This window comes from Nycticebus coucang, chromosome 22, assembly GCF_027406575.1.
Source record: "Nycticebus coucang isolate mNycCou1 chromosome 22, mNycCou1.pri, whole genome shotgun sequence".
Classification (NCBI taxonomy): domain Eukaryota; kingdom Metazoa; phylum Chordata; class Mammalia; order Primates; family Lorisidae; genus Nycticebus; species Nycticebus coucang.
Genome location: NC_069801.1, coordinates 50655569 through 50887740, shown reverse-complemented (window position 1 = coordinate 50887740; position 232172 = coordinate 50655569). Strand labels below are relative to the sequence as shown.

General features: G+C 42.6%; 5 protein-coding genes, 3 non-coding genes and 3 pseudogenes across 23 annotated transcripts; 6 read left to right on the top strand and 5 right to left on the bottom strand.

The window, feature by feature from the left end:
• Positions 1–1933: 1933 nt before the first annotated feature.
• Positions 1934–27333, bottom strand: LRRC42 (leucine rich repeat containing 42). 2 transcript variants are annotated; one of them, XM_053576291.1, is made up of 8 exons: positions 27169–27329; positions 20805–21291; positions 13857–13988; positions 12211–12329; positions 9740–9828; positions 9451–9564; positions 5113–5197; positions 1934–2432 (listed from the first exon to the last, which is right to left on the bottom strand). In XM_053576291.1, the coding sequence occupies exons 2-8, from the start codon at positions 21275–21277 to the stop codon at positions 2158–2160; spliced, it is 1287 nt and encodes a 428-aa protein (XP_053432266.1). In that variant the 5' UTR covers positions 21278–21291; positions 27169–27329; the 3' UTR covers positions 1934–2157. The 2 variants fall into 2 exon arrangements, with proteins under 2 accessions (XP_053432266.1, XP_053432267.1); XM_053576292.1 differs by lacking the exon at positions 13857–13988 and having other exon boundaries at positions 27169–27333.
• Positions 27334–27457: 124 nt separating this feature from the next.
• Positions 27458–75415, top strand: IFT25 (intraflagellar transport 25). Of its 9 annotated transcripts, XR_008376823.1 has the most exons (8): positions 27701–27821; positions 36457–36534; positions 43230–43342; positions 55226–55332; positions 58704–58772; positions 64139–64182; positions 71902–72243; positions 72995–75415. XR_008376823.1 is itself a non-coding variant. In XM_053575236.1 (7 exons), exons 3-7 carry the CDS (start codon positions 43245–43247, stop codon positions 66740–66742), a joined length of 432 nt encoding a protein of 143 aa, XP_053431211.1. In that variant the 5' UTR covers positions 27458–27487; positions 36457–36534; positions 43230–43244; the 3' UTR covers positions 66743–66826. The 9 variants fall into 9 exon arrangements, 8 of the variants coding, with proteins under 8 accessions (XP_053431211.1, XP_053431213.1, XP_053431206.1 ...); XM_053575236.1 differs by lacking the exons at positions 27701–27821; positions 71902–72243; positions 72995–75415 and adding exons at positions 27458–27487; positions 66629–66826; XM_053575231.1 differs by lacking the exons at positions 71902–72243; positions 72995–75415 and adding an exon at positions 66629–66826.
• On the top strand, positions 49714–51425 carry LOC128574556 (dnaJ homolog subfamily A member 1-like; annotated as a pseudogene). The gene is made up of 2 exons (XR_008376822.1): positions 49714–50218; positions 50315–51425. The product of XR_008376822.1 is annotated as a dnaJ homolog subfamily A member 1-like (transcript).
• Positions 75416–85746: 10331 nt separating the features above from the next.
• On the bottom strand, positions 85747–102020 carry DIO1 (iodothyronine deiodinase 1). The gene is made up of 4 exons (XM_053575230.1): positions 101652–102020; positions 96044–96187; positions 89303–89502; positions 85747–86831 (listed from the first exon to the last, which is right to left on the bottom strand). The coding sequence occupies exons 1-4, from the start codon at positions 101986–101988 to the stop codon at positions 86763–86765; spliced, it is 750 nt and encodes a 249-aa protein (XP_053431205.1). The 5' UTR covers positions 101989–102020; the 3' UTR covers positions 85747–86762.
• LOC128575455 (protein MEMO1-like) lies at positions 89510–91978 on the bottom strand (annotated as a pseudogene).
• An 8006-nt stretch (positions 102021–110026) lies between the features above and the next one.
• Positions 110027–124047, bottom strand: LOC128574735 (BUD13 homolog; annotated as a pseudogene).
• On the top strand, positions 123970–167427 carry YIPF1 (Yip1 domain family member 1). Of its 4 annotated transcripts, XR_008376820.1 has the most exons (12): positions 124006–124176; positions 124405–124473; positions 124831–124910; positions 129660–129820; positions 131838–131918; positions 132144–132231; positions 149863–149979; positions 153710–153876; positions 154264–154446; positions 158232–158329; positions 164501–164550; positions 166880–167427. XR_008376820.1 is itself a non-coding variant. In XM_053575229.1 (10 exons), exons 2-10 carry the CDS (start codon positions 124880–124882, stop codon positions 166905–166907), a joined length of 906 nt encoding a protein of 301 aa, XP_053431204.1. In that variant the 5' UTR covers positions 123970–124176; positions 124831–124879; the 3' UTR covers positions 166908–167427. The 4 variants fall into 4 exon arrangements, 2 of the variants coding, with proteins under 2 accessions (XP_053431204.1, XP_053431203.1); XR_008376819.1 differs by lacking the exon at positions 124405–124473 and having other exon boundaries at positions 124008–124176; XM_053575229.1 differs by lacking the exons at positions 124405–124473; positions 158232–158329 and having other exon boundaries at positions 123970–124176.
• On the top strand, positions 131210–131313 carry LOC128575660 (U6 spliceosomal RNA). Its single transcript, XR_008377081.1, has one exon. It is a non-coding gene; the product is annotated as a U6 spliceosomal RNA (small nuclear RNA).
• Positions 149459–149532, bottom strand: LOC128575729 (small nucleolar RNA SNORD107). The gene has a single exon (XR_008377136.1). It is a non-coding gene; the product is annotated as a small nucleolar RNA SNORD107 (small nucleolar RNA).
• On the top strand, positions 156711–156845 carry LOC128575695 (small nucleolar RNA SNORA16B/SNORA16A family). Its single transcript, XR_008377108.1, has one exon. It is a non-coding gene; the product is annotated as a small nucleolar RNA SNORA16B/SNORA16A family (small nucleolar RNA).
• Positions 167428–176084: 8657 nt separating the features above from the next.
• On the top strand, positions 176085–231229 carry NDC1 (NDC1 transmembrane nucleoporin). Of its 3 annotated transcripts, none has more exons than XM_053575224.1 (18): positions 176085–176412; positions 178068–178188; positions 181536–181637; positions 183583–183757; positions 187047–187185; positions 190974–191082; positions 193490–193541; positions 195587–195722; positions 196790–196882; positions 199433–199514; positions 201370–201525; positions 204849–205091; positions 205185–205300; positions 208356–208406; positions 210520–210583; positions 213119–213219; positions 226537–226697; positions 230914–231229. In XM_053575224.1, the coding sequence occupies exons 1-18, from the start codon at positions 176356–176358 to the stop codon at positions 230975–230977; spliced, it is 2022 nt and encodes a 673-aa protein (XP_053431199.1). In that variant the 5' UTR covers positions 176085–176355; the 3' UTR covers positions 230978–231229. The 3 variants fall into 3 exon arrangements, with proteins under 3 accessions (XP_053431199.1, XP_053431201.1, XP_053431200.1); XM_053575226.1 differs by lacking the exon at positions 176085–176412 and adding an exon at positions 176586–176604; XM_053575225.1 differs by lacking the exon at positions 176085–176412 and adding an exon at positions 176822–176827.
• Positions 231230–232172: the final 943 nt, after the last annotated feature.

Here is a 232172-nt window from a genome sequence, read left to right as displayed (position 1 = left end):
TCAAGGAGTAGGGCACCAGTCCCACATGCCAGAGGTGGCAGGTTCAAACCTAGCCCCGGCCAAAAAAAAACAAAAAAAAACTCTTGGGCTTAAGCAATTCTCTTGCCTCAGCCTCCCAAGCTGCTGGGCTTACAGGCGCCCGCCGCAATGCCCATCTATTTTTTTGTTGTAGTGTCGTTGTTTAGCAGGCCAGGGCTGGGTTTGAACAGCTCCTGTGTATGTGGCTGGTGTCCTAACTGCTGAGCTATGGGCACCAAGTCAAGTTTTATTATTTTTTTTTTCACAGTTTTTGGCTGGGGCTGGGTTTGAACCTGTCACCTCCGGTATATGGGGCCAGCCCCCTACTCTTTTGAGCCGCAGGCAACGCCCAAGTTTTATTATTCTTAAATACATTTAGTAAGGCTACAGCTGCCATAGACAGTGATTCCTTGGATGAATCTAAGCAAAGTAAATTGAGAACCTTAAAGGATTCACCATGCTATAGGCCATTAACACTTCATGAGGAGCTAAAGATAGTAACATAGTTGATTCCAACCCTTATGGATGACGTCGAGGGTTCAAAACTTCAGTGGAGGAAGTAACTGAAGATTGGTGGAAAGAGCAAGAGAACTAGAATTAGAAGCAGAGCTTGAAGGTGTGACTGAATTGCTGAAATCTGAGGACAAAATTTAAACAGATGAGAACTTACTTCTTATGGATAAGCAAAGAAAGCGGTTCCTTTTCTTTTTCTTGAGTCTGAGTCTCACTTTGTCACCCTGAGTTGAGTGCTGTGGCATCATATAGCAACCTCAAACTCTTGGGCTCAAGTGATCCTCTTGCCTCAAGCTCCCCTCCCAAGAAGCTGGGACAATGCCCACCACAATACCCAGCTATTTTTTAAAGATGGGGTCTCGCTGTTGCTCAGACTGGTCTCAAATCCGTGAGCTCAAGCAATCCACCCGCCTTGGCCTTCCAGAGTGCTAGGATTACAGGTGTGAGCCAACACACCTGACCAAGAAAGTGGTTTCTTGTGATGGAACCTATTCCTGAATCTCTATGAATAATCTGTCTACTCCTGGTAAAGATGCTGTGAATGTTGTTGAAATGACAACAAAGAATCTAGAGTATTACATAAACTTAACTGATAAAGGAGGGGCAAGATTTGGAAGGACTCCCTCTAATTTTGAAAGAAGTTCTACTGCATCACATGCTACAGAGAAATTGTTCTTGAAAGGAAGGGCCAATTGATGCAGCAAACTTCATTACTACCTTATATTAAGAAATTGCCGGGCAGCGCCTGTGGCTCAGTCGGTAAGGCGCCGGCCGCATATACCGAGGGTGGTGGGTTCAAACCCGGCCTCGGCTGAACTGCAACCAAAAAATAGCCGGGCGTTGTGGTGGGCGCCTATAGTCCCAGCTACTCGGGAGGCTGGGCAAGAGAATCGCTTAAGCCCAGGAGCTGGAGGTTGCTGTGAGCTGTGTGATGCCATGGCACTCTATCGAGGGCCATAAAGTGAGACTCTGTCTCTACAAAAAAAAAAAAAAAGAAATTGCCACAGCCCCCAAACCTTCAGCAACCACAGCCCCGATTCAGTCAGTAGCCGTTGATACTAAGGCAAGAATCTGCACCAAGAAAAGGGTCATGACTCGCCAAAGGCTCAGATAATCATATTTTTTAACAATACAGTCCTTGTAAATCAGAGTATATTCACTGAGACATACTGCTATTGCGTACCTAAGAGACTATCATACAGTGTAAAGATAACTTTTATATGCACTGGGAAACAAAAAATTTGTGTGACTTGCTTTATTATGACATTTACTTTATTGTGTCTTGAACAGAACCCAACAGATCACTGAGGTATGCCAAGCTGCCCTTTTGGTTCACCTGGCCTTCTATTCCAAACCAATGTGCCATCTCCTGTGGTCCCGGTCTATAATCTACAAGCAGAACTTAAAGACAGCAAAAATGTTTATTTGAAAAAATTACTATGTATTGAAAATATACATTAGAAATTATTACATACTTCCATACCATTCCCCTCCCCCACCACAAAAGTAGAAATATCTGCTTACTATGCTAACGCCATAGGTAAATTCAAACAAAAGTAAATCAACATCGGTCCCCATTCCTCCTACATTAGAGCTGGGGGAGAAAGGTCAACTTGTAACTGCCAATCAATAGGAATTTAACAAGTTCCAGTCTTCCACAGCAAGACAGACATATTTCTGCTTTGAGGACTGTGAAGAGTTATTCTGTTCCTTCTCTGACTCCTCAAAAGCTCTCTTTTTGCTCTTCTTAGACTCCTGGCTTGAGACAGCTTCACATTTCAACAATGGCCCATGGCAGTCCGGGGCTTTCTCTCTATAGAACTGTAGTTTCTCCGAAGAGTTCACGTGGGTGTCTGCCAGGGGACCCTTCACTGGAGCTTCTGCTGGAGCCCGCTTCCCATCTGTAAGAGTGACAGGAGGGACAGGCCATGAGTTCACGATGCTGGCACGCTAATGCCCACATCAGTGTAGAAGGGGAAAGGACAAAGGCCCAAACAGGGTGATGTCTGTGTTGGTTTTACGTCGTCCTGAGTGTCTGTGAGGCAGCGATGGCATGCCGGCTAGCACAGGTCCAGGGTATACATGGAAGTTTGATAGATTAGAATTCAAGTCTCAGATCTGCCTCTTCCTGGATAAATGACGTTGGACAAATGACTTACCTGAGATTCAGTTTTCCCTTTTTTTTTTTTTTTTTTTTGAGACAATGAGTCTTATTTTGTCACCCTTGGTAGAATGCTGTGATGTCACAGCTCACAGCAACCTCAAACTCTTGGGCTTAAGTGATTCTCTTGCCTCAGTCTCCCAAGTACAGGCGCCCACCACAACACCTGGCTGTTTTTTGTTGCAATTGTCATTGTTATTTTAGCTGGCCCAGGCTGGGTTCGAACTCGCTGGCCTCGGTGAATGTGGCTGGCACCATAACCACTGTGCTACAGGCGCCAAGCCCGGTTTTCTTATCTTTATAGGGCACAAAACCATTTCATAAAGGTGATGTGAAGGTAAATGAAATCATGTATATAAAGTGCTAAGTACAATGCTCAGCGCACTGAAAGCTCAGAAAGTATGGGGTCTGGGTGCAGCAGCACATGCCTATAATCCCAGAACTGTGGGAGGCCAAGGGGAAAGGATCCCTTGAGGCCCACCCTGTCACTATAAAACATTTTTTCCTTAATTTTTTAAAAACTGTTAGCTATTATTTAAAAAAAAAAAAATTTTTTTTTGAGACAGAGCCTCAAGCTGTCGTCCTGGGTAGAGTGCTGTCGCATCACAGCTCACAGCAAACTCCAGCTCCTGGGCTCAAGCAATTCTCCTGCCTCAGCCTCCCAAGTAGCTGGGACTACAGGTGCCCACCACAACACCCGGCTATTTTTTGGTTGCAGCCATCATTGTTGTCTGTCGGGCCTAGGCTGCATTCGAATCCACCAGCTCAGGTATATGTGGCTGGTGCCTTAGCCGCTTGAGCCACAGATGCCGAGCCAAATGTTAGCTATTATTATTAAAAATTTGGACTTGACTCTCCTCTAAGAGCAAAATTTGTGGTGTAACACTAGCAAACAATACAACCTTACTCTAATTTTTTAGGTACGCCCTGCATTTTTTTTTTTTTGAAGACGGAGCCTCAAGCTATCTCCCTGTGTGGAGTGCTGTAGTGTCACAGCTCACAGCAACCTCCAACTCTTGGACTTAAGCAATTCTCTTACCTCAGCCTCCCAAGTAGCTGTGATTACAGGCACTCGCCACCATGCCAGGCTATTTTTTGGTTGTAGTTGTCATTGTTGGATTAGGCCCAGGCTGGATTTGAACCAGTCAGCTCTGGTGTATGTGGCTGATGCCTTAGCTGCTTGAGCTACAGGTGCTGAGCCGCGCCCTGCATTCTTATTTTGCTACCTTTGTGTTTCCTTCACTTTGACTTCATCAATTAATTCCTCTTTTTTTTAAAACTGGTAAAATATACATAACCTGAAGTATATGATTTTAAGTGTACAATTCAGTGATATTAAGTACATATTCACACTATGGTACAACCATCACCATCACTCTCTATCTCCAGAACACTCTTTTTTTTTTTTTTTTTTTCTAGAGACAGAGTGCCATGACGTCACAGGACTCACAGCAACATCCAGCTCTTGGGCTTCCGTGATTCTCCTGCCTCAGCCTCCCAAGCAGCTGGGACTACAGGCGCCTGCCACAACGCCTGGCTATTTTTGTTTTTGTTGTTGCTGCAGTTTGGCCGGGGCTGGGCTTGAACCCGCCACCCTCAGTATATGGGGCCGGCGCCCTACTCACTGAGTCACAGGCACCGCCCTCTAGAACACTCTTTATCTTGCAAAACTGAAATTGTGTACCCACAATAACTCTCCCCTTCCCCCAAACCCCTGACAACCATCATTCTACTCTTACATAAGAACAATCATATGGTATTTTTCCTTTTGTGACTAGCTTATTTCACTTAGCATAATGTCTTTAAGGGTCATCCATGTGGCACATGTCAAAATTTCCTTACTGTTTAAGATTGAAATATAGTAGAACCTCTGAAAGTTGACCGGCTAAGGGACTGTAACAAACTCATCAACATACAGAGGTAGTCAACACAAGGAACTAGGCCTACTACTGTACTGACATGTACATGTGGTGCCATGTCCAGTCTATGGAAATTAGGTCAATTTAAGGAGGTGGTCAATGTAGGGAGATGGTCAACTACGGAGATTCTACTATTTATTACATGGATAGTCCACATCTGGTTTACCCATTCATCTACTGGTGGACACTAGGGTTGCCTCCACTTTTTGGCTACACTTTGTCCTTTTTTTTCTGTACTCTATCTGCTTTTGTGCCACTATGTATCTTTTTTAGAATAAGATGGGATATAAACAAATGATTTTATAAAGCTTTCTTCCTGGTGCTGGTGCTGAAAGCTCAGTGTGAAGTTACACTGTAAGCTACACTGAGGGAATGTAAGTCTTAGTGATCATAAAAGAGTCAGTACGATCATAATTTTCCCACTGAGAGAAGACAGGCTAACTGCTGTGAGGGTGTGAACAACCCAAGAGTAAAAACTCCAAAGAAAATGGAATTTCTCACAGAAGTGCCGAGCTGCTGTTCGAGGCTCTGAGGTTTCCCGAGGCTTCGTAGCTTCCGCAGTCACACGCTCCCACTGCAGAACGATCTGAAATGTTTGGGGGAAGATTTGAATCTGAACAAAATCTCAAGCTTTTCATCTCAAAAGTCTTTCTCATCCCCTCTTGCTCTCTTTCCTTAAACACAACCCTCGTGGTAAATTTTACTTCAGTTGTCTGGGGACAGAAGAAGCCAGCTGGGTCTGCACTGTCTGTTCTAATGTAGGAGCTGAGTCAGAACACAAACGTGTGGGACATACGTATCTGTATGACTCAGAAAAATCGATCACGCTGACTCCCCATTTTCATCTTTATTCCACACTAAAAGTAAACTGAATATCCTTTAAACACTAAAACTTAAAACTTTTAGTCATAATACTTTTTACACATTCCTAGACTCACTCTCATGTCTTAAAACATGCCAACTATAACTCAAACTCTCGTATGTGTGTAAAATTGCCCTTGTTTCCATATTTTCTTATTACTTTGTAATCAGTTTCTACTATTTATTTACTCAGAGACAGAATCTCACTTTGTTACCCTTGGTAGAGTACTGTGGCGTCATAGCTTACAGGTACCTCAAACTCTTGAGGTCAAGTGATCCTCTTGCCTCAGCCTCTCAAGTAGCTAGGACTATAAGCACCTGCCACAACGCCAAGCTATTTTTAGAGACAAGGTCTTGCTCTGGCTCAAGCTGGTCTTGAACCTGTGAGCTCAGGCAATCCACCCACCTCAGTCTCCGGAAGTGCTAGGATTATAGGTGTGAGCCATCAGGCCCGGCCCCCGTTTCCACTTTTTAAGCTGTTACAAATGTATATTATATACCATGAATATCAAGGACTTTAAATTTAACATTTCTCATTGTAGTATGCAATGAAATGATCATAATGAAAGTCAAGAGGCCGAGTGTGGTGGCTCACACCTGTAATGTCAGCACTTTGTGAGGCTGAGGCAGGAGGATCGCTTGAGCTCAGGAGTTAGAGCTTGCAGTGAGCTATGATGACACCACTGCCCTCCAGCAACAGCAACAGAGCAAAACCCTGTCTCAAAAAAAAAAAAAAAAAAGAATATAGTTCCAGAGTTAGCACTACCACCTACTAGCCAGAGGTCTATTTCTGAGTCCTACTTCTTTCATCTGTAAAATAAGGATTAATAATAGTACATACTCTATTATAAGGTAAGGATTACATGAAATAACACAATAAAACTGTCTAGCACAGTGCCTGACACACAGATAGCACTTAATTAATATTAGTAGTTGCCATCCCTTCTATGTTAATTGCCTGGTTATGGAAAATAGGGATGATTTAATAGAACATTAAGACAGATTAACTGAACCTGTTGACTTAAAGAGCAAAGGGAAAACTATTATCCCACCAGAGAAATAATGTCAGTAAGAAGAGCTGTTTGAGATTGGACAGGGAGAAAAGGAGTGTGGTTCTGGACAAGCTGAATTTGCAGTGCCAGGTGGAGATTTATGAATAATACTTGGGAATGGATCTCGTGTCTGAGAGAGGTAACGTAGAGGACTCATCCTCACAGTCACAGTTAAAGTCCTGAGAACATTTAAGATCACTGGGGAGTGAGTGGAGGTGAGTCACAGCCAGGGGAGAGTGAGGAAGGAGACAGGCTGAGAGAAAACTCCCCAGGCACGCATGTTTATACCTAACACTGCAGAAAAGCCAAGGAAGGTGAAGAAGGAGATCACCTGCCATCTTCAAGCAAGACTTTCAGTAGAGCAGTGGAGGCCACACCTGGACTGTAAGGGACTAAGAACTGAGCGGGCACGGAGGAGGGGAGAGGTAAGAATAGCAAACAATGCACAGTCACACTGGGGGACAGAGAACGCGTCAGAGTCAGGGTAATGTACATCTACACACAGAGAGAAAACAGCCAGCAGAGGGGGGCACTGACGATGGGAAAGGGGGCAACAGAGTACTATCATCAATAATCACTAGTAAGTACCACAGAGGAACAGGAGAGCTTAGGAAGAGAAGTGAAAAGAAAAAGAAAAAGAAAGGACTTGTTGCTGGAATAAAGTAGCATACTTGTTCCCCTTAGGAGGGAAGTGGAAAATGGTTAAAGAAATGGAGGAATTTTGAGACAGAGACAAGGAGTAAGTGGATACTTGTTAGATGGCCTCACTCTTTTGCACCACATGATGAAAATGAGAGCAGAAGGGGAGTGGGTCAGCCTAAAACCATTTCAATAATGGATCTAGGAGAAATAGGTAACGCAATGCTGCCAAGCCCTACAGGCCAGCTGAAGCTGGATGGCAGGAAGCGGTGCCTGCCCAACCAATTTACTCGGACCAGGCTGCTAAGGGTTTTACTTGATCCTTACTAGGCCCTGCAAGAGAGGTTCTGCTCTGGGAGGTCGAGGCAGGTGCACTGTCTGAACTCATGAGTTGGAGACCAGCCCAAGCAAGGGCAAGACCCCGTCTCTACTTTAAAAAAAAAAAAAAAGAAAGAAAGAAAAAAGAAAAACTGAGGCAAGAGGATTGCTTGAGCCCGAAAGTTTGAGGTTGCTGTGAGCTATGATGCCACAGCACTCTACAAAGGCAACCAAGTGAGACTCTGTCTCAAAAAAAAAGAAAAGAAAAGAGAGAGAATTTCTGGTTTCTGCATTTTACAGATGAAGAAACAAGAATCTCAAAGTTGCTATGTCGTATAGCTACGTATTAGTTACGGAGCCAGGATCCAAACTCAGGTCTCTCCAACTCTACAGCCTATGCTTTCTACCACGTCACACCTGCTACCAGACTGCATTAAGTCTTTGCATAACCATCCTATAGCTACCCCAAAGTCCACTGGATGCAAGTGGGACTCACCTAGTGTTATAAACCTCATCTGGCAACGCACTGGTAATTATTTCATCATGCATGTTCTGGACCAAGCTCTGTGCTTCTGAAACACAGGCTCACTAGTCTCCCCTTTTGCTTACCTATAAGTGAGGTGATGCTACAACTGGGCAGCTGGATGGGTCCACCATCATGCATTATGACTTGGAGCCAAGGAGAGATCCAGGACAAAACAGTTTGGTGCTTCCTCTTGGCCTCCACCAAGAAACATTGTTTAAAAGTGTCTGAAGGAGAAAGGCAGCAGCCACAGACCCTGCAACGTGTTCCTTTCTGACTTCCTACACAAGTCTATACCTTACTGAGCAGAGAAAGACCATTAAGAAGACAAGAGATGGCCAGGCACCGTGGCTCACACCTGTAATCCTGGCAATCTGGAAGGCTGAGGCAGGTAGACTGCTTAAACTCAGGAGTTCAAGACCAGCCTGAGTAAGAGTGAGGCCGTGTCTCTACTAACAATAGAAAAACCAACCAGGTATTGTGGCAGGCACCTGTAGTCCTAGCTACTTGGGAGGCTGAGGCAAGGGGACTGCTTTAGCCCAAGAGTTTGAAGTTACTGTGAGCTATGATGCCATGGTACTTTACCCAAGATGACAGAGTAAGACTTAGTCTCAAAAAAGAAAAAAAAATAAATAAAGACAAGAAGAGCGCATCAAAGCAAATTGTCTCACTGGTAAAACTCAGGTGAAAGACAAAAGAGACATTTCCTCACTAGGCCCTGGGAAGTAAGAAATTTGCCCAAAAGTAATGGAAGAGTCAGATTTAAATCATTACTTGACACTGTGCATGTCTGTTTAGTTTATACTACTAAGAGAATCTGTCCTTCGGAAGTTAAGTCAGACTACTTTTTAGGATGACAAGCCAACATTCACTTATTTTCTGAGTCAGGGGTAAGATGGCATTTTCTCCAGTAAAGATGACACACAATCTAATTACCAGAGAATGAGATATTAGGTCTGGCATCCAACAACAATTTCTTTTTTTTTTTTTTTTTTTTGAGACAGAGTGTCAAGCTGTCACCATGGGTAGAGTGCCACAGCATCATAGCTCACAGCAACCTCGAACTCTTGGGCTCAAGCAATTCTCTTGCCTCAGCCTCCCAAGTAGCTGGGACTACAGGCACCCACCACAACACCTGACTATTTTTTGGTTATAGTTATCATTGTTGTTTGGTAGGCCCAGGCTGGACTCGAACCCACCAGCTCTGGTACATGTGGCTGGCGTCCTAGCCGCTGAGCTACAGGCGCCAAGCCCAACACCAATTCCTTAAGTACGTGCCATCAGTTATAACTCATCAAATGTTTCTGATTTGACATGAAAACGTCAATTTTCAGCTAAGGAATACCAAGAGGATTAATGTTTGTTCAATGTGTTGGATAAGACACCAGGAATTAAAATGAAGAGCTGTACTACATGTTAACTGTAGAGGAGAAGAACGTGGAGTACCTGGTCAGCCCAGCCCTCTGTCTTGCAGTTACTATGATCAAATTCCTTCAAAGGCACTTTGGAGTGAACAAGGCCTATGTGAGTCTGGAGCTTGTGCTTGACGGCTTTGACGTCCTAGTGAGGGAGAGATAGACCAGAAAGGTGAACACATTTGGCCACTTCTTACTTGCTTTCAGTAGCAAATAAAAACCATCATAAGTACCAGCCCCTTTTAAAGCTCTAAATAGCAGAAGCAAAGTAACAAATTGCTGAACTCTGGAAAAATGGGAGAACGAACTAAAAGTCTTACCTTGAGCCCAGTTCCAGAGATATCTAAACAGTTCAGTTTTCTAAAAGAAAAGAGATATCCAATTCCTGCATCTGTGATCTCGGGATTACCTAGATGTCAAAAACAAGGCAGCTTTCTATTGCAGTCAGTGTTGCTAAAATGACAACTATAAATAAGCTCATAAATAAACCCAAGCAATGACAGGATTTAATTTGTAACCATATGAGAACATATATAAACCTGCACTAAAATGGTTCATTATACCTTATTTATGAACATTTCACCTGCAAAGTAAAAGCATTTATTCATTTTTAAAATATTGTCAAGGGCAGCGCCTGTGGCTCAGTCTGTAAGGCGCCGGCCCCATATACCGAGGGTGGCAGGTTCAAACCCGGCCCCGGCCAAACTGCAACCAAAAAATAGCTGGGCGTTGTGGCGGGCGCCTGTAGTCCCAACTGCTCGGGAGGCTGAGGCAAGAGAATCGCTTAAGCCCAGGAGTTGGAGGTTGCTGTGAGCTGTGTGAGGCCACGGCACTCTACCGAGGGCCATAAAGTGAGACTCTGTCTCTACAAAAAAAAATAAAACGTTAAAAAAAAAATAATAATAAAATAAAATATTGTCAAGGGGAGGCCGAGCATGGTGGCTCATGCCTGAGCTCATAGGTTTGAGATCAGCCTGAGCCAGAGCAAGACCCCGTCTCTAAAAATAGCCAGGCATTGTGGCAGGTTCCCGTAGTCCCAGCTACTAGGGAGGCTGAGGCAAGAGAATCGTGTAAGCCCAGTAGTTTAAGGTTGCTGTGAGCTGTGATTGCTACCGCACTCTTCCAAGGGCGACACAGTGAGACTCTGCCTCAAAAAAGGAGATTTTCAATGCAGAGACTATCACTACTCTTACTAACTTGAATTGTTTTCCGAGTCCTTTCTTATACACGTATTACCTTCTCACATCAGGGAGTCCTGCATTTAGCCCTGAGTCCTCCAGGCTATATGCACAGTGCCTGGCACATTACTGATTCTCAAAAAAAAAATCTATGAAATTAATATATGTCCCTATACGGTAGGTAGGGCATTCATTATTACCCTAATTTTACAGAGGCCAAAAGGTTCAGAGAGGTTAAATAACTTGCCCAAGAGTAAATAGTTAATAATAAAAATTAGAGCAAGGAAGGTCTTCTGACTTCAACTCCCTGCTCCTTCTGTACTTTCAGAACTGCACCACCCTGCCGTATATTTAATGGATGCTCAGTTAATCATAAGTATCTCTGTCAACTTCCTATCACTGGAGTTAGCATCTGCCTGATGTTTTTCATCAGGCAAATACTGATAAAAAGGACCTAGATAAGAGATACCCCAGGTCAAAAACTCAAAGAAAATAAGGAGGAACCAAACATCTTTTATGTATGTTATGAATACGATGAAAGGCTGCCGCTGTCTACACATAGCAAGTGGCATGGATGAATCACTAGAGCTTTTCCTACCCTAAAGAGGTGGCAGTGTGCCAGAAAAGGCCATTTGGCCAGAGGTCAAGTCCTGCTCTGCCAATTACTATCTGTGGCACTTAGGAAAAGTCAGCTTTCATTTATCACCTCAATGAAGAGAAGCTAGATTATCTCTAGGGCCATTCTTCCAAAGTTAACAATCTTGTCTTTTTTTTTTTTGGAGACAGAGTCTCATTTTGTCATCTCGTAGTGTGCCATGGCATCATAACTCACAGCAACTTCAAACTCTTGGGATCAAGCGATCCTCCTGCCTCAGCCTCCCAAGTAACTGGGACTACAGGCACCTGCCACAACACCTGGCTATTTCTAGAGATGGAGATCTCACTCTTGCTTAGGCTGGTCCCAAACTGCTGAGCTCAAGCAATCCATCCACCTTATCCTCCCAGAGTGCTGGGATTACAGGCCTGAGTTTTTTGGGGTTTTTTGAGACAGGGTCTCATTCTGTTGCCCAAGTTGGAGCACAGTAGCACCATCAAAACTCACTACAGCCTCCAACTCCTGGACTCAAGCAATCTTTTTGCCTCAGCCTCCCTAGTAGCTAGTATGACAAGCATGTACCCACCATACCCAGCTCACTTTTTTTTTTTGTAGAGACAGGGTCTCACTGTATTGCCCTTGGTAGAGTGCTGTGGCATCACAGCTCACAGCAACCTCCAGCTCCTGGGCTTAGGTGATTCTCTTGCCTCAGCCTCCCCAGCAGCTGGGACCACAGGCGCCCGCCACAACGCCCAGGTATTTTTTTTGTTGCAGTTTGGCCGGGGCCAGGTTCAAACCTACCACCCTCGGTATATGGAGTCGGTGCCCTACTCACTGAGCCACAGGTGCCGCCCCTCACTTTTTAATTTTTTGTAGAGACAGGGTCTTACTGTATTGCTCAGACTGGTCTTAAATTTCTTACCTCAAGAAATCCTCCCATCTCGGCCTCCCAAAGTGCTAAGATTACAGGCTTGAGTCACCACACCCAGCCAATCTTATAATTTCCAATAAAACTTACATGATAGGTCTAATAATGTTAGATTTTCAAGGCCTCTTTTCATCACTCGAACCGGTGCTGTCATTTTCCGTACCCCAGCATCAGACAAACAATTATCCTTCAAGTGGAGTTGAGTTACACTAGGGAAACGAAGTCCATAAATAAATTACTAAGAGTTTAAGAAAATGTAGGGATGATATATTTTGAAAATATAAAATATTCTCTATGTCCTGCTATTTCACACCCAATGCATTTAACAGTTAAAAATCTTTTGGTGCTTCAGTTACCAAGTGAGGGTTAATTTAGGTATCAAAGTGTCATGCAGTTGAACCTCAGATGGTAGAGGGCACTTCAGGTATATGGCTGAATGAGGGAAACAGGCTTCCATTAAGGGCACAAATACACCTTCTTTAAAACAATAGCTGCATTTCTGACTCATTGTATGAAAATCAAAAACATTCCAAATGTGTCAGGAAAGTCTGCAAAAAACTCCTTTTATAAAATAAACAATCCTCTGAACCAGCTTTATAAATCTAGATTTTTCAAATTGGGTTCATAAGGTACTCCCAGAACCCATCCATCCAAAAACCTGAAATTGCTGTATTATTATAATATGCTCTACTCTTTCACACAAAATATCTTGAGTCTTGGTGCTAACTAACCTCACACAAAAATGCCTTTGTATGGGGCTGTATGTAGGTGTCACTTATCAGAGGCAGGCCCAGACAGACAGTCAGACCCAGGTGTACAATGCTGTTATCCTCCTGGGTGTTTATGAACCACAAAGGAATCCACTTGGCTTCCTCTCAGCTGGCCAGACTTGGTAACATGAGCTACGTGTACATGGTATGAACTGGGAAATTTATTTAAACCATGGTTCTTAAAAAGATTTGGCTGGTCTTAACAGTTCCATTTTCTTTATAATTATAGCTCACTGCTAATTAAAATAGTAAACAATAATGACTGTGGGAAATGGTGTAACTTCTCATCTCTTACTAGAATATAAGACTAGACAAATACAGGACAAAATAATCTTTCAACTTAGATAGTTTTGAGTGCTACATGTTGAAAGAAAAGTTACTTAGAAAAAAAGAGTCAGCTCAGCACCTGTGGCTCAAGCGGCTAAGGTGCCAGCCACATACACCTGAGCTGGCAGGTTCAAATCCAGCCCCGCCCACCAAACAATGACGGTTGCAACCAAAAAAATAGCCGGGCGTTGTGGTGAGCGCCTGTAGACCCAGCTACTTGGGAGGTGGAGGCAGGAGAATCACTTGAGCCCCACGAGTTGGAGGTTGCTGTGAGCTGTGATGCCACGGCACTCTACCCGGGGCGACAGCTTGAGGCTGTCTCAAAAAAAGTCAACTGACCGACTTTCCTATGGGTTGTCCTGTCTGTATTGCTTACACCAAGTAAATAGAGAATGAAGATATTTTAGAAAAAAAAAAAAAAAAAACAGCAAATAAACATTGGAATAGGAAGGAATCACCACTCCTCAAGATGATCATTTTTTTTTTTTTGCAGTTTTTGGCCAGGGTTGGTTTGAACCCTCCACCTCCGGCATATGGGGCCGGCGTCCTACCCCTCTGAGCCACAGGTGCCACCCAAGATGATCATCTTTTAAAAAAAGACCAAAGTGATTTATCTAAAAAACGGCGGCAGGTCAGCACCTAGACAGGGCTTCGTTGGTGAGGTGTTCTAGAAGCTCGTGCTCGTCCCCAAGTTTGCAGCAGGAGAGGTCCAGGCAGGTCAGCTCCCGGAAAGACTTAATCTCTTCAAGTTTCTCCGAAATCACCAGACACCTGCAGAGCATGGAGAGCCATCAACTACTTTTTTCTTTCTTTGAAAACAGTGTATTAGTCATGGTTTAGTGCCATAGTCCAGCAGTCTCCAACCTTCTTGGCACCAGGAACTAGTTTCATGGAGAGGTAATTTTCCCACAGTTGGGAGGATGGGGATGGAGTGGGAAGGGGTTCTGAGAGGAGGTGGGGTTCAGGCAGCAACTCCGCAATGGGAGCAGCTATGAACAGATGACACTTCACTTGCTGCTGCTGCTGCTGCTGACCTCTTGCTGTGCAGCCCAGTTCCTCACGGGCAATGGGACCAGTCTGCAGTCCAGGGACCGGGGACTGCAGCCGTAGTCAGCACCTTGTCAGGGCACAGTACTATGTAATAAGGAGATTTCATTGATTATTCTCTGGACACAGGTTGTTTAAATTACTAAATGCCTTGAACATCTCTTTACGTGATGGTGGAATAAAATTTTTGAATAAACAAAAGTATATGAGCAAAGGCAATTCACAAGAGACATCTGCTCTGTTATTAGAGAGACCTTGGTGTTGAGACTTTGAGAATTACTAAAATTCAGGATACTCAAAATTTTTAAATATTCACCCTCTCAAAGTTGCTTTTCATCTAATGCTCAATATCTAGTGATTTGAAAACTGAAATAAGGCCAAGAACTCTGAGCTCTAGTCTATGCATCTCCAAGAATATAACAAGAGATACTTGGCAGATCACATTTTATCTTTTCCACTCAGACACAAGTTTGAATACATGCCCACTCCACTCTGTCTATTCTGCTAACTTTATTCCAAAAGCAAGGACAGCAGGGCTGCTATAAGGACCGGCCCTAATGTAGATGGTTATTCAGACAAACCCTGAGCATGAGTAGCTTAATTACACTGGTGCACCTTGCCAAAGTGTCATCAGAAAGCACAGGGGAGGCCTCTGGAGAGGAAAAGGAGATGAAAACGACATTCCACAAACTGGGATGGGGCTCCACCCTGCTTCATAGTTGTTCATCTATTTCAGATGAGGTCAGTGAGAAAAAATGAAAGGGATTAGGTGTCACAGGAAACAGAGAGGAGAGGAACCTAAGAGGACAGGGAAATGACTTGTGGTTTTCTTTATTTTATTTTTTGAGACAGAGTCTCACTTGGTCACCTTTGGTAGAGTGTCACAGCATCTTAGCTCACAGCAACCTCAAACTCTTGCGTTCAAGTGATTCTCTTGCCTCAGCCTCCCAAGTAGCTGGGACTACAGGTGCCTGCCACAGTGCCCAGCTATTTTTTTAGAGACGGGGCTTCTCTTTCTCCGGCTGGCCTCAAACCAGTGAGCTCAGGCAATCCATCCACCTCAGCCTCCCAAGTGCTGAGATTATAGGCATGAGCCACCGTACCCAGCAGATTTGTCGTTTTCTCATCCACTTTCCTCTTGGATGTCTAGAAGTTTCCATATAAGATGGTGTGCTAGGATCAGTGGGGTTATATTTAAAAGAGCTTGAGTCTCTCTTCTAACAGCAGGATCATAATTGCCAAAAAGATGGAATAATCAGCGGGCAAGAGGGGAGTTAGATCTTCTTTGTTCTTACTTCCAGCCAAAATAAGATGTACTCAAACTAATCACTGGCCTGACTGCTAGGTACAGATGGCCTGTGGCACTGACATCCCTTTTAAACTGTGGAATCTAAGCTGCCTGGAGACTGAGCTCAGCTGGGTACACAAATGAGCCTTATTTGCTCAGATGTATTTTAATTGCACTGTAAATAAGGCTGCTGTTTTCCATCTTCCAATCAGAGTTGAAGTGTGTTAATAGGGATTTAGGGGATTACTGGCAATCAGAGAAAGGAAAACACACATCCTTTGATCAATTAACCAAAAGATGTTCAGTAATTCTGAAACAAGAGTTCTCTGCGAAGGACATAACACTGTGTAGAGTGATTAAGAAACATTACAAAGACAAGGCTAAGGAACCCACATGCTAGGCCACAGACATTACTATAAGCTAATCTAGGACATAATCAAAGCTTCAGGTTCTTGCTTACTACAAATCTTCCAATTTGCCCATTAAAAGGTTCAGAACATTACAGCGGAGAAGCAACAGAAAAAACACAGACATGTTAGGATTAAGTTTAATTCTAACAGCCCAAATTACTTGTGTGATTCTAAGAAAGTTACTTATTTAACCTTTCCGAGCCTCAATTTCTCCAGCTACAAAATGGAATTATTATTTACTTCTCATGAGGATATTAAGAAAATCAAAAATTTTGAAAGTACATGGCATCTTATAGGCCCTCATCAAATACTAGCTATTATTACTTCAGTAACACAGGGTGATATTTTAAGGAAAACATACTTGCCTGTGACCACCAGGGGGATTAGAGATCACTGGGGTTTCAACATAAGGGAGGAGAGTTGGTAAGGCTGGAATCTAGCTGCAAAGACACTGGCTTCTGGTGGCAGCTTTGTGACCCAACCCCCAAATTAACAAGTACCATACCTACCCAATTTATCTTATTTTCATTTATTTTTTTCAAGCTCATTCCCTTTGACTCGAACCCTTTGCACTAGTGAAACTTCTATTGTTGCATCTTCAGCTCTGAATCTCCTGCCCTCTATTTTACTTTAAGGGTTCAAAGGGAAAAGAGAGGCTTTTGATCACGACTGAAAGTCCTACTCACATCTGAACGACACAGTGAAGTCTGGAATTGTTGCCTTAAAATACAGGCAAAAAGATTATGTTAAAACTGTTTCTTGGGCGGCACCTGTGGCTCAAGGGAGTAGAGCCCCGGCCCCATATGCCAGAGGTAGCGGGTTCAAACCCAGCCCTGGCCAAAAACTGCAAAAAAAACCCTGTTTCTTGTATTTTCTGATTATAAATGTAATACATACTCATTGTAGAAAAATTAAGAAAATATAGAAAAGTATAAAAACATAAAACCAATTTTAATCCCACCATTTAGACTACATTTTGGTGGGTTTCTTTTTCCTTTCTATATATCAAATATATATAATCTATTTAGAACATTACCTTAATAATTGCATTTCTTTATGTGAATATACCATAATTTGCCTAACCAATTCCCTACCGTTGAACATTTAGTTTTCAAATTCTTTTTCTTTTTTTTTTTTTTGAGACAGAGTCTCAAAACTGTCGCCCTGGGTACAGTGCCATGGTGTCATAGCTCACAGCAACCACCAACTCAGGCTCAAGCGATCCTCTTGCCTCAGTTTTTCTATTTTTAGTAGAGACAGGGTGGGGGGGTGGGTCTTGCTTTTACTCAGGCTCGTCTCCAACTCTTGAGCTCAAGCAATACACCCACCTTGGCCTCCCAGAGTGTTAGGATTATAGGTGTGAGCCACCGTACCTAGCCTAGTTTTCAAATTTTCACTAGTAATATGAACAGTACTATAATGAACGCCCTATGTAAAATTATTTCTTCCCATCTCTGATTAGAGATTACAATAGACTTAATAAGTGGAATTTAAAAATTTTTTTAAAAAGTAAGTGGAATTAACGGGTCAAACAAATGGTATGAATTTTTTTCTTTTCCTCATCCTCTATGTGATGGGACAGAAGTTTTTAAGGCTCTTGATACATACTGCCAAACTGCTTTCCAGAATTGCTACGCTAATTTATGTGCTCAACAAATGTGAATGAAAGTGCTATTCTCATCACAATCTGAACAATCTGTCACCAGAACAGTATGCAGACACCACAAATGGAAAATAGTGTGGAAAACACTTAAACTACAAGCATAGATGGGTAAAGAATAGAATACAAGTTGTACAAAGTGTATATTCTCAAATGTATACGTATTTGAGAATGACTATCAACATGGGATTACGAATTTTTTTAATATTACAGTTTTATATATTTTCCCAATAGTACTGCATTTATAAAATAATTTTAAAACAAGGCATATATCATAATTCTACTTTTTACTGTTCTAATTTTTCTATAATAAACAGAAATAACTTGGAGTAAAAAAAGGAGTAAATGTATTTTTTTTTTTTTTGTAGAGACAGAATCTCACTTTACTGCCCTTGGTAGAGTGCCGTGACGTCACACGGCTCACAGCAACCTCCAGCTCTCTTACATGATTCTCTTGCCTCAGCCTCCCGAGCAGCTGGGACTACAGGCACCTGCCACAACACCCGGCTATATTTTTGTTGCAGTTTGGCCGGGGCTGGGCTTGAACCCGCCACCCTCGGCATATGGGGCCGGCGCCCTACTCACTGAGCCACAGGCGCCGCCCATGGAGTAAATGTATTTTAAATGTATGAGCTACTATGAAATATTGCTAGACTTTTTCATTTAGGCAAGGGAATTTTTTTCCCCTACACTTGCAGCAGCCACAAGCCAGGCCAAGACTTAGACCACAGCAAAGAGAGTTTTCTCTATGGCAAACAAGGTGCTTGGTCAGTTTGTTACGTCCAAGGTGGTTCTGTTCTTTTCTGTTTATTGTACATTTTTTTAAAGTATAAGATTTGGCCTGAGGTAAAACCATTAATTCTATGAACTGAAAAATAATTCTTTATTTTTATATGTATTTTTTGAGACAGGGTCTTGCTCTCTTACCCAGGCAAGAGTACAGTGTCTTCATACACAGCAACCTCATACTCCTGGGCTCAAGCAATCCTCCTGCCTCAGCCTTCCAAGTAGCTAGGACTATAATGCACATCCCACCACAACTGATTTTTCTACTTTTTGTAGATAAATAGCATCTCACTATTATTTCTTCTTTATTTTTTAAGTACATGAGTTTAGCTTGCGTTTTCTGATATGACTCTCTTTTTTTGTACACTTTTAATGGTGTATAAAAGCTTTACACCATGCTTTTTACCGTTTCACAAAAATGTTCGTATAGTATACTATAAAGCTATGTTAAAAACTTACAAGTATTAATGAGAAATTATTTTCAAATTATGTGAAGAAAGCAAAGTACGTAACAGTGTATGCAGTATGCTGCCATTTGTGTAACAAAGAAGAGCGCTATATAACTATGGATATATGGGGCGGCGCCTGTGGCTCAGTGAGTAGGGCGCCGGCCTCATATATCGAGGGTGGTGGGTTCAAACACAGCCCTGGCCAAACTGCAACAAACAAATAGCCGGGTGTTGTGGCGGGCACCTGTAGTCCTAGCTACTTGGGAGGCGGAGGCAAGAGAATTTACCTAAAAGAGCTGGATGTTGCTATGAGCTGTGACACCACAGCACTCTACCGAAGGCGATAAAGTGAGACTCTGTCTCTTAAAAAAAAACAAACCCCAAAACCCCCATGTATATGGATGTACAGAATATCTCTGGAATGATATAAAAGAAACCATTAATGAAGCTGGCTTCAGGGGAGAGGAAATAGGTGACTGGAAGGAATACTATGTTTCACCTTATATCCTTTTATGTTTGTGTCTGAATTGTTTGCCACATACATTTTTATAACTTTTTTGTAAGTTTTTTAAAAATTTGATGTTTTGAAAGGGTTTTTACACAATGATGGAACAAAAATTAAAAATAAATAAATAAAAAGTACACAAGCAAAGGTAAGTCACAAGAGAAAACACCTGCTTTGTTAGAAGACAGACCTTGGTGTTAGGACCTTATCTGAAAATTTCCGAACTTTAGGATATTTGGAAATTTTAATCACTCATTCTTTTATTTATTTTACTTTTTTTTGAGACAGAGTCTCACTATGTCACCCTCGGTTGAGGGCTGTGGTGTCACAGCTCACAGCAACCTCCAACTCTTGGGCTTAATCGATTCTCTGTTCTCAACCTCCCAAGTAGCTGGGACTACAGGCACCTGCCTCAACACCTGGCTATTTTTTTGTTGCAGTTGATTAGTTGGCCCGGGCAGGGCTTGAACCCACCACCCTAGATGTGTGTGGCTGGCGCCATAACCACTGTGCTACAAGCGCTGAGCCCACTCATTCTTTTAAAGCAGGGGTCCTCAAACTACAGCCCGTGGGCCATATAAGGCAGTGTGATTGTATTTGTTCCCGTTTTGTTTTTTTTACTTCAAAATAAGGTATGTACAGTGTGCTTAGGAATTTGTTCATAGTTTTTTTTTTTTAAACTATACTCCAGCCCTCCAATGGTGTGAGGGGCAGTGAACTGGCCCCCTGTTTAAAAAGTTTGAGGACCCCTGGAAAGTTACTTTTTATCTAATGGTCAATAACTAGTGGGCTGAAAACCAAAACAGGATTAAGAACTCTGGGCACTAATCTTCACGTTTCCAAGAGCATAACAAGACATCTTGTCTTTTTTATTTTCTCTTCTTAGAAAGTTGGTAGAAGAGTATTTTCTCCCTAAGAGAGAAGCTGTGGCAATCAACTAATCCTTATAAAATGTTTTCAAAATAAAGCTGGGCAAGGTGGCTCACACCTGTAATCCTAGCATTCTGGGAGGCCAAGGCAGGTGGATCACCTGATCTCAGGAGTTCGAGGCCAGCTGAGCAAGAGCAAGACCCTTCCCCCCAAAAATAGCTGGGCATTGTGTCAGGCGCCTGTAGTCCCAGCTACTTGGGAGGCTGCGGCAAGAGAATCACTGTAGCCCAAGAGCTGGAGGTTGCTGTGAGCTATCACGCCATGGCTCTACCAAGGGTGACAAAATGAAGACTCTGTCTCAAAAAAAAAAATAAAATAAAATGTTTTCAAAATAAAGCTAAGTGTGGTCTGAGATGGAAGGAGGGGGAAGAAAGGCAAAGATTTTTCTCAAAATGGCCTGTTGTGTGGTTTTTGAAGTGCTAGTTGACGGGGTGAGCCCACTAAGCTCCAGAGCTTGACACAATTAACACCCAATAAAATAAAATCCTCAATGTCCTCATCAGAACACTCACCTGTTTCGCAAACACAAGGAGCAAAGCACCAGACTTCCATAGGCTTCGGTGAATTTCTGTAAAGCCCTCAGCCCCGCCCCTGGCTCTGTGAATTTCTGTCTGGCTTCAGCAGCAGAGAACAGCTTTTCAGCAATCTGCTCAGGAAAGCCAATAAGGGAATCAATGTGATCGACATTGTCAGAGATGAAGCCCAGAACAAGGCTGAAGAGGGATTTGGCGGAGTACCGAAGATTCCCCTCCCGGGTATATGTGAAGATGAAATGATCAGTCTTCTCTTTATGTGCAGTATCCTCTTCCCTGTTCATGCAAAGCTCCACAGAAAAGCCTTTGGGAAACAGTCTGAAAGGCTTTGGCTTCTGCAGGCCACTCTTGACGCCTTCCAGAGCCAGATTGACCATGTGAAGCTGCCCATTTTCTCGCACGTAGATGGGCCCTGGGTCCAGGTGGCTTTCCGAGTTGAGGTAGTAAGACATTGCTGTGATTTTGACTGTAAAAGTAAGGCATAAGAAAGTAAATCCAATTAAAACACCATCTGTAAAATGTAACTTCATCTTACTGTGCCTAGAGCTTTTTAATAGACAGGCCTTGTGACTGGTTTGGGGAAAACGAAACTTAGCAGTTGCCTGGGAACTCCCACATTTGAGGTTGTTTCTGTTGTCTCTCCTGAAATACTTTTCCTACCCTCCCTTTTTTCATGTCTATCTGGTGCTCTACTCATTTTTCAAAGCCCAGCTCAAACCTCATCTTTAAAATTCACCCTGAGAAAGTTATCACATATGCAACAAAGATTCATCTACATGTAAATTCATGGCAGCAGTGTATAGTAGCAAAACAATGAGAAAAAAATGAAATGTCCAACACCTGAAGAGTTATTAAATAAATTATGATATATCTGTACCATAAAATGTTATAAAGCCACTAAAATGGGCGGCACCTTTGGCTCAGTGGGTAGGGCCCCAGCCCCATATACCGAGGGTGGCGGGTTCAAACCCAGCCTTGGCCAAACTGCAACAAAAAAATAGCCGGGCGTTGTGGTGGGCACCTGTAGTCCCAGCTACTCAAGAGGCTGAGGCAAGAGAATTGCCTAAGTCCAGGAGCTAGAGATTGCTGTGAGCTGTGACACCACAGCACTCTACTGAGGGCGACAAAAAAAAAAAATAATAATAATAAAGCCACTAAAATTGTAGAATTTTTTTTTTTGAGACAGAGCCTCAAGCTGTCACCCTGGGTAGAGTGCCGTTACATCACAGCTCACAGCAACCTCCAAATCCTGGACTCAAGTGATTCTCCTGCCTCCGCCTCCCAAGTAGCTGGGACTATAGGCGCTTGCCTCAACGCTGGGCTATATTTTGGTTGCAGCTGTCATTGTTGCTTGGCAGGCCTGGGCTGGATTCGAACCTGGCAGCTTAGGTGTATGTGGCTGGTGCCTTAGCTGCTTGAGCCACAGGCACCAAGCCAAAAATTACACAATTTTTAAAAAACATTTATATACAGAAAAAGATTGGAATACAGCAGCACAGAGGCTGAATTTAATTTTTTTTTTCTCCTCTTTTTTTTTTGGCCGGGGCTAGGTTTGAACCCGCCACCTCCGGCATATGGGACGGGCGCCCTACTCCTTGAGCCACGGGCGCCACCCTAATTTTTTTTTCTAATTTAAGAAAAAGACTAGAAATAAATAACTCCCTTGCTAGCTTGGCACCTTCTACACACTTCTTTGTTGTACTTGGCTCACTGTTCTGCTATTGATTTGTTTCTGGGTCTGCCTTCCACTGCTTTCAGCCTCTTGAGAAGAGGGACCATGTTTAATTCATCCGGACTCTGTACTGCAGTACTCTGGCATGTTATAGGCCCCAAACAGATAATCTGTGGAACCAAAGTTGACTCATTTGCTAAATCTTATATAGACCCTACCAGAAGGATTTTCTCAGCCAAAGCTATTCTAGCCCTTGGAAGCATCACATCTCTAAGGTTCTATTTGGGCACTTTCAAGGTAAGGCAAAAAAATAAAACAGCTGGGCATTTCTGCAATCATGTGGGTAACACGCTCTGCCCAAGACTGTTTTTCCGATAACAATGATATCTCAAAATACTTGAGAAATTGTATGTTAAATAAAATAAAGGTATTTGGTTATCATTTCTATGATTCCAAGGGAGAAGGTGAAATTTATATAATCTAGGCCTGACAGTATCCTTTAAAGACTGAGTTTTTCTCAGCTTCTCAGCATCAGTGCAAGGCTACAATGTGGCCCTGAAGCTACTTACAAGTGTCAGCAAACAATTAAGTCAGAAATCAAAAATGCAGAGTCTCTGGAGATCAAATAATGATCCCCTTTGTGGGAATCAGTACGATCTGCATTTCTCTCAAGGATAATTGTGTGTGTGACAGCACATCAGAAAAGAGGGCCCTGCCTAGCCCTAGAGAGCCTCACCTCTTTCTTGCTCGTCTCCTTCTGCCCTGCTCGCTGGCCATGCCACACTACTCAGGTTAATTTGCCACATTCTCGCGTCCGTCTGGCCTTTGTCCATTCTGCTTCTTTTGGCTAGAACAACCTTCTCTGCCTCCCTGATGTAGCTAATTCCTACTCATCATTAACACTCAGCTCAACCATCATCTCTCTCCTGGGAAACCTTCCCTAACCTCTGCACCAGTTACGCCTGTCTGGTTTTCCCAGAGCACCTCATGTCTCCTACGTAGCACTTAGCACGGTGTATTATGTCTGTTTACTTGTCTATGTACCCACAGCTGTGAGCTTTTTGAAGACGAGGTACTTATTTAATTTACCTTTCTTTTCCAGGCACAACATACTGCCTAGTGCTGAGTAAGCCCTCAAAAGGTACTTGCTGAACTGAATGAAAGGAAGGGTGAGACCACAAAGGGACAGACTTAGTGCTCTGAGTTGCAGGGCCTGCTCATACTGTCGCTAGGAGCCAGCGCCTCTTCCAGGCAACAGCTGCAGGCTCCTCCCTCACTTGTCAGACCCTTCTGCAGGTGGTGGAAGCAAAGCAGATGATGGGAGTATACTGCTACTGGTACTACCAGGGGGAGTTGGGAGGCAACTAAACTAAAAACCAGAGGAAAAAAACCTGTCACAGTGCCAGCTCTTATAACCAATACTCTTCCCTTGCCAGCACTCACAGTGCCTGCTAAAGAGAAGCCTCATTTATTCTAAGCTCTTCTTCCAGTAGGGGTAAGCATCTGGCCGCTTCATACTTGAATCCTGATGAGGAGAGAAAGCAGATCTCCTTTTTTTTTTTTTTTTTTTTGCAACAGAGTCTCACTTTGTCCCCCTCAGTAGAGTGCTGTGGTGTTACAGTTCTTGGACTTAGGTGATTCTCTTGCCTCAGCCTCCCGAGTAGCTGGGACTACAAGTGCCCACCACAACGCCTGGCTATTTTTTTGTTGCAGTTTGGCCGGGGCTGAGTTCGAACTCGCCACCCTCGGTATATGGGGCTGGTGCCCTATTCACTGAGCCACAGGTACCGCCCCTCCTTTGGTCTTTATCCCTGTAATTGGACATTTAGAGCCCTACTCTACCTGTAGATCAGAAAGCAGACAACAGGCATAAGCTTAAAAAGCAATGATTTGATTTTAATAGTAAAAAGGCAAATTTTATTATAATGGATCAATATACCATGAATTCTCAGGGCTATGAAATAGGGTCTGCCCACTTGTAGTATGTATTTCATCTTACACCTACCAGGTATTCCACAAACTTTGGACTAAATGGACAAACGGATGATGGAGGGATGACTGACCACGTCAGATGAAAATCAGAAAAGTCTGATTCCATCCACTAGAGGGCACAAGCAGCTTGAACGCAAACTGCTTCTCATAATCCTGGCAGCTTTGGCTTCCAAGGATCATTTAAAAAAAAAAAAAAAAAAGACAAAGTTCTGCCTATATTTTATCTTTAGATTACTCATCAACTACCATTTCTCTTTCTAAAGGTTGAAAGAAGTCCAATTTCCTGAAGAGTAAACCTGTATCATTTGTCCAGAAACCACTGAAGGAACAGTTCAGGGAATCCTGGTCACCTTTGATTTCTACTACGAAATTTATGCATCTTAAATTAATGTTTAGGTGGCTCACACCTGTAATCCTAGCACTCTGGGAGGCTCAGACAAGAGAATCACTTGAGGTCAGAAATTCAAGACCAGAGCAAGCAAGAGCAAGACCCTGTTTCTAGAAAAAATTTAAATATTAAAAAAATTTTAAACATAAAAATAATGTTTAAACCCCTCAAGACTAAAGGAACTAAAAAGGGAAGAGAATTCTACACAAAGTTTTTGTACTTGGCTTCATTTGCCCCTGGCAGTTGTACAGGGTGGCCTATTAAAAACGTACCCTGTCAGGAGACAGGGTCTGTTCTAAACCATAAAAACTGGATCCATATGGAAAATTAAAATGATGAGTATCTGCAAGAATCACAATGTCCAGTGTTGATCTGTAGTAGCTATATCATATATTAATTAGATCAACAGAAGCAGCAGTATTCAGATAGTCTCTTTTCTGTGTCACAGAAAAACATCATGTTAGTGTATACACTAGTATTTGGTCACAAATGAGCCAAAGTTACTACAAAGCATATTATTTCATGAAAGGAATGAAATATAGCCACACCATATTAAAAACTCGGTTCTTCACAGCCTAATTTTTTAGGACTTAAAGCCAGTTTACCAAGCAAAAAGCTTCACTATCCCAGCCAGTCAGGTGGACTTGAGGTAGGGTGTGGAAGGGGGGAACAAGGTAACGGAGTAAAACTGTGAGCTCTTACGGCTACCTAATTTAAAGACAAAAAGAAAAAACAAACCTAACTTTGGTAAGCAAAGAGAACGATTCCCCCTATGAATAAATTATGGTCGTGATACTGGAAGTGATGGCTACCATTTATTAAGCAACTACCAGTTAGTAGGTACTATATAAAATGACCCACATAAGCCTCAACAGTCCTATGAGGTCAGCATTGCCATTGAATAGATAAGGAGAACCAGAGAAGTAAAGTTAACTTACTCTAAAACAGAGCTAGTAAAAGGCAGAACCAGTTTTCAGTCTCAAGGCTGTATATTCATTCCAAAGCCCAAGCTCTTTCCATGGCATGATGCTGTCTCTCAAGAATAAAAATACGACATCAGCCTTGAGGATTAAAAAAATGTTAAAAATTAATCTCATCCACCTGTTTGATCCCTCTGGCACTCACTGGTTCAAGCTAGAGGGCGGGGGGATAGTGGAGAGAGGAGATAAAAGAACAGTGGGCATCTGAAGAAAGAGTTGGTGGGAACAGAGCCAGGAGAGTTACAAGGAGGCCTCCCTTCTTCCCTCTGCCAGGCAAAAATTAGCTACATCCACACCAGGAAAACATCTGTCAACCACGGCCTTCATCCCAAGGCTGCAGGCACCCACGGTATATTTGGAAATGTAGTATTCTTGAGAAAATTTCCCGCATTACAACTTGAACAGACACTAGTTCTATGCTATCAATAACTGGCTAACAATTCACCTTCATTGTTCTGCGTCCCCGCCATTATTCAATTTTCAACTCTCCTCATTACTTCTTTTTTCCAGTCATTTGCACTTACCGTTCCTGCCTCAAGCTCTAAAGGTTCTCATCACTCCCAGCTCCCTACTCCCCCATAAGAACATGCGAAACTCTCCCCTATCTAGACAGGCTTACCAACTCTAGAGCTTCTCATACAAATCCAATCCCCACACCAAAAATCCTAACCTTCCTCTCAGCTCTCAAACCTCACACACTTCCAATTCTTCCGTGCCCCTTCTGAAACGTGGCTCGCCACGTCCCCCAGACCCAATCTTCCTCCCATTCCTTCCCCACACCACTCCACCCCTAACCATCTATTCTTCCCTTCCACTCCCGTGGCTTCCCTCTCCTAGGACCCCAATCTCACCATCCTTTCCCCTGTTTTTCTGTTCTCAACCTTTAAAATCCCCAATTTTCTTTCCTCCCTACCCCCAAGACCCCACCTCTTCCCCTGTTCCAACCCTAGCTCCTTTCTTCCTCACACCTCTGAAATCTCATTCCTTTCCCCCCTCGCCCAGGACAGCAATTCTTCGTCCCTCTCTCAATTCCCACGCATGCCCCTCCCCGAGTCCACCCAAGCTGATCCTGCCCCCTCTCCCATCCCAGCCGCGAACCCCAGTTCTCACACGCCCCCGCAGCCTACCCCAGCACCCACACCCCACCCTTCAACCCATCTCGCGCACCCCAGCATCCTGCTCCTCCCACCTATCCCTCAATCCACCACCCCCGTCCCGTCCCTCCCATGCTTCCCCTCCCCCACTCCCCACTCCCGCCCGCTCAAGCAGCCCCGCGCCCCGAGAGCGGCCCAGCCCGCGGCCGCCACCTACCTGTGCCCCTACCCGGGGCAGCAAGCGGCAGCTCCTTAAAGGCGGTTCTCTCCTTCCGCCGCGCAGCTGACGCGGGAGCTGCTCGGCACCCGGGGCACAAAGCTACGGAGGGTGGGACACGGAGAGGGTGGGAAGAGGGAGGGGGCAGGGGGCGGCCAGGCGCCGTGGGACCGCGGGGCCGGCGGGGGCGGGGGAGGGCCGGGCAGGGGAGGCGCGCGTGCGCGGGGCCGGCATGAGGGGCGGGGCCGGGGCCGAGCCTAGGGGCGTGGCCAGATTTTGGGCGGGCAACCTGAGGGTGAAGGGCTCGCAGTCGGCGGAGGTGGGCACTGCGCGTGCGTTCTCGTGCGGGGCGGGCCCCCGGGGTTGCGTGCTCCCGGGATGGAGCTGAGTTAGGGGGACGGTGGCCGCGCACGCTTTAGTACTTGTCTGGGGAAAGGCGCTTGGGCGGGGTGGCGCAGCTTGGCCTGCGAAGCCGAGGGAAGCGGGAGGGAGCCGGGCTGAGGGCGGTGCGGCACAGGGAAGGGGAGGTGTGCTCGCGCCCGGGAACTCCGCCGAGGCCGCGGCGAGGGGCGGGGCGCGAGGGAGGTCCGCAGCCCGGAAGTCGGTGTGCCCGGAGCTAACGGGAGGCCCCGGCGAGCGGTCGGCAGGGCGGGGTAGGCGTGCGCCGGGAAGGTGGGATCCTGGCGGGGACGGAGGGGGCGTCTGGTGGGGAAGGAAAGAGAGCGAGAGCAGAGGGGCTGGTGAGGAGACGCGCGGCGCCGAGACGGACGGCGGGAGGCGCCCAGGGGCATCCTCGAGAGGGGTCGGGGAGAGGAAGCCTGCGGGGCCCTGCTCGCTCCCCTTGGCCCTGAAGACGGCAGTGCCTCGCCGAGAAGCTTTTTGAGGCCAGAAATAGTGTTTTGACTCACAAAAGGCAAAAAACGATTGCAAGTCGAAATTATTAAATCTTTTAAAATGTAAGATGTCAGCTGCAACAAAACCCACATCGTTATGAATTCTTGTTAATGTCGGGGACATTTAATATATTTTTTACACAATTTGGTGCGTGACCTCCAAAAGTAAGAATGTTTAGAGCCCTTGGGAAGCGCTCAGATGGCCTTGAACTGAGAAGGAGGGTCTGGGGTGGAGATAAGAAGGTGGCGTCAGGGCTGCTTTGTCTTGGAAACTATAGGCCCTGGTCTTGCCAGAAGCTCTGCACCGAGTTCTCGGTGGCTCGTTTTAGAGGAAAGGCTTTGCGGAGTTAGGTTGTAAGAGCTCTAGGATCCAGGGGGCTGGTCAACTGAGGAAGTGACCTGGAGAGGTTTTCCGAAAGACGGGACTGTAGGAAGGGCATGGGAACTAGAGATCAAAGAGTGAGCGGGAGATAAAACCAGTGGCCTGCATTTGGACGACAGCATAAGATGTCGAGAAACTCCAGGGCAGGGATTGTAAAAAATGGAAAGGCTAGTACCCCAGAGTGCACCAGCTTTGGTAAATGGAGACCCTGAGGGAATTCATGTATTTACAGCTAGGCACACCTTGCTCTAAAGGGGTGGAAAGAATAGTAGGGGATATAGTATGTATGAAATGAGTTTTATCAAACAACTTAGATAAGAATGTGAAGTAAGAAAAGAAATGAACATTTGGAGAGTGTACTTTCTTTGCTATTCACATACTCTATATCAATCCTAGGTAGATTTCCCTGAAATGTAGCTCTTTTTTAAAAGAAATTCTCTCTGAATCTCCAACCTCCACATTACTCCAGGATTTCTCTAGCTTTACACCATTCACATTTGGGGCCAGGTAGTTATTTGCAGGGGTGGGGGAGCTGTTCTGTTCATAATGGAATATCTCCTAAAATCTCTAGAAGTTGTCAAGTGTCCCTTGGGGGTCACCATCACCCTAGTCCAGGTGAGAACCATTGGAGTACCCTACCCGACAAAGCCCATTGTCTTTACCTGGCTTTTAAGATTCTTCATTATCTTCTCCTAGCCTGCTTTTCCAGAGTTTGACTCAAAAGAACTATCAGTGTAAGAATAATTTTTTTGGTTTCTTCCATAGATTATTACCTACTCTTGGATACTTTCAGGTGTGAAAGCAATTTAAAGTCATACTTTGATAGAAAGTTCTGGCTTGGCACCAATGGTTCAGTGAGTAGGGCACCGACTGTATACACCCAGGCTGTTAGGTTTGAGCCCAGCCCAGCCAAACAATAACAACAAATGCAACCAAAAAAATAGCTGGGTGTTTCCGTGGACACCTGTAGTCCCAGCTACTGGGGAGGCTAAGGCAGGAGAATTGCTTAAGCCCAAGAGTTTGAGGTTGCTGTGAGCTGTGACGCCACAGTACTCTACTGAGGGCCACATAGTGAGACTCTGTCTCAAAAAAAAAGAACTTGTATCTGTGATGTCTTCCTGCTTAGAATTTACATTGTTGAGTCCAACTCACCTACTAGGAGCTGTGAAAAGAAAATTTTTGTTCCTTTTCTGTTTGTGAGCACTACTGATACTTAAAATTGTCACATTTCTCTCATCAAATTATCTCTTCTTGAAATGATGTAGCCCCTAATCTTTCAGCTTTCTCCATGTAATATGATTTATAGGTCATGTACTGTTTGTCCTTTAATATCAAGCCTGCCAATGTCTTACTTAAAACATACTACTTACAGCTGAACACAACATTCTGCATGTGTATCACACACACTATTTTAGCACAGAGCGTGTTATATTATTAGCTGCCTGTTTGTCCATCTTTCTTGACTCGGAGCTTGAAGGCAAAAACCAAGGGTTTGTCACATGTTGTATTCTTTGTGTTATAAGCACAGTAGCCCCGTTGGTTTTGTTGGGCACAGTGGCTCACCACCTATAATACTAACACTCTGGGAGGCAGTTCGGAACATTTGAGGCCAGGAGTTAGAGAACATCCTGAACAAAAATGAGACCCAGTGTCTATGAAGAATAGAAAAAATTAGCGTGGGTAGTGGCAAGTGCCTGCCATCCAAGTTACTGGGAAGGCTGAGGCAGTTGAATTGTTTGAGCCCAGGAGTTTGAGATTGCAGCCAACTTAGGATGACGCCACTGCACTCTAGCCTGGTGTACAGAGTGACACTCTTGTCTCAAAAAAAAAAAAAGCCAGGTGAAGTGGCTCATGCCTGTAATCCTAACACTCTGGGAGGTCAAGGTGGGTGAATTGCCTGAGCTCACAGTTCAAGACCAGCTTGAGCCAGAGTGAGACCCCCATCTCTAAAAATAACTAGGTGTTGTGGCAGGTGCCTGTAGTCCCAGATACTTGGGAGGCTGAGGCAAGAGAATTGTGTAAGCCCAAGAGTTTGAGGTTGCTATGAGCTGTGATGCCACAGCGCTCAAAAAAAAAAAAAAGTCCTTAGTTGATGTGTAGAAATTTTTATGAAATGTGCTACCTCTTTAACTCATAGTATAATCTGAGTAGCATTCCTTTACCTTTGGGGCAGGTCTAGTACACTGTGTGCCCTATGTGGACTTTGTGATCAATCAAACCTGTAAGTTTTATACATCTAGACTAGAGGTTGGCAAGCTTTTTTGCAAAGGGTGAAATAGTAAATATTTTATGGGCCTTCCAGTCTGTCACACCTAGCCAACTGTCATTCTAACAAAAAATCAGCCATAGATAATACTATGTATACAAATGAAAGAGCATGGCCATGTTCTAATAAAACTTTATTCATGAAGTATGAAAATACAAAAACACGGGGTAGCGCCTGTGGCTCAGTGAGTAAGGCACTGGCCCCATATACTGGAGGTGGTGGGTTTAAACCCAGCCCCGGCAAAAAAAGAAAATACAAAACCACGTTTAGTTTATGGGCTATATAAAAACATGTTGGCAGGCTAAATTTGTCTTCTAGGCAGTAGTTTGTTACTAACCATAACTAGACCAATCCTTGTATGATTAATTTTTTTTAAGTCTGAGTTTTGGCCTTTACTGTTATCCTTAATAAATATCTTATCCATTGCAACCCATTCTTCTAAATTGCTCATTTCTTTTTGAGTGCTAATTCTGTCATTTAGCACATTAGCTGATATCCCAGCTTTGTGTCATCTGCAAAATTAATACTATTTGCATCCTTATAAAAATTGCATACTTCTTGTATCCTTAATTAGTAAAAATGTTGAATGGGATAAGGATAGAAGTCTTCCACAAATTTATTTTGTTCTATTAATCACCATTCTTTGTGGATAACCATTAAAAGAGTTATAAATATCTACCTAAAGTATTGTCTATCACCAACCCATATTTCTCCATCTGGTCACAAGGTATCTTAAGATGCTTTGAAGCTTTTTTGAAATGTTCAGAATATGTCCCTAATCAGTAGGAATATCATCAAAGAACAACAACAACAAAAGAAATGTATAGGCTTGGTATTAACATAATTTGTAAACTATTGTTATTTTAATAATTTTAGAATTTTGTTAAGAATTAACATCCAGGGCAGCGCCTGTGGCTCAGTGAGTAGGGCGCCGGCCCCATATGCCGAGGGTGGCGGGTTCAAACCCAGCCCCAGCCAAACTGCAACAACAACAAAAAAAGAATTAACATCCAAGTTTATCAATCTATATTTATAGGAATTGACCATAATTCTCCTCTTCAAACTAAGGACTGACATTTTTCATCCAACACTAACCTATTCTCTGGTATCAGTAGTATTAAAAGCTGTGGTTAGGAAAAGTTACAAATTGAAAAATTAGATTATATGTCTTTTTTTCTTAACTAATGTTATCACACTTTTTTTTTTTTGTAGAGGCAGAGTCTCACTGTACCGCCCTCGGGTAGAGTGCCGTGCATCACATGGCTCACAGCAACCTCTAACTCTTGGGCTTACATGATTCTCTTGCCTCAGCCTCCCGAGCAGCTGGGACTACAGGTGCCCGCCACAACGCCCGGCTATTTTTTTGTTGCAGTTTGGCCGGGGCTGGGTTTGAACCCACCACCCTCGGCATATGGGGCCAGCGCCCTACTCACTGAGCCACAGGCGCTGCCCGTGTTATCACACTTTTAATGCTATAAATAATAGATTTTTAAATTATCAGTATAATAGGTTACATTATGCTAATATGGTATATAAAAACTAAGAAATGGATATCTGTAAAATATAAATGATCAATAATTAATATAAATTATCAATAATGGCTGGTGCAGTGGCTCATGCCTGTAATCCTAGCACTCTGGGAGACCAAGGCTGGTGGATCACTTGAGCTCATGAGTTAAAAGACCAGCTTAAGCAAGAACAAGACTAAAAAAGAAAAACAGGCAAGAGGATCACTTGAGCCCAAGAGTTTGAGGTTGCTGTGAGCTACGATGCCAGGGCATTCTACCGGGGCAACAAAGTGATACTCTGTCTCAAAAAATAAAAAAATAAATAAATGATCAACAGTGACTCAAGAAGGTGTTGAAAACCTGAATAAAACTATTGAATTTGAAATTGTCAAAAATTTAATACTTACTAACACTTTACCACTTCCAGGATCAAATAATCAGTCTTATACATATTGTTCCACCAACCAGAAAAATAAGGGAAGCTCTCCAACTTCTTTATGTTTGAAGTACAGTTTTGATTCTAAAATCAGAAGTGAACTGAATGACAAAGGAAAATTACAGGCCAATGTCACTCGCAAAAATTCTAAATTTATTATTAGCAAACCAAATTTAAGTGTGGATAAAAATAATAATAAACCTTGGACAAATGCATAGAGTTTATGCTAAGAACTGGGTATTGTAGGGCGCCAGCCCCATATGTCGAGGGTTGCGGGTTCAAACCCAGCCCCGGCCAAACTGCAACAAAAAAATAGCCGGGCATTGTGGCGGGAGCCTGTAGTCCCAGCTACTTGGGAGGCTGAGGCAAGAGAATCACGTAAGCCCAAGAGTTAGAGGTTGCTGTGAGCCGTGTGACGCCCACGGCACTCTGTACCGAGGGCGGTACAGTGAGACTCTGGCTCTACAAAAAAAAAAGAACCGGGTATTGTATAACATTAAAAAACCTCAGTGATTACATTAACACATTAACTGCTATACACAAAAAAAGAAAAGTTTTCCTTGGGGCCTCAGTGTTTTATGAAAATGAATAAAAACTTCAAAAACAAAATGATTCTAAAATATACATAAATAAAAAGGTAATATAAAAACTTGGTTCGGTGCCTGTGGCTAAAGTGGCTAAGGCGCCATCCACATACACCTGAGCTGGCGGGTTCAAATCCAGCCGAGGCCTGCCAAACAACAATGACAGCTGCAACAAAAAAAATAAATAAATAGCCAGGCATTGTGGCAGGCACCTGTAGTCCCAGCTGCTTGGGAGGTGGAAGCAGGAGACCTGCTTGAGCCCAGGAGTTGGAGGTTGCTGTGAGCTGTGATGCCATGGCACTCTATCCAGGGTGACAGCTTGAGGCTCTGTCTCAAAAAAAAAAAAAAGTAATATAAAAATTTGAAAATTAGGGGCAGCACCTGTGGCTCAGTGGGTAGGGTGCTGGCCCCATATACCAAGGGTGGCGGGTTCAAACCTGGCCCTGGCCAGCTAAAAAAAAAACTTGAAAATTAGTAATATAAAAAGTAATTTGAAAAATAATTCATAACTCACATGGCAGTTAATGTGTTAACCTATAGAAAAATCCATATGATAATCTTAACAAATGATAGAAGTGTGTTAAAAATCAACCAACCAACTAGAAAGAGATGGGAATTTCTGTAACCCACAATGAATAATATCTAATAAAACCTACCATGAAAATGACATCTAATGACGAAATTTTAGAAATATTTCTTGTATGGTCCAGTATAAGGTTTTTTTTTTTTTTTTTAATAGAGACAGAGTCTCACTTTATGGCCCTTGGTAGAGTGCCGTGGCCTCACACAGCTCACAGCAACCTCCAACTCCTGGGCTTAAGCGATTCTCTTGCCTCAGCCTCCCAAGTAGCTGGGACTAGAGGCACCCACCACAACGCCCGGCTATTTTTTGGTTGCAGTTTGGCTGGGGCCGGGTTTGAACCCGCCACCCTCGGTATATGGAGCCGGCGCCTTACCGACTGAGCCACAGGCGCCACCCCAGAATAAGGTTTTTTTTTTTTTTTTTTTAGAGACAGAGTCTCACTTTATGGCCCTTGGTAGAGTGCCGTGGCATCACACAGCTCACAGCAACCTCCAGCTCCTGGGCTTTAAGCAATTCTCTTGCCTCAGCCTCCCGAGTAGCTGGGACTACAGGTGCCTGCCATAGCACCCGACTATTTTTTTGTTGCAGTTTGGCCGGGGCTGGGTTTGAACCCGCCACCCTCGGCATATGGGGCCGGTGCCCTACTCACTGAGCCACAGGCGCCGCCCCAGAATGAGGTTTTTTAAAGTGTTATTTTTAAAAATCCTATATACACTAATAATAGAAACTATAAAATGAGAGTAAATCTAACAAAAGAAGTAAAAATGTGTTTGGAGAAAACAAAAACCATTTAAAGCACTTAAGTTCTAAGTAAATAAAGAGATATGGCAGATCCATGGATTTAACATGTCAGATCTCTCCAAATTAATCTATAAATTTAATTGAATTGTAATCAGTATCTCCCAAATTTTTTTTTAATGTAACTTAACAAAATTATTTAGAAACAGGGTCTTCCTCTGTCTCCAGGCGGGAGTGCAGTGGCACAATCTAGCTACAGTAGCCTTGAACTCTCCCAACTCAAACAATTCTTCCACCTCAGCCTCCCTAGTAGCTGGGACTACAGACGCACCCCACAACACCTGGCTAATTTTTTTTTTCTTTTTTTTTTTTGCAGCTTTATGGCCCAGGCTAGGTTTGAACCCGCCACCTCTGGCATATGGGGCCGGCGGCCTATCTGTTGAGCCACAGGCGCTGCCCCCCACCTTTTTTTTTTTTAACACCTGGCTAATTTTTAAAGACTTTTTTTTGTAGATAACGGTTCTCACTATGTTAATCAGCATAGTCTTGAATTCCTGGGTTCAAGTCATCTTTCCACTTTGGCCTTCCAAAGTGCTGGGGTTGCACCCATGAGCAACCACACTGGCCCAAAATTGTTTCTAATGATACAGAGCATAAGAGCAAACAAATTTTGATAATTAAGTAGGGAAATTTACCTTGCCACATATTAAGATGTATACCTTATTCTGTCATTTACTTTGAGCAAATGTCTTTATATTTAGAATGTGTCTCGAGAGCAATATTAAGTTGTTCAAATTCAGTCTAATAATCTTGTGTTTAGCTTATTAACATCTAGTTAAATAATTGATGTAGTTGTGCTTAAATATATGTTCTTACTATTTGTTTTCTATTTGTCCTATTTTTCTTTCTTCTTTTCTTTTCTTTTTTTTTTTTTTTTTGAGACAGAGTCTCACTTTGTGGCCCTCGATAGAGTTCTGTGGCATCACAGCTCATAGCAACCTCAAACACTTGGGCTCAAGTGATTCTCTTGCCTCAGCCTCCCAAGTAGCTGGGACAACAGGTGCTCGCCACAACTCCTGGCCATTTTTTATTGTTGTTGTTGCATTTGTCCATGTTGTTTAGCTGGCCTGGGCTGGTTTCGAACCCGCCAACCTCTGTGTATGTGGCTGGCACTATAACCACTGTGCTACAGGTGCTGAGCCTTGTCCGATTTTTGTTTATTCTTTTGTTTCTCCTTTTCTGCCACCTTTCAGATTAATGCAGTATTTTTATGGCATTCCATTTTGTTCTCTGTTGGCCTTCCTCCTTTACCTTGGTTTTTTAGTGTTTACTTAATCCTAGCATTACAACATGCATTCTTAACATCCTGGTCTACTTTGAATTAATGTGTTTTTAATTTTGTTCAGTGTAAGAATTTTATAAAAGTCCTTGGAAGAAGTACATTTTCATTAACCCTGCACTTGCCTTTTTTTTTGAGACAGAGTCTCACTAGGTCGCCCTCGGTAGGGTGCCATGGTGTCACAGCTCACAGCAACCTCAAACTCTTGGGCTTAAGCTATTCTCTTGCCTCAGCCTCCCAAGTTGCTGGGAGTATAGGTGCTTGCCACAACGCCCAGCTGTTTTGTTTTTTTTTTTTGGTTGCAATTGTCATTGTTTTAGCTGGCCCAGGCCAGGTTTGAACCGCTAGCCTGGGTTGGCACCCTACCCATTAAGCTATGGGCGCCGCCACGTCTTTTTTATCATTATTGTATTTATTACTACATCTGTTAAGTCCCTATCATTCATTAGTAATCTTTTTTTCTTTAGACAGTCAATAGTCTTTCAAAGAAATTTTAAGAATATTCTTCTATGTTAACAATATAGTATTTACCAATGAAACTCTTCATTCCTTCCCACAGATCCAGGATTCAACCTGGAATCATTTCATTTCAGCCTGAAGCAGTTCCTTTAATATTTCTTGTACTGTGGGTCTACTGGTAAGAAATACTCAGCTTTTGTATGTCTGAAAATGTCTTTAATTTGTCTTTATTTTTGAAGAATATTTTTGCTCAACGTAGAATTCTATTTTTTTTTTCTTTTTGAGACAGAGTCTCACTTTGTTGCCTTTAGTAGAGTGCTGTGGTGTCATAGCTCACATCAATCTCAAACTCTTGGGCTCAAGTTATCCTTCTACCTGGGAATATAGGCAACAATAACTACCAGCCACAATGCCTAGCTTTTTTTTCTTTTTTTGTTTTAAGAGACAGGGTCTCACAATTGCTCAGGCCGGTCTCCAACCTGTGAGCTCAGGCAATCCACCTGCCTTGGCCTCCCAGAGTGCTAGGATTACAGGCATGAGCCACTGTGCCTGGACAATTCTATAGTCTTTTATTCAGCACTTTGGAGATACTCCATTGTCTTTTAGCTTACATTGTTTCTGATAAGTCAATTTTAATTCTTATTCTCCTAAATGTAATCTGTTTTTGCTCTGCTTTTAATCTCTTCTTTTTAATTTTCAGCAGTTGACTAAGTGGTACCAAGGTAGTATCGTCTTTGTATTTATTCAGTTTAGGGTTCACTGAGCTTCTTGAATCTGTGAGTTTAAATCTTTAACGGAGGGCAGTGCCTGTGGCTTAAAGGAGTAGGGCGCCAGCCCCATATGCCAGAGGTGGCAGGTTAAAACCCAGCCCCGGACAAAAACTGAAAAAAAAAAAAAAATTCTTGGGCAGCGCCTTTGGCTCAGTGAGTAGGGTACTGGCCCCATATACCAAGGGTGGCGGGTTCAAACCCAGCCTCAGCCAAACTGCAACAAAGAAATAGCTGGGCCTTATGGCAGGTGCCTGTAGTCCCAGCTGCTCTGGAGGCTGAGGCAGGAGAATATCGCGTAAGCCCAAGAGCTGGAGGTTGCTGTGAGTCCTGTGACGTCATGGCACTCTACCGAGGGTGGTAAAGTGAGACTCTGTCTCTACAAAAAAAAAAAAAAAAAAAATTCTTTATTAAAAATAAATAAATAAATAAAAATAAATCTTTAACAGATTTTGAGAAAATGTTAGCCATATCTCTTGATATTTTTATTATGTCTTTTTTTTGAAACAAAGTCTTATTTTGTCACCCTCAGTAGAGTGCCATCGTGTCACAGCTCACAACAATCTCAAACTCTTGGACTCAAGTGATTCTCTTGCCTCAGCCTCCCAAGTTGCTGGGACTACAGGTACCAGCCACAATGCCCGGCTGTTTTTAGAGATGGGGTCTCGCTTTTGCTCAGGCTGGTCTACCCTTGGCCTCCCAGAGTGCCGGGATTACAGGCATGAGCCACTGTGCTTGGCTGATTTTTTTTTTTTTCTTTCAGACAGAGTCTCACTATGTCACCCTTGGTAGAGTGCTGTGGCCTCACAGCTCACAGCAACCTCAAACTCTTGGGCTTAAGCGATTCTCTTGCCTCAGCCTCCCAAGTTGCTGGGACTACAGGCGCCCACCACATTGCCTGTCTACTTTTTTGTTGCTGTTATCATTGTTTAGCTGGCCCTGGCCAGGTTTGAACCTGCCAGCCTGGGTGTATGTGACCGGCATCCTACCCTCTGAGCTACAGGCACCGCCATCAACCGATGTTTTTATAATGCACTACTCACTGTTTTCTCTCCTTTTGGGACTTTAATTACATGTATCTCAGACTAGTTTGATAATGTGTCATGGGTATCTGGTACTCTGTTCTTTTCTTTCCATTTCATTTTGGATTATTTTTGTTGACCTTTCTTTGAGTTCATCCATCCTTTCTTCCACTGGGTCCTGTCTGGTATTAAACCCATCTGATGATTTCTTAATTTTAGGTACTGTATTTTTCAGTTCAAGAATTTCCATTTTGGGTGGGGCCTGTGGCTCAGTTGGTAGGGTGCTGGCCCCATATACCGAGGGTGGCGGGTTCAAACCCGGCCCCGGCTGAACTGCAACCAAAAAATAGCTGGGTGTTGTGGCGGGTGCCTGTAGTCCCAGCTACTCGGGAGGCTGAGGCAAGAGAATCCCTTAAGCCCAGGAGTTGGAGGTTGCTGTGAGCTGTGTGATGCCATGGTACTCTAGCGAGGGCCATACAATGAGCCTCTGTCTCTACAAAAAAAAAAAAGAATTTCCATTTTGTCCTTTGTTAAGAGTTTACATTTCTCTGCTAAAATGCTCTACTTAACAGACAGCGCCCATAGATTAGTGGGTAGGGCGCAGGCCACATACACCAAGGTTGGTGGTTTAAACCCAGCCTGGGCCTGCTAAACAAGAATGACAACTGCAGGGCGGCGCCTGTGGCTCAGTGGGCAGGGCGCTGGCTCCATATACCAAGGGTGGCAGGTTCGAACCCAGCACCACCCAAACTGCAACAACAAAAAAATAGCCAGGCGTTGTGGCGGGCGCCTGTAGTCCCAGCTACTGGGGAGGCTGAGGCAAGAGAATCACCTAAGCCCAGGAGTTGGAGGTTGCTGTGAGCTGTGATGCCATAGCACTCTACCAAGGGCTACATAGTGAGACTCTGTCTCAAAAAAAACCAAAATGCTCTACTCACCCATTTTGTCCATTATTTCTTTAAATTCTCTAACATATTTGTAATAGTTGTCTTTGTATCCACCTGCTAATTCCAGCACCTGAGTCATCTATAAATCTGTTTCTAGTGACTATCTGGTGGTGGTTGTGTTTTTAAAATATTACAAACTTAGGTATAATGGTTTTCCCTGGAGAGAACATATCATTTTACTTTGTTTGATAGCTAGTGTAAGGGGCAAATCACTTCAGTCTAGTTAACTAGGAATTGTGCTGGGTTTGGACCAAGTGGCAGTTTTAAACAGTTTTAGTTTACCTTAGTTTCAGATAATGGAGAATGAGATCAGTTCCCTCCTTCATCAGGGCTAGCGTATCTAAGTACCAGAGACCAAAGAAATCTTTGTTTCTCTGTTCCCACCCAGTTTCCTGGCTTTACATAGGAGCTGGTTTCTTATCACAGTTGAGTTGAGTGGGGGTTGGCTTGTAGCTGACTGTACTTAGTTGTACTTCAACACTGCTACATACAGCATCAATCTCACAAAGATAATAATGAGTGAAAGAAGCCAATGCAAATAATATAAACTAAGAGAGTCCATGTAGATTGAGTTCAGGCAAAACTAATGTCTAGTGTTAGAAATAAGGATGATGATTGCTTTTGGAGAGGAAGAGGAGGAGGTAGTAATTGCAAGGGGGGCAGCAGCAGGTTTCTCAAGCATTCTATTTCTTTACCTGGGTGTATTTATTTTGTGAAAATTTATTGAGCTATATACTTATGATTTGTGTCTTTTTCCATATGTATGTTATAGTTCAGTAACAATAAAGGAAGTGAGGGGGGACTCTTGTGCAAGAACACACACACACACACACAAAAAAAACCAGGTTTAAAAGAAAAGCCACCGACTGAGAGAAGATATTTATAACACATATAACAGAGGATTTGTATCTAGGATATTTTATTTTGAAGAGTCCCGCAAATCCAAAAGAAAAAGACAAAAAATAAAAATAAAAAGACAACCCAATAGAAAAATGAATAAAGGGTTAGAAAAGAGCAAATAACAGAAAAGGCCTGAATGTCCCATAAACATGTGCAGCGGCATTAAACTTCACAGTCATGGACATGGAAATTGAAACCATGTTGAGACACCATTTCATACTAGTGAGATGGCTAAAGCCAAAACGCCTACAAATGCCAAACCGGTGAGAGTATAAGGAAGCAGGACTTTCATACACTAGCCAGGCACAGTGGCTCACCCCTGTATTCCTAACACTTTGGGACGTGAAGGTGGGAGGATGGATCACTTGAGCTCAGGAGTTCAAGACTAGCCTGAGCAAGAGTGAGACCTCATCTCTACTACAAATAGATAGATTAGCTGGGCATTGTGGCCAGTGCCTGTAGTCTGAACTGGCGGGAGGATTGCTTGAACCAAGGAGTTTGAGGCTGCTGTGAGTGAAGCTGACACCACTGCACTCTAGCCCAGGCAGGTGACAGAGTAGACTCTGTCTCAAAAAAAGGGGAATGAGGTGGGACACAACTACAAACATTGTAACCTAATTGTACCCTCACATTAATCTGAAATTTAAAAAAAGTAACTCTTGGGCGGCGCCTGTGGCTCAGTTGGTAAGGCGCCGGCCCCATATACCGAGGGTGGCGGGTTCAAACCCGGCCCCGGCTGAACTGCAACCAAAAAATAGCCGGGCGTTGTGGCGGGCGCCTGTAGTCCCAGCTACTTGGGAGGCTGAGGCAAGAGAATCGCTTAAGCCCAGGAGTTGGAGGTTGCTGTGAGCTGTGTGATGCCATGGCACTCTATCGAGGGCCATAAAGTGAGACTCTGTCTCTACAAAAAAAATAAAAAAATAAAAAATAAAGTAACTCTTAAACTGCTAATGAGTAATGCTGTTCATTATAATTTACAGGTCAAATTAATTAGTGACTTGAGGGTACACAGAGTCTAAGTTTCTACGATTTTACTTCTGTAGGGAAAGGTTCTTTTACCAGGAGGACTCTTTTCCACGTGCATAAATATATATGCTTAAAGATTTGCATAATGAATTTGTTTATAATTGCAAAAAAATAGGAATAGATCTAAAGATCTAAATCAGTGGTTCTCAACCTGTGGGTCATGACCCCTTTGGGGGTCGCACGACTCTTTTAAAGGGGTTGCCTAAATACATCCTGCATATTTATATTACAATTCATAACGGTAGCAAAATTACAGTTATGAAGCAGCAATGAAAATAATTTTATGTTTGGGGGTCACCACAACATGAGGAACTGTATTAAAGGGTCGCGGCATTAGGAAGGTTGAGAACCACTGATCTAAATGTTCATTGATAGGAGAACGGAAAAATACCTCATAGCAGTTAAAATTAATAAAGTAGATTTATATCTACCAACATGATAGAATCATGGGAACATACTATTGAATGAAAAAAAGCAAATATCAAAAGGATATATACACTGTGGAATCATCTAAATTTAAAAATGTACATATTGTTTATGGATACGTATATGGTAAAAATACAAAAATATAACAAGTATGGTGGGTTGTACGTATAATCTCATCTAATCATGATTGAGGTAGAAGGATCATTTGAGGCCAGGAGTTCAAGACCAGCCTGGGCCACATAGTGAGACACCATCTCTTAAGAATTAAAAATACCCAAGAGGGATATTCATCAACTTCAGAATAGCTGTCACCTCTGGACTAGTAAGGGCATGAGGCCAGAGAGAGGTTACTTGTTTCTGGAAAAAAAAAAAAAAAGCTGCTTCTAAAACAAAACAAAGAAAGTAGGGCAAAATGTTAACATTTATTTATTTATTTATTTATTATTAAATCATAGCTGTGTACATTGATATGATCATGGGGCATCATTCACTAGCTTCACAGGTTAACATTAAATCTAGGCATCTGAGTACATAGTTATTTAATTTGTGTAATATTCTTTGTACTTCTTTGGTGATTTGTTTGAAATGGTTTCATTAATAAAAAAAAGTTAGACTGGGGCCAGGGTATGACTGTGTATTGGGTATTGTGTGCCTTTGGAAATCTTCCTCCCTTTTTCAAACACGCTTGTTCTTTAACTCTTTGTAGAAGAAGCTTTCAAGGCACTTTGCATGTGAATATTGGTCTGTGCCAGTCACCACCACTAGATCAAGTGGGAGGGTGAGATCTGATACAATCTTCTCTCCTCCTTCTGTCTTACCTTCCAGGATCCTTTGTTTTTGTTTTTTTGTTTTGTTTTGTTTTGTTTTTGGCCGGGGCTGGGCTTGAACCCACCATCTCTGGCATATGGGACCAGCACCCTACTCCTTTGAGCCACAGGTGTCGCCCCCCTTTAAGAGACGGAGTCTCACTTTGTCTCCCTCAGTAGTGTGCTGTAGTGTCACAGTTCACAGCAACCTCCAGCTCTTGGGCTTAGGCGATTGTCTTGCCTCAGCCTCCCAAGTGGCTGGGACTACAGGCACCCGTCACAATGCCTGGCTATTTTTTTGTTGCAATTTGGCTGGGGCTGGATTCAAACCCGACACCCTTGGTATATGGGGCCAGCGCCCTACTCACTAAGCCACAGGCGCCACCTGTTTTACGATCCTTTTAAATAAAACACAGCCTGTAACAGAAATGTGTGTCAACTCCATGACCCAAGTGATTGATTTAGATTTTAAAATAAGTTATCTTTTCTATGATCTCACATTTCTGCTAAAAATATATATCTTGTAAGATGTAAATAATATTGTTTGCCACTTCTGTTGTTAAGTGTATGGATAAATAGTCACAAAAAATCTGTTTTTATACCAGTTTTTTTTTATTTCAAAAATTTAACGAACAATTGAAAACATTTTACCCCCAATTCATGTCACCCTAGCTTTTTAGCTGTTTTCATATAACTATTGAAGTCTTTTACTTTTAGAAGCAGAAAAAAAAGATGTCAGTTAGGGTACTCAGGGACTTATTTTGTGGAGCAGAGTGGTGGAAATATGGTCATGGCTTATACATTGTTCCTGGGAGAGGTCAGTTGTTTACTTATGTAAATGAACCTGTGAGAGTCCCTCCCACTTGTTAAATAGCTGGGGTGTTAATGTGCTAGGCAACAGGCTTTTCCTTCTCTCTCCGTTTCCTCAGGTAAACTTAAGAGAATCAAGAAGTTGCATTTCTGTTATTCTTTTTTTTAGGTTAAACAGTTTAAAATGAGAAAACTTGACCTTTGTTTGGGCTCTGAAGGGTCTGAAGTGATTTTGGCTACATCAAGTGATGAAAAACACCCACCTGAGAGTATCATTGATGGGTAAGAGTCACTATGCTTTCTTATTACTGTATTAGGTCAGTGTATCCTCTGAGTACTGGGACTGTGTTGTCGGACAACAACTAACACTGTTCAAGTTTAATACGTGTAAATGTCGAGGTGATTAGATTAATGTTTGTTTGATTAGATTACCGCATGGCATCCACCTTTGGTTCCATTCCTGCAGCTAATTTCAGTTGTATATATTTAGGTTTTTGATGCTTTTTAAATAATTTCTAAACTGACCTCTTTATACAGACAGGGTTTTGTGTTTCGTGTTGTTTTGTTTGTTTTTTGAAGCGGTATACCAAAGCAAAAACCCAAACAACTTTATTTTATGGAAGCCTAAATTTTATTGTCTTGGTTTTATTCCAGATTTTTCTTGGAAATAGGAATGTAAACACTGGAACTTGCTATCTGCTACCTATTTCCTTACTGGTCTAAGCAGCATCTTTGGGGAACTGAAGGCTTCACTTCCTGTGTCCTTGGCTGCTCCCCTTCTTGACATCATTCCAGTTAACACTCTTCAGTGTGCTAGAGCTTATCCTAGGTAGAGATAAATATTATTTTAGGCTTTTAATTCCAAGAAAAAGTAGTTAAATAACTCCTTTCTTAATAATTCTGGCATATTGGGCGGCGCCTGTGGCTCAGTGAGCAGGGCACCGGCCCCATATGCCGAGGGTGGCGGGTTCAAACCCAGCCCCGGCCAAACTGCAACAAAAAAAATAGCCGGGCGTTGTGGCGGGCGCCTGTAGTCCCAGCTGCTTGGGAGGCTGAGGCAAGAGAATCCCGTAAGCCCAAGAGTTAGAGGTTGCTGTGAGCCGTGTGACGCCACGGCACTCTACCCGAGGGCAGTATAGTGAGACTCTGTCTCTACAAAAAAAAAAAATAATAATTCTGGCATATTTTCTTACTCTTTTGAGTTCTCTTTCTTGGTGTTAAACCAAGAAATTAAAATTAATTATAATTTATATACAAATTAATATAATAAAATTAATTAGAATTAATTTATGTAAATAAAATGACCAAAGTTCGAGAATTGTGTAACTTTAGAATTAGAAGGACTTGGGTGGCACCTGTGGCTCAAGGAGTAGGGCGCCGGCCCCATATGCCGGAGGTGGCGGGTTCAAACCCAGCCCTGGCCAAAAACCACAAAAAAAAAAAAAAAAAAAAAAGAAGAATTGGAAGGACTTAAGAGTTCATCTTGCATAAATCCTTTTTAGACTTGTGGTAAGAGAGGTTTTAAAGAGGCTAAGTACTAGCTTTAATTATTGAAGGCACAGCCAGCTGTAACAGATTTTTATTATTCTTTGTGTTCTATTGTGAAACACCTGTATCTGGATGAAATTCTGGCAACTAACCTCTTCCTTAAGGCCTAGTTATAATCTCCTTTCTGACATCTGTCCCTTTCCCCTCTGGTAGGATTAGTTTATTTCTTCACTGGTCTTTGTTAGCATTTGGTGTATACCTCTATTACCTTATTCCATTGTTGTGTTGTTGTTTATTTTTAATGTTTGTCCCCTTTGTATTACTATATATTTGCGTAGAGCTCTACAACATCATAGATCCTGTGTCGTTTGACCTTCATAGTAAGCCTGGGGAATAAGAAGTACAAAAAAAAGTATTTTCAACTCCATTGTAAAGATGAGGAAAAGGATGGTCAGATGACTTACTCAAAATCAGAATTACGCGGTCAGTAGCCGGGCGTTGTGGCGGGCGCCTGTAGTCCCAGCTGCTCGGGAGGCTGAGGGAAGAGAATCACATAAGCCCAAGAGCTGGAGGTTGCTGTGAGCCGTGTGACGCCACGGCACTCTACCGAGGGCAGTACAGTGAGACTCTGTCTCTACAAAAAAAAAAAGAATTACACGGTCAGAATCACACAGATGACCAAGTAGTAGAATCAACTAACACTTATGACGTCTAATTCCTAGTTCAAGATTCTATGCGCTAGACTATGTTAAACATAGTTTGAAACAAAAATTTAGTATCTGTTTTTTGCCTGGGTCTCTTCTTAGTTCTATTTACTTCTTGAAATTCAGGTAAAAGTTATTTATCCCACTCTGACTTGGAGTAGCAAAATTCACAGGGGAACTGCTGTGAGGACGCACATAACCACAGAGAATTGCCTTGAGTTGTTACTAGAAATGGAGGTCTGTCCAGAAGCACTCCTAGTTCCAGATTGGAAGTAGATCAGTTTTCCAACGTATCATCAATTTACTTTGCATCCCCTTGGCGACCTCTTAAAGGAATATGTTTATAGATCATTAGAATTAGCTGTGTGTAGCAATTAGTATTTTAGGGTGACTCTTGGCCAGGCACGGTGGCTCACACCTGTAATCCTAGCACTCTGGGAGGCCAAGGTAGGTGGATTGCTTGAGCTCATGAGTTCAAGACCAGCCTGAGCAAGAGCGAGACTCCCACATGTCTACTAAAAATAGAAAAACTGAGGCAAGAGGATCAATTGAACCCAAGAGTTGGAGGTTGCTGTGAGCTGTGATGCCATGGCACTCTACCCAGGACAATGGCTTGAGACTCTGTCTCAAAAAATAAAATTTATATATATATATATATATATATACACACACACACATATATATATATGGGCGATTCTTACCAGTTTATATTAATGAATGATCAAAGTCATAATGTCTTTAGATTAGATAGAAACTCTTAGTACAGCAAAACATTTGGAATAAAGGTAGTTACCGTCCTGATAGCATAACAGAGACTTTTAATCCATATGCAGTTTCAGCAAATAAAATTAAACTTTATATGGTAGACATTAAAAGTTATTTTCTGTTCATAAGTTGCTTTATCTAAAGTAACCATTGAGTTATTTGGAAAAAGCAGTGTTACAAATTTGTCCCTGCTGCAGAGTGAGTATTATTTGATGGCTCTGCTCCAAACTCTGTTTCTTCAGAAATAAGAGTTAAAGAAAACGATTACACTTCTTCTTCCCCCTCACCTTTCCTTTGCCCTCTGTATTTAATGTATCAATGAAAAAGGAGAAAAGAGGTTTTACAAGACTAAAAAAAGACATGAGTCAAAAAAAACTTGGAAAACTGAGATGGGAGGATTACTTGAGCTCAGGATTTGGACGCCACAGTACAGTGAGCTGTGATCATGCCCCTGCACCAGTCCAGCCTGGATGATAGTACAAGACCTCATCTCTAGTAAATGAATGAATGAATATATATATATATATATATTTAAAGAAAAAAGAAGAAAAGCAGAAGAGAGAGAATCAGTCCTTTAAGCATAGCATAGAAGAATATGAGATTTAGAAACAAAATTCCTAGATAAATGAAACTACATGTGTTACTTTGAGCAAAGTATATGCTACTTCTTGAGCCTCAGTTACCATTCTGAAAAAATGGGGATAATACTATCTTTTCTGTCCACTTCAGAGCTATGAGAAAATAGATATAAAATAGTTGTGGTTTTTTGTTTGTTTGTTTTTGAGACAGAGTCTCACTTTATCGCCCTTGGTAGAGTACTGTAGCGTCACAGCTCACAGTAACCTCCAACTCCTGGGCTTAGGCAATTCTCTTGCCTCAGCCTCCTGAGCAGCTGGGACTACAGGCGCCCGCCACAACGCCCGGCTATTTTTTTGTTGCAGTTTGTCTGGGGCCGGGTTCAAACCTGCCACCCTCGGTATATGGGGCCAGTGCCCTACTCACTGAGTCACAGGCGCCACCCAGCAGTCTCTTAATAAAGAACAAAAAGTAAAGAAAAAAATTTTAAGCAGCTGTAAAAAAAAAAAAATACGTATATATATATTTATTCCACCCTCAGAGAAACAAGAGTATGTAGTACTATTACAGTTGACTTTTCACCACAAACAGTAGAAGCCAGACAACAATGAAATAATACCCTTTAAATGCTAAAAAGAAGGGAAACAAACAAATTTTAAAAATCTGTCAACCTTGGGTGGTGCCTGTGGCTCAAGGAGTAGGGCGCCGGTCCCATATGCCGGAGGTGGCGGGTTCAAACCCAGCCCCAGCCAAAAAAAAAAAAAAAAAAGAAAAAACAAGTTTGGGCGGCGCCTGTGGCTCAGTCGGTAGGGCGCCGGCCCCATATACCGAGGGTGGCGGGTTCAAACCCGGCCCCGGCTGAACTGCAACCAAAAAATAGCCGGGCGTTGTGGCGGGCGCCTGTAGTCCCAGCTACTCGGGAGGCTGAGGCAAGAGAATCACATAAGCCCAAGAGCTGGAGTTTGCTGTGAGCCGTGTGACGCCACGGCACTCTACCCAGGGCCATAAAGTGAGACTCTGTCTCTACAAAAAAAAAAAAAAAATCTGTCAACCGGGGTGGGGTCATGGTGTGTGCCACACCTTTTGGGGGCAAGATACAATTGTAAGGGGGACTTTACTTAACAAATGCAATCAGTGTAACCTGGTTTCTTGTACCCTCAATGAATCCCCAACAATAAAAAAAAACTGTCAACCCAGAATTCTGTATCTAACTAAATTATTCTTCAAAAATGAAATTAGAATAAGATATTTTATTCATAACAAGAGATCTGCATCACAAAAAGTGCCAAAAGAGGTCCTGTAGGTTGAAGAAGTGGGATACCAAGTGTAAGTGCAAACCTAGAGTAAGGATTTGTGTGCATTGGAAATGATAAATATTTAGTAAATAGAGAAGACTGTCATTTCTTCCTTTTATAAATTTTTTGAAAGGCAACTGATTACTAAATGCAAAAAAATGCTATCATGGGATTTGTTGCATATGTAAAATATGTGACAACGTAGCACAAAAGTGAAGTTCTATATAAATTGGCTACTTGGGGTTTTATGTTGTATACCTAGAGAGCAACTACTAAAACAACTTCCAATAAATAAATTAAAGAGGTGTAGCTAAGCAAAGGAAAATAGAAGAATTAAATGGAATTCTTTCTTATCTCATATTTAAAAAGATTATTAAAAACGGAATTCAAAATTTTTTGATTCATTCAGAAGTAAACAAGAAAGGAGAAACAATAAAAAAAAATAGATGGGCGGGACTAAAAGGAACAGCAAGATGTTAGACTTAAACCAAACCATATCAATAATTATATGAAAGTTAATGGGTTATGTGCCAGAGCTTGTCAGACTGGTGAAAAAGCATGACCCTTGTATGTATATTGTCTGTAAGATGTGCACTTTATAGAGTGGGTTTAAAATAAAAGATGAAAATAATGCACCCTGCAAAGAGTATACATGAGAAAGTGGCTGTGGCTGTATTCCTATCAGACAAAGTAGAATAGAAGATAAGGAGTAAGTGTTACAGAGATAAAGGGGATGTTTAAATATTAGAAGATGAATTCATCCCAGAGAGATAGAAATTCTAAGTGTATATAGACCTAATAATAGTTCTTCAAAATACATAAAGTGAAAACTAATAGAACAAAGGGAGAAATAGACAAAGCCAGAACCGTGAGTTGGAGTTTCTTTCTCCCTTTCCTTTGCTTTCCTTTCTTTTTTTTTTTTTTTAGAAATAGGGTCTCACTCTGTTGACCACGCTGGAATGCAGTGGTGTGATCCCAGCTCATTGTAACTTTGAACCTCTGGGCTTAAGCAATCTTCCTGCCTCAGCCTCTGAGTAGCTAGAACTATAGGCAAACACCACCATGCCCAGATTTTTTTTAAGAGACAGGGCAATCTTGCCCAGGCTAGTCTCAAACTCTTGGGGTCAAGCAATCATCTCACCAGGACCTGACAGAATGATGGGATTATGAGCATGAGCCACAGTACCCAGCCCATAGATTTTTTTTTTTTTTTTTTTGAGACAGAGCTTCAAGCTGTCACCCTGGGTAGAGTGCTGGGCATTACAGATCACAGCAACCTCCAACTCCTGGGCTCAAGTGAGTCTCCCTTCCACCTCCCAAGTAGCTGGGACTACAGGCCCCCGCCACAATGCCTGGCTATTTTTTGTTGCAGCTGTCGTTGGTGGGCCCGGGCTGGATTCGAGCCCTGCCAGCTCAGGTGTATGTGGCTGGTGCCTTAGCTGCTTGAGCCACAGTACCCAGCCCATAGTTAGAGATTTTAATACCCTTTCATCAGTATTGATACTGAGAGACTAGATAGAGCAAAGAGACAAAAAAAAATCTGTAAAGATATAGATGATCTGGACAATATTATCAGTCACTTTGACTTAATTGACATTTATAAAACACTGTAATCAACTGTGGTACATGGTATAAGGGCACATTGAACATTCACTGAAATGTACTGAAACATAAAGTAAACCTCAATAAATTTCAGAAGACTGAAATCTTTAGAGTGTATATTCTGGAACTTTCCAGAACGCTCGGTGGGAGGCAGAGGAGCCGCGGCTGCCCGAGCAGCGCACAACTAAGTGCTCCTTTCCGCTCCACTCACCAGCTGTAGAAAATGGTGAAAGAAACCACTTACTATGATGTTTTGGGAGTCAAACCCAATGCTACTCACAAAGAATTGAAGAAGGCGTATAGAAAATTGGCCTTGAAGTACCACCCTGGTAAGAATCCAAATAAAGGCGAGAAGTTTAAACAGATTTCTCAAGCTTATGAAGTTCTCTCTGATGCGGAGAAAAGGGAATTATATGACAAAGGAGGAGAACAGGCAATTAAAGAGGGTGGAGCGGGTGGTGGTTTGGGCTTCCCCATGGACATCTTTGATGTTTTTTGGAGGAGGAGGAAGGATGCAGAGAGAAAAGAGAGGTAAAAATGTGGTACATCAGCTCTCAGTTACCTTAGAAGATTTATATAACAGTGCCACAAGAAAACTGGCTCTGCAAAAGAATGTGATTTGCGACAAATGTGAAGGCCGAGGTGGCAAAAAAGGAGCAGTAGAGTGCTGTCTCCAATGCCGAGGTACTGGAATGCAAATAAGAATTCATCAGATGGGAGCGGCGCCTGTGGCTCAAAGGGGTAGGGCACCGGTCCCATATGCCAGAGGTGGTGGGTTCAAACCCAGCCCTGGCCAAAAAAAAAAAAAAAAAAGAATTCATCAGATGGGACCTGGAATGGTTCAGCAAATTCAGTCTGTGTGCATGGAGTGCCAGGGCCATGGAAAACGGATCAGTCCTAAAGATAGATGTAAAAGCTGCAATGGAAGGAAGATAGTTCGAGAGAAGAAGATTCTGGAAGTTCATATTGACAAAGGCATGAAAGATGGCCAGAAGATAACATTCCATGGTGAAGGAGACCAAGAACCAGGATTGGAGCCAGGAGATACTATCATTGTGCTAGATCAGAAGGACCGTGCTGTTTTTACTCGAGGAGGAGAAGACCTGTGCATGTGTATGGATATACAGCTGGGTGAAGCATTGTGTGGCTTCCAAAAGCCAATATCTACTCTTGACAACCAAACCATAGTCATCATCTCTCATCCAAGTCAGATTGTCAAGCATGGAGATATCAAGTGTGTGCTAAATGAAGGCGTGCCAACTTATCGTAGACCATATGAAAAGGGTCACCTAATCATCGAATTTAAGGTAAACTTTCCTGAAAATGGCTTTCTTTCTCCTGATAAACTCTCATTGCTGGAAAAACTTCTACCAGAGAGGAAGTACAAGAGACTGATGAAATGGCTCAAGTAGAACTGGTGGGCTTTGATCCAAATCAGGAACGACGTCACCATGACAATGGAGAAGGATGAGGATGATGAACAGAGGTGGTGTTCAGTGTCAAACCTCTTAATGGGGCCAGTGAGTGACGCTCATGCTGGCATTTTTGTGCAGTTACGAATGAGTGAAGGAATGTAATCATAATATGCTCACGACTTACTATTGTTTCTGTTTTAATATTAAACTATAGTAGTGTTTTAAAGGTTAAATGAAGAATAAATGCAAATATAAAAGCTCTGACTTTGCCCTGTATGTATGACTTCGGTGTGCAAGATGAAATTTAATACCTGTTAAAAACTACTTTAAAAAAGAGTTCCCCTAGCGTTTGTTAGGCCAAACCTTGCGATTGATTTCAGCTGTGTACGTGAACAAGCTTAGAATGAACTGCTAGGTGTCTGCATTGGCTTCAGTGTATGACCCTTCATTGTTAAGCTATGAAATTAAAACTCTGTATTTAACTGGCAATCAGATAAAGAAAACTTAATTTGTAGAGAAAAAAAAAAGAGTGTATATTCTTTAACCACTATGGAATTAAATTTAAAAAAAATAACAAAAACTGGTGGTGACTCACACCATAATCCTAGCACTCTGAGAAGCAGAGGCAGGAGGATTGTTTGGGGCCAAGAATTTGAGACCATCCTGAACAAGACCCAGGATATATAAAAAGTAGAAAAATTAGCCAGGTGTGTACTAATACTTGGCGGTGAGGCAGGAGGATTGCTTGACCCTAAGAGTTTGAGGTTGCTATGAGCTATGATGATGCCACTTCTAGAGCTCTAACCCAGGCAATAGAGTGAGAAAAAAATTAAAGAAAAGAATATAACAAGATATATAGAAAATCCCCCAACACTTATAAATTAAACAGTCCACTTCTTTTTTTTTTGAGACAGAGCCTCAAGCTGTTGCCCTGGGTAGAGTGCTGTGGCATCACAGCTCACAGCAACCTCAAACTCCTGGGCTCAAGCAAGTCTCCTGCCTCTGCCTCCCAAGTAGCTGGGACTACAGGCACCTGCCACTATGCCTGGCCATTTTTTGGTTGCAGCCATCATTGTTGTTTGGCGGGCCTGGGCTGGATTTGAACCCACCAGCTCAGGTGTATATGGCCGGTGCCTTACCCACTTGAGCCACAGGCGCTGAGCCTAAACAGTCCACTTCTAAATAACTCATAGGTCAAACAAGAAATTACAAGGGGGCTTGGCGCCTGTAGCTCAGCAGCTAGGACGCCAGCCACATACACCAGGGCTGGCAGGTTTGAACCCAGCCCGGGCCTGCCAAACAACAATGGCAATTACAACAAAAAACTAGCCGGGCATTGTGGCAGGTGCCTGTAGTCCCAGATACTTGGGAGGCTGAGGCAAGAGAATCGCTCAAGCCCAAGACTTGGAGGTTGCTGTGAGCTGTGATGCCATGGCACTCTACCAAGGGCAACAGCTTGAGACTTTCAAAAAAAAAGAAAAGAAAAGAAATCACAAGGGATTGTAGGAAAAGCAAATAAAGCAGTGCCTCATGGGAAAGTTACGGTATTAAGTACTTACATTAAAAAAGAAGGATTTTAAAAACCAATAATCTAAAAAAAAAAAAAAACCAATAGTCTAAATTTTCATCTTTGAAAACTAGAAAAAGAAGAGCAAATTAAACCCAGAGAAATAAAAGAAAATAAATATTAAAGAGCCGAAATCAGCAAAATAGAACACAATTATTAGAAAAAATTAACAAAGCCAAAAAGTTGATTATCTGAAAGGATTAATAAAGGTTACAAACCTCTAGCAAAATGAACAAAGAAAGAAATAAAATATAATTTATCAGAACCAAGAACGAAAGAAGCAATATTACTGTAGATTCTAAAAGAATAATAAATCAATATTAAGAACAGATTAAAGCTAATAAATTTGACAACTTAGATAAATGGACAGAGTCCTTGAAAAACTCAACCTATAAAAATGACACAAGATGAAATAGAAAATCTGAGCAGCCTTGCATCTATTATAGAAATTAAATTCTATCAACTATTAGGTTTTTTTTGAGATGGAGTCTCACTATGACATCCTTAGTAGAGTGCTATGGCATCACAGCTCACAGCAACCTCAAACTCTTGGGCTTAAGTGATTCTCTTGTCTCAGCTTCCCAAGTAGCTCGGACTACAGGCGCTCACCACAACACCCGGCTGTTTTGTTGTTGTTGTTGTTGTTGCAGCTGTCATTGTTGTTTTAGCTGGCCCGGGCCAAGTTTGAACCTGCCAGCCCTGGCATATGTGGCTGGCGCCCTAACCACTGAGCTACGGGCACTGAGCCTCTATCAACTATTTGGAAAAGAAATACTAATCTTTCTCAAACTCTTTCAAAAATGGAAGAGAAGGAAATATTTCCCACATTGTGCATAATTCATAGCAAAACTTGACAAAGACACAGCAAGAAAAAATTAAAGATTAACAGCCTTTGTGAACATGAATACAGAAATCCTTAGCAAGACATTAAAAATTGATTCCAGCAAATGGAGTTAATCCTGATAATGCAAAGTTGATGCATTCACCACATTATCCCAGGAACACAAAATCAAGTGTAATTCACTACATACCCAGAACAAAGGAGAAAATTCATATGATCATCTCAATAGATGCAAAAAAAGAATGTTCCTTCATGGTAATAAGTCTGTGCAAATTAAAAAGAAGAGAACTTCATTAATCTGATAAATGCTTCTTGTAAAAACTTTCAGCCGAATGGTGGAATGGTAAAAGCTTTTCCCCTAAGACTAGGAACAAAGCAAGGTTGTTTACTCTCACCATTTCTATTTAACATTGTCCTGGTGATCTTAGCCAGTGCAGTAATGCATGAAAAGACATAAAAGGCATAAAAATAGGGAAGAAAGAGTAAAACTGTCTTTTATTAATAGATTATGTGAATGTTTTCATAAAGCTCTCTAAGAATTCTGCCAAAAAATAAATCAGCCAAATGGGGTGACACACCTGTAATCCTAGCACTCTGGGAGGCTGAGGTGCGAGGATCACTTGAGCTCAGGAGTTCAAGACCAGCCTGAGCAAGAGCAAGACCCTGCCTCTAAGAAAACTAAAAAAGTCTAACTGGGTATTGTGGCAATTGCCTGTAGTCCCAGCTGCTTGGGAGGCTGAAACAAAAGGATGGCTTGAGCCCAAGAGTTTGAGGTAGTAATAAGCTATGATGAGACCATTGAACTCTAGCAGGGTGACGGAGAAAGACCTTATCTAAAAAAAAAAAGTCCTTGTTAGTATAGTGGCGAGTAAAAAAAAAAAGGAAAAAAAGAATGAATCAAAGTTTGTGGCATTGTGCATGGTGATATAAATCAGAGCAGTGTTTGCCTAAGGTAGACAGGGGTTGTCTGGAGGGAGAGCTAAGAAACATTTCTGGAGTCATGTAAGTGTTCTATATCTTGATTGGGGGGTATTGGTTATACAAGCATATGTATGCATATATAGAAACTCACAAAATAGACACTTAAGGTAAATTTCATTGTAGGTAAATTTTACTTCCAAAAAAGAAAGACAAAAGTGTATAGAGTTAAAATAGAAACGATTATTTCAATACTATGTACTACTTCATATATATGACTTAAAATTGAGAGTATATTTTTTTTCAACATTCATCATGCAACTCCTATGGGTCAGCCATTGTAGTAGTTGTAGAGATATAAAGGTCAGTAAGAGAGAGTGGCTGGACTCAAAGAGCTCAGCATCTAGCAGGAGCCATAAAAACATAAGAGATTTTTAAGCCCTAATGTAGAAACAGAGGCTGAGTGTGAGACATTTGCAAAGGAGGGAAGAAGTGATTCTGATTTGTTGGGGTTAGAGAGTTAGGACCAAAGTGAATGAACTTTGCAAGGGGAAGAAGAGTTTTTCAGGTCAAGAAAACCTCATGAACTGAGGTCTACAGAAGCATGAGCTTGCATGACATGTTTGTAGAATTTTGAGTGACCCAATGTGAGTGACTACAGTGATGAGATTTTAATGATGGAACCAGATTGTACAGTTTTAAATGCTGCTCTGAAGAGTTTAGTTTTATAGTTAGTAAGGGACTACTGACGGCTTTTAGACAGGTGTGACACCAATTCTGTGTGTTTGTATTTTAGAAAAGAATACCTGTTATAGTAAAGAAGAATCATTAAAATTAGCTAAAGATTAGAGGTAGAATTAACCGAAAGGAGTTACAGGAATTCAGTAGTCACTTATTATTTTTTTTTTTTGTAGTCACTTATGTTTTAAAAATAAGTACTTATTAGAATTTTATGACTATTTGGTTATTATTATTTTTTTTTAATTAACAACAGGAATCCAGAAACATTTTGGACAACCACAGGAATGTTTCCCCAGGAATTTATTATTTTTTTTCACAAACATGTGAGGATTGAAAGGTTTATAATCCAAAGTTACTTCGGTAAGCAAATCATACATTAATTTTCTTTATTTCTTTTTCTGGTGTTCCAGGTGAGGCTCATACTTTAATTTTCATTCTTTAATTTTTCCATAGTTAGAAAGCACATATGTAAACTTTTGGCCAAATGCTAGCTTTTCTTTACAGCATGGAATCCAGTTTTATTGCTGGGGTGAGAGAGTGAGGATTAGGGGTTAAGTGCCTTGAGCTCAATTAGCCTCTCAGAAGTTGCACATTTGAAACTCTTCCAAAACAGATAATAATTTCTTAGCCAGGCGTTGTGGCGGGCGCCTGTAGTCCCAGTAACTCGGGAGGCTGAGGCAAGAAAGTCGCTTAAGCCCAGGAGTTGGAGGTTGCTGTGAGCTGTGTGATGCCATGGCACTCTACCGAGGGCCATAAAGTGAGACTCTGTCTCTACCAAAAAAACAAACAAACAAACAAACAAAAAAAACCAGATAATAATTTCCATGCAATTTACTATGTGAAAGTCTTTGGCAAAAGGCCTTGTTATGAACGTCAGAATGCCAGATGCTAGGTTCCATGACATCTTTACTCTAGATTATATTTGGCCTGGGGGTTCTCTGTAAAATTCTTGATTAAAAATGGAATACTGAGGCTGGGCATGGAGGTTCATGCCTTTCTTCCCAGCACTGTGAGAAACCAAGGTGGGTGGACTGCCTGAGCTCAGTAGTTCCAAACCAGCCTAAGCAAGAACAAGACTCTGTGTCTAAAATTAGCTGGGCATTGAGGTGGGTGCCTGTAGTCCCAGCTACTTGGGAGGCTGAGGCAAGGGAATCACTTGAGCCTGAGAATTTGAGGTTGCTTTGAGCTATGATGACATGGCACTCTATCTGGGGTGACAAAGTGAGACTGTCTCAAAAAATAAATAAATAAATAAACAAAAATAAAATAAAAGTGGATAATCCTAATTATTCACACTGAATCGTTTTGATTCTTTTGGCATTTGCTGAGGGATTTAGGAGGAGAATCTCCCCTTGGAACATCATTCTAATCATATGTATTTTTGTTTGTTTGTTTGTTTTTCCTGGAGACAGAATCTCACTCTGTTGCCCTGGGTAGAGAGAGTGCCATGGCATCATCATAGCTAGCTTTGTTGCCCTGGGTAGAGTGCCTTGACATCGTCGTAGCTCACGGCAACCTCAAACTTGGGCAATCCTCTTGTCACAGCCTCCCAAGTAGTTGGGACTTAGATTGAGGCACCTGCCACAACCCCAGCTACTTTTCTACTTTTAGTAAAGACAGGGTCTTGAGCTCCTAAGCTCAGGCAATTCACCAGCCTTGGCCTCTCAGAGAACTAGGATTACAGGTGTGAGTCACCACACTCGGGCCCTGTGTGTGTTTTTTAATTTGTTTATTTTTAGGAGCAGGTCTCGCTCTGTCACCCAGGCTGGAGTGCAGTGGTGTGATCATAGTTCACTGCTGCCTGGAACTTCTGAGCTCAGGGGATCCTCCCACCTTAGCTGAGTAGCTAGGACTACAGACATGTGCCACCATGTTGGCTAATTTGTTAATTTTTTGTAGTGATGGGATCTCACTGTGTTGCTCAGGATGGTCTTGAACTCCTGGCCTCAAGCCATCCTCCTACCTCCCAAAGTGTTGGGATTACAGATGTGAGTCACTGTGCCTGGCCTGTTTATTTAAGGATAAAGTGTGTCAGACAAAATTGTGGCAGGTAACAGAATACATCCTAAACGATTCAAATGAACAGGCTTTATTGATGGAACTGCTTACAAAATTATGGCCCAGTTGGGCGGCGCCTGTGGCTCAGTGAGTAGGGCCCCAGCCCCATATGCCGAGGGTGGCGGGTTCAAACCCAGCCCCGGCCACACTGCAACAAAAAAATAGCCGGGCGTTGTGGCGGGCGCCTGTAGTCCCAGCTGCTCGGGAGGCTGAGGCAAGAGAATCGCGTAAGCCCAAGAGTTAGAGGTTGCTGTGAGCCGTGTGACGCCACAGCACTCTACCCGAGGGCGGTACAGTGAGACTCTGTCTCTACAAAAAAAAAAAAAAAAAAATTATGGCCCGGAGTAAGGGAACAAACTAGGGATGATGAAGCCCTAGAAACTAGCTATAGCACAAAGCCGTTACCAGCTCTTTCCTTCCTGGGACGGGAAGGAAATGATATTATCAGAGCCCAGCAGGAGCAGCCTGTGCAGAAGAGCAAGAGGGCCAGGAGCCATAGGCATGCGGGGACTGTTGACTACTCAAAGCAGGGAGGGGTTGGAAATAAAATAGCCTGACCTCACTTTCCTCCTGCCCTTCAGTCTCCTCCATGTGCCTCCCACTGGCCAAATCCAGTCAGAACCCAGGGGTAAGTGGGTCCAGGTGATGAGAGTTCACAGAGATCAGGCCCTCATAGCACAGAACAGGACGGAGAAGGGGAAGAATCTGAGTGGTAGAGACTGGGTTGGGGACAGTGAAGAGAAACCAGTGCAGAAGGAAGGTGACTGCGTTCCTGATAAGTCTCTCCCCTGTCGTTCATTGTAGAGGCTCCAGAGTCAGACAGACCTGAAGTTTGAATTCCAGTTCTGGCACTTACTAGCTGCACATCATTTAAACCTTGCCTGGCTTCTCTAAGCCTGTTCTCTCATCAGTAAAGTAGGTTAATAATACTTTACTCATAAGATCATAGTCAAGAAGGAATGAATAAATATGCTTGACTCATTATAAAAAATTGGTTCTCCATAAAAAATTTACAAGACCATCAATAGTGCTATGATAAGTAGTAATATCCCCCCAAATCTGGATGATACCAATTTTAAAAAGCTCTTCTAGGGTGGTGTGTGGTAGCTAATACCTGTAATCTTAGCATTTTGGGAGGCTAAAGCAGGAGGATCACTTGAGGCCAGGAGTTTGAGATTAGCTTGGGCAATATAGCAAGACTCCATCTCAACAAAAAAATTAAAAAAAAAAAAAGGTGAGCATGGGGGTGCATGCCTGTAGTCTCAGATGCTCTCAAGGTAAAGGCAGGAGGATTGCTTGAACCAAGGAGTTCAAGGCTGTAGTGAGCTATGATCATGCCACTACGCTCCAGCCTGAGCAAGATCCTATCTCTAAAACAATAAAAAAGACCAAAGAAAGCTCTGCGTTGTATGGTTGCAAACATTTATAAGATCATAGTTACGTAAAACTACATTTTACCTTAGGCCCTAAGGCTTAGGGGTTTATGGCAAAAATCCCTAAGAGTTTTATTACAGAGTGAGTAACTTCCAGAACACAGTGTTCCACATCCCAGTCCTCTGTGTAGTCCCCCCGATGAATGACAGTCTCAGGCTGAGGGGCAAAAATTAGGGGCAACAACACAGAATCAATTGTCTAACTAACACTTTATTTATTTTGTTGATTTACAATGTCAGTGCGGACCTTAAAGATTGAAAGGACCACGTCTAAAGATCCAGTTGATTTTGAACAGTGGATTGAAAAAGGTATGTGCTTGTTTTACCAGAAATGTTCTGAGCACGAGGATTAGATAATAGTCCCTCGGCTCTCCATTTCTAGTCCGGCTGCATTTTGGTGAGCAAAGATGACTTTATTGATTCTTGTGACACATTTAGGGCCTAGAAAGACCCAGGTGTGAACACGAGACCGCTTCCTCACTTAGTGGTTATACAATTACAGTGTCCTCATGAGAAAAATGAAGATGATACCTACCATTTAAATTTTTGGTAAACTAGTATCTGGCATATAATAGAAAATATTGGTTTCTTCTCTCCTTCCTTCCTTCCTTCCTCATTAATGGTGCTAGTTAAATATCATCAGCAGAATTGATAGCCTCTAATTAAGCCTGTTGCCTTCATATGTCTCTTTCCCCTCACAAATACTATGAAAATAATAGTAAAAGAATAAAAGAGACATAAACCCACAAAGGCAAAAAATAAAAACAAAGAAGCAAATGTGAGAGATTAGTATATATTATATAATAGAGGGAAAGCAGAGGAGTAGTTAATGGCATAGCTGAACAGCTTAGGTTATGATCTATGCACCTGCCAAGGAAAATATCAATGAGAAGCAAGTCAGTTTGCCGCACAGAACCCCAGAAAGGTTAGGACTTGAAGGTAACAGGTACCATGGAAAGTATGAGTGAGACATGGGCCAGAAAACAGGGTGATTGGTTGAATGTCTATATACAGAGTGGTTGGACTCTAGGTACCTTCTTCTTCCCCACAAAGCTAGGTGACCACTCTTTTCTCTACCACCACCCTCAAGAGAGGACCAGGAACATTGGAATGGGGGCTTCCAGGAATCAGGACTTAGGAGGTCAGGCATAGTAGAGAAAGTGAATGGGAGAGACAAGGGGTTGAGAACAGGGTGGAAGTGGAAGCCTTCATGTTGAATATTGAGTAACGGAAACACCAGCCTGTGCACCTGTGCTCTGCTATTGACGTCAGCAACCAAGACTATGCCTCCAGCTAAGACACTAGAGGATTCATCTTTGGAAAAACTGAATAGCCCCAGAAAAAAGAGCTATAGATGTTGACAAAGACTAGCTCATTCCTGGTCACCCTATTGAAGTACACCAATCACAAGCCTGGCTCATGAACACAGTTTTCAAATGATTTTGTATTCTGGCTCAGTGCTACAGCTCAGCAGCAAGGGCACCAGCCACATACACCGAGGCTGGTAGGTTCAAACCCAGCCTGGGCCTGCCAAACAACGACAACTACAACGAAAAAATAGCCGGGTATTGTGGCAGACGCCTGTAGTCTCACTACTCGGGAGGCTGAGGCAAGAGAATTGCTTAAGCCCAAGAGTTTGAGGTTGCTGTGAGCTGTGATGCTAAGGCACTACACTCTACCGAGGACAACATAGTGAGACTGTGTCTCAAAAAAAAAAAAAGATTTTGTGTTCTTAAGTAACAAGAGATCATCAGACATTAAAGAAGGCCTCAAACCTTGAATATGATCAAGCCTTTTAGCTCTGATTTCCAATTGATAGGAAATATAAAGAATAGAGGAACAAATCAAATGAAACCTTGAGAAAGCAAGATGATAGTGTCTAGCATGTGGGACAGTCTATAAAGCAACTGCCCTGGTTTCTTCAGTAACCCAAATAGTAAAAAAAAAGTATGGGAGAGAGAGAAGTTCCATGTTCAAAGGCACTTAATTCTTTTTTTTTTTTTTAAGACAGAATCTCACTATGTTGCCCTCAGTAGAGTGCTTTGGTGTCACAGCTCTACTGGGCTTAAGCGATTCTCTTGCCTCAGCCTCCCAAGTAGCTGGGACGACAGGTGCCTGCCACAACGCTTGGCTGTTTTTTGTTGCAGTTGTTGTTGTTTAGCTGGTCCGGGCTGGGTTCGAATCTGCCAGGCCCTGTGTATGTGGCTGGCGCCGTAACCACCTCCTGGGTGGTATAATTATATAAAGAATTATTACTGGGCGGAGGGAGGGTGACTGGTGGGATTACACCTGCAGTGCATCTTACAAGGGTATATGTGAAACTTGGTAAATGTAGAATGTAAATGTCTTAACACAATAACTAAGAAAATGCCAGGAAGGCTATGTTAACCAGTGTGATGAAAATGTGTCAAACAGTCTATAAAACCAGTGTATGGTGCCCCATGATCGCATTAATGTACACAGCTATGATTTAATAATAAAAAAAAGAAAATAAATAAAAGAATGAGGGTGATCTCCATCAAAAAAAAAAAAAAAAAGAATTCGGGAGGCTGAGGCAGGAGAATCACCTAAGCCCAGGAGTTGGAGGTTGCTGTGAGCTGTGTGACGCCACAGCACTCTGCCGAGGGCCATAAAGTGAGACTCTATGTCTCTACAAAAAAAAAAAAGAATTATTATTTAGAAATGGATAATAAAGTTTTTATAGGTGAAATGTTACAATTTCTTAGACTTACTTTAAAATGCTTCAGCAAAAAAAGTTTAATCTACTATGATGAAATTTAGTAATTATAAAATCTAGATAATAGGTATATATGGGAATCATTATTTTTGTTCTCTTTTATATATGTTTGAAACTTTCTTATTTTTCATAACTAAAAAAACCAACAAAACAAATGACAAAGAGTTTATCATGAACTCTTGGTAGAATTTATATAGGGTGGTCATAAAGTTCATGTGCAGTTTAAAATAGTGTACAATTTAAAATTGCACGTGAACTTTGTGGCCACCCTGTACAAGAAAGAAAATAAGATTATAAGTATTACTTATTTTGGCAGTAAATAAATATTTACATAGACCTAACAATGTAAGGTCTATGTAAAGTATGATTTCAGGGCAGCGCCTGTGGCTCAGTGAGTAGGGCACCGGCCCCATATACTGAGGGTGGCAGGATCGAACCTGGCCCCGGCCAAACTGCAACAACAACAAAAAATAGCCGGGCGTTGTGGCAGGCACCTGTAGTCCCAGCTACTTGGACTGAGGCAAGAGAATCACCTAAGCCCAAGAGCTGGAGGTGGCTATGAGCTGTGACGCCACAGCACTGTACTGAGGGCAACAAAGCAAGACTCTGTCTCTTAAAAAAAAAAAAAAAGTATTGATTTCAAAATTGAGAGGAGGGGGAAGGAGGGAGAAGTTACAGGAGGAGGAGGAACATATTGATTTCAGAAACCTAAACTTTTTTTTTTTTTGAGACAGAGTCTCACTCTGTCACCCTCAGTAGAGTGCCGTGGCGTCATGGCTCACAGCAACTTCAAACTCTTGGGCTTAGGAGATCCCCTTGCCTCAGCCTCCTGAGTAACTGGGACTACAGGCGCCTGCCACCACACCCAGCTAGTTTCTCTACTTTTAGCCCGCCAAAAAACCCAAACTTCCACCTACCATAATACAAAGTCAGTGAAAAATTTGTAAGCAAGAAAAGACATATAAGCATATTATAAATCCAGGAGAAACAGCTTAAAGAGTTGAAAATGTTCACTTCTTGGCAGCAGGATGGGAGGAGAAAGAAGAGAGAACGCAAGGGATTACTATTTTTCATTATCTCGTGGAAGGGTTAGGGAACAGAAACACGTAATCTTACTTCCTAGAGAATTCCCTTTTAGTACTACAGAGCTTTTAAGTTATGTATGTTAATTATATTTATTTATTTATTTTTATTATTTATTTATTTTTTTTTTTTTGAGACAGAGTCTCACTATGTCACCCTCGGTAGAGTGCCGTGGTGTCACAGCTCACAGCAACCTCAAACTTTTGGGTTTAAGTGATTCTCTTGCCTCAGCTTCCCGGTAGCTGGGACTACAGGTTCCTGCCACAATGCCCCACTATTTTTTGTTGCAGTTGTCAGTGTGGTTTAGTAGGCTCAGGCCGGGTTTGAACCCACTAGCCTCTGTGTATGTGGCTGGTGCTGTAACTACTATGCTACGGGTGCTGAGGCAACTATTTTTATTTAAATAAAATTAATTTCTGGCTGAACTCAATAGTTTACGCCTGTAATCTCAGCACTCTCGGAGGCCAAGGCAGGAGTTCAAGACCAGCCTCAGCAAAATGAGATCTCATCTCTATTAAAAACAGAAAAAAATTAGCTGGGTGTTGTGGCAGACACCTATGGTCCCAGCTACTAGGGAGGCTGAGGCTGGAGGATTGCTTTAGCCCAGGAGTGTGAGGTTGCTGAGAGCTAGGCTGAGGCCATGACACTTTAGCCCAGGTGACAGAGTAAGACAGCCTCAAAAAATATTAATTTCTAATAATGTCAATAGCTGTTATTACATCAATTAAATATTCCTATTTCCAGAAAAATTTGATATGTCTAACTTATGATCAAATAAATTAATCTATCCTAAAATTATATAAGTACACGTTTTTAAAACTTGGATATCGGGTGGTGCCTGTGGCTCAACAGAGTAGGGCGCCAGCCCCATATGCCGGAGGTGGCGGGTTCAAACCCAGCCCTGTCCAAAAACTGCCAAAAAAACACTTGGATATCATGGGTGGCACCTGTGGCTCAGTGAGTAGGGTGCCGGCCCCATATACCGAGGATGGTGGGTTCAAACCCATCCCCGGCCAAACTGCAACAAAAAAATAGCTGGGCGTTGTGGCGGGCGCCTGTAGTCCCAGCTACTCGGGAGGCTGAGGCAAGAGAATTGCCTAAGCCCAGGAGCTGGAGGTTGCTGTGAGCTGTGTGAGGCCACGGCACTCTACCATGAGCGATAAAGTGAGACTCTGTCTCTACAAAAAAAAAAACCACTTGGATATCAGAAATGATCACGTCCTGGGCTACACAATTCTGGGCTGCAGCCGTATATTCACTGAGAAACTAAGCTATAGTTGTTACTGTCTCAGGTCTGAATTACTGTTAGCTTCATCCTTAGATTTTCATATTTTATTGATTCCTTACTTTGTATTCCTTTACTGTAATTTATATTTGCATTTCTTTTCTTTTTTTTTTTTTTGAGACAGACTCTCACTCGGTCCCCCTGCGTAGAGGGCTATGGTGTCACAGCTCACAGCAACCTCCAACTTTTGGGCTCAAGTGATTCTCTCACCTCAGATTTTCTTTTTTTTGAGTACAGACAGGGTCTCGCTTTTGCTTAGACTAGTCTTGAACCCGTGAGCTCAGCAATCCACCCACCTCGGCCTCCCAGAGTGCTAGGATTATGGGCATGAGCCACTGCGCCCTACCCTGCATTTCTTTTTGATTATACTACCTAGAAATGTTGTATAGCTTGTAGTTTACTATTTTTTACCTTTTTTATATCAAATTTCAACCCCCAAACACTGATATTTCTTTGAATCTGGTCCTAATTTATAGTTTACCAGATATCATATTTTGCTGAACCTGAATTTCTATAGCTATCCTTATGTATTTTGAGCCATAACTCGTTTCTGTTAAATTTGTTTTTTAGACTTTGTACACACAGAGGGGCAGCTTCAAACTGAAGAAGTTTTGGTAAGTCAATATACTTTGTAGAAATAAAAATTATCTTTAACCAACACAGTGTTGGTTACCGAGGGTGGCGGGTTCAAACTTGGCCCCAAGTTTTTGAGTTTTTAAAGTTTTAAAATTTGGATTTTAAACCTATCTCTATAGTCATACAGTTAATAAATGTCCTCGTGATATTACAGATTTTGTACCCAATCAACCAACAAAGACGGTTATTCTCAGTTATATTATAAGCTAACTTGTAGCATTTATAAATCACTCTTTTGTCCATCATAGAGTGACAGCAAGGATAAAACAACTCATTTTTTGTTTTTTCTTTTTCTCTTTCATTTATTGAAGTGTTTATTGGCGTTCCTTTGTTTTCTTCCCTTTGATTCTGTAGGCCTTTTAAAATAGGAAACAAAAAGGGTTGAAATACGAAAATTGGGTGTTAATTTAAGCATGAAAGGAAAGAGAGATTCGGATAGGGGGACTAGAGCACAGGATCAGCAACAAATAAGCCAAAGAGAGATGAGGTGGAAAGAGCGGCAGTGTTTTTCGACCACATTCCATGGGCTTTGCTTGTCAAGTGGAATGAATGCCCGCTGACAGGACGCTGCTGCCTCATCAGGAGCTCCTCTGTGCTGCTGCTTTGTCAGGCCCTGGTTTTAGACAGAAACAAAAAAAGGAAAACTACTGAATGTGTATTTTTTTTAGGTGATAGTATTTGCTTAATTAAAGTTTCTCTAAGTGGGGGTTAAAGTGGTAACCTTGTCCACTAAGTCACTTCTTCACAACTTGCCAGAAACTTTCAAGATTCTCTAGCAAGTTTTTGAATCCTGTTAATTCCTTTCTCTCCTACCAAAATTTTGCTCAGTAAATGGGGAGGCCACTGAGGTCCCCCCAAATGATTAAATATACTGGGCCAGGCAAGGTGGCTCATGCCTGTAATCCCAGCACTCTGGGAGGCCAAGGCAGGTGGATTGGTTGAGCTCAGGAGTTCAAGACCAGCCTGAGCCAGGGCAAGACCCTGAGACCCTGACTCTAAAAATAGCCGGGCACTGTGGCAGGCGCCTGTAGTCCCAGCTACTTGGGAATCTGAGGCAAGAGGATGGCTTGAGCCCAAGAGTTTGAGTTTGCTATGAGCCATGGCATTCTACTGAGAGTGACAAAATGAGACTCTGTCTCAGAAAAAAAGAAAAAGATTAAATATACTTAATTTTATCTTCCTGTTTTTTGCATCTTTATCAAATAGGTTATGATTAGTAAGCCTCTGCTTTCTTTGGTGTTTTGTTTCAAAACTCACTGCAGATCAGGGAGGGTTGTAGATTAGAGAACATTTATAAAATAGTAAGGGGAAGTGGGAGGCTGGAAATCACTCATAGTTTTTTTTAACCCTGTCACAACAGCTTTTATAGACTGATTTTCTTCTAATTGTTGATCATATTATACAATAATAATGTGTGGACAATTTGTGTCATCTTTTTAAAATGACTGTTATAATTTTAATGTAAAAATAACACTTGCCTGTTGGCTTACATTTAACTTACTTTCCTTTCCTTCTGTCATTGTAATACACAGAGGGACGTCTTATGTATACTCCTGCTATCATGACCATCACCTTTTGATTATTTTCTAAGAATAAGTTTCTGGGAATAGAAATGGATATTATATAAATGTAAAACCATAGTCATGCTTCAGGGTAGTGTGTATATGTCAACATATATTTTTGTATACACATATACATATATATTTGTTTTTTTGTTTTTTGTTTTTTTTGAGACAGAGTCTCACTTTCACCCTTGGTAGAGTGGTGTGGCGTCATAGCTCACAGCAACCTTAAACTCTTGGGCTCAAGTGATTCTCTTGCCTCAGCCTCCCAAGTAGCTGGGACTACAGGTGCCTGCCACAACGCCCGGCTATTTTTTGGTTGTAGTTGTCATGTTGTTTGGCAGACCCGGGTTGGATTCGAGCCCACCTGCTCTGGTATATGTGGCTGGTGCCCTAGCCACTGAGCTACAGGCATCAAGCCCAGGGTGGTATGTTTTAAGGCAACATTAATCAAAGGAAACCACTTATCATGAAAAATACTTTAGAAAGACACTTTTAAAATACCAATAAATGTGCAGTTACAATTTTTAGCTGTATTTGCTATTTTTCATCAAACCCAGGCTGATACTTGGCTAATAAAACTGCACCAGAGGGGCTGTACCTGTAGCTCAAAGGAGTAGGGCGCTAGCCCCATATGCCTAAAAGGTGGCGGGTTCAAACCCAGCCCCGGCCAAAAAAAAAAAAAAAAACTGCACCAGAACAACTGTAATATGTGGCTGACCTCTCTCTTCTGAATAGTGTATCTTAGAAATTGTTATATATTTAGAATATTACTCTTGGATCAAACCCTTTCTTCTGCTAACTGCTTGTTAACAGTTAACTAGGATTGCTAAATGCATCCATATTGATTTTTCCCTTACAGGTAAATGATGGCTATGCCACTTACTTGAGATTTATTATTGTTTCGGCCTTTGATCATTTTGCATCTGTGCACGGCATTTCTGCAGAGGGAACAGTAATCTCAGAAGTTATTTGATTTCCCTTGCATGATTTTTTAACAATATATTTATTTAAACATGAAGTTGTCACTGATATACTTTATTAAAAGGATTTGTATCAATCTGTTTCAGTTTTTATTTACATTCTCCTCAATATTGGGGGTAAAGGAATTCTGTTTGTATCAGTCAGCAGTGCTGGCTCCTGTGGAGGGTTTGAGAAGGTTTGGCTTCAATATACAGCTTGGTCCGGGAAGTAACTATACATGAACACATAACTGATAATTGTCTCTCCATGGCATCCAGTATAGTTCTCTTCAGATCTCAGGATATTAATTTTTTAATTTATTGATTGATGCAAAGAGACAAGTGAGCAATATAGACAGAAAACAATGTAAGAGTTCAGGGAAGAGAAAATACTTAAGGGAAGGTTTTATTGAAATCATGGAACCTGGGCGGTGCCTATGGCTCAGTGGGTAGGGTGCCGGCCCCATATACCAAGGGTGGCGGGTTCAAACCCGGCCCCAGCCAAACTGCAACAACTGTGAGCTGTGTGAAGCCCTGGCCCTCTACTGAGGGCAATAAAGTGAAAAAAAAAAAAAAGAATGTCTGAAATCATGGAACCTGAGTGGGCCCCATAAAATAAGTCATTTGTTTATTTTAAATTTTATTTTTGAGACAGAGTTTTGCTTTGTAGCCCTCAGTAGAGTACTGTGACATCACAGCTCACAGCAACCTCAAACTCTTGGGCTTAAGTGATTCTTTTGCCTCAGCCTCCCGAGTAGCTGGGACTACAGGCACCCACCACAACACCCAACTATTTTTTGTTGTAATTGTCATTGTTTAGCAGGCCCAGGCAAGATTTGAACGTACTAGCCCCAGTGCATGTGGCCAGCGCCCTAACCACTGAGCCACGTGTGCTGAGCCATTTTATTCTGATTTTTAAAAACTTGAAAAGGGCTTGGCACCCATAGAACAGTGGTTACCGTGCCAGCCACATACACCGAAGGTGGTGGGTTCAAACCTGGCCCGGGCCAACTAAACAACTGCAACCAAAAAATGGCCAGATGTTGTGGTGTGGACCTACTGTCCCAGCTACTTGGGAGGCTAAGTCAAAAGAATTGCTTAAACCCAAGAGTTGTTGGGCGTTGTGGCAGGCGCCTGTAGTCCCAGCTACTTGGGAGGCGGAGGCAGGAGACTCCCTTGAGCCCTGGAGTTGGAGGTTGCTGTGAGCTGTGATGCCACGGCACTCTACCCAGGGTGACAGCTTGAGGCTGTGTCTCAAAAAAACCCCAAGAGTTGGAGGTTGCTGTGAGCTGTGACATCACAACACTTTACTGAGGGAGACGTAGTGAGACTCTGTCTCAATAAATAAATAAATAAATAAATAAAAATCAGAGAAGAGTTAAGAAATAATCTTACTTTCAGAGAGATAACCATCATTGGTTTTATTTTATATTTTTTTATATTTTGGAGAGGGAAGGAACAAGGTGGGACAGATTGGGTAGAAGACTTCTCTGAATTTATCTTAATATATAGTTTTAACTTTAGAAATATAAACAACTGGCGGTGCCTGTGGCTCAGTGAGCAGGGCGCCGGCCCCATATACCGAGGGTGGCGAGTTCAAACCCAGCCCCGGCCAAACTGCAACAAAAAAAATAGCCGGGCGTTGTGGCGGGCGCCTGTAGTCCCAGCTACTCGGGAGGCTGAGGCAGAAGAATCGCCTAAGCCCAGGAGTTGGAGGTTGCTGTGAGCTGTGTGAGGCCACAGCACTCTACCGAGGGCAATAAAGTGAAACTCTGTCTCTACAAAAAAAAAAAAAAGAAATATAAACAACTAATGTAACCAAAAATTAAATGAAAAATCAGTTATAAAACATCTAAAAGAAAAAAAATGTATGAACCTAACTTTATTACAAGTTGGTAAATTAAACACACAGGAAAAGAGAATTCTTTTAAGTGGTGTGTTTTGTCTATACAGGGGGTATTAGTTTCTCAGGCCTACTGTAACAACATACCACAAACTTGGTGACATAAAGAAATTTATTTTTGTGTGGCACCTGTGGCTCAGTGAGTTGGGTGCCGGCCCCACATAACAAGGGAGGGGAGTTCGAACCCAGCCTTGGCCAAACTGCAACAAAAAAATAGCTGGGCGTTGAGTGGGCACCTGTAGTCCCAGCTACTCAGGAGGCTGAGGCAAGAGAACCGCCTAAGCCCAAGAGCTGGAAGGTTGCTGTGAGCTGTGACGCCACGGCACTCTACGGGAAGGGCAACAGAGTAGGACTCTGTCTCTAAAAAAAAAAGAAAGAAATTTATTTTCTCTCAGGCCTGGAGAACTTCCAAGGCTGGAAGTGCCAGAAACCCTGCTGGCAGGTTGGTTCCTCCTGGAGGCTCCGAGGGAGAATCTGTTCTATGCCTTTCCTTAGCTTGTGTTGCAGGGAATCCTTGCTATTCGCATCTTCGCCTCCACATCAAGTAGCATCCTCTTCCATCTGTGTGTATCGGGGTCTGTGCCTCTTCTCTTCTTACACAGATACCAGTCATACCAACTTGAGGCTGATCCTACTCTAGGATGACTGCCTCTTAACTAACTACATCTGCAGGGATGCCAGGACCGTATTTCCTGGGACTAAGGTCACATTCACCAGTCTCGGGGTTAGGTCTTCAACATATCTTTCTGGGGGGACATAATTTAACCCACAATACGATCTTAGTGGAATAATTTGTAATTGTCCACTTGGCTGTGCCATGGTGACCAGTTATTTGGTCAAACATTATTCTGGATGTTTCTGTGAGTGTGTTTTATGGTTGGGGTAAACATTTAAGTCAGTGGACTTTGAATAAAGCAGATTGCTCTTCCTAATATGGGTGGGCTTCATCCAATCAGTTGAAGGCCTTGATAAAACAAAGACTAACCTCCCTGGGGTGAGAAGGAATTCCGTCAGAAGACAGCCTTCAGATTTGAACTAAAACATCAGCTCTTCTGAGTCTCCAGCCTGCCAGCCCACCCTGTAGATTTTGGGCTTGCCAGCCTCCATAATTACATGAGCCAATTCTTTTTTTTTTTTTTTTTTTTTGAGACAGAGCCTCAAGCTGTCACCCTGGGTAGAGTGCTGTGGCATCACAGCTCACAGCAACCTCCAACTACTGGGCTCAAGTGATTCTCCTGCCTCCGCCTCCCAAGTAACTGGGACTACAGGCACCCGCCACAATGCCCGGCTATTTTTTGGTTGCAGCTGTCATTGCTTGGCGGGCCTGGGCTGGATTCAAATCGCCAGCTCAGGTGTATGTGGCTGGCGCCTTAGCCACTTGAGCCACAGGCGCCGAGCCAGCCAATTCTTTAAAATAAATCTTTTCTGTCTCTTACTCTCTCTCTCTACATTCTATGGGTTCTGTTCCTTTGGAGAATCCTTAGTAAAACAGATTTTGATATAAATAGAACTGTAAGGAAATTTTATACTTTATTTTACTACTTAGTGGTAGCGATATCATACTGTATCTTAAAGCTATTTTAATATCCTATGTGTTGTAGATTAATGCACATATGTTAATGTGGTTAGGGAATCAAGATTATAGTTTATAAGTCAAGAAATGCAAGTATAAAATCAAAGAAATTATGATAATTCCTATCGGATTTAATTTTAATTGAAAATATTGATATAAACTCACTCAACTTTAAGAATACATATTTTGGCTGGGCACAGTGGCACATACCTGTAATACTAGCATTTCAGGGAGCCTGAGGAGGAAGGTTTGCTTGAGGCCAGGAGTTCAAGACCAGCCTGAGCCAGAAAAGGACCCTGTCCCTACAAAAAATTGAAAAATTAGCTGGGTGTAGTGGTGTGCACTACAGCCACTCAAGAGGCTGAGTGCAAGAGAGTTGCTTAAGCCCAGGAGTTTGAGGTTGCAGTGAGCTATGATGATGCCACTGAACTCTAGCCTAGGCAACAGAGTGAGATTCTGTCTCCAAAAATAAAATAATACAATAAAATACATATTTCTTAAGTTTGTCCACTGAAAAAATAGAAGCAGTAACATCCATGTTTCTGGATGTTACTCTTTCCCATTAATGGAAACCAAGGCTGTTTGGAACAATGGCTGATTTCAAGTCTGGCATAAGACAAGAAATAGACAAGATGAGCCTGGGATTTTTGTTCTGCCGAAAAGTAAAAACTAACAGATCATGTCAAAGGGAATCAGAAGCCAAACTTAAGGCACCTGTTGACAAAAATGGGACAATATGAGCAGAAAAAAAAAGTGACAGTTGATAGGATTCATATTTAATATATTTAAAAATGAATTCATATTGATGTAAAAGTAACAACACAAAAGAACAAAACAAAACCCTCATTGAACTTCATGGAAGTAACTAGGACAAAATTTATCCTTTAAAAATTTGTATTTAAGGGGCAGCGCCTGTGGCTCAAAGGAGTGGGGTACCAGCCCCATATAATGGAGGTGGCGGGTTCAAACCTAGCCCTGGCCAAAAAACTGGGAAAAAAAAAAAATTGTATTTAAAAGGAAAGAATTGGGCATCTTTCATGTTCAAACTGCATTTGAAGGTTTAACCCTAGTAATGAGAGTAATGAGAGAAAGTTCTTTGCAGAAGAATTCCTGCTAATTGATGTAGAAGTGTAATAAAATTAGAAAATCATCATAATTTAGGCAAAATTAAAAACTGACATAGGTGCAATCATCAGTGGATGAAACCCTAATTGAAAAGTTAGTGGGGAATTTTATAATGCAGGGAGCAGGCTATTACCACCAGAATCTACTGATCGACTAAAAATGATTTAACCAGCATATCAGCTTGTGCTTCATTACAAACTTGCTTGAGTATAATTGTGATGGACGAGTCACTTAGTTCCATGTAAGCGTTTCACATTGTATGTCAAAGCAGTACACTGAACCCCATAAATGCATCAATGTACAAAGTTATGATTTAATAAAAAATGATAATAATTTAAAAAAAAAGTACTTGCTTAAAGCAACAATTTCATTTGCTCACAATTCTGTGGATCTGCTGGCAGTTTTTTCTGGTTTGTTCTTGCTTTGCTGTCTCTATGGTCAGCTGGCAACTCTGTAATCTAGAGACTCTAGGATGCCCTCACTGACATGTTTCTTGGTTCGCGGGTTAGTTGGTCCGGGTGGTCTCCACTGGGACTATTCGTCTGTGCTCTGAGTTGTTTCTCATCCTCCAGGAGGCGAGCCCAGGCCCAGGCTTCTTCAGATGGAGTCTCAGCATTCTAAAAGGTAGCAAGAAAGGAAAAGCCTCAGTGTACAAACACCTTTGAGCTTCTACTTGCCAACAGATTTACTGTTGTCCTTTGGACCAAATCATGTCATGCAGCCATGTCTAACATCAGAACAAGAGGGGTCTCCCCAAGGGTGTGAATACAGGAAGCATAAACAGAGCAGGTGGGCGGGGTGGGGTGGGTGGGGGAAGGGAGGGTTGTTACCGCTACACAATCAAACACAGCACGCCTCCTGATGTGACACTCTGTGCTGCACACAGATCAACCTATGAAATACACTGGCCAGGGGTGGCGCCTGTGGCTCAAAGGGGTAGGGTGCCAGCCCCATATGCTGGAGGTGGCGGGTTCAAACCCAGCCCCAGCCAAATAATAAAATAAAATAAAAAGAAATACACTGGCCAGAATTACTGAACTGAATCTAATCAGACTCTAGAAATAACTTCCATTTTCAGGAAATTCCAGGGATAGAGGAACAAGTAAAATGATACCCCACAAGGAAGCAAACAGCCATTAATGCCTCTCACTGAAATGTCCACGTCTCTGCCTTTCCTGCACAGGGTAAGATATGCTTCCTGGCCTTCTTTCTTTGGGTAGTGGCATATGACCAGTGCTGGCCAATGAGATGAAGAGTAATTGACTCCTAGGGTGAGCATTTATTTTTTATTTTATTTATTTTATTTTTCTTTTCTTAGAGATAGAGTCTTACTTTATCGCCCACGGTAGAGTGCTGTGGCGTTACAGCTCACAGCAATCTCCAACTCTTGGGTTTAGGTGATTCTCTTGCCTCAGCCTCCCGAGTAGCTGGGACTGCAGGCACCTGCCACAATATCTGGCTATTTTTTTTGTTGCAGTTTGGTCAGGGCGGGGTTTGAACCTGCCACCCTTGGTATATGGGGCCGGCACCCTACTCACTGAGCCACAGGCACTGTGGGTTTTGTTTGTTTGTTTGTTTGTTTGTTTTGCAGTTTTTGGCCAGGCCTGGGTTTGAACCCACCACCTCTGGCATATGGGGCCGGCACCCTACCCCTTTGAGCCACAGGCATTACCCCATTTTTATTTTATTTTATTTTATTTTTTTGAGACAGAATCTCAAGTTGTTGCCCTGAGTAGAGTGCCAATGTGTCACAACTCACAGTAACTTCAAGCTCTTGGGCTTAAGTGATTCTCTTGCTTCAGCGTCCCAAGTAGCTTGAGCTACAGGTGTCTGCTACAACACCCGACTAATTTTTGGTTGTAGTTGTCATTGTTGTTTGGCACACCCAGGTTGGATTCGAACCCACCAGCTCCGGTGCATGTGGCTGGTACCCTAGCCGCTGCACTACAGGCGCCGAGCCAGGGTGAGCATTTAATTACCAACATAAGACCCTTCAGAGTTCTTTTCTTCACCCCCTTCACCACCACCCCCCACCCCCCCGTCCCATGATGGCCAGCAATGTTTTATGTAGTAATTACTTTCTCTATCTGGGTCTGGGAGTGAGACTGATGATGTTTAACAGATAGCAGAGCTCCCACGCACTCGGAGATGGACATACAAAAGGAGTGAGAAATAAAGCTTCATTGTTTTAAGCCATGAGATTTGGGAATTGCTCGTGACCATGGTATAATGTAGCTTTTTCTAATGATACAAACACAAATCCAGAATGTGGCCCTCCTACAGGACAAGTGACCTGGTTTCTTCAGCAAATCGGTGGCATAGAAAATGTTAATTAAGGAAGAGGGTCCATTGTAGATTCAAGGAGACATAAAGGCCCCTTTAATCACATGTCATGTGTGGATCATGATGGAGACCGATTTGAATAAACAAATTGAAAAAGGACAAACTTAAGAACACTTGAGGAAATTGTGGACTGGGTATTATTCATTTTGCCAGGAGTGAATTAAAAAAATGAATTCATACTGATGTAAGAGAAACAGCACAAAAGAACAAAACAAATATGTAAGAAGATGCCTGTGTTTTTGTAGAAATTTGCAGGGAACTATGTGTGGGTGAAATGGCATGCGTGATATCTGGCATTTGCTTTAAAACACAAGAGCACACATTTTTTATAATGGAAAGTGGGTTAGTTGAAGCAAATGCGACAATAAATGATTAAGTCTAGGTGATGGACATATGGAGGTTCATTGTGCTAGTCTTTCTGCTTTTATTATATGCTTGAAACTCTTCCTAATAAAGAATAGAAATAAACAATGCGATAGAGGACATCCTTGAGTGTACATGGGATGGAATCTCATGAGATTCCAAGATGGAAATTAGTCCACGTTAGGAACAGTTTTCAGGCTCCCAGTTCTTCCTGATTGCTTGCCAAGATTTGTTACACAGGTTTACTCTTGGAAAGGTAAGTGGGGGCGAGTAGGGAAGGCGTTTCAAGAGCAGCGTTGCTGTAATGGAAGATGTGAAGATGAGAACTTATTCATAAAACACCTTTGGGGAAAGATGAACAGGTAAGTCTAACTAGAGCAAAGAGTAAGTCTAAAACCAAACATTGCAGCTAGATCACAGGCCTTTCACGTTTTCAGATATTTTCTTGTAACACCGGAACCCTTTAAGGTTTCCGAGAAGGAATGCGAGTTAGAACAATTGTGTTTATGTTCAATAAAATGAAATGCTGAGGATTTTCTTCTTGCCGAGTGCCTGAACTGAAACGTCAGTAGCTCTTCCTGTGATAAGCACTGTGGGACGGCTCGCAGGCTGGAAGGGATCTCCAGCGGTTATTTGAGTGATCTCTTTGGCACAGAGGGTCTTTTCTCTTTGTCTTCTGTGGATGCAGAGAGCAAGTGATCACTGTAGAATTTGCAATACCACTTACTGTCTGACATTTGAAAACACTAGCCTTCATCTTCATCTTCCTAGGATTTAAAAAATTCATTTTCACCTATGAAACTACTCCAGTTTCAGGAAATAGATTAGATACATGGCTTTACCTTTATGCTTTGTTTTGATTTTCATTGCCTAACCTCGTCTTTTTAATTTAAAGTCTCATTTCTCCTCAGTTGACATCTTCTTTTTTTTTTTTTGTAGAGACAGAGTCTCACTGTACCGCCCTCGGGTAGAGTGCCGTGGCGTCACACGGCTCACAGCAACCTCTAACTCTTGGGCTTACGCGATTCTGTTGCCTCAGCCTCCGGAGCAGCTGGGACTACAGGCGCCCCCCACAACGCCCGGCTATTTTTTGTTGTTGTTGTTGCAGTTTGGCCGGGGCTGGGTTTGAACCCGCCACCCTTGTTATATGGGGCCGGTGCCCTACTCACTGAGCCACAGGCGCTGCCCTCAGTTGACATCTTCTATCCCCTTTCATGGGGCCTTTTCTCCACCTGCCCAGGGACCCCGGTCATTGCCCTGTGTGCTGTGTGACTGAGGTTTGGTGTTGGCTGTGTCTGCTGGTATCTGCATAGCTAGCTTCCTCATTTACTTCAGACCATTACTCAAAATTTCCTCCTTGACTGGGTGTGGTGGCTCACACCTGTAATCCCAGCACTCTGGGAGGCTGAAGCAGGTGGATCACCTGAGCTAAGGAATTCGAGACCAGACAGAGCTAGAGTGAGATCTCGTCTCTAAAAAATAGCTGGGTGCCTGTAGTCCCAGCTACTTGGGAGGCTGAGGCAAGAGAATTGCTTGAGCCCAAGAGTTTGAGAATGCTGTGAGCTATGATGCCATGACACTAAACTGAGGGCGACAAAGTGCGACTCTGTCTCAAATAAAATAATAATAATAAAATAGCCTGGTGTTGTGGCAAGTGCCTGTAGTCCCCACTACTTGGAAGGCTGAGGCAAGAGGATCACTTGAGCCCAACAGTTTGGAGTTGCTGTGAGCTATGATGCCATGGCACTCGACCGAGGGCAACATAGTGAGACTCTGTCTCCAAAAAAAAAAAAAAATGTCCTGCTCAGCAAGACTTTCTCTAGCTTCCCCATCTAAAAGCATAGTGCCCCTCACCCTTGTGAAAGAAACACATCCAATCTTCTTTTCCTGCTTTGCTTTTCTCCTTTCTTGAGTTAGTGCCCTGCATTCTGTGCTGTATTCCTCTTTCCCAGCTATCATGAAAATTCAATTCAATGTTTTTCCCTTTAACGATCTTCCATGCATTCCTATTTATCACGTGTGACATATTCACCGGCTCCCTCACTAGAAGTAGACTCCACGACAGCGGAGAGTTTTGTTGCTTTTGCTCATGATTATATCTTCAGGGCTTCGAATAGTGCCTGGCACATAAATCTTCAATAAATTGTTGACTGAATAAAAAAACATTGTTCATTTATTTGCATGTCTGTATCTCTACTGTGGAATCTTTGAGGAGTTTTTAATAAAGCTGCCCAACAGTATATGTACAGTATTTTGGGTCACTTACTGTGGACCAATGCTGATTACAGCGCCTTGCATAAAGTTAAATGAATCAATGTTTATTTAAAGAGATGGATAAAAATGTCACAGTCTACTGGCCTTTTAACCATGTACTCAATAAAGGCAAAGAAATTTTATAAAAATGAAAATTGTTGTGTTTATCACTCCCTTATACAGATCTTTGGGAAAATATTGAAGTTGTGAGTCCCGTCTCAGGAATGCGCTTTACAGGGGGGACTTGGAGAAGTGAAGAGGCATCCTCTGTGAGCTTCACCTGCTAGGCAATGTTCCAACAGCCCTTTGTAACTTGTCCCGGATAGCGAGCCTTCTAAAAGACAGTGTGTGTCTGTGTACAAGGCTTTAAACATGTATGTAGTTTTGACACAGAAATTCCATTTCTAGAACTATATCTTGAGATCACCAGATAAAGGGCAAATGGACAAAGATTCATAGCAATGCAATTTATAAGATTAAAAAAAAAGAAAACGGGTGGTGCCTGTGGCTCAAGGAGTAGGGCGCCGGTCCCATATGCCGGAGGTGGCAGGTTCAAACCCAGCCCCGGCCAAAAACCACACAAAAAAAGAAAACAGCTCATAATTCTAGTACTTTGGGAGGCTGAGGCAGAAGATTGCTTGAGCCCAGAAGTTTGAGGTTGTTGTGAGCTATAATGATACCACTGCACTCTAACCTAGGCAACAGAATGAGAGCCTGTCATAAAAAACAAGAAAGAAAACTGGCAGCTACTGCGCATCCATACAATTAGAAAGTGTGATAATATACACAGATAGCAGGAAGTCTGACAATTAAGTTCTTGAAGTCATCCTAGAAAAAATGCTACATACCCCATTGCTGAATGTCACGACGGGCCCTGTGAAGTTGTCCCCTTGGGGAGCTAGGCACCAGCCCCAGTGCCAAGCGCACCCTCAAAGCAATTTAGGAACTCTTTTTCTGGAATATCCGTCAGAGCTGTCGCGAAACTCACCCTAGAAAAAAGTGCTTTCTCCATCCTCTTTCTCAAAACTCATTATTTACAACAAAAAGCATTAGGAAAGTAAAAATGCCATTGTCGAGGAAATATAGTTATAACCTCTAACATCCAAATGAGACACATCTGTGCTAAGTACTGCGAAATCAGGATTTTGGTGAAGAAAGAGGCGGAGAACTGGCATATGTTGTCCCAAAGCCAGAGCCTTCCCTAAACATGTCATAGTTAAGAAAGGCTTATCTAGTAATTCCTTGATTAGATTGAACAGGGCTGCAGGTACCTTCAGGAGGATGGAAAATGTTCCCAGAGAGCAGCGGTTCTCAACCTGTGGGTCATGACCCCTTTGGAACAATGAAAATACATCTCAGCATTAGGAAGGTAGAGAACCACTACCATAGAGGCTCAAGCTCAGGAACAGGATGGCAGGGGAGAGGGAGCTGCAGAAGAGACCAGGCAAGGCGCTCCAAAGGAGACTGCCGGAGGTAAAGATGGTGCAGGAAGGCGTCTTAGCTCAGGATGCCACAACAAAATGCTATAGACTGGGCAGCTTAAACAGCAGACATTTATTTCCTCATGGTTTTGGAGGCTTCAAGTCCAAGGTCCGGGTGCTAGTCTGGTCAGTTTCTGGGGGGCCACCCATCCTACCTTGCAGGTAGCCATCTTGCTGTGGACTCACATGAACTGTTCTTGGTGTGTGTTCTGGCAGAGAGTGCGCTCTCATGTCTCTCCTTAAATGACACTTTCCTATCACATCCGGGTTCCACGCTTACAACCTCATTTAACCTTACTTACCTCTGTACAGGTCCTGCCTGCAAACACAGTACTATTGAGGGCCAGGCTCTGACATATGGACTTTGGGGAGTAGGTAGCACAGTCCAGTCCATAGCAGAAGGCAAGAAGGCAGCCAAGGCAGAGGGAAGGGGATTTCTTTTTCTTTTTTTTTTTTTTGAGACAGTCTCACTATGTGGCCCTCGGTAGAGTGCCGTGGCATCACAGCTCACAGCAACCTCAAACTCTTGGGTTTAAGTGATTCTCTTGCCTCAGCCTCCCAAGTAGTTGGGTCCATCGGCACCTACCACAATGCCTGGCTATTTTTTTGTTATAGTTGTTAGTATTATTTGGCAGGCCCGGGTTGGGTTCGAGCCCACCATCCCTGGGGTATGTGGCCAGCACCCTAGCCACTGAGCTACAGGCACCAAGCCACTGAAGGACATTTCTCTGAGCCCTGTAGTGAAGGAAGTTGTGAACTTAGTAACAGGGTATTCAAGACAACTAATCCAAATGGAAGTTGCAGATTGCCCCAGATGAGTCTTCATCCTATACTATGTTTTGGCAAATAACAAGCCCCATTTAAGCAGACTAATAATCAGAAAAGACCCAGGAAGGGACTGTTTTAGGTCAGGTTCTCTAGAAACAGAGTCTGAGACAGGAATTGCAGTTAAGAGCCACTTACTGAGTTGCTAAAACTTATTAATTTTTTTTTTTTTTTGTAGAGACAGAGTTTCACTTTATGGCCCTCGGTAGAGTGCCGTGGCCTCACACAGCTCACAGTAACCTCCAACTCCTGGGCTTAAGCGATTCTCTTGCCTCAGAAAACTTATTAATGTTTTAGGAGAAACATCTAAGGAAGTGAGGGAAACAGCGTAAGACAGAGGGAAAAGTTAATCAGCTTCAGCTGAAATCTAGTCTTAGTCTGATCCCAGAGGGACGCTGGAACAGAATGGTACCAGAGAAGTATACTGCCCCACCTTGCAGCAAGGGGCCAGGCCTGTGTACTCTCAAATCCGTTAGTCACTGGCCATGCGCCACACACAGGTGGAGGACATGATCTCTCAGTCATTTCTGGGTAAGACAGCTCCTGTCATAAGGGCAATGCTTAAGGAAAGCTTTATCCGTGAGTAACCGGCAGCCAACACAGCAGCTGGCAGATGAGTGCAGTGGCTCAGTAAAAGGCACTGGGCCGGGCACCAACATTACTATGGCAGTGGCTCTCAAAGTGTGGCTCCCGGGATAGTAGCATTAGCCTCATCTCAGAACTTGTTAGTAATGCAAATTCACTCATTCAGCCCCAGATCTGCTGGATCAGAAACTCTGGGGGTGGGACCCAAGAACTTGTGTTTTAACAAGCCCTCCAGGTCATCTCATTGGCTGCCAGAGTTTGAGAATCACTGTACTGCAGGGGCCTATGAGTAGAAATTATACAACAAAAGGATGGAGGGGGAGAAACCAAGAAGAATAAGCCAGATAAAGAACATTTGTTGCAAGAGAAATTATGCAAATAATATACCTAATTGAGACCCATATTGTTATGTCTCAAAAAGAGAAAAAGAGCTCAAAGAAGAGACTAGAAGAAAAAACTATGAGACACAAAAGACAAAAGCGAGTTGTCAGAGCTAAGAAATGAAGAGAAAAAAGTTTTTCAGAGGTGAAGCCATGTGAGAAACAAAGGGAGGGTAACAATGATCCCGATCTCAGCTCTCATTAGGAAAGCGGAAATCACACTTACAGCAGAGACGGAAAGAATAAGGAGAATTGACTACAAAATGTCGAAAAGGCTGGAAAATCAAATGGAAAATGCTATATAACCCTGAGCCCATCAACCACACTCACTGTTGACCTTTGGAGGCACCCTCACTGGTTGTAAACAGAAGCCACCCAGCCACCATGGCTGGTGACTCCAAAGCTGCTACCTACAATGAGTACACAGTCATCATCTGCAGTCCCTACAGTCAGTAGTGGGAATTCTGGACAATAATAAGACCCCATCTCTCAAAAAAAATTATAAATTAGCTGGGTGTGGTGGCATGCACCTGTAGTCCCAGCCATTTTGGAGGCTGAGGCAGGAGGATCACTTGAGTCCTGGAGTTGGAGGCTGCAGTGAGCTGTGATGACACCACTGCACTCTAGCCTGGGCAAGACTCTCTCAAAAAAAAAAAAAAAAAAAAAAAAAAGAGGCGGGAGTGGGGGAATGGCTTCTCCCTTCAAACTACATTTTTTTTTTAGAGACAGAGTCTTGCTCTCTTGTCCAAGTTAGACAACAGTGGCATGATCATAGGTCACATAGGTCATAATCTTTTTTCGTTTTTGAGACAGAGTCTCACTTTGTCACCGTTGGTAGAGTGCCATGGTGTCATAGCTCACAGCAACCTCAAATTCTTGGGCTCAAGTGATCCTCTTGCCTCAGCCTCCCAAGTAGCTGGGACTACAGGTGTCCCCCACAACACCCAGTTATTTTTTAGAGACAGGGTCTTACTCTTGTTCAGGCTGGTCTCAAACCCCTGAGCTTAAGCTGTTTACCCACCTAGGTCACCCAGAGTGCTAGTATTACAGGTGTGAGCTACTGTGCCTGGCCAGCCTCAAACTCTTGACCTCAAGTGATCCTCCCACCTCAGCCTTCCAAAGTGCTGAGATTACATGCGTGAACCACTATTCCTGGTCCCAGCCACCTTCTAACCTCCTACCACTGCTTCCCACGGACAGAGCCTAACAAGAAAGCAGCTGGCAAAGGAGTCTGGAAAATGCAGTTTTCAGGCTTCTATGATCGATCCTTGACGCGAAGGACAGCATGGAAAAGTGGAATGGATAAAAACCAACAAATTCTATTTAGCATAACAATAAACAAGATTTATTGTTCAGAGTAGAGGGACTGAGAAAAAAAATCACAACATGAAATAGAAAAGACCAAAGATTTAAACATGGTTAAAGAGAATAGTTATAGAAGAAAAGGGGATTTGATGTATCCATAATTATAGATCCTGGCTGGGCGTGGTAGCTCATGCCTGTAATCCTAGCATTCTGGTAGGCCAAGGCAGGGGTGGGGAGGGGTGCATTGCCCTGAGCTCATGAGTTTGAGACCAGCCTGAGCAAGAATGAGACCCTGTCTCAAAAAATAGCCAAGTGTTGTGGCAGGCACCTGTAGTCCCAGCTACTCAGGAGGCTGAGGCAAGAGAATCACTTGAGCCCAAAAGTTTGAGGTTGCTGTGAGTGATGATGCCATGGCACTCTACCAAGGGCAACAAAGTGAGACTCTGTCTGAAAGCAAACGAAACAAAAATTATAGATCCTGAGTTAGAGACTTGGACAAGCTGGACATGGGGGTGGGTGCCTATAGTCTTATCTACTCAGGAGGCTGAGGTGGGAGGATTGCTTGAACCCAGGAATTTGAAGTTGCAGTGAGCTATGATTGTGCAACTGCACTCCAGCCTGGGTGACAAAGAAAGACCCTGTGTCAAAAAATATACACATATATTAGGACAAATACAACAAAATATATTCAGAGTACAGAAGACAACATCTCTGAAATTTTAAAAAATTTAATCTTAGACTCAGAAGAGGATATTGTACTCCAGGACATGGTCTGACAATTAAGTTTGCAAACTCATCCTAGAAAAATTTCTACATACCTCATTGCTGAGTATTGCTATGGTCAGATTTGAAGTACTCCCACTGGGAATGTATACACCAATGCCAGTGCCTAGTCCACCTTTCAAAGCAATTTGGGAACTCTTTTTCTGAAATGCCATTAGAGCTGTCCTCGTATTACCTTTCATGTCCTGAATATCATCAAAATGTCTTCCTTTCAATATTTCTGGTCATTGGGGGCCATGTCAGGGGAGTAGGGAGGGTGTTCCAATACACTTATTTGTTTACTAAAAATTCCCTCACAGACAGTGTTGTGTGCACTGGTGCATTGTCATGGGTGCAAGAGCCTTGAGTTGTTAGCCAAGATTTTCCTGTTTCTTTATTGATGTTTACTTGATTTGCCATGCTTTTCATTATCAGCTGATGATTTTGATGCGAAATTCAATAAATTTCTGTAATGTTTTCATTATTTCTGCTCATTACTGGCCACCCTGACCTCTCATCAGTGACACTTTCTCTCCGCTCAGAAAAATGTTTAATTTGGCGGTGCCTGTGGCTCAAGGAGTAGGGCGCCGGTCCCATATGCCGGAGGTGGCTGGTTCAAACCTAGCCCCGGCCAAAAAAAAAGAAGAAAGGAAAAAAAAAAAAAAAAGAAAGAAAGAAAAATGTTTAATTCATTTGCACACTGCTGTTTTCTTTGTACCATTATCCCCATAAACCTGGACTAACATGTCCATGATTTCACAGCTACTCCTGCCAGGTTTAACAGGAAATTTAAAGTTTGTTCATTGCTGTAATTCAAGCTGTGACATTCTCGTGATGGTACACAAAAACACACAACAATAATGAATGCCATTCATCAAGACACTGCCACACATTGACATGAGCGCAGCTGTGAGACACTGATATACCAAGGTTATTAAATCTTACTGAGTTGTTTGTACAGTGCTGCCAACATAAGCATACAGTGGCAAGTTTGCAAACTCAATTGTCTGAACTTGTGTTTGATATAGTACAATCAACTCAGAAATATTTCTTGGTGAAGTTACTGAACTTCAAGTATAAAGAAAGAATCTAACAGGTTTCCAGGCAGAATAAAAGCAATTGAAGTGCCAGGGAGAGGCACCAGGTTGGCCTCAAACTTTTTTCTCCTTTTGCTGCTAGAAAACAGTGTAGCAATGTCCACAAGTCTCTGGAGGTGAAACACAAGAATCTGAAACTCAGCTGTGTGTTCTTCAGGCTTACAACACACTGGTGGTCACAAGCATGTAAAACTTCAGGGAATTCAGGTTCCATGTGCCCTTGACAAAACTACTCGAGAATTTCAGTGCCCTAATCTGTTCAGCAGATTAGATATCCTAATATCCTTCCTCAATCACTTAACGATGCTGGATAAAATATTTTAATATGCCTTTTCAAATTAATGACAGAGTTTACCAGAAATAAAACACTCTGTATCCAGAAATGAATTGAGAGCCCTACTCTAGAAGGGAGGGAGGTGAACAAGCATTGACGTCATTGGCCAGTCTGGGGGGTGCCTGCTCATTCCTGGTAGTCAGAGCTTTGGTTTCCTGCCAGGCACAGGAGGCAATGTCTTAGGTGTGGCAGTTCTCATATAAAGCTGAGTACCACCAAGGGTGTCATCCTCAGGGAACAAGCAAGCTAGGGGGGACCTTTCCTCCAAAAGCAGACAGACATTCTGTGATGTACTGTCTTTTAATCAGGTGGTGTTGTGAATGCCAACTGTACTCATATCTAGGCAGGACACGTTAAGAAGCTGCTTTCACTTACCACGACTTTACAACGTTAGCCACAAAGAATGAATTCCTCCTTGATATCCAGATCCAGAGAGGTTGCCTTCACAGACAAAAGCCCCTTCTCTGGCATAAACTAGAATTATTTCCCAAACCTCTTGCAGTCTCCTGCACATATTCTGTTTCCCCCTTTGCCTGTGTAGCTCTCTCACTTGAAATGCTCTTCTTCCTTCCCAAGTTCTCCTGGCACCATCCCAAACTGTGGGAATACGAAGCATCCTTGAGAACCAAACCCAAATGCTGCAGCTCCATAAAGCTTTCCTGGATCAACTCAGTTCAGAGGGATAGTGCTCCCCTCTGTGCCCTCTGGGCGTTTATTCTCTACCTCAGCTCTAACATATGTTCCACCTGGAATTATGGTCCTTGCGGCGTGTGTGTGATCCCCGTGAGATAAGGCTGCTGGAGAACAAGAGCTGATCCTTGCCCATCTTTGCATCACCCTGCAACCCGCAAAGAATCAGTGCTCAAGTTGGTAAGGCACCGGCCCCATATACTGAGGGTGGCGGGTTCAAACCCGGCCCCGGCTGAACTGCAACCAAAAAAATAGCTGCTGGGCGTTGTGGCGGGCACCTGTAGTCCCAGCTACTTGGGAGGCTGAGGCAAGAGAATTGCTTAAGCCCAGGAGTTGGAGGTTGCTGTGAGCTGTGTGATGCCATGGCACTCTACCGAGGACCATAAAGTGAGACTCTGTCTCTACAAAAAAAAAAAAGAATCAGTGCTCAAGTAATGTTTGATGCATTGAATTGAAGAAAATTGAATGGAAGACCTCAGGTCTATATTTATCTGAAAACTCCTCAGTTCTGGCTATTATTATTTGCTGGAAAATCGGAGATTTCTGTGCATTTGTAGTCACGAATTAGAGGATCATCTGAGAAGTGACTCAGAAAACCATTGCCTTATATGCCGTATCCTTTTGTGGAACTTAATTCTTAGGAAGGACGGTGCTCAGCTGTGCTTCCCACTATTGTCACACTGTTAGTGTGTCCCACTATTGTCACAGCTTCTCGTTTCCGGGATAGCCTCACAAACTTGTGCCTGCATCCGTCAGTTGTGGCAGGGTGGAGAATTGTTGTTCAGTGTTCCTACCGTTCTGTCCTCCTTCCATTCCCCAAGTCTCAAAAAGGGGGCCCAAGGGGGCAGTTGTGGAACAATAAGGATGATAATCATAACAATAGCTGACATTTCCATGATATCTTCTCCAAGCCAGGCACAGTTCTGAGTGCTTTACTCGAGAATCTCCTACGGGGTAGATACTGTTAATATCCCCTTTGATAGTTCAAAATATCAAGGCAGCATAAGCAGAATCTCACAGCAAGAACCCTGGCCTTGAAGTTAAAATCTAGATTTGTATCTTGACTTATTTGCTAGTTGTAAGAACTTATGCAAGTTACCTAATTCTCTGAGCCTTGATTTTCTCTTCTTTAAAATGGGGATAATCTCTTTGGGATATAGAGAAATTCAATGAGATAACATATCTGAAAGTGCTTGTGCCTGGGAGATGATTAGTAATAACTACTTTTAAAAAAGGAAAATAACAATAATATTAACATCGTAGTAATGAAAGCAGAGCCAAAAACAATGTGTTTTTGAAAGGACCAAGCTAACTTCATTTTGTTAAATTTAACTCCATTTTGTCTCACAGCCTTCAATTTACAGCTGCATACCAAAGGTGATAGGCAACCTGCTTCCTCCCCCACCCCGGGCTCCAGTGTGTCTGCCCCGAGCAATAACGGCCCCTACCCTCAGCCCCAGTAGTAGTAAATCTTTCCCCTAAGCAATCAGCCCAACTCAAACATTGTTTAGGTCCCTAAGCCCCTATTCCCCCCTCCCCTTTTTCTTTTCTGTATCCTTAAAACTGCTCTTCCCTCTGCGGTCGGGGCTTCTCTGCCCTCCTGCTGTGCCAGGAAGGAGAAGCCCAGATTCCAGTCTGTGAATAAACGGCTCTATTGCTTTTGCATTGGACTCGGCTCCTTAGTGGTCTTTGCGGGGGATTTCAAGATCTGGGCACAACATTTTCACCCCAGGAAAATGCCTCCCAAGTCACAGAGGAGTCATGTTATGAAGGTAGTTTGATTCCAATGTGAAAAATCATTTCCTTCCAGCAAGAATTCACAAGAAAAAGACCACATTTGATGTGTCTTTTTCATAGAGATTGAGTCTTCTTCCCATCAAATGAGGGCCTTCCAGGTTCTGGAATTTTCACTGATCAGATTACATTGGGCTATACGAAACCATAAAGGTGATGCAAATTGGAAACAAAAATGTAAAAATCACTCTGAAGCCATCCAAAATAGCCTGATATATTTTAATCATTCTGTATTAGCTTGCTGCATCTTACAACATTTTTTTTCAAATCAAGTCACAGCTGTGTGTACTTTAGGCTGTGGCCGTCATAAACAAATATGAAAAGAAGCAGAGTTAAAACAGACAAACACCAATGCTTATCCTAATGACTATTAGGAGACTTGCAAAGAAATCAGAAAAACAGAAAATTCAAAGATGAGCTTCTACTGAAGTGAGTCCCAGTGCCTGTTGTCTGGTTTGGTCAAGGTTGTAATGCTTTTGGGAAGCCAATCCGTCCCTCTAAAGGACTTGATAAGTGAGGATAGTGGAAGATCCCATGGTGCAGAGAGCCATATTTACATACTCAAGATGATAAAGTGAGTATTCTCCTCTTCCCTGGTAAAATGAGAGACACGTAACCATGGAAACCCACCCATCACTACCGTCAACTGGTTTAAATCTTTTGGCAAGGAAAGAATTATTCCCTTCTCGCTTTTCTCTTCCCCCTCTTCCAATTCCTCATCTCTTCCCTAACAACTGGAATTCTTTTTACGCTTGGTTCTAAAAACCAAGCTAGTGCTCTAAATGATCAATTTCATAAATGCAAATTTAATACAATGAATCCGCCTACTGGAAGGGATGCCATATTGAACTACTAGGTATCAGAGAGAGAGTCCATACCTCAGAAGTACGCCCATGGAGTGCAACTGCTCCCTCACCTGAGGCAGTGTGCAATGAATGTCGTCCCCATAGTGGGAGCAGTGTGAAGTTATATGTTCTTTAACAGCTCACTTGCCTAAATGGCTCGAGTGTTACTTTACTTTTTGATAATAACAATTTATCCTGATTGGGTGTGGTGACCTGCACTACCTAGCTGGGAGTTGTTAGGCTAGATTAGAAAAATCTGAGCTAGTAATATAGCTGGGGACACAGGTCAAAGGTAAAAGCCAGTTGGTTTGGGGGAAAGAGCCAAGCCTTGAGGAGTCCCCTTGTCGGTCACCCAGAATTGGGGGATCTGTCCAGATTAATTGTCGAGCTTTTCCAGAACAGCACGAACTTCCTCTGGTTGGTAGTTCCAAGGGCCGGATTTACCCTGCAAGAGAAATGAATCGTACATTCCTAAATTTCCAGCTTGCAAGGAACATATATGTAGGTCTGAAGCTCAGTTGTAAGATCTAGGCAAATGATATCTATGTGGGAGTTCCCCAGCGCCGCAAAGTCAATGGCAGATGCAACCTTGAGGTAGACGAGATCCCCCAAGGGAAGGGTGTAGAGTAGCAGCAACAGTTAACAGGAAGACTGGACAAAGAAGTAGGAGGAACACTGGAGGAGGTAAAGTGACATAGGGCTTTGGACGGAGGGAATCGATTCAGATAAGCTTCTCTTCCATAATCAGACCTTCACACTGTCCTGACCTCCGGACCTCATGTCAAGGTCTACCCATTTTGCACCAGAACCACCTCTGCCTCTCTAATCCCACTGCCCTCCATCAGCCTCTTCATCCCCATCCTCAGCCTCTGCTCCCTGCAGTCCTTTTACACCCAGTAGTCAGTGAACTAAGTCGGAGCTGATCATGCCTCTCCCTCCCCAAAACCCTTCAGGGGCTCTCCTTTGCCCTGAGATGAAGGCCAAGCTCCTTGGTCCCCATAACCTGAATGCTCCTAATTTGCCTCTCTTTGGGCCTTCCCTTCCCTATATTTGCAATAGTTTTCATTCACCAAGCGGCGGACTCCTTATCTTTCAAGGCCCAAGCAATTGCTTCCCCCTCTGAGAAGCCATCTGTCCTTCCCCAGTGGTTGGGAAACTTAGTCTGAGAGCCAAATCAGAGCCCTCACCTCACACTCTTTCCTTTACATATTGTCTGTGCCCGCTTTTGCGCTGTAACAGCAGAACTGAATCATTGTGGCAGGGATTATTTGGCCCATTAAGTTGAAAATATTTGAAAATCTGGCCCTGTGCAGAAAAGGTATGCTGACTCTGGCTCTGGGGCCTCCCAGCACCTGGGATGTGGTAATGCGCCTGTGTGAGATGTAACACTTCCTTGTCCCCTAGCCCGTGAGCACCTTGGAGGAAGCCATGGGTCATTTTCAATTCAATTTTGTCTTCCCAGTGTTCGCACGGGACTTAACCCAGGGTAGGGACTCAGCCCAGCTTGTGGCAACATGCTTAGAACCATGTCCCAGGGTACAGGAAAAGAAAAAGGACCTGAACTGTGACCCTTGGCACCCTGGGGGTTCATTTGCAAGCTGAATAAGCGGGGCCATCTTGATCAGTGGACCCAGGACCATCCATCTGGTTGTGTTTCATCTACTTCCCAAAGCTTGAAATTCAGTAGCTATAAAAATTAGTTCCTACTCTCTCAAGAGAGGCCAACATATTATCTAAAGGGTCCGAGGCTATACCTCCCTCACCTGGTCAGGCTGGAAGTCTCTCAAGGAAGCAATCCCCAGGAAGAAGGACCAGTTTCCCTGCTTTCCCTGTGCAGGTCAAACCACCACAGGGCTCGCCCTCTTGGGGCCTCCTACACCCCCTCCCGCCCTTCACATGGGGGGTATTTAGAATTGAAATCTGAGCGTTGGCCAGCATAAGACCTTGGGGAAGTCAGTCCCCATTCATGAAATGAAATTAATGTAAATGAAAACAACATTCTTTGTCTCTCAACTTAAAAACAAACCAAGGCTGGGCTGGTCACCTGGGCTTAGACGGCAGCCAGGAGGATTCAGTGCCACTCTAAATGCCAGTGACTTTCTCCTGCATGATTTCATCCCCTCTGAGATAGGGACCAGCAACCCCATTCTTTTTTTTTTTTTTTTTTTGTACAGACAGAGTCTCACTGTACCGCCCTCGGGTAGAGTGCTGTGGCGTCACACAGCTCACAGCAACCTCTAACTCTTGGGCTTATGTGATTCTCTTGCCTTAGCCTCCCGAGCAGCTGGGACTACAGGCGCCCGCCACAACGCCCGGCTATTTTTTTGTTGCAGTTTGGCCGGGGCTGGGTTTGAACCCGCCACCCTTGGCATATGGGGCCGGTGCCCTATTCACTGAGCCACAGGCGCCGCCCCCCATTCTTTTTTTTTTCAAGACAGAGTCTCAAGCTGTCACCCTGGTAGCTCTAAAGTGCTGTGTCTTCATAGCTCACAGCAAACTCAAACTCTGGGGCTTAAACGATTCTCTTGCTTCAGCCTCCCAAGTAGCTGGGACTACAGGCACCCACCAAAACACCCGGCTATTTTTTGGTTATAGTTGTCATTGTTGTTTGGCAGGCCCAGGCTGGATTCGAACCCGCCAACTCTGGTGTATGTGGCTGATGCCCTAGCCTCTGATCTACAGGCACCGAGCCTAGCACTCCCATTCTACAGAAGAGGAAAGTGAAGCTCCAAGAGGTAACAGGACTCGCCCATGGTCACCTGGTTGGTAAATGGCTGGGCAGTGATTTGAATCCAGGTCTGCTTGATACATATTGTCTGCGGCTGCTTTTGTGCTGTAGCAGCAGAATTGCCCCCTCTTTGTGCTTACCCTCCCTGGGCCCCTTGCCTTCCCAAGGCCCCTGGCCCCGGTCACCACCTTGTAGAGGATCCTGCCCTCCTGGAGCACGTAGAGCCTCTCTGGCAGTGCCGCATAGAGCTGGCTGCTCTGGTTCTGCATCGTGTCCACCACCACGGGGCACTGGGGACTCCTGGCCAGCAGCAGGTGGGCTGCGCGCAGGCGGTCCTGGAGGTTCCGGTGAGTTCTGATGTCCACGTTGTTCTTAAAAGCCCAGCCATCTACAAGAGAAAGGCCGGGCACCAAACCCCATGGCATGGCACACACTTCCTGAAGACTAAATACCCCCCACTTTTTTTTTTTGTAGAGACAGAGTCTCACTGTATGGCCTTCAGTAGAGTGCCGTGGCCTCACACAGCTCACAGCAACCTCCAACTCCTGGGCTTAGGCGATTCTCTTGCCTCAGCCTCCCGAGTAGCTGGGACTACAGGCGAATACCCCCCAGTTTTAACTGAGGCTCTCAGATAGAGGTGCTCTTCTCCATGGGTTGGCCCAGTTTCCTATTATGGCTGTATGTGTGAGGTCATATAGGAAGCTGCCCACTGACCCAGACCTGATGCCCAGGGCTTCTGACTGCCAGGCCTCTGCTCCCCAATGTGAAATAGTCTAATAAAGCAGGACTCATGCATATAAATCACTTGGGGACCTCATGAAAGGGAGATTCTGATTCTGTCTGTCCAAGGTGGCACTGAGAGTCTAACCAGCTCCCAGGATACCAAGAGTTCTGGTGCCTGACCCATACTTGCAGAGGCAAGGGTCTAGACTGGGTCTCCAAGTGTATGGACCCCAGACCAGAGGCGTCAGCACCACCTGGAAGCTTGTTAGTAAAGCAAATTCTCAGGCCCTAGACCCTAGACCAACCAGGAATGGGGCCCGGTAGTCTGTGTTTTAACAGCTTTCCAGATGATTCTAATGCACACCAGGTTTAAGGGCAACTGCTCTAGAGTCTAGACAATTTCCCTCTCCTGATTTTTCTCCCCCAGAGTGTTGGTTCCAAAATGCAAATCTGACCGCATCACTCTCTTCCATAGGTCTTTCTGGGTGGCTCACTGTTGCCCGCAAGATAAATCCCAAACTCCTCAGTGTGGTCTACCAGGCCCTCACTGACCTGGTCTTTCCCATCTTCCTAGCCTACCTCCAGCTCTTTGCGCCTTTGCTCTAGCTAGGTGGGTAAAATACTTGGATCCCTTGGCCCACTCAACCTCAAGTCATATCCCACATCTGCCCTTTTCATACCTACATAGTGGACAGAGGGAGCCTTCTCTTTCCATAGTTTGTGTGTGTGTATGTGTGTGTGTGTGTGTGTAGCCTTCATTAGCAACTGAAATAGAAGGTATCTGTTGTACAGCACAGGTAGTAATTGACTATAACTGGACACTTACACATATTCTTTTTTTTTTTTTTTGTAGAGACCGAGTCTCACTGTACCGCCCTCAGGTAGAGTGCCATGACTTCACACGGCTCACAGCAACCTCTAACTCTTGGGCTTACGCGATTCTCTTGCCTCAGCCTCCCGAGTAGCTGGGACTACAGGCGCCCGCCACAACGCCCGGCTATTTTTTTGTTGCAGTTTGGCCGGGGCTGGGTTTGAACCCGCCACCCTCGGCATATGGGGCCAGCGCCCCACTCACTGAGCCACAGGCGCTGCCCGACTTACACATATTCTAACACAGTTCAGCTCACATTCATTCCATTCTTCTGCAGCTCGGGGTGGCATGTAATAGCACCCTAATGGGATGTCTTCCACATATACTATTATGGTATTTGTTCAAGTAATTGCTAAAAGATATAGGGTCTAATTGTTCTATAATGCTCATGCCCATTTTGCACAGATGATCTATGAATCTCTCCCTGGGATTCATCACAGTAACTCTAATGAAAACTTTGACCCTAGTGGCAGAAATCAGAAGAAAGCACAGAGACTAGTAGAAAATGCTAGATATTTACTGAAGAATTTTCCATATTCCTGTTCTTTCGATTTACTCAGAGCCCCGCTCCATACAGGAATAATGGCAAACCCATCCTATGGCTTTCCATGGTTTAGCCATGTAAGGCAAAGGCATTTCAATACTTGTTCATCTTCATCTGTCTGCAGAGACATGTGTTCAAACATTCCTGTCTTTGATAGTTCTCTGCCAATCTTTGGTGAATAGAAAGGTCATACAAAGGTGTCCTATATATGTCTACACCAGAAAGCGCACATTGAGAGAGGACAAGGGATGACAAGGCCCAAGGATGAGAATTATCTGGGTTTAGATGGAGACACATGTTTGTAAGCACGTACAGCATAGGGCCTATCGCTGCGTGGGGTGCAATGATGTCTCAGCAGGTGTTCTCGCATACTGTGTTTGTGAAAGCAAACCTTCTCACTGTGAATTCAGCATGGTTCTGAGGTTGTATACCAGCTCCCAGGGTGGCTGGCTTCCCGCAGACCACTCAGTCGGACATCTTAGTGCTGCGGCCACTATGGTGCATGAGAATGACTCTCTTAGTTTGGGTCTGCTGCTATGGCTGTCACCCTACTGACAGTCGCATGGTAAGCCAGGCAGGGTACGCTCAGGTCCAGCTACAACTGCTAGCCTAGCAATGACCTTTGTTCTCACCCTTTCCTGAGCGGGTATCATGTCATCTATTCACACCGCCTTCCAGCCTGCCATCCTACCTGGCCTTTAGAGACTCACAACCATGGGCCCACATGTTGAAAAATAGCCTCAAACTGCTGATGGCCTTGCCCTTCTACTTAACTCATTCCTGGAGGTCTTGAACCTGGATAATGTGATCATGGATTCTTTGGGAGCCATGTGGCCTGTGTTTGCAATAATAGTTGCCTCTGTGGGTGATATGAGTGCTCATATCTGCCTGTGGAGTTGCTTCATCTCCTTACTGCTTCAGAGTCTTTTTGTTCAGTCCCTTCTACCAAGGAGAACCAGCTCAGGAGAGAAAGTCACACCAAGATACAGATGACTGGCCACGGCTTGAAGTGAGATTTCTTTTTTTTTTTTGTAGAGATAGAGTCTCACTTTATGGCCCTGGGTAGAGTGCCATGGCATCACACAGCTCACAGCAACCTCCAGCTCCTGGGCTTAAGCGATTCTCTTGCCTCAGCCTCCCAAGTAGCTGGGACTACAGGCGCCCGCCACAACACCCAGCTATTTTTTTGTTGCAGTTTGGCCGGGGCCGGGTTTGAACCCGCCACCCTCGGTATATGGGGCCGGCACCTTACCAACCGAGCCACAGGTGCTGCCCTGAAGTGAGATTTCTTATCATCGAAGATGTTGATGACAGTAACAGCAGCTAATATTTGCACCAAGTTTAGGCACCTTTTTCCACCCATCTGCTCCCTGGAGTTTCACAGCAGCTTCCTATGGGAAGCCAAGCAGGGATATTCATCCCCAGTTGGCAGCTGAGGAGATGGAAACTCAGAGTTGCCTCTCCAACTTTGACAAGGAGTCCCTGAGAGGTGGGAACTATGTCTTTGGTCTCTATATACCTAGGCCCAGCACAGGTCTGAATATACAGCCAGTGGTCCTTAAATATTGTTGAATGACTGATTCTGCAGGTATCGTCATCCCATGGCACAGAAACAGGCCCGGGAGGTAAACTGACCCAAGGTCACATGGCCCAGCAAGTGCTAGGGCTCGGACTCACTCGAAGGCCTGGAATTGTAAAGTTTGTGTTCTTCTTGCTACGCTCATGGCTCCCTGTATTTAACATGGACAAACGTTGTGTGTGGGAAAAAGGAAGCCAGTTGACTCAGACCTCCTAGGATTGGTGGTTCCTAACTATGTGCATTTTATTTCTGAAGACCCTGGAGGAAGAACTGTCTGCAGTAGGAGTTGCAGCAGAGAGAACCTGATCTGTATCAGGATGAGGACAGGAAGCCTTTCCTCAGTGGCTTGAGGTAGAACGCTCTGGGGTCTAGAAAGGTTTAAACTCTTCCAGTCTGATTTTCCAGGAAAAATGGTGTCAGGAGCAGGAAACAATTTCTGTGATGAGCCAACCCCTTTTGTGGCAGTTTGCAATTTGTTCTTTTAGAGATTAAAGCTGGATCTTCTAGGATCTTGTTACTAAGATCCTAACTTGTTAACCACAGTTACTGCTGTAGTAACCAGCCAGCCCCCATCCCAGCCTTCTCGAGCCAGAATCTGCATTTTAATAAGACCCCCAGGTGACAGAGTGCTCGTTAAAGTTTGAGAAGTGCTGCCCCGATATTTAAATCAGCTTAGGCTGAACTTCAGCTATCAGCTGTGATGACATCAAGGCGTTGTATCTTCTCAGCCACGGAGGCAACAGACACCATGTTACTGCTCAGGTTTTTTTTTTTTTTTTTTTGAGACAAGAGTTTTACTTTGTCGCCCCCCCATAGAGTGCTATGGCATCATAGCTCAAAGCAACCTCAAACTCTTGGACTCAAGTGCTCCTCTTGCCTCAGCCTCCTGAGTTGCTGGGTCCATAGGCGCCTGCCACAACACCCAGCTATTTTTAGAGACAGGGTCTTGCTCTTGCTCAGGCTGGTCTAGAGCTCCTGAGGTCAAATGATCCTCCCATCTCGGCCTCCCAGAGTGCTAGTCAGGTTTCTTTCTTTAACTACAGGCTGCTCCTCTCAAAAAGAAATATTTGATAAAGAGATACATTGTGCCTGTGTTTGCTCTCCCTCTCCCTGGGCTGGTTTTTGTTGTTGTTGTTGTTATTAAATTTTATTATGGAAATTGTTAAATACACATGCCATAGTTTGGATATGGTTTGTTTGTCCCCACCAAAATCCATGTTGAAATTTGATCCCCAAAGTGGCAGTGTTGGGAGATGGGGCCTGGGGGCAGGTGTCTGGGTTGTGGGAACAGAGCTCCTCTCAATGGTGCCGTGAGTTCTCCGGGTTAATTTTCACAGGGATGGATCAGTTCCTGAGAGAGCGGGTTGTGATAAAGCCAGGAGGCCCCTCAGGTTTTCCCCTCTTCTGTTCACTTCCCCTCCCCTGTTCACTTCCCCCCCACACAGCAGGAAAACCCTCTTAAGAAACCAGAGCCCTTGAACTTCTCAGCCTGCAGAACCATGAGCTAAATAACCCTCTTTTCTTTATCAAGTACCTAGTCCCACGTATTCTTTTTTTTTTTTTGAGACAGAGTCTCACTTTGTTGCCCTTGATAGAGTGCGGTGGCATCACAGCTCACAGCAAACTCTAACTTTTGGGCTTACACAGTTCTCTTGCCTCAGCCTCCCACGTAGCTGGGACTACAGGTATCTGCCACAATGCCCGGCTATTTTTCGAGACAAAGTCTCACTCTGGCTCAGGCTGGTCTTGAACCCATGAGCTCAGGCAGTCCACCCACCCCAGCCTTCCAAGTGTTAGGATTATAGGTGTGAGTCACCGTGCTCAGCGCTAAGTATTCTTTTATAGCAACACAAAACAGACTAAGATAATATGTAAAAGTAGAAAGAACAGTAGAATGAACTATCATGTACCTATTACCTTATGCTAATATTTTAAATTTCCTTACAATCTTAATGAAGACAGAAGCTGCCCATTAAATAAACACAATATTAAGTTGAAAGCAATACTTGAAATTTTGGATACATACAATCAAAACGCAATAGTAGGGAGGGGCCCTGGAATATACTTTTTCAATAAGTGGTTCTGATACCAGGGATCTAGGGGCCATACTGGGAAAAGTACCTCTGGGCCAACTTAGCTACAAATTAGTCAATAGTAATTGCTCTGCTTGTAACACATGAACAAAGCAGCAAGGCTCATACTGGCCTAAACATTCACTCATTCACCCAATTTTTACTGCATTCTGACTGTGTGACACGGACTCTTCCTGGTGCCTGGTGACAATGACAAATCAGGCAGCATCTTTCTCATTTTGTAAATAAATGAGACTTGTTTCACTTGGCCACATAAGCTTTCTTGCCTTCTTCAATCTCTGGCTTTGAGACTTGTACCAAACTCATGGGTTCCAGCCCCATGGAGGTCAGGGAGATGGAGAGGTGTCTGACCATTTTATAAAGGTCAAGCAACTTAGATGAAGGTGTGGAAGTTTCAGGGCGGGACATTTCTGCTCATTGTAAAGAAGGACTTTCTCATGAACAGAACTGTCTAGCAAAGGCACAAGATTTTCCGTGAAGTAAAAAAGATGGGTGACCCCCAGTTCAGGCCTATGGAAAGGATTTTCACCCTGGGTAAAAGCTGGCCTAGAGGAGGAGTGAGGAGTTTTCTAAGAAATGCAAATTCTTGGGCACCATCCCACATCTACTCAACTCTGAACTGGGGTCCAGCAGTCTGTTTTAACAAAGCCCTCCAGGGGCTTCTGATGCCCACTAAAGCTTGGGAACTACTGACCAAGATGAACCATAATATTCCATAATATTCCTTTTATGAACCATAAAAGTCTTGGGTCTTGAGGCTTGAGGTGTAACATAATAGCCATAGAGCAGTCACTTTTCTTGGAACATTTCAGGTCTAAATTCCTTGTAAATGTGCTTTGATTTCTCCCTTGATTTCCTTATTTATCCATTTTGAATGTTAGAATTCTCTCCTAGCTCCAGGTTTTCTACTCTCTGGCTGAAAGCACAGACCGGAGTCAGCCAGTGGTGAGTAAACATTGAGCTAGGGCTGCAAGGCGGTAGGTGCTCAGTAAATAGCAGCTCTTCCCTCCCACCCCCGCCCTTCCTCCCTCCACCCACCACCCTTGTGATGGGGCCTGGGGGAAGGGGAAAGAGGTAGGAAAGGGTGGGAAGAGGCAGAGGCCAAGAATCTCTCTGTACCTGATGCATGTGCTTCTTCAATGTAAATGATGAGAAAATCTGCTACGGAACTAAAGTCTTCAACAAGTCTCTTAAATTGGTCAAATTTGAAAAGAAACGAAGGTCAGGTGCAACTTCCAAAATTCAGCACCAGTGGCCTGTGGCCTAAAACAGAAATAGAAGCATCGCGAATCAAGAATCTACTACACACAGCTTTCTTTTGCAAGTACCATTTTCACTCCGGGGTTCCATTATTTTATTGTATCTATAAGCATTTATTCAGCGCTTATCTCGTGCATGGCTCCCTGCCACACACTGAGGGGTCAGCAGAGAACAAGCCCGGGGTCTTTCTGCCTCTCTGCCTTGTGAGATCTGTTTAATTGGAGATAGGGGGGAAAATCATGTAAATGCATAAATGAAGTATTTTCAAATGGTGCTAAGTGTTAGAAAAGAGACCTACTTTCAATAGGTGGGGCAGGGAAGGCCTCTGAGAAGCTGCCATTTAATCTTAGAAATGAGGGACAGGAAAGAACCAGCCATGGGTCAAGGGTGTTCCAGGCAAAGGGTCTTGATGTGTATACAGAGGCCCTGAGGAGGGATAGAGCTTGGTGAGGAACCCGGCAAGGGGAGTGACAGGAGAAGTGGTTAGAGAGTCAGGAAGAGGCCAGGGTAGACAGGCTCCCACAAACCTTGATGAAGAATTTGGATTTTATTCTGTGTACAGTGGGATGTCATGAAGATAAAACAAGCTTTTATTTGTTCGTTTAGTTTTTAGAGACTGGGTCTGCTTGTGTTGCCCAGATTAGAGTACAGTGCCTTTTCACAGATGTGATTGTTGCACGCTGCAGTGGTTTTGGTTGCCAAGCTCCTAACCCTCCTTCCCACTTGGAATTCCCTATTTTGTATTCTATTGATGGGAGAGGATGCCAGCCTAGCTCTATGGAAGACAGAGGGGCCAGGCTGGCTCTCTGCCCCTAGTAGCTGGGCTGATTATTCCCTTCCACATAGATCTTTGATTCTGGAGTCATTGAGATGGCAGAACTCATCCTCAGCCCTGTCCGTGGTGGTGCCCCTGTCAGGGATGGAGATGGGTTCCCATGGCAACCACATGACAGCAGGATTTAGGCCCAACTATTGTTGCTAAAAGACAGTCCAGACCTAGGGCTCCAACTGATTTTGATTCTGAGAAGTGCCTGACATCTTTCTAATATTTTCTTTTACATATATATATATATATATATGTATGTATGTTACCAAGAAAACGAGAGTCTCACTTTGTCATCCTCCGTAGAGTACTGTGGCATCTTAGCTCACAGCAACCTCAAACTCTTGGGTTAAAGTGATCCTCTTGCCTCAGCCTCCCGAGTACCTGGGACTATAGGTACCCGCCACAGTGACTGGCTATTTTTAGAGTCGGGGTCTTGCTTTTACTCAGGCCGGTTTCAAACTCCTGAGCCCAGGTAATCCACCCGCTTCGGCCTCCCAGAGTGCTAGGATTACAGGTGTGAGCCACCAGGCCTGGTCTTAGAGGGAGTTTCTGTTGCTTACCAGTCAGAGCCCTGACTGCCACATATTCATGACTGGCTATGTAATGACTATATTTATACTTGGTCACTCTGGCTGCTCTGTGGAGAAAGGCCCAAGAGTGAGAATGGAAGTGGGGAGAAGCAGTTGGGGGCACTGGAGAAGTCCACAGGAGAGGTAACGGGAGGCTGGGCCGGTTGCATGGGCAGTGAGAAGGGGAGCTGGTAGCCTTGACAGGCTTGCTGATGGTGGGAGTAGAGAGCATCTTCACTTGCTTCTGGTTCAGTTGGTTAGTTATACCCTACACTTGTTCTGCAAAAGATTTGAAATGGTTTACTTATGTAATAAAATATTAAATAGACATTTTAAAAAATCATGTCTTTCTGGGGGGGCATAGAAAAAATGGAACACACATAGGCCTTAGGGTCCTGTGCGTTTGTTATGAGTAAACTATGCATTTGACTCTGAGTTTCCTGGTGGCCAAGTAAAAGGAGAAACAAAATCAGTTATATTCCTCAGTTTTCAGTGTATGAGAGGAAACAGGCCAGCTTCTCTGGACACACAAGGCTCTCTTCATTCTGGGCTCACAGAGCATTTCATAAGAGGCCTAAAGAGGCGCTGAGTGGGCTACGCCTCTGCAGGTTGACGGCAGGATGATTCCTCACCCACGTAATAGGGAGGCTCAGGCCTCAGGAGGGAGACCCAGGGGTCAGTCACAGCCAGTGGACAGTCATTGTCCTCCAGCAACCCTAGGGAGTTACTCTTTAGATAAGAATCGAAAAGGCTTAGGGTCATGACCAGCTCTAAATATCCTGTCTGAAATTTTGTTTCTAACTGGGAAATTTTAACACTCATTGATCAGGACTCTGGAAGCTACAGAGCCATTTGTTTAATTATTTATAGTGTAGTTGGGTACAGTGACCAATACGGAGAACAAAGTTTAAACTTTCGTCCACTGCTTTCCTGGTAGCCGGGAGAGGAAGGATAGGTGCCCTGGGGTGACTGTCCTGAGGGCTGGCATGCTGCCCTTGTCCAGAGGCCATAGTGCAAGAATCAGACATGGACTGTCAAGTCCAACTCTTTTCTATAAGTGAGTGCAGCTGGACTTGAACCCACCCCTCATGATTCCTAGGCCAGCAAATTATCCCCACACCCAGCTCTCTCTGCAGAGAAATCCCATTTCTAGTTACTAGAAAGCACTTTTTAAGTGTTGGTGGAGAAATGTTAGAGGATTTTAAACAGGGCTAAAATAAAGCCAGTTTCAGATTAACTCTCATGTATGCAGAAAATAAATCATCTAGAACTTGCCTTCTGCCACAATGTGCCAGTTTATCAATGTTTTGCTCTGTGTGTATGTCCAAGAGTATGTGTGTACTGATGTGTGTACATGTTCATGTGTGTGTGTGTGCACACAGACATGCAGAGGTTGGGAAGCAGCTGAGAACATCCCTGAGCCCCTGGTGCCTTATCCAATAACAAAGCACTAGCTGAGAGCCACAGAGCACAAGTTCTAGTCTGGCTCTTCTGAGAACTCTCTGTGTGACCCTGAGCAAGTTATTTACCTCTCTGCGCCTTGCATCTGAAAAATGAAGGAATTGCTTTAGATTATCTGTAAAGAATCTTGTAGGTTTCTCAGTCTCTGGTTCTAAAATGAGTTCAGAGTTTATACCCAAAGCATGTAACAGAGATTATAGTGGCCTGGTGAGTATCCAAAGAAGTTGCAGGATGTCTTTCTAATAAGCAGAACTCATCATGCTAAATCCCTGCTTGAAAACCCTTCCAGAACTCACCAGTACCCTCAGGATAAAGTCTCCCTCCAGGAAGACATACATGTTAAGCCCCCTGCCCAAGGTCTGGTCTCTGATAATGTCTTCGTCCTCCTCTTTCCACTTCCTGTGTCCTGTACCTGACTTCTTGGGGTGAATGATGCTCCTCCATGTCTTGGACCTCTGCTGCTCCTCCCCTTTGTCCGGCCTGCTCCCCAAACCCCTCTTCCTCACCTGCCCCAGGCCCCACTGCCCCTAGACAGCTCGCCACTCTTTCCTCCAGCAAGCCTTCCCTTGGCCAGCTCCTTGTCCCATCCTGTGAGAGGGTCCCGTCCCCCTGTAACCCTCTGCTTTCCTCTCTTGCCACACTGTCTCTACCTCGGGGTTATGAGGCCATCCCAGGCAGCGGCCACTGGTGTTTATTCTGTCTCACGGTTACCTGTGATCTCAGGGCACTCTAGGTCACTGGGCTGTATTTTGTAAATAGAATTTCCTTCTGCCTTGGTCTCCTCCTCTCATTGTCTTTCGGGCTTAGCTGCAGCAGCAAGAAGCAGAGAAAAATTGACCAGTCTGTAAAATGTAAACTGGCCCACTGAGCGCAGACAGTTACATGATGCAAGTAAATTCTGTGAACTGGCCACGAGGCAAGTTGGCTTTCAGGGAACTGACCATCACATGATCAACATTCAGCAAATTGCCCTGGTTCTATCCTGGTGCTTGGCACACCGCAGGCATGTGGTAAATGAGTTGTTCACCTCATTGCTCTTATTATCAGTGGTGACTTACTGAGTGTTCGTTGAATAAATCCAGGCCATTTGCATACTGTGGTTTAAAGTTGTGAATAAGCAAAAAGAGAGAAAGAAAGTCTTGCCTTTCCCTCTGCTCGAAACACTCTTACCCTTCTCCTTATCAAGCTACAAATCTCACTCCTTCTTCAAGGCCTAGTTCCAAAGCCACCTCATCTAGGGACCTTCCAAAGTCCTGCAGGTGAAAGTCAGGCTTTAATAGCCTCCCCCATCTTGCAGCACTGTGAGGGTTTGTTGATTGCCCCCATCTGTTCTGTGCAACCACAAATTTCTTGAGCCCAGGAGCAGACATCTTCCTGGCTCCGAGTCCCTGGCACCAAGCTGAGGACCTGGCACACAGGAGGTGTGCCCTCACAAGGAGGAAGCCCTGACACTGGGTCTGACCGGTCATGTGCTGGCTCTGTTACCTTAGCCTCTTAGTTCTCTCCAATTCCCTTCTAAAAGGAGAGGATTGGATTAGGTCAGCATTTCCCAGAACATGTTCCTTGGCCAGTACAATCACGACAGCATTTCCTCAGGTGGAAGAGGGGCATGGTGTTAAGATAGCTGGATAGTGGGGCCATAAACAAGTTTTTTCAAGTTTTTAAGCCTCAGGACTTTCCAGAGCCTTTTTATGCTCATGCGTACTATAAATTTCCCCGAGAACTTTGACCAGGGAACTCTACCAAGTAAAGTATGTCTGTGGGACTTGGATCACTGGATGAGCCAAGTGCCTTGGTGCCTTCTTGACCTGCCGTGTCTGGCCACTGGGCAGAGCATGTCCCTCTCCTATGGCCCCATCACTGGACAGGGAGATAAGATTTATGCTTAGGTAGCCGAGTCCAAGCTATGCAGAAGCAGCATCCAAGCTGGGAGGGGAGAGAAGGAAGCCCTGGAAAGAAGAGAAACTGTGAAAACAAAACAGAGAAAACTGGACAGAGGACTCTGAGGACCTGGAGATGGAACTGGTTTGCCTGGATGGGGGAGAGAGACAGGAGGGAGAGGAGGCAGTGCCACTGAGCAACTGCTTGTGCCGGCGTGCGGCATGGACGCAATCGCAGGTTAGAACAACAGCCCCCACCTGGCCAGAGTTTGCAGGCTAGGGAGGACAACAAACGTTAATAAAAGATCCACATATAATTATTACAAACCTTGACGGGGTAATAAAGAAAAGTTTAGGATGCTAATCAAGCATGTAAGGGGGTAACCTGGCTTCTCACAGGAGGGGTTGCTGAGCAGAAGTCTGAAGGAGGAGCAGAGAGTAAGCAGACACAGAGGTGGGCAGAGCATCCCAGGCAGATGAGACTGCACGGGAAGAGCCGTAGTCAAGGGGCAAAGGGCCAGAGAGGATGGCCTCCTCCAAATGCCTGGGGAGGTGGGGATGTCACTCAGAGAACGGAATCCACAAGAATTCCTAGTTTCAGAAACGGGAAGAGCACCCCAAGCCCCACAGGAACAGCTGGAGTAGTAAAGAATTCAGGACTTTCCAGCCTGCCTCTCCACCCCCTACCACTGCTGCCTCAAGCTCCCTCAAGCTCGTAGTAGCCTCCTGACCTTGCATGAAGTCCCAGATGTTGCACTTCTGTCCTGAGAGGCGGAACACCGGGCAGTTTGGAGCAAGTCCCCCTCTCTCAGTCATGTCCTCCAATCGCTGCCAACGGACCTTTAGGACAAACCAGAAATACTGGGTGCTGAAGAAGGTGGGAATCCAGTTGTCATGGCTGAAGTGGGGGTTCTTGGCCATTCCAGTCTGCTGGCCCATGGCCAGGATTTGCTGCTTGACCCTCTCTGGAAACAGTATCAGTAGCATTTTGCCCACAGCCACATGCACAGCCACCTGCAAGAATACCCAGAGCCTCTTCAGCCACAGCCCAGGCTGGGGCAGCCCCATCTCGGCACAGCCAGAGCTGGCTCTGAGGCCAATGGGCAGAGAGGCAGCAGCCAGGCAATGCTGGGCGGAGCTGAGCAAAGGTGCAGGGTGGGAGCTGCCAGCCCTAGGCAGGAGGAAGGTGCTAGGACAGAAGGTGCTTACGTTTCTGTCAATAAAATGGAAAATTCCAAACCAGATGCACAAAGCTCTGTTCTGGTTATTATCATTTCAGATTCTTTGCCTCAGCTTTTAAGATATTTTTGGGCTTAGAAATTCCAGATCTTAAATTCTCCCTTTGATTAATTTTCAAAAACAAATACTTAAAAAGATCACTGTCAAAGATGCCCTGCTAAAGGATCTATTACAAGTGAATACGTTCTAATGTTAATTATTCTTTTAATAATATAAATTCTTCTTTTAGGCAGGATGTGGTGGCTCAGTCCTGTAATCCTAACACTCTGGGAGGCCGAGGCTGGTGGATTGCTTGAGCTCAGAAGTTCGAGATCATCCTGAGCAAGAGTGAGACCCTATCTCTAGTAAAAATAGAAAAACTAGCCAGGCACTGTGGCAGGCACCTGTAGTCCCAGCTACTCAGGAGGCAAGAGGATCTGTTGAGTCCAAGAATTTGAGGTTGCTGTGACAGCCTCAAACTCTGAGATGACACCACAGTAGTCTACCCAGGGCAATAGAGCGAGACTTTTTCTCAAAAAGAAAAATAATAAATAATAAATACATAAACTGTTCTTTTGCTAATGAAAGATGTGTTTCCCACTCACAGCTTCCAGCTGGTGGTTGAGTATTTTCTGGAAGCAGAGCCCTTCCCAGAGACGTGGATCTGGAACCCCCCAGAGCAGTGATGAGCAGGAGTCATCTGCAATGGAATCTGGGGTCTGCAACTCCCCTTCCATGTGGGAGTGGAGTGATAAATAAAATACTCTCTCCTCCCAAGGGGGTCATAGTCCGGCCTAGGGGAGAGATAAGTAAACATAAAATTACCATCAGTGTATTAAGTATAGCGTGGAAGACGTAGTAGTCTCTGGGAGCTAATTCTGTTTAGAGTGGTCAAGAAGACTTCCTGGAGGCAGTGGTGTCCTTACTAAAACCAGAGAGACAGCAGGCCGTCATCTCAGCTGGGTAGGGACAATGATCCTGTGGAACCACAGGGCCAAATGGCTAGAAGCAAGAGACAACATGACTTGTTGGGGAAACTGAAAGAAGAATCTGAAAGAAGAATCTTAGGAGCTCAGAGTTGGGAAGTGTTTTTTTTTTTTAAACCAACAGTTGTTTTTATTTCCTCTTTAAGAATTAGGGTGTATTTACAATACCAACTAATTTTTATTAAGTACAAGATAAAAAAATGATTATTTGATAAATTTTAGTTACTGGAACTTTATCTCAGGGAAGTGTTTTAAAACACAGGGGAAACCACTTTCTTTTTTTAACAGGGAAACTGACACCCAGAGAGGCTAAGTGCCTGACTAAAGCCTTCGGGAATTAAGTAATCTTTGAGGTATTAGTTGACAAAGCTTGAAATTGATCTTTCCCTAAGGTTTTTTTTTTTTTTTTGACAATTTGCAGAAATTTATTAACATTGAAAGACATTGTTTAATCTTCCCATCAGCATCCAAAGCACCCTTTTAGGTTGCATGCTTGCTGTGGTCACAAAAGCCCTAAAAGGCAGAGATTACCTTTTAATCATGGTAAAAAGAAATCTATGTGATACTTACTAATATAGTACTGCCCAAAGATATTTCCATACCTAATTCCTCGTCTCTTTGTGGGTCTGTAGGGCTCAGAGGGAAGGGAAGGTTGACAGGAAAGCTGGCTGTCACTTCTAAAAATGTGTTGGCCTTGGCTGTGGTGTCTAGTAGCCTCCACCACATTTACTTTATTATTATTATTATTATTTTTTTTTTTTGCAGTTTTTGGCCGGGGCTGGATTTGAACCTGCCACCTCCGGCATATGGGGCTGGCGCCCTACTCCTTTGAGTCACAGGCGCCGCCCCACATTTACTTTATTTAGGAAGAAAAAACAAAACAGACAAACAAACATAAAAACAGCTCCAAAAGATGCTTGGCTTCTGAGCCTCTCACGGCAAATGTCCCATGTTGTTGTACCTACTAAGCTCAGCGCTTGCCTCTTCAGGCAGTAACACCCTCACACATGCAGAGCTTTTTTGCTACATACAAACCACTTCTACATCCCTGGAATCATGTGAGGTTTTGTTTTTTCACTCAGCTTTATTTTTTAGAGCACTTTTAGAGTTGCAGCAAAATTGAGCAAAAAGTATAGAGAGTGCCTCCTGGTCGCCTTCTCCTCACAGTCTTCCCCACGATCAACATCCTGCCCCCCCGAGTGGTACACTTGTTGCAATATGAACCTACATGGACATATTATTATCACCTAAAATCCATAGTTTACATTAGGATTCGCTCTTGGTGTCATACATTCTTTGGATTTGGACAAATGTATAATGAATGAACTGTATCCATTATGACAGTATCATCCAGAATCGTTTCACTGCCCTAAAATTTCTGTGCACTCCATCTATTTATTCTTTCCCAAAACCTCTATCCCCTGGTAACCACCAGTCTTTTGACTGTCTCTATAGTTTTGCCTTTTCCAGAGTGTCATGTAGTTGGAATCAGTATATGGCCTTTAGCCTACAGTATATAGCCTTTTTTACTTAATAATATGCAGTAAAGTCTCTTTCATATCTTTTCATAGCTTGATAGCCCATTTCTTTTTAGTACTGAATAATACTCCCTTTTCTGGATGTACCACAGTTTATTCATTCACCTATTCAAAGACATCTTGGTTATTCCCAGGTTTTGGCAATTATGAACAATGCTGCTGTAAACATTTGTGTACGGGTTTTTGTGTGTATAGCCAATTTGGGTAAATACTAAGAAGTGCAATTGCTGGGGTTGCATGGTAAGAGTATATTTAGTTTTGTAAGAAACTGCCACACTGTCTTGCAAAGTAGCTTACCATTTTGTATTCCCACCAGCAATGAATGAGAGTTCCTGTTGCTCCACATCCTCATTTGGTGATGTCAGTATTTTGGATTTTGCATTAGGAAGGTTGAGAACCACTGATCTAGATTGTCTACTTCTTCCTTGTGTGAATTTTGGCAGATTGTATCTTTCAAAGAATTGGTTGATTTCATTTAAGTTATCAAATTTATGAGCACAGAGTTGTTCATAGTATTCTTTTATTATGCTTTTAATGTACCTAGGATCTGTTCTGATGTCCTCTACTTTGTGTTGTCTATCTTTTTTTTCTTAGTTAGCCTGGCTAAAAGTTTATCAATTTAAATGATCATTTCGGAGCATTAGCTTTCAGTTTTGTTGAGTTTCCCCCATTGATTTACCATTTCATTGATTTCTGCTCTGATTTTTCTTCTTCTGTAATACTTATGTTGGGTTTAATTTAATCTTTTTCTAGTTCCTAAGGTGGAATCTTAAATTATTTATTTCCAATATATGTTATCTATTGATATAAATTTCCTCCCAAGTACTATTTTTGCTGCATCCCACAAATGGTATGTATTAATAAGTTGTATTTTCCTTCTTATATTCATTTAGTTCAAAATATTCTTTAGTTTCTCTTGCGTTTTTTTTTTTTTTTTACTTGTGTGATTTAGAAGTGTGTTGTTTAATCTCCAAGTATTCCAGGGTTTTTCAGTTATCCTCCTGTTGTTGATTTCTATTTTGGTTCCACTGTGATCTGAAAGCATTATTATATGATTTCTACTAATTTGTTAAGATGTGTTTTATGGGCCAGAATGTGTCACCAAGATATCTTGCTAGGGCGGTGCCTGTGGCTCAGTGAGCAGGGTGCTGGCCCCATATACTGAGGGTGGTGGGTTCAAACCCGGCCCCGGCCAAATTGCAACAAAAAAATAGCCGGGCGTTGTGGTGGGCGCCTGTAGTTCCAGCTACTCGGGAGGCTGAGGCAGGAGAATCGCTTAAGCCCAGGAGTTGGAGGTTGCTGTGAGCTGTGTGACACCATGGCACTCTACCGAGGGCGATAAAGTGAAACTCTGTCTCTACAAAAAAAAAAAAAAAAAAGATATCTTGGTAAATTTTCCATGTGAGTTTGAGAAGAATGTATTTTCTGCCATTGTTGGATGAAGGAGTCTGCAGATGTCTGTTGTATGCAGTTGACTGATGGTGCTGTTGAATGCCCTAATGACATTCTGCCTGCTGAATCTGTCCCTTCCCTTCTTTTACCCCTTCCCTTCCTTCTTTCTTTAGAGAGACAGGGTCTCATTATATTGCCTAAGTTGGAGTATAGTGGTTCTTCACAGGCATGGTCATAGCACAATGCCACCTTGAATTGACAGCTCAAATGATCCTCCTACCTCAGCCTTCCCAGTAGCGGGGTTTACAGGTGCATGCCACAGCACCCAGATTTGGATCTGTCCATTTATGATAGAGGGGTGTAAAATGTCCAACTATGAAAGTGGATTCATTTATTTCTCCTTGCAGATCTACCAGTTTTTCCCTGACATATTTTGATGCCCTATTGTTAGGTACATTCACATTATGTCTTCTCAGAGAATTGACCCCTTTATCATCATGTAATGTTGTTAGTATCCCTGAAATTTTCCTTGCTCTGAAGTTTGCTCTACTTGAAATTAATGTAGCCATCCCAATTTTCTTTTCTTTTTTTTTTGACCGGGGCTGGGTTTGAACCCACCACCTTCAGCATATGGGACCAGCGCCCTACTCCTTTGAGCCACAGGTGCCACCCCCACCCCCAATTTTCTTTTAATTAGTATAAACATGATACATTTTTCCATCCCTCTTCTTTTAATCTATAAGTAGCTATGTGTAGATATAGATATAGACATATATTTTTTGAGCTATTATCTTGCTCTGTCACCCAGGCTGGAGTGCAGTGTCATCAGCCTCACACAGCAACGTCACACTTCTGGGCTCAGGGGATCCTCCCGCCTCAGCCACCCAAGTAGGCGGGACTACAGGCATGCACCATCATGCCTGGCTAATTTTTTCTATTTTTAGTAGAGACAGAGTCTTGCTCTCGTTCAGACTGGTCTCTAACACCTGAGGTCAAGCAATCCTCCAACTTGGCCTCCCAGAGTGCTAGGATGACAGGTGTGAGCCACCTTACCTAGCCATGTAAGTAGTTTTATAGGAGATCTGACAATTAAGTTTGCAAACTCATCCTAAAAAAAGTACTACAAACCTCATTGAAGAATATCACTTCAGTCACCTTCAAAGTACTCCCACTGGGAAGCTATGCACTGATAGCAGTGTCTAGTTGACTCTTCAAAGCAGTTTTGGAACTCTTTTCCTGGAATGGCTACCAAAGCTGTCATTGTATTACCCTTGCTGTCCGAATGTCATCAAAATGTCTTTCAATATTTACTTTATCTTTGGGTAAAGAAAAAAGTCATTGGGGGCCAGATCAGGTGAAAAGGGAGGATGTTCCAATATAATTATTTGTTTACTGGCTAAAAACTGCCTCACAGACAGTGCTGTGTGAGCTGATGAACTGTTGTGATGCAAGAGCCATGAGTTGTTGGCCAAGATTTCCAGTTAAGATTTTCCTAACCATTTCTCTATCAATGTTTACTTGGTCTTCTTGCTTCTCAGTTAGCTAATGATTTTGATGCATAATTTGATAAATTTTTGCAATGTTTTTGTCAATTCTGCTTGTTCCTGGCCACCCTGACCTCTCTTTATCAGTAAGGCTTTCTGTTGCCTCAGAAAAACATTTAAACCATTTGTACACTGCCATTTTCTTCATGGCATTACTCCCATAAAATGGAACTACCATGTTCTTTTTTTTTTTTTTTTTTTTTGTAGAGACAGAGTTTCACTTTACTGCCCTCGGTAGAGTGCCGTGGCGTCACACGGCTCACAGCAACCTCTAGCTCTTGGGCTTATGTGATTCTCTTGCCTCAGCCTCCCAAGCAGCTGGGACTACAGGCGCCCGCCACAATGCCCAGCTATTTTTTGTTGTTGTTGCAGTTTGGCCAGGGCTGGGTTTGAACCCACCACCCTCGGCATATGGGGCCGGCGCCCTACTCACTGAGCCACAGGCACCGCCCGGAACTACCATGTTCTTGATTTCCCTTTTCATTCTTGCCAAATTTAATAAGAAATTTACCCATGTTGTTCATTGTTCCAATTCAAGTTCTGACATTCTCACCATGACCCACAAAAATAAACAACAGTGATGAACTCAGCAAGACACCACTTTTAATCTGTAAGTAGTTATATATACACTGACATGAACACAACTGTGAGACACTGATATACCAAGGTTATGAAACCTTACAGAGTTGTTCGTACAGTGCTGCCTACATAAGTGTACTGTGGCAAGTTGGTGAACTTAATTGTCAGGCCTTGTATATAAAGTGGGTTTCTTACAGACAATGTACATTTGGGTCTGGTTTTTTGATCCACTTTGATAATCTCTTTTAATTGGTTTAACAAGGTTTAAAGTCCTTGATACAGTTGGATTAATATCTACTGTATTTGTTAGTGTTTTCTATTCATTGCCTTTATTCCTTTTTTTTATTTTTGTGTTCCACTGTTTCTATTTTTTATGATTTTAATTATGAATCCATTTCTCTCCTTTCTTAGGAGAGAAATAAACATCATTTATTCTTTCTTTCCATTCTGTTTAACAGTTGCCCTAGAGTTTGCAATATACATTTATAACTAGTCCAAGTTCACTTTACAAATAATACTATATAGTCTCACAAGTAGTACAATTTTGTCATAATAACCAATTATTTCCCTTTCTTCCTTTTGATGTATCATTGCTGTCATTTATTTGACTTATATATATGCATAGATCAGTATATATTTGAGCATTCATAATCAATTACATTCTTGCTATTATTGTTTTAAAAAATATAAGTTTTTAATTTAACTTCATTTATTCGTTCTCTAATTCTGTTCTTTTTTTTTTTTTTTTTTTTTTGTAGAGACAGAGTTTCACTTTATTGCCCTCGGTAGAGTGCCGTGGCATCACACAGCTCACAGCAACCTCCAACTCCTGGGATTAGGCAATTCTCCTGCCTCAGCCTCCCGAGTAGCTGGGACTACAGGCACCCGCCACAACGCCCGGCTATTTTTTTGTTGCAGTTTGGCCGGGGCTGGGCTTGAACCCACCACCCTTGGTATATGGGGCCGGCGCCCTGCTCACTGAGCCACAGGCGCTGCCCCTTTTTTTTTTTTTTTTAATGGAGGTCTGAATTTCTGACCCATATCATTTTCCTTCTCTCTGAAGAACTTTTCATTTTTAGTGATAGAGTTTCAATCTGTCACTCAACCTGGAGTGCAGTGGCACCATCATAGCTCACTGCAGCCTTCAATTCCTGGGCTCAGGTGATCCTCCTGATTCAGCCTCCTGCCTCAGCCTCCTATCGATGCATGCCACCAAGCCCAGTTGCTCAGCTAACTTTCAATTTTTTTTCTTTTCTTTCTTTCTTTCTTTTTTTTTTTTTTTGTATTTCCTTGTGGAAATAAATATTTCCAAGAAGATAAGCTGAAGTACAGGGGCTGGAGAGGGGGGCAGGAAGTGGGATCAACACTCGAGATGAGCATAGTGGCTCCCTCCTCCAGAAGGCAGGGCCCTCAGTTCAACCCTGTGCCAGATGCTCACACTCCTCTTCCCATCCCAGGGCTACACAAGTTGCCCCTTTCTTGGAGATGATGCAACGTATCCCCATGTTGGCTATAAGCTTATGTGGATCTGATAATCTCCTAGTTTCAAATTGGTATTTTATTTCTTCTTTTTTAATTAAAAAAAATAAATGTATGTTCATTTGGAAAAAGAATAAAGAGAAAGGCTAATCAAGAAGAAACCCTGGGATGCTCAGAAAACAATGCTTCCTCTGAAAGCCAACAACAGCCAGTATTGTCATATCTGAGAAGTACAGGTACCTCAGTCTAAAAATCAGGTCTCAAATACCTTCTGTGGTCAAAACTACCATTCAAGAAGTTGCTGGTTTGTGTGGGCCCTGATTAGTAGCATAGATATCCTACTGTCCTGTGTCCACTAACATAACCCACAGCCATCCCCATAGCCTCTGAAAAGTTACATGTCTTCAACACTCCATTTGTAGGCAAGTTCCTCCACTGCTTTCTTGCTGGCAAGTCTGGCAAAGCGCTTCTATTCAAATCCATTGGATCTGTCCACTCCATCCCAGCGATATCCAGGCCAGATATTAAATCTGTTGGGAGGAGGTGCTGGACCACTGTAGCGAGGTCTCACTTTCTTTTTCTTGTTTTCCTTCACTTTATTCTTCTTGATGAATTCAGCCATGGGGTCTGCCTCTCTTTCTTGTTCTCTTAGCATTCAATCCAGATCTTTGTCATCAATGTAGCAGGCCAGAGGCTTTTGCATCTCTTTCGTGGCATCCTCTAAATTTTCTTGCTGTTGCCGGCTCTGGGCAAGCCCTTTTCCCCACTGGGCATACAGTTCATCCCTCTCTGAGTCCTTCTCTGCTTTCCTCCTCTGCTCTAAATGTTCGTTTCAAGTTCCTCTTAGGAACAGACTTATCTCGAAATACAGTTTCAGCATACCGGGATGCAGCTTCAAATGCCACCGTTTCTTGGTCCCATTTCTTCAGGTCCGGCTGCTCTCATGGCATGTCAATTAACACCAGCCCAGAATCCATATGTGCAGCCTTCTTTCCAGGAGGCTGACTCCTTTGAGGTGGAGACAGATCAGAATCAGAAGATTTGGTCCTCTGTCTCCTTGATGGAGAAAGGTCAGAATCAGAGCCCGGGTGCCTAGGTCTATCCCATGGAGGTGACAGATCTGAATCAGAATTCTGGTGCCCTAGACTTTGTTTATGCCATGGAGGAGAAAGATCTGAATCAGAGGCTCTCTGGCAGTTGCCTTTAGAATCAGGCTGCTGCTTATCTCCAAAATGGGATTTTGCTTGCTTTTTTCGTGGAGGAGAGAGGTCTGTGTCATACTCATGTTTGCTGTGTTTGGCAGTGGCCCCACCTGATGTGGAGAAGTTTTCCTAGAAGTACTTTCTGGGGATTTCCTGCTTTTGGCTCTGGGCAGTGAATGAGTGACATCAGGAGCCATATCAGGGCAGTCATGATGGGCCCTTCTGAGTTGCCAGGTGTCCAAGGAGTCAAGAGTCCTCCTAGGCTGAAATGTGTCAGGGGAGCTGTTATGGGACCTTGTAGGGAAAGAGACATCTGAGGAACTATGATGGGCTGTCCTATGAGGAGAAGGATCTGATGAGTCCTGATGGACTCTCCCAGGAGATGCCCCTGTAGAATTACAATGAGGCTTCCTGTGGGGAGAATAATCTGGAGAATCATGACGGGCCCTCCTGGGAGGAGACAGATCTGGGGTATCATGACGATAATGACTACGTGAGGTCAGATCTTCACTGTGGCCTCCCAGAACCTTCCATTTGGGATTGGAACGAAAGGCCTCCATCTGCTTTACCTCTTCTGGCCAATCATCCACAAACTCAGTCACCACAGGCAAATCTCTCTCATCTTCCTCTTCTTCCTTTTCTGCTTTAGTGGTAGAAATAGCTGTCCAGCTCACAGCGTCGTCTACAATCCTCATTCCCTTGCCACTGGCCCCACCAGACTTTGGCTGCTTTTACCACGCTTGCGAGCAGACTCAGAACTGTCCACACCGGCTTCTGTGCTGGAGAAGTATGACTTCAGATACACAGCCTTGGAGAAGGGGGGAGCTGCCCCCTTGGCAGCAGCAAGGGTGGGCTCAAATGGGGATTTTATTTATTTATTTTTTTTGTAGAGACAGAGTCTCACTTTGCCCTCGGTAGAGTGCCGTGGCATCACACAGCTCACAGCAACCTCCAACTCCTGGGCTTAAGCGATTCTCTTGCCTCAGCCTCCCAAGCAGCTGGGACTACAGGCGCCCGCCACAATGCCCAGCTGAAATGGGGATTTTAATACATGTGATACTCATTTATCAGAACTCACCTTCTGATATGGATCTCTGCTTTCTTCCTAGCTTAGACAGTTGAGGTATTCATAATGTTCTTCAATTCCAGCAAGAAGACCCCTATGTAATTGGCTGAGGGGTACAATTGGACCACTAGGATTGTGACACTGATCCTAGACATTCTTCATCCTCACATATCTGTCAAGGAGGGGAAGAACTCTAATACAAGCTAGAAGCAGCTATGAAATGCATCGAGGTTCTTTACAAGTCAAATCTAAATGTCTTTTTTTTGTTAGAGATGAGATCTTGCTATGTTGCCAGGCTGGTCTCGAACTCCTAGCCTCAAGAGATTCTTGCCTGTTGGCCTTCCAAAGTGCTAGGATTACAGGCATGAGCCTCTGCACCAAACCTGAAGAACTACTTTTTTTTTTTTTTAATGTGATTTGCATTTATACAAACTTGACATTTGTGGCACTATAGCAAGCTGTGGTAGATGGCAGTTATGTTTTGCTGAAGAGGCAAGGTGACAAAAACAAAGTGACCCAGCATGTTCATTTCTCAGTCCAGGATCATGTCTACTGATTTCAGCGTGTTCTCCCTCAGAAGTCTGAAGCTCTGAATGTCTGTCCAGCTAATATTGGGATGGGGTTGTCCTGTGCTTACGTGGTGACTCGGCAGGTGGGGTGGATGGATGTGGACATGAGGAAGGAGCCAGGGATGACAGCAGGGTTGAAGCTTATGCGAATGGCTGGGGCTCCCAGTGGCTGGCAACTACAAAAGAGACTTTCAGTTCCATTTTGAACCACTCTCAGGCAGAAGAGCAGAGTCACTATCCGCTGTATCAAAAGAACACCTGTGGGTAAGGAGAACCACACGCCTCCGCAGTCCAGACTTCCATCGCGACCTCCGCAGGCAAACCTCGGTGCTAGGTGCCCAGTGAGCCTTCAGGAGTGGCTGGGCAAGGCGACGAGACGCTGGGAGCCGGCAGGAGGAGCACGCCTGGCCGGTCCACCCCCAGCCCAAGCAAGCCTGAAGAACTTCTTTTAACAATGTCTTGCAAGGCAGGTATACTGGCAACAGATTCCCTTTGTTTGTTTGTTTGAGACAGAGTCTCAAGCTATCACCCTGGGTAGAGTGCCGTGGTGTCACAGCTCACAGCAACCTCAAACTCTTAGGCTTAAGCCATTCTCTTGCAGCCTCCCAAGTAGCTGGGACTACAGGCACCTGCCACAATGCCCAGTTTCTTTTTTTTTTTTTTGCAGTTGTCATTGTTGTTTTACCTGGGCCCAGGCTGGGTTCGAACTTGCCAGCCTCAGTGTATGTGGCCAGCACCGTAACCACTGTGCTACGGGCACTGAGCCAGATTCCCTTAACTTTTGTTTGCCTGAGAAAATCTCTATTTCTCCTTTACTGTTGAAGGGTAATTTCTCAGGAACAGAATACTAGGGTTTTTGTTTGTTTGTTTTTTAATGTTGGGATTCATTGAGGGTACAAGAAACCAGGTTACACTGATAGCATTTGTTAGGTAAAGTCCCTCTTACAATTGTGTCTTGCCCCCAAAAGGCGTGGCACACACCAAGACCCCACCCCCTCCCTCCTTCCCTCTCTCTGCTAGAATACTAGGTTGTTATATTCGGGTTTTTTTTCTCTTGACACATTAAATACGTCACTGCTATGGGTAAACATTTTTCCTTCTGGCTTCTTTCAAGCTTCTTTATCTTAAAGAATGTGGCTATGACATGTCTCGGTGTTGTGAATGTGGTTTTTGTTTGTTTTGTTTGCGTTTATTCTGCTTGGTGTTCTCTGAGCTTCCTGGATCGTGATTTGGCATCTGACATTAATTTGGAGAACTCAGTCATTGCTATTTCGAATATTTGTTCTGTTCCTTTCTCTATTTCTTCTCCTTTTTGCATTTCCATTACAAATGTTTACAACTTTTGTAATTGTCCCACTGTTCTTGGATATTCTATTTCGCTTTTTTCATCTTTTTTTTTTCTGTTTGATTTTCAGTTTTGAGAGTTTCTATTTACATATCCTCAAGCTCAGAGATTCTTTCCTCAACTGTGTCTAATCTATTGATGAGCCCATCAAAGGCAATCTTTATTTCTGTTATAGTAGTTTTGATCTCTAGCACTTCTTTTTAAAACAATTAAAAAAGTTTTTAGAGACAAGGTCTCACTCTGTCACCCAGACTGTAGAGCAGTGTGGCATGATCATTGCTCACTGTAACTCCTGGGTTCAAGTGATCCTCCCACTTCAGCCTACCAAGTACCTAGGACTACAGCATCACTACACCACCTAATTTTTATTTTTTTTGAGAGATGGAGTGTTGTTGTGTTGCTCAGGCTGGTCTCAAACTCCTGGCCTCCTGCCTTGCCCTCTAGCTTTTTAAAATTCTTTCTTAGAGATTTTATCTCTTTGCTTATAATACGTATCTGTTCTTGCATGGTGTCTACTTTTTCTGTTAGAGAACTTAGCATATTATAGTTTTTATTTTTTTTTTGAGACAGAGTCTCAACTGTGTCACCCTCTGTAGAGTTCAGTGGTATCATAGCTCACAGCAACCTCAAACTCTTGGGCTTAAGCGATTCCCTTGCCTCAGCCTCCCAAGTAGCTGGGCCTACAGGCATCTGCCACAATGCCTGGCTATTTTTTGGTTGTAGTTGTCATTGTTTGGAAGGCTCAGTCTGGGTTTGAACCTGCCACCTTCAGTGCATGTGGCTAGTACCCTAGCTGCTAAGCTACTGGCGCTGAGCCCACATAATAGTCATTTTAAAGTTCTGGTCTGATTATTCTGCCATTCCTGCCATACCTTACTCTCATTTTTCTCTACCTCTTCAAACTGTGTTTCCTTTTTTGTTTGTTTTTTGCCTTCTATTATGCCTTGTAATTTTTTTGTTATGAGCCAGTTAAGATGTACTATGTAAGAGAATTGCTGTAAATATACCTTTAATAATGTGTTGGTAAGGTGTCACAGGAGGGGAAGCATTCTACAGTCCTATGACTAGATCTCAGCCCGTTAGCCAGCCTGTGCCCCTGGCCTGAGAACTTCACAAGTGTTTCTCAGTTTTTCTCTCCTTTTAGGTGACACAGGATGACTAGAGGGGGCTGGTGTGGGGATTTCACTTCTCTCAGGGTAGTTTAGGCTCTGATAGAACCCAGTAGGATAGACTCTGGTACAGTGCATGCCTTCGTTAAGGATAGAATGTACCACCACCACCCCCCCAACACCCCCGCCTCTCCTTGCTGGAAAGCATGAGGGGATTTTCCTCTAGTCTCCACTGTGCAAACCTGGTAGAGCTCTAGAAGGGAAATCTACAAAAATGTTGGTGCTCTCCCCTAAGACTCACTTGACCTTCTGGAGGTCCCAACTTTTAGATTTGTCTGCATTGAGACCCTAGCGAGTCATTACTACCATTGAGGTTTGCATACCCTGGCATGGGTTCTCACATAGTCTTCTGTTCATGAGTCCTTGTCCTAGCAAGTTGTGAATTTCTGCATCTGCCTTCTGTATTTTCAGTTCTGTGGACACATGTTTTCCTTTTGACCACAGTTCTCATTACCAATCAAGGGAGCTCACCCAAGTGCTGGTGAGTCCAGGTTTTTTTTTTTAATTTTTTTTTTTTTTTGTAGAGACAGAGTCTCACTGTACCGCCCTCGGGTAGAGTGCCGTGGCGTCACACGGCTCACAGCAACCTCTAACTCCTGGGCTTAGCCGATTCTCTTGCCTCAGCCTCCCGAGTAGCTGGGACTACAGGCACCCGCCACAACGCCCGGCTATTTTTCTGTTGCAGTTTGGCCGGGGCTGGGCTTGAACCCGCCACCCTTGGCATATGGGGCCGGCGCCCTACTCACTGAGCCACAGGCGCCGCCGAGTCCAGGTTTTTTATTGGTGATTGATCACATAAAGCTGGCTAACATTCTTATGTAGTTGACCTTCAGTCTTCAACCTCTCTAAGCCACAGGTCTTAAGGTCACCACCATAAATCACACTGTTGGCATAAACTACCTGGTATGGCCCAAAGCCTTAGATAAAGTAGGATACTTAATAGTCAAGATATTCCCAAGGCTTAGGGGATATTTCCCAGGAGCCAGGCAAAGGTTAAACCTTCATTTGAATGGAACTCAGGAATGGAACAACTCAGAACTGTTGAGTTAATCTTTTTTTGTCCACCATTTTCTCTTTTTTTGAGACAAAGTGTACTTTGTTGGCCAGGTGTCAGCCCAGTTCACAGCAACCTCAAACTCCTGGGTTCAAGTGATCCTCCTGGCTCTGTCTCTCAGGTAGCTGGGACTACAGGTGCCCACCACAACACCTGCCCAGTTTTTTCTATTATTAGTAGAGATGGGATCTCGCTCTTATTCAGGCTGGTTTCAAACTCCCAAGGTCAAGGGATCCTCCACCTCAGCCTCAGAGTGCTAGGATTACAGGCGTGAGTCACTGTGCCCAGCCTTCTTTTACATTTTCAAAAGAAAATCTTTAAGAAAATTAGAAATAAGAAGTACTAAACTCGGCTCGGTGCACGTAGCATAGTGGTTACGGTGCCAGCCACATAGTGACGCTGGAGGGTTCAAACCTACCTTGGGCCATGTAAACAACAATGGCAACTGCAACCAAAAATAGCTGGGCATTGTGGTGGGCGCCTGTAGTCCCAGGTACTGGGAGGCTGAGGCAAGAGGATCGCTTAAGCCAGGAGTTTGAAGTGGCTGTGAGCTGTGACGCCATAGCACTCTACCAAAGGAGACATAGTGAGACTCTGTCTCCAAACAAACAAAAAAAAAAGGGTGGCGCCTGTGGCTCAAGGAGTAGGGCGCCGGTCCCATATGCTGGAGGTGGTGGGTTCAAACCCAGCCCCAGCCCCCCAAAAAATAAAAAATAAAAAATAAAATAAAATAATAAAATATAATACTTTAAAAAAAAAAAGAAAGAAAAAAGAAGTACTAAACTCAAAGGGGGTAATTACAAAATCAATTTACAAAAATTAGGAGCGTTTTTCAATACTAACCATAACCAACCAAAAATGCAATAGACAACAAGATACCACTCACAATTATAAAAGACACTACAAAGATCTAAAAATTAACATAGATTTCACATGTCTTTATTTCAAAGCTATAAAAACTGAACTGAACTACATAAAGGAAAATTTGAGTAGGGGGAAAAATATACTATTAATAGAATGTCTATTTAAAGATCTTAATCATTCCCAAACACATAAATTTATAAATTCAATGTTCTGCCAAGTAAGTTCCAGCAGAAAAATTCAACAGAACTATCTCAAATTATATGGAAAATAAAAACTCCTAAGAAGCTAAATCAATTTTGAAAAATAAGGGCGTAAGGAAATACAACAAAGCCAAAGTTATTTTAAAAATAACATGGGCTCAGCTCCCGTAGCTCAGTGGTTAGGGCACCGGCCACATACACTGGGGTTGGCAGGTTCAAACCCAGCCGGGGCCAACTAAACAACGACAACTACAACAACAACAATAACAAAATAGCTGGGCATTATGGCAGGCGCCTGTAGTCCCAACTACTCTGGAAGCTGAGGCAAGAGAATCGCCTAAGCCTAAGAGCTGGAGGTTGCTGGGAGCTGTGACACCACGGCATTCTACTGAGGGCGACTGTCTCTTAAAAAAAAAAAATGCAGTTGGAGACTCATAGCATAGTAAACTCCAAATGGACTAAAGACTGACAAATGGAGCTTATGCGTTGCTGAACAGGGAGGGGGAAGTGCTGGGAAGGTGGCACCCCAGAGAGGCTCCAAGCACCACCCCCATACTCTGCCATATGCATCTCTTCATTTGGGTTTTATCCTTTATAACAAACCAGTAAATGTAAGATAAATACCTAAAAATATAAAAAATAAAGCTAATAGAAGAAAATAATAGAAAACAACTTTGTCAGCATGGGGCTTATAAAGACCTGAAAAGCACAAATCAGTAAAAAAAAAAAGATAGGTTTGACTAAATCAAAATTAAAGATGTCTGTGAAAGAAAACAATACCAAGGACATTATAGATAAAGTTAACCAATAGATACAGATTGGTTTATGATATATGTAAAGCCAGGCTCCATCCAATCCCTGCCTATCTGAGCAAGACTTGCTCCTCAGCTTCCCCCCACCCCCAATTCTTTCCTCATTCTGTCTAAATGGAGGTGGGATGAGTCCATTGTACCCTTAGAGAGTCCCTTCTCAGTCTGAGCAGAAGGGGAGTCATAATGACCAAATGTCAGTGTAGGAACTGAGGACTCCTGATGCTTGGGAGTGGTGGCAAACCCAGTTACTACAGCTGTCTTGGATCCTGGGTGCCTTTTTTTTTTTTTTTGAGACAGAGCCTCAAGCTGTCGCCCTGGGTAGAGTGCCATGGCATCACAGCTCACAGCAACCTCCAACTCCTGAGCTCAAGTGATTCTCCTGCCTCAGCCTCCCAAGTAGCTGGGACTACAGGTGCCCACCACAACACCTGGCTATTTTTTGGTTGCAGCCATCATTGCTGTTTGGCGGGCCTGGGCTGGATTCGAACCCGCCAGCTCAGGTGTATGTGGTTCGTGCCTTAGCCGCTTGAGCTGCAGGCTCCGAGCTGACCTTTTTTTTTTTTTAACCACAGCCATAGTGCCACTGTCAGGGTTTCCTGAGGCCTTGTCACCTGCCTCCCCTTCCATATGCATCCTCATGCTAACCAGGGTGTCCGACTTCTTTTTTTTCTCTGCTACAGATTGGGAGAATAAGTGTTGTCTTGGGCCATACATTAAATACACAAACACTAACGACAAAAAGGTCTGTGCATACTTTTCTGATATCTGACAACACAGATTAGCAAAAAAAGTTCTTAGAAAATCAGCATGTGGCCCATAGGCTGCAGGTTGGACACCCCTGTAACTAAATCCTTGTTTTTTAGTTAACTGAGTTAGCTTAGAGAAGGGAAGTAGAAACATGTGAAGAAAAAAATAAGACTCTTCAGGTTTGTTTTTTTTTTTTAAGTTTTAAATACTCAGGTAGGCCCTTAAGAGAACAGACAAGAAGACTCATGAATAAGAGGTAAGCTAGGAAAAGATTCCTTAGGCTGAGTGGTAAGAAGGAACTTGAGAAATGAGGAATTTGAGGGTATAGATGGGATGTTTCCCTGATATGGGGTCCTGTGTGCTATCTCCCTAGGATAGATCCTAACCTGTGGGCTCTGAGATAAGAGATGACCTAAGCCCTAATTCCCAGATAGAACCTCAGGAATTCTACCTGAACAGAGAGAAATGGCTGTGTGGTTTGTCTGGGCAAGTAGAGCTTAGCATAGCAGAGATTTACCATACCTCAAGTTATCATACCTCTCTGTGAAAACACAGAATGTTCCCACAAGCCCAAGAGACCTGGAAATGGTAGAAAGCATTGCTGAGATTGAAGAGGCTATGCTGAAGTAGTAAGAACATATCTTCAACAGTCCTCCAAATGAGGGAGCCAAGGGTGACCCAGGGATGCCCATGTAGAGAGAAGACACCAAGGATCAAATGGGTTGCCCCTAAATCTCTGGCCACCTAGGCCCCAAGGGACTCAACCCAAGGAAAGGGGAGGACACCGAAATGTCTGAGATTAAGTTTGTGTAAAATTAGCATGATAAAGGCTAAAAATGTAAATTGACTTAGAGATGTGCCAGGAGTGAAGGATGAAGGAATGAAGCAGGGAAGGGGAGGGAGCTAAGACAAAGACGCAGTCTCAAGATGCCGCTTATGAACAAAAAAAAAGATGCCACTTCTGCAGACATCTGAGAAATTGTATAAAATGAATCTCAGGACCATCTGCCTAGACAGAAAGCGAGAAACATTTACCCATGGGCTCCTATTCTCCATCAGTCAAAAGTTTGCCCCATGGGGTTGTTAACTCCCCGCGCTTCCAGGGAACATGTGTGGGCACAAAGAAGTTTCCGGTGGAGAGGCCCTGAGATGATGTGCTGTCAGGCAGCACCTGGGAGAAGCTGGTTGGGGCCTGCACAGAACTGGTCATGGCATGGGTGGCTGGAAAACAAGATGGCAAGGCCAAAAATGGTCTGAAGTAGCGCGTAAGAGTGGTCTGCTGCAATCTACCTATTTGTTTGTGCCTTGTATTGTATCAGCTCCTGCTCTAGGAGGACTCTGTTTTTATGCTATCTAGATATTCCCATGGCTTCCCTAAGAGTGAGAAGGAGCAAGCTCAATCCCTTAGAGTCCCTCTTATGACAGAGGCTGGCCTCAATCAGCAAAGAATTGGTGTGGAAATAATTTGTTATTAAAACAAATCATATTTCCTGCTGCTGCAAGAGGTTCCAAGGCCTAAATTAACATGCATCATTCCCCTCCTCCACTACCTGTCCTGGATTTCCCCTCCCGTTTAGCCAGCACTTTGGATTGATCTAGACCTTCATCCATGAGTGATCTGAGCCCTCAGATGCCCTTGTCAGGCTATCTGTGCTGCAATTACCCTTTAACCACTCATTACCAGAGGGAGTGGGAGTCCCAAGAGATGCCCAGTGAATCCCCTAAATTCCTAAAATGGTTCTCCCTAACTACTTCAAGTTATTAGGCTTGATTATCCCCACCTATAACATTCATTTTTCCCCCTGCTGGTGCACTGGCGTAGGAGCCAAAAATACAGCATCCAATTCAGTGGAATTGTCAGTGGAGTAGAAGTATTTTTTCTCCTTTCTCCTCCCCCAGGAGCCAGGATCTCTAACCAAGCAGAGCTTAAGCTTGTGAGATAGGGAGCACCAATTCCATGAGCAGGTGTCACTGAAAGTTACAATAAGTGCTACCCCTTGTTATGCAGATGATCCTCGTATGCCAGGCATTTAGAACAAAGCACTGTTATGAGTAATTTATAAACCATTGGTTTATGGCATGGACTTTATGCTAGAAGACAATGACCCAATTCCCCAAGCTGGGGCCTTAGCTGTGCTTTTACCAAACCATTCCACCATTCTATTAGGCCATCGACTTCCGGGAGACTGCATTATATGGTAAAATGAGAGGATCCCATGGTCATGTGTCCCCGTTGTACATTCTTTACAATTAAACTGTTTCTGTAGTTTGAAGCAATGTTGTGTGGGTTGTCATTATAGGATCTCTGAGCAAGAGGCATTTGGTTTCCTTTATCAAAGGGAAGGGAAAACTCCTGCTGTGGGATCTAGAAGCCAGGGATGGTCAAGTCTCAGGCTTTTCCACCCAAATGTCCTCATTCCGGTTCTTTTTTTTCTTTGTAGAGACAGAGTCTCACTTTACTGCTCTGGGTAGAGTGCCATGATGTCACAGGACTCACAGCAACCTCCAGCTCTTGGGCTTCCACCATTCTCCTGCCTCAGCCTCCCGAGCAGCTGGGACTACAGGTGCCTGCCACAACGCCCGGCTATTTTTTTTTTGTAGTTTGGCTGGGGTTGGGTTTGAACCCGCCACCCTCGGTATACGGGGTCGGCGCCCTACTCACTGAGCCACAGGTGCTTCCCTTCATTCTGGTTCTTTTTTTTTTTTTTTTTTTGTAGAGACAGAGTCTCACCTTACAGCCCTTGGTAGAGTGCCGTGGCGTCACACAGCTTAGAGCAAACTCCAAATCCTTGGGCTTAGGCGATTCTCTTGCCTCAGCCTCCCGAGTAGCTGGGACTACAGGCGCCCGCCACAATGCCTGGCTATTTTTTTGTTGCAGTTTGGCCGGGGCTGGGTTTGAACCCGCCACCCTCGGCATATGGGGCCGGCGCCCTACCCGCTGAGCCAAAGGCGCCGCCCTTCATTCTGGTTCTTAAGTTCTCACTCAATTTTCGTCACTGTCCCTGTGATGGACAACTATAGAGACTGTGTACTCAGCCTTCTTTGAAACGCTGTCATCCTTACAATTGTATCTTGGGCCTGATTTTCAGCCCAGTCTTTCTCAAAGCTGTAGAAGAAAAATCTTCACAGCTGGTGTAGAAGACTCTCTAGCTTTCACGAAGTCCATCAGATTGACAGTTGGCTATTCTTTTACTGTCAAGGTTTCCAATAAAGAAAAGCCAGTCCATTCACTGTCTTTATAATTATCATGTCCTCCTACTGTTCCAGCGCCACAGTCATTAGATAGCCCAACATCTTATATTTTACCTGCACCTCACCTAAGTCAACCACAGAGGGACATCTTAGTAACTGTGATGCCACTCTATTCTTGGTGTTATTACACTGCTGCTGCCACCTCCCCTTATCAGTTGTTGTTGCCATCTGATTGGCAAGCCACCCAGTTCCAAAATGCCAACCTAAAGTTGTTTTCTAGGGCCATTCTTTGTCCCAACAATGCCTTAGAGTGCAATAAACTCTTCGTATGAGTAGTTTATTGCCAAGTATGAGTCCAAGGGTGGCGAGTGAAGGACAGGGGTTGTAAAGCAGGGAAGGAAGGAGAGCCATTGGAAAGGTGCATTGTCAAACTGCCACTTCCAAAGGCATTTGGTTGCTTGATCCTTCTAGATAGTTTGAAAGTGATATGAAATGTCCGAGGGCATCTGTCTGAAGGGAAGAAGGGAGAAGCATATATTTATCCAGTGTTGATCCATTGGTCAAAGATTTGTCCCAGTAGGCATTAACCATTCCCTGTCCCTGCACCTCTGAGATGCACCTGTCTGGGTGCTGAGTGGTCCCAGCAGACCCCCATGACACCATGGCATCAAGAAATAAGGCTTGATGCAGAAGGTGGTAAGCCTGAGCTTGAGGTGAAGCCCACTTGGGTTGTACCTGTTGAAGCCAGAATAAGATGTTGGTGAAATAAGTGGTAGGTGAAGCCAAGATGATCTGAAATGGGGGATAAGAGGTGTCTGATATACTTGCACACCTGAATTTGTGAATTGATATTCTTCCCTGGTACATACTCAACCAAAAGTGCCCTCTACATACACTAAGCCTCAGCTTCCTCCTTATAAAATGAAGATAATCACCCCAAGCTTGTCAGACTGTTCTGAGAATTAAGGATCTTGCATGTACAAAGCTCAATCATGATCACAATCCAAAAACTACACTATACGTATGCGGTAATTATTAGTCAGATGTAAAGTCTTTCCAATTGGCCCCTGGGGCCCAGTATGGTGAGGCCGAAGTAACAGGTTCCCTCTTGAGCAAACTGTGAATTAACTGGGCTTATGCTGCTCCAGACGGCAAGAACTTGTTCACTCTGTACCAGCCTTCAGTGGGCAGTTACTGTGTGCCCACGGCTCTGGGCTGGACACTGGGGACCCAGAAGACAAAAACCCTCAAAGCGCTCACAGGCTGGCAGAGACGGAGAGACGGGAAAACAAAAACAATTCGGGGTGAGTACTGCCGTAGAGACAGACCCAGGAGACCATAGGAACAAAAGAAGTCCTGGGAGGCGAAGGCTGGCTTCCCTAGGAGGAAATTGTCCCTAAAGTCTTGAGGGCTGTGCCGGCGTTAACCAGGCAAAGGAAGGAGGCGGGCACCTTTCTCACCAGGTCCACTCAGTATTTGCCCTGGCGGTGAGATGCTCTCCACCAGGCCCCTCCCCCGAGGCCCGCTCCCCACAGGGCACCGGGCGGCAGTGAAGGAACAAATCACATCTTACTGAAAGTGAGCATTCGAACAAACTTCGTCCTGCCCTCGATCACTCACTCACAAACTCGGAATGTAATTGACTTAAGTAACCTTATTTTTAAGGCCGAAAGAAACTGAGAGATGATCTAGGTAGCTGATTTTTCTTTTCACTACCCCTTTCGTTACCCTATTTTATGTTTCCATAAGAAACAAACAAACATTAAGGAAAACTCAAACTGCAGAATTCCCTACGCCCCCTGGAGCGAGGCGGGCTAAGGCAGTCTCTCGCCGCGACGCCGCCTCTCCGCCCCGCTGCGCCTGTCTCTTTAAGAATCTGAGGGCCGGGGGCGGAGACTCGCGCAGCAGGTCCCTGCGACGCTGAGGCGCGAGGATCACTGGCGCCCGCTTGAGGGCGAAGTTGCCGTGAGCGGTGACCCTGCCACTGCACTTCTGCCTGAGTGACAGAGGAAGAACAACCTCTCTAAAAACAAACAAAAAAAAAAACCAACATAAAACCCCGAGGCTCACCCTCCGGAGAGTTAAGGAGTGACCACTCTGGGCGCCGCTGCCCGCAGAGATTCCTGGGAGCGCTCCCGGAGCTGCTGCCTCTTTAAGAAGGCGGGGCTCATCCCGGAGGAGGCGGGATAAGTTCCGCCCCCCGGACCTCCGGCTTCCGGCAATTCGGCTGGACCCGAACCCGAGGAGATCTTCTCAGGCTCGAGCCTTCCTGGGTCCGGCTGGACGCCGAGCCCCGCGAGGTGAGGCGTCCAAATTTGCGGGATGAGTCTGGGACTGAGGGGTCTTGATATCTCCTGTTCTCCCGGGCCGCTGCGGCCCAGCTCCTCTCCCTGCTACACTGTCCCCGCTGCTCTGCGCCCTAGGCTGCAGGGTCGCTAACACTCCAGCGCTAAGCACCTAACGAGCACTGTCTGGTTTCATGGCCCGCGCACTGTGTGAGTAGGTACCATTATGAACCCATTTTACAGATGAGGAATCTGAGGCCCCGAGGAGCGTACACACACCAGAGAAGCGGCAGAATCGGGAATCAAACCCAGGTCTGTCTGATTCCAGAGCCTGTGCCCGTAACCACGGGCTAGGCAGAACTGCCTTTGTTCTTCACTGTCACCCCATCACCTCTCTCCTTCTTCAGCCTTGCATCTCCAGGTTACACCTAGTCTAACCATATCACACAATGAGAGAGATTGGAACCTTTGGACCCCTGGAGTTAATTTCTAGTAACAGTTTTAATAATAGCTGATGCTTAGCAGTTATCTATATAAACTTCAGTGGGAACTTGTCCCACTGAAAAAGGAGTCAAGGAGAAGCTGAATCATTTTTAACACTGAAGTAAGATTTGCTTGTGGATATTTTATTCTGTTATCCTATTATGCTTACTTATTTTTTCCTTTTAGACTCCTGCAAATTTTCTTCCTTATAATTGGGAGAAGACCCACTGGCTGAATGGCGGCTGTAGATGACTTGCAGTTTGAAGGTACATTAGTCCAGTGCCCACCTTTATCTTCATGACACTGTTTCCACAGTTACAGCAAGCATGTTCTTTGCTATACTGCCTCCCACATTAAGAATATTATAGGCTGCGCGATGGCTCATGCCTGTAGTTCTGCACTCTGAGAGCCCGAGGCAGGTAGATTCCCTGAGCTCAGGAGTTCCAGATCCTGTCTCTAAAAAGAACCCTGCTGTGTGGCGCATGTCTGTAGTCCCAGATACTCAGGAGGCTGAGGCAAAAGGATTGCTTGAGCCCAAGAGTTTGAAGTTGCTGTAAGCACATGATGCCACAGCACTCCACCAAGAGCAAGAAAGTGAGACTCTGTCTCAAAAAAAAAAAAAAAGAATATTTCAAACATCTTGGTGAAAGACTGGCTCACCTAGATTTTCCCTGTTTGTTCACGTTAGCTGTTCTTTTTTTTTTTTTTTGTCTCTTTTGCCAAATAGCTCTACAGATTGGTAACAGGTATATAAATTTAGTACAGTGATTACAGAAAATGTTTATACAGTTTTTGATTTAGTTTAGCCAACATTTGTTGAGCACCTACTTTATGTTTAGGACTGTACTGGATACTAAGGATAAAAAGATGAAGCAGTTGGGTGGTACCTGTGGCTCAAAGGGGTAAGGCGCCGGCCCCATATGCTGGAGGTGGCGGGTTCAAACCCAGCCCTGACCAAAAACTGCAAAAAAATAAAAAGATGAAGCAGTTTACACCCTGGTAGATTAAAGTGTAAAAAGATAATTAGGGCAAGACATGATTGCAAGAGGGACTTTACCTAACAATTGCAATCAGTGTAACCTGGCTTATTGTACCCTCAATGAATCCCCAACAATAAAAAAAAAAAAAAAAGAAAGATAATTAGGAAGAAATATGATCAGGTCATTCTTTCATTGAATCAGTAAATATCTCATGAGGTGATCAGGAACCAGGCATTGTTCTATTAGGGATAAAAGAGTGAAAGAAGTGGTTTTTTTTTTTTGTAGAGACAGTCTCCCTGTACCGCCCTCGGGTAGAGTGCCGTGGCGTCACATGGCTCACAGCAACCTCTAACTCTTGGGCTTACGCTATTCTCTTGCCTCAGCCTCCCGAGCAGCTGGGACTACAGGCGCCCGCCACAATGCCCAGCTATTTTTTTTTGTTGTTGTTGCAGTTTGGCTGGGGCTGGGTTTGAACCTGCCACCCTTGGCATATGGGGCCGGTGCCCTACTCACTGAGCCACAGGCGCCGCCCAGAAGTGGTTTTTTTTGAAATAGAGCTTTGTTCCCCCAGGCTAGAGTGTCCCAGTGTCATAGCTCACAGCAACCTCAAACTGTTGTGTTTAAGTGATCCTCTTGCCTCAGCTTCCTGAGTAGCTGGGACTATAGGCAAATTCCACTATGCCTGGCTAATTTTTCCTTTTTAAGTAGAGTGAGATCTCACTCTTGCTCAGACCGGTCTTGAACTCCTGAGCTCAAGCAATCTACCTGCCTCAGCCTCCCATAGTGCTGGCATTACAGGCATAAACTATTGTGCCTGGCTTTTTTTTTTTTGAGATGGAGACTTGTTCTGTTATTTAGGCTAGAGTTCAGTGAGTGGCATGATCATAGCTCACTGCAGCCTCTTAACTCCTAGGCTTAGGCAGTCCTCCTGCGTTTGCCTTCCAGAGTGCTGAGATAACAGATGTGAGCTACTGTGGCTGGCCTAGTGTGTCTTCCCTATGAAGAGAGAGACATTCCTTTATTAAATGATCATTTAAATGATCTATAATTATGGTTACCAGAGGATGGGAAGGGTAGCAGGGTTGGGGATAGTTAATAGGTACAAAAAATAGTGTAATAGATAGAATGAACAATATTTGATAGCACAAAAAAGAGACTATAATCAACATTAAGTTAGGGTATACTTTTTTAAAAATTTCAGATTAATATGAGGGTATATATAAGTGGGTTACATTGTTTCTATTTGAGTCCAGTCGTAGTTGTGTGCATCACCCAGGAAGTGTGCCATTTACCCATGCATTATTCTTGTTAGGTTAGGATGGAATTTAAAATAACTAAAAGAGAAGAATTGGAATGTTCCCAACACAAAGAAATGGTAAATGCCTGAGGTGATGGATAGTCCAGTTATCCTGATTTGATTAGTCCACGTTATATACCTGTATCACACCTACCCTATAAAGATAGACAATTATTTTGTACCCATAATAATTAAAAATTAAAAAAGAAAATTCCAGAAATAACTCAGGTTATTTTTACTTTTTCAAAAATTTATTTATTCATTTATTTATTTTGAGACAGTCTCACTACGTCACCCTGGGTAGAGTGCCATCGTGTCACAGCTCACAGCAACCTCAAACTCTTGGGCTTAAGAGATTCTCTTGCTTCACCTCACAAGTAGCTGGGACTACAGGCACCAACCACAATGCCTGGCTATTTTTTGTTATTGTTGTAGTTGTCATTGTTGTTTGGCACCCTAGCCGCTTGAGCTATAGGTGGCCAGCCCAGTAGTTTATTTTTGAAAAGAAATACATAACTACAAACTATCAAAGTGCTGGAGGAAAAGTTCAGGGAGATATTAGTACTTATAATCCAGAGCAGAGACTAGGGATTAATGAATGCTTATTCATTTTATAAACACTTACATAGCACTCCTGTATGTCAGGCACTGTTCTAAGTGCTTTACAAATAATTCAGTCCTTATTCAACTTAATGAAATAGTTATTTTATTCTCCCAGTTTTATCAAGGAGGAGACTTAACACACAAAAAAATTATTTGCCCAGTGGTCACACAGGAAGTAGTAAAGCCAAGATTTGAAGCCAGGCAGTCTGGCGTCACAGTTTATGCTCTATACTATCTCACTTTGTCATCCTGAGTAGAGTGCCATGGTGTCACAGCTTACAGCAACCTCAAACTCTTGGGCTCAAGTGATTCTATTGCCTCAGCTTCCCAAGTAATTGGAGTTGCAGGCGCCTGCCACAATGCCTGGCTTTTTTTTTTTTTTTTGCAGTTTTTGGCCGGGGCTGGGTTTGAACCCACCACCTCCGGCATGTGGGGCTGGCACCCTACTCATTTGAGCCACAGGTGCCGCCCTTGCCCGGCTATTTTTTAGGGATGGGGTCTCGACCTGGCTCAGGCTGGTCTTGAACTCATGAAGCTCAGGCGATCCACCCACCTCAGCCTCCCAGAGTGCTAGGATTACAGGCATGAGCCACCACGCCTGGCCTCTTAATGCTCTCTCATCTCTGAGGAAGAGATAAGATGTTTGAAGAGAAATCCACTTCATTGGCAAATACTGTCAGTTCCATCTTTAAAATTCATCTGACCTCTGACTACTTCTCACTACCTTCACCACTCTTCCCACCATGTTCAAGGTCACCATCACCTTTTGTCTGAAATAGCCCTTACTCTCCTTCTAGTCTTCCTGCTTCCTCCCTTACCCCCTACAGTCTGTACTTTGCACCCAGAGTAGGTCTTTTAAAACTAAGTCAGATCATGTTAGTCTTTTAACACCTTCTAGCAGCTCCTGTCTCACTGGGAGTGAAAGCCAGAACCCTTTTCTGTGACTTAGGGGACCCCACGTGATCTAGCTTTCCGTTGCCTCTGATTTCATCTCCAGCTGCTCTTTTCCTTTCTCTGCTCCGGCCACACAAGCTGATCACTGTTCTCCTGTAGACAGGAAGTTTCAGTCACTGCTGGTGGACATAAGTACGTGGCTAAGGTTCTTTTGGAAAGCAGTTGGGCAATGTGATTCAGGAGCCTTGAAAATGGTTTGCACCCTGGGGGCGGTGCCTGTGGCTCAAGGAGTAGGGCGCTGGTCCCATATGCCGGAGGTGGCAGGTTCAAACCCAGCCCCGGCCAAAAACCACACACACACAAAAAAATGGAATCATGAAAATGGTTTGCACCCTTTGACTTAGTGGTCATAGTGGTAGGTGTTCATCCAAAGGCTATCCCCCATAAAACTTTCTCCACACAGACACAATGCTTGTGTATTTGTAATAAAATCTTTACTGATGGAATATTACACAATTACATAAGTGACCACTTTAGAGATTGTTATAATATGAAAAAGATCATTTTTATGCATAATCTTCAGTAGACAAAGCAGGATACAAAATTGCTTATTTTGTATTATCACATCCTAGATCAGTACTTGGCATTCTGCAGGCATGCGGTAAATATTTGTTGAATAAATGGATGATCGTTACTGGCATGAATTTCACTGTGCAAAGAAGAGGAACAACACAAAATATTAGTAGTGTTTGTGTGGTGGGACTAAAAATGATTTTTAGTCTGTGATTTCCACATTCATTTTTGTCCCTCTGTTTTCCATAGTGATTACATGGACTTATTGGGAAAAAATGAGTTCCTTTAATTTTTTTTGAACTTGAATCAAAGAAGAGAAGGTGAGGTAATCTTCCTAACTCTCCTAAAAGTCTTTGATAAAAAGAAACTCTCCCCATTGTATAGGTGAGAACACAGAGGTTTATAGAGGTTAAGTTACTCAGGCTCATGTGGTTAGTAAGCTGAGCCAGAACTAAAATCCAGGTCTGACTCCAAGTTCTGTTGCCTTCATATCATTTTTCTGTATCACAATTGATTTCCAGATGGGTTCTTTTGTAGAGCTTTTGCCATTTGTATCTAGTAGGGTCTCTAGCAAACTTGAGGTTGTAACAGCTTGTTGCTAAATTAAAAGTATAGCATTTCTAGTGGGGGTACGGTTTCTGAGGACTGTGTGCTCTAATTGATTTCAGAATTTGGTGATGCGGCTGCTTCTCTAGCAGCAAACCCAGATGCCACCACGATAAGCATTGAGGATCCTCGTGAAACCCCAAAACAACCAGGACCCCCAAGAGGCTCAGGGAGAGAAGAGGATGATGAATTACTGGGAAATGATGACTCTGACAAAACTGAGGTTTGAACTTGTCTTTGAATTTTTTAAAACAAGATTCTTTAAGGCTTATTCATACCTTTATTCACTATTTACTGATGCCAGGTACAGTGCCAGGCAGTGACAGCACAAAGGTAAGTGACATGGGACCTCTGCCTTAGTGGGGGAAATTGGCAGAAAACTCATTGTTGTCCATAGGAAGCACACTGGTGGAGGGCACTGGGTTAGTGGGACAGAGAGCCTTATTTATAGAATGTGGGGCTCCGTGTCCAATACCTTATAATATTAAAATTGGAAAGAACCTTCAGGGCCCTCCTTTTTAGCCCCTCTCCCAAGATATTAATTCTGTCCTTGGTATATCAGAAAGACAACACTTGAATACCTCGGGAAACAGGGCATTCACTTCCATGTAAGGCAGCTGCTGCCACTGTTAGACTTTAATTGTGAGAACTTATTCTTTTATAAGGAGCAAAAAAATCTGCTATAGCACCTGCTCCTCTTCTGCAAAGCTGCTCAGAGACCACCTGTACTTTTGCTATCTGAATCCTCTTCACATATCTGAAAATGGCAGTCATGATTCCTGGTGCCACTGAGGAGCTGTGCTGTTGAGATAGGCATGGCCCTCCACAGGCACCTCTTCTAAATTGGAATTTTGGGTTTTTGTCAGAGCAGTAATACTTTTAGTACTTTAAAGTGAGTCAGTATGTCAGATGTGTGAGAATTTGGGAGGCAATAGTAGCAAGGATCTTGCATGGGTGGAGTAGGAAAAGATAGTTACACTGACTGCCTTCTTTATGTGTGTATGTGTATAGACCATATTATTCTACATGACTCATGTTCTTTTTTTTTTTTCCTGAGACTGAGTTTTATTATGTCGCCCTCGGTAGAGTGCTATGGTGTCATAGCTCACAGCAACATCAAATTCTTGGCTTAAGTGATTCTCTTGCCTCAGCCTCCCAAGTAGTTGGGACAGGTGCCTGCTACAATGCCCAGCTATTTTTGTTGTTGTTGTTGTAGTTGTTATTGTTGTTGGGCAGGCCCAGGCTGGGTTCGAACCTGCCAGCCCCAGTGTATGTGGCCAGCGCCCTAGCCGCTGAGCTATAGGCGCCGAGCCACATGATTCATATTCTATATGCCATTGAATCCAATCCCCCTTATAATCCTAGCAGACAGATTTTGTCAGCTGTATGTTTGTTTGTTTGTTTTTAAAAAAGTAGAGAGTTTATTTGGGCTAAGTCTGTAGACTGCAGCCTGGCAGTGTATATTCAGGTTGCCCGGAATATAGGTTTTCAGCAATACTTTTTAGATAAGGAAGTTAAGCCTGAAGGGAGTCTAGGGATGTGTTGAAGCTCCCCTTGGTGGAGGGACCAGGATTTGAACCCTTTTGGTGTGACTACAAAAAAGCTGATTCATGTGCTGGCTTTGGCAGCACATATACTAAAATTGGAACAATTTAGTAGGTAGCATGGCCCCTGCACAAGGATGACACACAAATTTGTGAACTGTTCCGTATTTTTAATCTGAAATTTAAAAAAGATGGTCCTTGTTTTAATGGTTGTTTTTATATCAGGCTAAGAGTTGAGTGTTGACTGTTTCAGATTTGGTTAATAAATGCAGAGGAGGCCGGGCTTGGTGGCTCACACCTGTCATCCTAACACTCTGGGAGGCCAAAGCGAGTGGATCGCCTGAGCTCAGGAGTTCAAGATGAGCCTGAGCAAGAGTGAGACCCTGTCTCCACTAAAAATAGAAAAAACTAGCCAGGTGTGGTGGCAGGCACCTGTAGTCCCAGCTACTCAGGAGGCTGAGGTAAGGGGATCGCTTGAGCCCAAGAGTTTGAGGTTGCTGTGAGCTGTGATGCCAGAGCACTCTACCCAGAGCAGCAGAGTGAGACTCTGTCTCAGAAAAAGAAAAATATTGCAGAAGAGCCTGGTGTTTTGTACATTTGGTTTTCTGGTAGATCAGCACGTGCTCTCTCTCTCCTCTCTGCAGCTGGAAGTAGAAAATTGCTTCTGTGTTCATTGTTTTGTTTTACTTCTGACAGTTACTTGCTGGACAGAAGAAAAGCTCCCCCTTCTGGACATTCGAATACTATCAAACATTCTTTGATGTGGACACTTACCAGGTTTGTAAACCAATTTCACCTTTGCTTTCACATGTAATGGAGACTTGTTTCTTCTGTGTGACAGCCTTTGTATACTAGAAATGTTCTTATAAAAGTAAAGGGTTATTAGCGTTTCAAAATACTATCATAAAAGCTCTAATGACTGAATTTTAATTTTGTAGAAATCGGGTTTATTAAACTGTTTAAGAAAATCTCCAGTAGAATCACTGCTATGTTGTTTTGCAGGTCTTTGACAGAATTAAAGGGTCACTTTTGCCTATACCTGGAAAAAACTTTGTGAGATTATATATACGCAGCAATCCAGATCTCTATGGTATGTTAATGCTGATTTGATTATTCACCATATTTCAGTTGAACTTGGGTGAGTGTGAGGGTTGCCTAGAAAGCTGTAGGATTGCACTGTTAGTGGGATGTGCAGCATTTTTTTCCCTGAGCTTTAGTGACTACCTTTGCAAAGAATTTTTGGGAAGATGCAATTATGTGTTGTATTCATGCCATAATTACAGGTACCAGCATGTCCTTTATAAGTCTTCACATGGCATTACAAATTTGAGACAAATTAAGTCGCTTTGACTAAGGAGATTGTTGATTTTACTTTCTGGAGGATTTGGTGGTGGTGGAGAGTTTTCTCTCACTTTTTCTTTTCTATGTAGAGACAGAGTCTCACTTTATGGCCCTCGGTAGAGTGCCGTGGCATCACACAGCTCACAGCAACCTCCAACTCCTGGGCTTAAGCGATTCTCTTGCCTCAGCCTCCCGAGTAGCTGGGACTACAGGTGCCCACCACAGCGCCCGGCTATTTTTTGGTTGCAGTTCAGCCGGGGCCGGGTTTGAACCCGCCACCCTCGGTATATGGGTCCGGTGCCCTACCGACTGAGCCACAGGCGCCACCCTCTCTCACTTTTTCGTTAATGTGCTGAGTTCCAGCTCTGCCCTCAGATGAGCTGGCTCCCCTTGGGATGTGGTCACCAGCCCTGGAAGTCTGAAGCCACATTAGGCTGGGGATGGCTGCCATCCCTGGCATCTGTGCTGTTTGAGAAAAACTCAGAGGTCCCCCCAGTGCTCCTGAGGAAAGGTCCCCCCCAACAGTGGCCTGTGTTGAGGGGACAGAGGGTGCTGCCAGTGTGCCAATTGCTCTGTGTCCTTGGTCTTACAATAACTTCTTGCAAATGTTCCCCCATTTTTTTTTTTTTTTTGGTGGGGGACATGTTAGTCCAAATTTATTGGGATAATTTCATGTAAAAAATGTCAGTGTACAGGGCGGCGCCTGTGGCTCAGTGAGTAGGGCGCCGGCCCCATATGCTGAGGGTGGCGGGTTCAAACCCAGCCCTGGCCAAACTGCAACAAAAAAATAGCCGGGCATTGTGGCGGGCGCCTGTGGTCCCAGCTGCTCGGGAGGCTGAGGCAAGAGAATCGCAGAAGCCCAAGAGTTAGAGGTTGCTGTGAGCCGTGTGATGCCACGGCACTCTACCCGAGGGTGGTACAGTGAGACTCTGTCTCTACAAAAAAAAAAAAAAAAAAAAAAATGTCAGTGTACAAATGGATTAAATATTTTTTTTTCTAAAGGAAGAGAATGTGTCACTGATGAAGAGAGGTCAGGGTTGGCAGTAATGAGCAGAACTGACAAAAATATTGTCCAAATTCACCAAATTGTGCATCAAAATCATTGGCTGACTGTGAGAAGCATAGAAGACCACGTAACATCGATAGTGGAATAGTTAGGTAAATCTTTTTTTTTTTTTTTTTTTTTTTTTGGTTAGGTAAATCTTAACAGAAAATCTTGGCCAACAACTTATGGCCCTCACATCACAACAGTGCCTCACAGAGCATGTCTGTGAGGGAGTTTTTAGCCAGCAAACAAATAGCCGTATTGGAACATCATCCCTACTCAACGGATCTAGCCCTGTGTGACTTTCTTTTTTTTTTTTTATTGTTGTGTTCCCCCACTTTTCAAATGAGGAAGCTGATGTTTACTGAGGTTCACTGGTATATATACTTAATCCCAAATGATAAGTTATAAAGCAATTATATATGTTGCTTTGGAATATGGGCTTTGTGGAATTCCTATGCAGGGAGCCTGATATGAAACCTTTGCATTGGCCTGTGCCTCTCACCTGAATGTTCAAGGGAGTTCCCCTTTCTAGCCGTCTCACTCATTCAGTCTTCTAGCCTGAGCACTTGTTGAGGTGCAGGCTCTGTCTCAGTAATCCATGTTGTGAGTGCCTGGCAGAGGGCTTGGCATAGATAGGCCCTGTGCTAGAGGCTGAGGATTTAGAGATAAGGCCATAGTACCTAGCCCTAAGGAGTTAGAAGAAGAACTTAACATCTGTTGAGTACCTTATACCTGCCAAGCATGGAGATAGACACTAATTTACTATTTTACTAGTACTGTTCCCGTACTGTAAGGTAGCTTTATCTTACAAAACAGAAAACTGAGGCTTGAGGAGGCCAACTTGCCCATAGACACAGAGGTAGCAATAATGATAATAATGACAAACACATACAGTGCTTATTCTGTGCCAGACCCTCTTATTAGGGTACAACCTATATTAACTCATTTAATCCTAATGACAACCACAATTTTAGGAGGCAGATACTATTATTATCCCAGTTTTAGAGATGAAGTCTGACTCACGCAGAGATCCAGTAACTTGCCTAAGATTATACAGCTATTTTAATAATAAGTGCCAAGCTCAGTTTTCAAATCAACACTGCAGCTCAGAATCCATATTCTTCATCCCTGTTCTACCCTGCCTCTCATGACCAAGTCAGGGCTTAAACCAAAGGCTTGCTTCTTTTCCATGACACAAGTAGCTCATCATCATGGTGGAAAAAAGGAAGTACAAATATGGGTGCAGTGTTGTATAGTAGAGAGGACTAGGCCTTGCAGGACAGGTTGGAGGAAGGTGGTTAGAATAATGTTCCAATATGCAGGGTGTAAGGAAGAGATTGATGAATCTGAGTACATTTCAACTAAAATTTACACAACAAAATAAACCCTAAGCAAAGGAAAAAATAAAAACCACAGGCCAAGGGAAATAGTCACAGTTTACATAACCAACAAAAGATGAGAAGCCAGAGTATATTTAGAACTCCTACAAATTATAAAAATGAAACAAGCAATTTACAGAAGAGGAAACCCAAATGGCCAATAAATATATAAAAAGATGCTTAGTCCCACCTGTAATCAGGGAAACGAAACAAGGTATTTATTTATGCCTAATGTATCATACAAGGTGTCCTGTCTTCACTCATTCATTCCATTAATTTAACAAATACAGAATACTTACTGTTCTAGGTACTGGAGATACAACCGTGAAAACAGACAAAAACTTCTGCCCTTAGGCAGTTTGTAATCTATTGAGCTTAACAATAAACAAAGAAAAGTAAAATATGGAGTTTTCTAGAAACAAATGCTAAGATGAAAATGTAAAAGCAGATAGGAAGGACATGAAATGTTTGTGTAGGTGAATTCAAAATTTTAAAAAGACTGTAGATTTGGGGTCTTGTTCTTCTAATAACCTTTTCCTTATCACATGAAAAAAAAAATTTTAAAAAGATGAATTTTAAGATCTTTAATTTTAAAGATCTGAAGGAATTGGGAGTGATTCATTTAGATACCTAAGGGAAGAGCATTTGAAGCAGAAGGATCAGCAGTGCAAAAGTCCTGAGGCAGGGCCTGGCATAGTATGTTCAGAGTCACTAGTGTACTGGGTGAGAATGAACGAAGGGTCCTCGTGGGCGATGAGGTCACAGAGACAGTGTGGAGGGGCAGGCGACATAAGGTCTCCTAAATCACATGGAGACTTTGGCTTTTACTTGAGTGAGAAGCCGTTGGAGGGTTTGAGCAGAGGAATGACAGATTTTAAGTCCAATTTCACAAACATTGATATTAAGTGTTGGCAAGGATTGGTGCAGTGGGAACCTTTGTATAATGCTGGTGGGTATGTAACTGGGATATAAATTGGAGCAGATTCAGCATTTTCACTCCTATATGTATAATTTTAGAGAAACTCACATATATACAAGATAACATACAGAAGAATATTATTTCCTGCAGCATTGCTTGTAATAGAAAATATTTAGAAACAACCAAAATACCTATCAGCAAGAGAATGGATAAATAAAGAGTGGTGTATTCATATGTGGAATCCTGTAGTTTTTTTTTTTTTTTTAATTTGGCCGGGGCTGGGTTTGAACCCGCCACCTCTGGCATATGGGACCGGCGCCCTACCCGCTGAGCCACAGGCGCCACCCGGAATCCTGTAGTTTTTAAGAAATGAATAAATGGATAAATCTCAGAAAAAAATGTTGTAGAAGGATGTGAATAGTATGACACAAAAGTTGAGAAGGATTCTTAGACCAGGCACAGTGGCTCATGCCTGTAATCCCTGAGCTTTGAGAGGACAAGGCGGAAGGCACAGTTGAGGCCAGGAGTTTGAGACTAGCCTGGGCAACATAGCCAGACCCCATGTCTACAAAAATGAAAACATTAGCCCAGTGTGGTAGCACATGCTTGTAGTCTCAGCTACTTGAGAGTCTAAGGCATGAGGATCACTTGAGTCCAGGAGTTTGAGGCTGCAGTGAGCTATGATCACACTCCAGCCTGGGCAACAGAGTGAGACCTTGTCTCCAAGAGATAAAAAAAATTAAGTAGCAAGATAAGTATACTAGTGTTATTTAAATTCTTCGTTTTGCCTTTCTATATGTGAGAAATATTTCTTTTTTTTTTTCTTTTTCTTTTTTGTAGAGATAGAGTTTCACTTTATGGCCCTTAGTAGAGTGCCGTGGCATCACACAGCTCACAGCAACCTCCAGCTCCTGGGCTTAAGCGATTCTCTTGCCTCAGCCTCCCGAGTAGCTGGGACTACAGGTGCCTACCACAGCGCCCGGCTATTTTTTGGTTGCAGTTCAGCCGAGGCCGGGTTTGAACCCGCCACCCTTGGTATATGGGGCCGGCGCCTTACCGACTGAGCCACAGGCACCACCCTTGTGAGAAATATTTCATAATGTAAAGATGTATAGTGTGAAATTTTACTTATAAACACAAACTACATTAAGGCTCTCTCCCACCCCCCTCCCTATAATTAGTGTAGGGATTTAGCAGGAAAGGTGGAGAAGGCCATATGAAGTAGCCCCGCAGGCTCTGGGGGGAGTGGGTGTCCTGCGTCTCGGGAGTCCAAGCTTCCCATGGGGGTAGCTGGAGAGGTTACAGAGCCCAGATCCTAGTGAGCCTGTTGTGTCAGCCTGAGGAATCTGAATTTTGTCCTTCAGCAGTGAGGGTTCAGTGAAGGGTTGTGAACAGGGAAAGAGGATAATAGCAAAGGGGACAAGAATGCTAAGTGCTGGGAAAGCTTTCTGCTTTATTGATGTTGGGCCAGAGAAGGATAGTGGGCGGGTAGGTGTAGGTGCTGATATTTCAGACTATCCAAAAACATTGTTCCTCCGCCGGGGTTTTTAGGGAGCTTAGGGCAAGGGGCAGCCAGTAGTGGTTACGTCAGTATAAGTATCTCCCCGTATCAGAACCTTTTAATTTTTTTTTGAGGCAGGGTCTCTCTCTCTCTTGCCCAGGCTGGAATGCAGTGACATAATCATAGCTCACCGTAGCCTCCTGGGCTCTAGCAATTCTCCTGCCACAGGCCACCCGTCTCCCAGTTAGCTGGGACTACAGGTGCACACCTCCATGCCCAGCTGATTTTTTCCTTTTTTTTAAAGAATAAGTTTATTATAGAAAAGATGAGAAAGGCAGGAAGATAAGAAGAAAAAACATCAACCATAGTCCTACCACCCAAAGAACACTCATTAACAATTCATTTTTATTTTTTCCTTTATTTATTTATTTTTTATTGTTAAATCATAGCTGTGTACATTAGTGCAATCAAGGGGTACAATGTGCTGGTTTCATATAGAATCTGAAATATTCTCATCAAACTGTTCAACGTAGCCTTCATGGCATTTTCTTAGTTACTATATGTAGACATTTGTATTCTGCGTTTAGTAAGTTTCCCCTGTACTCATTCTAAGATGCACCATAGGTGTGGCCTCACCTATTATCTTCCCTCCACCTTAACCTCCCCACTCCGATCCCCTTCCTTGGCCCTTTGCCCATAGTCTTGTGCTATAGTTGGGTTATAGCCTTCATGTGAAAGCTATAATTTAGCTTCATAGTAGGGCTGAGTACATTGGATACTTTTTCTTCCATTCCTGAGATACTTTGCTAAGAAGAATATGTTCCAGCTCCATCCATGTAAATATGAAAGAGGTAAAGTCTCCATCTTCCTTTAAGGCTGCATGATATTCCATGGTATACATGTACCACAATTTGCTAGTCCATTCATGGGTCAGTGGGCACTTGGGCTTCTTCCATGACTTAGCAATTATGAATTGGGCTGCGATAACATTCTGGTACAGATGTCTTTGTTATATTGTGATTTTTGGTCTTCTGGGTATAAACCTAGTAAAGGAATTATAGGATCGAATGGCAGGTCTATTTTTAGGTCTCTTAAGTATTCTCCAAATATCCTTCCAGAAGGAACATATTAGTGGGTATTCCCACCAGCAGTGTAGAAGTGTGTCCTTTTCTCCACATCCATGCCAACATCTCTGGTTTTGGGATTTTATTATGTGGGCTAGTCTTACTGGGGTTAGGTGATATCTCAAAGTAGTTTTGATTTGCATTTCTCTGATGATTAAAGATGATGAGCTTTTTTTCATGTGTTTGTAGATTGTGCGTCTGTCTTCTTCAGAGAAGTTTCTCTTCAAGTCCCTTGCCCACCCTGAGATGGGATCACTTGTTCTTTTCTTGCTAATACATTTGAGTTCTCTGTGGATTCTGGTTATTAGGCCTTTACCGGAGGTATACCCTGCAAATATTTTCTCCTATTCTGAGGGCTGTCTGCTTGCTTTACTTACTATGTTCTTGGCTGTGCAGAAGCTTTTTAGTTTGATCAGGTGCCAGTAGTGTGTTTTTGATACTGCTTCAATTGCCTTGGGGGTCCTCCTCATAAAATATTTACCCAGGCCGATTCCTTCAAGAGTTTTCCCTGCACTTTCTTCAAGTATTTTTATAGTTTCATGTCTTAAGTTTAAATCTTTTATCCAGTGAGAGTCTATCTTGGTTAATGGTGAAAGGTGTGGGTCCAGTTTCAATCTTCTACAGGTTGCCAGCCAGTTCACCCAGCACCATTTGTTAAATAGGGAATCTTTTCCCCACTGAATGTTTTTAATTGGCTTGTCAAAGATCAAATAACGGTAAGTAGCTGGATTCATCTCTTGGTTCTCTATTTTGTTCCAGACATCTACTTCTCTGTTTTTGTGCCAATACCATGCTGTTTTGATCACTATCGATTTATAGTACAGTCTCAGGTCTGGTAGTGTGATTCCTCCTGCTTTGTTTTTATTGCTGAGTAATGTTTTGGCTATTCGAGGTTTTTTCTGATTCCATATAAAACGAAGTATTATTTTTTCAAGATCTTTAAAATATGACAATGGAGCTTTAATAGGAATTGCATTAAAATTATATATTGCTCTGGGTAGTATGGACATTTTAACAATGTTGATTCTTCCCAGCCATGAGCATGGTATGTTTTTCCATCTGTTAACATCTTCAGCTATTTCTTTTCTTAAAGTTTCAGAGTTCTCTTTGTAGAGATCTTTCACGTCCTTTGTTAGGTATGCTCCCAAATATTTCATCTTCTTTGGGACTACTGTGAAAGGAATAGAGTCCTTGACTGTTTTTTCGGCATGGTTATTGTTGGTATATATAAAGGCTACAGATTTATGGGTGTTGATTTTGTAGCCTGAGACATTGCTGTATTCCTTGATCACTTCTAAAAGTTTTGTAGGAGAATCCCTAGTGTTTTCCAGATATACGATCATATCATCTGTGAAGAGTGAAAGTTTGATCTCCTCTGACCCAATGTGGATACACTTGATCGCCTTTTCTTCCCTAATTGCAATGGCTAAAACTTCCAATACAATGTTAAAGAGCAATGGAGACAATGGGCAACCTTGCCTGGTTCCTGATCTAAGTGGAAATGATTTCAATTTAACTCCATTCAATAGGATATTGGCTGTGGGTTTGCTGTAGTTGGCCTCTATTAGTTTAAGAAATGTCCCTTCTATACCAATTTTCTTAAGTGTTCTGATCATGAAGGATGCTGGATGTTATCAAAAGCTTTTTCTGCATCAATTGAAAGAATCATATGGTCCTTACTTTTTAGTTTGTTTATATGCTGAATTACATTTATAGATTTACGTATATTGAACCAGCCTTGAGAGCCTGGGATAAATCCCACTTGGTCGTGGTGTATAATTTTTTTGATGTGTTGTTGGATTCTGTTTGTTAGGATCTTATTGAGTATTTTAGCATCAATATTCATTAGTGATATTGGTCTATAATTTTCTTTTCTTGTTGGGTCTTTCCCTGGTTTGGGGATCAAGGTGATGTTTGCTTCATAGAATGTGTTGGGTAATATTCCTTCTTTTTCTATATTTTGGAAGAGGTTTAGTAATAGAGGTACTAGTTCTTCTTTAAAGGTTTGGTAGAATTCTGACGTAAAGCCATCTGGTCCTGGGCTTTTCTTTTTAGGGAGATTTTATATAGTTGATGCTATTTCAGAACTTGATATAGGCCTCTTCAACATTTCCACTTCATTCTGGCTAAGTCTTGGTAGGTGGCATACTTCCAGGTATTGGTCGATTTCTTTCAGATTTTCATATTTCTGAGAGTAGAGTTTCTTGTCGTATTCATTAAGGATTTTTTGAATTTCTGAGGGGTCTGTTGTTATTTCATCGTTACCATTTCTGATTGATGAAATTAGAGATATTACTCTTTTTTTCCTGGTTAGGTTGGCCAAAGGTTTATCTATTTTATTGATCATTTCAAAAAACCAAATTTTAGATTTATTGATCTGTTGTATAGTTCTTTTGTTTTCAATTTCATTTAATTCTGCTCTGATTTTGGTTATTTCTTTTCTTCTGTTGGGTTTGGGGTTGGAGTATTCTTCCTTCTCCTGTTGCTTGAGATGTCCCATTAAGTAATTAACTTCCTCTCTTTCCGTTTTCTTGAGGAAGGCTTGTAGTGCTATAAATTTCCCTCTTAGGACTACCTTTGCAGTATCCCAGAGGTTCTGATAATTCGTGTCTTCATTGTTGTTTTGTTTGAAAAATTTCTTGATTTCCTTCTTAATCTCGTCTATAACCCAACTATCCTTCAGCATAAGGTTATTTAGCTTCCATGTTTTTGTATGGGTATGCAGGTTCCTGTTGTTACTGAGTTCAACTTTTATTCCATGATGGTCTGAGAAGATGCAAGGAATAATTTCTATTTTTAAAAATTTGCTGAGGTTAGATTTGTGGCCTAGGATGTGGTCGATTTTGGAGTATGTTCTGTGGGCTGATAAGAAGAATGTGTATTCAGTTTTTTTGGGATGAAATGTTCTGTAGATATCTGTTAAGTCCAGATGTTGAATAGTTAAGTTTAAATCTAAAATTTCTTTGCTTAGCTTCTTTTTGGAGGATCTATCCAGCACTGCTAAACGGGTGTTAAAATCTCCAACTACTATGGAACTGGAGGAAATCAAGTTGCTCATGTCTGTTAGAGTTTCTCTTATAAATTGAGGTGCATTCTGGTTGGGTGCATAAATATTAATAATTGAAATCTCATCATATTGAGTATTACCTTTAACAAATATGAAGTGTCCATCCTTACCCTTCCTTATTTTGGTTGGTTTAAAGCCTATTGCATCTGTGAATAGGATCGCAACGCCTGCCTTTTTCTGCTTTCCATTTGCCTGGAGTATAGATGACCATCCCTTCACCTTGAGTCTATATTTGTCTTTTAATGTAAGATGCGATTCTTGTATGCAGCAGATATCTGGGTTGAGTTTTTGTATCCAGTCAGCCTACTGTGCCTCTTTAGAGAACAATTTAAACCATTCACATTAATTGAGAATATTGATAAGCCTTTCGAGAGTCTGGTGGACATTTTTAAACCTTTTGCGACTGTGGAAGTTGGAATTTGATCAAAATTTTCTGGGTGGGTTTACTTTTGTGGTGGAGGATTACGCTGGTCTTTATGGAGGATAGGTCTGAGAATATCCTGGAGAGCTGGTTTATTTATGGCAAATTTCTTCAACATGTGAATGTCATTGAAGTATTTAATTTCTCCATTATAAATGAAACTCAGTTTAGCTGGGTATAGGATCCTGGGTTGAAAATTATTTTGTTTTAGGAGATTAAAAATCGATGACCATCCTCTTCTGCAGAGAGATCTTCAGTTATTCTAATATTCTTGCCCTTGTAGGTGATGGTTTTCTTTCGTTTGGCTGCTTTCAGAATTTTCTCCTTCATATTAACTTTAGTGAAATTGATTATGATGTGTCTGGGGGGTGTCTTATTTGGGTTGAGTAATGCTGGAGTTCTGAAACTGTCTGCTATCTGAATTTCAGAATCTCTTGGCATGTCTGGAAAGTTCTTCATAATCTCGTGGAGAAGAGACTCTGTGCCTTGTGAAGCCACTTCGTCGCTTTTGGGGATCCCTATAAGACGAATATTGGTTTTCTTCAAATTATCGCAGAGTTCTCTGAGAGAGTGATCTGTTTTTGTCCTCCATTTCTCTTCCTCTTTGAGAGTTTGGGAGCATACGAAAGCTTTGTCTTCAATGTCAGAAATCCTTTCTTCTGCTTGCTCCATTCTGTTACCGAGGGATTCTACTGTGTTTCTCAGATCTTTGAGGGCTGCAACTTCTTGTCTCAATGTGTCAAAATCTTTGGTCATTTGGTCTTTGAATTCATTGAATTCTTGAGATATCTTTTGGGTTACTGCTTGGAATTCTAATTCAATCTTATTTGCTATCCAGATTCTGAATTCGATTTCTGACATCTCAGCTATTTGTTTGTGCGTGGGATCTTGTGCTGTGTCTGCCCCATTGATCCTTGGGGGAGTTGATCTACTCTGATTATTCATATTGCCAGAGTTTTTCTGTTGATTTCGCCTCATGATTGTTTTTCACCGTTACATCTGGCTGTCCTCAGAGTTGGGGAGTGTCTCTCCAAGATTAGACCCCAGTGGCATCCCTCTTTTGTTGCTGGATCTTTGTAGGGAGTAACCCTGCATAGTTCTTCTGGGGCTGCCCCAGCCAGGGAGTTCTGTTTGTGGAAGCAGCTCCGGAGTGTGACACACTCAGATCCAGCAACAGGGCAGGGGGTGGTGCGCACGGTTCTGGGAGTGCCTGGTGCCCAGTGACTTTGGCACAGAGAGCCCAAGGCTCCAGCAGTCTCTGGCCAGGAGAAGGGCTCTGTCCAGAGGCAGGGAGGGCTCCGGAGGGTACGTGGCTACCAGAGTCCCTGGCCAAATGAGTGGGCTGGTGTGGAGGCAGGGAGGATGCAGGATTGTGCGGCTCCTACAGTTCCTGGTCAGGGCATGTAGAGGCCTGGTAGGCATGGGTCGCAGGTCAGGGGTCGTGGCACAGCTCTTATGGAGGTCCAGACAGTGTCAAGCCCAGGATTTTGAGGTTGCTATGAGCTGTGACGCCACGGCACTCTACCCAGGGCAACAGCCCGAGGCTCTAGTGTGCCAAAACTGGTCTCACTCTGTCCGTGAGGGTTAAGGCTGTAAGGCAGCTCAGTCCCTGCCTTTAGGCTGCTCAGTCACTAGGTTACTAGCTCCCGCTGGATCCTTGCTCTGTGACCCTTAGGGCGGAGCTTGCTGGGGCAGTTCTCTCACAATGGCTCCCTGAGGCCCATAGCCGAACACTATTAGCTCCGTCCGGCTCAGCAGCTCAGTCTGGGGCCCTAGACAATGCCCAAAGTTCTCTGCAGTCCTGCTCAAGCTCTCCCAAAGGCAGTTCAACTGAGTGCCAAGTCCAAAAACACCGAAACCGGTTTGCAGTCACTGCTGCTTGTACTTATGTCTGCCAGTGGGATTAGGTCAATCGGACACATTCAACCACTTGCCAGTTTTCCGCTGTTTTTGTCCTCTTCTTGGGGTCCAGAATTCCCTTGCTGACTCCCGGTATCCTCAAAGGGATGATTAAAGGCAGATCCCACCAGCCAGAGATGCCTGGAGTCATATCTCCCCAGACTCACTGTGCCCAGTTGCAGGGAAGCTGTTACTCGGTCGACATCTTGCTCTACTCGCCTTTTCCTGTTTTTATTAGAGGTAGGAGGATTGCTTAAGGTCAGGAGTTAGAAGGATTACAGATGTGAGTCGCTTGCTGGTCTCTCTGTTTTTTTTTTTTTAAAGAGATAAGGTCTTGCTGCGTTGTCCCTGGTGAAGTGCAGTGGCTATTCATAGGTGTGCTACAGTGTCCATGGTGGAGTGCAGTGGCTATTCACAGGTGTGCTACGGTGTCCATGGTGGAGTGCAGTGGCTATTCACAGGTGTGCTACGGTGTCCATGGTGGAGTGCAGTGGCTATTCACAGGTCTTGCTGCAGTGTCCATGGTGGAGTGCAATGACTATTCACGGGTGTGCTACGGTGTCCATGGCGGAGTGCAGTGGCTATTCACAGGTCTTGCTGCGATGTCCATGGTGGAGTGCAGTGACTATTCACAGGTGTGCTATGGTGTCCATGGCGGAGTGCAGTGGCTATTCACAGGTCTTGCTGCGATGTCCATGGTGGAGTGCAGTGGCTATTCACAGGTCTTGCTGCAGTGTCCATGGTGGAGTGCAATGACTATTCACGGGTGTGCTACGGTGTCCATGGCAGAGTGCAGTGGCTATTCACAGGTCTTGCTGCGATGTCCATGGTGGAGTGCAGTGACTATTCACAGGTGTGCTACGGTGTCCATGGTGGAGTGCAGTGGCTATTCACAGGTTTTGCTGCAGTGTCCATGGTGGAGTGCAATGACTATTCACGGGTGTGCTACGGTGTCCATGGCGCAGTGCAGTGGCTATTCACAGGTCTTGCTGCGATGTCCATGGTGGAGTGCAGTGACTATTCACAGGTGTGCTACGGTGTCCATGGTGGAGTGCAGTGGCTATTCACAGGTCTTGCTGCGATGTCCATGGTGGAGTGCAGTGACTATTCACAGGTGTGCTATGGTGTCCATGGTGGAGTGCAGTGGCTATTCACCGGTCTTGCTGCGATGTCCATGGTGGAGTGCAGTGGCTATTCACAGGTCTTGCTGCAGTGTCCATGGTGGAGTGCAATGACTATTCACGGGTGTGCTACGGTGTCCATGGCGGAGTGCAGTGGCTATTCACAGGTCTTGCTGCGATGTCCATGGTGGAGTGCAGTGACTATTCACAGGTGTGCTACGGTGTCCGTGGCGGAGTGCAGTGGCTATTCACAGGTTTTGCTGCAGTGTCCATGGTGGAGTGCAGTTGCTATTCACAGGTGTGCTACGGTGTCCATGGTGGAGTGCAGTGGCTATTCACAGGTCTTGCTGCGATGTCCATGGTGGAGTGCAGTGGCTATTCACAGGTGTGCTACGGTGTCCATGGTGGAGTGCAGTGGCTATTCACAGGTCTTGCTGCAGTGTCCATGGTGGAGTGCAGTGACTATTCACAGGTGTGCTACGGTGTCCATGGTGGAGTGCAGTGGCTATTCACAGGTCTTGCTGTGGTGTCCATGGTGGAATGCAGTGAACTATTCACAGGTGTGCTACGGTGTCCATGGTGGAGTGCAGTGGCTATTCACAGGTCTTGCTGTGGTGTCCATGGTGGAGTGCAGTGACTATTCACAGGTGTGCTACGGTGTCCATGGTGGAGTGCAGTGGCTATTCACACGTCTTCCTGCGGTGTCCGTGGTGGAGTGCAATGACTATTCACAGGTGTGCTACAGTGTCCATGGTAGAGTGCAGTGGCTATTCCCAGGCGAGGTCATGCACACTGCAACTTTGAACTCCTGACCTCAAGTGGTTCTCCCACCTTAGCTTCCTGAGTTGCTGGGCCTACAAGTGCACACCACCACCCCAGGTCCCAGTCTTCGTTTTGTCCTCAAGATAAATTCCTAGCTTAGCAGGACTTCTAGGACCCTTCATGATCTGATCATGGCCTGTCTGTCCAATCTCTGGCTACTCCTGAGCTCACATTTCCTTACCTCAAATTGCTCCCTCTTGCTTCTGGGCTCTCTGCTCATGCCTTCCCTCATCCTGGATCACTCTTCTGTCTTCACTTGGGAATTCCTATTCTTTTTTAGATTCCTGCTTAGGCACCACTTTTTCTAGGTTTTGGTCCCTTCCTGCGGTCTTTCACATGCATTCTGTATTTCTTCTTCAAAATTCTTGAGATTAGATGTTTTATTGTTTGTCTGTACACTGTGCCTGAGTGCACCGGAGGCAGTGACGGGGTCTCTATTGCAAGGCATTGTGTCTTCAGCACCTAGCCCTGAGCCTAGAGCAGGGGTCCTCAAACTGCGGCCCGTGGACCACATGAGGCGGTGTGATTGTATTTGTTCCTGTTTTGTTTTTTTATTTCAAAATAAGATATGTGCAGTGTGCATAGAAATTTGTTCATAGTTTTTTTTTTTTTTTAAACTATAGTCCAGCCCTCCAACGGTCTGAGGGACAGTGAATTGGCCCCCTGTTTAAAAAGTTTGAGGATGCCTGGCCTGGTGGGTCAGAGGCACTTAGTGAACAATGGCTAATAGGTTCTGATATTCTTGGCCTTCTTGTGATGAGGGTATTAAAAATTAATATTTTGGCTACTTGCAGTTATATGGTTGGATGGTCTCAGCCCATCTATAACACATAGTCAGTTTTGTTCATTCATTCAGGAAAGCTTTTCGGTTGTGGAGGTCTTGTGGGTTTATTGTTTGATTGTTTGCATCTCTTATGTGGTAGGCACTTAGAATCTATAGTGAGATTTCAGCCTTGGCTGCAGCAGAATTTACGGTGCGGTGAATAAACAGACAATTTGTGGAAAGCTAATATTGGTGACTTTTTGGAGCATCCTAGTTGATGGCTGGTGTTTTCTTTCCCATTCTAGTTGATGGCTTGTGTTTTTTCTTTCCAAGTGGTTGGCTTTGAAAATTACTAAGCTATTTTTGCTAGTCATCCCCCCAGTACAATAAATAATTTTCTTAATTTTGTGATAGTTAAAGGTACCTGAACTTATCACAAAGTGTGTTGTAAAATATTCGTGAAATTGAAAAGCAAAATTTATGAAACTGTTAAAATCTCTTTATTGAGAAATTGCATTTGTTCTACACAGTACTTTCTGTAGGTGAGGAGAGAAAAGATAGTGCTCATGGAATCAAGGGAATGATGAAAGGAGTTTACAGAGTATGGTGCACGCATCCACTCAGGGAGTATTTTAATAACCATTAAAAAATACGAGGCTGATTTTTATGAATAGCTTTGGCAGGATCTCTAGGCTATAATAAGGTGAAAATGGAGCAGTCCACTGTAGGGTGCATGTGCGTGCTATCTGTGTGAATCGTGTGCAGGCAGGCACGCATACATATTTGCTTATGCGTGGATAGATTATTTCTGGTGGGATTCACCAGAAACTGGTTACAGTGGTGTTTGAGGAAAATATTAAAGCTGTGCTTTTCCTGTGCTCTCAGACCAGTATGATAATCAACACAGAACACTTCCGTGACCAATGTGTGTCAGGGGGAATACCCGCCAATAAGCAGTGGGCACAGCAGTGTGCTCCCGCTGAATTCTGACTCTGTCTACCTGGAGATAGCAGCAGATCTCACAAGTTGAGGGCTCAGTCCCCAAGACTGCCCCTCTCCTTTTAGACACCAGTGGTAAATCTGGGCCTCTGGAACTTCTGAGTGACCTGCTTCAAGGCAGGGGTTCCTTTAGATTCCTTAATTTTGTGGAGTGGCTCAGGAAAACACTTCCTGTTCTCTGGTTGCTTATAAAGGATTTTCTGAAGGACACAGAGGAAGAGGTGCAGAGTGAGAGGTGTGGGAACGGGTGTGACACCTCCAGGCCCCCTGAGGGGCCACCCTCCAGCAACCACCACTTGTCCAACTGCCCAGAAACTCCCCTTATCATGTCCTCTTGGGCCTTTAGTGGAGATATCTTTGGATAGACATGATTCACAACCACGTAGAAATGTCTTTGGTAACTCGTCGCCTGTGGCTCAAGCGGCTAAGGCACTAGCCACATACACCTGAGCTGGCGGGTTCGAATCCAGCCCAGCCTGCGAAACTACGATGATGGCTGCAACCAAAAAATAGCCAGGTGTTGTGGCAGGGGCCTGTAGTCCCAGCTACTTGGGAGGCGGAGGCAGGAGAATCGCTTGAGCCCAGGAGTTGGAGGTTGCTGTGAGCTGTGATGCCACCGCACTCTACCCAGGGCGACAGCTTGAGGCTCTGTCTCAAAAAAAGAAAAAAGAAAAAAAAGAAAAAAGAAATGTCTTTGGAAAAAAGGGTCTGATTCCCAGCATGGCTTGTCTGTTCAGATTCTCCCTGGCCTCTCTGGGCCTTCCTTCCCCCAGGGTACCAGGGAGGACCCTTTCTGGAGTGAGGGTCTTCTGAGCCACAGTCAGATTAGAGTCCTCCTCAGCCGGGTGAAAGGAGAGCAGGAGAAGGTTAGAAAGAGAGATTCTGTTTACTGCAACAAGGGCTGTGGGAGTTATGGGCCAGGAACCATGGCCCATATGTATAAGGTGCCAAAAAAATGTATATACATTTCAAGAAAGGAAAAACTGTTAAAATTACAATACTCAATATATACCAATAATGTTTGTAATTGTAGAAGTCCAACATGACTTGAGTATTATAATTCTTTTTTTTTTTTTTTTCGTAGAGACAGAGTCTCACTTTATGGCCCTCGGTAGAGTGCCATGGCATCACACAGCTCACAGCAACCTCCAACTCCTGGGCTTAAGTGATTCTCCTGCCTCAGCCTCCCAAGTAGCTGGGACTACAGGCACCCGCCACAATGCCCGGCTATTTTTTGTAGTTCAGCCGGGGCCGGGTTTGAACCCGCCACCCTCAGCATATGGGGCCGGCGCCTTACTGACTGAGCCACAGGCGCCGCCCCGAGTATTATAATTCTAAAACCGTTTTTTCTGTCTTAAAACGTGTGGCACCTTTGTGTGTGTTTATGTTTGTGTGCACGTGTGTGTGTATATGTATAAAAATCACGGTGGAGGGCGGCGCTGGTCCCATATGCCAGAGGTGGCGGGTTCAAACCCAGCCCTGGCCAAGAACCAAAAAAAAAAATCACGGTGGACATAAAGTTTGTGTGCAATTTAAAGTAGTTTAACACACACGCATATACATATAAAATACTCTAGGAAGGGAGATTCAGAGCCGCGGGACAGAGAAGGAGGGAAACTTGGGTTCTAGATACTCGTGTACCTGCGGTGCACAACTTGTACAGGTGTTGCTTTTCCATTAAAAAAAAAAGAAAAGGAAGCCTTAAACTTAGCCACGGTCACACAACCCTGGGAGCTGCTAGGGCGACTCAGCCGCCCTCGGTGCCCTCCTTGCTCTGCTCTTCGTGTCTGCTACAGAAAGACCTGGCTCGTTTAACTTACTTTTCTCTGATGTTAACATTTGCCACCAAGATAAGGGAAGTAAGTTTGCTTCATGTGTTCTGATGGAAGGTTTGACAAAATGCCTATTTTTTTATTTTTTATCTTTTATTTTAAGCTCACGTTTTGAAATCATTATGTTCAGACAAGGTCCTATGTCATCATGAACCAAAATGCCCATTTTTTAAATTTTTATCTTTTGGTGGTCCTCCAATAAAAGAAGCTATACACAAATCAGTGTCTTTATTCCCCTAATTGTGAGAGGTGTTTTGGCCTTTGGATTCAAATCCCTGCCCCTCACCCCATATTTAAGGCAGCTAATTACTGAGTCGTGTTTTGATCTTTTAATAAAGAAAATACCCATTAAACAAGTGCTTTTTAATAAACATATAAAATTCTTTTCCCTTTCTTATTTGAATAGGTAGGGAGAGGTAAGAAATTACTTATCTGAAGGCTTGTGCTTTATTTTCTTATTTTGAATTTTCTGGTTTCCTTTGCAGGCCCTTTTTGGATATGTGCCACACTGGTTTTTGCCATAGCAATTAGTGGGAATCTTTCCAACTTCTTAATTCATCTGGGGCAGAAGACATACCATTATGTGCCCGAATTCCGAAAAGGTCGGTGAATAGTTTGACTCGTTTGGAGTGCTCTCACTTTGTAACCATGAGTTTCTTTTACCCCCTGAGCCCTTGGGCCCCTTCTGTGGATGCTGTAGTCCTGCTCTCAGTGTTACAGGGTTCCAGCATACCTGCTGCCTTAGAGTTTACCATCATATATATAAATCCATGTAATCTTTTTTTTTTTTTTACTGTGGTAAAAGATGTGTAACGTAAAACTTAGCATTTAAGGGTACAACTCAGTGGCTCTAAGTATATTCACAATGTTTTGAATCCTTATAGTCTTTCGGAAAGCTGTAAGGCTAGGCCCAATAGCGATTGGAATTTATTCTCAGAAAAATGTACAAAATAAGTGAAAAACAGTGTACATAAGGTCTCCATTGTAGCATTATTTGTATTATCCAAATAATGGAAACAAGAAAGACACTATTATTTAAGTTGTGATGGTTCAACCAGCTAGGATAGCCTGTAATATGAAGTCCTGGAAGGGAAAATGTAGAAATGAATGTGTCCTAGTAAGGGGCTGGCAGGTGACATGCTTATTTTAAACTTCCTTTCTTGTGTTAGTATTGGCTAGTTAAAAAAAAAAACACAAAACAGCTTTTAGGGACTTGCAGATAACAGCACCCCAGATGAGGAAGTTTGGCTTAGTGGAGATTGACCTGTGCCCTTTGTCAATTCCCTGCCTCCTTCCCTGTCCACTCTTAGTTTGGGAGGCTGTAAACAGCCTGAAGAAGGATACAGGTTCTGGAACCAGACCACTGGCTTCAAGTTCCAGCCCCACCACTCTCTAGATGCTACCGTGTGGGGCTATTTCATCTCTCTTGGCCTCAGATTCTTCATTGGTAAAATGGAAATAGTAATAGCTGTATCACAGGGCTACTTTAAGAATAAAGAGTTGATACATATAAAGAGCTTAAAATAGTGGTTTGTATAAAAAGTTCAGTACATAGTAACCATTGCCATATTACATAGGGGAGATAGGTATTTGCCTGTGTGAGAGCACATTAGTGTTCAGGTGTCCATCCTTCTTCTCTTCCCCTCTGCCTTTCACGGCCACTTCTCCTCCTTTCCTTCTCCAACAGGGAGTCAGACCTGGATTCAGTCCCAACTGTTATTTATCAAATAGCCTTGGTTTAAGTCTAACTCAATAAATGTTATCCATTAGATATAAATGCTGCCTTCAAGTAATTCAGTCATTAAGGAAGTGAGGTAAATGAATATTGTTGTGATATATTAGAGGTATGTCTTGGTGCATTGATGGAGGAGGAGTGACCCACTTTGCCTAGGGATCTGGAAGCTCAGAGAAGCTTTATCTGTTCTTATCCTCTTTAGCTGGGCATCCCAGTGTCAGGGAGTGATGTGATGTGTGTACCAGTAAGATAATCACTGGCCCTATCAATGAACATGTTTCCATGTCATTTAAAGGGCATGAGTCACATCTGGCATCAGATCCTGCTTCCACCAACTTGTTAATTATGCTACTTTGACCAAACAACTTAGTTTCTCAGATCCATTTCCTCATCTCTGAAATGAAGATAGGCTGGGTGTGGTGGTCCATGCATGTAATCCCAGTGTGTTGGGAGGTCAAGGTAGAAGGATGGCGTGAGGCAAGGAGTTCAAGACGAGCCTGGACAACATAGCAAGACTCCATCTCTACGTACTGCTACTAATGTGTACCCGGAGTTTATAGTCCTAGCTTCTTGGGAGGTTGAGGCAGGATTGCTTGAGCCAGCAGTTTGAGTCTTTAGCGAGCCATGATTGCACCACTGCACTCCAGCCTGGGAGACAGAGTGAGACCCTGTCTCTAAAAAATAAAAGAAATTTTAAAAATAAAATGAAAAGATAGGTTATATGAAATAATGTATCTGCAAGTTAGTTAACTATATAAAAAGTTAATTCTTTATTGAACATTTATTGTTTATCAATCCCAGTTCTATTTAGAACAGTTCTTGCCTATTTTTATTCATTTAATTCTCGTAATAATCTTATAAGGTAATATAAATTTTCAGATGAAGAAACTGAAGCAGGAAGGTTAAGTACCTTACCACCCAGAGTTACTTTGACATTAGAACCCATGGAGTTTACATACAGAATCTGCGCCCTTGACCATTTATACTACATTGCCTCTTGGTAAAGCACTGAATGTAATGCTTGACGCCCAGGAGGTGGTCAGTAAGTGACAGCTATAGCCATAGTAGTTACCTCTCCTCTTCCCTTAGTTGTCCAAGAAAAAGGTAGTATATTAGCAGAATTACATTTGGCTTAACGAAGGAGTTTCCTGTGTGAAAAAGCCACTTTGGGAGCTAAAAATGTTTTAGATAATCACATGGCTTAACCAGAGTCTGACTGTAATTCCCAGGGATGCTTTTGCTCTTGTCAAGATGCATATAAGTAAATTAATTACCTGCTGGTTTTTATGTAGAAAGGGTTGGTGTCATGGTCTTAGCCATAACTATTTATTTGTTTGTTTATTTATTTTGTTGAGACAGAGTCTCTGTCACCCTGAGTAGAGTGCAGTGATGTCATCATAGCTCACTGTAACCTCAGTCTCCTGGGCTCCTGCCTCAGCCTCCCAAGTAGCTGGGACTACAGGTGCCCACCAGACAGAGACTCAAGCTGTTGCCCTGGATAAAGGTCCGTGGTGTCATAGCTCATAGCAACCTCCAACTTGGGCTCAAGTGATCCTCTTGCTTCAGTTTTTCTATTTAGTAGAAACAGGGTCTCACTTTTTGCTCAGGCTAATCTTTTAATTCGTGAGCTCAAGCAATCCACCTGCCTTGGCCTCTCAGAGTGCTGGGATTACAGGAGTGAGCCACTGCGCCTGGCCACCCGGCTGGGTTTTTAAAATTTTTTTGTAGAGATGGATTCTCACTCTTGGCAATCCTCCTGCCTTGGCCTCCCAGATTGCTAGGATTATAGGCGTGAGTCACCACACCCAGCTTAGCCATAATTTTATTATCCTCTGCTTCACAAGAGGGAAAACAAATCAGGGATGTACTAAATATTGCTGTTCTGTGGAGCCACTAAATAGCAGTTCCACCATGGGGGCAGAATTACTTATTTCAGGAAGAAAGTGAAAGTGGTGAGTATTTCAAGCAATTCATCAATGAGCGGGAACTTCCTTTGTCAGAGGCAGAAGGAGCTCTGATTAGCATGCACAGCAAGTTAATCTGTACCCAGAGCATTTTAATAAATTTGCTTCAGAAATCAGCGTCAGCGCTTGTTATACTAGGGAAGAGGACATGTTCTTCCAATGTATAGTTTGGCTTTTATTTGATTTGCTCAGTAGATTTAAACGCTTGCAGTGGCGCCCTCTAGAGTATTTCAGTTGCATAATTCAGTTGTTTAGTGCTATCGGTTGTTAGTTATAGCAGGGCACTGTGACTTACGCCTGTAATCTTAGCACTCTGGCAGGCCAAGGTGAGAGGATCGCTTGAGGGCAGGAGTTCCAAGTTATTAAAGGAATTATAAAAACCATATGAGAGACTACTGGTCTTTACTACAAAGGCAAAGGCTGAAGATTCATAATTCAGTAACGTTTGCAAAGTGCTTACTGTGTGTCAGGGACTGTGCCAGGCTCAGGAAATACAGATCAGTAAGACATGATTCCATGGTTCAGTAAAGTATGTAGACATGTTAGAAAAATACACCCAGGAAGGGACTGGAAGTGTTCTGATAGTCTGTGAAGGCACGGTGGGAATTGAAGCTCACGTCCTGTCATCCTTAGTGTCCATAGCAGCTACCGTCATCTATGCCTATGCCTGGCTGGTTCCTCTCGCACTCTGGGGTTTCCTCATGTGGAGAAACAGCAAAGTTATGAACATCGTTTCCTATTCGTTTCTGGAGATTGTGTGTGTCTACGGATATTCACTCTTCATTTACATCCCCACGGCAGTAAGTACCACCCTTGTGGAGCAGATGCTGAGTGATGCTCTGATCTTAGTTGAAAATTCAACCACAAATTGGACCAAGCAGTAATGTTTCCAGCCCAACACTCATGTGCTGAAAAATCCCCTTTGCATTTAGAAGTTCAGCATGAACGGGGCCTGGGGAGCCAAGCGCCCCCGCTGGATCTTGAGCCCTTCATTATGAAGGGATTCACCTCGGTCTAGGTGCTGGTGGCGTTTCTCCAGCCTGTACTGAAAAGCCAGAGTTTTTCAGTTGGGGCCCAGCTGCTGATTGGCTCAGGGGCCTTTGTAAACATTTGTGCCTGGAATGAGCAAATGCCTCTCTGAAATGCCTCCAAAGAACCGTTCCCTCCCTTCTTTTCTCTTCTTTCAGATACTGTGGATTATCCCACAGAAAGCTGTCCGTTGGATTCTAGTCATGATCGCCCTAGGAATCTCAGGATCTGTTTTGGCAATGACATTCTGGCCAGCTGTTCGGGAGGATAACAGGCGCATTGCGTTGGCCACAGTTCTGACAATTGTGTTGCTTCACATTCTTCTCTCTGTGGGCTGCTTGGTATGGTCTCCTTCCTATATTCTTTTGGTGTGTTTTATATTGCAAATACTAAAAGACCTCAAACCGTTAGACACAATGGTTCTTTTAAAACCAACTCCATGAAATAAATATAATTTTAAGTAGACTTTCCTAGATGGGAACTGGTAAAATTATGAGAATTTGTAACCTCTGGCTTTACCTAATTTCCGTTATTTAGTTAATATTTTGTGTCTGGCCAGAATAAGTATGGGTGAATAGTGTCTATAATACAGTTATCTCCTGGTATTTTGGGGGGGGGGGTTGGTTTCAGCACCTGTTACGGATACAAAAATTCATAGTGCTAAAGTCCCTTCTACAAAAATGGCATAGTATTTACATATAATCAACGTGCAGCTCCCCATATATTTTAAATCTCTAGATTACTTATAATAATACCTGATACAATGTAAATGCTATATAGTCATTATACTGTACTTTAAAATTCATATTACTTTTTATTGTTGTATTGTTATTTTTTCCTTGTTTTTTTCCTGGTATTTTTTCACCCCTAGTTGTTTGAGTCTGTAGAGGTGGAACACGTGGATACAGATGGCCACTGTATGGGGGTGGGGAGCTGGGATGGAGAGAATTCTGCCTGTGGGTGCCTTTGCTGGTTTTCTGCATGTACCTAGAAAGATTTTTAAATGAAAAGTTGTATAGGCGGGGGAAGGGAACCATCCCACAGTCGGGTGTTCAGCCAGGGCCATTGCGCCTGGGTTTGTTCTTTGCAATCAAGGTTGCCTCCTTCTTCCTCCTGTGGAGATATGCAGTGCAGGAAGGTGACCCAAAAGTTAGAAGACTTGGGTTCCAGGCCCAGCTGCATCACTTCCTGCTTTGGTTATTTCTCTTCTTTGGGTTCCGCCTCCTCACTTAGAAAAAGGAGATGATTGTGTGCACCGTAGTAACATCTTTACCAATTTGTAGCATGAAAAATGGGACAAGTCATGCAAATGGAAGACATTGCTATTATTGGAAGGGCAGAAAGAGAAATTAGCAAGGGAGTTATTTAAGCTGAGGGGCACCAGCTGAACCAGACAGCTTGGCTTTCTCATTCTCCCCTGGGAAACACAGATTGGTGTTTTTGCCTTAGTTCAGCAAAGCAGATGACAGCACCACACCTGCTGAGGGCCCCTCGGTGATTGCACATGTAAATGATCCCTAAGTTTGTACAGAACACACCTGGCAGGGATGACGAAGGAAGTACCCAGAGGGTGTGTCCTTGGTTGGTATGTTTACAGAAGTACAAGCCTGTGTTTGTGATGGTTACAGCTGATTTTAGAGGGAACTAGCCTTATTTCTATCACAGAGAGCCTGCCGACTCAGCCTGAGGCCTCCCTGGTGCCTGGCTCTGGACTGGCCATTGTCTAGGGGCTGACTTGCAGGATGTGTTGGATAACCGGTGAGCGTAGATTATGGAGGCAGATCTGACTGGATTGAAGTCCTAGCTCAGACACATACCTGTGTAGCCTCAGGACAATCTCCATCTCTTTGAGCCTCAGGTTTCTCATCTTTAAAATGGGGATAAAATTGCCCATTGCAGTTTTTGAACAGGGTAATGGTCCAGTACATGCCTGGGGCACAATAGGTGTTCCCTAGATGATGGCTGTGGTTGTTATTAAGCATCTGTGGAACTAATGAATCATGGAATTAAAGCTTGTTCTAGGCTTGGTGCCTGTGGCTCAAGAGGCTAGGGTGCTAGCCACATACACCTGAGCTGGTGGGTTTGAATCCAACCCGGCCCTCCAAACAACAATGACAACTGCAACCAAAAAACAGCTGGGCGTTGTGGCAGGTACCTGTAGTCCCAGCTACTCGGGAGGCTGAGGCAAGAGAATCACCTAAGCCTAAGAGCTGGAGGTTGCTGTGAGCTGTGACGCCACAGCACTCTACCGAGGGTGACAAAGTGAAACTCTGTCTCTAAAAAAAAAAAAAAAAAAGACAGAAAAAAGAAAACTGAGGTCCACACACTACCCAGGGTGTAGTGACCTATCCAAAAGTCACAGTACAAGTTAGTAGCACATAGAAGCTGGGTCTCTCGGCTCTTATGAGGTTTTCTCCATAGCCTGGAAGAAAGGCATTGTTCCTGCAACCTCGTGGCTTGTGGCTCAGTACACCTGGGAGGGATTTGGGGGGCTCTACGCTGGCTGTGTGACTCCTGTCCCCACCTAAGGTCAGGTACTCTTCTTTCTATGTCCCAGAAAACAGCTGCTCACTGTGGAGGAAGACTTTTAAAAGCAGTAGAATTGTGTGGCTCTTATGGAAGCTGCAGCTGCTTCCACATAGCTGCTGTGGTCTAAGAGGAGCCTAGAGTGACAGTTTTCCTCAATGATCGCTGTTCTGTTTGCTGTGACTGATCTGCAACATTTTGGGAAAATACAGTTTAAAAAAAATAGAAAAAGCAATAGGATTGCTCTGGGAATATAACAAACTAGATAGAGGGAGGGCTCTGCAGGAAATGGTGCCATCTGGAAACTTTGAAAAGGACTGTTGAAGGAGTTAACACATAACACAGTACAGCGATGTTGGGGAAAGATCCATCGCGTTGTGTTGGCGCCCCCTTCTGGCTGACAGAGAGCAAAGCTGCTGTGAAGTGGTTCCTAGTGGCTTTTTTTTTAAAAGGGTCTTGCTCTGTTGCCCACTCTGGAGTGTAGTGGCATAATCATAGTTCACCGTAATCTCCAACTACTGGGCTCAAGCAATCCTCCCAACCCAGCCTCCTGAGTAGGACTATAGACTCGAGCCACCATGCCCAGCTAATGTTTAAAACATTTTTTTTTTTAGAGATGGGGTCTTGCTGTATTGCCCAGGCTGAACTCCTGGCCTCAAGTGATCCTCCTGCCTTGGCCTTCCAAAGTGTTCGGATTATAGGCATGAGCCACCATGCCTGGAGACTTGGAGACTTGGTGGCTTTTTAACTTTTTACCTTCCTAAGTCACTGACACCAAGGAGAGTTGTGAGCATTCTGTGTCCTTGATGTAGTAACAGGTTTACCTTTCCTTTGAACAACTGGTGTTCAATGCTAGTGAGATTAGTGTTTTCCCAGACTGAAGTTAGGATTCTTAGACTTTGAGACAGTGGGAAATCTTCCCTGTTGTCTCCCCTCCTCCACCTCCTTCTCATTTTTGACAGTTAAATTGTAGACAGTGAATGAAAGCAGTTACAAAGCCTTTCATATCCCAGCGGAAGAAGCAGGAGGCACAGCGTGCTTACTTACTTTGAAGGCCTTTGCAGAGAGCCAGCTAACTGGTTTAGCAGCCGTCTAATGTAGGCCAGTTCATTAGCTATTGATTGTTTATATAGTGTGCCAGGCCCGTGTGGGGTACTGGTGACACAAAGATTAAGAAGAACAGTCTTTGTCCTGGAAGAAAGACTGTATAATGTAGTGATTGGGAGGTCGTGCTTAGAGTCAGACTGACTTCACTTGCCTCACGACTTGTTAGCCGTGTGCACCCGTCAAATGACAGTCTCTCTGAGCCTCAGCTGCTTCATTGGTCTAAAGAGGATAGTCGATACCACCTCGCAGGGTTTTTATTAAGTCATGTAATATAGTAAGTGCTCGATAAGTGATAACCGAATTTAAAAAGGTACTCACAGTTGAGTAAGTGAGACAAATACAAGCAGAGACAGTTGTCATTTAGTGTGATGAGAAACATGGTCGGGGGAGTGTGGGGAACATGAAAGCCCAGTCATACACAGTTAGCATGGAGTCTAGAACATTCACCCAGACCCTTGTTTTTTAACTCCTTCATGGCTCTCTTTTCCTGCAGGCATACTTTTTTGATGCACCAGAGATGGACCATCTCCCAGCACCTACAGCTACTCCGAACCAAACAGTTGTGGCAGCTAAGTCCAGCTAGTGAGGAAAGTAAGAGATTATGTTTTTATCATATTGCTGTGTGATATAGTAAAAAAGGGGCAGGTGCATCACTTCCGTTACTGTTAGGATCAGGAACGGAGAGGGCCAGGCCCTTTTCACTTTCTGCACAATTTAATGTGGGTGTGTGCTCATGCGTGTCTGTGTTCTTGTTGAAGCCTTCAGTTTTGAAACGCACATGATGTTGGCTTTATACAAATGGGGAACATAAGTTCTTAGATTCTTCTGTAAGGGGAGCTCCTGCTTTTAGACCCAGCAAAGAAGATTCTCTTTTCCTCTCTGAACACTTTCCACCAGGGGAAAAACCCAGTGGTATGGGTTTTTCCATTTGCTAACAGCCCTGGCAGGTTTCTTTTCTAGTGTCTCTAGGACGTTTCATGCTGGCCTCAGACCTTGAGCGTGACCCCTTTTAAAAATACTCATGAAGTTCTCCAAACCTTACACGTTTTCATGCCTCCTTTGCTCTCAGGGCCTCATTGATGATCCCACTGTCAGAGGTTAGCCCAGTGGGTTAGAGAACAGGCTAGCGTCTTGGCTCAGACCTCCTCCCCCCACTCCACCTCTGCAGAATACTGAAGCTGCAGCCGCGCTGATCGTCTTGCCCTTTCCTTTGTACTTGCTATTACAGTTGGTTGAAATGCTCCTTCCTTTCCAACAGTCATCATTACCTGATGATCCCTTACACTTTGTATTGTACATGATGTGTTGTGGGTGCTTGAAACACTAATCATTGGCTGTGTGTCCATCTGCCTGTCTGTCCATTTGTTCAGTCATTTACTTGTTCGTTTGTCCTCTGAGTACTAGAAAGTCTCCCCAGTTAGACTCATCTCCATAGGAACAAGGAATGGTGTTGCTCTACGTCTTCATTGCCCACCACGCAACTTGGTTTGTGGTGGGTGCTCAGTAAATGTGTGTGGAATGAATGAATGAAGCCACACTCTGCACATGATCCCACGGTGGCCAAGAACCTTTACTCTGTGTTGTAATCACAGACTGTGCTTTCTGCCCAAGTTGTTGCCTCCTAGAGCAACAGGGTATGTATCAAAGCCAGGGGATTTAGAGTCAAAGTGAATTAAAATTAGATCCCAGCCCTGCTAGATACTATCAGTGTGCTCTGGGCAAGGGGCTTACTCTCTTTGTAACTCAGCTAACATATCTATAAAATAAGGACAACACAACCTATATTGTAAGATTGTAGTGAAGATTGGAGAGAATGTCTATGAAATCTCCTGGCACATAGTTAAGGCGCTCAGTAACAAAATTGAAGCTGCTGCCCCTCTGAGAGTGGGTCAGTAATTTGTACTGAAATTTGGTGGTTCCCACTGTTTTACCTTGACTCTTCATTTCCTTTTTGTAAAATAAGTGGGGCCGGGAGCAGTGACTCGAGCCTGTAATCGTAGCATTCTGGAAGGCCACGGCGGATAGATTGTTTGAGCTTAGGAGTTAGAGGCCAGCCTGAGCAGGAGCAAGACTCTGTCTCTACTAAAAATAGAAAAATGACCTAGGTGTTGTGGTGGGTGCCCGTAATCCCTGCTGCTTGGGAGACTGGGGCAGGAGGATCACCTCAACATAGGAGTTTGAGGTTACTGTGAGTTATGACACCACAGCACTCTCATTCTGGGCAACAGAGTGAGACTCTGTCTCAAAAAATAAAGCAATACAAAACAAAAAAAAACAAATAAACAAACAAACAAAAAAAGAGGTGGGGGTTATCCTCTCTTGGTTGAGGAATTCAGGGTGCAGGCCATGCAAGTTGACAAGCTGTGATTGGTTAAAGGTGTCTCCAGTAACATCACTGGTTAGACAGACACTCTGGCCAACAGAATGACTAGGGAACTATTACAAAATGCCACAGTCCACCAGTCCACCACCTTCTCTTTTTACCCTCTTCTTCTGAGTATGAGATGTTAGCATCAAAGAAGGTCATGGCCCTTGGAGATAGCTTGGGCTTCCCTCCTCATTTTATGCCACGGAAGCTGAAGCTGAAGCTACGAGAGGACAGTGCCTTGCCCAAGGCCACCCCAGAGTTCTGTGGCAAACTAGCACATGTGTATCACATTCCATTTTACAAAACACTTTGGAGATGACTGTCATTGGCCCCTCTTACCAGCCCTGTTAATCCCACTGTACAGGGGAGGAGGCTGAGCTTAATAAATCTGAGTTGCCTGAGAGCATCTACCTCTTAGGCAGTACTGGTACTCAAACCTAGGTCTCGAGGGGCCAATTTTTGAGGTTTTCCACTTTCTCATTTTGTAGACATGTTCTTTTTTTTTTTTTTTTTTACCATGGAAACTTGGAGGCTCCCACTGCTGGCCTCCAGGTTTTATTTGGTTTTGGTTTGGTTTTTGGAGCCCTCCTTTGTTGGTCCAGAGATGTTTAGTTCAGAAGTCTCCACATTTCTTTGATTGTGTGTCCTGTCAGTTAAAAGCGTCTGAGTACTGTATTAATTATCTATTGCTGCCCAACAATAATACTGCAGTATACATTCTCAGAGTTTCTGTGGTCAGGTGTCTGGGCATAGCTTACCTTGCTCCCCCACTTCAGGTTCCTTCGCAAGGCTACACCGAAAGCATTGGCTAGGGCTGCAGTCTCACTGGTCAGAGATGTGCTTCCCAACTCACACAGTGTTGGCCGGATTCAGTTCTTTGTGGCTTGTTTGAATGAGGGCCTCCTTGCTGGCCATCAGCGGGAGGCTGTCCTCAGTCCCTTGCCATGTAGGCCTCTCCATGTGATGGCTTACCTTATCAGAGCTGTAAAGGGAGAGTCAATAGAGTCTGTTAGTGAGATGAAAGTTACAGTTTTATATATTGTGAACATTCATCACCTTTGCCATATTCTGTTAATGAGAAGCAAGTCACACTTGGAGGAGGGGCTTGTATAAGGTCATGACTGCCTGGAAGCAGGGGTCATTGAAGCTTATTTACTTTTTTTGTACTTTTTTTTTGAGACATAGTCTTACTCCATTGCCCTGGGTAGAGTGCTGTGACATCATAACTCACAGCAACCTCAAATTCGTGGGCTCAAGCAATCTTCCTGCCTCAACTACCTGAGTAGCTAGGACTACAGGTACAGCTACAACGCCCAGCTTGTTTTTCTATTTTTAGTAGCGAGGAGGCCTCACTCTTGCTCAGGCTGATCTCGAACTCCTGAGCTCAGGTGATCCACTCACCTCGGCCTCCCAGGGGTGAGCCACCACATGCAGCGTGGAGATCATTTTTAGAATCTCTGTCACAAGCACAAGCCAGTGAAATGTGTATATTTGAGTATTTGCATATACTTTTGTCAATCCATATGACAATTATTACAGCTTAATTCCTTATTTTTGGTGAAATATAAGTAGATGTTCTATTATTTTCCTTTCATACGGGAGCCTGGTCCCTTAGAATGAGCATGTTTCCTTGTTTGCATCACAGTTTCATTGACTACACACTTGTTCAGCTCCTCCTGCAGATGGACACCACTGACTGCTGGCAGAGAAGTACCAGGGCTGGGGGAGTCTCTTCCTTAGACTGAAGTCCATGGGGAAGGGACACCGTCTTTTTTGACTTAGAGCCCCCAGGGCCTAGCCTACTGCCCACCTGGCACAACAGAGCAAGTTGTCAGTTAATGTTGGGTGGGTGACCCTTGGTAAGATTAAGGCAAAAGCCAGATGTGGGCATTTATCAGAGATGCCTTGGCTCACGGAGTTTGCGTCATCATTTATTCTCTGACTCACACATTTATTAAGGCTGCTTTGTGGGCAAGGCATTTGGGACCTAGAAAATCATAGTCTCTGCCTCAAGGAACTTCAGTCTAATGCGGGAAATAGCTAAAGAGATAATGGCCATGTGGGGTGAGAAGTGCCACAGCCAGTTTTCCAACTGATCCCGTGGGGCCAGAGAAGGGAACTGGCCTGGAGAGCTGCTTCACAGAGGGGATCTGGTTTGTACTAGAGGTTGAGCAGCAAAAGTCAGCCGCTCTGAGAGAGAGAGAAGTCTGCTTCCCATGGCTTTTGGGAAGTTGAAGACATGGGCTGTTCAGTGGGACATGATGATAATGACATGATGTGGATGCCTGTCTCTGAGAACAAGAAAATCCGAGTCCGGCTAGAGAGGGACAGGGGCAGAAAACACGGTAGCACCAGCTGTCCGGGTCTCCTGTTGGCCCAGAATGGCTGGCACCACTGTGGTGAGGGACCCCTCGCCTCACTCCTAAGTGGGGCAGTAGCTCCTTCCTTATGTAGTTTGTGGTAAAGGCCACTAGAAAGTCAGCATCTGTCTGTCCCTCAGGGCACTGGAAGACCTCACATCCTGTTTTGCACAGATGTCACACCTCCGGGCTTCTCTCAGGTCTGTAGACTGGCCTCCATTTGAGTGTCAAGTCTCCAAATGAGAGGGTGACGAGCAGCTTCTTTGCTGCCTCCCTGGCAGAAGCATCAGAGCTGTCTAGAGCCCTGGGCACTATAGACATATGAGCTGGTTGTGCCTTCTGCTGTGGTCTCTGGACTCCCAGCTTTCACTGGAAAAGAATGGCTTCTAATCTCACCAGCACCCTTCCCCATGTAAATCTACACATTGGGAAGCTTAGCCTGGAACACATTAACCCCTGGGAGAGCATTAAGCTTCTCTCCCTGGAACCTCAGGATCATAGAGGAGCTTCCGTTTACAGTCATGCATCATTTAACAATGAAGGATGTTCTAAGAAATGTGTTATTAGGTGATTAAATCATTGTGTGAACAGTATAGAATGTATTTACACAGACCTAGATCCTATCACCTACTACATACCTAGGCTATATGATAGCTTATTGCTCCTAGGCTGCAAAGCTGTACACATGTTACTATACTGAATTCTGTAGACAACTGTAACACAATAATAAGTAATTTGTGTATCTAAACATATCTTTTTAATTTATTTTAAATTTTTATTTATTTACTTATTTTTGAGACAGAATCTCACTTTGTTGCTCTTGGTAGAGAGATTACCATGGTATCATAGCTCACAGCAACCTCAAACTCTTGGGCTCAAGCAATCCTCTTGCCTCAGTTTTTCATTTTTACTTGAGATGGGATCTCACTCTTGCTTAGGCTCCTCTCAAAATTGTGAGCTCAAGTGATCCACCTGCCTCGGCCTCCCAGAGTGCTAGGATTACACAGGTGGGCCTACATGTACACAGCTACCATGCCTGGCTATCTAAACAGAGAAAAGATACAGTGAAAATACCCATGACCATAAGGCAGCCACCATCGTACATTTGGTTCATCACCACCTGAAAGTTTTTTTTTTTTTTTTTTGAGGCAGAATCTCACTGTCACCCTGGGTTAGAGTGCTGTGGCATCATAGCTCGCAGCAACCTCAAACTTTTGGGCTCAAGTGATTCTCTTGCCTCAGCCTCCCGAGTAGCTGGACTATAGGCGCCCGCCACAACGCCCGGCCATTTTTTTTGTTGCAGTTGTCATTGTTGGTTAGCTGGCCCAGGCCGGGCTGGAACCTGCCAACTTTGGTGTATGTGGTGCACTGTAACCACTGTGCTGTGGGTGCTGAGCCTGCCTGCAGTATTCTTACGTGGCACATGACCGTGCTTAGAATCAGGAAGCCACTGTTCTGTAAGTTCTTGAAATAGCATAAAGAATGTCTGGCTCCCATCCTTCCTTTTCATTAACTTATCAGCTGAGGGCCGTGCCATTTCTCCTCTGACCCTGGAAGCCGTATCTGGGCGCCCTGCTTTGGCTTGCAGGATGCAGTATCTCTGAAGGACTGCATCCAGATGGGGCTACCGTCCTAGGGGTGGTGACAAGTGGTTCTGTCCAGTAAGGGATTTGTATGCAATTATCCTTTCACTCACTCCCATCGAGAGTGTTCATTTCATAAGCCAAAGGTACAAACCTTTCTACTGGGTTAAATACATCAATTCTTTTGTTTTGAAATCCGCCTTAACTCAGTGCTCCTTTCTCCCGTACTGAGGATCGTACTTCTCAGAGATGTCGCAGTGATAGAATTGGAGTATCTAATGAGTATTTGTTGTATCCACTGTGCACTCACAACAATCTAATACTAACAGGATCAACACCACCACTAATTACTGGAAATACTACTTTAAAGTCATTTAAGAATTTTTTTGAGTTCTAGAATGCCCTTCTTGCTTTTCTACTTAGCCGTTTCCTGTTTATTAATATTTTTCAGGATCCTCTCAGACGCCCTCTCCTTGGTGAAGTTTTCTTTACTTACTTCAGGTAACTTACTTGCTTTCTCCTCTGGGTTCTTCTGCAGCTCTCTGTATGTTCTGTGTTTAGCAGTTTTCTTATTAACTGTAACTGCATAGACTGGGAGTTCCTTGGGGGCAGAGCTGTATTTACCAGCGTAGCCCTGGCACCCAGCAGACACTCAGAGAAAGCTTGATTCTGAGCGTGTGACAGCAGGTATGCAGACCGCGTGTCACGTAGTGTTCAAACTTTCCTGGGCTAATTTGCCATGTTACTTGGGAAGTCTTGGTCCTTCACTGAGGTCCTACTCTTGCTAGGTGCTCAGTACTGGGGTGAACACTGGAGATAGGTGCTTACAGTTCTGTACCCCAATTTTATGTTTCATGCATCACACAGACTAGAAGGCCCCTTGGAATTAAAGAGAATCATAACTATGGGACAGGCAGTGGTGGCCTTGTCCAGGCTTGGGTGCTGGACTGGGGTAGTAAAAGGAGCAAGGGCGTGTCATAGTGGGGCCACCTAAGATAGGGAGTCAAGTCTTAGGCTGAGAAAAAGTAAGGGCAGTCTTGGAGAGGTGAAGGAGTGCTGCTGATGGCGACATCGTGGACCAAGTTTGCCACAAAGGGCAGTGGCATCTTACTCTCCACCTTCTGGCCTAAGTGCCAGGAATTCCTAGCCTCTTTCCTATAGGCTGCCCATGAGAAGCTGGCAGCAAGGGGAGCGAATTTTTGGTCTTTACCTTCTTCCCTAGTTTTGACATTAATTTGGAACGGACAGCTAAAAGGACAAAGGAAAAACAGTATATATTTATGAAGATAAAATCATTAGTGCTGATCCTGTGGGCTCGTTTGCCCCTGCCTTTATTTAGCATTTTGGAAACCCGCACTGATGTTTACTAGGAGGCTGATTAGGCTGTAGGTTCTTTCACTCCAGCAAATTACAAATTCCATCCTTCTCCAGCCACATTTTGCAGGTATTTTGTTGGCAATGCTTGCCTTTCCTTGAACCAATAGACTTAGCAGATAGCCCTTGACTCACAACATCGTGGAATGGCCAAACGCTGATACTTGAATGTGGTGCCGTTCCCATGAGGGCCCCAGGAAAGCCTGGCTCATTCCCTCCAGGGGAGGGCCGTGCAGGAGGAGCCCTTCTCCACTGTGTTCCTCAGTCTCCCCTGGATCCAGGCCATCTCTGGCTCCTCTCTCCAAGTTCCCACCTCCTGTAAATTCGTTATATCCAAAACTAAACTCATCTTCTCCTCCAGCCAGGTGCTCCTGTTGTTGTGTGTCAGTGAACAGCACCCGCATCCACACTGACCCTGACTGCACACTGGGTTCAATTCTTTATTATACCTTCTCACCGTATCTTAGGGTTAGAATTCAATAAACAACGTTTTACGTATTGTTTGCCCTGTCATTAACCCTGGTAGACTGTACGTTTCTTGAGAGTTGGGACCATGTCTGTCTTGTTCATTAATATATCCAGTGCCTGGCACGTGAGTCCTCAATAAATACCTGTTGGATTAATTTAAGAAATCCACCCACTCACCCAAGCTAGAAACGTCGGCATCAATGTAGATTCTCCCCTCTTACCTTGCGTATCGTATTGGCCACCAAGATTTGTCTCTTCTAACCCTGCATTATTCCTCACACCTGTCCTGTCAATGGCAGACCCAGCCATGAAGACCCAGTCATTTCACATTTGAACCATGGCAATAACCTGAAGGCTTTTCCCAACTCTTTTCTTCCTTCTACTCCCTCCTATATGCAGCCTCAGGAGTCTTTGAAGATTTGTAAATCTAACCATGCTTTTGACTTTGTTGGTCCCCCTACTTAAAAGCCTTTTTTTTTTTGGCTTCCTGTTATCTAAAGCACAAAATCCAACTCCCTGTACTGCCATGATCTACCCCTAATCTATTTGTCCCACTTCATCTCCTGCCATCGTTCCCCATATATTAACCTTGTTTCAGCTACACAAACAGCTTTCCAGTCCTCAAGTCTTTTTGAGTCCCTCAACATCCACCCTGTCTGTCCTCTTCTAGCACCGAACCCAGTGCTGTCACAGGCAGGGCAGAAGAAATAATATATGAAGGTAGCTTTGGGATCTGGGTCAGAGATCACCACTAGGTTGTCAAGGAAATAGAGGAAAACTTTGTAAAATGTCATCTTTCCTCCAACAGTCATCTCCATTTTCAGCACAGAAATCAGGGTCAAGGCTTAAGATTTTGGGAAATGGTGACAGCAGACGGCGCTAGTGTTGAAGTTATACTTGTAAACATAAATAAATGCCCTTTCCTACAATTCAGTTCCCTTCTGTGGGCAGGGTCTTTATCTTGATGGCTTTTCTTTTGGTTTTTCAGTTCTCAGTTACATTTTTTTGGAGTGTAGTTCTTTTGGACATGGCATCCTTTGCAGGAAAGCAGAATGACCAGAGCCAGCAGGAAAGGTGATGGAGGGGCACGAACCCCCATGTCTGGATGACACCTCATGGAAGCCTACTCTCCCTGTTTGACAAACAAAAATTAAATGTTGTTCAGAACGTGTCTTTCAGCTCTTCTTTTTCGCCTTTGGATTATCACTGTGACTGTACTGATTTGGAGTGAAGTGCTAGGGAATGGTTAGGCCCCTGGCCTCCCATTGCCTCCCATCCTCACATGACATGCCCCACAGTAGGTACTTTTCATACCTTCTATCTGAAATAGACCTATCCTAACTTCTCATGTCCTTTCTCTGAATTCCATGCAGATTCCCTGAGGTGGTCCGCCTTGCTCCAAATGCTAGCCATCCTAAAGTAGCCCAACAATCAAAATGTTGGTTGGGATTAATTGGGAGTTTGAAAAATTGTCTTTGCTAACCTGGTACTGGAGCTGAGCCTAACGGTCACAAAATAAATACCTCATATAATGTCTGTTTGTCTGCATTTTGTGACTTTGACCTCAGGTATATCCTTGATGTTTTTGTCTTTACTATGCTGGAGGCTGCCAGGAATCTGATTTAATGTGCTAGCAATTGTTATGATGCATGGGTTAAAATGGACATCTGAAGTTTTCCTCTGTAAGAACATTGAGTTTAAAGAACATGTTCGCGGGCGGCGCCTGTGGCTCAGTGAATAGGGCGCCGGCCCCATATACCGAGGGTGGTGGGTTCAAACCCGGCCCCGGCCAAACTGCAACAACAAACAACAAAAATAGCCAGGCGTTGTGGCGGGCACCTGTAGTCCCAGCTACCTGGGAGGCTGAGGCAAGAGAACAGCCTAAGCCCAAGAACTGGAGGTTGCTGTGAGCTGTGATGGCACGGCACTCTACCAAGGGTGACGAAGTAAGAACTCTGTCTCTAAAAAAAGAACATGTTCGTTTACAACCTAGTTTGACACACAGATTTTAGGAAGTTCTCTTTGGATAGCTCGACTTCCCAGCTAGAGTGCATTAAAGAAAAAAACTAGTGACACTTCCAAGATATTTTTTATACGTTTTGTTGAAAATGCATACTGTGGGGGGGACGGGGCTCCTGACAGGTCAGGGGTGCTGATTCCCACTGTTTCTGTTGTCCTCTTGTCTTCTCCCAGAGTTCCTGCCATATTTCTGAGACAGTCACAAAGACACATTTGGACTTAAAATGTTGACCATGCAGATGAAAACACACAGATTCGGGCTATGATGAGCTTAAGATCACCACAGCAAACTTCTCCTCAAATGCTGAAGATCCCTCCCTCCCATGTGGTTACCCAGTCAATACATATTAAGTACCTACTATGTGCCAGGTACTAGTCTAGGTACCGAGGGTAGAACAGTGGACAAAACAGACAGGCTTCCTGTCTTGTGGCTCTTAAAGTTCAGTGGTCACTGTTCTGTACGGGCCAGCCCCAGGCTCTCTTGAGGCAGCGTTTCCTGTCCAAACTGTCTTCCCACTGTCACTGTGAGGCCCACAGCCTGGGCCTCACAAAACAAAGCTGAACCTCATTCACTCTCTTAAGATAGTCTTCTTCTCTAGCCTGATACTTCCATCATCCTCAGGACTCTTCAGAGAATCTGATGTCCAGTCCTGCCGGTTGCCCTCACCTGGGGCTCGCTCTCTTTAATACTTACTCCTGCTACCCAAGGCAGCGATTCAGATACATGCAGATCCTCTGAGTGCCCCTGTGTAAGCCATCTGCAACCTCCCATCCCTGTCTGCCACCAAAAGTGGCAGGATTATCTTCTGTTGAAAAATAAGCATTTAAACATCTTTTATCCACATTTTAGAAGGAATTTAGTCACTACGAAATAACTTTCGAGTTAGTATGACTGATACATTTTTCCAAAAATATGTTTAAAGATTCTCTAATAAATCAAGATTTAATTTTTTTTTCAAGATGTAATTTTTAAGTAAGGATTTTAGACACAACCAGTATCAGAAGTTAGCACCATCATCTTAATAGAGGAAAGGACATGATCGTATCAGATGATCTGGAAGAGAACAGTCGCAGTACTAAAAGCTTGAATTTTTTTCTTTGGTAGAGACAGGTTCTCTCTTTATTCCCAAGGCCGGACTCAGGTAATCATCCTGCCTCAGCTTCCCTAAGTGCTGGGATGAAGCTTGCCCATTGCCTCATAGTTATTATCTGAGAGTAAAAGAATATTGGTTCAAATCTCATGCTGGAGGAGAAGAAAGGGAAGAGGAAGAAGTTACTAAATAATGTCCATGTTGTTCATACGAGGAAAACAATAGGCAATAATCACCCTCCCCCAAATAGAGGAGATTAATGATATTCTATAAAGAAAATGATTAGAACATAAATGCAAACATTCGTAAATATTTTTTAAAAAGGAGAGAGCAAGCACATAAACCATACAGTGAAAATTTTTTTATTTTAGGGCAGAATCTCACTCTGTCACCCTGGGTAGAGTACCGTGGCATCATGCTCACAGCAACCTCAGACTCCTGGGCTCAACCAATCCTCTTGCCTCAGCCTCGCAAGTAGCTGGGACTATAGAGTAGCTCAAGAGATCTAGCTGCCTTGGCCTCCCAGAGTACTAGGATTATGTGAGCCACCTCACCCGGCTGTGAAAAATTTATTTATATAAAAGAGTTGAAATATTCAAATTGATACGAGTAAGTGTGAATCTCTCTCTAAGCATGGCTTCCTCTGTAAAAGGAATGTATATTTCTAAGAAAACAATTTTTCTTTTTTTTAGACATGGGGTCTCATTCTGTTGCCTAGGCTAGAGTGCAATGGCATGATCATAGTTCACTGCAGCCTTGAACTCCTGGGCTCAAGCAAACCTCTTGCTTCAGCCTCTGGAGTAGTTGGGATTATAGTCACTGTGCCCAGCTATATAATAAATCTTGAAGGGCAAGTATGACAATTAAATTTATATTTGACTTACATTGTTCAATGCATAGTTAATGTTCAATCAAAGCAAGATCTTTGGCCTTCTCAGAAAGAGGCAAAACTAGGACTTAAAACCAGGACTGTCTGGCTCCCCAAATTTTTTCTTTCTCTACTATGCTACTGAAGGCAGGATGTATCCAATGAGTGATAGAATTACAGGATTTTTATTTATTTTTATATTTATTTCTTTCTTTATTTTGATACAGAGTCTCATTTTGTTGCCCTTGGTTGAGTGCTATGGTGTCATAGCTCACAATAACCTCAAACTCTTGGGCTCCAGGGATCCTTTTGCCTCAGTCTCCTGAGTAGCTGGGATTACAGGCCCCCACCATAACACCTGGCTAGTTTTTTAGAGACGGGTCTTGCTCAGGCTTGTCTCGAACTCCTGAGCTCAAGCAATCTGCTCTCCTCAGCCTCCCAGAGTGCTGGGATTACAGGTATGAGCCACCATGCCTGGCCAAATTATAGAGTTTTTAGAAGAAGGGAGATATAACTGGAAGGGCTTTAGGGAAGACGTGGAATTCAAAGATGTAGAGAGTCCAGTTGAATCAGAGACATGAAAGCAGATAAAAACATGATGTGCTGGTGAGGAGGTGAGGGGTCTGTACATAGATCTGTACTAGTTTCTTAGACCTATACTTCCTGTCTTCATCCATTTTCCAAAAACAACTCGTAAACTAAAAACTAATAAAACCAGTTCTACCAGATGTATTGGTTGAAGGTATGGTTGAAGAGAGTGCATGTCGAAGGTGGGGTTTTGTGTCCTGGACAGGAAGCTCCTGACATCAAGGACTATGCTCCGTGTATACCCTGCAGGGCCTGGCCCATACTCAGTGCTTGGTAAAGGATGGTGGGACGAATTAATAAGGTGATATACGGAACTTAACTCCTTCAAGATCTTTTCAAGTCCTCTTTGGGTAACTGCATTTCTTTGCTTACCATTGGTATCATATTTGAAAATAACAACTCCCAAATACCAGCGGCTTGAAACAACAGTTCTGTTTCCTGCTTGTATGTATAATACAAGGTCCTCACAGATCGGCAGGAGACTCTCTTCATTGTAGTCACCCAAACACCCAAGGGCAACGGAGCAACTACCATCACAAATAATTTTGGTCACTGGGCCACAGGAAAAGAGAGCTATAGAGGGTCTCACAATGGCAGTTAAATTCCAACTTAAAATGACACATTTCACTGGCTGGAGCTGTCACACAGCTGTACGTAACTTCAAAGGGAGCCATGAAATGCAGTTCTATCGTGTGCCCAGGTGGCAGAGAGATGGACTCAGAGAAGAGTTTTAACAACTATCACGTTACTTGAAAGGTGAGTAAAGAGCCTCAATTTGGACAGGTTGATAGAAATAAAGAACAGTGTACACTTTAATCCTCCTTTTTAAGATTGAGGAAACCAAGGCTCTAAGAGGTTGAGTTACTTGCTCAAGCTCACCCGCTATTAAACAGGGAGCTAGGATTCAAATCTGCATTTGTCTGGCTGCCAAGCCTTTACCTGTTGCTTCACAGGCACTTAGGTATTCCTGTGAAAAGCCTTTTACCCTGCATCTTCCTCACCTACTTGGCAATGGAGCCTTACTTTTACCCACAGATTTCATTTTACCACCTCTGTGTCACTGGCAGAGAAGGTTAAGGCAGTCTCCGTAAACAGTCTGACCTGTGTTTAAAAAGAGAAAAAAATATTTTCGAAGCCTGGGTTACACACTTTGCTGTACTACATGGGTTTCCCCCCTGGATCTCCATTTCTCTTTATTCTCTTTATTGATGTTTTCTCTGACCCCTAAGAAGCAGGCAGCAGAGGACAGCTCCACCAAACAGTCCGCAAGGAGCACAGCCTTGCTTCCGAGAGGGGTCAGCAAAGGAAGGAGCCTGAACCTTCTTTTCGATTTGCTGAACATTTCAAATTCTTCCCCAAGTCCAGGGTGGCGCCTGTGGCTCAATGGAGTAGGGCACCAGCCGCATATGCTGGAGGCGGTGGGTTCAAACCCAGCCCCAGCCAAAAACTGCAAAAAAAAAAAAAAAAAAAAATTCTTCCCTAAGTTTTAAGAGTTTGGTTCAAAATAATAATGATGATGATAATAAAAATAATAATGGCTCAAGTGGCACCCATAGCTTAGTGGGTAGGGCGCCGGCCACATACACCGAAGCTGGTGGGTTCGAACCCAGCCTGGGACAGCTAAAACAACAAGGACAATTGCAACAACAACAAAAAATAGCCAGGTGTAGTGGTGGGCACCTGTAGTCCCAGCTACTTGGGAGGCTGAGGCAAGAGAATCACTTAAGCCTAAGAGTTTGAGGTTGCTTTGAGCTGTGAAGTCACAGCACTCTACCCAGGGTGACAGCTTGAGACTCTGTCTCAAAAAAGAAATAATAATAATGGCTCAGATTTATCCTGGGATCTATGTTCTCCTTGCCCCACAGGGAAATATCATCTATGTGTTTTAAATTTATTTTTTGCTTGAGTCATTATGACTCATCAAAAAAATAGTGCTGCACAGGAGATGCTGGATGTCCAAGGAGCTGTCTTTCAAAATAAATATCTTTTATTTTTCCTTTGTAAATGGCTAGTTACATTTTGTCAAGAGTTAGCAGCCTTCTTTCTTGGAAGGACTGACTTTGAAACTAAACAGATTATAGATCAGGAGGAGGAAGGGTTATTTGCCACCATCACTCTTTATATTTTTTCAGGCTATAAAATATTAAAGACTATAAAAGTGAAGGTTTTGAAATGAAAACTTTAGGAAAATTATGGCTCATTTAAAATGTTAGGGCAATTTGAAAACAAATAAAAAGTAATTCCCACATATAAATCCCTATATGTTGCTGGGAAAAAGAATGATGGTTTAAAACAAGAGTCTAGAGAAGTGATTTTCAACTGGTGTGCTGTAGCACACTGGTATGCCTTGGGAGGATCTTAGGTGTGGTGCAAAAAATTTTAAACATCATTTTCAAAAGAAGTTCAAAGCATAGTAAGTATATATTTTTTTTAATTCTTTTTTTCATAAACACAATTTAAGTGTGCTGTGAGAATTTATAGATTCAAGTGTGCCTTGAGATAAAAATGGTTGGAAAATACTAGTTTACAGTCTTTATAGACTCCCATTATTCATGTATTAGGCGTTCTTTGCTTATTTTCTCTATTTGTCACTTTAAATTTTCTTTTTATTTATTCCCTTTTTGATAGAAACTGATCTTCCTTTATGGCGTTACTGTTATTTCTTTCTTCTTGAGTTCTTTCCTTCAGTTCAACATCTGTTTTAATACTAATTCTTTTGATTTTAATTGAGTTCTATCACATAATTTCTGCATTTTCTAATACTAATTGATATTGTTCTTTCATATAGTTTCCTAATTCATTTTATTCCACTTGAAGAATTAGGTTGTAGCTTTCATCTATTTAGTACATGTCTTTCTGAAATGCTTTTTTTGTCTATAAAGATGTTTTTTAATGCCTTTACATATACTTAGCAAAAAATAAATTTAAAACACTTTATGTGCTTTTACATATACTTAGTTGGATGAAGTGACTTTCCAAAGGCCCTTTAGCTAGTAAGTGACAGAACAGATTTTTATACCTGTGTTTCTCACTTGAAAGCCTATAATCCTTCCATAGTGTACCAGATAATTTACAAGCAAAATCGCACTACATCATGTTGCAATGGTTTTATTTTTGATAAGGAAACTAAGGCTCAGAGAGCAACTAGTTGTGGGCACTTGCGGTGGTTTCAACAGCCATAGAGTACTAGCTCCTCAGTTCCTGCTCAAAGCACTGATGCAGTTCTAACGGCAGCAGGGTCGCCACCGTCAGCAGCTCAGATTTGAATGTTATCTCATGGGCTCTGATGCAGAAGAAGTAGTAGTTTCCTGATATTTGGCCAGTAAATCCTTTCTCTCATTTGCGACCACAACCTTTTTCTTTTTTTCCTATGCTCTTTCAGTCCTCCAACACCTTTTTATCAATTCCCTGCATTAAATCCCTCTTTGGTTTAGATATCAAAAGATGTCCTGAATAGATACTGTTTGATACAGTTAATTTCTTCCATTTATTCATTATTTTGGTCATTAACCAAATTTTTTTTTTTTTTTTAGATAGAGTCTCACTATGTTGTCCTCGATAGACAGCCATGGTGTCACAGCTCACAGCAACCTCAAACTCTTGGGCTTAAGTGATTCTCTTGCCTCCAGCCTGCACCTGCCACACCACCCGGCTATTTTTGTTGTTGTTGTGGTTGCAGTTGTTGTTTAGCTGGCCTGGGCCAGGTTTGAAACGCCAGCCTGGGTGCATGTGGGTGCCATAACCACTGTGCTACAGGCGCCGAGCCTCATTAACCAAATATTCATTGACTGTATACTTATGGAATGGGCATTGTTTTTCTGGCCACAAAGTTTCTGCTGAAGTGTGATTTGCATTTTGGAAACAATGACAAATAAGACAAAGTCCCTACTCTTGTGAAGCATGTTGGACAATAATAAGTAAAAAAAATACTTACACGAGATAATTTAAGATTGTAGTAGGTACAATATTAAGTATCAGTCAGTGATACTATTTGTATAGAATAAAAACAGAAGTGGCTTAAACAATAAGTGATTTTCTCATCTGAGGTAAAGGCAGGTGATGAACTGGTATGTTGATCTAATAATCATGTTTAAGCTCAGTATTTCACTTTGCTGTAGTGTGACCCTCTTCCTGTGGTCCAATATGGTGCTAGAGCTCCAGTCAACATAACCAAAATCCAGGAAGCTGAATGGAGGAAGTGATCAAGAAAAAGCAAATGTCAGGCGACGCCTGTGGCTCACTGGGTAGGGCGCCGGCCTCATATACCAAGGATGGTAGGTTCGAACCCGGCCCTGGCCAAACTGCAACAAAAAATAGCCAGGCGTTGTGGCGGGCGCCTGTAGTCCCAGCTACTCCGGAGGCTGAGGCAAGAGAATGGCTTAAGCCCAGGAGTTGGAGGTTGCTGTGAGCTGTGACGCCATGGCACTCTACCAAGGGCGATAGAGTGAGACTCTGTCTCTAAAAACAAAAAACAAAACAAAGAAAAGAAAAGAAAAGGCAAATGCTATGTACTAGTTTTCTTTTCAGGGGGCTTCTGAAAAGCTGAACTCAGTCACTTGGCCACCCTTAGCCGAAAGGGAGGCTGACAAATGTTAACTGTGCCTAGTTAAAATGTGGGGGTTCTATTACTAGGACAGGAGAGGAGAATTGATACTGAGATAGACTACTAGTAGTCTCTACCACAGGAAAACAAGTTTCTGTGATTTCAGGTAGCCTGAGATGTGTTTATGAACTGATTTTTTTATTACTTTTCTCCACTGATTCTTCATAATCTTCTCCTCCACAAGGTTTCTTCTCAGCAGAGACTTGATCTACCGGTTGTATTCCCCCAATGTCCTGCAGTGCTGCAGACATGATTGATATTAACATGGTTTTGGACATGAATATGCTATAATCTTAAAGCAACTCAGGAAGCCATTATTAGCAAACTTTACAGAGCAGTATGTGTGATCTCAATTTTTCTATTCTATGACTTTCTTCAAAGTCAGTAAGTCAGTAAATCAACAAGTCTCTTTCTATTTTCTAGAGTAGTGAAGTTGACCATGGCATGTCATTGAGTATAAAAAGGTGTTAGCAGTATGTATCCAGGGATCTCCCTTAAGTATGAAGCAATCAGAGATTTCATTAGGTGAGACTTGGGTTCATGAAAAGCCTTTTTACTTACTGGCAGGAAGTCAATGATAATCACTATTTGTATAGCATGTTATTTACACCCTCACAACATCTCCAGGATGAAGAACTGGAGGATCAGAGAAGGTCAAGGTATTCATTCCACTTAGCAAATGGCAGAGATGGAATTAGACACCACATCACATGAAATCAAATGCATCTCTAAAGAGATTTTTTATTTCAGGAAAATTACGAAGTTACCTATTGTTGGGGAAAGCCACAAAATCCTTTGATTTCACTTCCAGGCGACTGACAAAGTAAATCACTTTGTCAGCTCTAACCGCAGAATTCAAATTCATCCATACCGTGGGTAGCTTTGGCTTCACAAAAGACTACCACTCCCAGCATGCTGCACTTTAGAACTCGGGTCCCAGAATGCAACGCTCCTCCTCCGTTTCCCAGAGGGCCGAGGAGACTACAGTTCCCAGCATGCAGCGCCGGCCCCTGCGTCCGGCGCCCTGCTGGGCCCGGCTTTCAAAAGACCACTTTGACTCTAGAAGGCGGTTTCTGGGGTCACAGCCCCCTAGGGGGGGCCTGTCTGCGGGGCAGTTCTGGCCCGCTGAGCTAGTCCAGACGCAGTCTCGAAGGGATGAGCTGGGGCCTGGGCCGAGCTTCGCTCAGGCAGCGTTTAAGGCAGCCCCAACAGGGTCCTCTTGGGGCCTTCCTCCCTTTGAACGGCGGGCGGGCGCACCGTCTCCCGCACTCCTCGGAGTAGGGGCCGCCATCTCCATGGCCACGGCTCCGTGTGGGCCCTGCGCCGGCAGGTCGCGGGACATACTGTGGAGCGTGAGTGAGGCGCGCACTGTGGCGCGCGCTGCCGGGGTCGGGCTGGGCGGACGGGCTCTGACGGCGCGTGCGCTCTGCGGGCGGGGCGGGGGGTGCCGGCCCGGGGGTAGCGTGGGGAGAGCGCGTGGCGAGGACACCGCTTGGGGGACTGCTTGGTGGATGGGGGCGTCCTGAGTGAAAGCTGCTTACGGGGTGGGAGAAGAGCCCCGAGTTGAAGCCGGTCGGAGAGACAGGGATGGCCTGAATAAAAACGGGCGGGGAGTGGGGAGGAATTTTATGCATTGATGGTGCAAAATAAATAGGTGCAAAATAAGTAACTTGATTCCGTGCGATAAGAAGTAGGAAGGAATGTCCAGAAACTGGAAAGAATGTGGCGTGGCTTTAGCACAGGTTGGGGACCAGGCAGGCAGTGCAGGTATTCTTTGTAAGTTAGAGGTAGATGTGCACTGTGGGACTGAGCTGAGGGGACAGTACGTCCTTGGAGTTGTTGAGTTAACGGTACCGCATCCTTTCTGTGGCGGGAAGAGAGAGAGGGCAGTAAGATTCCTTTTGGAATGGTACTTCTACTCCAGCGTACTGCCACTGTATATCCCAACTAAGAACTTTTGGGTCCTCAACTCTTTGCTGTTCTTTACCACCTATATTGTCAGTCACGAAGTCTGTAGGTTGTATCTCAGAAATGTGGCTGCAGTTCCTTTTTCCTTTTGCATTGCCATTGCCGTCTCGTTTAAACATTGACTATAATCTGGCTTGGGCTTTAGTTTCTGCTGGCAATGGACTGCTTCCTAACTGCTGTGCCTCCTATCTGGTTCTAGTCCCTTCTGATGCAGTTTCTTACCACTTAAGTAAACACAAACATGTTTTACCTTCTAGAACGTAAATGTCAGTACTTAAAATCCTTCAGTATTTCTTTGTATTTTGCCTCCTAATTATAGGTAGATACTGAGGGTTCAGACATGAAGGCAGTGCTACAGTATATTAGTTGCCCAGTAAGGAGCAAATATCTAATAATTGTAAATACAATTAATATACGGTTGGTTCCCATAAACTGTATACACTCTTTTATTATTTTTGAGACAAGTTTTCACTATATTGTTCAGGCTGAAACCTAGAATTGTGCCCAAGGGATCTTCTCACCTCAGCCTCCCTAGTAGCTAGGATTACAGGCCTCTGTGCCACCACACTTGGCTAATTTTTTATTTTTTATTTTTAGTAGAGACAGGGTATTGCTATGTTGCCTAGGCTGGTCTCATCCTCTTGGCCTCAAGTAATCCTCTCTTTGGCCTCCCAAAGTGCTGGGATTACAGGCCAGCCTTTAGATATTAATATAAGTGTTGGTTAAACCTAGGGGGATAAGTAATAGTTGCTGTAAAGCATATTTATAAAACTAAATAAGGCAGTCTCACATCCTTGGTTTCTTAAGTATAATATTAGATGTTGTACCTAACTCTGGACTAATGCAAGCATCAGTTCATTGATATTACCAGATTCTATAGTGGTATGTGTGTTATTAATAGTAGTAACTGTTTGAGTTGTGTACTATGATCTGGCTATAAATATTAGTGATTAACATCCTTTATGAAAATAAAGCATTTGCATAACTGAAGTAATTTTACTAACTTCATGACTATGAGGTTTTGTTTGTTTAATTATAGGTTTTGGGCTGGAGGATAGTGGCAAGTATTGTTTGGTCAGTGGTGCTTCTACCCATCTGTACCACAGTATTTATAATTTTCAGCAGCATTGATTTATTTCATCCTATACAGTGGCTGTCAGGTAAGTGATATTCAATTTGGGGAAAACAAATTTATAGGACTGACTTCTCAACATAAAAATTGCATTATTCTTTAAAAAATTTATTTTTAATTACTGCTCGTATTGATACATCAAAACATACACTTTGAGATAATTTTAAGGCATTCCTTTCATAACATAAAACAGGCCAGTGGTGGTGGTTCATAGCTGTAATCCCACTACTTTGGGAGGCTGCGGTGGGTGGATGGTTTGAGCCTAGGAATTTGAGACCGTTCTGGCCCTCGGAAATAAAAAATTAGCCAGGTGTGGTGACAGGTGCCTATAGTCCCAGCTACTCTGGAGGCAGAGTCAGGAACACTGTTTGAGGCCAGGAGTCTGAGTCTGCAGTGAGCTCTGACCATGCCTCTGTTCTCCAGCCTGGGTAACAGAGCAAGATCTTGTCTCCAAAAAAAAAAAAAATAAATAAATAATTAAAATAAAATAAAATCAAAAATTACTAAATTCGTTAAAATATAACTTGTTTAATGGTGATTTGTAATAACTGACCATATTGTCCATTTACTTTTGCTAGACACCATGCTAAGCACCTTGTGTTTATTACCTCTGTAACTCTGTGTAATAAAGAGGTGTTATTTCTACTTTATAAATGAAGAAACTAAGGTTATTCAGGTTAAATAATCTAGGATTTGAACATTGGTCTCTGACTTCTAAGCCTGTATTTTTCTCACTGTGGCACACTAGAAATAAATGTTACCTAAAAATAAGTTTTAAAGTGCAAAAGGCTAAGAAGCACAAATTTTTTTTGTGTGTGTGTGGTTTTTGGCTGGGGCTGGGTTTGAACCCGCCACCTCCGGCATATGGGACCGGCGCCCTACTCCTTGAGCCACAGGCGCCGCAAATTTTTTTTTTTTTTAAAGACAGGATTTTACTTGGTTGTCCAGGCTTTTTAGTGCGTAGGCAAAAGTCCTAGCTCATTGCAGCCTTCAACTCTGGGGCTCAGGCAATCTTCCTGCCTCAGCCTCCCAAGTAGTTGGTATTATAGGTGCAGGCCACTGCACCTCGCTACACAAATACTCTTGAACACCTTTTTTCTCCTTCTGAACAAGAACAAAAAGTTAGATTCTTTTTTGTTTTTAGTTTGGCAGGCCTGGGCCCGGTTCGAACCCACCAGCCCCAGAGCATGTGGCTGGTGCCCTAACCTCTGGACAATAAGTGTCCAGCCAAGGAGATTATTATTATTATTATTTTTTTTTTTGAGACACAGTCTCACTATGTCACCCTCGGTAGAGTGCTGTGGCATCACACCAACCCGAAACTCTTGGGCTTAAGTGATTCTCTTGCCTTAGCTTCCCAAGTAACTGGGATTATATTCGCCCACCTCAACCCCCGGCTATTTTTTTGTCTGTTTGTTTTTGGTTGCAGTTGTTTAGCTGACCTGGGCCGGGTGTGAACCCACCATCCTCAGTGTATGTGGCTGAGGCAGTAACCACTGTGCTACAGGCACTGAGCCCAAGGAGATTCTTTACCTATGGCTTTTGGAGATATTGCTGCTAAAAATTTAAGTCATATTTAATTTTTGGTTGGTTTATGTCCATCACTTCTTGGATGGATCGCGTAGGTCAAATGAAATTAAGTCAGAAGCTAGCCAGTGCAGGGAAGCAAGTACTTACTGTATTTCTTTAGCCACCTTGCCTGCATCTGTATCATTCATTGATCATGGTTATCTAATTATAATCTCAGAATACTCAGTGTTGGATTCTAGAGCTATTACCAGTTGTTCATAGTTGGTACTAGGTATAAAAACTTCATGATTTCATGGCTAGGGGAGGCTCTTTTAGTTTTAATAACACTTTATCTCCAGATTGGATTTGATATGTGCTATTTTTCTCTTCAGATGTTACTTGTCATTTTGGTTAGAAATGGGGTCTTACTGTGTTGCTCAGGCTGTTCTCAAACTCCTGAACTCAAGGAACCTACCCACCTCAGCCTCCTGAAATCCTGTAATTACAGGCCTGAGCCACTGCATCTGACCTCACAAAGTCTTATCAGGGAAATTGTACTCTTTTTCTTACATTTGGTCCCATGAATCATTTTTTTCATTCTTTTGGCTCAGTATAATGCTTGGGTTTAATTGTGGATGCTTAATATTCTTCATTAATTTTGGTCAATGAACTATGCTTTTAAAAAATAATTGGTTTTATTATTAAGTCTTTGTTCAGCAAATATCTTATTATTTTGATTTCTCTTGTTTGTTTTCTTTTTTTTTTTTTTTTTTTGGTAGAGACAGAGTCTCACTGTATCGCTCTCAATAGAGTGCCGTGGCGTCACACGGCTCACAGCAACCTCTAACTCTTGGCTTACGCAATTCTCTTGCCTTAGCCTCCCGAGCAGCTGGGACTACAGGCGAACGCCACAACGCCTGGCTATTTTTCTGTTGCAGTTTGGCAGGGGCTGGGTCTGAACCCGCCACCCTCGGCATATGGGGCCGGCGCCCTACTCACTGAGCCACAGGCGCTGCCCTCTCTTGTTTGTTTTTAATTACTTTTAACATGTACATGTTTTAAACTGTGAGATGGAATATTAATTGTTGAACTACTCTAAAATGTGAATGTGGTAGTATTTCACAGGGACGTCATAATTTTTTGTTTTTCAGTTCAGCTTATTTGGATGACTTGTGAATTATGCTATTTCCAAAAATGTTACTTTGACTTTAGCTATAGGAGCTAATTACATATGCCAAGAAAACATCTGAAAAATACTGCTTACATTTTAAAAAGAAAGTTTGTTGGTATATTACTAAATATGGTCCTTCCACATGATGGAATATTTGCTTATGGTAGTATTTTGTCTGATGTGAACTGGGTCATTTAAGAGAAACTCTTAATTTTAAGGTACCCAAAGCCAGGTCCAAGCTCACACTGTAGTTCTTGAGTTGATATCCCATTGAACCTGTCAGCAGTGTACAATTATATTCTTGAAGAAAAGATAACTTTAAAAATTATAGCGTTGGGGCGGTGCCTGTGGCTCAGTCGGTAGGGTGCCGGCCCCATATACCGAGGGTGACGGGTTCAAACCCGGCCCCGGCCAAAAAATAGCCGGGCATTGTGGCGGGCGCCTGTAGTCCCAGCTACTCGGGAGGCTGAGGCAGGAGAATCGCTTAAGCCCAGGAGTTGGAGGTTGCTGTGAGCTGTGTGAGGCCACGGCACTCTACCAAGGGCCATAAAGTGAGACTCTGTCTCTACAAAAAAAAAAAAAAAAAAATTATAGCGTTGGTGTAAACCATTTTTACATTGCAGTATGCTGAACATAACTGTATGACTGAATACCCTTCACTGATCATGTCTCGTCTCTCTCATCTTTCTCTTTAGATTCTTTCAATGATCTGTGCAGCTCCTATGTGGTCTTTTACCTCCTACTGCTGTCAGTGGTAACAATAATAATAAGTGTTGTCAATGTGGAGTTCTATACAGGTGAGTTTTCAAATGTTAACCATCTTAGAAATATCTGAATTTATTTAAGGGCAGATCAATGCATTTTATACACAAATGTGTGTAACATACTGTATTTTGTGTCAAAAGTTTGAAAATGTATATAGAATCATGTGCTTTGAATATACTACCTTAAAATTTATTCGGATGCTAATTTTTCTGTTTTTTTAAATAGATTTAGATCTTTTAGGACAAATATTATGTGATTCCTCTTACATGAGGTACCTAGAGTAATCACATTCATAAGACAGAAAGTACAATGGTGATTACCAGGAGCTGAGGGGAGTGGAAAATGGGGAATTGTTATTTAATAGGTAGAGTTGCAGTTGGGGAAGAGAGAAAAGTTTGGGAGATAGATGGTGGTGTGGTTGCACAATAATGTGAATGTACTTATGCCACAGAATTATACACTTAAAAATGGTATGGTAAATGTTATCGTACATTTTACTACAATAAAAATATTTATATCTTTTAATAGTTCATAGCTGGTATTAAAGCTGTGATTTAACAGATGTATTATAAGAATAATTTCCTTTATTGGGAAGGCCAGGTGATTTCTAAGTTCATTTTCAAATATAGTCTATAATTTTCTTTTTTTTTTTTTTTTGTAGAGACAGAGTCTCACTTTACCGCCCTCGGTAGAGTGCCATGACGTCACAGGACTCACAGCAACCTCTAGCTCTTGGGCTTACGCGATTTTCTTGCCTCAGCCTCCCGAGCAGCTGGGACTACAGGCGCACGCCACAACGCCCGGCTATTTTTTTGGTTGCAGTTTGGCAGGGGCTGGGTTTGAACCCGCCACCCTCGGTATAGAGAGCCGGTGCCCTGCTCACTGAGCCACAGGCACCGCCCTGTAATTTTCCAAAAAAAAAAAAAAATACTGTTTTCCCTTGGGAGAATTACCTGCTAGATTCCAAAGCTTTTTATTTTTCTTTGTTTCTCTTCTTATTCTTCCTGCTTTTTTAGATTCCTTGAGTCTGTCCTTAATATATAAGAAGCTTTTCTGACACTTGTCATTCTCCTTTTTAGCTCTTTGGTATTTCCTTGTAAAATATGATTTAAAATTTCAAACCCCAATTTTGGATGTTATAATACATATCCTTTTGCTTTCCTAGTGAGTCCCTTTTTCTTCTGAAGCTCTTTTCAGGACTTATAGCTAGCCCCATATACCGAGGGTGGCGGGTTCAAACCCGGCCCCGGCCAAACTGCAATCAAAAAAGAGCCGGGCGTTGTGGCAGGCGCCTGTAGCCCCTGCTACTCAGGAGGCTGAGGCAAGAGAATCGCTTAAGCCCAGGAGTTGGAGGTTGCTGTGAGCTGTGTGAGGCCACGGCACTCTACCGAGGGCCATAAAGTGAGACTCTGTCCTAACAACAAAAAAAAATCCCCATACAAGCATTTATCTTAGTATCCAGTATTGTCAGTGTTTACCTGTTTTGTGGTTTATTTTTCACAGATAGATTACATATGTGCATTTTGACAGTTTCAAATGCTAAAATAAAGATAACTTGCTAGATGGATGGCAGGAGCTATCTTTTGATAGATAATCATTAGTCTTTCATGGCACTTGGGAGAGTGTCAGGGCAGGCACTATTTAAGCTGCAAGGACATTTTAATTAAAAAGAAATGAAAATATGTTAATCATGCTAGCTTTAGATTTCAGTGCACCAGATTCTTTGGCCTTTTTTGTGTATGCATCTCTTTTTATTCATTCTTTCCTGAAATTTTTTAGGTTAGAATTTTTCTATACTGTACAGAGTGTTCCAAAGGTCGCCCATAAATTCTCCATACATAGGAATCCTATATTTTGCTTTGACTGGGTTTCTTCTTGCCTTTGGTGTATTTGAGTAAGGGTGAGAGGGAATAGTGTAGATCCTCTCCTTTCACGTGCTGCAGGTTGTAGAGCTACTGTCCTGTGTTTTCTTCGCAGTTGTGCCTTGCATTCCCTGCTCCCGACTAGCACTGATAGGGAAGATCATTCATCCTCAGCAACTCATGCACTCGTTCATTCATGCCGCCCTGGGAATGGTGATTGCTTGGTGTGCCGCAGTGATAACCAAGGGCCAGTACGGTTTTCTTGTGGTTCCCTGCACTGGTACTGAGAGGTAATATTACATATGTATATTTAAGTATGTATTTTTTTTTTCTAAAAAACTTGTTTAGTTACTAAGCCAAAGTTAACCTATATAGGTCATGGAATACTTTATGGAAATGCTTTACATTCTGTGTTTCTGCAAAAGGTGCTTTTTTTACGTACACCAAATGTTTTTGATGTTATGTTTGTTGAATTCAGCAATTTTTAAACACCATTTATTATGTGAAGGTGCTATGCTAGGTGCTGCTGGGCTCATGAGAGTGACACAGACACAGACGGTAGCTCACTGAGAGTAGAGGACAATAGGGAAACGACAACACGGATGGGATGTAATAGGAAGAAGAAAGTGAGATGAGCAGATAAAACCCATGGGAACAGGCTGGGCGTGGTGGCGTAATCCTAGCACTCTGGGAGGCCGAGGAGGGTGGATTGCCCTGAATTCACAGGTTCGAGAGCAGCCTGAGCAAGAGCGAGACCTCATCTGTAAAAATAGCTGCACGTTGTGGTAGATGCCTGTAGTCCCGGCTACTTCGGAAACTGAGGCAAGAGAATCACTTGAGCCCAAGAGTTGGAGGTTGCTGTGAGCTGTGATGCTACAGCACTCTACGGAGGGGGACAAAGTAATATTCTGTCTCCAAAAAAAAGAACAACTAAACCATGGCAGTTCAGAAAGCAGGGAGGAGCCACACATATTCTTGGAGGAGGTGACGTTTAGGTTGGAGTTTGAAGGAAGGGTAATACGGAAAGAATGAAGGACATTTTTAAATAATTATAACTACATTCTTCTGTAGAACGCTTTTATAATTTTGAAACTCATGTAGTCTTGAACACATAGCACTGATAAATATTTCAAATCTATATTCTGACTTTAAAAATCAAAAAAGATTACTGGGAGCCAGGTACAGCGGTGTGTGCCTGTAGTCCCAGCTAAATAGGAGGCTGAGCTGGGAAGATCCCTGCAGCCCAGGAATTGGAGGCTGTATTGTGTAATGACCGTGCCTATGAATAGCCACTGGACTCCACCCTCGGTAGCCTAGCAAGACCTCATCTCTTAAAGAGTACCGGAGTGACTTTTAAGTTCCCCATTTAAGTTTCCACTAATTTTAAAATAGGGTTACCTGGTTACTACTGAATACTTAATTTCTTTTTGGCACCTAGCTACTATTATACAAGCTACTGATAGGAAAGATCAGTTTTTTCCCCCTGATGCATTAAATTTTCTTTAGGGAAAACTGTCCTGTTTATGAACAGTAAATTATAAAGGATGTCTGTGAATACAGGACTACCGTGCATAAAGAAATTTCACCTGCTTACCTTGGATGAGGTTTTTTCTTTCTTTTTTTAATGAGTTGAATCTTTTTATACCTCTCTCCTTAGTGGAGGTGGCAGTGAAGTTCCAGGGAGCAGAAGGCCGCAGTAAGCCATGTTGTTAAAGCAATTAGTAACTGTTAATACATGCATTTACTGATGATTTCACAGAGTCTTTGGCAAAATTAATCTCTTGCTTTTCTTTTTTTCTTTTTTTGAGACAGAGTCTCACTGTGTCTCCCCTGGTAGAGTGCTGTGGCATCACAGCTCACAACAACCTCAAATTCTTGGGCTTAAGCGATTCTTTTGCCTCAGCCTCCTGAGTAGTCCACCACACCATGCCCGCCACACCACCTAGCTATTTTTTTTTTTTTTTTTTGTAGAGACAGAGTCTCACTGTACCGCCCTCAGGTAGAGTGCTGTGGCGTCACACGGCTCACAGCAACCTCTAACTCTCGGGCTTACGCAATTCTCTTGCCTCAGCCTCCCGAGCAGCTGGGACTACAGGCGTCCGCCACAACGCCTGGCTATTTTTTTTTTTTTTTGTTGCAGTTTGGCCGGGGCTGGGTTTGAACCCGCCACCCTCGGCATATGGGGCCGGCGCCCTACTCACTGAGCCGCAGGCGCCACCCACCACCTAGCTATTTTTTGGTTGCAGTTGTCATTGTTGTTTATCAGGCCCAGGCTGGGCTCCAACCTGCCAGCTTTGGTATATGTGGCCAGCGCCCTACTCACTGAACTACCGCCACCAAGCCAAAACTAATCTCTTTTTATCATCTTATAATTTAAGGTGTCACCTCTCATGGAGTTAAGATGGTGGGGCAGGCCCACAACCTGTACTCATTTATGAAAACTTACTTCTACTGAGTTATTTGTTGGCTCTGTACAGCCCCAGATATTTGATAGATTATATAGAGTTTAAAAGCTGATGTTCACCGAATAGATAAGATCTTTTGCTTACAATTAAAAGATAACGTAAGACAAAAGTGATGGGGTAGTGGTTTCTGGCAGCATCCACCAACGGATCCTCTGGGATTTAACTACTCAGAGCTTACAGCCATAGCTCGTCACCTGGGAAGCATCAGGAATTCTTTAAGAGTCCTCAAAGTGGTCAAAATTGGTGATAGGCCCTACAGCCATCCAGAAGTTATCTTCTTTCTTGTGGTACAACTCACGTATAAGGAGAAGAGATCAACATCAGTCATATAAGGTTCCCTGGTTTAAAGGCCTTGTGTTCCGCAGGATCCAGTATCTCAGTATCTATTATAGCAACTTCATAAGCACGAGAGAACACCCAGTTATAAGAGAGAAGCCCACGGTTATGGCATCTCTGTCAGGTATATACAGTTCCTCTCAGTCCATATGCACTTTACCAAATTATTTATTTATTTATTTATTTATTTTTAGAGACAGAGTCTCACTTTATTGCCCTCGGTAGAGTGCTGTGGCATTGCAGTTCACAGCAACCTCCAGCTCTTGGGCTTAGGCGATTCTCTTGCTTCAGCCTCCCTAGTGGCTAGGGCTACAGGCGCCGGCCACAACACCCAGCTATTTTTTTTGTTGCAGTTTGGCCAGGGCCGGGTTTGAACCTGCCACCCTCAGTATATGGGGCCGGTGCCCTACCCACTGAGCCACAGGCGCTGCCCAGTTTACCAACTTTGAAGCAACATTGTTTGCTATTATAGTAATAATGTAATAATATTACATTATTTGCTAAATAATAGCAAAATAGTAATCTCATCTGTGTCAGATTTCCAGTGGAACAGAGCTAGAGATAAGTAAAGATCAGATTCTCATGCTTCAGGGAAAAGGATTTTGTTAATATTGTGCACACTTACCCAAATGAGCTGTCACACTTACCCAAATGAGCTGTCTTGTTAGACTTTAGCACACTTCTTAAGTGATTAAGTCAGAGCTTTGCTTTCTGTAAATATTGAACTTAGTGGTATATGTCCCTGACTATTGAATTAATACCTAATTTTTCCCTTCAGCGTAGATAGCCCTGCTGCACAAAACTGCTTAAATGAATATCATCTTTTTTTCCTACTGGCTGGAGCATTTATGGGCTATAGCTATAGCCTCCTGTATTTTGTTAATAACATGAACTACCTTCCATTTCCCATCATACAGGTAAGATAACATTTGAGCATTACCTTATGCCAGAATTTGGCAGAGTTAAAATTGCCTTGGTGTGTGCTTATATGTAAGGGTTTTCATCTGATTAATTCAAGATTCGATCAGCAAAACTTAGGACTGAGATCCTCAAAATGCCGTTTAGAGAGAAGAGCTTTGTCTTCATGAGACTTTAGTGTAGTTTTGAGAGTTGTAACTACTTTCTCAGAATACTTCTTTGTTTCACTCTTGTCCTCCCTGCTGGGTGGTAGCACTTGCTGGTGTGGTTCGGGAAGGATAAGGATAACATGCAAAGTACTGTGTGCCATTGCCAGCTTTTTTTTAAACTTAAGAACCCCATGAGCTCGGGGATGTGCAAATAATTTTAGAATATGTCAACTACTGTCTCACATCCTTTTTAGAACAAGGCAAAATGTATATAAATAAAACAGTTTCAAATGGTTGTTTGAGTAGATAGTACGCTGGTATAAATTTCAAAAAATCTTAGCTGGTAGGAGTTGTTCGTGGAACTCAGAGCTGCCTCCTCTGGTAGGAGAGAAGGATTGTTTGAGATGTCTCACTGACACATCAGTGCTCTCCTCTGCCTGTTTCCACTATTTCTGAGGCTGGAGGCTGGGCACTGAAGCAAAAATACTAGAACTAATCCTTTCCCACTAGGATCCAGTTTGGTGGGGAGGGAGGATGTGTAAATAAATGCTATGTCATGAGTGTATAATATATGATTAACTAGAGTTTTCATATGCCTGTTACATCAATGAGAACAAGCTGATGAAAATACATGCACTGCAGGGAGGTGGTGCCTACTGAAAAGGATCTGGCCCTTACCTCCCTGCAACTGTGAGTGTATGAAAAAAAAGTCCTGTTTAGAACTTCTTCATATCTTGTTAAGATGAATTAAAAGCAGGATGTCAACTTCGCTACCTCAAAATTTCACAAGGAGAAAAACTCCAAAATCTTATATATGGAAATATCTATAATAAATCATCTTTGATCCAAACATAATTAAGAACATAATAAAGAAAAGAAAATGTTAGAGAAAAATGGAATACCCCAAAATACCTTGCTGGACCTCTGTGGACCTCTGTTGAGAGTGACTATTTAACATCACAGATGTGCAACAAAATGAATCCAAAAGCAGTCTAATAGTTGAGTATTGTTTCCATCATGTAACATCAAATTTGTAAAATTTTAATACCAAATTTTTTCTAATTTCTTTAAATAAAATTACATAAGCAGTTTTATATTATTCATATTATTCAATAACTACTTTTTTCATGTAACCTATAAAAAATTAGGTCTTACAAAAAATCTCCTAATTTTAACCAATTTGCCATTAGTCTGAGTTTTTATTCTTTACACTGCCCAAACCAGTTCCATTTCCCTTGACAAATTCTTTTTTTTTTCTGTAGAGACAGAATTCTTGTTCTGTTGCATAGGGTGGAGTGCAGTGGCACTACCAAAGCTTATTGTGACCTGAAACTCCTGGTCTCAAGCCATCCTCCTGTTTCAGCCTTCCAAGTAACTGGAGCTTCAGGTGCATGCCACCATGCCCTGTTAATTTTTTTTTTTTTTTTGTAGAGATACGGTTCTCACCCTGTTGCCCAGGCTGATCTCAAATTCCTGTGATCTTCCCATTTGATCTTCCCATCTTTGCCTACCAAACTGCTGGGATTACAGGCATGTGCCACTATGCCTGGCCAAATTACTCACATCAAATTCTTAATGACAGACTGATAGGGGAAAGCAGAATGTTAGTGTGACATAGGGCACAAGGAAATGAACAAGAAAGAGCTTGACAAACTGTATGCCAGCAAGACTGTTGAAAGTTTTACATGAGATTTATAGAGCACTTCGCATAGCGCCTGGCAGATAGTAACAAGGGGTAGCTCATAGCAAATCACAGCAGAAATCCCACAGGGAATTGAAAAGCACTTCAGGCTTGGTGCCTGTAGCTCAGTGGCTAGGGCGCCAGCCACATACACCGGAGCTAACAGGTTCGAATCCAGCCCCGGTCTGCCAAACAACAATGACAGCTACATTCAAAAAATAGCTGGGCATTGTGGCGTGCACATGAAGTCCCAGCTACTTGGGAGGCTGAGGCAAGAGAATTGCGTAAGCCCAAGAGTCTGAGGTTGCTGTGAGCTGTGATGCCATGGTACTCTACCCAGGGCAACAGCTTGAGATCTATCTCAAAAAAAAAAAAAAAAAAGGCACTTCAGCATAGGAGCTAGAGAAAGGGAAATTAGGTATTCTTGGCACATCTACTGAAATGTCCACCTGCTTCCCTACCTTCTTTGTACCCTCGTGAGTAATGGTTGAGATGAGAGCTGTGGTGTTAATGTATGGGCTGCTTTTTAAAGGATACTGTAGGCATCTGTACACACGGTATGAGGCTCTAACTTTCTAATACTATAATTCTTTGTAGTTCTTCAGCTTCTGAAATTCCTTCAAGAAGGATAAGTCCTAATATAAGCACAAAAGATGACCACAATTTGGAAGTTCATCTTTTTTTTTTTTTTAAGAGACAGAGTCTCACTTTATCACCCTCAGTAGAGTGTTGTGGCATCACAGCTCACAGCAACCTCTAACTCCTGGGCTTAGGCAATTCTCTTGCCTCAGCCTCCCAGGTAGCTGGGACTCCGGGAAGTGCCTGCTTTAGAATGATGTGGAATGTGTCATTTGATTCTGCTTTGTTTTTCCACAGCAATACAAGTTCTTGTGCTTTAGGAGATCTCTGTTCAATTAGGTTTCCTTAGATTCTTTCCAGTAATTTATCATGTTTTCTTTTTTGATTTTTTTATTTTGCAGTTTTTGGCCAGGGCTGGGTTTGAACCCGCCACCTCCGGCATATGGGGCCGGCGCCCTACTCCTTTGAGCCACAGGCACCGCCCCATACCATGTTTTCTTTACTGGTGTTTTGAGGGTAGAGAATGGGAAGGAGAGAGCAGCAGATAATCCTTGTTTCAGAGGAAATACCATTTTTTCAAGAAATTGCTATTTTTCTCTTATTTGATTCCTCTCTCTTACATCTTTAGAATTGGCAGAAATCCACTGAGGATCTGTTTAGCTGGTTCAGCCTTCTTGTTTTGCAGATAATTAGATAAGAGAGGAGAGATGACTTGCTCAGGGGTATACAGAAAGGAATCACTAGAATTCATCCCTCCTGATTCAATTCCTAGGCTAGTGTCTTTTTCACTATCTCCCATTTTTCTGCAAAGAGCATTTAAAAATATTAGTGTAAAGGCAGTGTACATTATCGTTAAGATGCAGGCTCTGAATCTCTGCCTGTATTGTACTTCAGAGCTTTTGCTAACTTGTCACATTGGTTAAGTTATTTAACTTCTCTGTTTCTTGGTTTCCTCATTTGTAAGAGGGGGAGAATAATAGAACTTCCTTCATAGGGTTCTTACGAAGTTTAAATGTATTAATGCATGTAGGTGCTTAGAGTGGGCCTGCTGCCTGGTAAACACCCAGAGAATGTTAGCTGCTATTATTATTATTATTATTATGTTTTTTGTACCTTCTCCACCTTGATAGTCCTTAATATCAAGTATACATTGATGCTATTCATTTTCTTATTTCTGATCTTATATCAGTGAAATATTTGTATAATATAAGTATTAAATATTTGGTAATTAGAAATAATAGCTGATTTTCTTTTTTGCCTCTGGAATATTTGTCTTCTTGCACAATAATTGTGCTTTGTTATATTAGTTGTTACAGTTAAGTGCCTGCTTTAGAATGATGTGGAATGTATCATTTGATTCTGCTTTGTTTTTCCACAGCAATACAAGTTCTTGCGCTTTAGGAGATCTCTGCCCTTACTAGTTAAACATAGTTGTGTGGAATCACTGTTCCTGATTAGAAATTTCTGCATTGTGTATTATTTTCTTGGTAAGAATTTCTGTTTTTTGATATAGTGATGTATTAGCTCATAGCTCAGGAGATGTTAGATACCAGGTCATTCTTGATTATTTTGTTTATTTCCTACAGGTACAGGTATGTGATTAGCCCAATTGATTCATTGTTTAAATTGTTAAAGATAATTTATTTAGTTGAGGGAAAATATTGTTAATGTGGTATATACATAGAGGGAAATATTCATCCTTAAAAAAGAGGAAATCTTACCATGTGCTATAACGTGAAGAAACCCCAGGGATACTACGCTAATGGAAATAGCCCAGTCACAAAAAGACAAATACTTCATGGTTCCACTTATACATGTATGAGGTGTCTAAAATAATCAAACTCTTACAGAGAGTAGAGTTGTGGTTGCCAGGGGCTGTGGAGATGGGGGAAAGAGGAGGAATTATTCAACGGGTATAGAGTTTCAGTTTTGCAAGATGGAAAGTTGTAGAGCTCTGTTGCACAACAATGTGTGTATAGTTGACACTGCTGTACTATATACACTTAAAGATGGTTAAGATGGTAACTTTTATGTTTTTTCACTACAATAAATGTATTTAAAAAGGAAAAAATATATACATCACTTGGTTATTACTCCATCTAGAAATAGCATACTCTTTTTTATAAGTTGTAATGATGCTATTAATACAATAGAAATATTCTGTTGGTCTCTTAAAAAAAAAAGAAATATTCTTTTGGCAAAGGAACCCTGTAGTATTTATTAACATGAATTTTAATCACAAAAATGGAGTGTATTATTTAGTATAATGAGCAGTTCAAGTTGAAAACATTAATCTCATTAGCAACACATTATAATTTAAACAAAATCCAACATTGAAAAATAACTGCAGGCTCTTTCTGATCCTACTTTTCTTCTTTGGATGTGATTTTACATAAGTTCTCATTGTGAATAGTTTACTTTTGTCACTTGTAGTTTATATAATCCTTTTTTTTCTTTCTTCTTCTTCTTCTTTTTTTTTTTTTTGTAGAGACAGAGTCTCACTCTATTGCCCTCTGTAGAGTGCCGTGGCCTCACACAGCTCACAGCAACCTCCAACTCCTGGGCTTAGGCGATTCTCTTGCCTCAGCCTCCCGAGTAGCTGGGACTACAGGTGCCCGCCATAATGCCCGGCTATTTTTTTTGTTGTTGTTGCAGTTTGGCTGGGGCCGGGCTTGAACTCGCCACCCTCGGTATATGGGGCTGGCGCCCTACCCACTTGAGCCACAGATGCTGCCATTATAATCCTTTTTTCTACATAGCCCTTATACTTGTCATTCTAATGTCAGCAGTTCATAGTGGCCAGGCATGGTGGCTCATGCCTGTAATCTTGGCACTCTGGGAGGCTGAGGTGGGCGGATTGCTTGAGCTCAAGAGTTGAAGGCCAGTCTGAGCAAGAGTGAGACCCCATCTCTACTTAAAGTAGAAAAGCTAGTCGGGCATAGTGGCAGGTACCTGTAGTTCCAGCTACTAAGGAGGCTGAGGCAAGAGGATTGCTCAAGTCCAAGAGTTTGAGATTGCTGTGAACTATGATGCCATAGCACTCTACAGGGTGGCAGAGTGAGACTCTTGTTTCAAAAAACCAAAAACAAAACCATTCATTGTAATGTATTATAATGCCACTGCAGTCAGCTCAGCCTGGCTGTTCCCCTAGAGTTGTACATTTGGGTGACACAGTGGCTGTGTCGACATTTCGATGGTCATCTCTTTTTTAACTCAGTTTATATTCAACTTGAATTTCATTTCCAGCATTATCATTTTTCATTTCTTTGCTGCATTTTGATCTTTTCGGGTTAGTTTCCTCTTTCAGCTATTTATTTTTGTAAAGTGTCATGAAAGATAAGGAGGCAACACAACTGCATGCGCTTTGCTGTCTGTGTGAGTGACCAGTCACCAACAGACTTGGAGAGAAGTGATGGGGCTGGTCACAGACCCCATGGTTATCTACATACAACCTGTTATGTGTCTGTTATCTACGTATTGATTTGTGTATTGAAAAGTTAGAAGTATTGGGCGGCGCTTGTGGCTCAAGGGGTAGGGCGCCGGTCCCATATGCCGGAGGTGGCAGGTTCAGACCCAGCCCCGGCCAAAAAAAAAAAAAAAAGAAAAGTTAGAAGTACTGTATGTTATAGCTCATAGTTAATGCAACACAGTAACTGAAATTTGAAGTGTGTTGTTGGAGGAATGGTGTTTCTTAACTAAGTGATACTAACTGAAATGTGCATATATTGGAACCACTCCAAGTAAGGACTGCCAGCATTTAGAAGTTACTTTCTTTTCCTTCACTTTACTACTTAAACATAACTGAGGGCTTGATGTCTGTGTGGCTATTTCATTGACATTTTGTGAACCATGATTAAGATTTATTCCATTAACTTTTTATGGTTTCCCTCTCAGGCTATATTCCCAAAGCTTGGATTAGCACTGCTATGAACCTTCGCTTAGATGGGTAAGTGCTTAAAAAAAAATCTAATTTTAACTCTTTCTATCCTTTTAGATGTTTGCTACTTTCCAGATTTCTTTTTGGATATAACCTGTAGAATTAAAAAAAAAATTATATTCATTTTTGAATGCATATAGTTTTTATATAGTTTAAAATTCTAAAGGAATATAAAAGGAAATACAGGGCCGGGTGAAATGGCTTATGCCTGTAACCCTAGTATTTTGGGAGGCCAAGATGGAAGGATTGCTTGAAGCGACGAGTTTGAGGTTGCACTGAGCTATAATGATGCCATTGCACTCTGGCCTGGGCAACAGAGCAAGACCCAGTCTCAAACAAAAGGTATACAATGAAAAAATACTCCTCCTGCCTTTGTCACCAGTAACCTAGTTCTTCTCCCCAAATGATAATCCATTTTTGTGTTAGATACAGCTTCTATCCTATACAAAAGTAGGCTTCTTAAGTTGCATGGACCATTCCTATTTCATTTTTCTCCTCAACAGTCATTCATTCTGTAGTATCCTATGGTACACCCCAGTGCTGTGGCATTATTCTAATTGATTATGAAGAAACCAAAATTGAGCAAGGTCAAATGGTCAGTTGAAGATCACAAGTGGCAATCAAGTGACAGCACTGGAGTACTTAAGAAGTTAAAAAGTGAGGCTCAGTGCTGTAGCTCAGTGGCTAGGGTGCCAGCCACATACACCAAGGCTGGCTGGTTTGAACCCAGCCCAGGCCTGCCAAGCAACAATGACAACTGCAACAACAACAACAAAATAGCCAGATGTTGTGGTGGGCGCCTGTACAGCCTGAGTGAGACCCCATCTCTACTAAAAACAGAAAAAATTAGCATGTGTTGTGGCGGGAGCCTATAGCCCCAGCTACTTGGGAGGCTGAGGCAAGAGAATTGCTTAAACCCAAGAGTTCGAGGTTGCTGTGAGCTGTGATGCCACGGCACTCTACCAAGGGCGACATAGTGAGACTCTGTCAAAAAAAAAAAAATGTTAAAAAGTGCTTAAGAATTTTAAAAAACAACATTATCAGCTATTGTATCCCTCCCATATGTCAAATATTATGCCAGGCACTCTTACTGTAAGCCATTTTATATCTTCTAATAGCTGTAAGGGGAAGAAGAGATTGTGCCAGTGTTGCAGATAAGAAAACAGGGTAGGATAATCATAACACTTATAAATGGCAGAGTCAGGGTCCGGTTTTTATAATTGCTAGTTGCAGAATTAAAATTACTTTGTTCATTGATCTATTCAAAGTTTTGTTTAGATGGCAGTGTTGGGATCGCCAGTGCTCAGTGGTTAGGGCGCTGGCAACATGCTCCAGGGCTGGTGGGTTCGAACCCGGCCCAGGCCTACTAAACAAACAAACAAACAAAAACATAGCCAGGCGTTGTGATGGGCGCCTGTAGTCCCAGCTACTTGGGAGGCTGAGGCAAGAGAACTGCTTAAGCCCAAGAGTTGGAGGTTGCTGTGAGCTATGATGTCATAGTACTCTACAGAGGGTGGCAAAGTGATACTCTGTCTCAAAAAAAAAAAAATAAGATGGCAGTGTTAGCATTATTTAGCATTCTTACAGATTTTTTTACATTGTTTTATCAGTAAAGATCATTATTTTAGTGGCATGTGCTTTTAGCCACTGTGAAACTAGTTTATAGGGTATATGAATAAAGCTGAAATGTGGTCTAGGAGAGGTACTAGTCATGTTTACTGGCTTTTAAGTATTAAACTACAAAGCAACAATAATAAACTTTCACCCAGCTCTAATAGTTAGACTTAGAGGCTTGGCTCATTCTGTCTCCATAGTAAACAGCAGTGAAGACCAGAAGCACAGAAACGGTAGAGCCAGGTAGTCTGCACTTCCCTACAGCTTCCTTGGGTACCTCAGACGAATGGGTGAGGGAAGGACTCTGTCAGGGCACCCAAGGAGAGGGGTCTGTCAACGTGATTTAGAAACAGGCCTCAGTTGTTTCCTTAGAGTCCCAAGCCTGTTAAACACTTACATGTTCTTTCCGTGAGATTCAGTAGTGATTTCTGCTCTCATAGGCAGTTGTACAGGCCTCTTGACACCGTGAGTGGCCTTTTGAATCTCTCGTTACTCTACCACGTCTGGCTGTGTGGCGTCTTCCTCCTGATGACTTGGTACGTCTCATGGCTCCTCTTCAAAATCTTTGCCACAGAGGTTAGTATTGAGTTTTTTGTTAATATTTTGTGTTTTGGAGTGTACAGATTGTGAGTAGAGCACTGGTCAGTGTGCTGAGCCCACAGCCATTTCAGTAAGTTGATTTTCAGTCGTCTGAGGCTTCATTAGGTACAGATCATTTATAACTGACATTTATTTTATATTTTTTTCTGAGGAACAATGTTGATATTCACGTAACTTTTAGAAATTAAACTAAATGGACTACTACTGCGCTTTTCTGGAGGCTTCTGTTTCTTTACTGAGCATATACTAAATGGACCTAAATTTTAAATTAATTTTACCTGTTGTTGACATAGCTAGTGTTAAAATATATGGCAATAAAATATTTGTATTTTTGAAAGAACGTTTTAACATTTATATTGAAGATAAGGTTTTAAAAGTTGAGGTGATCTTCTGGATAATTCCCACAAATACCTTTTTTTGTTGTTTTTTGTCTTTGTTTGAGACAGAGTCTCTGTTGCACTGGGTAGAGTGCCATGGTGTCACAGCTCACAGCAACCTCAAGTTTTTGGGCTGAAGTGATCCTCTTGCCTTAGCCTCCCAAGTAGCTGGGACTATACGCTCCCGCCACAACACGTGACTAATTTTTTCTATTTTTAGTAGAGATGGGGTCTCACTCAGGCTGGTCACCCAATTATGTTTTAAATGAATGAGAATTACTGTGTTTTGCCATGACTTATGTGTACTTTTTTGCCCTAATTAATTAATTAGGAAAAATTTTTAAAAAAATTTCTAAGTGTTTGTCTTAGAAAATTAGTGTTCCTATTTCAGTTTAACCTGTAGGTTTGTATTTTTCAGTGGTTTCAGAGAATCTTTTTCTGAAACTTATTTCCGTTATTTAAAGCTAGAATCTAATAAAATTGGGACAATAACAGTATTTAAAAATGGTGGGTTTAGGATTGTATGACTTTAACACAACCTGTTTTTACAGGGAGCACTAAAGATGTTAATTTGATTGTATTGTCTTTATAATAAATTTCAGTTGGTGCTTATTGAATTTAATATGATCATGAAAAAATTATTTTTGGAGTCTTTATATTTGATAGGCTCATGTATTTCCTGTACAACCACCATTTGCAGAAGAGTCAGATGAGTGCCTTCCTAAAGTTTTAAATAGCAATCCTCCCCTCATCATAAAGGTAACAGAACTATGTACTTTTTATCTTTACAGTTATGTCTAACTTGTTTTACAGAATGTGTTTAATATTTAGTGTGTTTAGATATTTAGATGTGTTTTTTGAGGACCTAGACTATCCTAGTATGAATATTTGTAAAAACTATCAACTTGCTAATGCTGTTTATTTTTTCAGTTTTCATTCCAAGTGACTAAAATACAAATGTATAAGGCAGCATTTGGGTACAAGCTAGCTAATACTATATTCAGAAAGACATAAAAATATTTCCCAGCATAAAATATGATATCCAACTATCTATATTATATTAGCTTTTTTTTTTTTTTTTTTTTTAGTTTTTGGCTGGGGCTGGGTTTGAACCTTTGAACCCCCCACCTCCGGTATATGGGGCCTGCACTCTACTCCTTTGAGCCACAGGCGCTGCCCATCTATATTAGCTTTTTACAAACTATTCGCAGTAGCTAGATGAAACATTCTTGACTTACTGATCACTGGATCAAGACAGTTTTTACTTATGTAGTATTGTAGGCTTTTGTGATCAAAGGATGTGCTTGGTAATGTGTAAATATTTAGTGAACTCTCTTCAAATATGGGCCACTGAGCTGTGCATGGTGGTGCACACATGTAGTCTCAGTTCTCAGAAAGTTGAGGGGCAGGATGCTGGAGGCCGGGAGTTCTAGACCAGCATGGACAATTTATAGCCATACTCTTTCTCCTTCCCCCCCAAAACCCCTCACTGGTAATGATCCTAAAACCAATTACTGTCAAAAGAGTTTAAAGAATTTACATTATGTATACAAATCAAGCTAAGTGAATGTAAATTGTTTTGATACAAATTACAATGTGAAATTTTAAAGTAGATCTATAAGAAAATGAACCACTGAGGCTCTAATTGCCTTTAAATACAATTCGACTGGTTTGTTAGATAAACTTAAAAATATCAATTACTTGGGGCGGCGCCTGTGGCTCAGTCGGTAAGGCGCCGGCCCCATATACCGAGGGTGGCAGGTTCAAACCCGGCCCCGGCTGAACTGCAACCAAAAAATAGCCGGGCGTTGTGGCAGGCGTCTGTAGTCCCAGCTACTCGGGAGGCTGAGGCAAGAGAATCGCTTAAGCCCAGGAGTTGGAGGTTGTTGTGAGCTGTGTGAGGCCACGGCACTCTACCCAGGGCCATAAAGTGAGACTCTGTCTCTACAAAAAAACAAACAAAAAAATATCAATTACTCATGGTTACTTAGCAAATCTTTGTTTTTTGGATAAGTGTCAGTCATTGCTAGTTGCTTGGGGTAGAATGATAAATAAGCTGTAATACAGCCTAATGGGAAATGCAGACACCCCAAACAGTTAAAATTTACTACCGGCTTGGCGCCAGCCACATACACCTGAGCTGGCGGGTTCGAATCCAGCCCAGTGCCTGCCAAACAACAATGATGGCTGCAACCTAAAAATAGCTGGGTGCTGTGGTGGGCGCCTATAGTCCCAGCTACTTGGGAGGCGGAGGCAGGAGACTAGTTTGAGCTCAGGAGTTAGAGGTTGTATGACCTGATATGCCATGGCACTCTACCTAGGGCAATGGCTTGAGGCTCTGTCTCAAAAAAAAAAAAAAAATTTACTATGGTGGCTCGGCGCCTGTGGCTCAAGTGGCTAGGGCACCAGCCACATACACTGGTGCTGGTGGGTTCAAATCCAGCCTGGACCTGCCAAACAATAATGACAGCTACAACCATGAAATAGCCGGGTGTTGTGGCGGATGCCTGTGATCCTGGCTACTTGGGATGCTGAGGCAAGAGAATCGCTTAAGCCCAAGAGTCTGAGGTTGCTGTGAGCTGTGACGCCACGACACTCTACCAAGGGCGACATAATGAGACTCTGTCTCAAAAAATAAAAGAAAAATTTGCTATGTCAAGTGCAGCGAGATCACTTACTTTACTTGGGACTGACACAAGAAAACATCACAGAGGAATGATCTCTTGAATGAGTAAAGAGGTTTGCCAGGGGAAATAATGAAAATTTTCAGTAAAAAAAAGAACAGTAGATACTGTGTGTCTGCTATATGCTAGGCACTGCCTTTGAGCGTGGTAGCAAGCAAGACATTGTTTTTGTTGCAGTTTGGCCAGGGCTGGGTTTGAACCTGCAACCCTCAGTATGTGGGGCTGGCGCCCTACTCACTGAGCCACAGGCGCCACCCGCAAGACGTTGTTTTTGTTCTTGCGGGCTTTGCCTCGCAATTCCATGAGCAGAAGCAGGTGAGACACGTAAACAATGTAATTGTAATATATTATGTTAAGTGCTGGTTGAGAGTTTGTGTGAGGGAGGCCAGGGAAAGTTCGGAAATAATACAGAGAGTTCTTTGTATCTGGAGCCTCCAGAAGGTGGGGAGGGTGGAGATAGGAACATTTAAGAAATGTAGAAAGGCAGGTTATGGTTTTGAAATATTTCTTTCTTGAAAAAGTTTAACTAATTTGCCTGTGGATGTATAATGGTAAACCTAATTCATAAATAAGATTTTGTGTGGAGTTTAAAAAAATTGAATAATATGCATTTTTTTCCTTTTAGTATTTAGCCTTGCAGGACCTGATGTTGCTTTCTCAATATTCTCCTTCACGAAGACAAGAAGTTTTTAGCCTTAGCCAACCAGGTATTGCTGAAAGTCATAGACCTGACTAGGTGTATGTGTGCAGAAAGTGCTTTACTTAAAGGTTTTGGTGACAGAGGTGTATTTAATAAAATATCACCCATCAGTGAGTCCATTACATTCAAGTACTGACTTGAATTTTATACAGCATAAGTGTTTTCATTGCTGTGGGTAGGATTTGTCACTAGGCAAAGTATTTTTAAATGTTTATTTCCCTCAGTTCCCTCTTTCTCTTAATATGAGAAAAAAAATTAATGCTGTAAGGGATTTTTAAAAATAGGTGGTTTAGCCAGGTATGATGGCTGGACCCTGTGTCCCAAGCTTCTTGGGAGACTGAGATGGAGCATCTGCTTGAGCCTGGGAGTTCTCAACCAGCCTAGGTAGTACAAGGAGACCTGTCTCAAAAAAAAAAAAAAAAAAAAAAAAAAAAACCCCACTAACAGGTGGTCTAATGTCCTACACAGGAGATAGAAGTCTTGTAGAGTGGCTTAAATAAGTTGCCAGAGTTGGAGTAAGAGAAACACTTCTCTGCTGTTCCTGGCAAAGACTAACTATTCGAGACCCTGACTGTGCCAGTCTTCTGCCTTGTTCCTAGAGGAAAAGCCGTCCAGGCCTGGCTGCTAGTGGGAAACAGAGAACCTGGGTAGCTTTTCTTCTTTATAATCAGTTCTTCATTATTTTGCCAAATTTGCCAATTCCCAGATTGTAAAATAAACCTTCTATAGTTAAATGTTATATGGAAATGAAATCCAGTTATATAAAAATACAGTTGATTGGAGCCACTCTCCTTTTGGTAGCATGAGAAATCCAGACCCGATACTGTGGAAAATTAAGTATATTTTTCTGTCAGATTTGGGTTAACTTAGGAATTCTCTCTACATTAAATATTTTTACCAGAAATTTCAAGTAAACTGTGTAAAAGGGTGGCATGTGCTCTGCTAGCGAATGTGCATTCTAGGGCATATTAAAATTAATTTGGACTGCTGCGCAGTTACCAGTGGTCCTGGGTTACAGCAGTATAAAACATCCTGAGGCCTTCTGTGAAAGTGTGTGTGCGTGCGTGCGTGTGTGTGTGTGTGTGTATGTTTGCAGGTTAGGTATATTCCTCTTGACTTGTTAAAAAGAGGAGATGTTTAAGGAGAGACCTAATTGAAAAAGGAATGATTATTTGGCACGCAAGATAGGGAAACTAGTTTTTAGAGTACTTCTTTGCCACTCTTAACATATAACAAAGCATACTTCATTTTTGCATGGTAACTCTAGGAGACAGAGATTTTAGAAAATTAAAAATAATGAGAAATAAGGGAATTTTTAAAGACATGGGGATCATAGTTATTTAAATTAAATAATAACAGATCTTTAAACTCTCCAAGTATAAAGTATGATCATTATTCATGAGTCGCAAGTGATATGACTCAGAAGCTGGCTCTTACATGAAAATAAAAGAAAGCACAGTGGGTCAGACACAACGGTAGAGGTCATCGGGGCCATGGAACGTATCTCATTGAAAACCCCAGCATTTGTTGTTTTAGTTCATTATTCACAGGCTTGGCAGTCTGTTCAGTACCTCTCGTGAAGTAAGATCTTTCTCACTCAAATTCTGACCTAGTATTTGGTTTAGTGACCTATTTGAGGGTTTTTTTTTAAAGTGGTAAAACAGCAAGTTTTTATTTGTAGAATTTTGAGAAAGTTAATTGAATTCTTCCTAGGTATTAGATGGCATGTTTATAAATATAGCTTACCTAGGAAAAGTGGGCCCAGATGCAAAGTATAATGTAGAGTTTATTTTTTCTCCCTCATTTTGAGAGGAGACTATAAGATTATCTACATTTTAAAAGTTGCTATTTGGACCTCGCAGGTGGACATCCTCACAATTGGACAGCCATTTCAAGAGAATGTTTGAATCTTTTAAATGATATGACTCAGAAACTAGTTCTCCACCAAGAAGCTGCTGCTACGAATGGGAGAATGTCTTCATCTTGCCCAGTAGAACCTAAGAAATTAACTTGTCCAGGTAATTTCTGTTACTGCTAAGAGAGGGGAAAGCATTTACATTTTATTTCTTAAGAAAGAGAGCATATGGGAGATCGAGGCGGGTGGATTGCTTGCACTCAGAAGAGACCAGCCTAAGCAAGAGCAAGACCCCGTATCTAAAAATAGCTAGATGTTATGGTAGGCACCTGTAGTCTCAGCTACTCAGGAGGCTGAGGCAAGAGGATCACTTTAGTCCAAGAGTTTGAGGTTGCTGTGAGCTGCGACGCTAAAGCACTCTACCAATGGTGACAAAGTAAGACTCTGTCTCAAAAAAAAAAAAAAAAAAAGAAAGAGAGCATGACAGTAGTTAATCTAAAGATACTTATATGAATGTGAAGTGTATATTCATAAGGAAAATGATTCCACATATGGGATAGTATATTGAACCCTATCATTGTAGATTGGGTATCATTATAGATTGAAAACTTAAATCCAAAACATCAAATTTTCCACCATAAGTATATATAGTTTTTGGTCGGTCAGCTAAAAAAATTTAGTATGGTGGTAGTGTTAAAAATGATACCAGAATGATGTCCTTTTTTTCTTTTTTTTTTGGCTGGGTTTGAACCCACCACCTCCGGCATATGGGACCAGCGCCCTACTCCTTGAGCCACAGGCGCTGCCCCAGAATGATGGTCTTTAATAAGAGACTTTAGCTTCCTCTAGTACAAAGCCAGATGAATCTTCATAGATAATATTGGATGTTGTATAAAAAGCTGATAATAAAAAGCAGAAATAAAAAGCTGCTGGTCCAGAGAAGAGAAACTGAAATGGTTGAGTGACTTCACGCTTGTTATTTCATTATTTTAAGAGAGCTTGGTATAATCTTGCATTTGAAAGATGAAAGCTGAGAGGAACAAGTGTAGGTGGAGGAACCTGTGCTATTTCACTACGTCCCATACCTAGAAGATGCGTGAGGCTGTGAGGACCGGCCTTCATGTTTGGATGTCTTTTGGCACCAGGCTTTCAATGAAAATGGATGAAACTGGCTGGGTGGGGAAAGTGGTAACCTTGAGAGCACAGGCTTCATCTGTAAGTTAGCTGTATGGCATTGCTCCCAGGTGAGAATTTGGACCCAGTATCTGAGCTTCTGGTCTTTCTTTTAAAAAAATTCTGAATTTGTTTAAAAAAAAATTGATGTGAAACCTTCCAGTTTATTTAAACATTGGCAACTAATATTGATATTTAAAAAAAATCACTGTATGGATCAAAGCAAACTCATCTGTGGTTTTGAAGTTTTGAAGTCATTCATCTAGAAGAGTCATGGCCCCAAAACTAATAGATTACAAAGGAAAAATGATTTAAATAAATTGTTGAATATCTTAAAAGAGTGGAGGGTGTTTTAGTTGTTACCACCTTTCAGAGAAGCATTTACATGTATTTATTCAACAAATACTTATTGAATGCCTACTATATATCAAATAATGTGCTGGAAGCCAGGGAATCACAGATGGAAAAATGCTTGTGATGTAGACCTTTTAGTGGAAGGCATATAAATAATGATAAGATGATAGAAGTGCTGGGTGGCGCCTGTGGCTCAGTCGGTAAGGCGCCAGCCCCATATACCGAGGGTGACGGGTTCAAACCCGGCCCTGGCCAAACTGCAACCAAAAATAGCTGTAGTCCCAGCTACTCGGGAGGCTGAGGCAAGAGAATCGCTTAAGCCCAGGAGTTGGAGGTTGCTGTGAACTGTGTGAGGCCACGGCACTCTACCGAGGGCCATAAAGTGAGACCCTGTCTCTACAAAAAAAAAAAAAAGACGATAGAAGTGCTAAAAAGGAAATCTTTCAAAAAGAAGTGTTCTGAAAGGGCAAGATGATCTTCAATAAAGAAAGAAGGCCTTGCCCCTACTTGCAAGTATTTGTATGAGGTTCAAAGCCATGCCAGGTTTTCTAGGCTGGCCTCCTCTGTGCAGAAGTTTTTGCTAAAGGGCAAATTATATCAAGGAAAATTCAGAGCTCAAATGGTTGACCTGCTACTATGGAGTTGGAATATTGAGTCTCAAACTCTCTGCCTGAGATAAACTCAGTGTTTATGGTTAATAATATATATAATACATATATTCCATAGGGATATGGAGCCATTAGAGAACTTTAAATAGGTCAATTAGATCTAATTACCATGTTAGAGAGATCATTGTAATTGTGGGTTGGATAGATCATGGATTTGATCAAATATGAACCATTCATTATTTTAAATTTTTGTCATATATCATTGCTTAGCCAAAATTTACCTCTAATTTTGAGGAATGATTCCACAATTAATCCCAGACTTAATTTTTAAATTCATTTTTCGAAGATTTTTAATTTCTACTAACCTTTAAAAAGTCAGGTAATGAAAATTTGGTACTTGAGGTATTTAATTTCTTATGGTGGCTTTTTTTTTTTTTTTTTTTTAAGAGACAGGAGTCTCACTTTATTGCCCTCGTTAGAGCACTGTGGCATCACAGCTCACGGCAACCTCCAGTTCTTGGGCTTAGGTGATTCTCTTGCCTCAGCCTCCTGAGTAGTTGGGACTAATAAGTGCCCTCCAAAATGCCTGGCTGCTTTTTTTTCTGTTGCAGTTTGGCTGGGGCTGGGTTCAACCCACCACCCTCAGTATATGGGGCTGGTGCCCTAGTCACTGAGCCACAGGCGCCGGCTGTTATGGTGGTTTGTTAAGAAGATAGAACCTCAGTGCAGTTTATCTTTGTGCCTTGTGCTGGGGTAGCAGGAAAAATTCTCCTTTTTGTACACTAGACTCTGTAACTAAGTTGGTAGAGTTATAAGATGATTTTTAAAGATGCTGTTTACAGCTGAGAGTTATAGATATCCTGAACTAATTGTCTTTCGTATGACTTTAGTCAACCTGAAAGAGCTTTATAGAAAAAGAGGTAAGGTTAGCCTGTTTTTCCTGCGCGTGTTTACATTGTAGGTTATGTTCAGCCAAGTAATAGTTATAGTAGGAATATAACACTGAAACTGGATAACTTTTAATGTAATAATTAAAGTTGTTGCTATTCAAAAATAAAATGTGAATTGATGAGTTTATTTCAAACAGCTTAGTTAGAGAAACTGATAAAAATATGGAGGTGGAAAAACAGACTGCACCATCCTGGCAAACAGATGTAAAAGCTCCTTGAGTGGTCATTGAATTGCAGTAGTAAAATCTGAATCTTAAGAATGTAAACAAAAATGGAAATGATCTACTGAACCTTGGGTAAAGGTGTTAGATGAGAAATGGAGTTGTATGAAATTGGAGAACCTTTGTGCTAGCCCGCTTCATTCTGGTTGCGCCTTCAGCACTGGATATGTTCTCTTGCAGAAGACACTATTCAAACACTAAAATCCAGCCAAATGCTTCGGCCTTCAGTGCCATCGTTAGTTAAAACATCAGTCTTTTCTTCAAAATTATCCACACCTGATGTTGCCAGTCCGCTTGGAACCCCATTTGGCTCTAGTGTGGTGAATCGAATGGCTGGAATTTTTGATGTAAACACCTATTATGGGTCGCCGCAAAGTCCTCAGCTAATAAGAAGGGGGCCAAGATTGTGGACATCTGCTTCTGGTGAGGACTGTTTATTTTCTAAAATTTGAAATGTTATAGAGGATCAGGCTGCATAAGTTCTCACCTTACTGTTTTTGTTTTGTTTTTTAATAGGTCAGCAAATGACTGAATTTTCTAATCCTTTTCCATCTATCTCTGTTAGTGCTGAGGGTAAGCGAGTGAGACAGCCCAGTGTGGTTTATTCATGGATTCAGAATAAACGTGAGCAGGTAGGATGATATGGTTATGGGACTTATGTAACACTGAGAACATTAAGGATCTCGTATCAAGAGATCATCAGGAATAAATAAGACTTTTTTTTGATGCTTTATGTATTAAGTTGACACATGAAATTGCTAATATTTGACTGATTTTTAAGCTTATATGAATTCCAGTTTCATGTGGCTTGACCTGATCCCATGTCATTAGTCTGTGAATTCTTTCATTTAAGAAATATTCGAGTTCTTCATGTGTACACAGTGCAACTTTAGGCATCTGGTAAAAAAATTTTTTTTTTTTTTTTTGAGACAGAGCCTCACTATGTTGCCCTTGGTAGAGTGCTGTGGTGTCACAGCTCACAGCAACCTCAAACCCTTGGGCTTAAGGGATTCTCTTGTCTTAGCCTCCCAAATAGCTGGGAGTATAGGCACCTGCCATGACGCCCGGCTGTTTTTTGGTTGTAGTTATCATTGTTGTTTGGCAGGCCCGGGCTGGCTTCGAACCTGCCACCCTCGGTGTATGTGGCTGGTGCTGTAACCACTGTGCTACAGGCGCTGAGCCAAGACACTTGGTAAATTAACAGACAAAATAAAGTGTTTACATTCTAGAAAGGGTCAATAGAATAGCCAGCAAATGTATCGTACTATTTTTCTTTGAAATATTTTAAAAATTTTTCATAAATTATAAGACTTGCATTTATTTTGAAAAGTTGCTTTAAATTGTAACATGCTGTTAGTTGCATCCTGGTAGGTCATGTTCAGCATATATGAAAAATATGCTTAAAAGGGAAGAAATTTGACATGTCTTAAGTGTTATTTATAAAAATAGAGTAGGAGGGAGAGACAGAGTAGCTAGGGGAAGCAGTACCATTTTATATGAAGTGATCCGGGGAAATCTCACTAATGTGGGGATGAGAGGCCTGAAGGGAGGGCAGAGAGTAGTAGATGCAGAGACCCTGAGGGGATTGTGTGCTTGGCTTGTGTGGGGACAACGCGGACATGAGTGTGGCTGAGCAGACTTGAGAGGGGAGAGAGGTGATGAAGTTACACAGGCACCAGGGCTTGCTGGGCCTATGAGTGATAGTAAAGACTGGCTTTTCCCAGAGGGAGATGGAAAGGCACTGTGATTTTGCCCGCAAGAATAATGTACTATAACTTACATTTTTTTTTTTTTTTTTGAGACAGAGCCTCAAGCTGTTGCCCTGGGTAGAGTGCTGTGGCATCAAGCTCACAGCAACCCCAAACTCCTGAGCTCAAGTGATTCTCCTGCCTCCGCCTCCCAAGTAGCTGGGACTACAGCTGCTCGCCACAACGCCCAGCTATTTTTTTGGGTTGCAGCTGTCATTGTTGTTTGGCAGGCCCGGGCTGGATTCGAACCCGCCAGCTCAGGTGTATGTGGCTGGCGCCTTAGCCGCTTGAGCCACAGGCGCTGAGCCTATAACTTACATTTTGAAAGTCCTGTGTTGAGGCTAGACTGAGAAGGCGAAGTGGAAGCAGAGAGACAGTGTTAAAGTTGTTGCAGTGATCTAGCAGGAGGGGGTGGTGACCAGATGGTTGTGGTGGGTTTGTAAGATGTGGTCAGTGTCTGGGTATGCATTTTAAGGTGAATGTAATAGAATTAGCTTTGGTTGTGGTTTGTAAGAGGAGTCAGTGTTGACCGTAAGGTTTTTGGCTTGAAGACCTGGAATAATGTAATTGTAGTTTAGTGAGTTACAATTTAGTGATGATTCTGGTGGACAGGGATTTGATAGAGGTGAGGGGGGGAAAATAGGAGTTTGATTTTAGACATGCCAATTTTGAGATACGTATTAGAAAACCAGTAAGAAATGAATAAGAAATGAGGCATTTATCTGGGAAAGTTTTGGGCTAAAAATGTAAATTTGGAACTCATCAAAGTGTAAGCAGTCTTTAAAGCCATGGCAGTCCGTGCAAACCCTTGAAGAGTGTAGATACAGAAGAAAAGAGACCCAAGAACTGGGGCCTGCCAGTGACTAAAGTCTGGGTTTAGGAGAGATTGGGAGAGGACTTGGAGACTACAAGAAAAGTCACATCTTCCAAGGAGTTCTGTTGTAATTGGAGCCGAGAAATGGAGTAATAGCTGTGGGGAGTTAAGGGGTCATGGAATGGTTTTATTTTTTAAGATGGGAGAAGTTATAACGTGTTAGCCGATGGAGTGATTGATTAGTAGAGAATGCTTAATGGCATTTTACAAACTTCAGGGTCCTCTATGGCTCTGCATGTTACTTTTTGTGCAGCAGCTAAACACATGCCTGCTGTTTCCCCTGCCTAGTCGGGTAGCTTTTGAGTGCGCATATGGTGGTAATGAGTTCACTTTTAAATCAGTCAGGTTAGCTTTCACCTTGATAGTAAGGCAGTTTTTCCTGTAAATGATAACAATAAAAAACTACTTCATGTCTTAACATTTTCTTTTCCTGTGTAGGAAGTGCACTCTTTATTTGGTATTAAGAGGTAAAGGGGGCGGGGGTGCTGTGGCTCCATGAGTAGGGTGCCGGCCCCACATACTGAGGGTGGCGGGTTCTAACCCAGCCCCGGCCAAACTGCAACAAAAAAATAGCCGGGCGTTGGGGCAGGCGCCTGTAGTCCCAGCTACCTGGAGGCTGAGGTAAGAGAATCACCTAAGCCCAGGAGTTGGAGGTTGCTGTGAGCTGTGACGTCATGATACTCTACTGAGGGCAACAAAGTGAGACTCTGTTAAAAAAAAAAAAGAGGTTAAAAGGTAATTAGAGCTTTGTGAAAGAATAGGATCTTAGAAGAGTATCACCAGAACCACTTAGCCTTCCTTTTATTATGACAGGACTCTAATTTGGGTGTTAAATGTGTACATGGGAATATGGTTTAGGTTAGATGGCCCATTCCACCTTGGTATCTATTTTTAGTACAAAGGTATTTACTTATATGGTTTATTGTAGGTTATTCTTTCCCCACAAGCTGTGAAGTGTTTCATTTTTTCATTCAAATTAGCGTCAGGAAGAACCTAGAAATGTGTAATGTCATACTTGAGTAGAATTTAAAATGTAAATGTATTAATTCTTTCTTTCCAACTCAGATTAAGAATTTCTTGTCAAAACGGGTGCTGATCATGTATTTTTTCAGTAAGGTAAGGATATGTAGTTACAACACGGGAATGGGGAGAGAGGAAATGAAATGTGAAATGAAGCAGCAGAGAGGATGCGACTTATAAATACTCTGTAGCTTAGTCCTGGCAAGCCAGAGGCTCTCATGGTGCATCACTGAACCTCCATTGGAACCAGAGTTGGCCTAGACACACATCTCACTTCAGTGGCTTCTGAGGCTTGACTCTTGCGACTCGTGGCTGCTGGCAGCTTGGTGCTCATATGCAGCATGGATCCCTTCCTGCAGAGAGAGCAAATCTCTGGCTATCTAATGATTCACGGCTCATTGTCCTGCTTTGTGACCAATGTGGTGTTCGAAAGAGAAATCTTGAAATCTGGCAGATGTTAAATTTGCGGTGGATACAAAGTTGTGATTCTGGCCACATGGGAAATGATTTTCTGACTTTGCCATCAGCTGCAGAAGCTGATGGTTGATTCCTGTTTTCACTGCCTATAATTGTTGTATGTTAATTCTCTGATGAGCAAAACCTTTGACCATATGTAGTGGGAAAAATTGTTTTTCATTTTTTAAACCTAACATCTCTCTGCAGATATTGCAGTGTTAGCGAGTATTTCATTCATTCAATTAGTGCTTTTAAGTTACGTTTGCATTGGCATCCGTTATTCATTTTCTCATTTGGCAGTCATGCTCCTGAGGGAAAAGAGCTGAGCAACCTGGATAGATACATGTCACAGAGTCATTTCAATTCTTGAAACTACTTTCACGCTGTGGTGGAAGGGAAGAGCCATCCAACTAGCAATTACCTTTGCCAAAAAGTAATCTGCTTTGGGCCATCATAGAGGAAGATGTCTTGTCTTCCCCCAAGAGGAAGAGGGGTTGTCTGAAGTTTTACTTTAGCGCTTGGTTTCATTGCTTGGAAGAGAACCCGGCTCGAGTGACTTATGTGTGCCACATTCTCTTTTCAGTTACGTTTCCTCATTCAGTTCTAACAGCATTCCTGTGAGATGGGTCTTTTTGTCCTCATTTTACTGATAAGGAAACCTGAGGCTCAGAGGGGCCAAGTAGCCAACCTAAGGGCACATAGCCAGGAAGTGGCAAAGCAGGTGCTGGACCAGGATTTCCTTTTTCCTTGGAAATGAATAGCTGCTTTTGATTCTAATTTTGCAAGCGGATCTATTGTATGACAAGGAGTTCTAGACACTGCTATTTGATGTTGGGAAATGTAATTTAACGGGCTTATTATGTTATACTTCATAGGCCAGAATTTGTTTAAATGGGCCAATTGTTGTTCCATAGTCTCATATTAAAGAAGTTTCGGTGATTTTTCTTTAGAGTGGGGTTGAGGGTAGACAGTTTAAGAGGTAATAAGTATTTGGGCAGTTCTTTTTGTTTTAAAAAGAGCTTTCTTTTTATTTATTTATTATTTTAATTTTTTTATTAAATCATAAACACATAGATCATGTATACATTAATGCATTTATGGGGTACAGTGTGCTGATTTCATATAGAATTTGGAGCGTTTACATCACACTGATTAATATATACCTCATCTTGTTTACTTAATTATTGTGTTAAGACATTTATACTCTATACTTAATAGATCTGACATCTACCCTTGCAGAAAAGAGCTTTCTTTTTTTTTTGGCCGGGGCTGGGTTTGAACCTGCCACCTCCGGCATATGGGGCCGGCACCCTACCCACTTGACCACAGGTGCCACCCCAGAAAAGAGCTTTCTTAACCATTCTTTTAAGTGATCTCTTATACTAATCCTCTGAGGTGAGTTGACCATGTGTAATTTTTGTTTTTTGCAGTTTATGGCTGGGGCTGGGTTTGAACCAGCGCCCTACTCCTTTGAGTGATAGGTGCTGCCCCGTGTAATTGTTATTTTATGTAAGAAACTGAGGCACATAGAGATTTGGAGACTTGGCAAGGATCACACAAATTAATGGCAGAATGCTTTATTGTGGTTAAATCAAGAATTATCAAGCTAAATGTAAGCATTTATATCAGATTTTAATGCTTGGGAGGCAACCATCAAGTTTTTGTTGTTGTTGTTACAGCCTGCGTATTTGATGAAGTGAAATAACAGTTTCCACCCAGGGAACTTACTTAAATGTTTTTGTTTTATTTATAGCACCCGGAGGCCTCCATTCAGGCTGTTTTTTCAGATGCCCAAATGCACATTTGGGCATTAGAAGGTAAGCAGTCTTGGAGCTGTAACTGCAATTTTAATTATTCGTTAAATGTTGAAGTACAATCCCATCCATGGAAGTTCAATTCTTTTTTTTTTTATTTATGGTTTGATGTATTAAAATTATATTTCACCTTTAAAAAGTTAAATATCTATGATGATTAGTGAAATTAAGCATCTTTCTATGTTTTTTTTTACCTATTTTTAATTTCTTCTGGAAATCTCATATTATTTGGACATATATCTAGTGAACTACATTTTTTTTTTATCGGTTTGTGTATCAATGATATTAAATTCTTTTCCTCTAGGAAGTGTTGCATTATATCATTTATTCCCTTCCTCTATTTTCTACTAAGGAAAACCCTTCTAATGTGATGACCTGATACTAAATTATGTTTTCATATGCTTCATTGTAATAATTTTGGAGCTTTATATTTTTCTTTAAATTTTTACTCCATCTGAATTATCTGTGTGATTATATGATGTAAAATATAAATTGCCATATTTCTCAGTATGATTTGTTCAATAATCCATGTATATATTTTAATATAAAATATCACATTTATCATACATAAAATTCTTATTTCTTAACTTTCAATTTAATCTCCTGATTTATTTATTCATTTATCTGTAGCATATTTCAAAGATGCTTCATGTTCTTTTGTTACTCTTTTCCCCTTTAATCTCTGCTATGGCAGATTCTTAGAATTTTTTTCCAAAACTTTCTTATCAATGCTGTATATTTTCCACATGAAATTTAGAATCCATTGAACATTATGTTTTACTGTTAATTTAATATACCCTTTAGGGAACATGGCATGATTTTATCATTGGTTATGCCTTGGTTTGCAGCAGTCAATAATATTTCAGAATTTTTTTTAAGTTCTTATTCGTAGACTTTATAGTCGAATATAATACATGTATATTTTTATCATAAACAAGTAAATAAAAGTTGAAATTAAAGGTAAAATGAATATAGTTCTAGAAAATGTGAAATGCCATAACTAACACAGTAAGACGTACAAAATCTTAATTGAGCAATACATGTTAAATAAGCAACATTTATCAAAAGCAAAACCTTTCCTTCCGTAAAGTATCAGACTCAAGAAGTTTTACATGTGACTCTTACAACATATATTTCTTATTCTGTACTACTTGATTTAGAAAACTGAATGAAAGAAAAATTGGTAAAAATCATTCTTGTAAGGCTATTATAGCTACAGTGTATCGAGGAAACTGGCCCCAACCCCCTCTGAGTCTACTTTACTTCCTAGTGGCCTGGAGGTGCGAGAAACCATTGGAGAATTATTATTAAAATTATAGAGAAATAATAGACAAAGACAAAGAGCTAGTGTTAGGAGCAGTGGAGGTTCGGGAGGCTGCACACACTTTTTTGTGAGGCTTCCAGGATGCAGCTACGAATATCAGGCTGGCTCTGCATTTATTTCATACATCATTTCATCCAGCCATAGATCTCAGGAAAGCAAAGCAAAGGATCCCGTCGTGGGTCTTGCTGCACTTGCATTCCTACTAACTAAACTAACTCTACAACTGGAAGTTCAGTTCTTGGCTTTGATCTCTTTCTTTGTATTTTCAAATACATTTTTGTATCTTTGCTTTGTATAGATCATTTCTTAAAGAAATGTAGGTATACTCTGATTTAGGCAGATTTTTTTCTTATACATAGTAGGGAAATTGAGCCTGTTATTAGCTTTCTCTACTCCAAAATAAAATGACAAATAAATTGTTTTTAATTTATGTTAACTTATACTAAAGATTTAAACTTAGTTGTTAAAGAACTATTTCTTTTCCTCTGACCACCTTCTGAGAAGTATCCTCCTCAGAACTGTCACTCTACTCCCTTACCACGCTCTTTCTTTCTAGTACTTTTCACTACCTAACACAAAATTATTTAAAAGATGATCTTTTTCCTAATAGAACATAAAGCCAGAGACATTGTCATTTTAGTCATGACTGATGGAGTTAAGCATTTCTTCTGTTCCTATTCTGATCTTGTGCTCATTTTTATATTTATTCCCCCTCTCTTATTTGTAGTTCTTTCTATATTGAGAGTACGAGTTCTTCCTCAAATAGATGTATTACGAATAGATTGCCTAATTTTTTTTTTTTTTTTTTTGGCTGGGGCTGGGTTTGAACCTGCCATCTCTGGCGTACGGGGCCGGCGCCCTCCTCCTTTGAGCCATAGGCACTGCCCCATTTGTTTTGTTTTTTTGAGACAAAATCTCACTATGTCACCCTTGGTAGCGTGCTGTGGCATCACAGCTCACAGCAATCTCAGACTCTTGGGCTCAAGCGATTCTCTTGCTTCACCCTCCCAAGTACCTGGGACTACAGACACCTGCTACAACACCCAGCTATTTTTTGTTGTAGTTGTCATTATTGGTTAGCTGCACGGGGCCGGGCTCGAACCCTCCAACTTTGGTGTATGTGGCTGGCGCCATAACCACTATGTTACAGGCGCCAAGCCAGATTTACCTAATTTTTATTTATTTTTAACTTTTTTTTTTCTGTTCCTCTTGAGGTCTGTCTCACTTAGTAGCAGCATCATTTACAGAAGACAGATTTGGAGTTGTCCAGACTACACTACCAGCTATCCTTAATACTTTATTGACACTGCAAGAGGTAAGCAATCTGTGGGTTGGGCGGAGGTAGAGGTCATCCTCTCCCTCCCACCCCACCTCTTAGTTTCTGTTTGTTTCTTTTATTGAGTGCAAACATATTGAAAGTTAAAATAATGGTATTACTATGACCCTCAGGAAATAACTATCTAAAAGACAGAAAAAATTTTTTTTAATTTGTTTATAAAAGTTTTATAGAAAGAGAAAATGAATGTATACTGAACCTGTAGGATATGCCTCTGGTATTAAACAGATTATTTAGGATATTGCCATTGTGACCAGGGATATAAGTTTGAATCCTTACATAATCCGAAAGGGTGCTGTAATTAGATTACCCATGCATGTAAGTGCCCTATTGGCTAGAGGCCCAAGAGCAGAGGCCAGAGCATGCCCAGCAGCAGGCTAGACGGTTAGTTTTAACATCTAACTAAAGACTTTAACAAGTCTTTTTAGTCCTAGACTTAAAAATAGACAAAAAATAAAGTACATGCTTCCTGTGTTGGAGTAGGCTTCCTTTCCTAATTTCACATTGGGTGATACATTTTATGGCACCCTCTAATATGAATGATGTGTCACCTGAGGCATTTAGAGGCAGCAGCTGGGGGCAGTGGTGGGCTTTCTGGAGGAGAGCGCCAGACTAGGTCTGATGGGTGATTGGTGCTGTATCTTTTAGTCTTTGAAACCGTTTAAGATATAAAGAAAAAGCATGTTTCACTGTTCCTTTCTTCAAAAGTCAGTTCATTTTACCCTTTACAGTAATTTTTTTAAGTACTTTTTGTGCCCACTTTCCCACGCATCTTACTTGAGACGTGTATTCACGTCGAGAGTGTTAGCATTTGTACTCTTTCCCAACTACCTTTTGCTAAGGAAATAATTTCCTAGTATTTCCCCACAGCTTCTAGTACGTGTCTTTTCTAACAACACAATGGGGTAAGCTGGTTTGGGTATGGTGTTGGTGCTCCTAACAGTTTATTTTTTACGGCTCTGGCAGTGTAGCTTAAAATAAAATGAGAGTAACAAAATAATTTTTTTAGTCTACAAAGTGAATTCATATCATTATTTTACTTGGTTTTCAAGCCTGTAAAGTAAGCGAGATGGATTATTTTGTCTTTCTGTACAGATGAATGAAGCTTACACAGTCTCACAGGTGGCAGAGCAGGAACTGGAACCGGGTGGGTTGCAGGGCCTGAGCAGCAGAGTAGACCCAGGAAAAGCCTAAGATCCACACCCCTTATTCCTTCCGAATGTGTCTGCCGTCTTATCCTGGTTTTTTCCCCTTGCATGTTATTCTTTCTTCAGAGAGAATGGTTCTTTTTCCTTAGAACTGTGGCTCTCACAACTTTTTAGACCTTCATCTATAGCAGCAGTTCTCAACTTGTGGGTCATGACCCACAGGAACTGTATTAAAGGGCCGTGGCATTAGGAAGGTTGAGAACCACTGATCTATAGTATGTTTCCATAAGACTAAGAATATATGTGTGTATGTGTATGTAAAGAAAGAAAAGATTCCTGGAATAGTATTTACCTTTTACTATGTGCAGTGCATCTTAATATTTTCTATTCCATTTAATTTTTAAAAATGCTGGTTAACATTCATTGTATTGATTTCATAAAGATCACACTGCCCAAGAAATATTTTGTGCCAAAATTACACTGTTCTTACCCTCCCCCACCAAAATTCTTAGTTCTTCTTGATCATTGATTAGAAGGAAAGCAATCTATTTGATTGTAGTCTGTTTGATAGGAAGATAAGCATTACAGATTTTTTTTTTATTATTAAATCATAGCATTACAGATTTTTTTATGCTGCTATACAGAATACCACAGACTAGGTAATTTATTTATTTATTTTATTATTTATTTATTTATTTATTTTTTGGAGACAGAGTTCTCACTGTGTTGCCCTTGGTTGAGTGCTATGGCGTCACAGTTCACGGCAACCTCAAATCTTGGGCTTAAGTGGTTCTGGTTTTCTTGCCTCAGCCTCCCAAGTAGCTGGGACTACAGGTGCCTGCCACAACGCCCAGCTATTTTTTGTTGCAGTTGTTATTGTTGTTTAGCAGGTGCAGGCTGGGTTCGAACCTGCCAGCCCTGGTGTATGTGGCCGGCACCCTAACCATTGAGCATGGGCGCTGAGCCAGACTAGGTAATTATAATGAACAGAAATTTATTTGGCTCGTAGTCCTGGAGGCTGAGAAATCCAAGATTGAGGGGCTGCCTCTGGAAAGGCCTTATTGCTGTGTCATAACATGGTGGAAGGCATTACATGGCCGGGAGAGCGAGAGATCAACACACAGTGCAAGCCTTTTTATAAACAGCTTAACTCATTCATGAGAATGGGGTCCTCCTCACCTTGCAGCACGGTATCACTAGGGATCAAGTTTCTAGCACACGCTTTTGAGGGGACAAATTTAAGCCATAGCAGGCCCTGCTTACTGTGAAACAGAGACGTTGGAATAGAGGATACTTTTCATAGACAGAGTAGAATGGGGCAAAGAGGCCTGTTTGGGGGTGGTAGGAAGAAGTAAAAGGAGTAAAGAATAGGACCAGTGACTTGGTACTTAGCTTCTGAGTATAAAAGCTGCTCTTAGTGTGAGGCTGGTAACGTCTGTTTTCCCCAGGCCTCGTCACAGCCTTTTGGTTGTATTCTCCAGTCGTCAGATTTTGCAGACTGCCCCACAGTCTGTCTTTTTCCACTTCACATTCTGAGATCTATTTAATGAATGATTCAGTGTCTATGCGGATAGTCTTTCCCCACCCTGGCTGCAGGGTTGCTTGACTTCTTCCTTACTTGTTGGTATAATTGGCAGTCTGGGACTATCACCTCGGCCTCATTATCCCCTAAAAACTCCCCGTACAGAGCTTGAAACTCCAAGATTTCTAATCTCTAAGGCAGAGCCTTTAAATGTTTTGTGTCAAAGATCCCTTTGGCAGTTTGGTAAAACTCATGCATTGTTTTTCTCAGAATAATGTTCTTAAACACATCAAATAAAGTACTTAGGATTAGAAAGGGAATCAATTATAATATAACTGAAATATAATTATCAAGAAGTTAAATTTGTGGTATGGCAGTATGTACTTTTTGCTGGGTGTGGTGGCTCATGCTCATAATCCTGGCTACTCAGGGGGCTGAGACAGGAGGATTGTTCAAGACCAGCCTGGGCAACATAGTGAGACCTTGTCTCTTAAAAAAAAATAATTAAAAAAATGAGCTAGACACAGTGGTGTTACCTGTTGTCCCGGCTATGGAGGAATCTGAGGTGGGAAGATCATTTGAAGCTAGGAGTTTGAGACCAGCATGGGTGATGTAGTATGATCCCATTTCAAAAAGAAAAAAGATCTATAAGTGAGTCTAGTAACTCAGCATTTTGAAGTAATTATAAGACAAATGGTATTTCAAGGTAATTGTAACATATTAATGTGATATGCAGATATTTGTGATTTCTCTTGTTGACAAAGTCACAGGAAGTGCTAATGCTACTAGGATTTGTTTTTTACATTTGTAGTTGAAGGAAATACTAAATTTTAATTAGAGCTTAGCGAAGGTAAACATGTAATTTTTATCCGCCAGTTTGTCCTGCCTTAATTTTATCCTGAGATTCATGGACCCATTGTAGAAGCCCTGGTTCCAAGTACAGCCCTCTCATACCCTTGCTGCTTTTGGAAAGTTTCTTTGATCTTATCAATAGTTCCAGTTCCTTTTCCCATGATCTTTTTCTTTCCATGGCTATATATTTATATGTCTTTCCCTGTCCAGATTAGATTAGACCTTATAGTCTATCGTTTCAACCGTTTTATTACTGATTCCTTCAACTCACTTGTCCCCAAGTCCTTCAGCTGTGTGTGTGGCATAACCCCAAGGGGTCAAACCTGTGTCCACTCATCCTCTTGTCTGTCCCTCCTGCCTGGGCCTTGCTTCAGGCTCTTGGTGTTCCTGTCCAGAATTATTGCTGTGGCCTCTTGCCCCTGCTATTAAATGTGATCCTTCATGTACTGATTCTAGCCACTCTGCTCTTCCTCTGCTCTGCTAACGGTGATGTTAACCACAATAAAGTATTCAGTTTTACCCCCAAATACGATCTTCTTTTCTTTTCTTTTCTTTTTTTTTGTCACCCTCGGTAGAGTGCTGTGGTGTCACAGCTCGTAGCAACCTCCAGCTCTTGGGTTTAGGCGATTCTCTTGCCTCAGCCTCCTGAGTAGCTGGGACTACAGGTGCCCGTGACAACGCCTGGCTATTTTGTTGTTGTTGCAGTTCAGCTGGGGCCGGGTTTGAACCTGCCACCCTCGGTATATGGGGCTGGCGCCCTACTCACTGAGCCACAGGTGCTGCCTGTTATTTTCTTTTTCTTTCTTTTTTTTTTTCATTTTTTTTTTTTTTGGAAGCAGAGTCTCACTCTGTCACCTGGGCTAGAGTGCCATGGTGTCAGCCTAGCTCACAGCATCCCCAAACTCCTGGCTTAAGCCATCTTCTTACCTCAGCCTCTTGAGTAGTTGGGACTATAGTTACTTGCCACCATGCGTGGCTAATTTTTTCTGTTTTTAGTAGAGACAGGATCTTGCTGTTGTTTAGGCTGGTCTTGAACTGCTGAGATGAAGAGATCTCCCAACCTCAGCCTCCCGGAGTTCTAGGATTATCTTGTTTTTTTAACTTAACCAACTCTGTGTATGTACCTTCTCTTTCCTTCTTTGCCTAGGCGCATTTATCTACTTTTGTTTGGCTGTGCTCTCTAACTTCTATTTCAACACTGTATTGTCTTTATTGACTTTTATTATCTTGTATTCAAATTAGCCAGAGTAGAGGCCAGGACTTTGTCTCATCTCTGTATTCTTGGCAAATGGCAAGCATTTATTAATGCTTACTGGATGGCTGCTGGGCTGCTTCATTTCCAGTTCACTGGGCAGAGGGTTCCTTTCTGGGGCCACAATTGAGTGACAATTCTGATGTACTGGATGGATTAAAACGATCCCAAATTGTCCTTTCATTTTGAGAAGGTGGAATGTGATGTGACTTCTATGAGCCCTGTTATATATGTTTTGGGTTTTATATTTTTTGATCTAGAAGGGATACTTAGTGAAACTCTGTAATTTAAGACAAGTTGTACAATGCTGGCTTCTGAGTGTTACTAAGGAACAATTGTGTGGAACTGTACCATCCTTTTGTTTTACTTTTCGGTATCATTAACATCAGCCATTTCACTGTGAATCATTAAAAGTAAAATGTGAAAGGCAAGGGAGCTTTTCACTTTTCAAACCATTCAGAGAGCAAGGAGTGGAGTGATGGATATTATATATATATGTTTTTTTTTAATTAATTAATTAAGTTTTGAGACAGAGTCTCACTTCATTGCCTCTGATAGAGTGCTGTGGCATCACAGCTCATAGTAACCTCAGACTCTTGGGCTCAAGTGATTCTCTTGCCTCAGCTTCCCAAGTAGCTGGGACTATAGGTGCCCGCCATAACACCTTGCTATTTTTAGAGACAGGGGTCTTGCTCTGGCTCTGGCTGGTCTCAAACCTGTGAGCTCAGGTGATCCACCCACCTCAGCCTCCCAGAGTGCTGGGATTACAGGTGTGAGCCATCACGCCCGGCCTGGAGTAATGGATATTCTAGAGCAGTGGTTCCTACCAGTGGCCCCGCTGTCCTGGGAGACCACATTTATTACAAAGGGGAACTCGTGAGTCCACACAAATGTTATTATCATCTGAATGATTGTTGTGTGTTTAACGCATTTGCAGCTATTTCTCAGAGGTTTCGACATGCTGTTTTGAACAATTAAAATACAAGTTCATTTGAGAGCATTACTGAGTTCATGGTAGTTACTTCCTCTATCAGTGGATGTAGAACAACTATGATCCTGTGATAGCCACAATATTTGTTGTCTTTAAAAGGGGTCCTTGTATATAAGGTTGGGGACCAGAATGGTATTTTTTATAATTAAAATTTTTTTTAAATTGTGGTAAATTTACCATTCTAACCATTTTTAGTGTACAGTCCTGTGGCATTAAGTATATTCACATAATTATGCAATAATTACCACTATCCATCTCCTTTTCATCTTTATTTTTTAATATTTTTTAAAGATATTTATTTTTTGAGACAGAGTCTCACTCTGTGCCCTGGGTAGAGTGCTGTATTCATAGTTCACAGTTACTTCAAACTCTTGGGCTCAAATGATCCTCTTGCCTCAGCCTCCCAAGTAGCTGGGACTATAGGTGCCCGCTATAATGCCCAGCTGGTTTTTCTATTTTTAGTAGAGATGGGGTTTCACTTTTGCTGAGGCTGGTCTTGAACTCCTAGCTCAGGCGATCCACCTGTCTCAGCTTCCCAGAGTGGTAGGATCACAGGTGTGAGCCACTGTGCCGGCCCCCTTTTCATCTTTGGAATAATGTTTTGCATTTTTCAGAAAGCCTTATTTTCTTTGACCAAGCCATTGTCATCTTGGTGTAGATCAGCCTTATATATTTTTTGCTTCATCATCTGAAAGTCAAATTTTTTTTTTTTTTTTTTGTAGAGACAGAGTCTCACTTTATGGCCCTCGGTAGAGTGCCGTGGCCTCACACAGCTCACAGCAACCTCCAACTCCTGGGCTTAAGAGATTCTCTTGCCTCAGCCTCCCAAGTAGCTGGGACTACAGGTGCCCGCCACAATGCCCGGCTATTTTTTGGTTGCAGTTTGGCCGGGGCTGGGTTTGAACCCGCCACCCTCAGTATATGGAGCCGGCGCCTTACTAACTGAGCCACAGGCGCCGCCCTGAAAGTCAAATTTTTATCTGTTTGAAATATTGGCTCGGTGCCTGTAGTTCAGCAGCCAAGGTGCTGGCCACATGCACCAGGGCTGGTGGGTTCGAACCAGCCTGGGCCTGCCAAACAATGACAACTACCAAAAAAAAAAAAAAAAAAAAAGCCGGGCATTGTGGTGGACGCCTATAGTCCCAACTACTTGGGAGGCTGAGGCAAGAGAATCGCTTAAGCCCAAGAGTTTGAGATTGCTGCGAGCTGTGATGCCACCGCACTCTATCGAGGGCGACATAATGAGACTCTGTCTCCAAAAATATATATATATGTTGAAGTTTACCTTTATGCCATTAACAGCCCCGTGTGTCCAGTATTAATTATCAAGCAGTTAGCATGTGATAAGATGCAGAATGGAAACAGACAGACATGGTTCCTGCCCGCCAGGAGTTTACAGACTGTGAGCTGTAATCATACAAAAAATTAATTTGTGATAAAGGGACACAGTACCACCGTTGCTGGAAATGCAGGATGATCAGGTGAATCTAAGCTAGTCTTGCAAATAGGGACTAGAAAGAGGGGTATGAGGTCATTAATGGATTCGTCAAGGATCTAGGAGTTAGAAGGAAGAATGGGGAAAACGAAAGGAATATTCTTGGGGGTCAGAGCTATGAATTTGAAAGCCTAGCGATCTTTGACCAATATTCTGCAAGTCAGAACCTATTCTTTGTTTCTCTAGAATCCTTTACCTAACATTTGTATAGTATTCCAAAAGAAATGCTTTTAAAGACTTCTCATAGCAGTGCTGTTAGGTTAGCATAATGGAGATTCTCTCAGAAAGATGATAGCTATTTGTGTGACTTATTCATGATCATACCCAGTAAATGGTTGAGTCTGAATCAAAATCAAACTTGGATCACCCCAACTCCTTGATAGTCCACCCCAATTTGGTGCCTAGGAGACCCAGCAGTAAATAGATGCATAGTTCAAATTTAGGTTATTCATATGCTGTATTCGTAATTTTTGTCATAACTTTTATTACCACATGCTATTACCGTAATTTGTCATATTTACCTTAACTTTTATTTACTTAATATTTTAAGTCATTTCATTTTTAACATAAATTTTACTGAAAAAGACATTTTATATCACTATTATAAAAGGAAAACTAGTTTGACTTGCTACAAATTGAATACATCTTAGTCCCTTATCTCTAAACCTACCCTAATTTCAGAATTCAGATGTTTTTGGATATTAAAAATGTAACATTGTGTGTATGTATATGTGCGTCTCTCTATATACATACATGTATCGTATACTACATAACACTCTATCAGTATCTGAGGTAGAATCACACTAATCAGATGCACTAATACATTTCTCTAGGGAAATGTCTGAATAGTCCTATTAAGTGGGATAAAGAGTATAAAGAGCCTGTATTGGCTGAAGTCAAGTTTTACTGCTAGATGAGGTCAGGTCAGGTCAGATTTTGCCACCAGAAAACACATGTACATCTTTTCTTATGACATCACATCACTTAGAAAAAAAGTTACAACAGGTTTTGTTTTGAGGACTTTTTTGCTGTCTGAATTGAGGATAAGGCAGTTAAAGTGAAAAAAGCCAATAATTCTAAACCCTAGCTTGGTACTGTTACTTGCTGAAGTCCGCAGCCCGAGGCCTGTTTACCCTTTGGTGTAAATGTGGCTCATGTGAGATTAGTGGGGGGATAGCTCCAGATTGAGACTTCTGTTTGATTTAGCTCTTATGCCATAAAGATCTGTTGGACCTAATTTATTTTTTGCATTTCTTTTTTGAGCACTTCTGTTTGTAAAGACTGATATTTTATGACTTTTTTTTAAGAGATGGAGACTTGTTCTGTTGCCCATGCTAGAGTATAGTGGCACAGTCACAGCTCATTTGTAGCCTCTAACTCCTGTGCTCAAGTGATCCTCCCACCTCAGCCCCTTGAGTAACTGGGATTACAGGCGCAAGCAACCGTGCACAGCTATTTTTATAACTTTTATTCTTTTCTAGAAGTCTTTAAAAGAACAAAGAAAGAAATTACACAAATTCATTCGTTTGCAATTACTCACGTAATTGGGCCCTTTTAAAATCTAAGGCGTGTTATAGGTCTTAGTGATTTTACATTTTCATAATCTTAAAATGATTTACTACTTGATCATTCTAGGAATTATTTCATCATTACCCATTAGTTATTCCCAGGTGTGGTAAAAAGACTACTAAGAAAGCAGAAGAATGATGAAATCATAGCGTATTGCATGATTTTTCAAGAAAAGCTATGTAAGAAGTCTTGACTCACATCTTTGTAGCCTTTTAAAAAAGTGCTTTGAATATTCAGCATTTAAGAAATTTTCTGCCAACATTGGTAAAGGAAGAAAACTGCAATGTTAAAATAATTATTTGGAAACATCAGGAGATGAATGTGAAGAGACAGCAGACTCCAGGCAAGCTCTATCCTGTGTAATCCTATCCTATAATGCAGTCTACCTATGTAACTTTGTATTTTCTAGTAGAGGCAGCAGCAAAATACAGGAGAAATTAATTTTATTAATGTATTTCAGTTAACCCAGTATTTATTTTAAATACACAATTTTAGTGTCATTTTATCATATAATCAATATAAAATTACTAATGAGGTATTTTATATTCTTTTTTCATACTAAATCTTTGAAATCTGGTGTGTATTTTTCAGTTTACAGCCTATCTCAATTCAGACCTGACACATTTCATTTGCTCAATAGCTATATGACGGCATAGCTCTAGACTTTAATGATGTGAGTGAAATTGATCCTATAAGGGGAATTTTAGACCATGAATCTTTAGATGATAATATTATAGATATTTTCTTTCTTTTTTTTTTTTTTTTTTTGTAGAGACAGAGTCTGACTTTATGGCCCTCGGTAGAGTGCCGTGGCCTCACACAGCTCACAGCAACCTCCAACTCCTGGGCTTAAGCGATTCTCTTGCCTCAGCCTCCCGAGTAGCTGGGACTACAGGCGCCTGCCACAATGGCTATTTTTTGGTTGCAGTTTGGCCGGGGCCGGGTTTGAACCCGCCACCCTCAGTATATGGGGCCTGCGCCCTACCAACTGAGCCACAGGCGCTGCCCTAGATATTTTCTTAAACTCAAGAACTGATGACAGAATACTACATTTTGGTTTTTTTGGTTCTTTTTTGTTTTTGGAGATGAGTCTCACTGTGTTGCCCTCGGTAGAGTGCTGTGGCTTCACAGCTCACAGCAACCTCAAACTCTAGGGCTTAAGTGATTCTTTTACCTCAGACTTCCACGTAGCTGGGACTACAGGTGCCCACCATAATGCCCGGCTATTTTTTTGTTGCAGTTGTCATTGTTGTTTTAGCTGGCCCTGCCCCGGGTTCGAACCCGCCAGCCTCAGTGTATGTGGCTGGCACCCTACCCACTGTGCTGCAGGTGCTGCCCAGAATACCACATTTTTAAGAAGAAAAAGAAAAGGAAATGTGTGGCATACTCATTTAGTAAGTGACTCAACAGGGAGGACTCGTCCCACAGTATAGACAACAGTTGTTGTACTAGTGTTCCTTTATCTTCTGTGATATCTATGTGCTAAAATTTTCTTCATACAGTCCATAAGGGGATAAATGCTGTATATATATGAGCTCGGACAATTAAGTTCATGAACTCAGCCTAGAAAAAGTGGTACCCATCTCATTGCTGAATATCATGGTCACCTTTGAAGTTCTGCCCTTGAGAAGCTATGCATCAATGCCAGCGCCTGGTCCACTCTTCAAAGCATTTTTTGGAACTTTTTTTCTGGAATGGCCAGAAAATGGCTTTTTTTCTGGAGCTGTTACCATATGAGATCTGCCAGTTAAGTTTGCAAACTCGTCCTAGAAATGCTTTCGAGGGTGGAATAGGCATTGGTACATAGCTTCCCAAGGGTGGTACTTCACAGGTGACTGTGGGATACTCAGCAATGAGGAGTATAGCACTTTTTCTAGGATGAGTTTGTGAACTTAATTGTCAGGTTTTGTATATAATAAAGACATCCCTCATGTATTAGTTTATACACCTTCCTCCTAAGTAGTCCAGTTGCCCACCAGGTACTAGAAGGCTTCTCCAGGAACTCTGACCGATCCAAGAAGAAACACCAGACGTAACTGAGTTGACGGTTCACCCCGCAGAAGTCCATGTGGATCACCCGCAGTGATGCCTGTCGTCAGTCCTCAGCTGTGCACTCAGAACTTCTGTCTGCTCTTTAGGCGGTCCTACTTGTAGTCCTCAGCACAGTGAGAAGATAGAGACCAAAAAAAGCAAAGAGGGAAAAAGCAGCTTAGAAAAAACTGTGAGAAGCAAAAAGCCAGAAAGCTGTCATCAGAATCCTCAAAAACAAGAGAGGATATCATGTCCTTAAAATAAAAATAGGATGCTAAATAAAAAAGAACACTCAGGTGACATAAAAGAGCACTTGAAATTAAAAATGTGATGGCAGAAATAATTCTGTTCTTTTTAGTTCTTTTGGTCGTTACATTCATAACTATAAATATGTTTATACTGTCATTTCTTGTCATGGATATTACCTTTCTGCAGGAGATTAACACACTTCATCTTCACATCTCTCTTCACAGTGTTGCTATGTCATTTAAAAATTATATTATTTTGGCTAGGCACAATAGCTCATGCCTCTAATCCTAGCACTCTGGGAGGCCAACATGGGAGAATTGCTTGAGACCAGGAGTTGAAAACTAGCCTCAGTAACATAGCAAGGCCCTGTCTCTACAAAAAAATTAAAAAATTAGCCAGGTGTGGTTGTGCATGCCTATAGTCCCAGCTACCTAAGAGGCTGAGGTGGGAGGATTAGCTTGCGTTGAGGAGTTTGAGCTATGATGACACCACTGCACTCTAACCCAGGCAACAGAATGAGACTTTATCTTAAAAAAAAAAAAGAAAGAAAGAAAGAAATGAATAAAATAATATTATTCACCTTTGGTCTTTTTTTTTTGTAGAGACAGAGTCTCACTTTATGGCCCTCGGTAGAGTGCCGTGGCCTCACACAGCTCACAGCAACCTCCAACTCCTGGGCTTAAGTGATTCTCTTGCCTCAGCCTCCCGAGTAGCTGGGACTACAGGCACCCGCCACAACACCCAGCTATGTTTTGGTTGCAGTTTGGCCAGGGCCGGGTTTGAACCCGCCACCCTCGGTGGGCCAGCGCCTTACCAACTGAGCCACAGGCGCTGCCCTCACCTTTGGTCTTTAAAAAATATTTCAAATCTGTATTCTTTTTTTTTGTTTTTGAGACAGAGTCTCATTATGTGGCCCTCAGTAGAGTGCTATGCCATCACAGCTCACAGCAACTTCCAACTCTTGGGCTTAAGTGATCGCTCTCTTTTTTCTTTTTAGAGACAGAGTCTCACTTTGTCGCCCTTGGTAGAGTGCTGTGGCATCACAGCTCACAGCAACCTCCAGCTCTTGGGCTTAGGCTATTCTCTTGCCTCAGCCTCACCAGTAGCTGGGACTACAGGTGCCCTCCACAATGCCTGGCTATTCTTTTGTTGCAGTTTGGCCGGAGCTGGGTTCAGCCCCTCCACCCTCAGTATATGGGGCTGGTGCCCTACTCACTGAGCCACAGGTGCTGCCCTTAAGCGATTGTCTTGCCTCATCCCCCACCCCCTCCATTGGGACAACAGGCACCCACTATAATGGCTGGCTTTTTGTTGTTGTTGTTGCAATTGTCATTGTTGATTTTTTAGCTGCCCCGGGCTGGGCTCGAACCCGCCAGCCTCGGTGTATGTGGCCAGCGTCTTACCCACTGAGCTATGGGCGCCACCTAAAATGTGTATTCTTATTTTGTTAATTATAAGTAGAATCATTTTTATTTGTGAATTCTCTTGCCGCACCTGCTCTTGCTTATAGATGCCTTGTCTAAAACTGAAAAGGAAAATAAACTAGTTTAATGAACAAAATTTTGGTCTTTCTTTGCTGAAGTCCATAATAAAAGTCTTCCTACCAGTTGCACATCATAATCAGAGTAGGATATCGGTGTTTCACTTCCTAGTTTTGCATTTTCAAGGCTGTAGAATAGCAGCTCCTTTTTAGATGGCAAGTCTGGAGTGTTGCTGGGTCAGTAACTGTTGAAGTGGCTGAGCCTTTCTGCTGCATTGTTTTTCAAACAGCCTTGACTACAGTCCACAATAAGAAATATACGATATAGTCTGTATATATGTGTGTGTCTGTATCTGTGTATAAAATAAAATCTTGTTCTTGTAATCCTAGCACTCTGGGAGGCCAAGACGGGTGGATTGCTTGAGCTTAGGAGTTTGAGATCAGCCTGAGCAAGAGCAAGACCCTGTCTCTAAAAATAGCCTGGTGTTGTGGGCGCCTGTAGTCCCACCTACTCAGGTTGCAGAGGCAAGAGAATCATTCCAGCCCAAGAGTTTGAGGTTGCTGTGAGCTATGATGCACGCCACTCTACCAAGGGCGACAAAGTGAGACTGTCTCTAAATAAATAGATAAATAATAAAATCTTGTTCTTTGGACTAAGTTGGCTTCTTAATAATCTGAACTAGATGTGTTTTTCTTTCTTGGCCTAGGCAGTGGACAAGTACTTCAAACTTCCTCATGCTTCTAGTAAACCACCCCGGATTTCAGGAAGCCTTGTGGATACTTCTTATAAAACATTAAGATTTGCATTTAGAGCATCACTGAAAACTGCCATCTATCGAATAACTACTACATTTGGTGAACATCTAAAGTAAGTTTACCTCTTTTCATCCCTGATAATCCCCACTTCCAAGTGTTTTCCTGAGAATGAGATATAGGGAATTGTAAACAGTCACGTGTTGAAAGGGTTCTTTTGGAACTCAATTCCCACTGTGAATTAATAGCTTGGAGATAGACTTTATAGTTTTAAAATTTGGCCTATCATAAGCTTTGGGGACTTCTTTCAAATGAACAAAGGACAGGGCGGAAATTTATAAAAGCAGCAAATGTTAATTATATATTGGGTTTTTTTTTTTTAATTACAAAAAGATCCTTACAGGAGAAAGAAGGCAAAAATCTGAGTACCTTTCCAGAAAAGTATATTAAAATAATTCTGTTGTTACATTTTGGTCAGCAAACTAAGACTTGGGGTGACCAGAGCATTTCATAAATGAATCCCTGGTGCTTTGTGAATCATGCTGGAAAAACAGTGACAAATCACAATACCTTCATAAACAGAACTGGAGAAAACCCCAAATGCTGAACCTGTTTATATTATTTAGTTTTATTAATGCTTTTTGCTTGCCTCTCATAGGATGATCTAGTTAGGCAGGATGAGGGATACTGGTTTAGTAACTAAACTATGTTTAACATAATTATAAATGAACTTTAGAAGGAACTGGAAGATTGCCCTGTTGTTTCTGTAGGCAATCAGTCAATAATATTAGACTTCCTCTTATCATTTGCCTTTTACTTTCATAATATTAGGCAGCAGCAGTAGCGAGTATTTTTGGAGCTCTTTGGTTCTGTTAGAAATACAAAAGTGCTGTAAGCAATCCTTTATTGGTAAAAGGCTTATTGTTTAAAAACAAACAAAAAATATGTTGATTGGGCGGCGCCTGTGGCTCAGTGGGTAGGGTGCCGGCCCCATATACCGAGGGTGGTGGGTTCAAGCCCAGCCCTGGCCAAACTGCAACAAAAAAAATAGCCGGGTGTTGTGGCAGACGCCTGTAGTCCCAGCTACTTGGGAGGCTAAGGCAAGAGAATCGCCTAAGTCCTGGAGTTGGAGGTTGCTGTGAGCTGTGTGACGCCATGGCACTCTACCGAGGGCGATAAAGTAAGACTTTGCCTCTACAAAAAAAAAAAAAAATGTTGATTAAATGCCTTCTAGACATGTGCTGTCCATTTCTGGCTACTTAAAATTAAATTAAAGTTAAAATTTAAAATTTAATTTGTCAGTCACGCTAACCACTTTTCATATACTCAAGAAGTACATGTTGTTAGTAGCTGCCATATTAGACAACATAATTGTACAACATTTATACTGTTGCAGAAAGTTTTATTGGACAGCACTAAGCTAAATAAGACATTTGAGACTTCATATATGTTTTTTTCATTTACTCTTCTCAAAGACCCTGTGAGGTGTAGAGATTATGATAATTGTACAGACAGGAAAACTGAGGCACAAGGAGGTTAAAGCTTGCCTAATAGCATATTCTAATGCAGGTTAGAATATGAGACAGAAATCAGTCTTCATTGCTGTTAGAAATCTACTTTCTTTCCATCTGTAGCAGTTGACTGCTTCCAAGAATAAATTAGCGCAGAGGTTATGCTTAGAAAGCACTCAATGATGAGTTTAGGGAATGAAATAGATATATGTGGATGATAGACCAAAAGCAAGGAGGAAAGAGGAAAATAGGGATTTATTAGATAACAAAGGGAGGTAGAAATTGAAAATCTGTCTCTGATTAAAAATTATGAGAATGAAATTCTGCCTTAGTTTCTTTTCTCTGAGAAAAGCCATATTTTATATATGCACTAAAATTAGTGAGGTCAGAAGAGACTGTTTTGTACTAATTTAGGGCAGAATGGTTATGGTGGAAATAGATCTAGAGTTAGAACATTTGGGCTTATGTCTGTTTATGCCATTGATTATCTGTAATTTTGGGCAAGTTATGTAATGAATTAAGTAACAATTATGCAGGTAGTGAGTTTTAGAACCAACATACAGACCCAAATCTTTCTAACCCTGCATGTAGTGTGTGTTCTCTTAACTGACCCGTAGACTGTGTTTTCTCCCCTAACCTTTGAACCTTTCTGATACTGTTTACACTTCCATGAACAGAAATGTGCTCATACCCACTTTGCTTCATTTGATGTTCATACAGATAAATTTCACTATATATTATACATTATTGTGATAACTGTTATTACTGTATACCTAATTATTCACCCAATGTGCCTCTGAAAACCAGGTATCAATGAAGTAAACTCTTGAGCTATGAAAATTAACTAACATGGGCCAGTTTCATTAGAAACAGTTATTCAATACCTATATATATTTTTTTAAAGAAATTTTATTGTGTGCATTGTAGGTTTACAACATGATGTTATTGAATACATAAAGATAGGAAAATTGTAACTATAGTGAAGTATCATGTCATATATTTACTTTTTTGTGTAAAAAGAACAGCTGAAATCTACTTACTTAACAAAAATTCCTAATGCAATTTTATTACCTGCAGTCTTCATGTTACTAGCTCTCTATTTTTTGACTTACATCTCCCCATTTCCTCCCCCCTTCCATTTACTTGTAATTTAGGAAATTTTATTTATTTCTTAATTATTATTTTTATTTATTTATTTATTTATTTATTGGAGGCAGAGTCTCACTGTATCAACCTGGGTAGAGTGCTATGGCGTCACAGCTCACAGCAACCTCAAACTCTTGGGCTTAAGTGATTCTCTTGCCTCAGTCTCCCGAGTAGCTGGGACACAGGTGCTCGCCACAATGCCTGGCTTTTTTTTTTGTTGTTGCAGTTGTCATTGTTGCTTTAGCTGGCCTGGGCCGGGTTCGAACCCGCCAGCTTTGGTATATGTGGCTGGCACCCTACCCACTGAGCTACGGGCACCACCAGGAAATTTTATTTATTGATTTTTCCAACCTATATCAAAATTTGTTCAAAGGTCAGAGATTACTATTAGAGTCAGGTGTACCAGCAATAAATAAATAGTAAGAGGGGCGGCGCCTGTGGCTCAGTGAGTAGGGCGCCAGCCCCATATGCCAAGGGTGGTGGGTTCAAACGCAGCTCTGGCCAAACTGCAACAAAAAAGTAGCTGGGTGTTGTGGCAGGCACCTGTAGTCCCAGCTGCTTGGGAGGCTGAGGCAAGAGAATTGCCTACGCCCAAAAGTTACAGGTTGCTGTGAGCCGTGTGATGTCATGGCACTCTACCCAAGGGCGGTACAGTGAGAGTCTGTCTACCAAAAAATAAAAAAAATTAAAAATTAAAATAAATATTAAGAGATAGTTCACTACCTGCTAGAGGAGAAAAGAGTTATGGGAAAAGGCACACATCTGGTGTTTGAAAGAGTTCCAAAGCCACTTAGTTAGAGACGACAGTCTCACTAGTACCTAGGGGGCATCTTTGCACAATGAAATACTTAAGATGGTTCAGTTAGAGATAGCTACATGGCTTAAGAAAGCAAAGATGTATGTAAGGCATTTTAGGATGACTTGTAGCAAAACGATTAAAATAAAACTGGGCCCTTTGAAAAGTAGTGAACTTTAGTTGCCTAGAATTTCATCATTTAGTGATGTATTACTATATAAGAACTAGAAAACCAGAATCTTGCATTGTATTTAATTTTTGCCCAAAAGGTTAAAAGGAAGCTTTATACTAGTTTTCTGTATATATTTGTCCCAATTTTGTCAAGGTAATATATTTTTGTGATGATGAGGGTAGAGACAGAACTTAATATTCCCACATAAAACTATTTTCCAGTTCAAAGGGAAAAATAAATCTAAACCAAGCTGTTACCTTTGAAAACAATTAATGAAATCTATTGTGTTTTAACCATTTTAGTTTAAAGCATTTTTATATTAAAGGCAATTCAAATACGCCACAACTCAAAGATAATGTTGGAATCTGGTTTAAATAAAGTAATAAAATCCAGAAAACGTACTGCAGGGCCTGGAACTCTGCACAGCAGGTTCCATAGCAGAGCAGGTTAAAATCGATGCCTTCGCTTGTCAGTCTTAATTTGCTTTGGTCTTTTAGAAGGTAGAAGCATGCCGTTACTGAACGCAAGCCTTCCTCTTCATTAGATTAAGGAAAAGTTTTCATCCAGCTTTTTCAGAAGTACTAAATAAGTGAAGATTTCTATTCATTTTTAATTGTTTTGAAAAATATTGACTCTGTGCTCTGTGGTTCACTTAATATGCTTAATGTAAAATAAAGCTTATGCTTTGAATTTATGTTTCATTTAGTGCTGTACAAGCATCTGCAGAACATCAGAAAAGACTTCAACAGTTCTTGGAGTTCAAAGAATAGTTAAGTAATATAAACTGTGTTCATTACACTGCTGATACAATTACAGATGGGACAGTAAATGTTCAGCATTCTTGGATCAGAAGAAAATGGACTAATTAGATGCTTCCTTTGTCGTGGTGGTTGCTTTGAAAACTATACTTTAATGGGAGAAATCATGGAAAGAAATTCTCAACAGAATAACCAAAAACTGCCTTTTCTGTACCAAATGCTTTTTTTGTGTGTGTGGTATAATAAAATCTTTATTCAATTTTACAGAAGCATCTATGGCAGTAGAAATGTCTCTAGCTCATATAACTTAATAATAATAATAACTCAAAAATTTTTAGACTTTATTTTTGAAAACAGTGGAGCCAGTTCAGAAGTTAAAGTAGGTTGACTTGTTATAGTCTTCCTAATTATTCTAAAGGTTTGCTCTCGGTAAACTTGAAATACATCACTTCTTTTAGAATAGTACTATTTACTGACGGATAAAAATGGTAACAGTGTAGAAAAATTCGCAGAAAAATACTGTCTAAAGGACATATTTTGTTAATCTGTTAGGTTGTGTTTTTGTTTCCAGGGACAAATTAAATTTGTATGATTGTCTAAAAAAGGGTCTCAATTTACAGATGCTAACTCTACATGAAGGAATGTGGAAAAATTCAGCTCTTAAGTTACAAGATTAAACATTCACATTTGGTTTTTGAAAAACAATTGACCGACATCTATGAATTTATTTGTATCATGCTAGTAAACAATAAGTATATGTGTATTTTCCAGCTAGTTTTGCTTTCTTTTTCTGGAACAAAACATTAAGTGATTGCAGTTTTTTTTCAAGTGATAGAGTTTTGCAATAAAAACCAGCAAACTTGCTCTTTTTTCCCATTCTTCATTTTCATTAGTTCAAATTATTTCATGAAGCTTATCAGTCCTCAAAGAAGGCACGGCTAACTGACTAATTAAAATATATTAGGAAAATCCTTATCGGGAGAATTAGTCATACAAAAGCAAGTGAAACCAAAACATCAGGGATTACTGTACTTGGTTAACTCATTGTTTTTTTGGCCGGGGCTGGGTCTGAACCCACCACCTCCGGTATATGGGGCCAGCGCCCTACTCCTTGAGCCACAGGAGCTGCCCGGATTACTGTACTTGGGAGTGTGTCATGTCCTAAATGTGAACAAGGTAATTTTATAGCTTACTATGTCGACTTCTT

What these genes read in the sequence shown, in the direction of transcription:
- LRRC42 (XM_053576291.1), bottom strand. Translation starts at nt 21,277, where the DNA reads ATGTCTTACTACCTCAACTCGGAAAGCCACCTGGACCCAGGGCCCATC. An exon ending in CAGAGGGCTGGGCTGACCAG is followed by an intron (nt 5,198 to 9,450) that starts GTACTCCACGTT and finishes CAAACATTTCAG; the next exon opens with ATCGTTCTGCAGTGGGAGCG. An exon ending in AACAGCAGCTCGGCACTTCT is followed by an intron (nt 2,433 to 5,112) that starts GTGAGAAATTCC and finishes TCACTCTTACAG; the next exon opens with ATGGGAAGCGGGCTCCAGCA.
- IFT25 (XM_053575236.1), top strand. Translation starts at nt 43,245, where the DNA reads ATGAGAAAACTTGACCTTTGTTTGGGCTCTGAAGGGTCTGAAGTGATT. An exon ending in CCTGAGAGTATCATTGATGG is followed by an intron (nt 43,343 to 55,225) that starts GTAAGAGTCACT and finishes AATTAACAACAG; the next exon opens with GAATCCAGAAACATTTTGGA. An exon ending in TATAATCCAAAGTTACTTCG is followed by an intron (nt 55,333 to 58,703) that starts GTAAGCAAATCA and finishes TTACAATGTCAG; the next exon opens with TGCGGACCTTAAAGATTGAA.
- YIPF1 (XM_053575228.1), top strand. Translation starts at nt 124,880, where the DNA reads ATGGCGGCTGTAGATGACTTGCAGTTTGAAG. An exon ending in AGATGACTTGCAGTTTGAAG is followed by an intron (nt 124,911 to 129,659) that starts GTACATTAGTCC and finishes AATTGATTTCAG; the next exon opens with AATTTGGTGATGCGGCTGCT. An exon ending in TGTGCCCGAATTCCGAAAAG is followed by an intron (nt 149,980 to 153,709) that starts GTCGGTGAATAG and finishes TGTCATCCTTAG; the next exon opens with TGTCCATAGCAGCTACCGTC.
- NDC1 (XM_053575224.1), top strand. Translation starts at nt 176,356, where the DNA reads ATGGCCACGGCTCCGTGTGGGCCCTGCGCCGGCAGGTCGCGGGACATA. An exon ending in CTTTATTGACACTGCAAGAG is followed by an intron (nt 213,220 to 226,536) that starts GTAAGCAATCTG and finishes TTCTTGGCCTAG; the next exon opens with GCAGTGGACAAGTACTTCAA. An exon ending in ACATTTGGTGAACATCTAAA is followed by an intron (nt 226,698 to 230,913) that starts GTAAGTTTACCT and finishes TGTTTCATTTAG; the next exon opens with TGCTGTACAAGCATCTGCAG.